The sequence below is a fragment of the Simochromis diagramma genome, unplaced genomic scaffold (genome assembly GCF_900408965.1).
Source record: "Simochromis diagramma unplaced genomic scaffold, fSimDia1.1 OVJJ01000293.1, whole genome shotgun sequence".
NCBI lineage: Eukaryota > Metazoa > Chordata > Actinopteri > Cichliformes > Cichlidae > Simochromis > Simochromis diagramma.
In genome coordinates, this window is record NW_024386801.1 from 23,456,616 (window position 1) to 23,726,443 (window position 269,828).

The following is a 269,828-nucleotide window of genomic DNA, read 5'->3' on the forward strand; positions in this document are numbered from 1 at the left end:
ACAGCAGCTGAATTTTTGTTTTCTTCCAGAGAAATTTTATATGCTGCCATAAATGCTGAGGCTATGCTATTATACACCCACTTAAATTGCAAACATACTGTACATTTTGTGTGAAAAATGCTTTAGTAAATTCTTAGTATATTAAATATTCTAAAATGTGTTTTTTTTATTATGGTCAGCACCTCTGTACACCTGTGATATTACTGGGAGTAATGGGAGACATATAGAAACAAAGGCAATGGGCCAGGAGGCAAAAACTAAAGTGAAAGTAATATGTTTTAAAATAAGGAGAAATAGCAATAGAAAAGTGAAGAATTGAGACAAATGGGAAAGAGTGGTAGATAGAGTGATGGTGGGGCTGATAATTGTGTTTCTGGCAGAGGGAGAGAGACAGAGAAAGAAGAAGCATTGTTGCTAATAGTGTGTGTGATGGTATTGATCAGTCTCACAGACAGAGAGGTGGGACGTGACACCATGACCTGACACTGTGGCTAATCGAAAACTAATTCCCTGTCTCTATCATCATCATCATCATCATCATCACCATTGTCCTGTCACACTCTCACGTTAACATGTGAGAGTCAAATAGCTATCATCTTTGCTGGAATTTAGGTTTAAGAAAACTTTGAGGAAATATATATAATTCTGAGATTTTTTTAAAAATAATTGTAACTATTAACAGTAATGTTTGTTATAAACAACTCTGGGAAAACAGTTAATCAAACTATAGTTCTTCATCATAATTCCCCAGGAGAAAATGCCATGTTAGTTGCTTGTGTAGTTAAATATGGGTAATTTAAGGTGCGCATAAGGTGTACATTTGTGACATACCCTTCTTCAGTCATATAAATTAGACTACACACATTTGATCTAAAAGATGTGTGTTTCATATCCACGGTAAGCTCTACTAACACAAAACCTGAGCTCTGTAAAAAAGACTGAACATGTCCTTGTATGAATATGTTATATTACTGGGCTGGCTCACAGGGGACAAACCAGGACAATGTTGTCAGATTTCAGCTCATGCATATGCTGCCAGTCACTGGTGGGTGAAAAATTAAGTCAACTTAGAAGTGTGTGAAATGGCAGCTCTTCGACTGGCCACTTGATGTTGTGTTAGAGGTGGGAAGTCCTCCGCTATCCTGTATAACTCAACAGCACATATGCACATTTACAGACTTAAAATTAAAAGAATATGGCTGCTTTGAGTGATTGGTGGGTGCAATTTGGTTTTGTCTTTCTCACCAGCCAAAGTTAATATTCAGTTTACATTGAATCTTACGTATGTGTATGTGTGTTCCTGCAAAATCACTTAGTCCTGAGGGAACGTAATGTGAAGTTGTGGGTTTTGCTTTGTGCAGTGCTGTCCTTTTTCTTTGTTACAGTAACTGTACTTTATTTTGTTATGTAACTAATGCTTCTCAGGTCTGTGATACATTATTTATACAGTAAAAAACATGCTGCGTTTTCAGGGCCTCTTGTTCAAAAATTCTAAATAAACTTTCAAACGAGGAAACTTCAAAGAATCTTCCAGTCTTTAACAGCCTTACTCCGAGAAGGCATTTCAAAGCCTAAAACACAGTGATACCTTTAAAGTAGCATGTGCAAAGAATGTGTGAACGATCCCATCATATACAGACTGCACATGATGTTCACAGGTCTAATTTCATTCTCTGCTCTATGCTTTTTAGTTGTCTGCTCCCTTCTCTCCGCAGTATGTCTGTCTCCATCTCTCCGCTGTCTGCCACACTGTTTCCATCGCTCTGCTGCCCATTAGTGAAGGTGTCTCCTTAGGTCGATACTTAGCGGAGTGACAAACGGTGACGCCCACTTCTGTGTGAACACCCAATCATGGACCTTATGACTCCCTACTGCCCTGTGACCCTCTCTCTCTTTCTCTCTCTTTCTTTGTGTGTGTGTGTGTGTGTGTGTGTGTGTGTGTGTGTGTGTGTGTGTGTGTGTGTGTGTGTGTGTGTGTGTGTGTGTGTGTGTGTGTCCGCTCATGGCAGACTGAGAACAAGAGAACAGTGAGTGATTATGTTGTCAATAAATGTGTTTATTTGCCGGGACAGACTGGAGCTTTTCTTGGAGTTGAAAAAGTGTTTTGAAGCACTTTGTTGCGAGGCAGAGCAACAAACACTGTAATCAGATCACTTTCTGGAGAACAATGTGTGTTCAATATAATCAGCAGAAATTACAGGCTAACAATTGTCAGCATACAATCAATAAAAGTGATGGCTGCGACAGTGAGAAAAGCAGAGAGATAAAGCAGAGAGGCCAGTTATTAGGACTTCAACAGCCTGTGTGGCGACACTGGGAGTGAGTGAGTCTTTAAAGCCTTTCATTTACATCTGGTTCATAAAAAGCATCGAGAAGAAACTCTCCTTTCTTTTGTTCAGTGGATTTGAAATCAAACAAGCAAAAAGCGTTAACTTTCAACTTCAAGTGCAGTGGGTCAACAAAATTTACCATTAACTCTTTAGAAATTGCAGCTATTTTTACAGGCTTAAAACTTGTTGAACAAATGAATATGACTTTAAACACGAGGGTTGTTTTTAATATAGGATGAAAATCTTGTGAGGTCAGTGAATGCCTGAACCCATGGACTTCACCAGATGCTGTGTTTTCTTTGAGATGCTCTGAAAGACTTTCACTACAGTTCTGTGTGGGTTTATAGTTGGGGTGGCTGTGGCTCAGCAGATTGAGCAGGTCAACCACTAAAGGTTGTTGGTCCGATCCCCGTCTGCTCCAGTCTGCAACCAAATACTATTGGGCAAGATATAAACCCCAAGTTACTCTCCTATGCATCCAGCAGAGAGTGTGAACGTTAGATAGAAAGCACTAAGAAAAAAAGCATAGAAAGAGAAATAGAACATGCTTGTGTTAATGAAGCACGTTTAAAACAAAGTGCTTTGAGTGCAGAGTAGAAAAGCGCTATTTAAGAACCAGTCCATTTACCATTTATAGCTACCTTCCCTTGCTGCTTGTTTGTGGGTCTGTGGTAGCAGTAACTCTGATTTTCCTTGACTATCACAGAAACACGGATAAGCCATGATTTATTCAATGATTTAGTCAAAATGAGAATGTTGACAATTTGAGGGAGCTCTAACATTAGATAATATACCCTGAGGGCACTGCAGTAAAGAGAAGAACATCAAATTTTGATTTAAGGTAGACAGCTTAGAGCACATGATGTCAGATTGTAGACTGGCTGTTAGTCTTATTGCTTCTGACGATGTCTGGCCCTTTCATTTCATGACAGAGGCAACCCTTCAGTTTGAGATGATAACGAGAAAATTATTTTAATTGAAGGAGTCGCCAATCTTGAATGAGGGGAAGCTTTTTTTCCTTTGTGATGTCAGAGTGATTCATTCAGCAGCTTTATTAAGCACATATAGGCTCTCAGGGGTTCTCATTTTAAAATGAGTGAGACAGTGTCCATTGAGATCATATTAGAAAAAATACTGACTCTAAATGTAACACATAAACATTTGTATATCAACTGTAAAAAAAAAAAAAAAAGAAGAAGGGGAAAAAATATAATAATAAAGAGGAAATAAAGAAGGAATAAAGAGTAGAGCCAGACAAAAACATGATATTCATAAACATTACAACATCAGCAGGATGCATATTATTATCAATCACCTGTGGCCAGTGGCCTGCCACACTGCACCAGTTAAATTTTTTTCAAGCAAGCCCCATGCATGTCTTTGACATATTGTGGAAACCACACTTATTTTTCTTAAGATATCTGTGGTAGATATCTATAACGTGTTGAGCTATAACACTAATAAAATAATGATGTTTGCATTAGACAACTCAGTAAAGCGCTGAGGTGTTTAATTATTCTCATATTATCTCTGTCTCCTTTCTTATTTCTCACATTCCCAATTCCTCCTCCCAATCCCTCTCCTCGTGTTGAGGAGTTGAGGTAATGGGCATTTAACAAAATCTGATCCTTCCTGTGGAGCGTCATTGTAAGGTGACATTTTGCAAACAGCATCATAAATTGTTTCTCCTGATTTGTATTTTCCAGCTGTGTGTCATTCCTCGTATATACACTGAATATAAAACCAGTCCCCCAAAGGATACACCAGTGCATCCTCAATTATAGCTCCTGCAGCAAGACTCCACTGTCCTATATCTTCCAGATGCATTCTGTATGCCATGTTGAAGAGTCCATCCATCTATCCATTATCCAGGGGAACAACAAGGACTTTTGAGGCCACTCTAGAAACATAATCTCTCCAGCATGTGCTGGGTCTACTCTGAGCACCTCTCAAATGACTTAACTCCTCTACCCACCAGCAGCCAGCAATGCTTCAGAGAACGCTCATTTCCACCTCTTGTATCTGCAATCTCATTCTTTCAGTCACTACCCAAAGCTCATGACCATAGGTGGGGTAGGCTTTGCTTTTATGCTCAGCTCTCTCTTTACCAAAGCTGATCCATGCATCATCCAAAGCCTCTGACATTGTCCATACATTGCACCCAACCCCTACGGTGCCTCCTGGAGGTGGTGGGCCTACAAGAGTGTGGGTTCATGTGTCCACTTTGGTCTGCACAAGGCCAGGCCTGCTGGACTAAGGCCTAGCCACCAGGCTCCTCTGAGCTCCTCCCCAGGTTTGGTTCCAGAGTCTCAGATTCTTAAAATTGAGACATTCTTCAACATGGCATACTGAGACTTATTACAAATCAGATAAAAAGAGAAAAGCCACATTTTTGAGTAGAGCATGCCCAGTCTTCCTGGAGATGTGAGGCACACCTATGTTTTCAGTAGTGTGTGATGTTCACGCCGTTATCGCCCCCGCCACGACTTGAGCACCCAGCCCTCCGCAGTTCTGGATGAAGCTCCAGAAGCTGCTGCTTCCTTCCCGGCCCCGGCTCCCTCCACAGCTGGCAATTTTGTGTTTGTTTTGTTTGTTTTTATCAAAACTTATAAGCTAAATCATTAAACTTCTTTTAGGTTTTATTCTTTTCTTTAAAAAAAAATGTATTAAAAAAAATTGTGTTCCATTTACACAAATAGTCTGACTGTTGGCTTAAAGGATATGCAGGGATTTAATAGTCTTTAATGCTTCTAAGGTTAAATATTCACTTGCCTCTCCAAGTCCCCCATCCTTACTCTTTCTTCAAAAGGTTGATTTGCCTAGCTATCCAGTAATTACAGGCGGACAGTTCTATCTATATGAGGATATTAATTACACACTGGCCTGCATCCATACACACATATAACAGTGCAGAGACTTAATTACATACAGTTAACAGAGTGGGATAATTGACATCTCAACATAACTATAAGGACATTATTTGAGGTGGGGTCTTCAGCTGATTTAGAAATAAAAATAAAACCCAATTACAGTTTGTTTCCTTGAAACTTCCTGCATAGTGGAAGTAACAAAACATATGTACATTTATCCTTTGTGTGAGGGGGCATCATAGTGTTTTAAAATAGTATTATATAATCAAAAATTATGATAAGGCTATAGATGTGGTTGTTTGTCACTGTATAATATCATATCCATTTCTGCTTTGTGCCAAATATAGTTTAAGATTAAACATGTGATTTTTTGTTGTTGCTGTTTTGGTTTGGTGCCACTAAACAGACACAGTTCAAAGAGCTCCACAAAGAAAAGTAAAACCTGTCTCTGTCATGGAATTGTGATGTTTTGTCTTAATATGATGCAAATTAGAAGAGGGTTTGAATTTTTTTTTTCAGTTTTTCAGTCTTATTTATGAACCCATCTATCAGGATTATTAGAAAATCACAAAATCACATTTAAAAGTTTGCAGTAAGTGTTTTATATTCATATAAAACTTCACAGCTTCGGTCTCTCTTTAAATATACATTTAAAAGAATCTGAAAAAAGATTTCGGTTTAACGACATCAGAAGGATTCATATCGCTAATGCTAATATAGCGATATGATACAGTGTATGATACACACGCTTTAGAGGCGTGACCTCCCAATCTTTGTAATGAGGAGCAGCAAAGGGCCTTTCAAAACAAACATGGTGCTACAAGATCTCAAGATTTGATGCTCTACTGTATATCCAGTGGCGAAGTACTTTGTGTATATTTATATGTACTTGTGTATCCAAAGCTTTCACAGAAGTCTAACCAGCCTATTAAAAACTAACTCCACTCATACTGCTTCCATAGGAATATAGAGGCTAAGTAGCAGCCAGGAGACATGTTCATTGAGTCATTGGTTTCAAAATGTCTTCCCCTAACGCTTCGACAAGCAACCATCTCACTCCTATTGAAGCCAAATAAGGATCCATTAGAGAGTTCATCATATCGTCCTATATCACTCTTAAATGTAGATTTAAAAATACTGTCAAAAACACTTGCTCTCAGGCTAGAGCAATATCTACCATTGTTAATTTCTCCAGATCAGACAGGTTTCGTGAAGGGTAGGCATGGTTTTTTCAACCTGCACAGGTTTTTAAACATATTACACACCAAGTCAACTACAACCCCTGAAATTGCCTTATTACTCGATGCTGAGAAGGCATTTGACCGGGTGGAGTGGGATTATCTGTTTTATACTCTACATAAATTTGGATTTGGCCCTAATTTCATTTCATGGATTCAGTTACTTTACTCCTCACCTTTGGCACGTGTTAGAACAAATTCGTTGTTCTCTTCTTATTTCCCACTTCTCCGTAGTACGAGACAAGGTTTTCCCTTATCCCCTCTTCTTTTTGCATTATCAATTGAACCATTGGCGATTAAACTGCGACAGTTGCATTAAGGGCATCTTCAGAGGTGACCAGGAGCACAAAATATCCTTATATGCTGACGACCTCCTGCTGTATATGTCAGAGCCTTTATGCTCTCTTCCCCGTGCTCTTGCCATTTTTGAATGTTTTGGTAATATTTCAGGTTACAAGTTGAACCTGCATAAAAGTGAACTTCTCTGTGTCAACTCTATAGCCAGGAAGATTTCATTTTCAGATTTTCAATTTAACGTTAAATCAGGGTATGTGACCTATCTGGGGGTTAAGGTTACCCACTCATACAAAGGTCTTTATGAAAGAAACTTTGTCCCGCTGCTTAAGAATACTGAGACAGATCTTCAGAGATGGAACAATTTACCACTGTCATTAATTGGCCGCATCAATTCTATCAAAATGAACATACTACCCAAGTTCCTTTATTTATTTCAATGTATCCCATGCTACTTACCCAATAAGTATTTTATAATACTGAATAAGCATATCTCTGCATTTATTTGGAATGGCAAAAGTCCACGAATTCGTAAAGATTTCATGCAGAGGACTAGGCCAATGGGTGGATTAGCCTTGCCAAACTTTCAGTCTTATTATTGGGCAGCAAATATTCAAAATATGCTGTACTGGATGAGTAATTTTACTACAGAGACTCCAGCTTGGCTCCAAATTGAGTCATCCAATTGTGGCAAAATGTGCCTATCAGCTTTGTTGAGTTCAGCTCTCCCATTAGAACTATACACCTATAAACGTAACCCTTTGTTGTATGACTCGCTCAGAATCTGGGTGCAATGTAGGAAAAGGTTGGGGTTACACTTAATGTCAATTAAAGCACCTATCTGCTCAAATCATATGTTCCCACCCTCCAGGATGGATTCTGCCTTTAAAATATGGGAAAGTAATGGCCCTAGAAATATCAAAGACCTTTTTGTAGATGGGATTTTTGCCTCATTCACGCGGCTCCTGAAGCAGTTTAATGTTCCTCGGCAACATTTTTTCCGCTATCTACAAATTCGCCACTTTGTAAAGAGTCGATTTCCTTCATTTCCGGAACTACCTGAGGAAACTTCTTTGGATAAAATTATTAATATAAACGTTCATAAGAGAGGGGCGATTAAAGAAATCTATGCTATATTATTAGATCTTCAATCTCCTTCTCTCTCCATCCTTAAAGCACAGTGGGAGAGAGACCTTGGGATGACTATAACAGATGAACTCTGGCAATCTTTTCTCCAGAGGGTACACTCTTCTTCGATATGTGCCAGGCATGGGCTCCTTCAATTCAAGGTCCTACACCGATTACATATCTCCAAGGAAAAGTTAGCCAAGTTCTATCCAGGAGCTGACCCTCTGTGTAACAGATGTAAAGCAGAAACAGGTTTGCTCCTTCATACCTTTTGGACATGCCCCAATCTTCATAACTATTGGGTGTCTATATTTAACACTCTGTCAGAGATGTATAACGTTAAATATGATCCTTCTGCTCTAACGGATATCTTTGGGGTGATACCTCAAGACATCACTTTGCCAAAATACTATTCGAATTCTATTGCCTTTGCTTCACTTATCGCAAGGCGCCTTATACTTTTAAGATGGAAGCAGGAAGCTCCTCCCACACATGAACAGTGGCTTGCAGAGCTCATGAGGTTTTTACATTTAGAAAAGATGAGATATACACTGGCAGGTTCAACCACCAAATTTCTTAAGGCATGGCAGCCATTCCTGATGTACATGGAAACATTTAAAATGACCACCTTATCATGACCGGATGCCATATCTCTATATCAGTATCATAGTTAACTGTACACTGAATGTCCCTTATACATTTTATTTTTATATTTGTTTGTTTGTTTTTTGTTGTTTTGTAGGGGTTTCTTTGGTTTGTTTGTTTGTTTTCCTTCTCTATTTCTGTTATCTTTTGGGGTATTGTAAATACTGAACAGCAAACTACTGTATGTTCAATGTTTTGTTATTAACATGCTGCTGTGACTGAAAATAAAATTTATAAAAAAATTTAAAAAAAGTAGCAGCCAGGTGCTGCTAATGCAGTTGATTAATTTTATTACTGTAATATGTAATTACAATAGTGAAGAATTACTGTAATGAGCCAATGTTTTCCCACAGTTCCTTGCCATTTACAGTAAATTAAAGTACACGTGTTATAGTATCTTACTGTAGATATTACAGCATACTGTTCAAATTACAGAAATCAGTTACAGTTTGTATGCACTACTACGAGATACATGGTAAAATATGTGTTATTATTTTGTGTGTTTACAAAATAACAAAAGATTGTGAATAAAAGACAGCAGCAACAAAAACTACTGACAGTAAAGTGCAAGTAGTATTTCATAGTCCTCTGCATTTAATGTAGAGTTTTATGTCTGAAAAAATACATTTTAAATAAAACTGTCATCTTTAAAAAACAAAACAAAAATAAAAAAAACAGTGTCGACTGTGCCTCAATTGTGATCTCCGTGATCCTTGGCTGCCATCTTCTGGCAGCTTTGCAAACAGCCTAAAAACATTGTATCAGCTGGCATCATAGTGTGTAAGTGTGTTTACGCAGCCACTGAGTATATCTGCAATTTAGACGAATACTTAGATGGTGATATTATTCTTTATTATTATCCTTTTGTTTTGTTTTTTAAAATAAAAAGCACAGTTTTTTTCTGGTGTTCAGGCCATCATTGTTCAAGTGATTCCATGTATTCAGTCTTTATACTAAAACAGCAATGAAACAGTACTGGCTGAGCTTTGAGTGTCTTTGTGTGAATATGATACTTATAGTCTGACATGCCTTAAGCAGTTGTTGGGTATTTGCAGGCGGAATATGAATCGTGACATGGACGCTGCTGTAATAAATACCTGTTTAATTTCTGTGTGCATTTAGACAGAGCAGTACAGTACATGCAAGAAGAGGGTAGTATGCAGCAACTTACTTATCGATCGTCTTTTGAAATTTGGAACGTCTAGCATTCAAAGGAATATGGTATATTATATGGTATATTTTGATATACCCGATCATCAATTTCAAGAAAAAAAAAACGTTTCACAATATGGTCTTGTTGAGCTCAGCATGTCACTTACATCAAACCATAACCACTCTGAGTCTCATAGTTTTTAGTATAAGTGAATTATGTCAAAACACAAGTATTGTCTGTGCCATACTTTAGGGATCTGATTTTTTTTTTTTTTTACTAATTTTGCTAAGCAAAGAACTGCACAAAGGGAAGACTGCCAAAGATCTCACAGGTATCAAGTATGTCCCACCTAGTCGCCCTTAGAAGTTAGAAGCTCTATCAGGATATTGGGCGTTATAAAAAAAAATATTATCCCAAACCACAGCCGAGCAGTCAGACGTGAGTTGGCATTGTTTTGCACTGGTAGTAGGACAGGCACGAGTGCATGAACCAATTAGCTGTGGTGATTAGGCGTTCATTTGAAAGCGTTTAGCTTACAGGAAGTGCTCGCGCTAAACGCGGAGCGTTGACGCTGTTAAGTACTGACTGACTGACTGCTTGAGGAATGTTGTTCACTGAACCACGGTAGTTTTTTTTCCTTCTTTCTTTTCTAACTAGGAGGTCAGTGTTAACAAGACTGGTGAACTGTGACAACAAGTGCGCTCGGAATAGTCGACCCGTTTTCTTTTCTGAATAAAGAAGATTTGCGTCAGCTTTACAAGGAGAAGGACACCGCGGTCAATATGTACGTTTTTTTTTTTTTGTTACTAAATTGTAAATTTTCAAGTTTATCTAGCCTTTTCCCCATGCTGGTTATCTTCTCTAGGTTTGTTGTAGAGAACCTACCTTAGCAAAGTACCTCTTCTGTTGTAACCGCCTCTCCTGCTGCATTACTCTGCTGTCACTCCGCTGTGCTGAAGCCGGTGTGCCAAACCGTGTCGAAAAATCTGTCAAATCTTTAGTATTTCTACTTTAAGTGCCAAGCAGCTTCAAGACAAATATAGCCGCGTTTGGTTGCTTGTAGCAGCACATTATGCGAAACGAAAATGTATTATTGACGTTTAAAAAATAGCTAAATTCCGTCAAAATTAAAATTTATGGCACGTTTTTAATACCCTGTAGGTTATTCTAATGCCAGTATTTTATCGCAAAAGAGCTAAAAGATTGTAAATGGGAAAACGTGGGAATTGAGCACAGTGATTTTATTTTAAAACAGATTCACACATCCAGATAATGGGGGAAGATTGGGACAGAGTACCCAGGGCCCCAAAGGCGGAAGGGGCTCTGGCAAACCTAGAATGAAACATTTTTTTTTGTTTTAGTTTTTATCTTCTAAGTAAATGTTGCCTTAAATAAATTTCTTGAATAAATTGGTTGGGCAATTGAACTTTGATACCCATGAATACTGGAGAATATCTGATGCCTCCTTCACCCCTTACAAATCAAGTAACATGGTTTCGTCCAGCATTGGGGTGGCCTTTACGGCACAGCCAATTTACTGTATTCTACTGTATCTAGACTACTGCTCATATTCCCTGTAAGTCACGTCTTTCTACAAGAAGGCAAATTCAAAGAATAAGAAGAAGGGACAGTGAGAGAAGAAAGCAACTGGGGAAGTCAGTTTTCAGGAAGATTCTATCTGAAGAGAGGTGAGCTGTGCACAGCCAACAAATTTATCTATAAGCAGTTGTTAAATACTAATGTTTAGATGCAAAGCTACCATAATTACCTCGCACAAGTTAACACCATGAAATTAACTTAATTTTTGGCACAAGGTGAGCTCATATAGTGGCAACTAAAAGTTGCTCCAAGCAGTCATTTGTTTTGATAGAAATTTAAGCATAAAGCTCAGCAGCACTAACATCAAGTAGCATTAAGCTTTATTGTATGTTGGATCACATGATGTAAACAGGGCATTTAAAAATGCCACTGCTTTTTAATTTAAAATAGAAACAACCCAAAAATGTAATTTTTCTACGAGCATGTGCGCCAGTATACCCATGGACATGCTCAGAAATGTTTTCATGTGTTAATAAATCACACCATTTTATCTACAAGATCATTAGACTTCCTTACATGACTCTGATCTAAAGGAGTACTAATGATAAAGGGCTCTTAGTCTCACTTCATTGCACATATTAAAAACCCACTTTAATCTAGTGTATTTGAGCTTTAATTCGGTCTACTCAGCATAGGTACTGTCATTTTAGTGCTGGTTTCATAAGTGCAAGTTTTGAAACTTATTTAAACTTTAACAAATATCAAGATAATTATTTACAGTTATTGTGCTGTGCCTTGATGAGGCGCTTCAGCGTCTCAAAGGTTGAATGCAGTGTGAGACTGTTAGCAGGTTAAAGAGGCTAATAGAGGGTCTGTCTGTGATGGAGGGAAGTGAGGTGAAGAGAACAAGGTTGCTGTGAGGGAGACTTTGGAAAGAATGAGAAGAGGACAGATTTCTTACATTTTAGTTTGCTTTTTTTTTTTTTTTTTTTTGACTTCATACTTGTGAATCATTGCACTGTAGGTGAGGAAAGCTGATTCTGTCTGTTTCTGCTAACAAAACATGTATCTAGTGGAAGTTTGTCTGGATGTAACTGATAACTGGGTGTACTTAGCCTAAGCATTTTCTTAGAAAACTGAAATTGCTGTTTTAAGCTCTTCTTTTTGTCGAAAATACTTAAAAACAAAGAATCAAACTCTTGAAATTGGAAGTAGTAGTAAAACACTTTTAACTATAAAGTAATTGTGGACTTCAGTATGCTGAGATACTGTGCAGTCTTATAGATGTACCTTTGCTTTTTATTAAACACAATATATTAATACTTCTGCATACATGAATAGTTGTCTGTTTCTCTGTTAGCCTTGTGACTGATTGGCGACCTGACCAGGATGTATCCCATCTCTTGCCCTTTGGTAGCTGGGATAAGCTCAAGCCCCCTCCCCCTCCTCTGCAACTCTGAAGTGGATAAGCAGAAGGAGGTGGCTGGGTGGTTGTAGCGTGTTGGACATCAATAGTGTAAACCAGACAGTAGTGCTACGCTGGTTTAGTGTGCTGTGCTTTTGTGAGATCTGGAAGGTTCAGTGTTGGCCTGATGTTATCACGTGACACTAGTTGCAATGACAGCATTCTTGGCATAACTGTGAAATGCATCCACAACTGCAGTAGGATGCAGCCTGCCAAAACAAACGCACGATTTGATTCCAAGGCAGAAGGTCATGGACCCCATATTGTAGTAATAGGAAAACAGACTTTTTCAGGCTGACTGTGGGAATGCTACAGTGAAACCACAAACACACTGTGCCTGTGTTGCTCTCACAGGGTGCATTGAACAGTAAGTCCATTGTGCAGTTGCTGGACTGTCACTATGTGAATACCTAATTTGGCTAATATGCAGGCCTAAGCTAGCAAGGTGCATGAAACGGATACAGTGCAGTGTGTGGTCATGGCACTACCTCAGCTCATTCTCCTTTCATTTAACGTGTATTCATTATCACTAATTTTCAACATTGTGACTGTAGTTTCGGTGTGATGTCACTTGTGAGAATCTCTGCACTAATTATAGGGCATTGTAGCAAAACCTACATTTAAAATGAGAGTTTGGCTGACAGCCAGTTCGGAAAAGACCAAAATGTGTTTAGCTCTTGTGTTAAAGCACTCACTGGTATTAGGTTTACAAGTAGGGAGATTTTATATATATATTTTTTTTTACTTACTGCTCATCTTTGTGTCATGATAGTTTGCTTCGTTAGAGGCTTGTTGAATGTTAACTGTTCATTATACCCAGAACCAAAAATAAGAAGAGTGTTCAGTTAATAGGGCTTTAGTCTCAAAGTAGAAACTCGGAGTGAGATAGAATATGCACCTTGAATTATACCCAAAGAATTGGTTTCCAACTGTGCAGCCTTACCAGGCCTTTACTGCAGCTTGTGCAGTTGTTTGCAGGTCTTCCTGTCTTTAGTTTTGTCTCCAGTAAGTGAACTGCACCTGTCTAGTGTGTTAAATGTTGGAACAAATTGGTGAGTAGTGAGTGAGCATTTCCAAACATGTTTAATTATGGGGCAATGAGGCTGTGACAAGCCTCCACATGTTTTAAATGGCTGTAGACACTGAGCCTAACACTGCTGCTCAGCTTCTTTATCTTGATGCAAATGTAACCCAGAAATATGTCTTGTGTAACAGAGAGGCAGGCCCCCACACTGAGAGTGTATGTTTCTGCATGTATGCATTACAATTGCTGTGGAGACTTACACGAACGCATATGCGCGCACACAGACACACACTTATACACAAGCCTTTGAAGTTAATGACTTCCTGTGTTAGATTTCCATGAAGAACTGGACAAACAACTAATTAACTCAAACCTGAGCTCATACAAATTACACTATAGAACCCCACGCCCACATGCACTGAAAGGACAGCTAAAGTTGTACTGAAAGTTAATAACTTTGATTCTTGAGATGTTCTAAAAATGGGAACAGTCTCATTTGTTATGCTCCTGAAAGTTATCTGTTTGGAAATAAATGTATAGCCCACAATGGCAAAATCAAAATCAAACTGAGGCTAGTGTTCGGTCACATTAGTGACCAATTTTACACACTAGACTAGAACTGATGTGTTAGATGGGTTACTACCTATTATTTTAAAGACTGGTGGCTTTCCTTTGTGTCAAATCATGACTATGATTGGGGTTTCTGTACATGATAAAATTGAGGGTTAGACACTTAAAGTGACCACACCATCAGAAGATCATGAAATTAACTGTATGAAGTCCAGTGAAGAGAATAAATCTAGTACAGTCTTTCTTTCAGAGGAGGAAAGATGAAGCTAGGCGGTATTGTGTTCATCATGTTCATCTCAGAAATGTGTCGCTTTCAACAAAACTTGCTGATTTTATGGGTGAGACTAAAGATGCTTGGAAGATAGACAAGCAGTTAACTTAACAGTTAGTAATGCAGAAAATGCCTGAGTGCCAATGGACCATAAAGGCAAATTGGATCCTCTGTTGACGATTAGGGCTGTGCAATATGACCAAAATCAGTTGTGAGTCATAAGTAATTTCTTATCCAAATACCTATCACGATATAGTGCAATTTCTGCAAAGTCAGTGAATAGTTTATATAATCACCACATCAAAAGTGTTATTGTTATTTATATTTAAATTAAATAATCAAAAATGAAATAAAAATGCGACTTGCCTACCATTATCCCATAGTAACACACAGTAGATGACCCAACTCAGTCATGCAAGCGTTTCCCTGAGGCCTCCGCCTATCATTACTGCTCCTTTGTGGTAGTCAGGAAACTAGCCTGTCTGCAAGCATCAACTGCAGAGCATCCAGTCTCTGAAGTGCACAGTTAAACTCATACAGGGATGTGTTGTTCAGCTCATCCACATATCTGTTGTTACAGCGTGTTATGCTACGTTGCGGATTTCTCATAACATAAACGAGGCAACTCGACTTGTGTGAAGTGTTTTTATAGATAGATAGATCGATAGATATCTAGATTATATGGCGTGCTACTGGGAAAAGACAGTTCTGACCTCTGAGTCTGAGGTTTATTTTGAGCACCTGATGACTCTTCTTTTTTTGTTTTGTTTTTTTTCTTTCTTAATCTCTCTATACTTTCACATAAGTCTTGCTTAGGTGGTGAAATAGATTTGTTCTGTCAGTGTGTGTGTAGTACCAGGTTGCTGCATAATTTGCACAATAGTCTTCTGCTCTGTGTCGGACTTTCCATAACAAACTATGTCCATGCTACAGAGATGGCCCCTTGTTTAGGAAGAGGCTCCTTGATTAGTTTTGGCTGGTCCTTGTTCTGTGGTGACCATTGCAAACCTTTATCTAAAACACTGCTTACTGCAATGAAAATATTGTGTTTTGCAACAACATGAAATAAATAATAGAGCATAATATGAAACAATAGATGTTTTAATATTGTCACCATATCCCACAGCCCTGTTTACACTTGTGCTGGGTTGTGTAACGACTACTTTGTATCCATGCATTTATAACATTCTAGCAAATTTGCAGCCTTTCGTTGACATTTAGCTTTGTCTTGAATGATACTTTCACATTTTTTCAGCAAGTAAGTCACCAAAACTGCTCTTCTACGTCATTATACTTCAGTTTGTGGACAAAGGACGGAAACAGAAATTTGCAGGTGTCCTACTAATGTAAAAACAAACTAACTAAAACACAACAGCCACATGAAAACACTGGTGGAATTGTTGCCAGAATGGAGTCACTCTCATTATCAAAGCTAAGAAATCCTATTACATGACCTCTGACTGTTACAGTGTGCGTCTGAGTTTTTTAGACTGTGACTCACGCGGTAAGCGAGCTTGTGCTATACTCATTCATTACACTGTCTGGCACAGCTGTTTATGCCTTTGCTGACCCACTGTCTTCTTCCATAATTAGGTGGGTGGGAGTGTTTGGTTGTTGCTATTTTCAGGACTTTTCTTGTTCCTATTGAAATCCTGAAGAGTTTTTACAGGAAGTGTTGAGTTAAGTACAAATTTGGATGTTGTAAGGTCTTTCCCCTTCTCTCATTCTAATCATCATTTTATAATAATGCTCATGCTCTGTGATGCTTATCTTTTTCCCTGCATTAAGTTTTACCCTGAAGCGAGCTGGAATTCACCGGGAAAACACGCAAAGCCCTGCTCATCTCGTCTTGCAGTCTTTCCTGTCGATCATACCTGCCGTGCCAATTCTTGTTAACATACAGTTTCCTCATTCACATTACGCAGTTGAGAATTTTATTTTGACTTGCAGTCAAAGGGATTGTCTACTAGGCCTCTTGGGTTCAACGCTAAAAGTGTAGGAGCTAATTTGGAGATAAATGCAGTATGTACAGTATGCACTGTGTATGCATCCCTAAGTGGAATGTGCTTTTGTACCTTTGTGAAAGCAATTTAATATTTTAGTGTTGGAGCACACAACAGTTTATTCAACTTTGTGTGGGTGTGTGTGTGTGAGCTGACTTTGTGTAGTTTGTAGAGCAAAGCTTTTAAAATTATTTGGTCCCTAGGTGTGTTATCTTACTCTAAGATAAGGCAAATGAAAGACAGGCTTTGGTTTAAAACTAAAGTAGAGCTATACATAGTGCTGGCCCATTAAATTATAAGCATTATCACAAAAGTAATAGAAATATGAAACATGGTCAGGATAAAGTCAGTAGAACTCATTCCATCCATATTTTGATAGGCTTCGCAAAAGGCTACTGATACTGAATGCATGTTAGCATGTTATGCTAATCTTTGGGCTACTGTAGCCATAGACACCAATGCATTAGGAGTTTGATCAAGATCAAAGACAAAATGGCCACAGATAAAACTTGAGTGACAGTGTTACAGAAACAATTGCCAAGAGATGCCAAAAAATGGAAAATTTCCCACCACTGACTTAATAGTAGTTCTATAAATAAATATGGAATAAGTGTAGAAATACAGCAAGTATAATTTAATTATTAAGAGAGCTCATTAGTTTTACCCATCCTGAGATAGGTGCATTGGTAATCAAACACTTCTATATAGGCTATCAGTTGGGAAAGAACCAGCTGATATTAAGGCTGCTTTTAGATTTCAGCCTTTTTTTTTTTTTTTTTGCACCTCCGTTTCTTCATGTGTACTCAATACTTTTCCCTTTGCCATTTCTCATTATTGCACATAACTTAAGTTATGGGCATCTATGGTTTGATTTCTCTGCACATGTGGACTGAATGGGTGGTTACCAACATCTGGTGAGAATTTCATATCAATAGCACCTATAGAGAGATATTGTGAAAATTGACTAGGTTCTGTCATTCACACACACCCTTCGGTAGTTAAACCTTAATAGTAAGTGGCTGAACCCCCTTTTTCCTCTTTAGAACTGCTTTGATTATTTGTGACATAGATTCAGCTCTTTTACTATTCTGATGTTTGGTTTGTACTTGAGCAGATCATCTTGACCTTGTCTACATGCCTGTTCAGTAAGTAGTGGTTAGTAACAGTTTTTTCAGTAACCTGCTCTCCACCACAGCTTCAAAGGTCACTGGGTTACAGCCAACCACAAAACCAGCCTACCTGATCAGTTTTAGTCTGCTGGTGACATCAGAAAATTTCTAACATTTTGCTGCACAAGATTGAGGAACTCAACTTCCTTGGTAAATGGTTTTGCTCATCTACTTGTATTCAAATTCCATATTGGTTGTCTAGTTCTGTGTGGTGTCGATGTAAATGCTCAGCCCTGTCAGTTCTAAATCTAACCACTGCATATATTCAGTATTTCTATAATTGGCATTGATACAACGCAATCCCCCGTGAAGCTGTACTGCACATCACCAAATATGATGGAGCACTGCTCAAGCTCACATACTGCAGTCTGGCAGGTAGCTATTACTATCTAGCTGGGAGTAAACTCTTTACAGCATGTAAATGATTCCACAATCCACTCCCTGAGGCTCATGGTCTTGAGGCTGATGCCATCAAGCCCATGAGATGTTGAGTGGTCAGTTTCATAGATTGCACTGAGGGGGGGAAAGGGTAGAGTCATTGCTGGTGGTAGTAAAGGAAGCAGCAGAGCCATGTGAAGTACAGCTGTTGTTCAGTTCACTGGTTGTCTGCCCCAGTGGTTTTCTTTGTGCTGTATGGGTATAGGTAGCCTAGTAACTTCCTTGATTGGAAAAACTGTCATTCCTTATCAGCAGAAGTCTTCATAAATTAGCTTCTAAAAATTGCCATCAACAAAATGGACACCTGATTTAAGTTGGTAATTGTTAATGCATTATTTAAGATACGTGGGGGATACAGGGCTGCAGAGGGGGACCTTTTTTCCCCTCAAAGGCATTGACATTTATCCTTCAGACACCAAACTGGCTGCCAAAAGGGTCAGCTAATTTAGTCACCCAAATTAGCCTCCTAAAATAAAAAGATGTTGTAGTATTAGCATTACATGTTGCTACGCTTATTGAGCTCTCAAAACTCTTACACTAAAAGCACATATCTATCCAAGCAGCACTAATTAGGATTCAGGATAATGACTATTTTAGTGAGTTACTTTGCAAGGTATACAGCACCGTGATGTGGGGGTGGGAGGTACACTTGCTGATTTGAGTTCTCTGTCTTGGTCTGAGGTATTATGAGCAGGTTGTTGTCACAGATTAAACTATCTGCTCAGCATCAGCTGTGTCGTGTATCTCTACCTGCCCGTGCAGCAGCTTAACCTTCAGAGTTTTACACGAAGGGTTAACCCAGTGACAGTTTCTCCGCATGCACAGCCTGTTCACTAGCCCAATCAGGTAGTGTCACACACCTATCCACAGTTGCTGTCAGTTTATGTACAGTTAATTTACAGTTTATGATCAGTCTTGTGGGACTCTGAACAATATTAGACTGGTTACAAGCTATTCATTAGCTTGAAGCACTCCAGTGATAGTTAAGCCGCTTATTTGCCAGCTGGGGATTAACCAGAAAGTCCCCACTTCACAGGGGTCCACACACACACACACACACACACACACACACACACACACACACACACACACACACACACACACACACACACACACACACACACACACACACACACACACACACACACACACACACACAGTGCTTAGTGAAGTACGAACAGTCTGTCAGCTCAGTATCAAGCTCATTCTGGTTCACTAGACTGGTTACATTTATTTGTTCTATTGCGCAGTACAGCACGGTATATTACAGGGTTTGGGCCTGTGTGAGTAAATCTAAACTGTGCATGATAGTTGCACAAGATAATGTTTGGATTGAGACGAGGAGAGCATCTGTATCAAAGTAGTTACTGATAAAGTGTTACTTTCCCCTGAAACTGAACTACTGTCTAAAGAGAGTGATATGGTTGTGTGCATGTCCTTTGAAGAGCCTGTGCACAACTTGCAGACCTTCATTTACATGTTGCACTTACTCCTAACTGGTGACAGTAAGCATCAGCAACATGTAAGCTAGTCTTGGTGGTGATGGTGTTTGTTTTCACTCTGCTGCGGAGAGAAGCCAAAGTCATTACATGGAAAGAACTTTTTTTTTTTTTTTTTTTAATAGTGAAGTGAAACAAAATATTTAAAGACTATGAGAATTCATCACTCCTTCACTTCTCGTTCTACTTCATGGTCTTGTGTTCATGCATTTTGTGGTGAACTGTTGCTTCCACAGTTAAGGAGGGTATGGAAACATTTGACTTATGTTTCGAGGACTGTGGTAGACTTGGCTTTCAGTTTGATGTATGTGTGCTTTTAAGTAATTAAGGTAAAATCATGTTGGGTCTAAAACAAGTCTCCTGCTTCTAATCGTGTAGTCTCCAAATATCAGATCAACTTTAACTAACGGTAAATGAGTGGAATGGCCTGTCTAAACCTTCTAAAAAAAAACAAAACACAGATTTCAGTGTGTTCCAATAACCATGTTGTTTGTAACAATTTACCATCATCTCAGAATTCTGTGTGATTCAGAGCTCATAGAGGCAGATTGCAGAAAACTGTGGAAGAACAATGTACTTCCGTCCATCAATAATCCCTCCATGTAGCTCTGTTCTGGCTCCCAGCAGCTACACATAGTTTGCATGCTTGGCTGATTGACTGCATTGTCTAGTGTGTCATGCATAACCACTACTTTAGATGCCATGAAAAGTATCTCTTATAGCTGCAGGGAAAAACAAATGACATCATCAAAATAAATAACATACAAGCAGGACTACACATGATCCAAATGCAGTGGAGGAAAAACTAGTGAGTTTGGCTGGAGAGTTCTAGTTTTCATTAAAGAATACCCGTATAATAAATTAGCACTGAGTGTTATTAACTAAACAGAGACTTCCTGTTTTGTTTTTTGTGTTTGTTTTTTGAGCTTGACTCATGCTAACTTAGTAATACATATTTGTTTGTGTCACCATGTAAAACTACATATTACATTTTAGGTTACATTCAGGAAGAGAACCTGTTTCATTGACAATTAGGTGTTCATATGATGGCCATTCTACACAAATACGCAAAAAAGAAATGATATGGCTTGCAACAACACTGGGACCTGAAATGTGCAGATTACAGTAGTATCTGTCTTTACCATTAGACTAGCAAGTTATAAAACTGATAATTTAACAAACAACAAACAGGAAAGACTAATTTGGTGTCTGAAATGTTTTTTCCTAAAGTTGTTTAAACTCTGGATAATCTTAAAGTACAAGAACAGGACCAAGTGTCTTTACAGCAGTCCTATTTCTCACCCATATCACACAACAAGAGAGAGCCCACTTTGGATGTTCTCACTACGCAAACATTCTGTTTGGTTTAGCTGAGGACGCTGCTAGATGGTGCGCAGGAGACTGAGCACATGGCACTCACCTGCTCAGTGTGATTTAACCTGCACTGTTCTCACATGGGTGTAGTCTGGCATCACACAGGCTTTCTGCTAGGGAGCTGGGACATTAAAGACAGGTTAATATCAAATTTGCATTCTGACAGTAACCTTAATTGGGTAATATGTAGAAAAGTTCAGGGCAGCGTCCCAATTTTGAAATACTGCTGAAAAGTAACAAGATGAAGTCATTTTGAACAGACCAGAAGGGGGAGGTTTAGAATCCATCCCTGCTCAACTCTGCATTACCATAAGACACAGTACACAGTCACAGCACTGGGACAATGCAAATATTGCAAATTAATTCCACCGTGGTAAACTAGCAATTTGCAGACTGTTCTGTTTCAGTGGCTGTCAGTTCAGCCTTGAGGTCGTCTTTCTGTCTCCTGATTCAAATCACATTGTTCAATTCAACTTGGTGTTAATCAGTATTTTAAATCCCGTTTCAGAACACTGATAAATGTATGAACAGATTACTTGTCAGGTGTGGTGTTTGGTACTGTTTCAAACGGTTTTTAGTTGAGTAAAACATTCATTCTCTTGTTAAAGCTGTTAAAACCAATTCAATGCAAAAATAGTCTTTCTGAACATTCGATATTAGCTTAGTGGCTAACAGAAAAGAATTGCCTAGAGGCTTTATTAATTTAAATGTGATTTTTACCAAGAAATAAATCTACAGTAAAATCCAGCTGACCTGATGCTCTCTCGGTAGCTCAATTGCTAAAACCTGCTGCTTCAGTGAGTGCTTCAGATTGACACTTAGCTGTAATGTGTTCGCCTACAGGATGTATTACCAGACACATATCAAATTATGGAAACGCTGATGGTTTGATGGTGTGGGGAATCCTTTATTGGCAAACCTGTTCCATTAGCAACAACAGACAGGGTTTAAATGCCACAGCATACCTGAGTATTGCTGCTGACCATGTACATCCCTGTATGACCTCCATGTACCCATCTTGTGATTGCTGATTCCACAAAATAATTTGCCATGTCTCAAAGCTCAGATCAGCTCGCAGCTCAAAATACTTTTATTCTGAAGGATTTTTCCACTCTCCCTTGACAGTGGCTACTGTATCACTGAATTAAGTGACTTCCTGATGTAGACAATAATACATTGGGCACTCTTTGTATTATGGACACAGTAACTTGTCAAACTGGCAGGAGGAATAAATGTTTTCTTATTTCTGATTAACCTTGTAATACTTGGCAGTGTGATGTTTATTTTCAGGGTGTGAATTTATTGCAGTCACTGGTGGAAATATCTGCAAATAAAAGATCAGATCTTACATTTACAATATAACAGTGGTAAATACAATCAGCAGTTTATGGTGGGTTGACTACCAAAGACTCTACTGCCATCTAGTGGTAACCTCTAATATCACTATATAGCTCGGTTACTTTAAGTGAAAGCAGATAATATTCTAAGTTGAAAAATGTATAAAAAGCTAATGCAGTAAAGAAAAAATTGTTACCATCTAAAATTTGGTAAATTCTATAACACCAGCTGTTTATTGTTTGGTAAGTTAATTCTTGTTAAAGTATTGTCTTCTTGTTAATCATTATATAATGACAGCTCACTATGAAGTGGAAGGCCGCCTAAAATCAGAGTGCGGTCAGTAGATGCTGAGATGCATAGTGCACAGAGGTTTCCAACTTTCTGTAGAGTCTGTGTCTACAGACCTGCATATGTCATGTGGCATTCAGTGGGTTTCCATGGCCGAGCAGCTGTACCCAAACCTTAATCACCAAATGCAATGCAAAGACGTGTTCTCTGGACAACCCCCAAAGGTTGATTGTGTTCATCTGTACGTAGCGTTTTCAGTGGGAGAAACGTTTCGTCACTGATCCAAGTGACTTCTTCAGTCTCAGCTGACTGCAGGTTTCGCCAATCTTATAAACACTACGATGTACAATACAGTTTGCACAATGACTGAAACCAGCCCACTGAATGAACAATGGGCTGTGAGGTCAGTTCCTTGATCATTAATCTGCAAATTGTCATGACCACTGATCAACAACGATTGATCAAAGCCCATTGATTAAAGACCCTTGATCAATGGCCATGAGTACCATTCACAGAGTTGGGGAATGGCTGCAATCACAGCATTGTAAGATGGTGAAAGATGTAAAATTAGGCCCCCTCCTCGATTCAGAGATGGTCTTTCCCTTTTTCCTCCCTGTCCAGGATGTGTACATCCTCATCATTGAAAGAGTGGCCACTGGCCTGTAGGTGTAAATGGACTGCGGAGTCCTGGCTTGACGAGTTGGCTATTCTGTGTTGTGCCATCCGCTTTGCCAGGGGTCGTTTGGTTTCCCCGATGTATAAATCATGGCAATCCTCCTGGCACTTAACAGAGTACACTACATGGATGTGACGAAATGTTCCTACCACTGAAAGTGCTACGTCCAGATGTACAGGATCAACCTTTTGGTATTTACTTACCTGGATGATTGAGCTGCGTCCAGACGTTTTCTGGATAAGTTTGGCATTGACGGTCGCCATGAGAACTATACTTGTCTGACTGCATCATGCTAAGTGTAAAGTTTGGTGTAGGGGGGATTATGGTGTAGGGCTGTTTTGGAGCTCTTAATGCTTCAGCATACCAAGACGTTTTACACAATTTCATGCTCCCAACTTTGTGGGAACAGTTTGGGGATATCCATTTCCTGTTCCAACATGACTGTGCACAGTCCATAAAGACATGAATGAGAGAGTTTGTGCAGGCCAGTCCAGTTCTTCCACACCAAAGTCCTGATCTCAACCCGACAGAACACCTTTGGGATTGATTAATTAGAGTAGAGACTGTGAGCCAGGCCTTCTTGTCCAACATCAGTGTCTGACCTCACAGAAGTGTTTATGGAAGACTGGCCATAAATTCCAATAAAGACAATCCAAAACTGTGGAAAGCTTTCCAAGAAGAGTTGAGGCTGTTATAGCTGCAAAAAGTGGGCCGAAAAAATTAACTGAAATAAAACTGAAAGTGATTTAAAAACAAAGAAATCTAATGTAAAATAAAAAATGTTACACTAACTCTGCTGACCAGCTTTTTGGAGCACATTAGTTAACACAAGATTAAAGATGGTAAATGGCCTGTATTTGTATAGCGCTTTACTGGTCCCTAAGAACCCCAAAGCGCTTTACACATCCAGTCATCCACCCATTCACACACACATTCACACACTGGATTAGAGATTAAAGATGAGACTTTCTCATTTTAATCAACTTGAAGATATTATTTTAAGCAACAATTTCACTATGAATGGCAAAAGTGAATATGTTGACACATTCACCATGCAATATAGTATTTTTCCAATGAAGTTCACAAGGCTGAAGTAACAGGTTTTTACTTTGTTTCTAGAATATTTTCAAATATTTGAAATGCAATTTATTAAAAGGGCAAAAATGTGCTGACTATTGAAGAGAAACATGTCCAGCAGGGAGAAGGAGGGGCAGGAAACACTGATGTCAGCACGGATGAAGTGAAGGGAGGACTGCTTTGCTTTTTCCTGTTTTGTCCCCACTTCTCCTCCCCCTCCTCTTATCACTGAAGTGGAGATGGAAAGAACGGGGATCAGAGCGCGGACGAAGGATTAACAACTGAGTGAAAATGGGGAAAGATAAAGGCAAACAGACTGACACAGTGTGAACGAGAAAGTGAGGGGAAACGGATACCAAAACGAGTGAAGGCGTTGAATAGATTTAAAAAAATATACCACAGAAGAAGCCACAAAGATAGAGGGCTGAATAGCTGTTTCTGGAGTTGGGTGGACCCTTTACGAGAAAGTGTCGACATCAACCACCGCAGCTACCATGTACAGTGGATATGGAGGTATGGACAAGTGTAATGCCCTCACAGAGACTAGCTTATCTCTCTAATCATTAACTGCTTATGTTTGTCAGAATGAATTCCCAGTTGCACGTTAACAGGCCTGTAACTTATTAGGTGATGGCCAGAGAATTTGACCCCAAAATACCAAATTTAAGTTATTTTTATAGTTCATATTTTTCAAGTCTGTCTACTAACAGTGCTTGCAGTTATGTATGTGCAAAACAATGAAACTTGTGATTTCCTTCCTCAGTTACAGAGGACAAATTCCACAGTACTCTTTAAAAAATTTCCACTAAAGTTAAATAGACTTCGTCAGAGTTTATCGATTCAGGTGTGGCTACAAGGGAGTCGAGTACAAACTTTTCTGTGTTGATGTGTCTCTGCCGATGTAGTTTGGAAGAACATTATTGCATTTGTTTAACACAGGCTGATCCTCAGTTGAGCTTCAGATACACTTTTTTTTTTTTTTTTTATTAAACATATTTTTGTACATGATGAGGGCCCGCTCTCCTGTTTGAATAACTGATGAAGACATCGGCATTGCTTGTAAACATATTTGAAACATACAAGAGCACATCTGACCTTTTTTTTTACATATTGTCAATTTACAACTTTTTCATTTTAAAGTTTGTTTTTATTGTTATTGTTCATAATGTCTCCTTTTCTCATCAGTGATGAGACTTGATAGTGTGTAACAATGATAAGACTGTTACTCAAGTTTGAGGTGTGTTTTGTTTCTGTTATCAGTTTTTCATAGTGACTCGCGGAACATAGTTATGTTATGTTCCTGGTATGTTGTGGGCAGTACATATTAAAAATAGTTTAAGGTAGGACAAGAGAACTTTGCCTCTGATGTGGTGGGTTTTTTTTTTTTTGTTTTGTTTTGTTTGTTTTTTTTGTCTAATAGTCCCCTCTACTTGGATGTATCATCTTATATCCTAAGTGTCCTGCTTTTATTAATAAACAGAGTTCTGTCTTAATTTTTATGTGACTTATTTCAGACCTTCTGTTTGAAGCTAGATTCCAGGTAAAAGTGTTGTCATATTAATTTAAGACTGATATTTATTTTCAGACTTTGTTTGGATTGAGGTAAAATGATGGTCGGTGTTTAATCCTTTCACAAAGTGAATCACATGTTGGAAGGCAAACTTCTTTAATCTGCAACAAGTTTCTGCTCAGTTTTGTTGGTCACCATAGTGGCAAGTCACATGACAATTGTGTAGTCTTAATGGTTACGTAAGTTGTTTAATGCTAACGGGGGTTCTGATCTTTGCTAACCTTGGTTTTAACCCATTTTTGCAATACATGAAAAGTAAATTCAGAAGGAATTCCATTTAAGGATTATGTGTGTATTAGCAGCACTGGTTTGGTGAAAATCCTACTTGTAAAGAGGCCTTGACTATGGAAGGTATAGGTAGTGTTTGAATTCTTCTTTATGAGATTTCTATGTTTATCTTCAGGATAAACATCAGTCACTACTTTTAACATTGTTGATATCCGTTTCTGTTTGAGCTATGACCACATCTGTTTTAATGAGATTATGAAAAGGATCAAGGTAAGATTTGTTTCAACCGAGAAGTCTCACTATATGAATGAGAAGCATAAAAAATCTTTTTCTTTTTCACTTTGTCCTTTTTGTTATCAGGCCTTCAGTTCATTGTCTCAAACGGGTTCTTTTTCTTTCCTGGAAACAAGCGAACATGGCTGCACTGTAAATGTGTTGGGTTATTCCTGTGACTCAGTAAATCCAGAAACTGCACTAGTCTTTTCCTGACCCTGCCCTTGCAGGATGTACAACACCCCCACCCCCTCCAGTTTCCTTCTCATACAGACAGTAATGTGAGGAAGGAATAGATTTAGCCATGAAAGAAAAATATATGAAGAGTGCACAGGGTGTGGGAGAAGAAACTATGAAATGGTAATGTTGCAAATAGAAGAAACTAGGTTACAATAGAAGGCATCAAGTCATTGCTGGAAATGGAGAGCAATGCTTTCCTCATCTCATAGTCAAGCAAAACTGATGTGATTATATTTATAAAAACATGTCAGTTTATTTCTTATTTATCTAATCATTAGGAATTTTAAAAGTTACAGTTCTTTCTTTCAGGTGTTTGTTTTGCTTGATAACTGGCAGAGTCTGGGGGCAGAGACAGAGGAGCAAGCTTGACACGAGTGTTTTTCCTCCTCTCGTGTGTGTGTGTGTGTGTGTGTGTGTGTGTGTGTGTGTGTAGATTTGACATTCCTTTCATGCTGGAGATGCATGAAAGGAATGACATGACCAAGGGACCACTTTGAATAAACACAGCAATTTTTATATGTAGTGAGTCAAGAAATGTTATTCAGCAGGAAGTAAAAGATGATCAGTCAATTTTAAACACAGCATTGCTTAAGTATCCTAAATACTGTGAAAATAACATCTATCAAGCTTATTAGGCAGGTGATCCTGATATTATTGTGTTGGTCCCCTTTTGCTGCAGTATGAGCGACGCTAGCTCGTCCATTGGATCGGACCATTCTTTGCTGCTGATGTGCGTCAGTAAGCCTTGATCACCCATGACCCAGTTGCTGGTTCACCACCATTCCTTCCTTAGATCACGTTTAATAGATAGGCAACTTATTAAAACGCATGTAATCACTACATGTGTTTCGTGGACTAGAAGCACCTCAACGTGTGAAGCCACAGTTGTCACTCAGAAAAAGGTGGATTTCCTATTCCAGTTTGGGAACTGGTGCCCCAGGTGGAGGAATCCAAGTATTGGGGGTTTTGTTTAAGAGTAAGGGGAGAGAGGAGTGGTCACTGACATTGACAGTGATGCGAATGTTGTACCAGTCTGATATATCGTGCTCGAAATAAAGATCACTACACTGGGACTGTATGATTATGGCCAAAATAATTATGATGATTATTTTGAACAGGATTGAAATCATGATTACTTTTTATGATTACTCATTTATTTTTATTTTTATTTGTAAGTGTCAAAAATGGTTTTGTTGGCTGATCCTCTATGGCAGACAAGTTGTTCACCTTCGGCTGTACCAGACATCTGAATTATGCTCTGTATCTGTCCTTTAACATGGTGTTACACGTCCAGACTAGTCCCGTAAACCTAAAGCTGCATGGTACGGGGAAGAGCAGTGATTGGCACATACAGTCATGTGGTCAGACACTGACTTGGTGAACATTTGATTTGCATTTGGTTTTACTTTGCATTCTAATGGCAGAGCATGCATTTTCAATATAATCTCAAATTATGACTCACCATTATGTAGCAGGATTGGGGACTGGTCCAGATATTACTCACTCTGTGTACATGCTTTCACTATCAGAATTTCTTTGTTTTTATCTCTACATAATAAAAAGCTCAGGGTTAGATAAGTCCCAGTTTTGGTTTAGCTTGGAGTTTCCAAGCAGTGAATAATAGTGCCCACTTAGGTGTGTGTGTGTGTGGGGGGGGGGGACATTTTTCTAGAATGGTCTGGGAGGGAGAGGTCAGACGGCATCAGACAATAGGTGTGGTGTGACAGCCTTCCATTCGCCTCTGTGGTAATCGAGTTTGAGTTTGTGGCACAGGGCCATAGCGCTAGTGTAGATTTGAAACCATGAATGGCAGAGGAGATGGTGTGACTGGAATCTTTTGTTATCATTGGCCAGGACTGCACCACTGTTTGGATCATGTAGGGAACAAACACAGTGTGAAAGACACCCTGTTTGTTAGCTGGATCTGGCCAATGTCTGAATGAGTTAGTAGTTCAACTAAAGCTGATGATTTACTGCAGTGATTTGCTTGTGTCAGTCTCATAATAAAGCTAGAGATTACTTATTGGACAAGATAGGATGTGACAGCGAGAAATGTGCCGATTACCATTGACTTGTTTGAACCTGAAATCTGACTTGGAACACCATCAAGGTTGGTTTTTCTATTTAAATTTATTGGTGTACCATTTGTTTATATAGTAATAGCTCATATGCATATAAATGCACAGAGTCTGTGGTTCTCGGGACTTTGAGTTTTCATTCCAGACATTTTTTAGATTTAAAATATAAGGTCATTCCCAAATCTCAACAATGTAAATATGATGTGGAAAGAGCACACTGTTTCTTTAGATTCATGTCTTGACGCTGATTCAATCTGCATAGCTTTTTAAATCAAGTAAAAATGATCCAGTGCTTGAATAAGGATTCAATCCCTTTTAGTGCATATACTATGTACATGTTGGTAACATTCACTCAACTAGGCTGTTGTTAACTTGTGGTTGTTTCACTTATTTTGGTTCTCAGTCTGATGCGCATGCAAATTAGAGCAATGTGTGTGAGAGTGCTGCACAAACAAAATGAAACCTCTTTAACCTGTCCCAGCTGTCATAAGGCTGAATGCAGGGTGCAACCTAGACTGAGGCCAGTCCATCACAGGGTTGCTAACCAGTGCACTACTGTGCCACCTCAGTGTAGTGGGGTCCCAAGATATGCTGGAAAAACATAGAGGGGTTATTAAACCATTAACCAGGTCCAGTTATCCTGCTTTTACTGCTCAGCTGACTTTTAGTTAGCATTACATGATGTACTCACATACTGAAAGTGTGTGTGCATATGTGCCTTTGCGCGCGTGTGTGTGTGTGTGTGTGTGTGTGTGTGTGTAAACAGCATGAAAGGCCCAGCACTTTTCCAGAAAGGGACATGGACAGCAGAACCTCATTACATTTTAAAGGAGATTCCCATTGGATAAATACATGTAATCTAACAATGTTTCACTGACTCCTTACAGAGCACTGTAACCATACAGAGCATTCAGATATTTACTGTGTAATGTAGACTTTTCACTGCTGTCAAAGCGTAATGTTATTACTTATCAGACAAAAAGAAGCAAATGTCTGAATGTGATGGAAATGGTATCACTGAGCTTTTCCACTTGGTCTGTTGGTGTGCTGTGAACTTCTGACAGGCTCAGTTTGTCTATGCCTTTATCTCTCACTCCCCCTCAGCACTCATGTTTTTGTCAGTACTTAAAACTAGGTTAAGTCAACAAAAAGTTGACCATAATGTGTGCATAAATGTGCACTTGCACATTCGCTCTCTCGCTCGGTGTGTGTGTGTGTGTGTGTGTGTGTGTGTGTGTGTGTGTGTGTGTGAATAAAAATCGGCTTGAAAATGTTCTTTTTAACCAGAAAAAATATTGGAGACCATTAGATCATTAAGGTATTCTTTTTAGTCTCAGTGATGTGGTTAAAATTGACCTTTTCTCCCCCGCCACAAGACTGTGCCCTTTGGACATGTCTTCCTTTGTTAAATTTCCTGTCAAGAGAAGGAGTTCCATCTGACTTCCTGTTGGATTGTGACATTTCCTGTGATGTGGAAGGAGGGGGTTGGTACTTGCCTTGCAAAGGCCTTTCAGCTGTTTAAAGAAACAGGATGCAGGACACTGCATAGGCCACACTAGGAAAAACTCTGCTGAAAAATTTATCAGCTGACTGTAGCCTCAGTAACACAGCACAGACTTCAAATATCAGTTCAAATGTTGTAGCAACAAAATGGATTCACCGAAAGATAAGAAGGAAGTTGGATAGAAACCTTTACAAGATTTAAGATTTATTTGTTCCCACAGCACAAAATACACAAAGATACAAAAAACTTTAATTGCATTTCTGTTAACTTTTACCCACACTGATAAATTGTGTCATTTCATGGCATTCCAATGGTAAAGTCAGAAAAGCCTAAACAATTGGGTTTGTTTTGCCTTTTAGGAAGGCAGAACCATTCATGCTTCACTAGCAACACAAGCAAGCAATTTATTTATATAGGACTTTCAGACAACTCCCAGCTGAAAACAAAGTGCTGTACACTTGACATGACAAACGAAAAATCATTAATTACATTAAATTAAAAATAAAAATCAGCACATTAGATAAAATGAAAGAAGTAAAATCATAACTGCAACACAATACTTTGTGTTTGTAGTTTGTATTTAAAAACACTGCTGCAGCCTGGTCAGTGTTCTGTTTGTGACTTATTTAGTAGGGCGCAAATACACAATAGTGGCAGCAAAGTTTATGTTTTACACTTTTCCTACAGTTTAGATTCAGTTTAGATGCCTGCAGTTTACGGTTTAGATTCCTACATCTTGCTTGTTAACCTTGGGTTGGTGGGGCTGCTCTGACTTCCTGGGTTGGGAATCCTAGTTGTGGTAGTGTCACAGATGAAGATTCCAACTTGATCTAGACCTTATGTTGTGGGCCTATTGCTGGCCTGAGTCGAGACCTTTGAATCTTGTTGCTCATCTGGGTTGATTGATGCAAGTTTATATTAAACATGTTTTCAGTCAGCACATCTGAGATGGCCGCTGCAGAAAGCAAAGAGCACACATTTGGACAAAATGTTTTCCTGTTCTTGATTCGAGCAACCATTGCAACAATTTTGGTGGTTTGAACTCAGTGTTTGCTTTGGTTTTCATTTTTAAAAGTAGCAGTTTAGTTGTGCTGTGTTGTCAGCAGTGTGCTTTTCTTCCTCTGCTCTAAACAGGGACTCCGTCCCGAACTCTGTCGACGATGTCTCTGTCCATTCGCCCAGTCAGACGCCTTACCTCCAGATCCATCACTAGGAGCCAGAGCTTTACTGGAGTCAATACCCACGACAAACCTTACCGGTATACACATGCATGCATACATACACACACAAAAATCCCTCCTAACCATGTGTTTTTTCTAGTGTAAAACGGCTTGTTTACGTACTATCTTGTACTTATGTGTAATAACTTGTCATAAGGACAGGTGTCTCTTTAATGTGATATATTGATGGTCTGTGACATGCTAAAGTTTCAGTCATCAATTTGATTGATCATCAGTGTTTGTATATGAGCCGTGAGCTGTACAACGCCCAGGTCTGGTCTTGAGGGATGTTATGGCGATCTCATAACTTTAGGTCAGGACTTCTAATAATGACTTGGTGTTTGTGGTGCTGCAGGAACCTTGTGGTGTTCAGCACTCCTGGTCTCAGCAGGAAGCCCAGCAGAGCAAGCAGATTGTTTACTATGTCGATCAAGGCCAACCCCCCACCGAAGGTTCCTCAACCAGAGCGACTGGATGAAGTGTATGAAGCACTGAAGAAAGGCCTTCAGTGAGTATACACTCAACAAATGCATTTCAGAGAGAGAGAGAGAGAGAGCGATTAAGAGTGTGTGTGTCTGTGTTCTCAGGTCTTACCTGCAGGTTCATCAGATGGACTTGGACACACTTACCAGACAGATAAAAGAATCAAAGAGGAACTCTAGACTGGTATGTTGTTACTTTTGGCCCAGCATAAGAATAGATAAAGTGATATAGTTTCAGTTGCTGATGACTTGATATTTTCTGCCTTGCAGGGTTTCCTGTATGAGCTGGACAAGGTGAGCTTCTTTGAATCCTTCAGACAAGCACATATTAGAAATAAGTCAATTTTAATATTACCATTCTTGTTTTAAAATCCTGTGAAAGCTTAGTTATAAATGGAACAAATGCAACGAATAAATGTGACTTTCTAATTTCCTTTAATCAGCAAGTAAAGGTGACTGAGAGGTACATTAGAAAACTGGAGTTTCACCTCAGCAAGGTAAGACCAGCGTGATTTCCTGACATGTAAGAGTATAGTTGTGAGATGACTTTTTGTATGACTTGCTAATTACATTGCTCTTTGTGCACAGGATGAACAGATGCTGAAAAACAGTTTGATAGAACATATTTTCTACAGCTGTCGTGGCTGTGTTTCTGTTATGATCCTGCATTTGTCATTTTTAAATTCGCATTGTTCATTAGTGTATACTTGATATTGTAACAAACTAGTGATCAGTATACATACATCAATATATTTTTACTTTGTTATTATGGAGTACTTTTTTTGGAATTTGACATGAAAAATGAAGTGAAGCAATTTTGAACTAAGGCTGTACGTGTCAAAATGTAGAACAAGTAGAGCGCTGTGGCTTTGGGATACAGTCTTTTGCTTGTATACGTGTCATTGTGCACAAACAAAAGACTGTAGGGTGGTGGTAACTAACTTTCTAGTGGCCACTGTCTGGATTACTAGTTGGATGATGAGGTTGTTTTTAATGGTGCTTCACCTTCACCGGTGCTTCATTCAAAATAATATAAAGTGGACTAAAATGACCAGCTGCAATGTTAGTACATTTTTACCAACTCAACGTGAAACATTTATTTATTTTGCTGTAGTTACTACACAGAGCTTGTATTAAGCTGTGATGTTTAAGCACACAGCTCCCTGTCACTGCTGGACAACCTTACTGTCTAGAACAAGACTGGCTTTGTCTTAAATTCTACTCTCAAGTGAAGTTGCTGTGAGCTTTTCCTCTCTACTCTCAGATTGAGGAGTTTTATGAGTCCTACTGCATGCAGAGGAGACTCAGGGATGGAGCCAACAAGATGGTGAAAGCGTACACCGCTTCCTCAGGAAGTAAGGAGGCCAAGGAGAGTTTAGCAGAAGCCAGTAAAGGATACAAGGAGTACACAGAGGTAACAAAAAAAAAAAAAAATACAAAGGCATGCAGTGGAAAAATGTTTTAGGTTAAACTGAGAAAATTGCTAAATGTCTACTTATTCTTGTAGAAGAAAGGAGCCATTGCACGAGCAAGTAGTAATAGGGAGTAGCGCTGTAAGTAAGACTGTACAGAAAAGACTGCCTGAAGGTCTCCATCTTTTCATTCTCTTTAGAACATGTGTGTGTTGGAGAATGACTTTGAGAACCAGCTGGGGAAGTTCCACATAAAGATGAAGGGTAAGAAGTAGAGATCATGTGGTGATATGACTACACAAAATCTTAAATAGAGATATCAACTCAATATGACATACGTTATGTGTGTGTCCCTTCTGATATGACCCTTAATTAATTGCAATTTTTGGGGTGGTTTCGCAGTTTGACAAAATGCTAAGTCTGTTTCCACTTGTTCTTTCTTTTAGGTCTGGCAGGATTTGCTAGATTGTGTGCTGGTGACCAATATGAGGTTTGTCTCACCCGCCAAACCCTCCATTTTTCACTCTGAATTCATGGCAACAATATAAATATGATTAAAACGCTAAGAATATGGATGTCATGTTACCAGATATTTAGGCTGTGGTATTATCTTGTGACGACACCAGAATCAATGACTGTATCTTTCAGTACCAAAATTCTGATAGTATGTTGTCACCTGAAAAATCAGCATTAAGATATAAGAAGGCAATAATTTGGATGTTGAATTGAAACTCACTCACTTTGAATTCTTTGAACAGATCTGGATGTTGCTCTTTTATGCATTTTGCTAAATAGGACAGGATTTCCTCCCTTGTTCTGAAAAGCGCAAGGCATCATTTGTATTACATTTTGTGAATCTATTATCTACCATTGGTCATCCAGAAGAGACTTGAAGAGATTTTGGCAAACTGTCAGGTGACTCAGGTGGGGAAAGCAGTGCGCCACTTGGGTGGAGCACTGCTGACCACAAGGATATTGTCGGGAGGTGGAAGGAATAGTTCAAGGACCTTCTTAATCCTGCTCATGTCTTCCATAGAGGAAGCAGAGTCTGGGGACGACAAGGATGATTCATCCATCACTTTGGGTGAGGTCACTGATTTAGTTAAACAACTCCTTGGTGGAAGGGCCCCTGGGGGTGGATTAGGTTTGCACCAAGTTCATGAAAGCTCTGGATGTTGTAGGGCTCTCTTGGTTGACATGCTTCTCCAATGTTGCATCGAGATCAAGGCCAGTACCTCTGGATTGGCAGACCAGGGTGGTGGTTCCCATCTTTAAGAAGGGGGACCGGAGAGTGTGCTTAAACTATTGGGATCACACATAGCCGGATATATGTTGGACTCATTCACGGTGAGCGTTGGACTCTGCCAGGGCTGCCCTTTGTCACCAATTCTGTCCAGAATTTTTCTGGACAGAATTTCTAGGCATAGCCAAGTGCCGGAAGGCTTCTACTGGAGCGATCTTAGGCTACGTTCACACTGCAGGTCTTAATGCTCAATTCCGATTTTTTTTTTTTTTTTTTTATCAAATCCGATTATTATTATTTTTACTTATTTTTTTTGGTCTGGTTGTTCATACTACAAATAAAATGTGACAGCAAACGTACCCTCAAAGCGGCCCACATGTGCAAAAGAAGACATCACACACAACGCACTCTGTTTAGACCCAGACCCAACAGTACTGTTTGACTGATGGCCGTTAATATAAAGACTTGTTTCGAACTTTACGTTTCCCAATTTTGTTATAAAGTTATTTTGTTATTTACATATGACCTAATGATTATCCTTATTGCCTTTTTTTTTTTTTTTTTTTTTTTTTTTTTTTAGAGGAGCGGTGCTTCAAAGGATAGCTGCAGATTCTGACAGAAATCTGCAGCTTATACAGTACAAATAAAATGTTCACATTCCTCCAACGTTGTCTTCCAAACAGTTTCACCTGATGGCCAGGAAGCGTTCACAGTGTCTTCTCGGGCGCTTCTCCGGTGCTGATAATTGGCGTCTGTCTTGTGTCAGTGACGTAAAAGTCGGATTTAAAGCGACATGACCGTTCAAACAGCAGTCGCTTTCTGAAACATCAGATATGTATCCGATTCAGTACCACATACGTCAGTGACCTAGTTCAGATTGAAAATATCACATTTGTGCTGTTCAAACTGTCATACTATGATTGGATATGGGTCGCATAGGGTCAGAAAAGTCGGATTTGGTGCGCTTTCGCCTGCAATGTGAACGTAGCCTTAGAATCTCATCTCTGCTTTTCACAGATGATGTGGCTCTGTTGGCTTCATCATCACACTGGAGCGATTCACAGCCGAGTGTGAAGCAGTGGAAATGAGAACCAGTACCTCCAAATCTGAGCCCATGGTCCTCAGCCGGAAAAGGGTGAAGTGCCCACTCCTGGTCAGGGTCGAGTTACTGCTTCACTTAGGGTAGTATCTCGGGTTTTGTTCAGAGTGAGGGCAGGGTTGAGATCAACAGACGGATTGGTTCTGTGGATGCAGTCATGCGATCGCTGTACCAGTCTGTCGTGGTGAAGAGAGAGCTGAGTGCAAAAGTGATGCCCTCACCGGTCGATCTACATTTTTACCCTCCTCATCCATCGTGACGAACTTCGGGCAGTGACTGAAAGAACAGGATCGGCTTCTTTAGGTGGCAGAAATTGGCTTTCTCCGAAGGGTGGCTGGCCTCTGCTTTAGAGATGGGAGTTCGGCCATCCAGGAGGGGCTCAGAGTAGAGCTGCTACTCCTCCACATCAAAAGGAGCCAGTTAAGGTGGTTCGGCCATCTGACAAGGAGGCCTCCTGGGTGAGATGTTCCAGGCATGTCCCACTGGGAAGAGGCCCCGGGGAAGACCCAGGTGACCCTGGAGAGATTTCTTTCAGCTGAAGGAGGTGGCCGTGGTTTCTCTGCTTAAGCTGCTGCCCCCTGACAGGCCCCGGATAAGCAGAAGAAAATGGACAACTGGTCATCCACCTCAGAATATCAACTTTCCTATCAAGGGGCAATGCTGTTGTAGCAGCTACACTAGTCGCCATCTTCCACCTGTGGTTTTTCTTCTGCTTGTGGCGTCCTTCTCCTTCATCATTATGTAATGATTAGAGCCCAACCAGCATACAGTGCTTGGAAAAAGTATTTGCCCCCCCCCCCCCCCCCCTTTTTTTTTTCTCTCATATTTGTGACTCTTCACACTAATTGTTTCAAATTTATAAATGGAAAGGTTCTTCCAAAGCACTTTTCTGAGCTCTCAGAGCTTTCCATACAACATGCCTCATTTATCCATTCACATCCATCCATAGAAACACAATTGAAAAAATAAAAAAAATGTAATGTTAGACAAAGGTAATCTGAAATAATACAAAGTGGAGTTTTTAAATGTTCATTTCATTTAATAAAGGAAATAATCAAAGTCTACCTGCCCTGTGTGAAAAAGTTAAAGCCCCCTCATTAAATCATGAATTGACTGTGATTAACCACATTATTTGCGAAGCTGAGTTCAATTTCACTAGCCCCACACCCAGGCCTTACTCCTGCCAGACCCGATAAATCAAGAAATCACTTAAATATAACCTGTTTGACAAAGTGAAGCAGGTCTGAAGATCTCAAAAAGCAACAACTCATGCCATATTCTAAAGAAACACCAGATAAACAAAATCACTGACATCTATAAGTCTGGAAATGGTTGCAAAGCCATTTCCAAAGGTTTTAGTAACCATAGTGAGACCAATTAACCACACATGGAAAACTTGGAACACTAGTGAACCGTTCCAGGAGCATCCGAGACCACATTAATGACTCATCCGGGAGGTCACAAAAGAACAAAGGGAAACATCTGAAAAACTGCAGGTCTCACTTGTCTCTGTTAAGGTCAGAGTTCATGATTCAACAGTAAGAAAGAAACTGGGGGAAAATGGCATCCATGGGAGAAATCAAGGAGAAAACTACTAACCAAAAAGAACACAAAGGCTCCTTTGCTCATTTGCCAAAACACAACTTAATGATTGACTTGTGGGAAAATATTCTGTGGACTGATGAGACAAAATGGTTTGACTCTGTTACATTTGACATAAAACTAACACATCTTTTCATGAAAATAACACTATACCAACAGTTAAACATGCTGGTGGGTCTGGGGCTGCTTTGCTGCTTCAGGACCTGGATTACTTGCTGTAATTGATGAACTATAAATTCTGCTCTCTAATAACAAATCCTGAAGGAGAATGTCTGGCTTATCAGTTCATGCCCTGAACCAAATGGCCTTAAAGTCTGGACCGATTGAGATGCTTTGACATGACCCTTAAACAGGTCATTCATGCTCAGAAGCCCTCCAATGTGGCTGAGTCAAAACTGTTCTGCAAAGAAGAGTGGGTCAAAGTTCCTCCATGGTGATGCGAAAGACTCATTGCCAGTTACTAACACTTGTCTGTAACACATGTTATATGTAGTCATTTTTTCTCGTTACTAAGTTTTTGAGTCCTTTTTAAAATAATATTGCTACTTATTGTTGCCACCCTGCTGGGCAGGCGATGTCCTCTGGTGCATCAGCATGATAGACTGCATAGAGTGCACAAATGACAGAATGAAATCTGCTGTATGAATGGGTCATTGTGGCTTGTATTGTAAAGGTGTGTTAAGTATTCACTAAGCAATATTAGTATTTATACAGCAAATTGCTATATAAATAGTAAACCATTTAGATTTATCGCGGTTTTGAGAAGGGTTTGTCCAGTGCCTGGACTTAGCTGTTCCCTGTGGAGTTATCTCTAAGTGTACACAGCAGCAGGTCCTGTGTGATTGTGTGTATGATCAGTTATGAAATTAGAGGGATACTTTCTTAGTAACTTAACCTAGTGAGAAAAATTCTCACCAGTGGTGAATGTTTGAAGGCATTTTGTTTTCTGTACTGCCCACAAGTCTGTCTGTCCCATTCTCATAATCATGATATCCGAGGAACACACTGAGGGAATTTATTCAAATGTAGTTCGAATCAGGTGATTAGAATATTTTGGTGAAGCCTTACAGTGACCTTAAAAATGAGGGTTTTTTTTGTTTTTTTTGTTTTTTGTCCACAATTCGTTGCAATTAATGTCAAAATTTGTACAAATGATGAAAAATAAAATTTTACATTCAAAAGGTTAAGAGTCCAAATACACTGCAAGTTGTCTGGTTGGTGAAGGCATACAGTTGTGACGTGACAATTCTAACTTTACAGTGTTCATCGTATTTTGTTAACATTAGTTAAATTTCTTTAACAGTGTCGTGGGTTTTTTGTTTTTGTAAAAGTGGCCTCATCACTTGCACATTCATGCTCTAGCCATTGACATTTATAGCTATGTAGTTAAGGTGTGAGTTGTCAATTCTTTTCAACCCTGTCAGATTAATCTGAGCTTGATGAAAATCATCACATGATAATATAAACTGCTCAAACTATCAATAATTTTGAAGTAGTCAACTGGATTTTCCGTATTTTAAAATTAATTTATTATTCATCTACTTGTATAACCCTGCGTTTGTGTTTGTTTTTGCATATGTGTATGTTTCAGATCTTTATGAAGTATGGTCGGCAGCGGTGGAAGCTCCGGGGCAGAATAGAGATAAATGCTAAACAAGTGTGGGACAGTGAAGAGATTGTATTTCAGCCACTCATCAACGAGTTCCTGTCTGTGAAGGTCTGTCACTCAGTGTGGGGGGTTTTTTTTGTTTGTTTTTTTTCTCTCCCCTTTAAATTTGTAATTTTATTGATACTCAGTTCTGGTTTGGGTCATTGACTGCTTCATCTTATGTAAAAAGTCATAAAAAATAATGCATCTAAAAAATAAATAAAAAAAAAAAAACCCGAGGGGTGGGTGGGTGTGTGTGTGGGTGGGTGTGTGTATATTTTGTTACATTTTCTTCAAAACTGAAAAAATCACTTATTACATAAATTTTACTTTCTTGTATTTGTTACATGTAAAGCAAAATGTTTTAGGCTTTTTTTGTTTACATTTTGACCAATTATAGTTGTAGTTAATGAAAATCAAAAATGCAACATCTAAAATTTTTAGATTATTTCCTAAGACCAATCAGCAAGTCCTTTTTTTTTTTTTTTTTTTTTTAAATCATCATTTGATCATTTCAAAATGAAATGTACTAATTTCAGAAACTGGATCTTTAATTTTCATGAGCTTTAAGTCATAGTTATCAAAATGTAAACACAAAAAGCTTGAAATATTTCAATATACAATGTATGAAAGTTTACCTTTTTGAATTCAGTTATCAAAGAATAATACTTTAATATCCTCTGGAACTTCATATTGTCCATTATTATTGGTGAATGTGAGTTTTTTTTACCCCTCAGCCATAAAAGACACTGTGTGATCCTATTGTGTTATTAATAATATCTTTTCCCAATGACATCAGCACCTTGACAAACTTGACAGTGTACTATTTTCAGCCTGGATGATTGAAACGGACTTGTTGAAGGCAAAAAAAAAAAAAAAGATGGTATAATGATCAGACAACATTTCTCTGGTTTCCTAGGTGACAGAGCTAAAGAGCTTAGCCAATCACGTGGTGGTGGGAAGTGTTTCCTGTGAAACAAAGGATCTATTTGCTGCGCTGCCCCAGATGGTTGCTGTGGATATTAATGACCTTGGGACTATTAAGCTAAGCCTTGAGGTGACCTGGAAGTAAGTTTTGTCAGTCATCTTGTGAGTGTACGAAATCATACTGAGCTTCATGAGTGCTGTAGTGTTTGTTCATTTAAAGGTATCATTAACAGAGCATAATGTAAATATTATTTGATGTTTATTGAATTTATCTTTTCTCTCTTTCCCATCCTTTATTCCTTTTCACCTCTCTCAGTCCGTTTGATAAAGATGACCAGGGATCGGTTGCAAGCACTGTCAACAAACCACCAAGCATCAATAAGCGAATCTCAGCCATTTTTGACCAGACTCCACCTGACACACCACCTTTACGTGTGAGTTTAGCATTCGCTTTAGACTATTAGTTCTTTGAAAGGCTTCAGTCTAACCCTAGAACAATATGTGTAAAGTTGCTGATTGCTCGTACTTACTACCCATATATTAATGTGTATTATCTTGGCATTCATATACAGATAGTTGGAAAACTAACAAAGACTGTTGGTTTTAGCAGGAGGAATAGGCCCACTCGCAACAGAAAATAGCTGAAAGGGAAGCTTTACTCTCTGTAAAGTGCTAGAAAACAAAACACAGGAAGTCAAACAAGGCAGAAATTCATTCACAGAGAAAACCAACAAGGAAGAGCCGATAGGAAAATTATTTTTAAACAGGAAGTAAATGAAGGCTTGACACTTTGTATGAAAAAACAAACTCACAGGGAAAAATGGGAAATATTCAGTCTGTAAACACAGATGTGTGTGATGAGCTATGTGAACACAACACTGACAGAAAAATGGAGGAAAAGAGAACTAAATGTGGAAGCAGCACTAACAGGAGAAAGACGGATTGATGAAATGGAAAATGACAAAAACTATAAACATAACATCTAAATTCTAAAGGATAATACCTTTAGGAATAAGGAAAAAACTCCCAAACACATGCTAAGCAAGAACACTTATCAGTGTGCTCAGGCCTCTACATTGAGGAAACCAAATTGCCACTCCTTTCGAAGCATGGCACAGCATAGAAGAGCCACCTCAACAAGACTCAGGTGTGCATCTTTATCCGTGTCCACTATGAACAACCATGAGGGGGTGGCGTCCAACACCAACTGTCAGTCACCTACAACATAGTTTTGAGATCCCTTCCCAGTCCTTCAAACCCCACTCGTGTCTTACGTCTGGTGACCTTAATAGGTCACATGATAGCATGGGACAAGGTCTCACAGTGGTTTCACCCAAAACCTCTGGTGGTCATGATCCACGCCTTTTTTTTTTTTTTTTTTTTCCCCCCCACACCTTGGCTCATGTGATGATGCACGTGATTAAACACCCACTAGGTTTTAAATTCCTGGGATTCTCCACCTCCACCAATCAGATAAAAACAGCCTTTTCCAGAGGGGGAGGAGAGAGAGGAGTCAAACACAGCTTTAAAAAAAACAAAAAAAACAAAGCACAATGTTTTTTTTAAAAAATAAAATAAAATAAATAACCGATTAAATCTATTCTATAGATTTAATCCACCAAATAAAATTAGGAATCTGTAAATGAGAACATTGAGAGTTTTAAAGGACATTAGAGTTTAGCCAGCAGCCCTCAGTATCTAACTGCTCCAATGCCCTTTGTTCCACCTGCTGCCACTTTGATGTCCAGTCTCTGCCTCGGAATCTGACACGGCGGCAGCACTGGCCACTGCTGGACATCTTCAGAGGCACTCTTAGCCAGAGCTGCTCCTGTAGTGACAACTCACCAACAAGGCAGTCCACTGCAGTAAGTCGTGATGAAGTAGACCTCGTGGAGTAGAAACACAGGACCTTCTGGTATATTGATACTTTGGTGTAGAGTAAGCACTAGAATCATAGTCTCCATTTGTGTGCTTATGGCTTCATGGAGCCATGACAGATGTGTGCAAGGTTTCCTCATGCATCTCCATGGCTCTCTAATTATAATATTTAGACCCCCACCCTCCAACAGAGCTGACTACTGTTAGCCATCATCAGTGCCAGTTTATGATGATGACTTTTAGACTTATAACTCCTTCTAGCCATTTCACACAAGCACTGAAGCCTTTAGCTTTTTACCTCATCAGTATATTTGTCACCCTGCCAGGTAAAGATCAGAGGTCACCTTTTCTGAAAATCTTGCAATAACTCGAGAATGAAGTCTCCTTATATTTTCAAATCGATACCATAGATATATCTACTAAAAGCAGACTCATCTCAGATGAGTTTGAATCTCATTGTCCTTGACCTCAAGGTCAGAAGTTAGACGACAAGGTGACATAGGATTTTGAAATTGAAACGAAGGGTGGATCTACGAGGAGGCTGAGGGGTAGCACTGGCCAGTATTTTCTTGAATATTACACGATAGTTGCGTAACTCAAAGTTATTCTCTTTATAAATAAATGCTACAGTGTTACAGAGCTAGACTAAGGATGTTGTACTATACTGATATTAAAAATGGCAAGCAAATAGAAAAAAGTTCCCATACAGTCACCTCTGAACCTTTGGTTAAAGGGATAACATGCTGACTCTCATGTCTTGCCTTCACCTTACTTTTCACTTTAAATATGTGAGTAAAGGAAGTGTGTCGCTTTTGCTCAAATAATGTACAACCAGGTGCAGTGACTGCTCAGTTTCCTGCCAGCTTGTTGTAAAAGGTCTCCATTTTCCCCCCTTTTTTTTGCAGTCAAGCCTTTTAAAATGTGCTGATCTCTTTTAGAACGTGATCCGCCTACAGGGAGAGTTGGAGAATGGACCAGCATGGTCTAATTCTTCAGAATCTTCTGATGATTCAACCAGCCCACAGCTGCCTGCACATCCAAAGGTAACACACAACAGATATGGAACTCTCATCTATGACATGATAATATTAAGGATTCAATCTGTATCTCTTCCTCAGATTCAGAGGGGCTACAGCTGTTTGAACATGACACAGTAACAAAAGTATTATGAATACAAGATAAACTTTGATATGTATTATGTTTATAGTATGTACAGCAGATCATGTGCATGTGTACAGTCTTGTAAAAACTAAGTACATTGCATGATTCAGTAGCTTGAGGAGCCGCCGGTACCATGCACAATTGGTTTCTTTAACGAGCCTCAGTCCTCACTCGGTCTACTCTTTATCCTGGTCTGGTTTGCTTACTTTACTGTGTTTACTACTTTAACTCTGTGACTCAGCGTGTCTCTCTTTCCAGGCAGTAGTGGTGACACCAGACATCCAGCCAGTTGGACAAAGGAGTTCCCTCCTTCAGCCTGATGTTTCTTCTTGCTCCGGAAACTGGCCTTCCTCAGCTCAAAAGGAAGGTATCATCCTACCAAAACAACCAGCGGAGAGCAACAGGTAGATTTAAAAAAAATGTTAATGTTTTGTTTGCACATGAGAACAAAGATGAAATAACATTCTTATTCTATGGTGAGCTCTATCAACATCTGATATATGAACTATTTTGCAGGCATGAGGAAAAGGGGACAGTCACTGTGATAACAAAGCCTGACGGTGAGGAAGAAGCTGTGGGGAAACACTCCTCTATGGCACCAGTGGATGTGCCGATAATAACCAGCAGTAACTCTACATTGTACTTACGCTCTCTGAGTCACATTAGTGAAAACAGTGCTGATGGGGTTGTGGTGCCTGTCAGTGAATCGGGGGACGTGATGTCTCTGGTCTCTGGAATCTCAATCAATGACATTGAAATGGAGGTGGCCAGCAGAACTCCTGAGTCACCCACTTCTGCTGACACTGACACAGCTGTTGATGTCACTGATCCCCACCCAGTCAGGAAGCAACACAATACATCCACCTCTGTGGATACATCGGCCCCTCTGAGAGCAGGAGCAGACTCTAATGTTGTAGAAAGTGGGGATATGACATATCTAGCTCTGCGGGTGCCAGTGGAGGAGGATATCACAGCTTCAAGTTCCAACTGCCTGTCTGCTAAGGGCGATGGTCCAGTGGACAGTGGACTAGAGGATGCCTTGGTAGCTGTACTTTCCTCTATAGATGATTATAGAGGACCGTTTTCTGAGCTACAACTACTGGAACAAGAGCTGAAACTTCTGCAGGTTACACTGAAGGTGAGAGTAAAGCATAGTGAGAAACAAGAAAACAGGTTAGTAAAGTACAAAAAACTGCCTTAAGCTAAAAGTACTTTTTACAAATCCCCAAGTTTAATTTTCCCTTTTTGAACATTAAGTGGCAATGATTGTATGTATTTATAAATGTTAGCACAGCTTTCCCGTGCCATTAATATCGAAATATTATTACTGCAAATATTAGTTGTGCAATTACTATATAAGTTTCAGTGGTTACAGTATCTGGTATGCCTCCCTTGTCTTTACAGACAGCATACATTTGAACTGAATGATTACATGCTGTTCCAACATTATGTGACTATGATTCAAAGAACTCCTGAAAAAACAATAAACTGAAGTGACTGCGTACAGCCTGACTATGGCTTTGTTTGTGAGTGCAGGGTGGGAGGCACAGCCGGTCACCCAGTGTAGTCAGCCTCACAGTGGAAACAGCTCTTGGCAGCTTTGACTTCCTGAATGGATCAGACTGGGAGGAGGAAGAAGAGGATGGTGATAAGAGGAGTAGACATGGCAGGTCAGTGCTGACAAATGAACTGAAAACCAACCATACAAGCCTTTGCACACTTCAGTGTAACGACACAGTGAGACATACAGTCTTAATCAGTAAGCAAAGAAAGTATGATCTGAAGGTCATTAAACCTGAATCACAGTAATACCAGACACTGTAAATATGCCTACTTCATTTAACATCTACAAACTCCAGTGTATTGGTGTCCTCTGGGCCATTGTACAGGGAGTGCAGAATTATTAGGCAAGTTGTATTTTTGAGGAATAATTTTATTATTGAACAACAACCATGTTCTCAATGAACCCAAAAAACTCATTAATATCAAAGCTGAATGTTTTTGGAAGTAGTTTTTAGTTTGTTTTTAGTTTTAGCTATTTTAGGGGGATATCTGTGTGTGCAGGTGACTATTACTGTGCATAATTATTAGGCAACTTAACAAAAAACAAATATATACCCATTTCAATTATTTATTTTTACCAGTGAAACCAATATAACATCTCCACATTCACAAATATACATTTCTGACATTCAAAAACAAAACAAAAACAAATCAGCGACCAATATAGCCACCTTTCTTTGCAAGGACACTCAAAAGCCTGCCATCCATGGATTCTGTCAGTGTTTTGATCTGTTCACCATCAACATTGTGTGCAGCAGCAACCACAGCCTCCCAGACACTGTTCAGAGAGGTGTACTGTTTTCCCTCCTTGTAAATCTCATATTTGATGATGGACCACAGGTTCTCAATGGGGTTCAGATCAGGTGAACAAGGTGGTCATGTCATTAGTTTTTCTTCTTTTATACCCTTTCTTGCCAGCCACGCTGTGGAGTACTTGGACGCGTGTGATGGAGCATTGTCCTGCATGAAAATCATGTTTTTCTTGAAGGATGCAGACTTCTTCCTGTACCACTGCTTGAAGAAGGTGTCTTCCAGAAACTGGCAGTAGGACTGGGAGTTGAGCTTGACTCCATCCTCAACCCGAAAAGGCCCCACAAGCTCATCTTTGATGATACCAGCCCAAACCAGTACTCCACCTCCACCTTGCTGGCGTCTGAGTCGGACTGGAGCTCTCTGCCCTTTACCAATCCAGCCACGGGCCCATCCATCTGGCCCATCAAGACTCACTCTCATTTCATCAGTCCATAAAACCTTAGAAAAACCAGTCTTGAGATATTTCTTGGCCCAGTCTTGACGTTTCAGCTTGTGTGTCTTGTTCAGTGGTGGTCGTCTTTCAGCCTTTCTTACCTTGGCCATGTCTCTGAGTATTGCACACCTTGTGCTTTTGGGCACTCCAGTGATGTTGCAGCTCTGAAATATGGCCAAACTGGTGGCAAGTGGCATCTTGGCAGCTGCACGCTTGACTTTTCTCAGTTCATGGGCAGTTATTTTGCGCCTTGGTTTTTCCACACGCTTCTTGCGACCCTGTTGACTATTTTGAATGAAACGCTTGATTGTTCGATGATCACGCTTCAGAAGCTTTGCTATTTTGAGACTGCTGCATCCCTCTGCAAGATATCTCACTATTTTTGACTTTTCTGAGCCTGTCAAGTCCTTCTTTTGACCCATTTTGCCAAAGGAAAGGACGTTGCCTAATAATTATGCACACCTGATATAGGGTGTTGATGTCATTAGACCACACCCCTTCTCATTACAGAGATGCACATCACCTAATATGCTTAATTGGTAGTAGGCTTTCGAGCCTATACAGCTTGGAGTAAGACAACATGCATGAAGAGGATGATGTGGACAAAATACTCATTTGCCTAATAATTCTGCACTCCCTGTATGATCACTGTAGCACAGCTGTAAGCAGGGTCAAACTAACACATAACCTGACTGAAATAATGCTTAAAAATCATATTTTATTATTTTTGCCAAAGGTCATTAGCTGAATGGCCTTATTCCACAGTTGTGCCTGTATATAACTGAGCTTAATATAAAGCTAATCTGCAATCTTAAAACAAAAAGCAAACTTGGTGGAACTTCTCACAACCAGTTGGATTAATCACTGGCAAAAATGAGTTTAAAACAACAATATAAACTGTTTTTTTTTTTTTTTTTTTTTTAACTTCCCTGTTGTATTTGACCAAGTCTGGGTTTTAATGTTGAGAGCCTTTTTTCCATGGACAATACATTTAAACCGTATTGAACTTTATATGGATAAAACAGCGTTAATGGAAATGTTATGTAACAGTGTGTGTGTGTGTGTGTGTGTGTGTGTGTGTGTGTGTGGAGGTCTCTGCTGGACAGAGGCTGGGACAGCCCTTCCTCCTCCAACGTACCCCTAACCACAGGCTGCACCACTCTAGACTGCTGCCTGGTGGTCCATTTGAGGAACTGCAATGCACAGTTGTTGGTAAGAGATCTGCAACACTATCCTCATGTTATTAGCCAAACTCATATGTAGCTACCTCACATTCTCATGGCACATCGATACCTTAAGTTCACTCTGCTCTCATCTACGGCTGTGGGTAGTGAATAATTAAAAATTTCACCGATGCAAGTCATGGGAATTGGCTTCCTTTGAAAGGTGTCTATGCTCAGCCTTAGAGATGGGCTGAGGAACACAGTCTGCATCATAAGGAGTCAGTTGAGTTAATTCAGGCATCTGACTAGGATGGTTGCTGAACATCTCCTCGGAAAGATGTTTTGGGCATGTCTGACCAGGGGAACTCTGATGAAAACCCAGTCAAGGTTATGTTTACATATAGTCAATACCATTATTTTCTTTTTTAAAATCCATTCAATTGGCATAGTGTTTGATAGTTATGTAATCATAGTTTCAGGATGCCATTGAAAAGTATTATTCACTCACTGATGAGTTAAAGCAGTAGCAGCTGTGAGGGCTGTTGTATTGCTAATTGTAATATTGGTCACTTCTTTTACAAGTGTTTTGTTTTGTTTGTTTTTAAGTGTCTGGGCAAGTTTGGTCCTCTGAGATGTGGAGAGATGTATGCCTTGGACAGACTGCTGAGAGAGGCTCGTGTCCTCGAAATCATCCGACGCGTCACCAAAGAAAACCCACAGAAAATCAGACCAGCTACTGAAGGTGATTTGTGCCGTTTATGTTCATTTCATGTGCATTTGTTTAAACATCCATAAAGGCATCTATTCAGAATAACTGTATAGACAAGAAAAATAAGTTGAAGAGGAATTTTCATTAGTGGGAGCATTCCTTATACTATTAATAAATTTCCTGTGTTATGTATGGCACTAACCCCCAGTATCTTGCTTTCCTACCTTGTTGTAACGGTCTCCTGTTTTCTGTTTGTCAGTTATCCCGGCGCTAGGTCTGTGTCTGGGTGCTGTGTCGCTATGGCAAGAATGTGTGGGACAGGGTAGCATGTACAGCGTCTCTGCTGAAAGGTTCCTGAATACACTGTCGACAATCTACGCTGGTTTACTGCCTGAAAGGGCCGAAGCAGGTAAATCATCATTAGTGGGTATACTGCACACGCTGGTATGTGGAGCATATTAACATCTGTGTTTGTTTGTATGCAGTGTTCTTGTGCCTGGTTGAGCGTGTACTGGATCAGAGGTTACCACGACGAGGAAGCAGCAGGGACAACATGATGGTGACATTGTTCCAGCTGTGGAGCTACTTGGACTCGAATGCTGTCAGTGATATGGACACACACATCATTGAACTGGCAAAAGAGGGTACACACACACACACACACACACACACACACACACACACACACACACACACGATAGGTCAGATACATACTCGTTAAATGTTTAAGACCAGATTTACTAATTGTCAGTGCCAGTTCAAAACCTTCTTTTCATTTTAATAAGCATTTACACATTTGATACTGTGCCACAGTATCAGGGTGTGTGTGTGTGTGTGTGTGTGTGTGTGTGTGTGTGGTAGCCTACTATTTCCTGCTCTTTCCAGATGTATGTATAAAAATTTATTAAAGTGAACATTTTCATAATTGACAACAAAAATATCTACAATTTTATAACTAAAAGTTTTCATATTTTTATTTTCAATGAAACATTTGCATCTGCACATCCTGCAGGTCAGCTATTACAAACTGAGTTCTGGTGTGTTCCACAGTAGAGATTATAATATACTAGCCCTCTGAAACCTGTTGATGCTTTATCAGCTACCTCTCTGAATTCCCATGCTGTTTCCAAAGAGGATCACATGTGTAAAAACCTGCATTTGCAATGTTATTTTTGTCATTACATTACTTGATCCATCTTGAAGAATTTTCCACTCGTTTCCGCAATAATCTGCAGTTGTGGCATGAAGCTCTGTAGCTCTGTTTATTAGATCAGGCCCATGGAGTGTGCTGGAAGCAACAATCCAGCCAGGCAATTGCCTGATTTGTTCCCGCATTAGTTAAATTCAATGTAGTAGGGCAGTTAGCAGGAGAAAGACTATGTTATGGTCCAAAGGTTTTGGATATATTTCTCATTACAGCTCAGCTGTGTGATGTGTACGAGGTTTCAGGGCTGTAGTGTAAAAATGGCTTAAAAGGAAAAACAAGAGTAAAACTTGTGCTATTAATAACCTCCAATAACCTTCCTTCAACAGTATGGTTGGTACAGAACCTGGTGTCATCTGACCAGGATGTGATTGTCAATGCTCTACGCCGCCCTGCAGAGTGCAGCCTGAGGAGAGAAGGAATTCATGCCGTGGCCAAATTACTAAAAGATCCTCGGGGCAAAGTGTCTGCCTCTGCCAGCTCTGTACTGAGAAGCCTCGCTGCTCAGCCCAGACAGAGAAAACAGGTGTGTGTGTGTGTGTGTGTGTGTGTGTGTGTGTGTGTGTGTGTGTGTGTGTGTGTGTGAGTGTGTGTGAAAGATTTTTACGTGTTTTTTTTCTTTTTTTTTCTTCTGTAAAAAATGTTACCTGCTAAATTGTCCTAATTGTTTTCTTCCTGAATAGCAAAAGGACCTTTTGATCCTGCTGTATATAGACCTGTGCATGGTTTGTGCTGCAGAAGCCAGTAATAACCCCATAACTGGTGTATCAAAGCCTGGAAACATTTTGTGCATCTTGTCCTTCTCAGGCTTTGGTCAGCTGTTTGGAGCTGCTGGAAGATGAGAATGTGGACAATCGAGTATGTGGATGCAAAGCTTTAGCTTGTCTCAAGGTACAAAAAAGCGCAGAATTTATGCTATTATCCAAAGCTGCTGTTCTGATTTGATAAAGGTGACATTTAAACACCTGTCTGTATGCACTCTGTTTGGAGTGTATTATACAAAATGCATTTGTCACTGTATTCATTCTGCTATTATTCCAGGCCAAAGAAAGCATTGATCAGTTGGTGTATCTCTGCCGAGCAGACAAGGAAGAAGTGCGAGATGCTGCCAAACAAACACTGCTAGTGCTTGGTAATAATAACCTTCATATTATTTACAATAGAACAGCAAGACTAACTCTTTTTCAGACTGTAGTTTGGATTTTATGGTTGGTTATACTCCATTTCTATTATGTTCATTTTACTCTGACATATTCTAAAATGTAATGATGCACTTCTGTGCAGACTGTCGAGGTTTGGGAATTTCTAATTGGATCCCAACTTATCTGTCTCAGTATTAATAGTATTTGACGTAATGGTCACTTAACTGGGAGTAATATTGACCTGCACTATAAAATGAGAACCTTTTTAATATGCCTTGATGTAAATGTTGAGAATAATGCACAAGCAACAGTAACGTGACTGTAAGAGTTCTGATCCATTTGTTTTAATCTGTTCATTCATCTATTTGTGGCATTCATCTACAAGTTGATAATTAAGGCAGACATAATGAAATCTATATTTTATTTTCTTCCATTTGTCTTTGACCAGTACAGATGTCTTTGGAGAAAATGAACATATCCATCCAGTCTTTTCCTCCTTTAATTTATTTCTTACATTTTCTTTGCTCTTCCATTCATGTTGTGGAGCAGGTGAGGAAGGGAAGATGGCCCATAGACACGTGGAGACATCTCAGGACAGCATCTCAAGACTTTTTGCACCAGGAAGCATGGCCAGCACGGCTTTTTAACACAACACGCACACAGGCGGTTACAGCTGCTGAAAACAAAAATTCAGTGACAACACTGGAGAGTATAATGTCATTTTTGCAATGCTTTGACATGGTGTCACAGGAATATAGGGTATACTGTCCTCTTCAGCTACGACTGTAGCTAAAAACATAAAGAAAAATGTGTTAAATGCAGTATATATCCTGTCAGAACAAAACAAACTCCAACACTGGCTGCAAACAAGAAATGCATCAGACGTCTTAATAATGTAAAATATTCATCTACATCATAAGTCAAAAGCTTTTCAGAGTCACCTTGTTTATAATTATTTTCCTGGGTCCACAAATGCGCAAAATGTTAAATCTTTATACTGTTTACTTACTGCTACTACTATTTCTTTGGATGCTCTAGAAAGCTGTGGTTTTTACCAATGATATTACAGTCACTACACTAAGAGTCATATCCCAGTGGGAGTTAGACTTCTGCTATTACATGAAAATGTGTTTTCTTAACGGATGCTGCTGTCTCTAGCCTAGCTTAAAGGCTGCTTGGACGATCTCCCCACATGTCACTGTCAAAGTAACTATTTACTGTACTTCTGCTTGCTTGCTACTGAATAGATCTGAAGCCAAGTCCAAATGGTTTTTTTTTTTTTTTTTTTTAATAAAATAGGACCACATTATAGACTGCATATGAATGATGGACATGGTGATGTTAGACGCCACATTATGAAGTGTAAACTTTGGCATTCTTGCCACTGCCATGTTAGCTTTTTGGAGCAGGAAGTTGCTAACTTTATACTAAACTCTAAGTTAACAACTAAGCTTGTTTAGCTAGCTGGATTTCTAAACTGCAATGCACAGACAAGTCTGGTAAGTAGTGATAAGTAACAGAATAAGAACATACTAAAATTACATTTACCAACACTGCCACATAGATTTCTCAGGTGGTCTGTAGCACATACTTTATTAGCTCAAATATGGCAGGTCCAGTTTAGTAACTCTACTTGGTGGACGTGGAACTTAAGCAGACATCTATTAGGTATAACTCCCTGTGCCAAGACAAAGTGTCAAAGTGTAATGAACATGTCATGGAGGATGACTGACAACCAGCCCCTCCCCCACTTATAGTTATTGCAAACCTGTTTATTTCTGCTCTGAACTGGGACATTTTAACAGGGGAATCTATGGGTGGACTCGCCTTTAGAGCAAGCATCAAGTGAAGATTAGACAAACTACAGCTTGTGGAACGTCTGCAGTGATGGTTACCATTTAGCCTACGTTCTTTAAAAGAAAAAAAAAAGTACATACACAGTGCCCATCAGACACTTTATTATGGTGTTGCTCGTAAATCTGCCTTAATGTTGCATTATTTGCTTACCAGAATTTGACATTTTTACAGATGAAATGCTATAAGAAGCATATTTTCTTTTGCAAAGTGTTCTTAGCTAAATGTGAAGCTATTAAAGTATATTTACACGTAAAAGCATGAATTAACATGTCTAAACTGAAGATACTGCTTTTTATGACATGATATTGAAAATGAGCTCTGTCAGTGACGACGAAGTAAACACAAGGAACACAGACTGACTGAAGAGGTGCAGGATGACTTTACACCTGAACTTTTTACATGGTGTATTCTACATGGCAACACATTCTAATCAAGTCTCACCAAAAACAAAGACCAAAGAATGTAAAGCATGAAAAGCTAATGAACAGAACATGCTACAGTTTAAAAAGTAGTGTGTCTGTGGAGTTGGTAGGTTAACTAAAGACATCAGCCTTCTCTGAGGCAGAGTTCATCGTATGACCCAAAACACCAAAGTCCAAGAGCAAACCTTTTTGCAAATACAAATACTGAAGTGGAAATTCATACTAACTTAAATATGGAAAAAACTTTGGTTTGTTCTTAAAATACACATATTCTTGAATTTAATAATATGCATTTTTTGTATTTCATCACAGAAATGACTAGAAGATTATGAATGTAAGGTTATTAAGGGATAGAAAAATGGTGTACAAAAATGCTTCAAAGACCATTTAATTGATTAGCAAAGACAAGAGTTATGGAATATATCTTGAGATTTTTATTTTTGAGTGCAAAGGAGTGCTTACTGTCACCGTAAGCGATGCCGCATCACTGTGCATTAAAATAAGATTTTTAGAAGTTAACGCTTGAGGGCCCTCGTGTGTCTCAGGACACGTTGGATGAGAGCAGCACTTTAGAAAGCAAAGTATGTGATAGTATTATTGGTTTTTTTTGTTATTAATGTTAATGTCATAGGAACTAGTTGGTTGGCTCTTTCAACAGAGCTGAAACAAATAAGCTGCTCAGAATTGCATAATAAGGTTGATGTAGAGAAGGGCAATCTCGGGTAGTGCGGTGAAATCAGAAACAGACTATTACAAAAATGAAGTGACATCTAAATGTCCACTGTGCCTGTAGAAAGTGTGGATCCTGCTATTTATTTTTGATATGTACGCCTCACCTAAACATTACTTCAAACCAAATACACCAACTTGTAGCAGTGATTCCTTAACATTGGCAGACTTACTTAGCAAGAAACTGAGCTCTACCACCCAAACAACTGCTCAGGAATAGAAAACAAAGATCCCACCTTTGAACCCAATCCGTACACTCCCCTAGATCGCAATCAGATCTGCGGGGTGTCATGGGATCCCTACAGAGACTCTGTCCGCACCTAAATTAGTTGGAGCTGTTTTGGCAGCTTGAGAAAATGCTACACAATATTAGGCAGACCACTGTAATTGTGGCTGATGGAGATGTGTGTGTGTATGTATGTATGTATGTATGTATGTATGTATGTATATATATATATATATATATATATATATATATGAAAATGTTTATTTTCTATCATAATATATATATTATTAATATTGAGTTTTTAAAAATGACCTTTATTTTTAAAGCACATTAGTTTTTCAACAAACAAAAAGGGGGAAAAGTGTTTTGTACTTGTGGATCATGCAGGTAATAATAATCTTTGTTTAAATACAGCATGATTCGGACACTGTACTAGGACACAGAGTCCAAACAAACATGTTGTGTAATGTACAGATGACACATATGACTGAAAATGCCAAAGTGTCCAAGTGACTTCAGTTCCTCACTTTAATGCATTCTTATAATAGTTTTACAGTGACACTGCTGATGCTAATGTCACTATACTGCCTTTTCTCATTTGCTAAGTACCATTACTGGAATTTAACTTGGGGCCTACAGCTGTATATCCCAATCTCATACTGTATGACACTAGTACTGTGGTAAAGACCAGTTGGATTAACATTGACAGATGAGCAGTTATAGCTGTGCTATCAGATGAAAGGTCTTGAATTAGACTATCTTTGATCAGAATGTTGCAAGGAAGATGACTGTCCCTCTACTGCCATCATGGGGTCATACTTGAGTATGTCTACCTGGTTTTGCAAAATTAGATTCCCATCAGCCTCAGCTGTACTCTATATTAAGCAAAGTGTAGCATACAGTTACACTAAACCAATTCTGTTAACATTATACAGAATCAAAATGTTGACTTTGTAATTGTGAAAGTTTTTGTTAGCAGTTGCATTTACCTCAGAATGCTGCTGTGCCTTTTGTAGTGCCTCACTGAACCACTAACTTGGCTATAGTGTCTGCAGGCCTGGTATTTTACTTTTATTGCTTTGTGAGCTTTCATGACAATGTCTGATTTTTCATTGTTATATCAAACTCAGCAGTTTTAGTCTCACTGATGCTTGATGGCAGTTTTTAACAAGAATATTTTTTTTCCTTATGTGTTTCTAGGTTCCTAATGCACTACCTAATGGATTAAGTCCATTTAATCAAATTAATCCAAAGTTGTGAGTCATCGCAATGCATTCAGCGAGCTTTTCTCTCCTGATGGGCGTGGTCCCTTCCAAAATTAGACACAAGTGCCAGATCTTAACCCAACTGAACGGCTGTTAGAGATATTGAACCAAAATGTAGAGATCCAGATGCTCAAATCAATTTGACGGAGTATTGAAGCTGTTCTAGTTAGATGTATTGATCATGCATGTTACTATTGTTTTCCTTTAATTTGTCACCCATCTGAGGTGAGTTGTGAGGAAAAGCCAACTAAAAATGAATTTAAATGGTAGGGATTTGGGCAAACAGATTTAAAACAACAAAAAAAGATTTAAACTGTGGGACTTTGGTCTATTTTACTTTATGAAATATGAGCTGGATGTCACATTTTAGTACTTATAGATTCAGAAAAGAGAGTGTTTTACAGCTGTAGTTATCGTATGCACATCACAGATGCTGAAGGGAGGAAAAAATGAGGAAAAAAATGAAACAACTTGGAATTTCCTTCAAAGCATCCAAAATGATCTTTGGTTTGATTATACAATTTAAGAAGATCACCAGAATGCACTGTCACTGGAATCCTGTTATAGAGCTGATGTCATGCAGGGAATCACTGTATATATCAATGCTACCACTGTATTTAATGTTTTTACTACACTGACTTCTATAGGACAACAGAAATCTACAGGTGTTCCTTTTGCAATCAAGGCATCTCAGTTTTTAAGTGCCTTGATTTTTTTTATAAGAGATATGCAATAAGACAGAAATGAGATACTTTAAGAATGAAGAGAATGTGAAGTGATGAAATCCCATTGCAGGACACACATGTATGCAATTGTTTTTTATCAAGCTTGGGGAATTGTGAAACATTGTAAACAAATGTTTTAATTCTAGTGTTCTGAGATGTATTTTCAAACATTCTTGTGTCAAGTATATTGAAAAAACTATTAAAACATTGTAAGATAGCTTCCTGTGCGATTGATCATCTTTAGATGAAGAGCTCTGTGTATCTGAGTGTTAACCCACCCACCCCCACCCCACAAACACACACAGAGTAGGATTTTAGCCATATATATATAGATATATATATATAGATATAGATAGATAGATATATAGATATAGATAGAGATATATATATATATAGATATATATATATAGATATAAAAAGCAGGACACAGTTACAGCTCAGATGTGGGTGTATATCTTCAGGATAATCATCCAAGTCATTTCATGTAATAAATGGAAAGCTAAAAGCTTTGCATATCTTTATTTTAGTGTCAGACACAAATAAAAAAAAGTTAATATTTCCCATAATATTAAATATTAAACAGACTAAAAACATTTCAGTTAAATAACTTTTTCTTTGGTTCTAAATGAGCATGTTTTCATTTGTATATTTTATTGAAAACGTTAACGCCTCGGGTTTATTCTCTTGTGAATGTCGCATTTCCGAGGGTTGTGAAAGCGTCAGTTTTCCTAACGTTGTGATAAATAGGCTTCACTGTATTCCAACGGGGCGCCCCTCCTGGCCAATCAGTGTGTCTGCAGCAGCTTCGACACCACCCCCCAGCGGCCGCACAGGCGCACTGAGCTTCCAACTGCCATTTTGTGGCAGAAGCTACTCTGCTAAAGCAGGAGAAGGATTAAAACAAACTGCGAAGAAGCCCGCATTTTTCCCTAGTCGGCTAAACTTTGTAGCACAGACTCTGTGCTTTCCGCCGAGTTAAGCAGAAGGAGAAACAGACTAAAAGAGGTAAAGTATCACTACTTTTCACATAAGGGGGGAGTTTGCAGGATCTTTAATCGGCCTCTAGGTGTCACGATGGGGCTCTGGGTCCGGGCAGCTCGTCGGAGAGTGTTTGTCTCCCTCTATCGTTATTGAAAACCCTGTCAAAATATGCTTAAAAACACAAGTTACAATAAATATGTATACATCCAGTTGTATTTCGTACGTATTTGTTAAAATATAGTCGAAGACATGTTGTGAGTACTCCGTCGATTTGGTTGGAGAGTTTAGGCCAAGGCGTCCATTTTCTCGCTTCTTTGTTTCCCATTTTTGCTACCTTGACGACATCGAACTGGCGGGTTTAAGTTAGTTAACGTTAGCTTGTTTGCATTAATATAAAGTGTAACCCAGACAATCTTACAAGCACGAAATAATTGTTGCGTCGTTTTGGGTGATCCTGTTCACGTTACTTTGAGCTTTAGCGTGTTGCATAACGTTTAATCAAATCTATATTTGGGGAAAAAGAAGCGAGATAGCTACTAGCGTTGGTTAGCAGTCACTGTTAGCAAAGCTAACAGGATCACGTCGACCTGACAGGCTTAAGGCCCTCTGTACCCAACGCCCTTAATACGTCTGAATGTTTCGAAGCAACGGAGTCTCGAAACGTGACCCTAACCAAGGTTTTACTCAGCACTTTCCTGACGCATCTGAAATAGTGGAACCAAACTGATTATTGTGGCCCCTCGTTGCAAAGTACACACACGGAAACGCCGAGGCAAGTGCGGGAGAGTGACGAGGCATTCACAGCAGAACGATCTTTGGCGTTCTCGAAGATCAGATGAGCATTTAGCGTTCTCCCAGCCGTCTTCCATTATTGAATGTTGCACCTCTCTCCTTTTTAGCCCATCACGACGTGCTCTGAATTGTCGGGTGTTGTTACACCCGTTGCCAGTTCGTCGCTTATTCTAAGCCCACCTAGAGCCTCATAGCCACAGATATATATTACAGCAGAGAGCTCCCTCTACGACTCGGCTTGGAGAGCTACAAAAATACAGCTATATAAATGCATTGAAAGGGGACGACAACTGACTGCTCCGCTCCGAGTGATTGCTGTTTTGTGGTAAATTTGTTCTGCTGTAAATGGAAGGATGTATGAAGGCCTTTGCCAGAGCCTCTCCAGTTTCCCACATTTAGCAAATAAAGACAAATGTGTCGAATCTCACAAACACATTTCAGGGATTGCCAGTATTCTAAAATCACATTGGGGTTATGGTGTTTGTAAGAGTAGTTACACAGCCACTACTTCATCTCAAGTGTATATATATAAATGCATACACATCTCTAAATGTGTGGTGTTTTAAGGGTGAAAAAGGTGAATTTTTAGCACAGTATTCAGATCTAAGCACATATCATTTCTTAAGCTACTAATGCAATTTTCTCTGGACTGTGTGGTGTGTAAAATGTCAGCATATTTCAAAGCTGATTGTTAGATCTCACCCTTTGTGTACAGTTAAGGGTTTTGCTCAAGTTAAACAATTAGCAGTGATGGTGTCAGTTTTGTTTTGCTTCATTGTTAATAAAGTCTAGTCTTATAGAAGAATGGGGGGGGGTTAGTGCAGGTTTAATGAGTCTGTTAGTACAAATTCAGCCTACCCTGAAACATACTGATTTATTCAGGCTAGTACTGGTAAATAAAAGATTTCAAGGGGGGGAAACCAGCAAATGGCAGTAGTCATATATCGCTGATCCTTTATTCTAAGATATTTTTTAAACCTCTTTATATCAGATTTCACCATGATGTGTAACACTACATAGTTTTAATGTTGTAGTGTGATCTTGCAGCGGCAGAGAGAAAAATACATGCTGTAGACGCTTTTAGTGCGAAACTTTTTTTTTCCTTTTTTTTTTCCATTCATAGTACTCCTTCAGGTCCACAACCCTTTTCCCTGCTTTATGATGCAGTTAAAGTCACTGCTTGTGAATGTGCACGGAATACATAAGCATATAGTGCTGCTGTGTAATATATCCCTCTCCTGTCCTTCAGGTTGGCAGGGACAGTCAGGTAGCAGGCATTTGATCGAGCACAGCTCAGGGCTTTCAGCAGCAAAAAAAGGAGATCTCTGGTACAAGAACCCTGCAGACTGCAGCCTAGTCAGCAAAGTCATGTTTAAGTCATTATCCGTTCTATTCCAGGTAACAGCTGTAGTGTTAAGAAAAAGTTGAGCCTTATAAGTTTCACTTTGTTCCCATTCTGAGAGTACAGCTTGATAGTGGCAGCATGGTGTTTGTTTTACATTTTAATATTATCCAGAATCTTAATATTGTACATATCCGGTTCACTAGTTAATGATATGAAATATTTGAATAATCTGTTTTTCATATTTTCATAAGTTCTGAAAGTAGATGCTATGCATACAGAAATCATGTTTTTATGTGCAATAATCCTCCGTATCAATAGAAATGGGAGAACGTTAAATCAGAAAAATGTCATGTTTTGAGATGGAAGTTTAGCATGCTGGTGAACAGATACATGATCAAACTGTAACCGGCTACTGATTAGTTTCTTCTCCTTTGGTTTTTATATGGTCATAGTTTAGTCAACTTCTTGTGTTCAGTTGTAAGACTGTATACTGCTGTCCTAGACGAAATATGGCCCCACACTGCTAGAACATGTTTGTTTCCACAACACAATATTTCAGTTCCTACCCAGCATGGACGGGAGGCCAACAGATGGTGTAGGGGTTGTGGATGTCCCCACCAAAGAGTTTCCGTCCATCCAAGCTGTTCACAGCCAGGATGCCATGGTGGCGGATCTCCTTCAGCAAGCAGCTGAGGCTGGGGGTGTGGTGGAGGGACAAGCTGGAGTTGTCGTAGAACAAGGTTCTTACTCATTTCATATGTAATTTTACCGTTTAGCTGTTAAAAAATTTAAAAAAAAGCATTCATTTGTAATGTAACCAGGGACATTTTGACATTAAAACAGTCAAAGGTTTTATCCAACAGGTCTGTTTTATCCAACAGGTCACGGGGAAGGAATGGCAGCAGCCACTCAATCCCAGCAACAGCTAATGGAAGGAGTTGGTGTGGAAGGTGGCACAGGTGTTGAAATGATGGTTATGGACTCATTGGATCCCACCCTGTTGCAGATGAAGACTGAGGTGAGTTACAGTTACATTATTTTACGTTATTTTTCAGGATTTAATAGTTATTTAAACTTAGAAGAAAAATGAAAATATTATGTTTTGATGCCACTTTAGTTTTAGATATGACATTTATTGAATTTAGAGTACCAAGCATGCCTTCCAGAATATGCATCTTTACCACAGTGCTCATTATTATGCACAATTGTAGGTAATAGATGCTACAGTGGGAGGATCATCAGCTGCGGTGGGTGTGGTCGGAGGGGTGCCAGGTGGTGCTCACCAAGCTACTGTGACAACTGTGGATCAAACGCAGATAATCACCCTACAGGTACTTTTTTTCCATTTCATATTTGTTTTTTGTTTTTTTTTTTTACTTTTATCCATTTGTGGTGTCAACAAAGCCAGTAGACTTTTAATATAGTTTTAATGAAGTTTATGTTTTCTATTAGTTAATGTTGTCTATTAGTTTCAGTAGAGTGCTGGTTACACAGTTGAGCAGGCGACACATATTCCTAAAACTAATGCAGGCCTGTTTATCCCAAGGCCATTTACTCTTAGCACTTCCCTCAACATTCCCGCCTCTCTCCACTGTTCTATCAAATAAGGCAAACCCACCCCCCCAGATTGGTGTGTGTGTGTGTGTGTGTGTGTGTGTGTGTGTGTGTGTGTGTGTGTGTGTGTGTGTGTGTGTGTGTGTGTGTGTGTAATCTCACTACTCTGTTGAATCAGAAGGCATGATTTCTGTTGTCCTGTCCTCAGGTGGTGAACATGGAGGAGCAAGCCGCGTTGGGCTTGGGGGAGCTACAGCTGGTTCAGGTGCCTGTTTCAGCCACTACTGTAGAGGCGCTTCAACAGGGCAATTTTGTAGACACTACTGCAATGCCTAAAGATGGAGACCCAGTTATCTGTCACACCCTTCCACTGCCTGAAGGCTTTCAGGTACACAGATGTACAACTGTAAACTCATGCATGACATTTGAAAATTATATATGTACTTTAGTCAAAGGTTTATATTTTTTAGTCGTTTAATGTTAAAAATGATTAATGTATATTCTTTAGGTCAGGCTCAGAAGCCTTTGTGTAAGAGCTGCTGCAAAGCTTTGGTCTAAATTGAATGTCACATTAATGTAAAGGCCACAGCAGGTCAAACACACCTTGTAAGAACACTTATTTATCACTTGATGTGTCATTTATACAAGCAAGAATTGGGCGAAATTATTATTATTTTTTTTTTATATGTGTTTTTTCACACTAGCCAATCATTGTGACCTTTCTTCACATTCCAAAAATTCAGTTTGTATCTATTTGGTTAGATCATCCGTGCCCATAGGTGATCATTAGCTAGGCTGCAGTTTATAAGTTGCTGAGAACAGTCTGCCAGCAACTAGACAAGAAGCTTATCTTACCAACTCGGGAAAACATGGTGCAGAGTCAGCAGAATTACAGCAGTCTCAGATAACCTAAAAATATTGTATCTAATAGTAGTGTTGCAAGAAATGATACTAATCAATATTAAAAATTACTATTGAATCAGATACTTTTTTACCACAGTATCAGTACCAACATTGTTGTTGCTTACTTGACCCGAAAAACAATTGTTTTAATCTTTTATTGTGACAACCTTAACTATGTGAGATATTTTAAAAGCAACTAACACAAGAGAAAAGTTGAATTTAAAAGGGCAAGGTTAATGTTCTCTGATTTTTAGGCACATTAGTATATGTGAGGGGGCAAACTCCTCAAGATGGGTGGTGACCATTGTGGGCATTTAGAAGTCGGCCATCTTGGATACAACTTTTGTTTTTTTCAATAGGAAGAGGGCCATGTGACACATCAAACTTATTGGTAATATTACAAGAAAAACAATGGTGTTCTTGGTTTCAACATAACTTTATTCTTTCAAGAGTTATTTACAAGTTTCTGACCACTTATAAAATGTGTTCAATGTGCTGCCCATTGTGTTGGATTGTCAATGCAACCCTCTTCTCCCACTCTTCACACACTGATAGCAACACCGCAGGAGAAATGCCAGCACAGGCATCCAGAATCCGTAGTTTCAGGTGCTGCACATCTCGTATCTTCACACCATAGACAATTGCCTTCAGATGACCCCAAAGATAAAAGTCTAAGGGGGTCAGATCGGGAGACCTTGGGGGTCATTCAACTGGCCCACGACGACGAATCCACTTTCCAGGAAACTGTTCATCTAGGAATGCTCGGACCCTGGCACCCATAATGTGGTGGTGCACCATCTTGCTGGAAATACTCAGGGAACGTGCCAGCTTCAGTGCATAAAGAGGGAAACACATCATCATGTAGCAATTTCAAATATCCAGTGGCCTTGAGGTTCCTATTGATGAAGAATGGACCCACTATCGTTGTACCCCATATACCACACCAAACCATCACTTTTGTTGTTCCAACAGTTTGAGGGATCCATCCAATGTGGGTTAGTGTCAGACCAATAGCGGTGGTTTTGTTTGTTAACTTCACTATTCACATAAAAGTTTGCCTCATCACTGAACAAAATCTTCTGCGTGAACTGAGGGTCCTGTTCCAATTTTTGTTTTGCCCATTCTGCAAATTCTGTGCGCCGATCTGGGTCATCCTCGTTGAGATGCTGCAGTAGCTGGAGTTTGTAAGGGTGCCATTTGTGAGTAGCTAATATCTGCCGAAGGGATGTTGGACTAATACCACTCTCCAGTGACATGCGGCTCTTGCTACGCTGTGGGCTCTTGCTGAATGAAGCTAGGACAGCCACTGATGTTTCTTCATTAGTGACAGTTTTCTTGCATCCACATTTTGGCAAATCCAACACTGAACCAGTTTCACAAAACTTAGCAAGTAGTTTGCTAAGTGTAGCATGGGAGATGGGTGGTCTCGTAGGGTGTCTTGCATTGAAAACTGCTGCAATGACCCGGTTACTGCGTTCACCAGATATCAACACAATTTCAATCCGATCCTCACGTGTTAACCTCTTCGACATGTCAATGGCTGTGAACAAAGAGAAACTTGTAAATAACTCATGAAAGAATAAAGTTACGTTGAAACCAAGCACACCATTGTTTTTCTTGTGACATTACCAATAAGTTTGATGTGTCACATGGCCCTCTTCCTATAGAAAAAAAACAAAAATTGTATCCAAGATGGCCGACTTCTAAATGGCCACCATGGTCACCACCCATCATGAGGAGTTTGCCCCCTCACATATACTAATGTGCCACAAACAGGACTTTAATATCACCAACCATTCCCATGTTATTATGGTGTATCCATATAAATGGCCCACACTGTAGAAAGTTCTAACATATAAAGAACTGAAGTGATCAGTGTCTTTAAAAACAATCAAGTGTCCTCTTCGGGTCTGGGTGTCATTAAACTTCCAGTTTGGGTGATATGACAGTAGGAGCATAAAGTTTGAGCTCCTGATCCTTTAGGGAAAAAATACGTCATATATGTAAACCTACTTTAACTAGTTGACCACTGAACTCAAGAGATGGTATCACTATGCTGAAAGGAAGGCATACAAGAGTGTCCCACTTCAAGATAAAGGCCCTATTTGTGTGGGAAGAAGACCCTGATGAGAGCCACTTGGGGATGGAGGAACAGGATACTAGCAACTCAACTAATCTTCAAACCATCCTCAAAGAGTTAAGAGACTTCTTCCATGAAAACAGTACTGAACTCTGTGAAATTAAAGGTAAAATTGTAAAAATGAGCAAGGGAATGGACCACACTGAAAAAAGAATTACAGAAGCAGAAGAAAGAATGTTGACACCCATGCTAGCTGGCTGGAAGCCAGGTTAATGACCAAGAAGGAAGGTCGAGATTTGAAAGAATTCACAGAATAGAAGAAAACTTGCCCAATGTAGCTGCTTTTGTAGAAAATGCATCGAGGGAGAAGTTGGCTATTTCACATGCTATGGAGCTGGGAATGGAGAGCGCTCACCACTCTGTCGCTCTGAAGCTGCCATGTGCTGCCCCTCAGTGATCCATAGTGGCCAAGTTTGGCAGCTTCAAGGTAAAGGAAGAAATTTCAAAATTGTCTGGCAGAAAAAGGGGGTTTGTTTTTCAAGACAGGAAGGTTTTCTTGGAACATGATCATGCACCAGAAGTGCTTAGAGAGAAGAAAGAGAAGTCTTTCAAGAGCTTGACAGGTGGTTTTGCAGTTTTATTTGGCAGGGCAAAGGACCCAAGATTAAACTTAAGACCCTGCAAGTGGCTAAAGACAAAGAACGTCTTTTCCTGCCAAATACTAGAGATTAGTTTAGGGCAGTACAGATCACAACCTTGACGGACATGTGTAACTCAGTCTGCACAGCACAGTGGAAGGAGATGGAAATATAAAGTCATATTCCATTACAGAACCTGCTCCACCTTAATGAATCCAACCCCTGGATATAAACATCTCTTAGGACTTGGTTCAGTGTGGTCCGAGAGAAGCAACCCAAGGAACTCTATAGACCGATACACTGGATAATATACGACCCTGAATTCAGCCCAAATAAAACTGATAGCTGATTTAAGAATGATATAGATATAGGTTATAGGATAAAAGACATAGGTTTGGTTGAATAAAAAATTTACTTAGTGGGACCACTTTTAAAATGCTTTGAAGATTTGAAAGAACAAGGATTGACAAATCAAGACTTCTATAGATTTTCACAAAAATCGACATTATATGGGAAATGCGTTTAAAAAGAAAGATGTTGAAGCAGATGTGTCAGTTGTTTTTAAAGGTTCTCTTAATGGCATATAAATCAATTCAAGGAATTCGATACATTTCTAAAATATACCAAGGATTACACAAATTGAAAGTGTAAAATCATAAGAGCTATAATGGAAAAATGTGAAAAGGAGGGAAATTTTAAAATTGAACTGGAAACTTAGGAAAACATATCAGTACCAGTGGACTTCCTCTCTGTCCTTGAGAGAGTAACTTTCTCCACAGAGAATTAACTTGCTGAAGATCCTGTGGTGAAACAAAATGCAAACCACTTACATATTTTCTTGGCTTTCCCACTGATCCTCCAGTACTGGACATACATTAGCAAGAAATTAGGAAAAAACATTTAACGTAGCAATTCTGTTATCATTTGAAACCTTATACTTTGGTTCCAATCTTCAAATTCTGGAGGGTGATGTAAAGAGGTAGTTGTTGAACGTTCTGCTGGTAAGCCAGTAAGAAAGCACTCACTAAAAAGTGGCTAACTATAGTTTCCCCTTTAACTAAGATGCTGCTCACCTTTCTCTACTGGTTCATTAGTACTTAAGTTTTGGTGGGTTTTTTTTTTTTTTGCTTTCATTCTCTGTTTGTTGGTAATAATTTTGCACCAAAAGTGCATTTAACTCAATTGTAGTGCCTGTATGTTCTGAATAAAACTTGAATAACACCCCCTGACTGAGCAGTTTGTGCCTTTTCATGTTTAGGTAGTTAAGGTTGGTGCTAATGGTGAGGTGGAGACTGTGGAACAGGAGGAGGAAGGAGCAGAAACACAACCTGACGAGGAGGAAGATGAAGAGGTGGGTAACCAGCTTCTGGAAGAGGGGGAAGAGGAGCCTGTTCAGCCTCCAAATGACGACCCAAACTGGGCTAAGGACCCAGACTATCAGCCACCATCTGGAGTTGTTAAGAAGATCAAAAAGGTAAGAAAGGTGGTGGGATTGTTATTTTTGTAAATGCAGATTTAAGAGACTTTGCTGTACTGAAACTGAACTTGCTGTTTGTCCAGGGTAAAAAGAGTCGTCTGCGTTATGCTGAGGGAGACAAGGATATGGATGTCAGTGTCTATGACTTTGAGGAAGAACAGCAGGAGGGCCTTCTGTCTGAGGTCAATGCTGAGAAAGTGGTCGGCAACATGAAACCACCTAAACCTACCAAGATAAAGAAGAAGGGTAAGTAAAGGGCTTTTTCCATTAGCACCTACTCAGATTGATTTGACACCACTTGAGGCGGTACAACTCTGCTTGAGTTGTACATTAGTGTGTCATAGCTCCTAAATTGTGGAGTGAATTACTTCCCCATGTTATGCCTTAAATCTCAAATTTATTCTGTGGTTTGTATGTGTGGTGTATCTCTTAATTTATTGTTTAAACCTTTGTTTCATGTGCTTTATAAATACATTTAAATGGGTTTGGAGAATAGCACTGCACCAACCCAGCGTAGTTGCATACTTATAACCACAGAAAGTTGAAATACACAGCATAGGAGGATCAGCTGGCTGTTTAGGCTACTGCAGCCATACACACCACTACGTTAGTGTGTGAATGAGATAAGATAAAATGACAACAGAAACCATTAATGAAAACTCGAGTGGCAATGTTACCAAACATAACAAGCCAGCAGATACAGCCTAAGGCTAAAAAAACCCCATTAATATCTAGGTTCCTGTACACTACTGTACCTTACAGTAATATACAGGAACATGTGACAGAAAACAATTATTAAATCAAAACTAGCTTTACTTAGCAAACCTACCCTACAGCCATGTGTTTTTTTTTATTTGTTTGTTTGTTTGTTTTGTGCTGCAGTGATTTATATAATTTCTTTAAAAATGATTCCCAAAATCTATATATGTACATGGGTTCATAATCCTGGTACTCTAGGGAATTGATATAGTAAGTTGGTTGCAAGGATCCATCTTTGTTATGCCAAACAAACTTAAACCTAGTCCAGATTATGCACATTGACTTAATGAGTCTTGTTTATTTGTCTTCTCTGATATAAATCAGCTCTGAACGATCAAAACAAAAGTGATCACACAACAAGAATATGAATAGAGATGTACAGTCAGTCCTAACTTAATGGTTCAGCAGCTGTATTTAACAGTTGAAACTTAATATTGTAAGTTAAGACTGTTTTAGTTAAAGGCGCGTGCCCCGTAGATGCAGCTAGCCCCAAATGCATTGCATTGTTTTGCTATACAAACACTGTTACTGAATATGAAATCTTTCGATGTCTTTGTTGTTTGTTAGGAGTGAAGAAGACATTTCAGTGTGAGCTGTGTAGCTACACGTGCCCTCGACGCTCCAACTTGGACAGGCACATGAAGAGCCACACAGATGAGAGACCTCACAAATGTCATTTGTGTGGAAGAGCTTTTAGGACAGTCACTTTGCTAAGAAACCATCTCAACACTCACACCGGTAAACATGAATCTGTGGTGTCATTAAAATGTACAACGTTGTACTGTGCTGATAGTTCAATATTTTTTTTCACACAAGTATGCAAGGATTGCTTCCATATATCTTACATTTATTTATGCAGGAACTCGTCCACACAAGTGCACAGACTGTGATATGGCTTTCGTGACTAGTGGAGAGCTGGTTCGCCATCGTCGCTACAAGCACACACACGAGAAACCCTTCAAATGCTCCATGTGTGACTATGCCAGTGTGGAGGCAAGTTTATCTATTGTCTGCTTTGTGTTCTTGGTGTTTAAGTGTTTACCAAAATGTAACTTTGTGTGTGACTGTTGTGTAGGTGAGCAAATTAAAGCGTCACATTCGTTCCCACACCGGCGAGCGTCCATTCCAGTGCAGTCTTTGCAGTTACGCTAGCAGAGACACTTACAAGCTGAAGAGACACATGAGGACACACTCAGGTAAAGCCGACACCTTAACTGCTCCTCTCCTGTGTGTTTAAAGAACTGAAGGGCAATGAAGTGTTTTCTTTGGTGCACAACTTTATTGATTGTTTTCATGCGAAAGAATAATAAATTGCTTCCCAAACTAAATTACTCAAGTTAGAAATGGTACGGACTGCTAGTACCCAGTTACTCCAATATTGGCATAGAGGCCTCTTTGAGAAATGAGAAAGAAATGAAAAACATGAAACTGTAAAACATTGTATGTGCTCAATCATCATTCTTAGGAGAGAAACCCTATGAGTGCTACATCTGCCATGCCCGATTCACCCAGAGTGGAACCATGAAGATGCACATTCTGCAGAAGCACACTGAAAATGTGGCCAAATTCCACTGTCCACACTGTGACACTGTCATTGCACGCAAGAGTGACTTGGGTAAAACACACTGTGTAAACACACAAACACACATGGTACTTTACTTTAACTTGCTGTTTCTGCCACCTAATTTACTTTCCTGTTATCTGTGTGCTGTCTTAGGTGTCCATCTTCGTAAGCAACACTCATTCATTGAGACCGGAAAGAAATGTCGTTACTGTGACGCAGTTTTCCATGAGCGCTACGCTCTGATCCAGCACCAGAAGTCACATAAGAATGAGAAGAGGTTCAAATGTGACATGTGTGACTACTGCTGTCGCCAGGTCTGTAATACAACTGATATTGTGTGACAACCAGGTTTTTCATATTTGTACTAATATTATTGTTTCAGTTTAGTATCAAGTGTGAATCATCTATTCATGTTTAGAAGTCTGAGAGTGAGTCTGGAAGCTGAAGGCTCTGCAGTTTGATAGTAGCAAACTGTACTGGGACAGTATGGTGTTATGATGGATAACCACTAAAACGGTTTTTGAGGCGTTACCCCAACAGGTCAGCATGTATGGACACCGAGAATGAGATGATGTAGGATTTCGTTTTCAGGAATTTCATTATAGGATTTTTTTTTTCTCAATTCATACCATAGGTGCATGTACAAGGAGGCTGAGGGATCTAGCACTGGCAGCCACCAGTATTCTTGACTTCTCCAGTCATGGTGGACAAAGCTAAGAGTCTTAGCACAATGACAATACTAATTTAATACATCAATTAGGATTTGAATTACTTTGATCACTGCGCTATCGCTATTAACTTGACCATTATCGATCCCTGACGTCATCAGCACAACACTACACAGTGTAAATGAGACCATATGACCATACATTCAGCAGTCTGTCAACTATCTAACTGCTGGCCGTTATTGCATGCATGATATATGAAATAATATTTGCTGCTAACAGTGAAAACTGTGGTTTCATGTTGCTGTGTCCAGGAGCGCCACATGGTCATGCATCGCCGAACCCACACCGGAGAGAAACCATATGCCTGCAGCCAGTGTGAAAAGACCTTCAGACAGAAGCAGCTCCTGGACATGCACTTCAAACGCTACCATGACCCCAACTTTATCCCTGCCACCTTTGTTTGTCCCAAGTGTAACAAGACCTTCACCCGAAGGGTAAGGATACATGTGTTTTTAGCTGTCACACATGAAGTGAAAGCTTAGGGTCAACTCCTAGGCCAGCTAGTTACCTGCAAGTCACAACACAGACTGTTTACGGGTGCGTTTCTTTTAGAACACCATGGCTCGCCACGCAGAGAACTGCAGCGGTGAGGTGGAGGATGCTGAGAATGGAGCTACAATCCCAAAGAAAGGAAGAAGAGGAAGAAAGAGGAAGATGAGGAGCAGGAGGGATGATGATGATGACAGTGGTGAGACATGGACGCCGTTTTGGGGTTTATACAGGGCTGTGTTTTTCTGTAACTATGTTCAACTAGATTGTTTTGTGTGTGTTCATTCAGATGAGGATCATGCTGAGCAGGATGATGATGAGGAAGAGGGTGAGGGTGAGGAAGAGTCATCACTTCTACAGGAAGAGGAGGACCCAGAAAGCATGGAACTGGACCAGGCTCCAGCCGCCATTCCTGTACCAGCCCCCGATGAGCCACCAGTCAAGAGGAAACGAGGCCGCCCCCCCAAAAATGCCCCCAAGCCTCCAACACCCAGCAAGTCCGTTAGAGTTGCTACCAAAACAACTGCTTCTGGTGAGCATTAAAATACAAATTTAAAAAAGAAGTAATCTAAAAAGAGTAACCTCTATGAATAGTAAAGTGTCCTGCTCTAGCATTAACGGGCTTTCTTTTTTAACTGTAGTGTCTGTGACAAATTAGAAATGAATGTATGCCATATATGTTAGTGATTAATAACCGTAGAAGACGAGTAGTCTAGTAAACGAACCTGTCGTTTTTGATAGTGCTATGGATAGTAAGACATATGCCTGTTGTGCTTTTTAGCTGCTGCCATCATTCAGGTGGAGGATGAGAGCACTGGGGCAGTGGAGAACATCATAGTGAAGAAGGAGGAAGGCGATGCCTCTGCAGCGACTCCTCTGGAGCAGGGAGTGGCGCTCACTGTGGAGGGGGTGGGGCTTGATGAAGGGGTAGAGACTGTTGAGCTTCCTGTGAACGAAGAAACAGCGGCAGCTTCAGCCAACGGAGATTTGACACCAGAGATGATCCTTAGCATGATGGACCGGTGAACGTAACACAGAAACGCACATGTAGCCGGACTATGACTAAAATTACTGCATACTTCCCCATGGCCTTCATTTCGTGCTTCATCCAATGGCAGCCGTTCTGCTAAAATGGCTTCCGAATGCGACAGCAGGAGCAGTCGTGCACTAAGAGTAGAAGCTGCATGTATGTGTTTAAACACAATGTCTTCACATCCCTGTGTGTCAGCCTGTATGCCCATGTTTCAGGTCTCTGTCACACATCCTTCCGTGACCCTTACTGTACACAGATAATGTCAAAGCTAAAACTGCTCTCTGCTGTTAAATGCTTTTTTCCAGTTTGAATGTCTTTTCAATGGCTCTAAGTGGATTTTGCTAATTATTCCTACCCAAAGCCACATCCTGTGCCAGTCTCTACCCACACACCCTCTCCATGTCTTTAATATGAGAACATTATTTGATGGAACTTTACATTCAAGTATTTTTTTTGTTTTTTAGAAGAAGAACTGTGAGATGTCCTGCTTGCAGTTCTTTACAACTATGCTCATTTTGCAAATTCCAAGCGTGTGTGTGTGTGTGTGTGTGTGTGTGTGTGTGTGTGTGTGTGTGTGTGTGTGTAAGTCTGGGTATAAATGTAGCTTTTCCTAACAATGACATTATGGTACTTTCAGATGCCATTTTTGCTTAGTTTTGTGATTTTAATTTTTTTTTCCTAAAGCCACATGGTCACCATAGTGGTGTTATTAGTCAGCTGTTTGTACACTGAGTTAGCAGAATGAGTCTTCCTGTGAGTAGGCATGGGGTAAGTGTTGACATCAATAGAAGTGAGTGATGATAGTTTTTCAGCCTTCTTGTTAAACCTTGTTGTGAACTGAAACTAGCCCCCAGTCAACTTATGTAAACTAAAACGGAAGAGACGGCTCATAAATGAGTTTGGCCTTATCACACACGCAGCCGAACTGTTTCACACATGGGAGATATTTGTCATTCATATGTCACTCAATGTTTCTCCTCCTGTCCACATTTTTGAAGGAAAGGGTCGTACACGTCTCATGAAACCCTGCTGGTTGGAGAAAATGTGGATAATCCTACTTACACAATATCGTATTATAGCAGTGGTTTTTGAACACCCCAAGCACTTCAGCTAATCCCAGTTCTTACTGTAACAGTCATTATGCATTTTGTAAATCAGTCGCTCAAACACGTTCTTCACCTACAATAATCAGTGAAAACTAGCTGTGGCGGATGGAGTGCATGTACATACACATTTTAACACCTTTGAATGTTTTTATTATCTGAACATGTGTTGGGAAAGAGACAGCAAGGCTTGCATGTATTTTTCTAAACCTGAGTGTCCTGAGCGAAGGGCCCTCACCATCATGCTTCTACATTCTACAGATTAGCATATATACCCAAACCAACTGAATTGATTTCTGCCACCCCCGACTGTCTCTCGGTTAGCTTGTGTCTGCTGTGATGCATTACAGTTTAATTTTTGATCTTTCTGTAGTTGTCACTGTTTCTCTGCAGTTGGCTGAGTTCAATGCGTAGTGGGGCCAGTTTGACTTCTAGTGGACTGTAAGTTGTTGCTTGAAGACGGGTTTGTATCTAAAAACAGAAGTGACTTGGAACTCGTTTGTAGGGACAGAATGACCCTTGTGCAAATGCACTGTTCAACATACTGGATCTTATCTGGCCAAGTTGGTCCCCTGCCTTCGTCATCTCTGAGGGAAAGCTGCATTTAAGCCTCTGCGTTCAGTTCTTCATACATTTCAGTTTCTTCGTGTCTGCACACTCACACATTAGCCTTATTTTTGCAGTACATCAGTGGCTTTCAGCTATATGAACACTGTGAAAAGTAACTGCTAATGTAAGCTGTTTTCTGCCATTGCTGCACCATCCTCCACCATCAAGTTTTCCAGCTGGTAGTGCAGTGTGCATATCATATTGTAGGTTTTAGCTAAACTGCTTTACACTAAGACTGAACCAACTGAGGTATTGGAAAAGCCCCATTGATAGAGCTGTTTGGCAAATTGCTACTTTTGTATTTCCATGTTGTCGTTCTCACTTCCACTCAGTTTCCAGGATTCCTCAAGATCCAAGTGTCAACAGATAATATGATTTGATTTCTCTGAAGACAGTTGAATTATGGATTATTACAGCCATGAGGTGACTTTAGCTCTTCTGTAATGTAAATGCCCAGTTGTGTAAAAAAATGAATCAGATTTGCACTGTACAGTTGTGGTCAGGCATCTTCCTGTGTAACAAGACAAATGTTCAGTTACCTGATCTGTCATATTCATGTCCTGATGGAATGATTTGAGGTTATATGACTGTTCTGAAATCAGTGCGGGGTTGTTGTTGTTTTTTTTTTTTTTGTTTTTTTCTTTCTTTCTTTCTTGTTGTTATTTGTTTGTTTTGGGGTTGTTTTGTTTTTTAAATTCCATATTGTTTGTTTTTGCAGAAAAATTGAGAAAATTGTTTTAAGATTAAGTGTCCCCATTTTAAGACCAAGAAAACAAATGTTTGTGATGTCATTTTTGAAAATGAGAAATTGTACAGCTGATGAAAATTAAAATCATCTTAATGGGCTTATGACTGCTGCATAATTCTGTTCTTTAACTTAAACGTGTAGTTATTCAAAAAGGTGGGATTATAAAATACATTTGTGATCAGTTTACAAACACCAATGGGCATGGATGCCATAGTAATTTGGGGCTTTTGATTTCTTTGAACTTTTTGGTTTGCTTTTTGTTTTTTACAAGGTAGAATGATTACATGTCATACATCGATAATGACTTCAGAAAATGAGAATTAGGTGCACAAGTGAATAATTATTTAGTATTTTATCTGTACATGGTCAAAATCTGCACATCATCTTCTTTCGGCTGCTTCCTTTAGCGGTCACCACAGCAGCTCTTGTGCCTCCATCTCACACTATCCCTAACATCTTTGCTCTGTCACACCAGCCCTGTGCGTGTCCTCCTTCACTACACCCATGAACCTTATCTGTGCTCTTGCTTTTTTTCCTTCCTACTCTACAGCCAGTGTCTTCACTGCTCATGTCAAAATTGTCTCAGCCTTGAAGCTCTTACTTTGTCTCCAAAGCACTCAACGTTCGCTTTCCATCCGATATACTTGTATATCCTGTCCATTGTGGTCACACACTCAGCACCTCAAGTCCAGCCTGTTGTTTGTTTTTTTGTTTTCCAAACTATAGATCACAATGTCACCTGTGAACATCTTAGCAGACAGAAACTGCCAAATGTCATCTGTCATCCTGTCCATCATCACTCCATGAAGGAGCTCAAAGTAGATCCCTGATGTAACCTCAACCCATCTGTCCCTTCTACCTCAACACTGCCTTTCTGTCCTCACACTGTACCTGTTCTGCGCCACCCTCACATACTTCTCTGCCACACCTGACTTCCTCACAAAGCTTTCTCTAGATCCAGAAATACACAGTGCGTCTCTTTCCGACCACCTTTTTATTTATCCATCAACACTGTCGTCCTCTCGCTTTTATTTATTCATCAGCTTCTCAAAGTACTCCTTCCATCTTCTCAACACCTGGCCACCTGGCTTACACAGCTTGCAGTCATTCTGTTGACCTCCTCTATATGCCAAAGTATTCCAGAGTCAAGCATGACAACATCTGTCTGACTGCTATTAATTATTTAATATTGTCAGCCTATCCCAGCTACTATAAGGCACGAGGCAGGGTACACCCTGCACACGTCACCAGTTAAAAGGGACCTGTCCAGGGTGACACATAGAGACAGACAACCATTCATACCTATAAAGGTAACCAACCCCACTAACTGCATGTCTTTGGACTGTGGGAGGAAGCCGGAGTACCCAGAGAGAACCTACACAAACATGGGGAGAACATGTAAACTCCACACAGAAAGACCCTGGCCAGGTGCTGGAATTGACCTTCTTGCTGTGAGGCAAACGTGCTAATCCTCCTGGAGCACTTTCTACAACAGGATGGCAGAAAAATTCAGTTTAATTCTATTTATTTATACGGCGCCAAATCAAAGTAACAGTTGCCTTAAGGCGATGTACAAAACTGTAAACGGATCAAAGCAGTTCTGCCTTAACTAAATGTAGATAAAACAGTTTGAATGTGCACTTTGGTTCCCCCTGGTGGTTCAAGGTTCAAGGTTCTTTATTTGTCACATGCATAGTTATACAAGTATAACACACAGTGAAATGTAGCCTGACACGCTCCTCGACATGTGCAAAAATTGTGGGTGGGGGGGGTAGAGGAAGAACATTATATATATATATATATATATATATATATATATATATATATATATATACATTGGGTGAATGTGCAGTAGTAGCAGCAAGCAGGTGAATTCTGTACATTAATATGAATAGATATCTGACTATTTTATAGGATAGACAATATAAACATATTTAAAATTAAAGGAATTGAAATGTACATTGTGCCTTGGTTTAGTGTCTGGAAGAGTCCTGTCTCAGTCAATTATAGATGATGTGAGAGGGCGGGTGTGTGTGTTTAGGGCCCGGATGGCTTGGGGATAGAAGCTCCTCTTGAGTCTCTCTGTCCTTGCCCGGAAGATGCGGAACCTTCTACCAGATTGCAGAAGTTGGAACAGTTTGTTGCCAGGATGGGACGGGTCCTTCAGTATCTGCGCTGCTCTAGTCCGGCATCTCCTGGTGTAGGTGTCCTGAAGCGGGGGGAGAGCAATCCTGCAGCAGCGTTCTGCTGTACGGATCACTCTCTGGAGAGCTTTTTGGTCCTTCACACAGCTGTTCCCAAACCACGATGTCATGTTCTGTGTGAGGATGCTCTCCACAGCGCCTGTATAGAAAATCCTGAGGATCTCTGGAGAGACCCTGAACTTCCTCAGTTGTCGTAGGTGATACAGGCGCTGCCTAGCCTTTTTGGTCTGGACCTGAATGTGGGCAGACATGTCAGGTCTGAGGAGATGTGGACACCGAGATACTTGAAGGACTGCACCCTCTCCACTGGAGCTCCATTGATGATGATGGGCTTGTAGTCTCTGTGGTGGTTAGAGATAACTACTAATGAAAAATATTTATAATTGATTCCATCATAATAAAAGTAAAAGTCATTAAACCCTTATTATGCTTTCATAAATATTATTTCTTTTATTTATCCTCTGACATTCAACATTTGATTAGTTCCTAAACTTTTAAACACGATGCACAACTTTGTAAAACTGCAGGTTTCCTGCAGTGTGGGGGTTAGCTTCAGTTCCTTCCTGCTTAGTCTTCTCTGTGTTCACAGTGTTATTGACTCACAACATGGAACAGGATGTGAGTATCTACGTTCACAAGCAGAGGGTGCATGCAAGCAGAGCAAGAAAGGTGACGTGTGTGCATGCATGCAGGGTGGAAAGAGAAAGAGGGTTATATGCAGATGTGCTCTGAAAAAGAAATCTTATGGTGGTTTCATGTGTGTACCTTCACACCTTTAGTATCTCCACGCTACATTTTCTTGTTTTACTATCTCCTCTGCTCCCTGCTCCTGACTCAGTGCAGTTGGATTTGTACACACTGTTTTATTAGATTAAAATCCGTCTTCTTTTTGTAAATTTGGCGGTATGGACATGCATCTTTCCTTTCGTTATTTCTCTAAGGAGCAGTACAAGATCACAGATTAACTTTTTGTGCATCTTCATATTAATTTCATCGTTTTATTGAAGTCCACAGAATGGAGGCTGTTTCCCAGAACCTGCAAGGTAAGCTGAGCCATTTTCAGCAGCAAAGTTAATGCGCTTTGATATTTCCGATTCTTTGAACATAGGATGATAGCATTGAAACACCTTAAAGGTTTTTACATGTATTTCAACTCAGTCTGTTTAAGCTGACCTAGTTAAAGCAAATGCAATCTAATCCAGGGGCTCCAAATGTTGCCATACTGGGTAAAAACGGGTGCTTAGCAACAAAATGTGAGACTTTCTGTCACAGAGATCATCTTACATGTATTTATTTTTGTCTAAAACTTCAAACATACAGTTTTAATGATGTAAGATTATTTATAAAGATGTAAATAATCTGTGCTTCAGTGATACTATCCATACAACTTTTTACTGGACTAAATCCTGACTTCATAAAAAACATCTGGTCTATACAGTTAAGTTAGGCTTTTCTTTTTCATTGAAACAAACTGTTTATGCCTAAAGGTCAGCTTCTCCTACTTAGTTACCGTCTGTGTTTCCACTTTAACAGTCAGTGACACCAACTGACAAAAAGAAGGAAACGTGACTCAGTGTGTGGTTTGTTAGCAGTGTTATGAACTGAATAAAGACAGTCCGATACCAGGACTCTCTGAAATTATTACTCTGTTAGTGCTCCGATTAATTTCTAAAGAAGGGTGGGTGCACAGCTGACCTTCAACATGCAGCGTTCTGCAGAAATTCAGTGTAATCTGAGCACATGATCGGTATTGTATGTAACACGTCCCTGAATTCAGCACAGCAGTCAGTTGCACTCTGACTGTCAGTATTTCCATGCCATAGACCTTGCCGGTGCCAAAAAAGCCTCTGAATAACAGTGAATCTGGCACTTGTTTGGTGAGGTGACTCCGAGAAATTTCTGTGCCATCTTAAAACTCTAAGCTACCTGAACTTCATTAGAAATGATCACCTAGTCATGTATAATCAGGGTTAGGGTTGGAACTACTAGGGCTCACTTCTGTAAAACATCAAACCCTGATTATACAGCTATTGCATAATAACAGTTTGAATGTTATCTCACAGATGTTTTACTGTCTCTGTGGGGGACGTACCTAATTTCTGTCCTTCAGCAACTTCTGAGCCTCAGGTTCATTTTATATCTGCTGCCCTTTAGATAGATTAAAACTAATATCACATGCTATTTATTTGTAGATACCGTTCAGGTATGTTTTTTATCAGCTTTTATTATTCATCATTGTCCTCGCTCTGTATCTGATTACTTGTAGGAAATTCAGAATGCTACTATTTGGCCACTTAACACCTGATCAATGTGTCCATCTCCTTTCAGTAGCTTACCGTTGCCCACGTCACCTATTTTCAAACTTGTCAGCCTCACCTACAGAGCAGTGTACTGTTGGTCTCTGAGGTCTCCTGAGGATCAAGAATCAAGAGTTTTATTGTCATACACACCATGTGTGAGTTTTATAAACTCTTGTAAAAGTCTTTCCCTTCTCATACAGGTACATACACAAACCAGATGTTATTGTAACTGCTGATTTTAACTCTGTTTGATTTATTGGGGAATTTGAAAAAGTAAGGTATCTAAAGCGACAAAAACCCCTCAAATATATCTACTATATTGAGTTTAACTGAAAGTCATTCACATTGAAAGTCGTTACAAATACATTTCCTTTCTGTGCTAAAGTTACAGGGCAAGTTTCCATTATTTCAGTTTGCCTCAAACCGCAGAAAAGAGGTTGCTGGGCAGTTTCAGATCTTGCACTACTTTTGCTTCTTTGAAAACTCAATTTCACAAGTTTACCAAAGTCTTAGCATTTCACAAATCACTATACTATCACTATGTAATTCCCTACACTAAAGTCAGAACTCCTGCCTGTTCGTTCTTAAAATGGGCTGGAAATAAGAACCACATGGGTAAATAAACAGAGTTTAGGATGGATGTCTTCATGCCTCACAAAGTAGGTGGTTTTTATAGGTGGTGTTTAAAGCCTGGTAATACGACTGTTTAACACGATGACAACAATGAACCAGCTCAGGTGCTGTAGCTCAGGTGGTAGAGCAGGTCAGCTACTAACCGGAAGGTTGGCAGTTCGATCCCAGGCTCCAGTCTGCTTGTCAAATATCCTTGGGCAAGATACTAACCCCAGGTTGCTCTCTGATGCATCCATCAGAGTGTGACTGTGTGTGAATGTTAGATAGTGAGCACTTAACACCCATTCACACAGTTTAGTGCTTGTGTGGTTAGGTGAATGAATTAGTTGTATAAAGCACTTTGAGTGCTCAGAGTAGAAAAGCACTATATAAGAACCAGTCCATTTACCATTCTTAAACCTTCCATTGCACGTGTTGTCACTTACCCTTCAGTCCCTGTACAACACTGAGGATGCTTTGGAATTTTCCCAGGGCCGCCCTTTGTCGGCCAGTTGTAACTCCTAATAACAAAATTTCTAGGTGCAGTGAAGATGCTGGTGGTGTACAGTGTGGAGGATCTCAGTTCAGGTTTTTGCAGAAATGGTCCTGTTTGCCTAGTGTCATCCACACTATACTGCCAAAAGTATTCACTCACCCACCCAAATCACTGAATTCAGGTCTTCCGATCACTTTCGTGGCCACAGGTGTATAAAATCGAGCACCTAGGCATGCACCGCTCGCTCTCAGGAGCTCCGTGAATTCCAGCGTGGGACCGTGATAGGATGTTACCTGTGCAACAAGTCCAGTGATTACATTTCCTTGCTACTGAATCAGAGGTGGCAAAAGTACAGACATTATGTACTTAAGTCGAAGTACAGATACTAGTGTTAAAAAAATACTCCAGTAAAAGTTAAAGTACTGATTCAACTTCTTTACTCAAGTAAAAGTGAAAAAAGTACAGGCTCTTACATGTACACAAAGTAAGAAAGTAAAAAGTAGCTCTTTGGAAGATGTTTCTACACTGAGTAGTCCTTCCCTTTAAATCGAACCTCTCTTCTTCCTCTCCTGTCCTGATTTTCTTATCTTTCTCCATCTCTGAGTGAAGTTGGCTCTCTTTCTTTTCTCTGCCTGTCAAATATAGCAGCTGGACCTTTAGCTAGCAACACACTGTGCAAATAACTGCACACAAACAGTTTGTGTGTTTGCTGATGTTTGTTGAACTGATAAAATGTGCATTTGAAATTACCTGCACCTTTAAAATAAGACTCCTTTATGCTCCTCGCTCCTCTTTTGTAGCACTAACTAGATGCTGAAGTACTGCTACCACAATTTAAATATCAACAAAAACAAAAATACCCATCGCACTTTAACCGCTGACTTTTTGCCTCTTCCATCTCTTTCTATGTGACATGTCCTGGTGAATAATACATGAACAGGACTGGTTTTCATGTGTTGCTGTTTAGGCTCAAATTGGTTTGATGTTTGGACGCTCACAGTGAAGTGAAATAATAACTCACCGTAAATATGTTAAAATTAATAATATATATATTTTTAAATTAAGTAATAAACCTGTTTTGAAAATGTAAGAAGAAAGTACATATACTTGTTCAAAATGTAGTGAGTAAAAGTAAAAAGTAGTCAGAAAGAAAACTACTCAAGTACAGATACCTGAAAATTCTACTTAAGTACAGTAACAAAGTATTTGTACTTTGTTACTTCCGACCTCTGTACTAAATATTCCACAGTCAGCTGTTAGTGGTATTATAACAAAGTGAGAGCAACTGGAACGACAGCAACTTAGTCATGTAGTGGTCGGCCACGTAAGATCACAGAGCAGTCCCTTAGTTTCAGTGTTGGGAACTCTTAATGCTTCAGCATACCAAGACACTTTGGACAATTTCAGGCTTCCAAATTTGTGGGAACAGTTTGGGGATGATCCGTTCCTCTTCCAACATGACTGCACACCAGTGCACAATGCAAGGTCCATAAAGACATGGATGAGAGTTTGGTGTGGAGGAAACCTACTGGTCTGTCCTCACAAATGTGCTCCTTAAAGAATGGTTATAAATAAACACTCCTAAACTATGGAAAGCCTTCCCAGAAGAGTGGAAGCTGTTATAGCTGCAAAAGGTGGGCCGACATCATATTAAACCCTATGGATTAAGAATGGGATGTGACTCAAGTTTATAGTTAGGTCCATATATATTTGGACACAAGTTTAGATTTTTTTTTTACCTGGTTATTGAAACGTATTTAAATAATAGTTATACAATGGATGTCATGTGTAGACTCTCAGCTTTCATTTGAGGGTATCTGCATTAAAATTGGATGAAGGGTTTAGGAGGGACCAAGGTAATTGGACAATTGATTCAAAGGCTATTTCGTGGGCAGGTGTGGGCAATTCCATCATTATGTCATTATTAATTAAGCATATAAAAGCCTGGAGTTGATCTGAGGTGTGGTACTTGCATATGGAAGATTTCACTGTGAACAGACAACATGCAGTCACAGGAGCTCTCCATGCATGTGAAACAAGTCACCCTTAAGCTGTGAAAACAGAAAAGAAAACATCTGACAAAGAACAGCTCATGATCCAAAGCAAACCACATCATAAACACAGCGGAGGCAATGTGATGGTTTGGGGTGTATGGCTGCCAGTCCCACTAGGACACTAGTGTTTATTGATGATGTGACACAGGACAGAAGCAGCCGAATGAATTCTGAGGTGTTCTGAGACAAGCTGTCTGCTCAAATCCAGCTACATGGAGTCGAACTGATGGGCGTCGTTTCATAATACAAATTGACAATGACCCAAAATATGCAGCCAAAGCAACCCAGGAATTTATTAAAGCAAAGAAGTGGAATATCCTTGAATGGCCAAGTCAGTCACCTGATCTCAACCCAACTGAGCATTTCACTTGTTGAAGGCTAAACTTTCGATAGAAAGGCCCAGAAACAAACAGCAACTGAAAGCCGCTGCAGTAAAGGCTGGCAGAGCATTAGAAAGGAGGAAACCCAGCACCTGGTGATATGAGTTCATGAGTTCAAGCCTTCAGGACTGGGTTTTCACCCACGAATTAGAAATGAACACTTTATTTTCAGTTATTTGGATGGACAACTATCCAGTCCTCCACAGAAGTGAAAACCTTGCTAGCCTTGTTTAAGGTGCTGCAGAAACAGGCACTTAATATTCAAACTGTGAAGATGTCCTTAAAAGTATGATAGCAATAGTGATGGTCTGCTTTTGTGTGTAATCCTGTGAGCAGATCAGATATCAGAGCTGCTGAAGCCTCACAGAGTCTGTCTGGTGACGCCTGTTATTTTGAACAACTCCAGTCTGACAACTGGAAGGTCAACCAACAGGTTTATGGTGAGTATCATTGATAAAAGCCAATACCTTTGGTCTAATGTTAATTTCACTATGACTGCTTTAACTAAATCTGAATCAGCTGGTGCTCTTACAGGATCAGCCTCATTACTACTTGTCTGCTAACAGTTTGTTTGCACACAGAAAACACGTTTATGTGGGCACCAGGGCCGCTCTGGCATCGGCATGTACACAAATCTGCCAGGAGGGGGCACTAAAAGATCTGTTTTTACACTGCGTGTGATTTAGGGTTAGACAAATATTTTTTATCAAGAGTCAGGATCACTTAAAGTTTACTTTCTTGTGGATTAAAGTAAAAATAAATAAATAAATGAATAATGTTGTTAAACTACTTTTATATTTTGTTCATTTATTTAAGGTGGATCAATGTATTCAAATAAATTTTATTGTCCATTATTGATTGAATAAAAAAATGGTAAAAAAAAAAAATATATATTACATATTATAAATTGATTATGTGTTTGTTAAAGTGTATTCTGACTTTTTTACTGTCAGAACTATAACCCGCTGTTTAAAAAGCTAACAATGTATGTATAAACATGTATGAAGGTTCTTAAAGCAGGTCACTGAACAACTTCAAGTTTAATGTTAATTTTTACGAAGTAAAGAAATTTACACTACTCTGTCAAAGGTAGAAAGGAATAAAATACAGATTTTTAAGAACATATATTTATGGCATGATTAATTAATGATTAATGATTGACACAAAATCAGAGTAAATAAACTGTTGTAAAAGTAATTTGGGCAACATTATTTTGTACCTATTTTGCACAAGAAGCTAAACTTTAGGTCATCCTGACATGTGACCAAATTTCATATGGTAACTTGTTTCCTGTGTAAGCAGAGTGGTAATAATGAGGATGACGCTCTACGAGCACTAACTGTCCATCTGAGAATTGCATTCGGCTGCTGCAACACTGACATATGGCACGGTTGCAGGAGCAGCATACCACTTGTGGACCTCAGTGCTACTGTAGTTTGGAGGTCAATGTAAAGGACCAAAATTGCATAACAAGACCTGACAAAAGGACACTGTTCCTCTGAAGCTGCAGGCATTGGTCTGTCAGTTTGATATCTAATAGCTTTTCTCTTTGTTTTTATGATGTCTGTTTCTCTTAGGTACTGAGTCTATGGAGAGGTTACGTGGTTATAAACAAGCAACCTATCAGGGTAAATTACAACGTCTCTTTTAAACCAAACCAGCTTAACTTAAACATTGTGTGATGAGGTTTGAAATAAGACAGGTTATTTTTTTCCTTACTGGTTCTTACTTGATAAATGACCATTGTGAGTTATGAGCCTTATGGATTATCCTCTCTGACTAGGACACTGTTTCTGGAGAGAGACAGAGCTGAATGTGCCAAACATTTTCTTTTTATATGTATGTGCATAAATGCCCCGATGCATCGGTGTACACAGATTCATTCTCACTGTGCATAGAATAAAGCAGTGTAGGACTGGGCGGATATGGCTTGCAGTGTAAAAGCACTGCATCAGTATCAGGCCATTTAACACTGCAGTGAAAGGATGGATTCGGCCGCACCACAGTTACCAAAAAACAATCACATTTTTAAATGGAATTTGTTTTCACTTTGTCTTTGTGTGTGTGTGTGTGTGTGTGTGTGTGTGTGTGTGTGTGTGTGTGTGTGTATTCACACTCATGCCTTTCTCTCATGCACAGGTGGAGAGCACCTTTAGCTACCTGGAGATTTGCGCCATTAATATTCATAGTCACATGAAGGTACACCATTTATCAGTGCCAATATATAACCTGTTTTTACATTAAATTTTTATATGCACTTATGCATATATAAAACACACATTAAGACAATATTTGATTCTATAAAAAAGACTCTAGTTTTTATATGCGGAGAGTAACACACGTATGGTACGGATGTGTTGCAGATTGTGTTGGAGACAGACAGACAGACTCTGTATTTCAGTGTGTTACACACTGAAGATCTTGAAGCCATAATCAGTCACATGACCGCCTCATTGAAGAGGATCTTTCCTGATTCTTCACCAGGGTGGGTCCGTCTTGCAGTGGGCTCGTACCAGTCTCAAAGCCAATGGCTTCTCAAATCACAGAAAACATTATATACTTATTATATACAGTGTGTGTTTTTAAAGATACTCCCCAAGTTTACATACAGTTTGATGAATATAGGAAACAATCATAGACTATATATAAAAGACGTAGCCACTACAATGTCATCAGCTGGTTTCCAAAGGCCTGTTGTTGCACAGTCAAAGTGAGCTTGTTCACCTTTGGGACCTTAGCTTTTTGAAATCAGATCTCACACATGGTAGATCTGTCCAACTTTACTAGGCTTTCAGGACAATAAACATGACTAGAAATTCTAAACGCAACACAATTATATATATTTAGTAAGACCTTAAGGCCAAAATACTTTGAGGTGTTTAATGAGGGAATAGATCAAGTGAGTCAAGACCTGAATTTCTGAGCTCCCAGTCAATAGACTCTTGGTCTGTCTGCAGAGTATTGCAGTTTCATGGGGTACATTTCATATTTTCCTTTAATCCTCAGAAAGCTGTTGAAGACAATTCCACCCGATCTCAAGGACAGACTCCTCACACTGATTGGTGCGATAGAGGAGCAGATGAACAGTCAGCCTGGCTACTGTGGTGTGTTTCATTTCCCAGTTTCAGATAATGTAGTTGGGATATCACTTACTGTACTAACATGTAAACATTTATAAATGTGTTGTACATACTGTGATAAAGCTAAAGACCATTTCAGTTGACCATAAACACCTTATGATTCAAACATTAGCAACACTAACTACATGATCACCGACAGTTTTGCATTTCAGAAAAACAAATGAATTTAAAACTAGAACTAATGTCTCTGAGTATCGTTCCCAGGAGGATTCTCTGATACCTATGCTGCTTTGTGTGATTTCAATGAGATGCCGTTTAGAGAAGAGATTCAGTGGGTATGTTAATGTTGCATCAACATAAAATCTAGTAATGCCATCTGCACCAAACTTTAGATGACTCACATTTGAAATAAATTCTAAAATTTTAAATCAATTTTAGCACTTTTTATACAAATTTTATAATTAATGTCAAACTGTTTATGCAGGATGTTGACAACATCTACTACATCCACAACTGGAGACAATTCAACCTGCAGGACTTCAGCCACTTAGACAGCAGGTGAGATACAGCATTATGATGGCTAATCCAGTCATACTTTACCGCTGTTACATACCTTCTTTGTCTCCTTTCCTCACAGGGACCTGGCATTGGCAGTAGCGGCTTTGTCCTTTAACCAGTGGTTTACAAAGATTTACTGCAAAGATCTCAAACTGGTACACTATGATTTTTATTTATTTATGTTTGAGTGTTTGAAAGAGTTACCTAAAGGTTTGCACACTTGAATCCAGCTTTTTCTCAAAATGACGACTATTATTCTCATGAATAAACTAAGGGGTCATTTAATAATAGGAACAAAATATGTGTTAGATCCAACACAACTGTCACAGAGCAAGACTGCGGTGCTGGAGATGTTATCAAACTGTGGAATCTATATGGAAATAGTTATTTGCTTTATTGTTTTGACTGTTATTTGCTTGTGACCCCATCAGTTAATAAGCTGATCAGATGATAATCTTCTTCTCCTTAGCTCTCATTTCAGGTGACATTCTTAAGTGTAAATTCATTTATTATGAATAATATTTAAAAACTATTAGAAAAGCATATAAAAAAACATAAAAGATTGATTTCTCTTGAGGGTTTTGGATCACAATCATTCATAAGTTGTTATGTTCGGGTGTGTGGCGTGGATCTAAATGGAGACACTCGAAGACACGAGTGGGTTTAAACAAGAAGCGAGCTGATTTATTGAGGCTGGTAAAGAGTACAGAGCTGGGGTCTGTAACTTGAGGCAACTGTTGTCGTCGTGATTTGGTGCGACATGAATGAAATTGAATTGAATTGAAATTTTGCTCTTTTCCATTCTTGATATCACTCCAGACCAAATTATTTCTAAGACCAAATACACAATGACAAAATAACTTGGGTTAAAAAAAATCCCCACCAGGACTTTATAAAAACCTCTCCCAGCTCCTGGATTCACGGCAGGCTTATTGTGCATGTGTTTATGGGCCACTGCTAATGCAAAAAAGAAAGTTGGAAACACCACTCTGCACGTTTCTTGTTTTGTTCTTTCAGTCAGTGGATATCCAGCAGCAGCTGACTTACCTGCTGTCGAGATCTCCCAGTCTGGAGGAGCTCTCGCTGGAGGCCAGTGGACTGAAGCTGTGAGTTTCTGTGTCCACATACAGACGGGTCAAAAATAAATGAAAAAACAGAAAGTGTCTCAGAAAGATGTGGGGTCATCATGGAGCCCAGGTGCTCTATTGATGAATGCATTATTATCATGCAGAAGAAACCACTAACAGCAGGAGAGAACACTGAGAGGACCATTAGTTTCAAACCAGCAGAATGCTCCCCACAGCTCAACAGAGCTCCTCACTGCACGTTTGAGCTTTTAACCATGACTTTAACAAAACCTGGGACTCTTGTCTCAGGACCCCTCCTTCTTGTGACAACATAGACCTTTGTTACTCTGGCTGAGTGTTTGCACTCGTCACAGGCCAAGCAGATGCCTCCTTTATGTTACTGCGGTGACTCAAGATCCAAACATCTTAATTGTATAAAACATTTGCACAATATCATGTATTTCAGGAAAATATATGTACTCAGGAAGAAATATTTTCACTTGTTAAACTAGGCAGACTTTAAATTACTTTGATTTACAGTGTAGTTTACAGGTATTGAGACTGACAATAATCTTCTTTACAGGGACTTTGCAGTCAAAATGGCTGCTGCCCTCAAAGAGCATGCCTCGTCTAGCCTGCAATCTATCAACCTCTCTGGCAATCCAATTGAAGACAAAGGTGAGCTTTTTAGATTTGACACCTGATTCATGTATGTGGTTGTGACGTGGTGTCTACTGCTGCAAATCATAATAACTGGTTTGTAGTTGTATGCCTTCACCAAACAGCTGCAGTTTAGATTCATGTCTGTGCAGACTCAGACAGTAATATGTATATAGTGAAAACTTTTATTAAAGGTATGAAGTGATTGGCAAACAAATTTGATTCTAGTAGAACATAAAAGCCTTCCTGAGAAAAGGCAAGCGTCACCAGCACAGACACATCATAAAATGCAGGTAGTAATCATAGATACCGAATAAAATGACTAAAAATAAGAATATTTTTGTTCTAAAAAGTGTCAAGTCAGTGAATGAGAATATACAAATCGCAGCAGAGTTGAATTATTATTAATGTCATTGCCTCTACCTGTGCTTTTCTGCAAAATATGTCCCTTTGAAAGACACTATTTTAACTCACAGTTGTGTTAATGTTTTGTGTTTTCACTGCAAGGTGTAATAGCGCTAAGTCAGAATTTGGAGAATCTGAAGAAAGGACTCAAGCGCCTCTCCCTGTCCAGGGTATCGATGACTGCCAGAGGTACAAACACTATAAACTGTAGAAATAACGTGCTGTTTTCATCAGTTTAATAAGGAGCAGAATGAAGACAGAATCGAGTAAATATGAAGAGGAGGTGAACACTCAGGACTTTTACAGTCTGAAATCATATATTGAATGCCAGAAAGAAACCATTCAGTAGAACATTTTAGTTGCTGAATGTGCTGCTTAAAAGTCACTTGACCAAAAGGTAATGTTGTTCCTGATGACCTTGCACTTCAAAATAAAAGCACTTCCTGTCAACACTGCATTGTACCACTAAATAATTATAATTAGTGTGTTAAAACACACCTCTTAGATACAAATTCGAACAAATGCTGAGTATAGTATGATCATATTTTTGTACAATACATCCAGGTATATCAGTTTTGCAGATTCCTCTTTTGCTCGTCTTTGAATGAATATGAAATGAATAAAAGGAGGATTCCTTCGGATATTTTGCCTGCCGCCATAAATGTGTTTCACACCATCTTTGCTGTTACATCCTTACCCCATTCAAAATAATCATTATTTGTGGTTTGATTGTTTTTTTTCCAGGTCTCGGCTGTCTGAGTCAGGTGTTGTCCTCCAGTCAAAGGTTCTCAACATCTCTGACCCACCTCGATCTGTCTGGTAACACCAGTAGCCTGGTTACTGAGGAAGCCACGGTACACTCTGCTTTATGTGTTTTCACATGATATGGATTGAAGACAAATGATGCAACGAATACTCTTACAGTACCTGCAGTACACGTACCTTTAACATCCAGAAGTGGTGCCGACTATTATCCTGACCTTGCTTGCAACCAGCTTCACTGGTTTGCTGAAACATTTCAGCTTGTGGTCTTCACAAGGGTAATCATCACCGAAGGTCCAATACGTTGCTCATGCAACAAAGTATTTCTATGTACAACAAAGGTTGCTGGACTTGTAACATGTTGTCCAAGCACCGTGAAAGTAAGTGAAGGTTTGCCAGAAACAGCAACTCTGTTTCAAGACATACGCTGATGGTTTTCCATCCTGGATAAGAATGTAGACACGTACAGAGCCTAAACGTTTTCTCCAGTAGAGTCCAAATAATGGATTCTGATTTCAGTCAAGCAAGTCTTATGTTTATCACAATATCCTATAAATATTCTGGAAATTATTTTCTTGATTCTTACATTCCTAAGTTAATGCTGGCCTGTTAGGATGGTGATTGTGTCTCTCCTTGTCATCATTTCAGCTGCCTAGTCTCTGAAAGAAACCATGTCTACATAACTCAGACTTTATGATGCATCTGTGTGTCTCTTGCAGTTTCTCTTCAAGTTCTTGTCCAGTACAAACTCTCTGTCTTATCTGGACCTCAGTGATACCAGCTGCCCTCTGGACACAGTCAGTGACATACTGTTTTTATAACTGTGGACTTCTTTCCATCATCTCATTGATTTCTCATTGATTGATATTTGGAAGAATCAGAGGCCATGGTTGGATCTCAACAAAATGGATAAAACAATAAAACAAACCAAAATCAGTGACCTCATAGCTTGTGCCCAAGACCAATCTGTACTACATTACATCTATGTTAATATTTATGTTTTATCCACTCATATATCCAGTTTGATAGCCTCCCCAGGTCGCCAGTCTGATGCAGGGCCAACACATAGAGACAATTATCATCATTATTATTATTAATATTATTGTTATTATTATTATTGTTATTATTATTATTATTATTATTATTATTATTATTATTATTATTATTATTGTTATTGTCATTGTTCTTGTATGCACAGTATCAAAACAATGGTTTGAAACAATTGCTTCAGATGCTTGTATTATACTTACTTTCTGTAGATAACTTTCGCTCACTTTAACCTTTCTTTTCATGCAGTTATTTGTGTCGCTGTCTGCTGGATGGTGTTACAAACTGGTGCACCTTAACCTGGCCAGGAATCCTTTCAGCCACAGGTCAGCTCCACTGTCCATATCTGTAAACTCATTGGACTTCAGTTTCTTAGTTGCTTTGAAATGCAGCAGCTTTTGAAAACCAGCAGAGGGCATTCCAAGCCTATGGAGTCATACTGCGACAATTTATAGGATCAACCAGTCCACAAGTTTACTTAAACAACATTAATGAACAAATTAAATATGAATATTCACCACAGTACTGCAGTACCTCAGGTTACAGTCTGAGAACATAGTAGCATGAAGTGTTCAGAAGGAGCTTTGACAGCATGTGTACAAACTGGCTTATACCATAAACAAGTGGCTTTTACAACATATCACCTGATGTTGTTGAGAGTTGTTAAAGTTGTTAATACCTTTAAATGTGAAACGCCTTTCACCATAGAAAAAAAGAGCAATTCCAGAATTAGTAGATAATTTAGGTGTCAACATAAATAAATAAATCAGTAAAAAAAAGATGTCCCATAATTTCTTTCATCCAACTGGTGTTTTTATAACAATATGCTTGGTGCTGTGTTTGACACAATCTTGTTACAAATTCATAGGAACTTGAAAAATGATATTTAATATTTTCCATATACACAATATATTAAGCCATTAAAAAGATATCATATTAAACTGTCATCAGCTGATAAATTCGTAGATTAATTCACTGATAGATTCAGAGATCGAGAGGTATCTACTAAGTTATCTATTAATTGAAAGGTTGAATATGTGAACCTGATCCAGACACCCTGCTGTCTTCATTAATGTTTATGTGACTACTACAAGAAATCTCTTTCTTTCTCTCTCTCTCCCTCTGTGTGCACGTGTGTGCACGTGTATAGAAAGGTGCAGGAGGTCACGAGGAGCATTCAAGAGTTCTTTAGTCAGAGCTGTGAGCTGAAATATGTTGGGCTGTCTGCAACCAAACTACCTCCACAAGCTCTCAGGTGTGTCCGCACACTGTCACATTATAATATGACATGACAGCTCACTGTTGGCCGTGGGAACTGTGAAGTGGCTGAAAAAGTCTGGCTAAAAATGTAGTTAATTAATGAATGAAGCCCTGAAATGGAAATTAAAATACATGTTTTTGTACTTTTATATTCTAAATCAGTCACACGCAGCTAGTTGAGACGTTTTTTTGTACAGCTATATTTCGCCACCGCTACACCGTAGGCACTTTTCACACTGCATTTCAGAGTAATGCTAATGACCACAAAATTTCTTTGTGGGTTTTATTTTCATCAGTGTATTTTATCAGTGCTTTGCCATTGACCTTTCATTTTTGTGAATCATTACGTAACTCAATAAAAACCTGTTTGTTAGCTGTGCTTAATGACGTCAGACAGCAGGGGAAAAAACGTGACGGTTGATGTTAGTCAGCGGTGGCAACCTTAGTTGTATTTAATATGACAGCATTTTTGACTTGGTTAGAATAAAGATGAATAAAAATATAGTTTTTCCACCTCTCTTATCACAACTACTGTTGTACGTACTAACCGTGAAGCATCCCATGTATCAGTAAGAGATGTTTTGAAGCGCTTTAGGTTCATATGTGTGAAAGTTTTTGTCAAACTATATCTTGTTAGGAAATACTAGGTTAAAAAAGCAACCATTGCTTACCTTCAGAGTACTACTGTCCACACTGCCAGCACATTTTGTACTTTCTAAAAAACAATTACAAATACTGACGAACTAGTAGTCTGTGGTTAATGAATCTATTGATATGTTTTGCAACCAGGTTATTACTGCAGGGTCTGGCAACCAACAAACGACTGTTTGGGCTGGAGTTAGACCTAAGCAGCTGCGAGGTACACACTCACATACCCTCATGCAGAAAGAATAGCTTTTTTCATTTATGATGAATGGTAGCATCCACAGTAGGTACATGTTTTAGACCAATAAATATGTGTTTGTTTATGTGTAGCTACGTTCAGCAGGAGCCCAGGTGATACAGGAACACATCTCTGAAGCCACAGCCATCAGAAGTCTGGATATCTCTGACAACAGTATGCAAAACAACTTTCTTACACACAAATCCAATTATGCCATATAAAACCTGCAAAACTCATTTCAGTACATTGAAGTTCAGGCTCACAGTCCCCGCTCTAACTCATCCCAAAGGAGTTCTAACTCAGTCAAGTTCTTCCACACCAAACTGTCTCATCCATGTCTTTATGAACTCTGCTTTGTGCACTGCTGTGCAGTCGTAGTGCAACAGGAAGGGGCCATCCCCAAACTGTTCCCACAAAGTTGGGAGGATGAAATCCAAAATGTCTTGGTATGCTGAAGCATTAAGAATTCCTTTGACTCCAGAGAACACGTCCACTGCTGAGTCCACTAGCAGCACTTTGACAGGCTTGGATGCAGCTGCACGGCCATGGAAACCAACTCCATGAAGCTCTTGATGCACTGTTTATCAGCTAATCTGAATGCCACATAAAGTCTGTTGTGACTGACTGAACCCAAAGTTGGGGACTTCTGTGTGTGACAGTGTATCTCTGAGTTCTTTGCCTTATTTTGTCAAGTGCTTATTTTCAAAGTCAAAGTATTTTTCCTCTCCAGAGTGAGAAGATTGATAGCACCCTCATAACTATAACCTTAATATGATCAACAACAATTTGACAGTTAGCTTTTTTTCACTACATGAATAATAAGAGAATTATTAAAATACAGTAAACCCATTTACACCAGGAAGAATGAATGCTTCCACCACTTTTCCCTTGCTCTCTGACTGTAGGTTTTGAGAATGACATGGTGACCCTGGTTCTGTCAGTCGGCCGATGTCAGTCTCTTCGACATCTTGCTCTGGGGAGAAACTTTGCCATGAAATCCAGGTATGATGAAAAAGATTAAGAGGTCGCCTTACTCTACCACCACATTGTCTACTGACATCAGTTTATCACACTGACCCTTCACAATGTTTAAAATGCTTGCATATAGCAAATACAACTGATTATCTCATTTGAATGTTCATTAAAAGTAAGTGGTTATACATAATAGTAGAGTCCGCTGTGTGCAGCGGGTCATCAGAATAGAAACATAAAAATGGTGGCCATCACTTTTATAGAATAAGATTGTCAAAGACGCCAACTGAAATGCAGATGTTCACAGTTATATGTAGGGGTGCACATCAGTGGTCCACATTCACTGTCAAAATAAAAGATGCGCACCAGATAAGATGTTGCAACGCGCGTTTGCATCCATACAAAAGGCAGTGTTTTTGTCCACTAGAGTGGGATTTTCACGGCACATTCCGCACCACATCTCTGTGCGTTCATCATTTGTTTGAAGCCAGCTCACCTCCTGCAACCACCTTTCCGAGAATACGTGCTTCTTTTGCGGTTCGAACTCCTTCTGACATTTCTTTGGAGGTGGAGGAACACCAAAGTAATTGCTTAAAGGAGCTTCTTCAACATCTTTAAGAGTTCTAAACAAATGTCTGTCCTCCTCCAGAAAATCTTATGTACGCAAACACGCATTGCAACTTCTTATCTGGTGCACGTTTTTTATTTTGACAGCGAATGTGCACCTGCGGACCACTTATGTGCAGCCCTGGTTATATGTTTTCAAACTGAGTAACTGAATTCAATTAAACAGCATTTGCATGATATAAAATTTGTATCGCACACAAAGTATAGTAATAGTAATGTAAAAAAAACAGAAACTGCAACATCAGCAACTGTAAAGCTGCACTTTCAGAATCTGTAACATCATCGCTCAGTATTAATGCAGCAAACTGATGCATGATTTGGACAATATGGTAACATCATTTCTGTGGTAGAACATAGACATAGGTCGGAATATTTCCAGGTCAAACACACATTTGACCTATTTATCATAATCCAAGCATTTATCGGCATTTATGTTCCTGCCTCTAGCTATATTGGTCCTAGATTCATAAGCTGAGTTTCTCTTTTCCATAGACACCAGGTGTTGTTACAAGGTACACAAAGAACTATCACTTTCTGCCACCCGTTTGGCTCAACCCACAAAACGTGCCACTGCTAATTAAATTTTTCAGATCACAATATTTATTTCAAAGACAGTGCTATTTGTAAACTAGTCAGCCTGTAGTTTAAAGAATGTAAATCAGTAAATGTATTTTCTCCTTGTTCTTAAGTTTTTCTCTTCTTTCTCCCTTCATTTCATGTCTGCCTACTTTGCTATCGACCAGAGCGCTCACTGACGTTCTTCAACGTATAGCTCAGCTAATCCAGGATGAAGAGTGTGTGAGTGAAACCTTCAGTGTACTTTAATGTAATTCAGTAGCCCTGCACTGGATGTCCAGCCTGTCAGATGTGTTACCCTGCCTGTGACCCTGAAATTGAAATCTGTGTTTGCAGCCCTTGCAGTCTTTATCAGTGTCTGACTCCAAGCTGAAGACTGGGATGCACATTCTGCTGAGTGCTTTGGGTGGTCATGCTGCTCTGGTTGAACTTGACATTAGTGGAAACTTTATTGGAGATACAGGAGCTAAAATGCTGTCCAAAGCCCTGATGAGTAATACCAGCCTGAGGTGCACATGTAAACACACACACACACACTCTCTCTCTCTCTCTCTCTCTCTCTCTCAAGAATGTTTGTAATTAATAAATGTTCTAATCCAAAGAGCTAATTAGTGAATTAAAGATCATCCTTTCAGAGGCAGAGAAAGTATGAAATATCAGTGGAAGACAGAGCTGTATTTCCTCAAACTGACTGATCTCTCTTTTTTAAGGACTTTAACATGGGACAGAAACAGTGTGACTGCTAGAGGTTTCCAGGATGTAGCAGATGCCTTGGAGAGGTCATGGACACACACACACACACACACACACACACACACACACACACACACACACACACACACACACACACTCACACACACACTCACACACACACACACACTTGTTAAATAGCAGCGTCCAGGTAAATGTCAAAAAACGCTTTGCTGGCTTTTACCAGAAAAAATGTTTTTTAAAATATACAATTCCTTTGAAACACTGGCTGCTTTTTCACTCGTGTTTAGTCCAGTCCTTATAGCTGACAAATTTCAAAGGAATGTTTTGTGTGTTCACTTGTTTATTTGATTCCTAAGCTGCTTAAGACTGATCTACATAAACATAAACATACAAACATAAAAATGGCCCCTAACCCAAGGAATGAACCAGTAACATGTCTACATATAATAGACAACTTATCAAAGAACCATTTAAATCATATATTTATGCAACAGAACAAAAAGCAGCCGATAGCCACAAAAGAGCTTTGTAATGTCTTTCAAGATGCTTCGAGAATTATTCCTGAAGACTATTTAGAAAAATTATATGAGAGAATGTAGACTGTGTTGAAGAATAAAGGTGGTCATATCATAGAAAGGCAAGTCCCAATAAATTGTTGCACCTAGTTCCCATTTTCCTATTAAATATTTTTAAAAGAAAGACAGACTCAATATGGGTGACGGTGCAGTAGTCAGCTCTGGTACTTCATAGCAAGAAGGTCCTGGGTTTGAATCCAGTCTGATGCTCTGTGTGGAGTTTGCATGTTCTCCCTGTGCACAGTTAAACAGATCCATAATTTGATGTCAGGTTTCTTTGTTATGTAGGAACTTCACTCTGCAGCACATGTCTCTTCCCCTTGCCGATATCACACCGAGTTACCGTAGCAACCCTGACAGAACAAAAGAGGCCCTGCACAAGGTCAGTGTGTTTAGCAGGTTGTTATTTAAGATTGTATGTGTTTTATGTGTTTAGGGCAAGGGTCAATTTATTTTTACCTCACAGTTGAAGTTCATGTTTTCTCTTGTTTTCTATTGCTGACAATGTGTTTTTTGGACATCAGAGAACTGAGACAGCAAATGCAGCCAGCATACACATCTAACAGATTCATTGTACTCTATGTAGCGATACAGTCCAAATTTATATTATATATAGTAATATATATTAATTGTTGTTTGGAAAGGCTTCTTCTTTTTCTGGATGTCAGCTGCGTGTCTTTGTTTGTGTGTGTGTGTTCAGATTCAGCAGCATTTAGACAGAAACAACCAGAGACAGTCTGACAGCATAGAACTTCGACAAGTCTTTAGAACTCAACAGTCTGAAAAGGTAAGCCAGTAAAAATACAAGATATTAATTTATGTAACTACAACATCATAACTAGTAATAGTTGCTGCTCAACCACAAATGATTTTCCTTACAAATGTGGCTCATTTTAAGGGGAATTAAACAGGCTTCACAGCTTAATTACCAAGAAACATTGTTACAACAAAGAAATAATTGACCAAATGAAAATTACCTTACTCTTTGTACTAGGTCATATAAATCTTATGTGTATGTTGTCCACCGTTTTAGCTCATCCATGGAATGTGTCGCCAGTTAGAGAGCAGCCTTCAACGTTTAAGCCACTGTAGCATTCAAGAGGACCAAGCTGATGTCCTCAAAGCGCACGAGGTGCTGCAACATGCCAGGGACTCTTTAAAGGTACATGCTTCAAAGTTAATTTTGGATATTTAAGCATATTTAAGTATGTTTTGATTGTTTTCCTCCTACCTTTGCAAATACAGGGGGACAGAATATAAGATACAAAAAACCTCTTTTAAATGAAGTGAATGCTTTTTGAATGAAGTCAAGCATTAGCCTGTAACAATATCCTCACTAAAGTGACCAGGGATTGTAAATGATGCTGTATGCCACCTAATATTTCTTTTGGTATTATTTGTATAGCTGCTGCCGTCGCTATATGAGGTAGGCAGGAAGTGCGCCTCCGATGGAGACTTTGTGAACAGCATCCTTACTGACACGGCTACTGCACTGACCAATGAGTTCACTAGGAGCATACAGGTAAACGTTTAGAAAGCACTCACTGTGTGCACACGCGTACACACACACGTTCAAGAAATATGAGGATCCATGTCCAACTTCAACTTCAGCAACAACAACGAGCACACACAGGTAGCCCAAATCAAACATGAATAAATTCTTGAAAAAAGGCTTCGCTTGCAAATAACTTGGGGGCTTCTTCATCTACAGAACACAGTGTAGTTCAAAGTATCTGAGAATCCCCAGAAAGCTTAGTTAATATAGACTGAGGCAAAATAGAGTAGAGCCATGTAGTCTGAGCAATCAAAAAATGAATTTATTTTGGAATGGATGCTGTTTTTTCAGCTAGCTACATAATTTGTCTGCTAAAGTTTTAAAAATAAGCAAAAAAAAATTGCTGTTTTAAGCCTTTTCTTAAAGTTGTCTATATTATTTCCAATTAAGTTAAGGGTGTTAATGACGTTTGAAAATTCTGTCTTTAATTTTAAAAAAACTCATACTTGTATTTATGTGTATATATATTTTAAAAAGAAAAAGAAAATAAAATGAAAAAATTAGACAAAAAAGTGTGCAAAAAGCGATCAGAAATGAAAATTATGTAACATAATACCATGTTCAAACTATTACTGTAAGTTCTTAAGGCTATTTGGGAGTTTAGTGAAGCCAAACGGTAACATTTGAAGCAATTTCTCATCACACCTCACATTTCTCTCAGATGATGGTGGTTAATTGACTTTGCAAGATTTGCAATGACCCAACTTGTCACAACATGCAACCTTGTTAGTGTGAACGTCATCAACAACAGGAGCTCTCTTGGGTGACGGTGGTGAAGATGTGATGCGCAGTGATGGGCGTCCCCCTTTGTGAATTCAAAGGATCAGGCTAACGTCTGCCTGGAAGCTCTTTTGTTTCAGTGGCTTTTGGACACCAAGTAGTTTACAGTCAGGGTGTTAAATGCATTGACAACACCGAGCGTTACAGTTTTGAGTTTAATGCCGGATGTGACATGTATGTGACAACGATATTTGACAAATGTCATCTATATCAAACTGTTTTAGAAACGTTGCCAGACTAGGTTATATGTGACATGTTATTTAACGATTAGAATTGTTGAATGGGTTTAAATTTACCTTTGGTAAGAGAGAGCTGGGGTTTTAAAATTAGTTAGCTGCCCAGGTGTGCTGCCATTTTGGAAATGATGTCATGGGTGCTTGCCAGGTCAAGCTTGGTCTTGAGGGAAGATTGTTTAATGCTGTTTCGTCTTCAGATGCCCAGTCTTGTCCTTACTGAAGTCCTAGTCTCTGTGTTCCAGGAGCTGTCTCAAAGCCTGATGAGACACGCTGATGCTTTGTACCCACGGGTGGTCCAGCGGTCTAGTGTGTGTGAGTGTCTTTCAGAGTGTGTCTCCAAAAGAAGCACACAGACACACATATTCATAAGAAGCACTCTGGTGGAGAGCACAGGGCACATCATCAACAACAGACTGCAGTAAGGACATTTCCACAGAGCAGTGGTTAACATTTAGTTAATGTTTTTAATGAGATCCCTTATGAGTTAGTACCTATCAGTACCTATTACATATCAGTAAAGTCAATGCACATCATATCAGGATTAGAGATATTGTAGGAGGGCCCTATTTGATGAGTTAAATAAAGATTATTTAGTGTGACGGTTCCATGCTCAGTGTATACATTATAAACATTATAGACTGAAATGTACACGTCTTTGTCTTTTTTCAAAGTTAAATAAATAAATGCCTGATAGGTATGAACCCTTAGTTTTAGAACTTGTATTAACAATAGGAAACTGATCTACAATACACTGTGAAAGCATCTTTGTTTTAGTTTCTCTGTTTAGACAGAACAAATGACATAAACTGTAAAAGACACAGTCTGGTTAGGTAGAGTTTACCCTGCAGACATTTGTGACTGTAAATCTCCGGCACAGTCATTGCATCTCTTATACCATGTCCTCATCAATGAAGTTGTTCCTTATTTCCTCTGTTGTGTTATTAAAGTGAACTGAAGAAAACACTGACTGTCACTCTGGCGGAAAGCATTGTGCAGCAGGTGCTACAGGATCTAAAAGTGACACAGGACAAAATAGTAAGTGTGTGTGTGTGTGTGTGTGTGTGTGTGTGTGTGTGTGTGTGTGTGTGTGAATACTACACACTCCCAATCAGCCAAACCATTTAAACCAAGTAAAATAATGAAGGTCATCTTGTTACAGTACATGTTCTGCTGGGAAACCTAGAGTACCTTTATTCATAAAGATGTTGCTTTAACACAGTGGTTCCCAAACTTTTTTTGCTAGGCCCCCCTTTGTTTTACAAGAAAATCTTTGCGGACAGTACAGCACGAGCTCCTGATGCAGGGCTGTCCAAATTCTACCTTGGCACCGCCCTCGTGCAGGTGAAGCCAAAGGCAAGATATGCGTCATCATATTTTCTAGTCTTTGGCTTGGAAGGAAGTTGGTTTGGAAGCATATTTGGCGATGCTTCATCTCTTGCTATGCGTTTGTGTTGGAGCCCCATCAAAAACCTGTCCATCATGCTAGCAGTGTCCAAGCATTCTTTTTTTTTATATCCATACTGCGCCCCCCTCTGAGCTCTATAAGCCTCGACATCCACGGACCCCACTCTGTGATTTTACTTGTCCTACCACTTCATTGGCTCTGAGAGTTTAGAAGTCTATTCTGGAAGTATGGTGACATTTCACACAATGCATCTAATTCAGTGCTTAATCCTAATAGCAGTCTATATGACATAAGTGATAGCAATATAATTCATTTTATCTTCAATAGAATGAGAAAACCTTCTTAAGCATTGTGCTGCACTGTATGCAAATATCTTTGGTATATGCAATCATGGGGATAATTGTTTTCTTGTATTATTCAGGATTGTCTTATAAAAGAAAATACATGCAATACCCAGAGACTCAACATCCCAGAACTCAAAGTGGTTGAGAGTGACTTCCCAACTGATGACGTTAGTAACACACACCTATCTATCCATCCACTCTTTTTTTAATCTAATTGTTTAATTTTCTGATTTTTCCTAATATTTTATTCTATTCTCTCCATCACAGTACAGTCCAGCAATTTGGAGAAATAGTTTTTACTCTAAGAGCCTGAGACCCGCCTGTTCAATTAAAAGTAAGTGAAAACTATTGTGTAATCCAGTCTCTGAATCTGGATTCTGCTCACTTCAACTCATTCAGTGTACATGTGGAGGTAACTGCAAGAACCATCAAAAGAATCCAAATCTAATTTAGAGTCATTTGTACTTAACTTCTATATTTGTCCAGTCACTCACTGCTGTTTCCAAACAGGTAGAGCAAAAACAGTTATTCCAACCACAATCAAAATAAAATACATTTTTTACAGTGTAAAAAATCATATTAAATATAGATAAAAAATAATTAGTGTCTTTACATGATCTGGTTTTGCTCAAATCATAGTCTACTTTCTGTAATCTCGTGCAGTCTTCTTATATTCTGTTTCAGTATAATCAGAATGTCTACTATCAATTATTATCATATATAGAGAGCACTGTGCAAAAGTCTTGACTACCCACTCATTTTATAACATTTCATTAGAAAAAAGGGGATATAGGTGCAGTGATTTATTGAAGCCTACATGGAAATACAATTTATGGGGGGAAAAAAGACAACAAGCTTGAAAGTCAGTTACTGGTATGATAGTTACCAGTATGAATTACTGGTATCACCTTTATTCTTCAACCCAGCCTGAACTCTGCAGCAGCTTTCTTGTAATTTCTTAAGTAGTCTTCAGGAATAGTTCTCTAAGCACCTTGAAGGACATTACAAAGCTCTTCACTGGATGGAGGCTTCCTTTTGTTCCATTCTCTATCAAGATGAACGCACATTGCTTCAATAACGCTGAGGGCGGGGCTCTGGGGAGGCCCATCCATGACTGATGCTGTTCCACTGTGGCCTTTTTCTATCTAAGTATGGGTTTATTGCAGTGACAGTCTGTTTGGAATCATTGTTTTGCAGAAGTCGCATCCCAATCTGATGCTTTACAGATAGTATTATCTACTTTTCAAGATTCCCAACACCAGAGTTTGAGGCTCAAACGTAGCCCTAAACCCTGACCTCCTCCAAACATGCTGATGACCATTTGAAATAAAACTTTCCATTTGGATTCATCACTCCATAAGACCTGTTGCCACTGATTTTCATTGCAGTTCTTCCTTCCTCTGAAAATGGTTAGGTACAAAGACTGGACTGAAATTGAGTGAAAAAAACACACAGCCAATGTCCAAACTTTCAGAAAGCCTGGACGACCTGTGTTCAAACCACAAGCAAAATATAAAACCATTAGCAGAGTACTATATATACAGTGCTTGTTGATAAGCTCCCCAATGTGTGTGGCTTTGCTTTCGGGTCCTCCCAGTTTTCTTTATTTATATTCAAACCCCCTGCAGCTTCCTGCTGAAAAACTACTCAAAGGGAGAAAATCCTTAAGGCCTAGGGCACTTCCCGAACTGCAAACAACAGAGGGTCTAAACAGCGATCCCAGTTGCATCCGTTCTTGTGAATGGACTTACAAATCAGAGACTTTATTCAGCGCTCCACCAACCTGCCAGTCTGAGGGTGGTAGACGCTGTTCCGAACAGATTTAATGGGCAGTACTTCAGACTGACCATTAATGGTAACGGGCACTTTCAGAATGACTGGCTGGTTCAGGATGCCCCGTGGTTTGCCCAGAGTCAGTGTCAGACCACCTTGCATCACCACTAAGCCCAGCACAGACATCGCAATTCTTTACTGGTTATGAATGCACCCCTGCACGCTTCCCCATTAATCTGTTCCCAAAATTAAGAGGTGCGTCCACAGCCTCCAGTCTATATGTTTTGCCCCTGTATTTAATTTCCACAGGCACTATAGGATATTTATGAGTGTCCCCAATTAAACACCTAATCTCCACACACTCCGATTAATGCAATGCCCCCGGGTGAACCAGGGTTTGGTGGACCAGAGTACACCATAGCTGGGCGTGCACTGACACACTGTAAGTCTCTCCTGGACTAAGGAAGGGCCTGGTAACATGGAACACTTTTTGCACCACCATCAGTGGGCACTCTCAGTGTCCCGGCCACCGACACCTCCAGCACCCCCTCCATGGAGGTGCATCTAATTTATGTGATGACTCCTTCCAAGCACTTTGCAACCTGTTCTCTATTGTGTGCCTTTTCACTTGTTTCTTATTTATTCCTGCTGTTTTACTATTTATATCTAATTCCTGCACAACTGGTCTGGAGCATCCACACTTTCATTGTAAATGTACAATGACAATAAAGGGCTATTCTATTCTATTCTATTCTATTCTATTCTATTCTATTCTGATGGTATCACAGCCATATTCTGTATAAAGGTAATCTGGTGACAAACTGCCCAGTATTACATCTGAGCTCATGTACATGTACCCTTCCATCATATCATGCTGTATTCGTCATATATCCTGTGCCATGCTGAACTATTCTGTGGCAGACATGCAGCACTGTTTGGTTAATTGGAGCATAGCCTGTTTACTTTCACACCAGTGACTCTTACCACAGGAGAGATCAGATGGAGAGAAGATGGAGGAGAGGACGATTTGCATTCTTGAATTTATTTATCTATGCAGCAGGGACAACACATACAAATTGCTGTGTTTAAATAAAACACGACTGATACCATAGAATATTAATAACCACTAATTTGCAGACCTTGTCCCTGGTTAGATTTTTAAGACACAACATAACAATACAAATACAGAAACCAGTAGAGTAACTAACACAAAAATTATAGAACAACATCAACCAATACAGATGCAAACTTCAAAGAACAACAGTTAAGAAGGACAGTAGACTCATTTCAGTGGTCACAGATTTCCCTTTGTTTAAGTCATAATTTTGCCTTTGGATTAAAAACTATAAAATCAGTCAATGTTTTCATTTCTGGTGGTAGAATGCTTCAAATCTGTGGACCTTTATCTGTAAAAGAGGCCCAACCAAATCTTTTCTTTACATTTAGGTGTTTTATAATTACCATTATCAGTTACTCTTGTTGGAAACTAAATGATGAGGGAAGAAAGTAGAAAACAGTGGGGTGAGTTAGGATATTTCAGCTCACAATGACACAATCCATTGTCCTGTAGCTTGATAGTTTTGAAAGTAATAAAATCTGACTCACACAAAGATAAGAGAACATCCAGACGTCCACTGTCTGTGTGATTTTGTGAATGTCTCACACGCGTAAGAAAGAATTAAAAGATTTTTTGAATAAATTATTTGTTTTCGTTCTTAGCAAAAGCTATGAACTCCATATATATAATAGGGTTAAAGCTGTATTAAGGTGTGGGATTCTGATTTTACTGTAATATACAGAAATGAACGCGGAATTCTTAGATTTTTCTCTGGAGTTCATAACTCTTGCGGGTTAGTGACCTACCAGCCAATCAGATAACAGTATTCCTTGTTGATGAAATGCAAATGAAAAAAGGGTTTGAAACTGAAAAAAATTATTTGAAGCAGGTGAAAAATTAAAACTGCAAAAAAAAAAATGCATAAAAGCAACCGATTCAATTCAAATAATTCATTTTTTTTTAAACTTTTGTTTTTCATTTTTTTAAGTAGCAAAAGTTAGAATTTCAGTTTCAAATCACTTTTTCGACTGAATAAAACTTTTGAGTGTTTTTTTGTTTGTTTTTCCTCAATGCTGCCTAGATATTCCCATGCACACACAGTACATTCCAGCAAATGCTTGTTTATCCCGTGGACTGGAGACCCAGTCTTTTTAGCCTTTTCTCTTTCATCATCTCATTTTGAATGTCGTTTTTCATCACTTGCTTTATTTCATTCTCAGGTCTCCTGGATGCGGACTGGGAGCAGCAGATCAGAGACAGAGGAGCAGAGAGAGAGTGGGGAGGAGCTGCTGGAGAGAAAGACGGAGGAGGAAGGTGTGGCCTGCCTTGGTTACCAACAGCAACATCCCTGTCACTCACAGCCTCAAGCCCCACCCTTTCCCCTTCTACTTCCCCGTCCCCCTCCCCCCCAGGACAGAGGGGGAGTAGGCGGAGGGAGGGGGAGGTGGTAGCAGCGGATGCTGCAGAAGCAGTATCAGGAGCGAGAGGAGCATCGTTCATTCCTCTTCCCAGTCTCCCCCTCTTTTACTCCTCCGCTCAAGCTCCAACGGAGGAGGCAGCTGGCTGCGGAGGCTTACACAGGCGAGAGGCTCCCTTCCCTGGCTGCTGCCCCAGCCCGGGCTCCTTCCCCAGATCTGGATACACTGTTTCTCCCATGGAGCCTCTACCCACCCAGGGACAGACTCTAAGGCACTACACTGCCTCCCGACCAAGGCCACGACGCACACATACGCAACCCCCTTCCTCCAGGCCTCAGGTAAGAACACACATGCCAAAGACAGCGCAGACAAACACGCACGCACACACATACTGTGAGGATGCATACAGAGCCATACATATGGAAGAATTTCAATGCAGAACGGACCCTTTTTTATTTACACATAGGCTGCGTACAGTGTATGGGCTTTATGAGGGCCTAGAATGTATGGTCATAAATTACAGCCACAGTAGAAAATAACCGTAACAGGATGCAGGAGCAGAAAGGTGAGAATTAGCAGGGAAGAAGGAGGATAGAGAGAAGGAGGGGGAATCTGTGTAGCTAGCTATCTGTCTGTCTGTCTGTCTAGCGCTTATGCTTGTAATTTCTGTCCTGGTGTAGTAATAATGGTAGCCATCTTTATCTTTGCATTCTCTCCCCCCACGTAGTTGTGCACAGTGTGTGTGGGAGAACAGGCACATAGGTTTTGGGAGTGGTGTTCCCTGGGTTGTTCCCAATGCTCTCTCTCTCTCTCTCTCTCTCTCTCTCTCTGTGTCACTCGTTGTGTGTGTGTGTGTGTGTGTGTGTGTGTGTGTCTTGGGAATGCTTTCACTAAGTCAATTATTCATGTTTTCACATTAGTGGGGGTCTTTCTCTGTTACTAAGTGCAAAGAAAAGGGGGATTCTCTTCATCTGATGTGACCTTATTTGTATGAATTGTGTCTTCTTTTGTTCCTTTTTTTTGTACTTTATACGAAGCTGCACATGGGCTGTTTTGTAGATATCATTGGAAAATGGTGGGTTTTTTTGTTTTTGTTTTTTTTACAATATTATTGGTTTTGTAAAGCCATTTTCACTCTGCATTGCAGCTCTGAACAATGTTAGAGATTATTCCAAGGAGAAAAAAATGCAACTGGTCCAACACGTGTGGATTGGAAATCTCCAGCAATTTAGTGTGCCAGGTCCCAGAGTACAAGTCAGTGTGATAGCTAGTTAAAAGGCTGATTAATTGACAGCTTATTTCAGCAGATGCTGGCAGAACTACTAGTCATTACTGGTATCAGCTTACCAGCTTTAGTAATTCTAAAACTACTTAAGTGGCTTGAACACGATGCAATATTTTCTAATTGAAAAGCAAGAATAAAGAATTTCTGTAGTTATCGTCCATTATGTGGTTACTGAGCACTGTTTTCAATCATGTGGATGCCATGTTTGCCAGTTATTTTGGTAGCTTGGACTCTTGATGAGTCAGTGATTTATATTAGTTAGTCATTTGCAGGAAAATGATATAGCAAACATCACAAATTCACTGGATCTGTTTTTAATCACTCGAATGTCTTCTAGTTTTTCAAAATGGGATTGCTCTTGTATTATCTTAAGAATAAACAACAGAATTGCATTTTATGCATTTTCAATAATTAATCTGTTATTTATTTAGTACCAATTCACATCACAGAAAATTTAACATAGTACGGTCAAGACAACAGCATTAAACAGAGAAATCCAATGATGCTCTGTGAGGAAGCAGGTGGCAACTCGAGAGAGGGCAGCTACAGAGAGGATGAAGCACAAACTACAGTGTACACATGCATGAGGAGTGGATGATAAAAGAGTAGGGGAGAGATGCGCAGTGCATCTTGGGAGAGCTTTAGGTCTAACTGAGGGGTTACTGGAGGTATCCCTGTTTTTATATCAAAAATTTCCAAACCGAGGTTGTCTGTCTCCCAAACCAAACGGAGGCTTTGGGAAACAAACAGTGGAAAGGAAGGAGGAAATCTGAAGGCCCTATCTCCTTTTCTACTTTTGCAAAGCTAGAAACAACAAGCAAGGCTGCACTCTGAGAGCAAAGTGCTCTATTGGGATAATGTGGTACTATGAGCTCTTTAATGTATGATGGAGCTTGGTCATTAAGAGCTTAGTATGTGAGGAGAAGGATTTTGAATTCTTATTTTTACAGGAAGCTAATGTAGACTGTGACGTGTTCTGTTAGTACTCTCACTGCAGCATTTTGGATGGTCTCTGTTCAGAGACGTATAGCGCATCCTAGTTATAAAAATGAAATAATTTAGCCTAAAAACACAAAGTATTTTTAGCATCATTCTGTGACAGAATACTTCTTATTTTGACAATATTGCTGTTGACAGATGGTAGTCCTGGAGGCCGTCCTTTCTGTCCGAGTAAATGAAAAAACCCCAGAAACTGTATACTTCCCCAGAGCAGTGCTGGATGCCCAGGTGATGCCATATAAAATAAAATATATTCTTATTGTGGCCCCATTTGAGCCATTTTTTTTGTTTTTGTCTTAATTCACACATCAAAAATTAAAGGTCACCAAAATGTTGTGATCAGATAGCTCAAAATGATGTTAAAGCTGAAAGTTTTTAAACTTTTCCCTCCAACCAGGCTGAACCGATTTAATCTGGCACTGTGAAAACAAAACTACAGTAATGCTACAAAGTAAGCCTTGATTTTTCGTTTCAATCCAGTCACAATGAGAACAGTTAGGGCAGCAAGTGTGTCAAAAACATTATGTCCAGATCTGAGAGTTTTTTGTTTTGTTGTTGTTCACTGTCCATATAACTCTCCCCATTTCTTTTGTTTATTAGTCAGGTTTTTAAAGTAATTTTTTAATAGTAACATAATTAATCACTAATTTGCCTTCACTCTCCAAAGTAACTTTTACTGACATTGTACTTAAACTGTTTTGTCAGTTGTTTGTTTTGTGTTAGTAGAAGATCTGGTTTTTCCCAGATATTTTACACCTGGACAATGAATCCTGTTGTCTGTATGTTTAGTAATTTATTTCTATTTTTTAAATTTGCACACATTAACACAATAATAAAAAATAAATCAGTTAGCTAGTATTTATTTTGAAAATGTAGCACATGGTATTTAATTAATTAATTCAGATGAATTTCAACTGATTCCAGTGAATTGCCTGAAATTTACAGTCTGAGATTAAATAGAAAAAGACTTTTTGGATAACAAAAAGAGTCTTCTTCCAGCTATATGAAGTGAAAAGCTCTCCTGCTATGCAGTGTACCATATGCCAGTTTGCTAAGAGGTGGCAAAAATGTAGGCTAGTATAAATAACATCTGAAAAGTTAGCAAAAATAAAAAACATAAAAATCTATCTTTCTATCTATATATATGCGTGTATATGTGTGTGTGTGTGTGTGTGTGTGAAGCTGCATACCTGACGATGTTTCAAGATTACCTGAAACATCCTGGTCCAGCCAAGCCTAAAGGTTATAGTTATATCCTATAACTATAACCTTTACCAAACATTTTAAGCCTAATCTTTAAAGTATTGAGCGTGTCTGTGTCTTGATTTTCAACCAGGAGCTGGTTCAACAGAATAGGTTCTGATAGCTCTGCCTCCCATTCTTGTTCTGGAAAGTGTAGGAACCACAAGCCTGTATTCTCAGAGTGAAGTGTTAGGAGAAGACTTTTGACTTCCTTCTCCTCACATACCTGCAATATGTTTGTGGACCATAACAACTATAACAGGTGGACCTAACGTTTGAAAAGCAAAGACAAAAAGTGGAAGTGCCCAAAACCTGTGGGAAAATGGTAATTGACTCCCTTATGTTGTAACCACAGTGAACACTTTCTTGATAAGCTTGATGCTCCATTCATTATGACCCAAAACTAGCAGTTAAGTGCATTTTGTAAGTTATTCTATTCTAAGTCAGTCAAAATATTTTGTCTTTCAAAATGGGCTCTTTACAATCTCTATCTATCTCTTTGGAATTGATTTTACCCAGTGACTGTCAGCAAGCTTGAGAAGCCATTTGTCAATCAATTAGGGGACAAGCATTTTTCCCTAGTGACCGCAGGTTGCCAGGGAGTCACCAACCAGTCTCTAGGCCTGTGAACTGAGGCCTAAGGTTTTGTATTTGAGGCGCCTCTCTGCTGTTGATGCTAACATCATTATCAACATCAGTATATTATGGTATTTTATAGAAAAGAGTAAATATTGCCCAGTACACACTGTTTACTGTAATATCAGTATAATTTTAATGGGAAACGATGTACTGCTATTCGGTTTGACTGTTTTCTTACAGGAATTTGTTTTCTGTATTCTGTCAGAGCTTTTGTAGCTCATCTTGAGCCTGTGGGGATAGGCTTAGCTATTTACAGATACAGGACATGCATTTGATATTATATTTTCTTTCTTGCCTTTGACAAATTTTATATTTGTGGCAGCACGTATAGTAAAGTATTTTTATTTTAGGATTATGATTCTGATACACCATCTGCCTCAGAATAATGGACTGATGCTGTTAGTAAAAGAAAAGGTATTTTTGTTGCATAACAAAATCTCTTTGTGCAGCTAGAAGCATCTGTCTTACACAGGTTCTCAATATCATCATGCTCAAGTGATTCAGCATAAAACACTTATTAAACCATGAAGAAGTGACACAGTTCCAAAGTCTATTCAGGAGCCAAAATGAGGTCCTGTGCACTATAACCATCATTGACAGCATTATTGCTGCTTACACCCTAGATCCCCATCATCCATGATGGTCCTAAGGTCAGTCCTTGAAGGCAAATATCTGGGGGTTAAAACCAGGTCCTACCAGTTTTTACTACCAATGTCCTACTAGTTTGTTTGTCTTGGAGACAAATTGCATCAATGCAAGTACTGTCTCCATAACAATGGGAGTTATTAAGTTATTTTTATGAAGATAATTGTTAAGTAAGTATGATAACAGATGGCTAGGACACAAGGCATAGAAGGATCTGGCACATGGAAGACCTCCCACTGTACTGTATATTGGTAGCAGAGAGGTAGAAGCATGTCAGTTGATCCAGAAATGTCATAACACGGCTGTAGGCCGATAGCAAAACTGGACTCAAATGCAGAGAACCACAGCAGAGATGGCAAGAATAGTTTACAGTGTTTATTGAAAAAGCAGAGACTAGTACGTGGCAAAGTGAGACATGGATTAGACAGGAGCGTGGCGTGGGTGGCGTAGTAGCGTGGCCGTGGGTCAATAAGGGAAAACTGGGAATTTACAGGATCAACTGAAGCAAAGCGGGCACGTCTGAGAAAAGAGGGGAAGGGGGTTAGGATGATGGTGGAGTGAAGGATGCTTGGAGAAGGTGAGTATTAGTGGTATAGCTTACTTGTAGCCAGGGTGGAGTTTGGCTTTGAGGAAAAGGCGGCGAGAATCCAGGTGAGTAATGGTAAAGGCTGACCTGAGTTCCACTGCATTTGAGATGGTGAGAGATGGCTGGAGGGCAGGCATGTGAGGTTCAGAGAACGTTCCAGAATGGAGAGGTTTTCCAAGAAGAACTGGAGCTGAAGGAAACTGGCATGGAAGGTCCAGGTGAACTGTGGCACAGGAAAACAAGGTAAACAAAAAACAAGAGACAAGAGCATGGAACTTGGAGCAGATTACCAACTTGAGGTAGGTGACGAAGTGGCAGTGAAGGAGAGTCTGTGTGGAGCTTAAATCCTCAACCTGAGGACCAGCTCCAGGTGTGTGGGACTACAGGAGAGATGATGGCTCCGTCCAGGGGTGGAGACCAAGGAAACTCAGAAGCCTCGTGGAATTTTCCAGCCATTCCCCCAGATCATGACAAGGAAGGTGGCAAAGTGATTTAGGACAAGAGTGGTACCTTTGGAAAATCTGTATTATCATATTATTATTGTCAGGTGCATATTATCCACTGAAATGCACCTATCAAATAAAGCAAGCAGGGAATTTGGAGGTAAAAACGAGCCTACTCAAGAGGTTTGGAATAAACTGTGTATAAAAGAGAGAGAGAGAGAGAGAGAGAGAGCTTTTGTGGCAGTGTACCATGAGAGTACCATGCTAGCAGGGAGTACAATGAGACAGGTGGCTTAAAAGAAGTGGCAACAAATGAAAGAAAGGATCATTATTTTTCTCTGGCTGATAAGAAAAAATGGATAGAGATAAATGATACTTTTGCCCAGGAAAACCTTCCTTTGTAATGGCTTTGGAACGCTTATATATTATTCCAGGCATAATTGTAGGCTCGCAATTTCGATTTAGTTTGTAGTTTGGGCATCGTTTGGTGAATACAGCTACCACGTTGACAGCTCAGCCTTTTTTCTACTTGACCTTAAGCATTTTTGAAATTCAGTCCATAAAAGATTTTCCTTTTAATAATGTGTCCATTGTTGAGTGCGGGTGAGAATTGCTGTGTGAATGTATGTGAGAATAGGTTAATGGGATGTAGTTGGAAACGCACTTTGAGTGCTCAGTAAGATTAGAAGCATGAAATATAAGTACAAGTCTGTTTATTTATGCACAGACCTCTCCATAATCTACATTTCCACACATAATTATCACTAAGAGATTCACATGAACAGTTTTGCTCTAGAGAGTATGGCACGAAAATAGCTTTGCTGTTGTTTACGATGAATGTTGTTATTATGTAGGTGCAGTGTTGGGAAGTATAGGGGCTGTAAGGGCACTCACTTTAAAAGTAAGGGCACTCACTTTAAAATTTTATAAAAATAATAAACTGTGATGAAGTGGTGTCCATTCATGCGATCACAGTTTCACAGATAAACTTTGTCCACCATAGATTTAATTATTAAATCTATATACTGGGACACCATTATAGGGTGCACAGCAACCTACTTTTAACCATATGTACATGGTGCACTCATAGACAAATGTAATCACAATTAAAAAGAGCAAACAATACAAGTTTTAAACTGTATAATGTACATAGAAGAAGATACGTTTTAGAAATGGGTATAAGTGAGTTATTGAACTCACCACATCTTACCCTTATAAACGACCTTGAATGCTGTGTTATCAAGGACATAGTTCTTGTCTGATATTGCTCTTAGTTAACACACAGATGCTCTTTTTTTGCTCCTGACTGATAGCTCCATATTCAGTATCCTTAGTGCAGTATAGCCACGATCCCTCTTCTACACAAGTCCAAACCATCTCAGCTGTGCCTTTGTCTCCAAATTGCTCAACCTGAGCTGTCGTTCTGATGTACTCATTTGTAATCCCGTCTCCTGGTCACTCCCAATGAATACTTAAGCGTCTTCACCTCTGCCACCTCCAGATATGCCTGCTGTGTTTTTGTTAGTGCCACTGCCTCCGAACAATATATCATAGCATGTGAACATTACCTTTCACTCTTGCTGCTATCTTTCTCTCACAAATCGCCCCTGACACTTGTCTCCGCTCACGCTACCCTGCCTGCACTCTCTTCTTCACTTCTCCTGTCCCCTGTCCGTTGCTTGTCCACTTGTTTAAACTCATTCACCTTCACTACCTTCATCACTCCTACTACTTGCATCTTCACGTGGAAAGCTGACCTCCGGTGATAGGATTACAGCTAAAAACTAGCCCAAGGTGTTGCAAAAGTTAAAAAAACCAATCACTTCTTAGGTCAGATGATCCTAGCTGTTCCTAGTTAACTGTTCCTCATTGCAATAGGAAAGTGGACATTATCTGTTTGAGCCTAACAGCTGTGTAGAGGAAGGGAAGTTAGCAAACTCAGCTTTAAAAAAAACGACAGTTTTTATTTCCACTCTTTCTTTATTCTCCCTGTAAATAGGGTCAAGGTCACACCAAATGCCAAAATCAGTAAAAACCACACATTTTTATAGATTGTCTTCAAACTTCACAACAATACACTTTGGGGGACACGAGGACCCAGGTTGGTTAATCATTTGACTTTCATCATAATTGTTAATGCCCAAAGTCAAAGTTGTCCTTGAAAAACCATATTGAGTAATATATCATATGAAAGGGCATGGCAAGAGCTGTATTACACACTTTTTATTTTTTCAATTGACTCCCTATGACATCACAATAATGCCATAAAGTCTGACAAAAATCACACATTCAACTTCACCTACATTTAGGGAGTACACGACAACGCACAGAGCGAGATCCAGACTGTATATACACAGAAGGTTATTTAAGGATAATGGACACATCGGGGGAACACAGCTGAACAGAATTATAATTAGAAAAACTGAACATCACACACATGAGACAAGAGACTATCAAAAGAAAACAAGAAGTAACACACACTGAGACTCAGTTTAAGACATGAACTTGACACTGAGACATGGAGACGTGACAGACTGGGCAGAACAGAGGGATGAACACAGGGACAGGACTACAGACGTATTAATTAGACCAGACAGGGAACATAGACAGAGACAGAACACAGAGAGACATGACAGATATGGGGATATGACTGGAGACAGAAAGGATAATACAACATGAGGGCACTCACATAATAACATCAAGAAATCTAAATTAGAAATAGCAATAATGAAAACTCAGCGGCGCTGGGAAAAACAGAGCTCAAGATTAACTAATACAGAAAACTAATGAAAATCCCTTAATTTCAAAAAAAGAATGTTTATGTTTAACCTGAGTAGCGAAAGATGGCGGTGGGTTTGAAAACGATTTGCCGGGAGTCCAGTATTCTCACGGGCTCTAGTGAGCCTTGAACCCCAGCTAGCTATCGAGCTGGTGGGTAACAGACGTCTCCGAAAACGTCGGAGCGCTTTTGAAAATATGCGGTGTCTTGATAAGCTGAGCAGATATTTGGGGTTTATACAGCTACATTCTCGCCTGAAAATATGTTAAATGTTTATTTTGTGACCCAGAAAGAATAATAAGAGTAACAGTAATAAGAGTAAACTAACTAGCTGCCGCCATTGTTGGAAACTGAGCTGGGCCGCGCTATGAATTCTGGGATAGGTTGGGCCACGAAGTATACACCCGACCCATCCTTCAAATCTGGGGAAATGAAGGGCGCATTTGTCGGCCGCATTTGTCGGAGTCTTCGAATTTGGACAGTCTTCGTCGCGTCGCTGTAACGTAATCGGCCTACAAATGCGATCACAGGATGATGCGGTTCCTGAATTTGGACACAGCTACAATACCGGACACAGCTTCTTTTTCTTCGGGGTTTAACGGCAGCTGGCATCCTTGTACATGCAGTGCTGCCATCTTCTGTTTCAGTCTGTTATTACACTCTTAAATCCTACTACTTATTCCTGCGTCTTTTGGGATCTTACAAAGCTTCAAACGACGCGTCGACTATTAAATTAGTCGTCGACGATTTTGATAGTCGGCGTAATCGTGACTAGTCGACTAATCGTGGCAGCCCTAGTAGGTACTAATGGAAAAGGGGCTAAAAGCGCCCTCTGCTTCCAGATTTCATTGGAACAGGACTGTTGGAGACCCTTACCAAAGTCCCTGATGAAACAACGATTAAAATTTGCAAATTCCAGGAATCTTTGCAACCATTTTTTGGGGGATGAGAATGTCTTCCATTCATCTTTTTCTTTGATGTGGACCACTATGTGCTATGGAGATCCACCCTGTAAAGATGGTGGCTCTTGTAGCAGCTCAAAAGCAGAAGAAAAAAATGTCAAAGGGTAGCTGCTTTATGGTTATCTGATTCAAATCTCTGAAATCTGTATAGTGACGGAGGGTCTCGGCCTTGTTCTTCACAAAGAAGAGTCCAGCTTCAAGGGAAAGACAATAGATGGATTATTCCTGCTGCCAAGGAGTCATAAATGTAATTCTCCATTTCCTTGCATTCGGCCTTTGAGAGGCTGTAGACGCAACTAGTAGGTAAAGTTAAGTGCTAGGTCATTTTAGAAGACCTCCCCAAGGTAAATGGATGGAACAGTGAATAGGTCAAGAGTATGAAACTTGACCCTAGGAGACACTTCACCTGTGGGAGAAGGAGATTGTAGACACATGTCATGGGAGTGGAGACTTGATTACTTTTTGGGAAGCCCAGTGAATTAGGAGATTGTGTTTTAGCCAAGAACTAACAGAGTCTCAAAAGCATCAAAAATATGCAAACATACATACTCAATGTGATTGCTGGAGAGGATTAGGCATACAGGAATCCACAGTCTAGGGGGAGATTGATCAGCTGTCACCTCAGCCACCAGGTTATTATGTCTCATTCAGTCGCTGCCAGGAAGCCACCTCTGGCAGGGGAATTGATAGTATTTATCCAACTCACTGGATTTTAGCTGTTGGGATAGATTTCTCAAGCTGTTTTGTGGGAGGAGGTGGAGGCACGCAAAGCTGGAGGGGAGGGGACAAATGAGCAGAAACTGGTTTACCATTACATGTCCATGCTCTTTTTGGGTGAGGGTGTGCCACCCCACGTTCTCCCCTCTGGACACATTAAGCCTGCACTACATTAAGCTACTATTAGCCAAAATGCTACTTTTCAGCTTTGTTGTTAGGCAGTGAATTATGCTTCGATTGTAACAGTGTAGCTTATAGGTCTAAAAAATTTTCATTGAAATCCAGCTGCTTTTCTGTTGTACTCGTGCAGCATAACTAACGGGAGTGTATTTTTTATAAGGTAATCCTTTGCTATGTGCTGCCACATGTACAATGTACAGAAAGAACAATGTTAAATTAAATTTTCAACATGGAAGGGATTAGAAAAATACTTTGTTTTAACACTGCTGCAATTCTACTATTGTAAGTATTTTTTTGTGCAGAGTGGGCTTGACCTAGTTAGAATTTGAGCTGTCCTGAAGTGCAGCTTGTTATTGCACAGTTCACAGCAAATGTAAGAACGGTCTATTTCAAAACTCAACAGAATAGCTGAAATGTGTGGAGTGAATAGTCATGTTAGATTACAATAGGAATGCACAGTGATTCCATAGTTGTATTTTAATCAAGACTACATGAACTGTATTAAAGTTAGAATATATGGGAAATTAAAAGAATGCATTTCAAGACTGTTGAAAAGGATGGGGAACTTACAGAATGGTGCTAATTTACTGAATGTTTCTTTAAGACACAGTACTTTAATTTCATACAACATGGTAGGATTTCCCTTTTTAATCCTTATAATTACAGTAACAATATTAAAGTAGGAGGAACAGAAGCTCTTTGCAAAATTATACTCTTTTACTTTGAATGACCAGGTAAGAAATTAATGCAGAGTTAAAAGGTGAATAAAAAGAGAAAGAAGGGACTAGGACATGATACGAATTCAGGGACCTACACACAGGAAAAGAAAAGTAGCAATACGGGACCTATAATTGACATGGAATGGCAATTAAATTTAGTGACTAATAGCAATGACAAAGGAGTTCGGTTGATACGGAGTTTAATTTAACTCAATTTTGAGGCAATGTTTTGATACGACTTCTATCAGAGAGAAGAAAACCATTGATTGAATATGACAGTGTGGTAAATACAGTACATGGTCACCTACATGACAATGCACAATGAACAAATCTCTTACATGTGGCTCACAATGAACAGCATTTCTCAGTCTGGCTCTATCATACTCCAGATAAATTCACTTCACCCTTTAGCTAGACTTTGAAACAAACAGGTGATGATCTGATTGGTTTATGGGAAAACTGAAGATTTTAAAAAATAATTTAAAGAGCAGAATAACCCTTGATTGTCAAACTGCATGTACAGTGAAATTGTGGAAATTAAGCAGTGTTTCCAGAAGCGCGACAATACCGGGTTGATGCGTGGAGCGAACGGAAGAAGTGTTTAATACGCTGCCCTCGAACTGGCGCCTATCAGATATTACAGTGATAAGAACACTTGATCTTAGCCAAAAGACTGACAACTGATAAAAGCTGCAAAAGTATACAAAAAGAGATACATTCGATGTTCATTGTTTCCAGTGTTTGTTTGTTTGGGGTTCTTTTTGTCATTTAGTTCAAAATGTAAGCTTTTATATAGTCTATAGTAATTCCACAGAAAGTCAGCACCGTTGACAGATGGCAAGCCCTGCTGGAAGTCAGTATGTCCATAAAGCTTGTCAGCAGATGGGAGCATGAAGTGGTCTAAATATCCTGGTAGATAGTTGTGTTGATTTTGGATATAAAAACAGTATTGACCAACCATCACCAACACCAGCAGACAACATGGCACTCCAAATCATCGTAGGCTTTGGAAATGTTACACTGAACTTAAAACCTCTTGGATTTGGTGCCTCTCCACTCTTATTCCACACTCTAGCAGCATGATTTCTAAGTCAAGCCCAGGTAAAGATGCTTCTCATGTTGCCTATGGTTCAGGAGCGGCCTGATGCTTGGATTGTAACAGTTGTAACCCCTTTCCTAAAGACATCTGTGCATAGATGCTCTTGATGCTCTGACAGCAGCCTCAGTCCACTACTTGTGAAGCTCTCCCACACACACTCACATCAATACTAATGTTCAATTTAGAATCACAACCCAGTGACCCACAGTCCAGTGACATACAGGCCTGTCCTGCATGTCACTGGACTGTAAGAGAAACCTAGAGGGTTTCCAGGGAAGTGATAACATGCAAACTGCACAGAGGAATGCCCCAGCCAACGTGAAGGTTTGAACGAAGAGGCAACTATGCTCCACCCCAGGCTCTGTGTGTCTGCATTTAGTGGTCAGATGGAGGCAGTGTACAGATTATGTGCAACAACCAGTCTGTGGAAAGTCCACATGAAAGATACGGCTTGACTTTCCTAGTATTTGTTAGCTTACTTCATTTCTAACAGAAAATGTGTTTGTTTCTTTTTTAGCCAACACATTATCGGTGTGCCACTAGGTGGCAACAAAAATGATCCTTTTTTTTACAAGGCTTCAAATCCCTGGTGTCTGTCTGACAGTGAGGAGAATGAAAATGCAAGCACAGCTACACACAATGCATGGTTTGCATACTGTACATTATATTGTATTGCTTACAGGAGGCGGTGTCAAAGGTGGAGAATGAACCTAGTGAGGAGATGGGCAGAGTGGATGAAGGAGTGGAGGAGTTCTTCACCAAAAAAATCATCCCTGACTATGCACTGTGAGTTGACCTAACACACACACACACACACACATGCACAAGAAATGCATTACTCTTCACCAATTATTAACTTGAACTTAAAATTGAACTACTTAATTTTCAGCAGTATATCGTATACTGTCAAGTAGTTGAAATTTACTATTGCTGAAAAATTAATATAGTTAATTTGGCTATTACCAAAATGCAGTGCTCAGCTGGAGTTATGATGATGATGATCAGGATAAATGAGTAGAGATCAAAGAAAGTCAACCAGATGAAATACACAATTATGCTACAAGATTTTTAAGAAAAAATGTAGTTATTCCTCGAGCCAAAACAAATTTTTTGAAACTCTCTGTTTCAAATTTAGATCATCTTTTAAGTGTAACAAACTGCTTTATGCAATTAGAGAACTAGCTACTATTCGTAATAAAAAAAAATTAAAAGTCCATTTACGCAGTTTTGAATTATTGTAAACATTGTAAGAGGGCAATGCTGTGACCTGTTTTTGATTCGCCTGTATTGTGCCTCAATGTTATTGATATTTGCATGCTGATATTTTTACAATTGTAAAACCTTACTGTGGATGTAAGAGCCAAATCATGTGGACATCTTTGCATCTGCTTTATTGTGTAATGTTTTATTAGATTATACTTGATGACTTGGACCCCAGGAAGACTAGCAACCACTACTGTGGAAGCCCATGGGCTTCCTTATATATAATTAAATACACAAATAAATACATTGACCTGAGTCAGATACAAACATACAACCATGCATATACACGCACAACTTTCCACACACACAATATTTGTACATGAATACCAGACACCACATGTGATGACTGAGGTGTACACACAGTTTTCTGGAGCTGAATGAAAGGATAAGGAGGAGATTAAATAAAGGTAATTATGACAACCTGAGGTTATTAGCTTTATGACAGTTTTCCTTATTGTGTTGTTTTTTCAGTCAGCAAATTTCAACAAGGAAATTAGTATTAAACAGACTGTAAACTGAATTTCAAAAATTTAAATTCTCCAAATCTTTAAATTCTCTATATTGACTTTCTAGGTAATATATTCCTAAGTCATATAGCTGGCTTACAGGTACAGATGATCAGTGACCCTATAAATGTTATAAGCTGCACCCTAATAGCTCTTTAGTCTGCATGAAGTGCTGCTCCTTGAGCTTGGACTAATGCTGCCAACGTTGTTTTTTTCCCCTATTACTCACACTAGGCACCCACTGCACACAGTATTGTCATAACATCACAAAGTTGAATGTTTTTAAAGCTGTTTTCAGGACTATACCTTCCATGATCCCCTCCACTTCACAATATCATCAAACTATGTCTTTTACAATTGTTTTGATTAGATCATTGGTATTTAAATTCTAGAGACAATAAGTGTGAGGACAACCTGTCAGAAAAGAGAAAAGAGGAAAAAACTCCCTTTGAATCCCAAGACAGGGAACTATGGCTGTTTATTTTTCATCCGTTGATAATCTCAAACCTGACTCAGTAGAGATTTTGTTCTACTACAGAGATGACATATAATTACAATGTTGTAACACAGAAAATATTCATCTGACTCCCATACGAACACTATGGGCAGTAATGACGAAGTCATAGTGTAAACACACATGATTAGAATTCAATGACAGGCATCTCTCCCTTGGACCATTTTGATCCCTAGGTGAGCACATTTCATCCAACATCCATACTTTTGATGACATTGTCTTAACCCAGTCATGAGGATTGTATCAGATCTCATTCAGATATATTTTTATGAAATGAAACTCGTGTAACTGGCAGGTGCAAAGAGAAATATGTGACCTAACAAAGTAAAACAGGAAGTAACTTTCTAAGCATATTCTCAGAAACTTGACACAAAGGAACACTAAGGAGGCAAGGAAAACAAATCAATTCAGTTTCACATTTCTAAAGCACCAAATCCTAATAACAGTGGCCTCAAGGCGCTTTGTATTGTAAAGTAAAGACCCTAGAATAATAAAGAGAAACCCCTATGGACCCCTATGAGCAAGTACTTGCGGGAAAGAAAAACTCCCTTTCAACAGGAAGGAACCTCCAGCAGACCCAGGCTCAGGGAGGGCAACCATCCGGCATTACCAGATAAGGTTAGGTTTAAGGGTATGCTTGGCTCAAAAGCTCAAAAGATGGTTTTCAGGGAATATTGTTAAATGTTCTGTTTCAATACCATATGTCAGAACAAGATCTAGACTGTGATTAAAGTGGTGGGTGGGTTTATTTTACATTTTGAGAGAATCAAATTAAGTCTAATACCGTAATAGATTAAATGTTGTGTTGAGGCTGTCATTTTTAGGTCTACATGGTATTAAAATCCCCCACAATAATTATTTTATAGATGAGCACTAAATGAAATAAAAAGTCTAAGAGATCAGATAGACCCACTGACTCTGAGTAAGGACCAGGTGGACGATAGATAACAGCAAATAAGTTTTCCAGTTTTAGGTTATCCAGCTAGGGTTGATAAGGCTAAGCGTTGGTCTTTTAAATGAAATAAAACTTTCTGGGTCTTTGGTTGGTTAATAAGCTGGAGTGAAGGAAACTCTGTTATATTGAGAGAGTTTCTCACCGCCCCCTCGGCCTGTGCTTCGAGGTTTCTGATGGTTAGAATGACCCGGGGGTGTGGATTCATTTAAATTAACATAATCATCCTGCTTTAACCAGGTTTCTGTAAGGCAGAGTAAATCGGTGTGTTGATCCATTATTTATTCAAGACAGAGACATAATGTTTAATAATCCACATTTCACTGTTTTACTTTTTGGTGCAGTTGTTGATAATATTGTTCTTCCTTTGTGATATTTTAATGTTTTTTGCTAATTTTCGGTTTGTTTTTGGTGGTCTGGGAGCAGACACAGTCTCTAAGGAGATGGAGTTTTGGAAAGAAAACAACACAATCAACTCAGATCATGACACCCGGGGCTTTCAACTGTATTTCACTGTCTTTGTTTTTTAATATAACTGGTGTGGGGCAATGGCAGGACAGGTTATGTAAAGGGCGAGTCCCCCATCCGTATACAGGGATGGTGGCGCTCTTTCTTCAGCCATCCACTGACTGCTGGTCAATAACCTTTAAATTCTTCATACCAGATTCTTTTTTTTAGTGTTAGTGTTTTTAATTACTGTTCACAGACAGCTGGCATTTCTTTCAGCGTCCATTTGCTGAAGTGGTTGTAATGAGGCTGTGTTCTTCACAGCTGTTAAATGTGATGTCATGACTACAGGTTTGTGCTTTGGTAATATACGGACTATTCAACTATATAACGAAGAGGAGAGGAGGCAGCAAGAAAGGAAAAGCATCAGTGTGGAGATGAGAATATGGACTAAATGTTGGACAGCAACTCATCCACACTTAATTGAGTGAAATAAAACTGGCTAAACAAAGCCAATTAAAACAAAACATAATCCTTTCTGTACTGTACTCTGCTGTGCAAGTCAGCCTTATCTTACTAATTTTGTACCGTGGGAATCCTTATGAAAGCGAGGACAATGATGATATCACCCCCCACTCCAGTCTTCCCTTCAAATGGAGATATGTCTTTAGGGTATACCATCACAGACTGCCTACAAGTGTTTTGGACCTCAATGTATATGGGGTCTACCGATATGTTCCTATAGTAACTAGAGCCCATTCTGGTCTTAAGTCAGGATGCAATTCTCTAAATATCCTCTAATCCAAACTTGCCTCTTAAACATGGTAACACCTGAGGCAGCTCTATTCACTGAAGGAGACTGTGACATGCTGTCAAAGCTCTGGCAGCTGAATCAACTTGTACACATGCAAGAGTTTATTTTGTGTCACATTAGGATCAGAATACTTTATTAATCCCTAAGGAAATTATGTGGTTACTGAAACAGACTCAATTAAATGTAATAATACAATATATTATATCCATCCACATTCTTTTGCTTATCCTTATCAGGGTAACAGGGGGGCTGGAGCCTATCCCCGCTACCATAGGGCGAAAGGCAGGGCACACCCTGGACAGGTCGCCAGTCTGTCGCAGGCCTAACACATAGAGACAGACAACCATTCGCACTCACATTCACACCTATGCAAATTTCTGTCAGTACTCTCACTAGAGCATTTTGAACACCAGTAAATCAGATTGACCCAGCCTGATTCCTGACCACTCCGTGTGTGCGATTTACATTTTAATTATTACTCAGGCTTAATGTAAACATCCGTGATTGAAAAAATCGACTCTTCCAGTAAATGTAAGAATCAGCTGGTTGAATTAAGACCATATAAGAGCCATTACACCAGAATTGCCACGTCAGAACAGCAGTTTGTAGCATTTTTAGCTTTTACACAGCAGACAGGAAAGTAGGAAGAGAGCAATGTGGAATAATATGGCGGGCATGATCTGGGATGGACTCAAACCCAGGCTTCTGCAACCCTTTCGTTGAGCATTAGCGGCACCAGGTCAGAACAGCTCTGTTGCTGTGTTGACAACAACATGTTATGTTGGTGTAGCAGGTGTGAACTTCAAACAAATGTCTTTCCCTTTGGTGTTAGCATCCTTCATTTTCTCTATACTAAGCTAACTCTCCCGAAGTAAAGTAAAAACTACATAGATCTGACCGGGCTCATATCCACTCAGGACCAGAGCCATGATTGGACTAATATATGTATTTATTTAACCAACGGGTGAAGCAAATTTTAAGCATATTACATGGAAGTCCAGGCGTAGCTTCCAGGTTTTTTGTCAATCTGTCGGAGCTGTTTTTGCCCTGTGTGATGTTTGCATGCATGTTAGCTGTGTGCCTGAGCTCAGCATGTCTTTGGTCCTGTACCAGTAGTTGTAGTACTGAATGTCTCTTCTTGTCTGTTGCTCTTTCTGCTGTTTTCCTGCTGCAGAAAAGGCCAGTGGGAGGAGTCAAACCCTGCCCAAGCCACTCCCCCAGAGCCAAGCTCCACCCCCTCAGTCTCAACCCCCTTGTCCTCTACGTCTGACATTATCACCTCCTCTACCACCACTCTCACTTCACCCTATGCATCCACTGACATGTCCTTCACATCCACTGATGTTCCACCCCTCTCTACCTCCATTCCATCCACCTTTTCTTCCGTCACCACCACCACCACACTTCCCACCAAAAATATCAAGAAAAAGTTTGGTGACTTCTTCGCCTTCAAGAGGGCTCGAGTTGCCCGAGCCACCAAGGCAAGTGGGGGAGAGGGAGGAGGAGGAGAAGGGGTGAAGGTCAAAAGGACCTCCATTGCAGACCTCATTCGACCCCTCCGTGAGGCCAAAGAAAGGGAGAGGGAGAGGGAGAGGGACAAGGAGAGAGAGAAGGAGAGAGGGGCAAGGTCAGTGGAGGATGCTAACATTTCTAATGATGCCACCACCACAGAAGGAATCTGCGCCACCAGCCAACATCTTGCAGGCGATGTGCGGGAAAAGAGATCGCCTGCCCAGACGTTAACCATGATGATGCCACCCAGTGAGACCACTCCCTTGTATCCCACCATCACAACAAGCCCTGATCTCACGACTACTGTACTTTCCAATCTGGAGGAAGAGGCAGCTCCTGTCTTGCCAGCTCGCATGCCCAGTCCCGTGGTCACTCGCACTCTGACTGAGCAGGACAAGCAGCTGGTAGGGACTCCATATGGAGAGAGGAGACTAAAAGTGACCAAGAGGGCACTGAGAGAGGGAAAGAGCCAAAGTCTCATACTGTTGACGGGATTAGAGACTGATGACAAGGATACACCCACTAAGGTCAGTCTTGTGATACCTGTAACATCATAATAACAGTAAATTATGAGATGGATCTCGATCGGAACCAAGGTTTCTAAAAAAGCTAATGTCAGAGACAAGCCTTTATTTTGAATTTCTCTTGTTTTAAGTCTATTCTTAGCATATTAAGGTAGAACCTTTCCCTGTTCTTTGACCTGCTCCCATTTTATATTGTAAATGATGCTATTTGTTGTTGATACAGAGTAAACACTTCCTCAAAGGTCTACCTGTTGCTATGATAAATTTACCACGTTATCACTTTCGTCACCTGGATATGACCAGTACAACAACACAGTCGCGTCTTTGCTGTGCTCGTGTGTTAACACAGTGATACTATTAGTAAAATTCTAGTAGGGCTTCATGCCCATTCTCATAAAACATCTACTCTACTCTCAATCTTTATATTGACAGTTTTCAAATAATACCAACGGAACCAAGTCAAGCCAGTGCCTGTGTGTGTGAGGGAACAGTTATTGTTCTAAGTGTTTCTGTACTGTCTTTCAGAAACATGCTTCGGAGAGCACATCTAGTTTTGAGCAGAAGCTTCAGGTGATGTTGCACAGAATGGGCGTGGCCAAAACTCCACCTGCTGAAACCAAGATGAGCCAGGTAAATGGGGGAGTGCGCATGTGTGTGTGTAAACATATTAATCTGAACATTGTTTGCCTTAAATATTTTATATGCAGGACTATCGCACCTCTTTTATTTTTTATCTTTTTAAATTGTGAGAAACACACTCCTCACACATTCTCCCACATCCCATTTTGAAAGTTTGCAAGAAAACAAAAGTGATTCAGTCTCATTGAATTATTTTTCCCATTTAATGAGTGATTGATTAAGAAAATGGATGATAGGTTGGAATGTCTTAACAAAAACCACATATCTCAATTTTTCCATATTTATTGAGTCTACTCTCATTAACTGTACATTACAGATGAGTGTGGAAACTTCACAGTTTTTACCCCTGAGCCATAACAGGCTGACTGAGTATTGTCACCATCCTACCAGGCAGCCAGGCAGTGTCCCAGTAGTTTTGTTATTAAATAGTATATCATCATAGTTTTATGATTCAAAGAAATATGTAGATCTAAAATTACCTTTAACTTAACAGACATTTCCACTCCTCTGTAGTAGGCTAGTGCTATTAATAGGAATAGAAAGCAGCAGTAATGGCAGTTTTCACACTGACACTGAGAAAATGCTTTCCTACTCTATCTGAACACCCAAAGTGCTTTACACAGCTTGTCTCATTTACACCACAAGCACTTTTTCCTGTGCACTTTCTAACATTCGCACACACTTACACTCTGATGGATGCATCAGAGAGCAACCGAGGTTAGTATCTTGCCCAAGGATATTTGGCATGTAGACTGGAGCAGATGGGGACCTTCTGATTAGTAGGTGACCTGTGTTCTTCTGCCCTAATATGTTTATGTGGATAATCTGGTTCAAAAATGCTGGAAAATATAGAGCAAAAAGCACCAAATTGCAGCCCATACCTGTGCACTTTGAAAACCAGTAACTTGGTCAGTTTTCATAGTATGACGTTAAATTATAACTTTGTTTTAAAGAGTACAAGAAAGTTACTACAATGAAAAACAGGTTTCAACTTTTTTAAGTTTTCACTGCTTTTATTGGAATGACCCAAACCAAACCAGCAAAATAGACAAAAATGGTTGGAAGAGAAAACAAAGGTGAATAGTAAAATCCCAACTACCTCATATTTATCTTATTTATTTATTTATTTAACCTTCATTTAACCAGGAGGGCCTTGAAATTCAAATCTCCTTTTCAAGCAAGATCTGGCTACACGAAAATACATAAGACAAAAGTAAGACTAATTCCTCTTTTACAGAATAAAGATGAAGAGCTGAGAAAGGCCAACTCTGATGGTAAGTGTTTTTGCATAAATATCTCTATCATAAAAAATATATGTTGTCTATAAGTGTGTTTGTGTGTGTGGTTGGCAGTGTGCAAGTCAGTGTTGTTTGCAGTGTAATGCCCTTTAAGTTCACTACGTAAAGGCCAATCCATTTGTCATTTATAACTTACCATCCACTTTCCCTCCCACTGTAGCCAAAGTGCTTGCTCACAGGGGGTCATATAATAGTTGGGTTTTTCTCTGTATGTATTATTGTAAGGTCTACCTTACAATACAAAGCGCCTTGAAACAACTGTTGGTGTGATTTGGCGCTATATAAATAAAATTGAATTGAACTCAAATTGAACTATTCTGATTAAGTAACACACTGTCTCCCAACCTTTTTAGTGTACATGGTTATAAATCAAATTTAGTTTAATTCTTTAACAGAACATTTGAGTCTATGTGTTTCATATAGTTTTATAAATTTTGATTTTTTCCATCACTCTTCTTATTTTGTTTGAGTCATCACTACTAATCCTTGTTTTAAGATCTGCCATCTAGAGCTGTGTGATAAGCTGTAGGATTCACATATTATTCGTAATATTCACTGTCTTCTACTGTCCTGTCACTGTCCCTCAGGTGCTATTCTTGACAAACCTGAACCACCTCCCACATACATGAAGCCCAGGACTATGTCCACTTCATCAGGTATCAATATCTCCTTGCTCATGTCTACATATAAATTATAATCTCAATCTATAGCTTGGCAGAGCCAGTTCAGCAAAAAAAAAACAACCCACGGTATTGCTGTGTGATGATCGACCAGTTTTCACGTGTTTTGTAAAAAATTGAAATATGGATCTGTAACACTTGTCAGCTGTTACAGGACCCCAACACACAGTCAGACATGCACAACCAATGAGGTGAATTTGTGCCTGTGCCACACCCTTTGCAGAAAAGGTGTGCAGCAGCACTGCTTCAGGATGTCGAGCTGCATAATCCACTGGAAGCAATATCCGCTTGCACAGGGAATTCTGTCCCAGAATTAAGGGATGTGTTGGGTGGAAGATAACTGCAGCCGTAACTTTATGCATTTGCCACTGTTTCTCATTTCTAGCGGTCTATGTCCCCATGCACACATCTGACCTCTATGAATATTGCCTCCAACAACACTCCCGGCCGAGCCAGGTTTTGGTGGACTGAGGTCTGCGTGTAGCCCGAGTCCACCATAGCCTGCCGTGTACCCCCTTGGCATCTTACCAGAACTCTGTACATGAGTCAGCTGCTCACGCTGTGCGGCTGCCTGCTCCTGGTGCATTTGAGCCAGGACGTGCATCTGCTGCACGGGCTATGGGTCTAACATCATGTGTTGGGATGTTGGGTGCCACTGTAACACTGTTCAGCTGTTACAGGGACCCAGCACGTGCTAGGGTTAGGGTTAGGGATGTGCACAAACGATGTGGCTCAAGTGTCCTTATTTACAGAGTGAACTTGTTTACACAGTTTGTTTTTTCAGACTGTCATGTGGTTCCAGCTGTCCCACTACCCATCCCAGCGTCAGCTCGTACCTCCCCTCCACAGGTGCCGGCGTGCTACTGAAATAATAGAGGCAGGATTAAACAATCATTGTCAGCGGAGCCACAGACCACACCCAGCCTCAGCATCATATGTATTTAAAAGAACAACTTTATAATGCTTTATAATAAAGTTGAACATAGTCTGGATATCACGTTGTAATGTACTATATGTAAACAGCAAAGTTTAGTCTTTGGAGGTTTTAGTTTTGGTGGACATGGGACACTGGACAGTGAGTGACATCATAAACTTGTTTCTGTAGTGTAACCAGTCTGATGTATCTAGGCCTGTGATATGAGAACACAGGAAGTTCTGTACTAGTATGCCATGCTTTCTGTGTATAATCTACATCCTTTTAAACATCTGTCCAAACTATGGGCACTAACTGGGAACACTTGCAATGTCCCTTTCACCCTGCTTCCCAGCTGATCCCAGGCATCCGATCAGATCTCTGCAACCCGTTCAACCAGATCCTCTCCTTCCTCCAAAGCCCGCCCTCCCAGAGCGTCCTATTGGCCCCCTGCCACCCAAACCTGCCATCTCAGCCAGACCTCCTCTCTCCACCCTGGCTGCTGTAGGAGGAGCTCGTCCCTCTTCTGCTCCTCCTTCCAGCAGCCCAGTGGAGCTGCTGGAAGGAGGAAAACATGATGGCAGGCCAGAGGAGACTACAAGACAGGTAGTATATTTCATTTTATTGTTGGCAATAAGATCATTCAGAAGGTGAGACTGTATACAAAGCTATTATTGTTTGATTATATATTAAGTAACTAAGTAGGGCTGGGCGATATGAGAAAATATCACTATAGACATCACGATGTTTAAATAACCCCCCAAAACAAATGTTATTGTCAACCATATAGTGGTATATGGTTGAACTGGTATACTCATTCAAACTGACAATTCAGTTGTTTTTTTAAAAAGGGGGTCATTAATGTGATGACCTCAAATTACAGAAACATAAGCCTAGACAGTGACTCTAAAAACGAGTGACCAAGAACAGTCGCAGGTGTCACAGCTGGTTCATTTAAGGTTTTCTTTGGTGTGTGGGGAGACGCTGCCATGCAGAGTTTAAAACACTCTTCTTTATGCAGTGGATGACTTTTCAGCTGGTGAAATAAATTCGTGGTACTGCTTTTGCCAAAGTTTTATGGCAGGTTTTGCAAATTACTGCGTTTTGTTCGACATCCTCCTTGTGAAATCCAAACTACAGCAAGTGTCATTCTCTCGCTCATCTGAAACTCCCACAGTTGCCATATTTTCTGGTAGCCATTTTAATCATAGTGTGCGGAAGACTCACAATACATCGAGTATATTCAAAATATCGCTCACCCCTATAACTAAAAACACTTTAGTCAATAGAAAAAGAAAGGAAAACTGAAATTTGAAAAAGAACGTTTAAACAATATTTTGTGCTTTCAGAACTAACTGAACTATGCTTTCTTTCGTTTTGTAAGGAACTAGCCCGTTTAGAACCAGTACAGGAGTTTTCACTTTGATAGCTGCATCTAGGTGATGATTCACATTCATGTTGTTCTGTTAAGAGGAAAAACACCTTTTTGTCTGATCATATTTGACATTCTGAAAATGAAGGACTGCATTTAAAAATAGCTGTTGATGCAGTGCTTTTGTTAAACCCTTGAATTAAACCTTCTTGACTGATTCGCTGATTTCAAATCAATGGTGGCGTACAGAGAAAAGATTGTGTCAATGAACATCTGGTGATTACGTTCCTAGAATGGAAGCGAGGACGGTTTCCAGGGTGGAACATCGAACGTGTCGTCTAGAAAGGAGCTTCCTTCAGTCCCACCTCTCTGGAGAAGTCCCGGTACACAGGATCGCGCTGAAAAAGCACAATCAGTGACAGAGGGTGTGTCTTACCTGTCTTATTAAAAGAAATTTAACCAAAATTGTGGTGGTTCTGATACAACTTTCAATGCGTTTTAAAGAGAAATCAGCTCTGGAATCCAAGTCAGTGTAAATAAATGATTGTGTGTATTTTCAGAGAGTCTTCCTAAGCCACGTCAACACATGAAGCCTCCTCCGCAGCGTAGAGCTGTGTCTGTCCATGAGGATGCCTTTGCCATGACACAAGGTGAGGCTTTGCACCAGTGTTTGATGAAACTGTGAAAAATAATGCTAGCAACAGCAAATCCCACAACTGGTTAAATGAAAAATATTCAGAAAAGTGTGATTAAAATAAAAAAAGATTATAAGAGTAAATTCCTCAGTGTTGTTGAAACATGACATCCATTGTATGGACTGAAAAAGGACCTGTGCTTTGATTTCAGGAGTAGTAATAAGTAGTGGTGTAGTATTGACGCACACTGCATTTTTCACAACAAACATACGAATTTTATACTGCATACTAGAGCCCTGCACTGGACTATGTTTTTAAATCCCACTCCCACAATGTTTGTGTCCAATCCTGCCTGAATGAGTTACCAGACAACGGAAAAATACTCGGTCAACTTTACTGTCACGACACAACATTAATGTGTCTACTAGAACCTCTCTGGCCACAGTGTAAATGTCCGAGTCAACAACTTTCAGTTTATCACCCCCAGTGAGTGTTCATGGCCAGAGACACAATTCATCGTAACCTCTTAGGCTGATGTTACTTTGTGCGTCTTGCTTGATGTGGGCCTGACATTTAGAGTTTCAGTGTCCGGCTCCTCCAGTCCGCATGTCAGAGATACTGAACTGTGAGTTGCCCCGATGTATCCAGAGTGTGTGTGTGATTGTCAGACAGACTTAGAAAAGAGTCCGTGTATGAATGTGTGATGGTTTGCGTGAGGCTTTGAGTAAAATGTTTCATCCATTCGTCACCGTGAGGTTAAGTGTGGTATTCTCCCACAACTTTCCTGGAGAAAGGGATAATTGATGATTGACTCTTTATTAAACCTCATACCCTTCTTTTTCAGAGCTGAAGGCAGTGTTACAGAGGTCACCCATCCGTTTCCGAGGCAACAGAAGTGATCTGCCATCCTGCACTGAAGATCCATCCAGTGGAGAAGGACAGAGAGGTCTTCATAAGTCATGCTCATAATTTAGCCTTTTTGGCCGATCCTTTTCCTTCTTTGTTTTACTTATTAATCTATATCATTCATCTTCACAGCCAGTGACATGGGAAGGGAGACTGATAAAGATAAGAAGGGCATTCCCCAGAAGGAGGAGCTGCAGGAAAGACGAGGAAGAATGGGATGTGGAAGCACAGCAGCCGAAACCAAGCACCCCCATCAAGGAAAGGGTGAAAGCCCAGGCTCAGGGTGTCCCTCCTTTACAGCTCAAGCTCTACATGAAGCAGATGCAACCCAGTTTTCCAGCCATGCATTTGACAAAGCTTTACCCACCCAAGAGAGGCTTCCACCACAAACCCGAACACTGGAAAAGTCTCCAGTGATGCCCCCACCCAAAAATACCACTAGCACAGCCCCAGCATTGCCCCAAACTCTAGATAAATTACTAGTCTCCCCAGCACCTCGAGAAAAGACCCTGAGCACAATCCCAGTCACGTCTGGATATTCAGATGTCCCCCAAGTAAGTCCTACATCCCACAAGAAGAAGGTCCCCAGCCCGGTGGATCTGAGAAACAGCACACCAGAGAAAGAGACCATCTCTAAACATCACACAGTGAAGGCAGAGGCAGCAGACCAAAGAACTGAGCCCCCTCTGTCTGAATAGCATCCACAGACTGACTTACCTAAGCAGAAAACACATTTAGGAGGGAGAGGTCTGAGACATCACTGCGATCTGGAACTGAGGGCGTATCTGAGAGTAGTGTGAGTGTTTTAGTGCAGCAGATAAGTAGAAAATCACAGTCACTAGACCTTTGTTTGTTTGTTCTTGTGGAGCCATTGATTTGAAAAATCCCATTAACCACTTGAATTTTAAAATTGGTCCCAACGTGGCTGCCCACTGGTAAATTTCAGAATTTTTATTTTGACATTTAAAACACTTAACAGCACTTTGTGGGAAATTTCAAGAGGGCAGTAAAGCTGCAATTTCTACACAATCAAAGTATTAAACAGATAATATTGATAATAAATGTCACCCCGGCCGGCGGACACATTAACATAAGCTGTTTAAGCTTGTTTATTGGCAATAACCTGCCATCTTTTATCATATCAGATCAAGTATAACCAGCCGTTTTGTTAATGCAGCACTTTCTTCTTAGAATAATATATAATCTTGCTCTAGATATTGGCAGTTAACCATGTCACACAGCGATCAGGCCTTTTAATCCAGCTCTAATTGTTTTTCTAAATAAAGTATTTTTTGTAAATAAATCAAGATGTCAGCCTGTATCTCTGAATGAACTAAAAGCTTATGTGGACCTCACAGGGCAGACTGTAAACCTGTGATTTTGTAGAATATGATGCATCACTGTAGATTAAGCAATATAGTCTTTAAAAAAACCTGCTCAACCCTAAACATGTGCGGCGGTAATACTGATCCATGTCACACTGATGGGGAACATTTTTCTGAAAAATCATTAGATAAAAAAAAATGCTACAAATTTACTGCCAGGAAGGAGAGCAGAGGTGAAGAAGTCAAGCAACAGCAAGAAGCTGTTTTAATCTAATTCTGTTTGCCTTCTTAAAAGTAGGCTTTATTTATTTATTTATTTATTATTACTTTTTCATTTTGATTTTTTTGGAGGGGTGGTAGGGCTACAGTTCGCTTGCCTTTCTGTAAAAGTCACTATAAGCCAGCGAGTGGTTTACACGTTCAATTTACACGTGAAAGATCCCCAAACCCAGCTTCTGGGAGTACTCCTAGTGCTGGTTGCATCAGCAGGGGCATCTGGCATGAACCTGGTGCCATATCAAACATATGAATCCATCTGTTGTGCCAACCACTTAATAAAGCAGCTCAAAAAAAGGAAACAGCTAAAAGTATCTTTACATAAGTTACAAAGAGAATGACTTCAAACTTCAAAGATGAACTTTTACATGGTCAAACATGCGTGGTTTGATAATAAGTTGTCCTCGTCTCTAAATGTTACGTTTCCCACCAGAGTCAGCATTTTGAAATTTCAAATGGCTAATGGGATTCCTCAAGAGTAATCATAAATGAGTATATCTGCACATTTTGGTATTTGTATCCAATTATGAATGATTTTACTTGCACTATTGTACTCTCCTGTAGAATCGCTCTCATGTCCGGAGTGTTCTCGTTAAACGTGTGAGAACCACAGGTATGATACACCCAGATGGTACGGACTTCCTGCGTGCTACCTTCTGTATAGTTGGTGCATTTATTCTGTGGGGTGAATTTTTGATTTATATTAGTTATATATACAGTGGAAGCACATGAATTGCATTGCTGGCTTGTTATTGCAGTCTCTGCAAATTTACCCCAAAGATTAAATGTACTGATCGTTAGCTGTAGCTAGCTGGGCACATGTTCACCAACCATGTGTCTGCTGAGTGTATCAGTGTGTTGACAGCTCATCCTCTCATCTGATGTCAGAAATGATCATGCACTTCATCCTGTTATTTTGCTGCAGACTCATTATTTTTGAATCACATCCATCTTTGCATTGAACAATATGTGTCACCTATAAAATTCATTTCCATCAACCTGCACACATCGTTAAGAGTCTGAAATGAGCTTCATCAGCTACGGGACTGAAATCTTTTTCATGCACTTTCCACAAAAACATTCAATTTGTTAACAAGACATTTCTGAGCGTACCACAACATCACACTTGGTTTGATTACACCATGTCAGGCACATTAATAACAACTACTTAAAATTGTTATGATTTCAAAGTGAATTACAAACTCCATGCTGATAGCAGATGTCTTTTTACTTTGCCTTTTTGTCACCTTCTACAAAATGACTCGGTTTCTGGAAACTACATTTGTACTTCATATCTAATTGTGACTAAGGTTATTTAGAGACATTATTTACATCATATTACTTGGTCACACTGTGAATTCTGAGTCAAGGGGATAAGTAATTAGTCACTAATACTACCGAACTCCTGCTGATTAAGATCTCATATTGCATATCCTTTTTTTGGAAGTTCAGGGAGATGCCTCATTAGAGGCCTCCACCATGAAGCAGGATTTGGGGTTAGTGAGGTAGGTTTAATCTGTGGGTTTGCATTGTGCCATAGTGGTCCCTTCCTCACTGGGGTACATCAGCATGTTAACTTCTGCAAGCCTAACATGCTCTGGGTTCGTTATGTTCAAGAAAAGATATCAAGACTATAAAACATTGTTTTCATATTTGTTCTTTGCTTATTTTCCTAACGACCACAGAAAGAGTAAGGTTACAACTGTCTCATGCAGCATAAGAATAAATTTTAGCAGCATGTTTACATAAAAAGCAATTGTATAGTCAGATCTACACGTGCCTTAATGAAGAGGCAGTGATACTCATGACGAAGGCAGCATATTAAGTCAGAGTTTCCCTTCAGAAGCAGTTTTTTAGTTTGCATTATATTTTCAAAATCCTCATATTTTTTTCTGGTTGTAGTTTGCTTGACATACGTATGCAACTCTATATACGGTTGTTGGTTTTTGGTCATCAGTGCAAACACCACTTTTGCTATAAACACGTGAATAGGGTTCATTTGCTGAGTTGATCTATATGACAATACTTAATGTGATCATTATTGTTAAGCTTAGTTTCAGTTACAGTCACGCTAGGGTTGGAGGCCTCGGAGCCACCAAAGTGATTGGATCTGTGTGCAATCAGCTTGTGGTCAAGCCTTTCAAATGGTGTCTATGAAGATGGGCACCAGGTCTGTAACCACGTGTAGTGAGTTACATTTTCAAAGTGGTTTTGGTCCATTAAGACAGTGATAAAAGGGCAATAAGATAAAAGTCAGACTATAATCAGCTGGGGTCAAGTTAGCATTTACATGCAGTTTGTTTGTAATAATATGGCAATTACCTGTTATAAACTGGCAAAAATTGCAAATCTGTTTGCTAAGTGTTGCAAATTTCAGTGAAGCAGTGGAATACCAAATGCAAGGATGGACTAGCCACTTGCAGCACAGGCATAATACATGATGACGTGAGGTGCGGCCCACCTTAAACGGTCAGCTTGATAAGCAGTTCATGAATTGTGCAGAATCCATACACAGCAGGGCCGACTCTCAGCCACAGACTCAATCAGAGTAAATAAAAGTGGCAAATTTACAATTTATACATTTAGGAACAAACAAAGATGCAGCTATTTCATTTCAGCAATGATCAGAACTTTAGTAAGAGTGGTGCAAATTTGCTGCTCAAAAGTGAGGCAGCAAGTAATGTATTAACAAATATAACACAGTGTAAAAGCAGGTTTGGCTCTTGTGTTTCTCTCTGAAAACAGAGAAAGAAACAGAGAAATAAAGGGGGACTATAGAAGAACCAATAGGATTGTTTTAAAAGTGAGCTCTTCTGATAGAACTGTGTGTGTGGGCCCTGAGGACCAACACTCAGGGGCGTGCAGGGTTTAGCTAGAAAAGCTGGTTTATTACAAACTATTTAAACCTGAAATCTATGCATAGCAGCGCAAATGTGTGATGTAAAGAGCACAAAACATATTTTACTGTCAGATCCCGATCCATCTGTGTTAATGAAGATACTGTTTCTGTGTCACTCTCTGGGTTTTTCTGCAGACTCTGTTAAATTCTAGGTTCGTATTAAAGTCAGTATTATGTATTGTAACATTTATACATGAATCTATGTAATAGCACCTGTCAAGCAAAGTGTGCACGCTGCAGAGAAACAAAATGTTTTCATTGTATACTGGTCTCTGTGTAAAAATGTGACTAAAGCACTGGAATGCAGGAACATGTGGGGCTTGGCTCTCGACGCTCAGAATGACAACTCAGTAAGGATCTACAGGACAGAGCCAACGTTCTGGCTCTTGGCTCGCAGCTTTAAGACATCCACCTGTGCTGATTGTGTACTTGTTCTGCTAACATCTCCCCAAACAAATGAGCACTCATAGCAGCAGCTATCACACAAAAATCAGGCATGTTGTTCTGGCATTAAATTCAACACAAGTTGCAGTAAAATGCGAGCCATGAACCTGACTAAATCAGGTTTGTGTGATTCGTTAGATTATATTTCCACTTGGTGAAGCAGATAAGTTGTGTTCATCATCATCCGACTGACTGTAACCTGTAGTCAGTTTGTCTGTATTTAGAAACTAAATCAGGGTTATTTGGAAACCTTTTACTATTTGAGTGTGACGGCAGTCATTGCAAGTCTGGAGACAGGTTGACTCCCAACAGGCGACCTTTGCCTTGTGACTAAGAGAAGGGTGCTGTATGTTCAACTTCACAGCAACTACTTTCAAATGGTTGCTGACAGCAAAAACAAAAAACAGTGCTGTCTCTCAGCAACTGTGTTTTTCTGCTCACAAATAGGCCATCCTGTTTTTATTCTAGTCTGACTCAGGCTTAAGACCAACTACAAGGAAAAGGTACTTTGGGTATGTCTAAATTGTTTTGTATGTTTGTGTATTTTATTAGATTTCATTTCTAAGTAAGCACAAGAAGTGAATCCTTTACAACTGAAGTAGATGGTCTGGAGGTGAAAATGGCCTCGTCTATTCCTATTGCTTTTCCCCTTTCCATGCAGTGCACAACACAGCATGTAACATCTCTGCAGGACCTCAGTAGTGCCCAGTGAAAACTGCTTGGCATTGTGCAATGTTGCTATGAACTCCAAACTTTAATTCTTTGATTTCGTCCTCCAAAAGTCAAGAACGATACGAGTTGGATTTCCTCATAAACTAAAAGTGTTCAGGGTTGTTCAAAATCAAATGCATAAAACAGAAATACTTTACTTTTGCAGTGTTCACATACAACTGTCATGCCCAGTTTCTTTTCATTTGTCATATGTCGGTTCAGCCTTATCTTTAGTTTGGACACGTAAGGATAGCTGAAATTCTTCTTTAACAACATTCAGTCAAGAGTACAGCACAAGACCTTTTAGTCAAGTACAAGTAAAATTAAAAATTAACCTCTTGAGATCCATCAGGTGGTTGGTGCTACTATATTTAGAATTTAGGATTAAGTTTGTACCCAAATGGAATAGAACAACAGTAAGTTTATACGTTTGCAAGAGATTTGAAAGTTAGTATCTTCTCGTTTCTGAAACTATATTTGTGTTGCATTTGGCTAAAATACCACCTAATGCTGACCCTATGAGGTTTACTGGTGAGCTGACCTGAGCTGTTCAGAGTTTGGCATCATACGTTGAATTGTATTGATTTTTTTAAAAGAAATTTTGGTTGTACAAGTATCTCCTAACAGATGGAAAAAAGCATTCACGTTTATATGCACTGAAAATTATTACAAGTATTTATTTTAGTCTCGTATTTTAAATTTTTCTTTTTGCCTTGTTTTCACATTAAGCCTTTTTATAATCTCCAGCTGAATACATGGGACACTAAAGCTGTGGGATCACATGAATACATTATATTCGTATATCCATCCAATCACTCCTTTAGTCAGCTTAATAATTTTCTCCAGAGTCACTAGATTAAAAACAAAACTATATAATCAGAGGAAAATGTTGTGTTTCTCTCAGGGTGGTTGTGGTGAATGGTGTGTGTGTTTTATAAGAGCAGACCTCAGTTCACCTCCCTGTGATGTCTGACCCGAGCCTTCCTCTTATCCTGGAGGAGAGTTTATTTTCTACCTTCATTGTTATTTTTGCCTTGCACGCACAGAATATGTACAAAACTACATAACACAAAGTTATAAACAGAGTGTGAACCTATACTTGTTAAGATTATTAAAAAGTTAACTGAGTTGTGTGATAATTTTGTACTTTGTAAAACTTTGACTCAGTTGTTTGTTGTCATCGGTCCCTGTGAAGAGTTTGTGCTCATTTTTTGTCTTTTCTCTTTCAAACCTTTCTCTTCCTGTTAAAAGGGAGTTTTTCCTCTACACTGTTGCTCATACAGCCTCATCGGATTGTTGAGGTTCTCCCTCTTAATATTCTAAGGTCTTTGCCTTACAATATAAAATGCCTTAAAACAGCTGTTGAAGCAAACTGGCACTATATAAATAAAACTGATTAACAGTGAATTAGGAAAAAGCTTCGAAAAGGCTGAGTTGCCCATTGAAAGGTTTAACACGCAAAGAGAACAAAAAGCTGCATCACAATCTCAGGAAGTAAAGTTTGAACAACATTTAATGGTGTCCCAATGTCTTTAAAGCTTCAACTACACTATAGAATAAAAGTTAAGGTTTCCCATGGGAGAAAACTGTCTTGAAATAAAGGAGCAATCACACTCCTGCAACAATTGTTAAATAATAATTTAAAAAGATGCCAAATGTGTTCATTTTCATCTTCCCGACTTTCTTTCTTGGATTCTGCTAGAGAAGGTTTGCATGGTTCACAGTTTACAGTAATTGTTATCTCACCAGCAATAATCTTACCTGGTTTAAAACTGGACAATCTTCCCTTCAGTGTAGTCTTCTTGTGTTCTAAACACTTGCACTTGTTCAGTGCAGACCAGAGCAGACCAGCCAACATCAGTGGAGTCTCATGTCCAAACCTAAAGGCAGTTCAGGAACATTGTTCTTCTCTTATATCGAAAGTTGGCGGACCGGATGCCGAACCATAAAGACGTCACCCGTGTGATATTGCAATTAACACTCTCAAACGTGAACAACATACCAGTGTGTCGGGTCAATCTTTACAGTTAGTTACTTTTATTAAATTTCAGCTGCTTGAATAAAATAATTTGCCAAATATATGGATATTATCTTACTTTTAGATGAAAGATAAGTAGAGATCTAGAATAAAGAGCAACTGAGCAAAAGAAAATAGCAGGAGTACAGAAGCTGCTCAGAGCTGCACAAGATGACTGTTAACTGTTTAGATAATAACACAAGAGGTTAGCTACTAATGTATTGTCAGGCCACCATTCGGCCATGGTGAATATTCCTGCGACTAAATCTTCTGTTGTTCCTCGTAAAGATTGTCTCACTCCATGAATTAAACTCTCCATCTTCTCTGATCTGCCTGCCTGGTCACTGGACCCCATTGCCCCACCTTCTAATTTAATCTTGTGTCTTTTGCTCATTGTTCCAAGTTTTCCTATGTTTTCTTTGGATAATAAACTCGTCAAAATATATTTCCAGCACCCATGGATCTGATTATCTGCTGTCTTGACAATACAAGGGAAGCTAGGGACAAAACACGGAGACAAGCCTAAGACTGACTGGACACGAAAGGGAACTAACAGCATCAAACCAAGGAACTAATAACCAGACACATAAATGACAAAACTCAGAAGCAATGGGAAATAATACTATTCTCAAGACTAAATAACAGAGAACTAGAACCTACAAATCACATCCAAAACCTAAAAATAAATCATGAACCTACAAAATTCTTAACACTGTGTCCACTGCCCATGAACCATAACAAAACTTGTAACATCAAGTTAAAACTGAGGGTTATCTTCTAATTTATGCATCGTATGAAAACTTCACCAAAGGTTTGAGCTCTCAATTGAGAAAGCAGTACCAAGATTCAAAGAGAGATGTGTCTAAAGACCACAGAATAAATGCAGTAACGTTAGTGAATGACTTAGCTGGTGATTAATTGTAGTCTCAAAGAAGATGATAAGCTAAGGACAACCTGGAGAAAGATTATGCAGACTGGAGGTGTTTCTTTTTCTTTTGAGATTAAACTAGAGTTCATTGGCCATAAAGATGCTGCTTATGTTCAGAGAAAGAAGGGTGAGGTGTACAACCCAAAGAACATTGTCCCCACAGCAAAGCACAGTGGTGGAGGTATTATTCGTTGGGCTGCATCAGTTCATCTGGAACTGGGAATCTTATGAAGGCAGAAGGGCTAATGAAGAAAGAAGGATATGTGAAGATTTGAAAAAACACCTCAAGCAGTCAGCAACAAAACTGGTTCTGGCCAGCATGATGAAAACATGCATCCCTCCTGATGAAGAACGATCTCCAAAGGGAATTATTGACTGGCTTGCTCAAAGCCCTGATTTGAACCCTATTGAAAAATCTGTCGGGGGAAGTGAAGACCAAGGTTCATGCCAGGAGACCATCAAACCTGGAGGCGATTTGTCAAAGAGGAATGATCAGGTGACATGTGAGACTTGCTGAGAACTACAACAAATGACTGCAGACTGTTATCCAGCAAAAACAATACACAACTGACTATTAGCATCAGGAGGGCTAATAATTTTGACCCTGGCAGTTTTGTTTCTAAACTAATGTAAGCATCCATAATAAGACCTTTGAAAAAGCTGTGTTACAAATACCATGCTCTGTTTAACAGCTCTTGGGAAATACTTTTGAAATTTTCATAGTGCAACTAATAATTTTGTCCTCATCTGTAGCTGTTGGAACAAAAGCAGAAGACAAACGAGGAAACAAAAACATCTGAAGAAATAAAAGAAAAACATCAGCAGCACATCAGTGTTTGCGTGAACAAAGACTGGTTGTGTTGTTTGTTACGATGAACCCTGGATGAAATCATAGTTTTATACTGTGTATAGCACACAGAGCCTCTCCCTGCTTGAGCCTGACACATGAAGACATACATCCAGGTTGGCACCCAGCATCATCTGCACCCTCTCTTTGCAGCCCTTCCACCATCTTCTTGAGCGGTCAATTCAATTATCTCCTCCCTCTTTTTACTTGAAATTATTACAATAACCACAAGAGAATGAAGATGTGAGAACTTTTGGTCATTTAAACACATTTAATGTAGTTTGCAGTCCACGATAAAATTATCAGCTATACAAGAACAATAGAAAGGAGTATACATATAGTGTTTCAGACTACACTCTGCATTAGAATATTTCACCTTTAATTGATAGGATGATGTCTGCAGTTCATTTCAGGTCTAAAAATAAAATATCTGGAGGACATTATTAAAAAGAATGGGCATCTAAAAGTCATTCAGATTTTTTCAAAAATATAGCTGAGTCCACCATCAAAAATTGAACAGCTGCTCTTTTACTTTCATACTTTGCTATTCTACTGCTCTAAAGAAAAAACTGATACATCGTGTCCTCACAAAGAGCAAGACCGTTCTGTAAAATTCTCCTACAATGTTCAACTTCAAATAAGAGAGACTAGTTTTAATTATGAAGACAGTTTTTCTGCAACAGGTCTCTTGATTGTCATGAGTAGCACTAGCTGGGATGGAGGTTCTGGAAAATATGTGATACTTTTGAGTTTATATCAAATTCTTTGCACTTGTAGGAGACCTCACAACGTCAACAAATCAATTACAACAAATCACGGACCCTTTGTACATGTAGAGGTTCTAGCAGAGCCAGGCTCAGGGAAAGTCAGCAGTGGATGGGAATGAGACTGCAGATAGTATGTCTCTACTCGAAAAAAAATTACCCTGTGCCCTGTAAACAACAGTCACAATGTGGAACCCAGTATTTGTCAGGAAAAAAACAAAACAATTTCAGCTTTATGAAATCTAAATAGACATCTTCATTCTAAACATTCAGAACTATTACAGGGAACCACGCATTGTCATGACAGTAATATTTCTGATTTGGACAATGGTTACATTTTCTTTGCCTGAAATCTGCAGGTTTTCAGTTTGGTTGAAACAAACTTGTAATGACTGTATAGCTGATATCTGTGTTTTTCAACCCTGAAGGTTTCATGTGGCTAGTTATTGTACTTATGAGCATTCAGAAATATATTTATGGCTGCATCTTGTATTTATGAGGGCTCAAAAAAGCTGGAAAATAATGAAGTAAAACATCCAACCATCTATATGTATTTTGAAGACTTATAATTTGAACATTTTTTTCATCACTTTTTTTCATATACAAAAGTCTACTGATTGTGATGGGTTCAGATTGGGTCCTGGTGCAAATAAGAAGGAAGATCTCTGAGAGGAAGGAAGATCATTCTTTGATATTTAGGAGCCGACTAAGATAAATATAGTATCCTAAAAAAATTGATCCCTAAAAAAACAGCAAAACCTACATATAACTTGAATCCAATCATTCCTCATTTCATATGCTTCCCACATATTCCTTCTTTTTCTCTGCTCCTCTACTTTGACGTCATCACAGTCGCCATCTGCCTCCTTCTCACTTAGTATCCTCCTCTGTCACACCAAACCTCTGCATGTCCTCCTTCACCACATCCATGATTCTCCTCTCTGTCTTTTCCTCCTGCCTGGCAGCAGCATATTATACATCCTTTGTCCAATATATCTACTCTCCTCCTCCTTAACATCTCTGACACCATCTCAGCCTACTTAGTTTCCAAAAGCTCAACCTAAGCTGTCCTTCTGATGTATTCTTTTCTGATCTTGTCCGTGCTGGTCACTGATAATGAAAACAGCTGCACCTCCTGCTTTTTTTTAGTAGGTGCCACCCTCTACAAGTCATATATCATAAGAGGTCTCCTTACCATCTAAACCTTGCTCTCTTGCTGCCATGTGTCTCTCACAAATCACCCCTGACACTCATTTCCACTCACTCCACCCTGCCTTGACTCTCTTCTTCACCTCTCATACACTGTGGGGTGTTTATCCCAATTATTTAAACTCATTTACCTATAGTACCTCTGCTCCTTGCAGGATCACTTGTCTCCCTTGCAATCTCTCTCTCTCTCTCTCCAGAGCATACCTCCACATCTCCAGGTTACCTTCCATCTGCTCTCCGTTCTCTCATAATGTCATAGTCCACAGAGACTGCTGCCTGGCCTCTGTGGACTGTAGATCCCTAATGCAATCCCCACCTTGAACCCATCTTACACTAATACTGCACACCTTCCCTACCAGTCCTGTGTGCCTCTTCACACTGCGTCTTATGCTTTCTTCAGAGCCACAAACACACAGTGCAGCTCAATCTTACCTGCTCTATACTTCTCCATCAAAACTCTAAAGAAATAAAATATTGCATCTGTAGTGCTCTCTGTATGAAGCTGTACTGGTCCTTGCTGCCACATCTCCTCTCAGCCTAGCTTCAACAACTCTTTTCCATATTTTCATGGTAAGTACCAATCTGTACTTAGGACAGCTCTGCACATTACTCTTGTTATTGAAATCGGGACTTGTATGCTACTTGTCCATCCCTCAGGCATCCTACCACTATCCAGGATCGTGTTAAACAGTCCACTGCCCTCTCTCCCTGACATCTCCAAACCTCCACAGGTATGTTGCTTCATCCTCTTCATAGCTGCCCTTTCCTTCCTCCTTTCTAATCCTTTACACTTCCTGATTCACCAACTGACTTCTGTCCTTTCTCATTTTCTTCATTGATGAGCTTCTCCTTCCTGAACACATTTTCTTCATTACATTTCCATCACTATCTTTACTCACCCAAACCTGCTTCATATCTTTTCTAACTCAATCTCTCCAAATACCCTTCTGCCAGTTTCCCTCACCATTACAGCTGTGCTTTCCCAGTCAACTAGCAACACTTCCTACCACCTGTATCAACTCAGCCTTGAACACTGCACATCATTCTTCCTTCTTCAGCTTGCACCACCTAAACCTCTCCCCTGACTTCACTCACTTCCTGTTGATCATGCCCACAGCCATACTACAAACTACCATCTGATGCTTGCTAGCTACATTGTCCCCTGACATCTTTCCCTTATATAAAGTGTTTAAGGAATTTTCTCTTCCACTTGTTGTCAGTTAAGTGCTTCATAACACAACCTAGTAATTACATTTTTATATTTTATTGAACATAAATATCTTGGATGAAAAAACTATTCCTATTAAAATAATCATCCTTGTAAAATTATCTGAATTCTGTAGTTGAGTTTATGATCATCTAAGTGGCTTCTTGTGTACCAGTTATGCCAAGCTGTGTTTTTGACATTTACTAAACAAGTTAACATTTTCTTTCCTCTCCAATTAAAATGGGTAAAATGCAACAAAATTATACTTATGATATATGAATCGCTTAAATAGTGACACAGATTCTTTTTAGGATTGTCATGGATGGAATTCGTTTCCTTCTTCAGTTTTCATCCTCACTGTCTAAATTAGGAGGGTCTTCTGACTGGAGCAATGGCTTGTTGGTCAGTTCATGGAGATCCTCTGTAGTCATCTCTGTCATTGTCCCATCCATACCGAGCTGCATGGGCTGTATTAAATGGTTTCTGCAGGATAAGTATTATAACAGAAATAAATATATACAGTGGGTAAACTAAGCACTGAAAACATTGCCAATTTTCTAAGTAAATATATTTCTAAAGGTGCTATGGACATGGAAAAAGTATTCAACACGTGTCCTAAAATTTATTTAATCTGTTCAAAAGCCTTTGATGATGATAACATCTTCAAGTGTGGAGCAACTAGTCATCTGTATTGCTCAGGTGTGATTTTGGCCCATTCTTCCACACAAACAGTCTGTGGGCCCCTTCTATAAACTCTGAGCTTTAGTTCTTTCCATAGATCTTCAATTGGATTCTGGCATTTCTAGCAGCTTTTTTCTCCCCTTTCTCTGAAGCAAATTGAAAGTTTCCTTGGCTGAGTGTTTGGGATCTTTGTCTTGCTGAAACATCTGCCCTTCATCATCTTCATCATCCTGGAAGATGTTTTTTTTTTTTAAATCAAGAATGTCTTGGTACATTTTCCCATTTATCCTTGATTCAAATATGTGAAGCGTGCCAGTGCTACACAATGTTGTTCCCACCTTCAAACTTCACTGTTAGTATATCTGCAGTGCCTTATGCCCTCCAGATATGGTGTGTATTATGGCATCCAAAGAGTTCAAATTTCTCCCAGTATTACACAGCCTTGTCTAAATGTTCTTCTGCACTTCAACATGCTTTCTCTTCAGCTGCGGAGTCTTACATGGTGAGCATGCATACAGGCCATGGCAGTTGAGTGCATTACTTATTGTTTTCTCTTAAACAATTGTACCTGCTGATTCCAGGTCTTTCTGTAGCTCTCCACATGCTCTTGAACAACTCTTCTGATAATTGTTTTCATGCCTCTGTCTGAAATCCTGTGGGGAACACCTGGCTGATTGTGGTAAAATTATGTTCTTTCCACTTCCTTATGTTGTTGGCACCAGCAGTGCTCACTGGAGCCTTCAGTAGTTTCAAAATTCTTCTGTATCCAGTGACATCAGCATGTTTCACAACAATAAGGTTGCAAAGTTCTTGAGAGAGCTCACTGGTTTATCCATCACAATAAACCAGTGAGGCATTTTTATAAGTCATCAGTTGAGACTAATTTGAACTAAGTGGCAGGATTGCTTTCAAGTTACTGATAATTTCAGCTGGTGTCATGACTTTCTATGCCTTTTTGCACGTCCTTTTCTTCACGTGTTTAATACTTTTTCCATGTGTCATTTCTCATTATCACACATAATGTAATTGATGGACATCTATGGTTTGGTTTCTCTGCATGTGTGAACTGGATGAGTTTTTACCAACATCTGGTGCAAATTTCACGTCAATAGCACCTTTAGTAAAATATTTACTTAGAAAATCGGTGACATGTTCACACTTATTTCACTGTGATGGTATTAATGATTACTGCAAAATATTCTCAACAATCATATTTGAGATATAAGTGTTCATCTCAACCAAATATATTACATTAACCTGGTACTTTTTAGGCATTTCAGAGCTGAACTTTTACATATTACACCATAGCATTAAAGGCTTCTGTTGAAGACAACAACTTGACCAGTGCAGGTTACTTGTGTGACTGTGTGTGCGTTTAGTGACCTTGACAGTTTGTCAAACATGTGGACCAATTTCATGGCTTCATATTCCTTTTGCTCTTCTGTCATTCCTTCCATGGGATTGGGCTGCTCCTCTTCTACAACTCCTGTTATTGGGTTGATTCTGCAGGGAAACAGAAATATATTTTCTTTAAAAAAGCTAAATGTGCATAACAAACAAACAAAGATGTAAAAAGAATTCAGCTGAGGTAGGGGTGGGTTTTGATTATTGATTTATCGATCAAAATCGATTTTGACTTGGATGACGTGATATCGATTCATTAAAATCCTGAATCGATTTTAAAATATAAATTTATTTTGCCCGAAACACCAGAATCTCAGGTTAAACCTCACAAGATTTCTACAACCAGAGCAGGTACACGGATTCTGCACAAAGACGTAAACACAAAAACGCGGACCCAACACATCCGAATCAGTGAGATGTCGCCTTTCTCACACGACGGCACGTACGCGGACACGCCGTCGGGGCTGAAAGCCGACAGCTCACTGATTTTGAAGCGTCGGTGGGCGCTTTGTGTTTACGTCCTTTTTGCGCTCGATTCTGAAGCTGCAGGTTTTATCTCTCTCCAAACAATATTGACTGAACCAGCAGCCAAAGACAAGCCAGCCTTGGTATTCCCCCGGACAAGCTAGAGGAAGTGGCTGGGGAGAGGGAGGTCTGGGCTTCTCTGCTTAGGCTGTTGCCCCCGCGACCCGACCCCGGATAAAGCGGAAGAAGATGGATGGATGGATGGATGTACAATATCACTAAAAAGCTATTCTTCATTTGTTTTGTATTATACCTTTACCAAACAGCATATTATAACATATTATAAATGATACATACATACATCCCTATACATCCTCAGCCACATCAAACACTAGTCACCACTCATAGTCATCACTTAGTTGTAAATATATTTCATCTTATGTCCTGTTTACTTTCTTCACTTCCCTGACTATCCTGCTTTTTCTTTGCCAACTTCTTCCTTTGAATACTTTCCTGTACTTCCTCATTCCAACACAAAGTCTCATTGTTCTCTTTTCTGTGTCCATAGGATACACCAAATACATCCTTGGCACTTTCTCTCATCACTTCAGCAGTCCTTTCCCAGTCATTTGATAACTCTTCCCTACCACCCAGACCCTGCTTCAACTCTTCACTGAACTCTATGTAATATTCTTCCTTATTCAGCTTCCATCATTTAATCCTCGCCTCTCTCTTCACATACTTCCTCTTCTTGATTTCATAGTCATCCTACAGACTACAGACCACAATCTGGTGTTGCCTAGCTACATTCTGTTCCCTTCACCTGCATGTCTAATGAAGTCTGCTGTAATCACCGCTCTCTCCCTCCCGTGGGACACTCTCTACCACTTCATCCAACTTCCTCCAGAATTCCCTGTGTGCATACACCCCGTGATGCACACACGCTGACAACATTCAATACCCCCCCCCCCCCCCTTCGATTTCCATTTACAACTTATGATCCTCCTTAAGTTGTTAAAAATGCAAAGTAGAAATTTTGATAAGGAGCTGACATAGTGTTCTGTTGGTACTGACTGGGCTTTGGCCTCTCTGTACTCTTCTGTCTCAGAGTCCTCATCCTCGGAGTAGATTCCAGGGTCTTTACCTCCTCTAAGCAGTCCTCTGGCAGCCAGCAGGCCTGCAGCATTACCGTATCCAGTATACTTAATGAACCTTGAAACTTGAAAGAGAGCATATTACTGTTAAAATGGCAGCATTCTAGCACAATAAAAAGAGCAATGAAATTAGGATCATTTATGCACCTGACGACCTCAAAATAAGCTGATATTTTTTGTCTAAGCATGTCCAGTGAAGAGATGCTTCATACTATAAAAACTGGCCTTCAAAGTCTATCGGAGCAGGTTCAAAGTTGGCTCTTTTTAAGTCACCTTAATTTTTCCAGCATTTATGAATTCTCGTAACTTCATAAGTACAGGAAATAGCTACGTGACATTTTTATGGATGAACTTTAGTTTCTACTAAAAAACGCAACCAAATCAATTTTACACCTAAAAATGTCTTTAGAAACAAAACTTTTTATATATTTACAACAGTGCGAAAAATGTTTGCCCCCTTCCTGTTTTCCCGTATGTTTGTTACATTTAAATGTTTCAGATCATCAAACAAATTTAAATAGCAGACAAAGACAAGGAAACACAAAATGCAGTTTCTAAATGAAGGTGTTTATCATTAAGGGTGAAAAAAAAAATCCAGACCCACTTGACCATGAAGTGCACTTGGGTTCTGCCTCAGCCTTAGTCTCATACCTCAGACGATTTATAATCTTATTGGGTGAAACACACTATGCAATATGGAAGGTCTCCCTTTACCTACATTTCTTTTAATTGAGAAACGTAGGGTGCTACAGAGGGTGGTGAAGGCTGCACAGAGAGTTGTCGGAGGCAGCCTCCCAACCATCACAGACGTATACACCTCCAGATGCAGGAAGAGGGCCACCTGTATCATGAAGGACCCCACTCACCCAGCACACACACTCTTCGTCCCGCTCCCCTCAGGCAGGAGGCTGAGGAGCATTAAATGCAAAACCACCAGACTGAGAAACAGCTTCATTCCAGATGCTGTGAGACTTCTCAATGCATAAATGGACAAGAACTGATATTGTAGCACCTTAATCACTACTGACACTTACTGACACTGTCATTTTATCAATGCGGGTCATCATGCCCTTTTGCTGCTAAAGTATTTATACCTAGATTCTATATCCATACTCCATACTGGTACTCAGGTTGTTGCACTCTATTTATCATATTATTTATCGTGTTATTCTATTACTTGTTATTCTGTTTTGTTTAAAAAACAACAACTATTTATTTATTACTTTTTTAAAAATTCAGTTTCTTCGTTATTCTGTTTCTATTCGCTCTGGGACCGTGTGTACATCATTTCGTTCCACCTCATGTAAACATGTGATGCGAATGACAATAAAGCTCCTTGAATCCTTGAATTGTGATTACTCTGTATTAAAAGAATCTTCCAATATAACATTTTTATGTACAGCTATTTGGAGCCTTCAGTCCTTTGTTTGAGAATCTTTTAAATTTAGTTAGTGTCGGGTACTCGTTCTGTCTGTTTCCACTGTTTCCATCAGATGGCATGCAACTGTCCCTTCTATTGTTGAAAATGTAGCAAAAAAATACTGTTTAACAAAGACTTTGTTCTTGACATCTAGAAATATTATAAGATGCCAACACTGTTGGGTACTGACTAGCATTAACTCGTAGTTGTTAACATATTCACGATCTTAAAGGTAGTTTTATTTTCTTTGCAGGCAACCTGGTGGGTTTCAGCTTGATTTGATGAACTGAAACAGCTGTTTCCAGGGACGGTCTTGCTAGTTTAAAAAGTTCCATAAACCTTCTCTGTTGTCAGTAATGTTGCCGGCTCAGCTGGACCTTTCAAAGAGTTTCTGTGTAGTCAGGATGTGATCACATTATGTTTGTTGCAAGCTAGTTCTTGCTGCAAGGTGTTTAATCATTACAGTTACATGTATATACTTTTGCCATGGCAGATCTCTGCAAAAAGTTGTCTTGTTGCACATATCCTCACAGACAGGCTATGACTCTTCCAATTATATTAATTTATATTAAATATACAAGCTTAACATGCTCACGGGAAAACTTGCTTTGATGCATTCTTGGTTATCATGACAGAACATGTTGATCATCAAAGATTTGCTAAAGTTAGTGCACAACAAAAAGTTAACTGAATTTTTTTCTCATATTTGACTAATTTTAGATGAAATGACCCAGTACACTCACTCCAGTATTCAGGAGGAGCTACTCAGGAATTTGTGGTTTTAAAGGTTCAGTGTGAACTTATTTTTTTCTGGAGAGAAGGTGGAGTGACTTTAACATCACCTGTGTACCTTAGTGATTGCTTCCCTCTCATCAAAAAAGTGAGTTTGCATCACTCTCTCTCACCACTTTCTTTGCAGAGAACAAAGAGGAATTCAGCCGCACAGTCCTTGACGTCAGTGTCAATGAGGGTCATAAGGCGGACTATTTTATTCCTCAGCGTGTTGCCCACCTCTGGCCTGTTTTTCACATCACGTAGTGGTGGCAGCACCTAAAACACAACCCACACATAAACATATAAACATATAAGAACAATCACAATAGCTAAAATGTTCAGAGATAATCTCTGTAAGATGAATAACTGACTTTTGACCTGAGGAACTTCCTGGTCTCTCTGTGGATACGGGCACTCTCGGTCAACAAGTTCAGTGATGGAAGAAGGGTCTCCTTCAGTTTATGACCCTTTGAGACAGACAGACATGCAAACTTGTCAGTTGTAGGAAAGCAGCTAAAATGTGGATTATTAGAGCACATTTTAAACAACCGGTTTAAGACTTTCCAAATGTAATGATCTACAATGTGGATCTGAGGGCAGCAAATGAGACATGCTCAGCCTGGTTTGTAGTAAACATGCCTTTGTCAACAACATAGCAATTTGTTATGAATATATGTTAGATATACTTTAGTACACCTCAGCTTTTATTTCATATTAACTGTAGAGGTAATGAACCACCAACAGCATGCACTTGTGGCTCGTCTTACCCGGTCAAGTCTTTTCTCCATGAATTTTAGCAGCGTGTTCACAGCATCCATGTTGACACCCATATATTCAATGGAACCTTGCTGCACCTTGGGCATCAATAATACATCCAAACAAGGCAGAGGGAGGTTACCTAGTAAATTCACAGTATGGCTGAAAAAAGAAAGGACAAAGGAATGAAGGGCGTGGCGTCACAGGGGAGCAATGACTATATAAATCAAGTAACCAGAGAACAGAGAATCACCTGTGAAACTCTTCAGTCCGCTCCTCTCCATCAGCGTGGCTCATTAGACAGTGCCTCAGTATGGCTCCCAAATGTCTGTACACAGCTGCCTCTTCCTTTACATATACATCAGACACAAGTTGTTCACCAGTCATGAAGAGAACTCTCATCTTTCTTTGAATTTACAACAAAATGTTTAAATCTTGTGACTCTCTCCTAATTAATCTAATTTGCTTCGTTACCTCATCAACTTTGCGTCTGTTTATGTCAAACGTGATGTTGAATAGTATTTTCAGTATCTCCATAGCTAGCTCTGTCTGCTGCCGGCTCAGTGGGGGCAGCTCTTCGGTCGGGATGCCTTCAAAACCTGCTCTTGCTGTCTCCAGGGTCCCTGAGCAGCATAGACCCAGTGTGGCTTCCAAGTGGTTTCCTTGAATTACAGACAAGACACAAGTTATCAACAGGTTCTTTAGGTTTGCTTAATTGTACCATGTCTTTACCAAATTTACTTCATCTGAATGCTTTCCTGACCATGTTTGTTTGTTTTGGGGTGTTTTTTAACCTTTTTTTTTTTAATGAAATGAAAATAAAATGAATGGGTTTTTGAACTTTAGTCAGCTTCAGATCTGACTCCATCTTTTGGGCTAAGGTCCACCTCTCATATTTTTTTTTTCCATATTCATCCAACAAAGAAACAAACAAAGCTAAACCAATCACACAACATCCTTGGAAAAGGTAACAAATCACCTAGAAGGCTGACACCATGAAGCTCCTGAGCCAGCTGTGCCCTGACATCCACTCTTAGGGCAGTCAGCAGGAAGGTTAGGCGCAAGTCAAAGAAACGTACCTGGGAAGAGAAACCTTATTTTGAAATCAGCTAGAATGCATATGTTGCATTCTAGCAAATATTCAGTAACAAATACGCTTCAAAAACTACATCTGCCAGCTATAGTACTCCTTTAAAAACACAATAAAGAAACATTTACATTACAGTTGTCATAGTGTTTGGTCTCTGACCCAGAGATTGTGTTTGGAGACTAAATTTTGACTTATCATGATTACTCTGGTTTGGTCTTGATGTTTTAAGTATCTGCTTTAGAGCTTCTCTGTGTCTTTCCTCAGTTTGCCTTCAAGCTTCATTTTACTTATTGTGCTTTTGTGCTTTCCCTGTATTTCCCATTAAGTCTGTGTTGGTGTAACGTGGCCCTTGTCAGCTACTTCCTGTTTATTCTGATAGTGTCTTCATGGTGCTGTGTTTTTTCTTTGATTCCCAGTGCTGCCATTTTTGTTTGACTCTACAGTGAACACAACAAATAATTCTACATTTGGAAAATCTCACATTAAAGAGCTATCTGTCTGAGTAATGGTCATACCTCATAGTTCCAAGTAGGATCATGACACTGTTTCAATCTCTCTGCCACACCTTTAATCAGCTGCAGATCTGCTGCTACCATCTGACATCAACCCAGTGACAGAAATCCAGTCAGATTTTATAGATTATCACCAACCAAATAAAATGTGTTAATCTGAGGAATGCAAGGCACAGCAGACTGACCTGTCCTGTCTCATTGTGCAGCAGGATGTTGCAGATGGACTTGAGTGCCTCAACAATCACTTCCTGGTCAGGATTTTCTGAAGGAGGGGAAGATTCTTTCAGCACTTTACTACATAGTCCCGTCTCTTCCTCGTCTCCTCCCGCATCCTCTTCTAAGAAAAGAAAGATTTGCAATTTTGTTTAGCTTGGTCTGCCAACAACATGAACTCCCTTCAGCTAACCCATGATGTTTATTGACGGAGGAGAAAGATTATAAAGTATATGTCATGATCCTGGGTCTTTTGACCCAGCGTTTTGTGTTTTCTATTATTGTGATGTATTTTGGTTCTGGTTTTCTAGCTCTTTGGTTTTTGGTTCTGTTCTTCCTCAGTTAATGTTTAGTCATTTCTGCCTGTGTATGCCTCTGTGTCAAGTCCGTGTTTCTTAGTCTGTGTCTTTGCATGTGTGAGTTCTTTTTTTATTTTGTAGGTCTGTGTCTCTCGTCAGTGTTTCTAGTTTCGCTTCCTCTTGTCTCGTTATGTCCAATTACTCCCAGCCATGTCTCCCTCCTGTTTCTCGTGTGCATTGCTGGTTCATCTACGTAATCTCCATCCGTCATTCTTTCCCTGCATCATCCTGCATCATTTTCTGTGTCTTCCTGCATCTCTGTTTCAAGGTTTGTTTTTGCTTAGTTTTCCCAGTTTATGTTTTCTCAGTTCTGTTTTCAGCCCCCTCGCCTTTTTGTATGTTCAATCTCCATTAACAAAGCTCCCTCACTTCAGTAATGCCTGCATCTTGGGTCCTTTAATAATTCCACATGGTTTGCCCTGCTAACCGTAACAGTATACAATGTTTAGGGGACAAAGAACTGGATTTCTTTTGTGCATAACACATCTCAATAAAATACATCTCAAAAAAGTTTGTTTTTATTATTCAATTCAAAAAGCTCGCACTGTGCCAGCTGGGATGGGTCCCATGACCTCTGATTTTCATGAGCTGGGATAGTTGAGTAAATTACTAGTTGAACAGTATAAATGGCCTAATAAACACCTAACCTTTTGTTATCCTGCCTCTTAGTATCTGCATTTTAGTGTCTCCTCATCAACACTCTGCACATCCTGCATGTCGTTTTCTTATGAATGTACTAAACAACTAGTTAACTAACTATTAATTAACTATTATTTCTGTCTTTAACCCTCCTGAGTTTTTAGATTCTTTCACATCACAATCTGGAAGTGGTACAGCTCACCAAATAAGGCTACATGGCTGGGGGATCTAATTCTGCCATGTTAAACTGTACTGTTGCATTTGATTGTGAGTGCCTGAGAGCTGAACCTGCTCTGCTCAATGTGGGGCTTCTACATTGTCTCCTCACTTGGAGAAAATAATGATGGAGCAGACAAGTTGCTCATGAGTGCACACTGACTCTGACTGATTGCAACCTGTTGACAATTTGTCTGCTGTTTCTAATTAGATGGAGATTACTTGCAGACCTTTTCCAATCTGTCTGAGAATGACTGCAGTCAGTCTGAGTCAAACTGAGACACATTGCCTCCCACCAGGTAACCTGTGCAATCGCAAAAAAATTCACTCACTAACCATCAGTTTTTCGTGGTTGCACAGAGGTGCCAATCTATTTGTCCTCTTGTGTGACTGAGGCCCCTAAGCTACAGAGGGTCTGTCTGTTCATATACTGTCTGTATTGAAGCATATTCATTGAAAGTTGATGGCAAAAAAGGTGGTAGAATATGCAAGCAACAAGGATGAGAGCCTTGACAGAACTGTCACAAAAAGCTAATTCAGGAACAGTAGTTATTATACCTACGTAGGTTTCCTAAGTAAAGTCTATGTTTCTGAACTGATGAAACTGAGAGTGAAAATGGAATTTAACTGTTACATCTTCAAAATCAAAACAAGTCTTCATAACAATATATTTGGAATTACATCTTTGAATTCTCAAAACCTAAAATATAATCCTTTCTTGCTCTGGAAAGATGATGCAAAAAAAAAGGATTGATACCTAGCAATATTAATTACCTTGGCCATCCACTGATTGGCTGTGGGCAGGTGTGGTAGCACTGTCCACAGCAATGCTAGCATAGCGGGCAAGAGTGGACATGGCGAATTGGTTGGTGAATGGGTCCAGGCAATTTTTATCTCTGGACAGGATTCGAACCGTTTCCAGACAGGCCAGCAGACAGGAAGGCTGCAACTCCCGGTCCAGGAAACCGAGCACTAACTCCCCCAGATGCTGCGTTGCACATATATATATATATATATATATATATATATATATATTCATGGAGGAACAGTAAAAACAGAACAGAAATTGTGTTAGACTGTAGGCTATTGATGTTCATCAACAGACTACACCTTCCTTTCTTGTGCAAATAGACACATACATTTATTTAAATAGGCAGATTTACATTTTAAACTGTTGAAAAATGAAACACCAAATCTGACAGCTATATCTGCAGCTTCTGACCTCAGTCTGAATGAATGTCCATCACACATTTTAAGTCAGGCAATGTTAGAACTGATTTTTGATCCATTTGCAGTATACCGCTTCTGTTTTTAAGATCATTTTCTGACTAATTGTAATGAAATCATGACCGTCTTAAGACTGCCAACAAAGTGAAATGTGTTACAGAAAATAACAGATCAGTGAGTTCGACCTACAGCCAGTGGTGAACAAATGATTGCTGTTTCTTACTGAGGATGGGTAACACAACAGATGAAACTGTACATTGAAAACTGAAACATGAAAAACACTACATACTAAACAGCAGTCTTACTGATAGTGACAAAGTATTTGCAGTGCTAATGATAACGGTCTAATGTCAAGGGGTTTCCTTGATAAAAAGCCCCACACTGTAGTGACCGAATGCAAGGAGCTACAAAGGTTGCTAAAAGGTTTCCTAAGCTGCCATGCACATCTACAAGCAGGACAGCTTAGCAGACCTTCAAGTAGGTGTATGCTTAGTGTGGGCACATGATTATTGGATAAAGAAGCCATGCAATAGAACTTTAGCTTCACCTTAAATAAACCTAAACCTTTAGCACTGAACAAACTCACCTTTCTTTTCCACCTTAACAATCAACTACAGTTTCTGTTTGGGTCTGTTTCCTACTGGATGAAATGCTTCCTTTTATAGGAATAAAGCTGTTCTTCTATTTATCAGAGAGGAAAACACTTTGGAAAACGAGGTGTGGTTTCCAAAACCAGATACATAAGTATTTTCTCAAACAGAATCTAAATCATACTGTTTAAAAACATTTTCAGATGCTTTTTTAAAGGATAAAGCTGCTAAATGCCGAAATATTGGTTTGTTTAAGTACATTTTTAGATATTTACTGCTTTCTGAATGAATTGCAGGTGTATTAGATACAAAATCACAATAAAACTAATCAATAAATGTTCTAATGTTCTATCTTCTCAGCTATTCACCTTAATCAGTTCAAAGATTGACTTTCATCAATACTGAATAAACTGTATGAGGTTTAGGCCATGAATGAATTTGCAGCAATATACTTAATGATAAACCAGATTTCTTTTTTCTAATCTTCAGAACTGCTTCTTTCTCATTAGTTTTTGTTCTTGTGTTATGTATCATCAGAATATCTTCTTAGAATCAAAACTAATATGCCAGCATGATTAGTGTTCAAGCAAATGAATAAATCAAATGTCTTCATTTCATAATTCCCATTGGATTCCATTAAACTATTGCCATTGTGATCTCACACCTATTTATAGTTTTCTTTAAACCTTTGAACTGATTAAGTGTGTTTACATCTACTGACAAAAACCCACAGTTTATCCTGGATTTACTCCAACATTATATAATACATCACTTACTCGAGTATTCTAATATAACGCTAAGGAAATGTTAGAACAGGTAAACATTTAACTATTCATTTTACAACAGAATCAACCTATAAGAGCTGGTTTTCCATTTCCTATTCTGTTTATCCTGAGCTTACTGCAGGGAAAAGGCCGTGTGATTCATCCCCTGTCGAGCACTAGTGCCAATAATCTTAATATTAATTGCCAGACAGATTTATTGCAGACAATAATGATGACGGCAGGGGATGAACCAAGAGACCAAAACAAACAGGCAAAACACTAAGAAACAAAATACTAAATGGTACTGAGACCAAAACCTAAACTATGACTGTGGTGGAGAATAACAAACAAAGACCATGACTAAGACTAATAATACATAACAGACGAAAACTAGAACTATGACTGAGGTGAGGTAAACAGGCTAAGACCATGACTCTAACTGTGACCCTGGTGAGATAAACAGACGAACCGACAATGGCATGAAGAAAACAAAAGGCTTAAATACAGACATGAGGTGATCAGGGGAAGTGGGGACACATGGGGGAACAGCTGACAGACATAAACCTAATGACAGGACCAGGAGAGGAAAGCTAAATACAATCAACAAAGAACACATGACATTGTCAAAATAAAACAGGAAATACTAAAACTAAACATGACAACACAACTTAACAGACCTAATACGTGATGAATAAATACAAAACCCCAAAACATAGAAAACCCAGGAACAATATTTTGGCAGACAGATAAAAATCCCCATTCCCAAGAATTCTGTTATAAATAGTTCAGTACGTGTAAGAAATTTCCAACAAATTTTCACCAGACGTGTGTGAGCTGAGGAAACAGCAGCCTTCAGGGTTGAAAAATGAATCCGGCATGTTTGTACCTTAAATTAAAAATTACTGCTATGCTAAAATAACAGACTGTAAGCCTTCCACTTGGATTCTGTTTGTATTTATTTCTGTATGTGCTGTAGGTGTTATTGTGTTAAGTAGTCAAGTCAGAGATGGAAAAAAACACTAACAGTCTGTAACTAGTCTGCAGCTCTCATTTGACAGGAAGGTAAACTGGCTTAAATGATGGAGTAATACCATCAGGGTTTGGGTGTTTTGTTGGGTTTTCTTTGACATGTTACTCATTTTTAAGTGTTTTACAACAAGTTGCTTACCTTATATATTGGTATATGGTATCATGGATCCAGCTGAGGAACAGCTGAAGAACTTGTAATAAACTAAACCACATTTCAAATTAAAAGTTTTATTAAAATTGTGCAAAGACCTGTGTATATACATGTACATATTATGAGGTCTGGCTCTCCTGAAACAGTATGGTGGAAGCACTGATGTATTGATTGTGAACAGCAGCAAACAAACAAGAATATGTTTCTTTGTAACTTTGGCAAAGAATCTATAGAAAATCACATTTAGCATTTTAGCTTATCTTGTCTGGCAAATAATTCTGGAAATATTTATTACATCGTACATACTGGTTTGGACACAAAGTGTGTGCCCCTTCAGTAATGTACCTGTGACAGCCAGTGAGCTCGCCTTGTTTTTTTGGTTTCTTGTTGCCTGTCTCTTTCCGGTATCTGGTAGGTGGAGCTGACCCAATTATAGCCTGAGAAGGCCAGTCCCCTTGCATTATAAAGCCACTTTGACTGAATCTCCAGCTCTCCTCTCCCTGTCTTTTGAACACTGAAACAAGCTCCAACTCCCTCAGCCTCCCCGACACCAGCAAACAGTGTGTACAGATCATAGATGAAACACAAACACAATGACTTCAGTCACAGTTACCTTGAGAAATCAAAGAGCAGTGAATACTGTCCAAATCTGACAGCATTTTGTTAGGCCAGTGTTTATGAACCTTCAACTGACGTAACAAGAGCGACCCTATCAACTTCACAATTATGGGATGTAATCTATTCACAGCTGGCCAATCACTGCCATTTAAGAGCAGATCATTACTTTTGCTCTGGTTAAACACACAGATCCTTACAAGCATTTGATAATCCCTGAGAAGTAAATCACTCCCACTGTCATTTTCATATCATGAATTATTTATATCCTATAATGAATTCTTAACAGGACCCCATCCAGAAAGAGTCACAAGTTGAAGATAAACTGTGGGTTCTAGGTTTCTAATGGAAAAGCACAACATGGTGTTCATTGGTTATTCATACCTTTTGTAACTTTCCTTCCTAAAACAGGCGAGTATACAAAGGAAAGCATAAAGCATGTTGGTACATCCAAAGAAATGATTAATCCTTAGCCAATTTTTTTTCAGATGAAACTGAATTACACAGAACATTAAAAAAATGTAAACAGACTGGAAAGGACAAGCTGAAGTATTTCGATCCAGATGATCCCCTGCTGAACTTATCAGTTCAGCAGGGGATCAATTAATTATTTGCCCTATGTGTATAAATAGGAAATGTTATAAATACCTCTCTGTCCTTCTGCTCATCCCTGTTGAATGTAAAGCACTGGTTCATCTGAAGAAAAGAGAAGTACAAAGCACAAAAAAGGGAGTCAGTGGATAGAAGAAGCAGACAAGTTTATGTTACGTTATTTGTACCAATAAGTCGTTGTGTTTGCAGTAATCAAGCCATCCATTCTCCTATGTACATCTCTCAGCTACAACTAAGAAGATATGTCTTAGGGTCTTCTAATATTGTTTAATCTTGATCTTGCAATGTAAAGTGACTTGAGTTAACTTTTGTTTTGAACTGGCAATATATCAACAGAAATGAACCGAATAATCATATTACAAAGTAGAGAGAAAAAATAAAGAAGTAAAAATGTAAAAATTATCCACATCACATCATTTGAAATATGTGACAGCCAGTGTGCTGGCCTTGTTTTCTTGTTTCTTTCAGGTATCTAGTAGGTGGAGCTGACCCAATTTCAGCACACCTGAGAAAGCCAGTCCCCGGTGTATTATAAAGGAACTCTGACTGAACCTCTGGGTCGTTTCATTATCTGAATCTTAATGAACACCGTTTTCTGTATGAGAGTTTTCTAATGTTAGTAATCATATTTTTTCTTAGATATTTTAATTGAAGATAGGCTTCAAATTATAAAAACAGCATGCTATCATCCATCCATCAATGCATGCAGAACATTAACGCATGCGTAAGCCTTCCAAAAGACATCTCTCCAGTGTGTCATATCTCTGTGTAGCTCCTCAGTCATTCAGGTCATGGTAGTCTTAAATGCTTGAAAAAAATAGGCAGATCGACTTCAGTTGGTAAAGACACCTCTCATCAAAGAAGCGTCTTCAGTTACAAAGTTACAAAGGTCCTTTCTATTGATTTGTTGTCTGGATTTACACAATTATCACAGATTACAAATGAGAATGTGAGCAACTTCCTTTCAGATGTTGTTAGTTTATATACAAATAGCCTCAGTACCAGATAAGCTGAGCCTCACTGTAGCTGTCTTTTGATGCTGACATCAAAAGAAACATGTCCATCACACATGCTGAAGTAGTCTGACCATTTACTAAAAATTAATCCACATCATTCACTTAATTCAAATACAGAGTTCTGAATTAAGGAAAATAAACATAAGTTATACCCATTATTTCATTAATGTGCCCCTACTAATATTTATGTTAATGCAAATTCCCACAACTCCCAGAAGGCTGGATAAACTAGAGCAGACTAACTCCAGTCTACAACTCAGAATATGGCAGTGTCCTGTAACAACCACTAAGCTTCTGATCTGTACGAGCTCTTTGGTGAAGTAGGATTTAACTGGCCTGTAGCTAAATCTATTTGTGTATAAGAAAATCTAATCCTATTGCCTTTGAGATTAACTCCTACACAGTCTCTGTGCTGAGGAAGCCATGAAGCATGGTGCACCTGGGGTTTGCAGAATGTAACAAAACTCATGTGACTTCATATACATATAACATGTAGTTTCAACTATCATTTCTAACATTAACTGACCTGGATAGACACCAAGCTCAGTTACATGGTAACACTGATACTCTTGTGTTTGTGACAGTGTGGTTAGCTTCAGCTGGCTCAGGAGAGCTGACATCAAGCTGGAAGCCACTGTAGTCTGCATATATATGAGTATATATATAAATATGTGTGTGTATATATATATACATATACACACACACACACATATATACATGATGTGCTTTGACTTTGTAATGCTCAAAATTAATAAAATCAAGTTAAAACTGAGGGTTATCTAAAAACTTCAGCTAGGGTTTGAACGTTCACAACCATTGTGCCAAAAACAAAAGAAATTAGTGTATACTTGTTGACACTGAAACAGCAGGAGATAGATATACAAAGTTATTACAGTATTTCCAAGGATAAAGAACTGGACTGACAAGTATCATAAAGAAATTTAAAGAGAGCTGCACAGTACAGAGCAAGTTTTGCAGAGGTAGGAAGCAAAAGATTTTAAAGACTCTGGAAACAAAACTAATGAGAGATGGTTTTTAAAAACCACAGAACAACTTTCAAAGCACTGGTGAGTGATTGACCAAAATCATGAATTGTAGTATCAAAGAAGACGATCGCTAGACCATCACAGGAACGGACTGTGAGACTGCAAACTAAGAAAAACTCCACTTCTGCAGAAGTGTCAACTTCAAGCCAGACTGATGTATGCTAAGGACAACCTGGAGAAAGATTATGCATCTGAAGGTGTGCCTTTTGGTCAGATGAGACTAAAGTAGAGCTCTTCGCCATAAAGATGCTGCTTATGTTTGGAGAAATAAGGGTGAGGTGTACAACCCAAAGAACACGCAGTGGTGGAAGTATCATTCTTTGGGGATGCATCAGTTCGTCTGGACCTAGGAATGTTACGAAGGCAGGAGGAATCATGAAGAAAGAAGGATATTTGAAGATTTTGAAAGAAGTATTCAGCAGCAAAATTGGTTCTGGGTCATTGTTTTATCTTCCAGCATGACAACAACCCCAAACATGCATCACTCTTGGTGAAGAACAATCTCCAGAAGACCAAAGTGAACATTGACTCAGGAATTCAAGCCCTCAGTGGTAAATCAGAGTGGCTGTAGCTCAGGAGGTAGAGTGGGTCATCTACTGATAGGTGTGAATGGGTGAATGAGGCATGTTGTGTAAAGCACTGAGTGCTCTGGGAGAATAGAAAAGCACTATACATGAATCAGTCCACCTGTTCAGTCCAATCCCATTGAAAAATCAGTGGGGTGACCTGAAGACCAAAGACCATGCCAACAAACAAATCTGGAGAGCCTGACAGATTTGCCAAAGAAGAATGGGCTGGGATTGATCAGTGTGCAAAGTAAAATAATGTAAGCATGCCAAATAAAAACTAGGATGTTTGGAAAAGCTATGTTATAAATTAATTACACTGAACAGTACACACTGAGCTATGACTGTATGTACTTTAGGTCCTTTAGCTTGTACTCTTTTTGTGTTTCCATACAATTAGAGGCTAACAAAACACTATATCTTAGAACAGTGGTAGGGAACTCCAGGCCTCAAGAGCCAGAGTCCTGCAGGTTTTAGATATCACCCTGGGTCAACACACCTAAATCAAATGATTAGTTCATTACCAGGCCTCTAAAGAACTTCAAGACATGTTGATCAGGTAATTTAGCCATTTAAATCAGCTGTGTTGGACCAAGTGTCCTTGGTCCAACACCAGAGCTCTAACTTAATAATGTACGTAGAGTACAAAGTAGTTACCTAAAATAACTAATCTAAAAAGTAATGATAATCCTGAGAGTTATAGATAAAATATGAATTAATATCATCAGTCTTAGAGTGAGCTTATGGTTTAAGGGAAGTAGTATAATGTGTTATGATAAGCTTGAATTTAAAATGGAAATAAAATATCTGTAATATCACTAAACATTGCAGCTGAAATCTTTGACATTTTACCGGATGTACCTCAGCACTGATCTTAAACATGATCTCATTATCTTCGAGTAACCTCTTCTGCTTCTCTGTCCTCTTTTTTTCTCTGTATCTAAGCGATGAATCCATTAATTACATTAATTTCAAAACTCCCACAGCGCTCTTTCCCATTACTCTTCAGTGTCCTGACACTGACTCCTTTCCAAGGTGTATCAGAGTTACAAGGAAATCACACATGTTAGAAAAACTGAAAGAGCACAGTGAAATAAAGAAACCTCTCTAGATGGCTTGAGTTACGACATATGTACATGTCAGATTCTGCAAGAAATGAGGATTTAATCTCAGAACAAACACCCTGGAAATTCTGGAGAGATTATATGCCTTGACTGGCTAAGGAAGGCTTTGGTGTCCCCCTGGAAAACTGTGGCTGGCTGAGGAGAGGGACGTCTGGGCTTTTTTTCTTAGACTGCTGGCCTAGTGACACAAACCTGGATTAGTGGCAGAAAATGGATGCAATGGATGTAGATATTTGTGACAAAACTAACTTGCATTTCCCATTTCTATTTTTACGATCAGTGGCTCACATTAATTAAAAATAATTATTTTCAACAAATATTTCTCTCTTTTCTTTTTACATTTCTTTCTGATTTTCTACCACATTATGAAACTGACTTGCCTGCAATTCAAACTGTGTCAGGCTCAACTCTTTGCATGTTGGTGATCACATAATAAAACTTGGAACTAAACTACCACAGAAGTTCAAAGGGTTAAGAGGGAATTAATAGGCAGCTAAATAAATTACACTTACTGTCAACTTATGCCACATCATTATTATTATTGAAATTATTATTTTGGTGCAATGAATGTCTCAACTTTGGGATAAATAAACCATGTTTTATCCTATCTAATATTCATTTATTATTTATTAAGTAATTTAGGTAATTTATGATATGGGTGGTTCTACCAATTTCCCAGCACCAACAGCAGATCCCACAAGACTTGAATAATGTTGAGGTCCAGGCTCTGGGGAGGCCAATTCACATCCAGTGGAATTTGTGACAGCATTTCAGTGTGTCTTATATCCAGGTATGCCTTTACTGCATTGTCAGCATATTCACTTTATCATTAAAAAAGTGAAAAATTAAGCCACTATCACACACTTTCCAGATGCTGTTGCACAAGATCCCCAGCACCACTGGCAAAAATCAGCCCGAAACCATAACATGCCTCCTCCATATTTTACCATAGACACTCACTGTACCTTTGTTGCAGCTCTCTCCTGACATCCTCCATACACACTGGCAATGTTTTAAACCAAAGATATCTACTTTGAATTCATCACTCAATAAGACCTGTTGCTACTGATTTTCAGTCCAGTTTTTGTGTAGTTTGGTGTAAGAATGCGTTGTTGACAGCCACCCTTCCACTGAGACCATTTCTTTGGTAAACAGTAGATGGATCAAGGGTCAGATGCATCTCTCAGGTATGTGTCATGTTTATAGAATCAGCTAAAGAAACGGGAATGTGTTTTTACAACAGACTATTTGTAACAGTGATACAATTTATATTTGGATCTTTAAGTTCTCGTTTATTCCAGACACAGTACTGGTTCATCCCTTAAGTTAGATGTTTTTTTAAGCTTGAATGACTCATGGGTCAGTGCTCAGTTGCTTAACCATCAAAAACACATTGCTGTCATGTCAAAAATCTGTCAGGTACAAGGACTGGGCTGAAAATGAGTGAAAAGCAGCGAATTCCAAAGAAGAACTTTGAAAGACCCAGAGAAAGCCTTGAGAACTGTTGCTTAATATCCCTTTAAAATTACGAGGAAATCTGGCTCCGTGAAAGCAAAACATGAAGAAGAAGAAGAAGAAGGGGTGGCTCAATACACAATATCGTATAGGCTATTAAGGTGTACAATGCAGCTTTAAACCCCATTTAATATAGTAAAGGTTCTACTTTTGAAGGCAGTTCTGATTTGGCAATTATTTCAGGATCATCTTCTGAATGGAAAGCGTTTCATAAACTCAAACAGCTGTTCTACAACGCACTGATTCCTCCCGATGTTGGAGGGCTGGTGTTTACCTGCTTGTTGTAGCTCTGTAAAGCCGTCAGAGCCGAGTCTTGGTCGCCCGTCTCCATCTCCTCTATAACGGCACTTAAATCCATGTTCATCATCACTGAGATAGCTGCTGCTGCTGATGATGAGGATGAGGATGTCTGTATGTTTGTTCCCCGGACTGCGGATTCACGTTATGCTCCGTTACCTCTGACGGATGAAAGCATGACGTCTGAATCCCGACGATCTGATGAGAAGCGATTAGCGAACGGGGATTTGTGCCAGCCAAGTGCTGCGTTTAGAGTCCCAAGAAAAGACGGGAGAAATAAAATTTGTGATTATTTTTTTGTAAATGGAAAAGACAAGTGAGGATGTGGACCACAAGAAACGTTAAGAGCAACATTAGACATCACTATATATGCAAAGTCTAACGACTGTAAAAGGACGCTCCTCTCTCAGACTGCGGGCTGCTTGTGGTGTTCATCAGAGTTTCTAAAAGCAGTATTGGAGGCAGAGCCTTCAGCTTGAAGTGAAACTGTGAAGTGCGGCACACGTTAGACAAATGCGGGTCGATGAGACTGAACATCTTTCAGTAACTATTCTTTCATCAAATCGAAGCTCAATGTGCTGGCTCAAAATTGTTGCAATTAATTGCAACATAAAGTAAGCCATCAACGACACTGTTGGATGTCCCCATAGTTAGTGGCGTTTCAATAAAAAGAATAGAAAGAAAGGAGTGAAAATAAAAATTGAACTAGTGATATTTATTATTATTCTATACATGAGCAGTGAAATTGAGGAATTTGCAGTGCTTTAATAACGTAGACCTTTTTTGAAGCCACAAAACAACTGAGAATGAATTCCACATACATTGTATTTTGAATTGATGTATCACTGATGCCGTTTTAGAAAGCCCAAAAGTTTCGATTATCCTTTAAAAGGACAAACGGCCTTTGTGTGCAAGATTTTCCAATCGGTAACCTGAGCGATAGTGAGCAAGTCAGTGCAAACATGTGAGAAAAAAAAAAATTCATATCAAACCGACTCTGAGCTGTTCCACAGTCCTCACTAATGTGGCAGTAGCCAGTCCAGTGAATTGAAAGTTGAGCAGAATCTTCTTTTTACTGATAATTCAATTTAATAACACACAATAATAGCACATTATCAAGTGCTGCTCATATGCCATTCTCTGATATACTATTTAAACTGACATCATAAAGCGTTTTGAGGTTACTGTTGTTGTTAACTGTCGCCATGTAAATAAAATTACACTAACACATACCTAAAAGATAAGCACACGTTCGCTTTAGGTAACGAGGGTCTGCGCTCTTTACACTACCGCCATCAACTGGGCGTTTCTCGAACGAGACGTGGGCGTGCGTGTACGCTACTTAGTGTGCTCGATTTAAAATTCAAAGCAAACGCGTGTGCGGGGTGAAGGTTTTATGTTACCCGTAGTTTACCAAAATGCAGTTATCAAGTAGATGAATTACACTACATTAAACCTTCAATTTGTTGTGTTACCACATGAGTCTAACTATTTTGCTTAAAATTTGATAAACAGTATAAACCCCGTTCTTCCGGGACAGTATACATATACTCTGTGTAAACGACGTCTTGACGAGACACGCACCTTGTCCAATAAAATCTCACGACCTTGTTTGAGCGACAGGATTCACAACCAATAGTTTTGCGGAAATCGTTTGATTGACAAACATTGCAGCTGGAGTGGGGGAAGGGGTCGATGAAGTTGACGGAACCGCCATCTTGAAAAGTGCTCTCCGAAGATCTACATTTTCGCGCCTGTTAGAAACAGTTTTAAACGCTTTATTTTCCTTGCCAAAATTTCATCTTAGCTCTGTCTTAGTATCGCTAAGGTCCGAGGCTAATGTTAAGATAAGCTACATGCTGGAGAGTCGGTGTTTACCCTTGTCTATTGGTAGGTACAATTGCAAGCTCATACACTTGGTGCTGAAGAGACGATTAGCCAGCAGTCTTTAGATAGCCGGCTAACGTTAGCTGGCTAGCAAAGAGCATACTTGGCCATCTTATCACTGCGCTGTCAGGCTGTGGTTTTTTTAAGCTAAGAGGAGGCTAACGTTAACATGACACATTAGTGTTTTAAGGTACCTCGGGATCATATTTTGATTTTATTGTCAAACCTGTCAGCCAGTTAATATTACCCTCATATGTGACATATATTAGGGTAACTGGTTGAGTTCGATAGTACGGGGTTAGCTAACAATAGCTAGTGACGTTCCTTGTACCGGTGTGTTGTCTTTAACGCCTGCACCGTTAGTGGTAGATAGGTTTGGGCCTTAGGATGTAAACGAACTGGTAATGACGTGAATTAAAAAGGCTGCTGTCTTGATTCGTGTTTAGCCGAAATTAAAGCTAACCGTTAACTTTGCCTTCGAAGGTTGGTTAGCTGAAATTAAATACAGCCAATAACGATTGCGTTAAATGACTGCCTTTACACATACTTAAGGAAATAATATTTTTTTTAAACTGCTCAGTCTGTTGGTTCGGAACAGATAGTCAAGCCCAGATGAACCAGGTGATTCTGGGTGAATACTAAGTATTACCACCCAGCTAAAATGTGATATCTTATTGCATGTGCATAGTTGCACTACATAGGCCTGAAATGTAGGTAGAGTGGGTATTTAGATTGATTTTATTACGGGCTCGTAATGTTTATGTGCCTAAGGTATTTTTATTATTTTCGCTCTATGGCGTATGTTCAGCTGTTTTGGGGAGTGATAGTTTTACCAAAATATAGGCGTTTTATAGCGTGAGTGTAGTGCAGTTTTTGTGTCAGTTGCATTGCTGAGTTAACACAAAATTCATAATAGCAGAAATATAATCGGCATCTAGATGTCTAGCCGCACTTGATTTGTCAAAGTAGTTTGGGGAGTCACAGCAGCCGGTATCCTGTATGTTTATTACACGCAGTTGCTACAGTCTCTTGGTAACAAGTCACTGTTCTGAATATAAGTAGGAAGGTGCTTTGTACAGTGGGTGAGCTTGTGATTATAGGTTGTCTGTGGTACAGAACGGGTAATTAGAAGACCTTTTAGGTGGGGAATCAATGAATAGGTCAAATGATGAGAGACTGCTAGTCACAAAGTGTTTAAAGATGCATACAATTTAAATTAGGTCTTTGCTAAGCGATTTATCTGGAGAAGTACTGCTCAAAGTTGGTTTAAAAATTAAAAGAAGGTTTACCTCCTTGAAAGCAAAATAAAAAGAAATGGGAATGGATTAATACCTCTCTACAGTAATGTACCGAACTGGCACACATCTCAATAGTGTCAACAACAAATATTCAGAATAGTTGCTAACAAGAAGCTTTAGTTTAATGTAACTTCAAACTTATGTGAATATAGATGAAATCACAGAAAAGCTAAGATTTTGACAAATTTTCACAGGGATTTAATCAGACATCATAATCGTATCATTAAGTCAGGGCTCTAGCATTGAAGAGAAGTGGACTGAAAGATGGCTTGAAAATAGAGGGTATTTACATTGGTCTTGATGGGTATTGTTTGTCACTTTTTCATATCTTTATTGCATGTTCATGAAGTTGTTTGACAACAAAAACTGAAAAACGTTTACAAATAAGAGCATTTCCTTCAGAGTATTCGTATTATACACATTCTTAACATGGGAAAAACCAGGACATTGCAGCTTAGTTTAATTCCAGCCAATAGCAGCACTTCAGGCATTGTCATTGGCTTTTCATATTGTCTGTCAAAACATGGATTGAATGAGCTGTCACTTTTATAATGACCATGTTTTATATTGCTATTAAAAAATTTTTTGCACGATAATTAATTGGTTTTATTGCCTAGTTCTAATTATGAGGCACAGATGAAGTAGTAGAGTCATGTTAGCCTAGATGCAAGTCTTCATACCCAGTTGGTGATGAGAAAGAGACTGGGGAGTTTATTTATTTTTTTATAAGATGAACGGTTAAAATAGTAATAATTGAGAATTTGTGCCTTTTTTGTTCTTTAACTAGAGAAAGGTCACTCTTTGTATGTGTGAGATTTCTAAATGCATGTAAGTTATTGTAGATTTCTTATTATTGGTGTTTAATGCCAGCTGGTTAGCCTCAGCTGGTAGTCATCTTGGGCCTTAGGTGGGCTACTGATACATCATTGACATTGTCTCTTTGACTCACTTGACCACTGTTTAATTTAAAAAAAAAAAAACCTATTCCAAACATGCAAAGAAAATCTGTGTAGCAGCAGTAAAATGTCTCCAAAATGCTGGTTCTTTCCTGTTGGCATTCTCCACGTTATGATAGCTCTCTGTAGCAACCAGTGTGTAGTAAACACAGAACAATGTAAAATGGATCAGGAGATTGTCACCACTATCCAGTCCAGCTTTTTAAGTCAGGATGAGATGGATATCTGATCCAAATGTTGGGTGGGGGCATTCTTAAAGCCTTTAAGTTATGTAAGCACTTCTAAATGCTGCTGACTATAAGGCTAAGTTCACACTGGAGGTCTTAATGCTCAATTCCAATTTTTTTTTTTTTTTTTTTTTTTTTTTTTTTTTTTGATCAAATCCGATTTTTTTTTTTTTTTTTTTTTTTTTTGTCTGGTTGTTAACTGGATGGCCAGGAAGCGTTCACAATGTCTTTTTGATTGTCTTTCCCGGCGCTGATAATTGGCGTCTGTCTTGTGTCAGTGACGTAAAAGACGGATTTAATGCGACGTGACCCAGGTCGGATTTGAAAACATTGGATTTGTGCTGTTCAAACTGTTATACCATGATCGGATATGCGTCACATAGGGTCAAAAAAAGTCGGATTTGATGCGCTTTCGCCTGCAGTGTGACCATAGCCTAATAATAAGGTAGAAATCCAAGTAGAAACATGCACACAAAAGAGCAGTGTAATATTAAATTTACATATATGCTAGGGCTGTTCAATATAATGATATATATCGGATGACGATATGAAAACATCTATCGTTTCATATTACGTTATCGCTTGTTTTGTGGTGTTGCAAAATAAACTGTTTACGGCAATATTTTCCATCGTTTTGAAGGTCCCTGTAGAATTTCTTAAAGTTCTCTCTTTCTTTTATATTTGGTATAACCACACTACAGACAGACAAGCGACTGTTTTTTATGCGTTGTCGTTAGCAACAACAACGACCATCACGTGGCTCCCCTATCCGCTTGTTTATTTTCCACATAAACCTTTTGGAATAAAGCTGAAGATCCTGTTGAGATTTTTCAAAATAAACTGAATCACGTGAAGTAGTATGCAGAGTGTTTACAGATGAGAAGCTAAAAAGAGCCGTCAGGTGCTAAAAAATAAACGTTAGAACAGGCTTTTCCCCGCAGCACGCCGTGTAATAAATACTCACAAAGAAAACTGTGGCTGTTTCAACTTATGTAACACTGGACTCCAGGTACACGACGCCAGCTGAAAACACTTCATTCAAGTCGAGTTGCCCGAGATTCACAGAATTTACAGAAAATGTAAAATTTCTGTGATATATATCTGTGTCGGGACGATAAGTGTCTTATATCGGGATATGAGACTTTGGTCATATCGCACAGCCCTAATATATGCCCATCTGCTTTTGTCTTTCTCCCACAGGTGTGTTCGTGTTGAACTGCTGTATGTGCGCTTTTTGTGAGTGTGTCCGTTACCACTATCTGCCTGCTTGCCCATCCGTCTGGTCAGCCTGGAATGGGCCACAACTCCCAAAGACTAGAACAAACCTCTTTTTAACCTGAGCTTTGCTGTGAGGACTCCAACATACTCACAGGTGAGCTGAAATAAGAACTGTTACTCGATTATTGAGCGATCCCTTAGTAAATCATTGCCCCTTAGATGAATCTCGATTGATAATGTTTCATTTTTGTGCTCATTTTAATGACTCACTTTTGCCCATAATCTGTTTTAACATATTTGTGTCCTTTTTTTCATATATGTATGTATGTATGTATTAAAGAACCAACATGTTTTGGAAATTTGACCTCCACACCACATCCCACATTGACACACTGCTGGAGAAGGAGGATGTGACGCTTACAGAGGTAATGGATGAGGATGATGTCCTGCAGGAGTGCAAGGCCCAGAATCACAAACTTGTGGACTTCCTGCTGAGACCACAGTGTATGGAGGACCTGGTTACCTTTATCACACAGGAACCCAGTACTGATGTTGAGGAAAAGGTTAAATACAAGTAAGGAAATGGTTATTAATTTTACAGTTTGACGAAGATGTATGTTGACATCAGGAACATTTAACCTACAGGATGTAGTTTTTCTGTAAACTTATCTGTGGTGCTAAATCAAAGTTGCGTAACTCCAGTGTCTAGCAAACTGCTGACATGTCCACAAAAGTTGAAATATTAGCAAGTTTGTTCACAAGGCCGGAAGAAATTGGTCAAACTGAGATTTGGGAGCTTTTCCCCAAACTTCTGATTATGTGGGAAAATCCAGTTGGGAAAGCTTCACATCCAGTAGTCTGCTTTAAAATCACTCATTGCTTTAAATACTATGGTATTACTTGGACATATGGCTCCCACTTGAGCTATATGAATTCACAGGAGAATTATCTACACTTGTTTTGATCTGTTGTTCAAATTGTGTTTTGAAATATGGAAATCTGAAGAAAAAAGAAAACAAGTTTGATTCTGTCTGGTGTACCAGTATAACTGAGGTTTGTAGAAAATTCCTGTTACACTACTTACAGAACCGATGGTGGCAGTGCTGCTGTAATTTAGTGTTTTCTCAAAATAAACTGGTGAAATGAAGCAACTAAACTTAAACTCTTGATCTCTGGTTGGATATAACTTTGAGAAGAACTCATACCTCTAGAATTTCCTGCATTTAAATATTTATCTGCTTTGTAATGAGCAGTGCTGTAACTATTGGAAAAACTCTAAAAGGGCCTTCTTTTTTTTTTCTTTTTTTCTTTTTTTTTTTTTTCTTTTTTTTTTAAAACCCCTCAGGTATCCCAACATATCATGTGAGCTGCTTACATCAGATGTGAGCCAGATCAATGACAGACTAGGAGAAGATGAAAAACTGCTGATGAAATTGTACAGTTTCCTCCAAAATGAGCCGCCCCTCAACCCCCTCCTGGCCAGCTTCTTCTCCAAAGTTCTTTCTATTCTTATAGGACGCAAGCCTGAACAGGTAGGATTTTTATTTATTCATTTATTTATTTTCACCAATGATGACAACATGTAAAAATACTGAGAGGATAAAATGCTTTGCTACTTATAGGTGTAACAAAGTCTGTTTAAATCGGTATGACAAAACCTTGTCTTGTTTTTATTTAAAGATAGTTGATTTTCTGAGGAAGCAGGAAGACTTTGTAGACTTGATGATAAAACACATCGGGACCTCTGCGATCATGGACTTGCTGCTCAGGATGCTCACCTGCATCGAACCACAGCAGCTACGACAAGATGTTCTCAATGTGGGTAACAACAAAATGGTTCCCCTCCTCTGCTAAAAATGATATCCTCTCAGGCAGTTTACACTAGAATATTACAGTCCACATTAAATTATATTGCCATCTGGTATAGTTTATTAACCGTTCTCAGTTGATGTTAAGGAATGAAGTGGACAGCAAAGGGTGAAACGTTGTGAAGCCTTTTTATTTAATAATGAAATTTTATGATTTCCTGACAAAGTTCTTTGTTTCTATTAGTGGCTGAATGAGGAGAAAGTGATTCAGAGACTGGTGGAGATGATACAACCTTCTCAAGATGAAGATGTGAGTTTCTTACATATTTTGCTCTGTACTTCCGGTATTCACCAGGGTATTTGTCAGGAAGTATACTGGTACTTATTTAATCATTGAAGACATTCAGATGTAATATTTACCAATATTAAACAATACTATATAAAGTGCAGAAAGTCACCTGGAGGGGTGCTGGGCTCTGTACCTATGTGCCCTCGGTGAGAGGCGGTGTTGGGGTGGGGGTTTCTCCCGATGGGATTTTCTTTCCTGCACTTTCAGTCATTCTATTTGACTGTGGGATGAGAGTCTCATTGGAGAGTTGGCTCACTGATCGAGGGCTGCAACAAATAGCCTCCTGGTCAGCTAGCAGGAGGGAAATACAAGACTGGAGGGCTTTTTTTTTTTTTTTTTTTTTTTTTTTAAATTTTTAAGCTGGTTAGCAGTGTTTTATTTATTTATTTTTTCTTCTTGAAAACAGAGACACTCCAATGCATCACAGTCACTCTGTGAGATCATTAGACTGAGCAGAGACCAGATGTTCCAGGTGCAGGGCTCTTCAGAACCTGATCCACTTCTGGCCACACTTGAAAAGTATGTATTTGCTTCTTTACGAGAACTTGTCAGTATTGTACAGAATAAAACTATCTATGAGTACGTCGTTGTTCAGTTTGTTTGTTTGTCTTCCTGTTTGTTAGCAGTCTGGTTTCCGAAATCTTGTTTTCAGTTGTGTTACGATGATACCAAAAACAGCTCTAGCTGATTTAATTTTGGTGAAATTGGGTCAGGGTCACACCAAATGTGAATATATCAGTGAAAACTTTATATGAGCCAGTAATTTTTATGGATACTTCACAACAATATCCTAGTCCTTGGGGGACATGAGTACCTGGGTTGGCTAAGTATTAGACCTTGATCTTCATTGTTAGTGCCCAAGGTCAAAGTTGATGCTGTAAAAAAACAAAACAAAAAAAACCCCATATCATATGAAAGGGCATGCAGAGAGCTGTACAACACACTTTATTTTTTCAGTACAACACCCTATGGCATTGCAGTGACCCAATAAGAGGGAATGTATTGTAATAAAAGTGTCATTTAGTATAGCCCTTGTCCTTTTGGGGAGTTACGCTCTGAGTGCTCTTGTTTTACTGTGACGTAACCTTTGAACTCAGATATAAGATAATTGGTGTGAATTTTGATAACGATCAACCAGATCAAACTTTAAATCATTCTCTTGTGTCTATCTTTGTTTTTGTTCAATTTCATTGTCATTTTCTGCCATGCAAAAAACCTGCTTTTCCTCATTTAAGTGTCTGTTATCTTCCTCTTCAGGCAGGAGACAGTAGAGCAGCTGCTCTCTAATATCTTCGACAAGGAAAAGAACGAGTCTGCAATTGTCAGCGTTATCCAGATCCTGCTCACGTTGTTTGAGACGAGGAGACCAGCGTATGTCTTGTCCTTTCATCTGCCAGTTGATATTTTTAATTTGACATGGGTGGAGATTTTAAAATAAATAAATAAATTTTTAAACAATTTTTAAGCAACACAATACTTCTTGAAATGGGGAACTAAATACGGCAAACATTCTTTCTGTCTTTATTGCAGTATACAAAGTTTACTTCTCCTATTTGGATCCTTAAATCATATAGTCCCAGTCTGAATCATGGTCCAAACTGTACTGGCAAGGCAACATTATTTTGTTTTCTTTTTTGCACTAGTTCATGTGACTGGACATGTGTTGTAGGTTTGAGGGTCATATGGAGTGCCCCCCAGGGATGTCTCATCCATCATTCTCAGTGAACCACAGCATCCTCGAGGCTGTGAGACCCAGACTCAAAGATTTTCACCAGCTGCTACTCGAACCTCCAAAGGTAAAGACTATTTACAGCTGTGACTATTGCCCTGTTTGCAGATTTGCAGATTGTAGGTTGAAGATAGGTGGACTATGTTATATTTTTCAGGCCAAGTCTGCAAATATTGATTGATTGATAATACTTTATTTATCCCAAGGAAAATGACATTTGTAGTTAAGATAAACACTTTGCTTTCCACCATCAGAAGAATATGATGAAGACAACATGGGGGGTTCTGGACCCTCCAGTGGGCAACACCAGGCTCAATGTGGTCAGACTGGTCGCCAGTCTGTTGCAGAGCAACACACACAGCATCAATACAGAACTAATTAACCTCAACACACTTGGAGTTATACTAGTAAGTACTATCTTCTTTTTAGGGTGTGTGGTGTGGGGGCGGAGACTACAATCAATGCAATGAATTTCGATCTTAGACAAGTTCAAAAGTTTTCTGAAAATTTTTTGGGGCATAAATTTTCCACAGAAGTCCAGTTCAGAGTTTTTGGTCTAAATCTGAAAATCCTAACTTGCACAATTAACAGAAACTTTTATCCCTACACTTCAAACTTCCACACCATTCAAGTCAATGTCCAATCCCAGTAAATTGTTGCATCCCGATGTTATGCAGCCATCTGCCACCAGATGGAGCATTGTTGGTGAGAAACGCCACAAATCCATTAATCTTGGACTTTTATAAACACTATTATTGTTACTTCTTTTAATGGGGGGAAAAAAATAGGTAGGGTATACAAATTGCCTTTCTCCAAGGGGTGGATATGCTTTCCCTTAGCAATAGGATGAGGAGTTTAGTCATTCGAGAGGGTCTCCTCCACATTCGGCTTATGGGGGGGTGGAATTTCCTGTGACAGGCACCTCCTGCATAAGGTGTTCAGACCAGACATGTCCTACTGGGAGGAACCCCGGAGTAGTACCGGGAGCTGCTGGAGAGAATATATCTTATTGGCTGGCCTGGGAACACCTTGATGTTTCCCCAGATAAACTGGAAGAGGTGGCTGATAAGAGAGCGGTCTGGACTTCCCCGCTGCCCAACCCCAGATAAGCAGAAGAAAATGGATGATTTAACTTTCTGTTGTTTTGGATTTTATTTTTTAGCAATGTGGTTGGCCTGAATTTTCAAACGGCCTGCATCATTCATAATGCACGACACACAACACATCACTTTTCAGTCTTCCGTGTTTTTTTTTTTTTGTTTTAATAATAAAAAAAATACTTAGCTTAAATCTGGCCATCCAGTTATCACTTGTCATGTATAGTGGCAATGCACAGGGAGCCTACATGTCCACCATGATCCTGATATAAGATCTCAGCCTGTGAGGAGACATGACAGGTTTTTTTCCTTCATAGTTTGTGTCAGCTATGTCGGCAAAAAAAACCTGAAAAACTTTTGGTTGTGGTTCCCCCTAGTTTTATTCTGTCCGTCAGTTTACTAATGCGACCCGTGGCTCAGGGGGTTGGGAAGCGCATCTGTAACCGGAAGGTCGCCAGTTCGATCCCCGGGCTCTCTGTCCTGGTTGTTGTGTCCCTGGGCAGGACACTTTACCCTACTGCCTACTGGTGTGGCCAAGGGCTGATGGCGCCAGTGTCCGGCAGCCTCGCCTCTGTCAGTGCGCCCCAGGGCAGCTGTGGCTTCAACGTAGCTTGCCAGTGTGTGAATGTGTGTGTGAATGGGTGAATGACTGAATGAAGTGCTTTGGGGTCCTTAGGGACTAGAAAAGCGCTATACAAATGCAGGCCATTTACCATTTACTGGTGTTGGCCAGAGGGGCCGATGGCGCGATATGGCATCCTTGCCCAGTCTGCAGCTGTAGCTACAACCGTAGCTTGCCTCCATCAGTGTGTGAATGCGAGAGTGAATGAATAGTGGCATTGTAAAGCACTTTGGGTGCCTTGAAAAGCGCTATATAAATCCAATCCATTATTAATACGTCTCCTTTTGTACTTGTTTTTGTTTTACTCAACAGGATATGTATTTCAAATACATCTGGAACAACTTCCTCCACATTCAGGTGGAAATCTGTACAGCCATGATACTGGCTATGCCTCCTGCCCCCATAGACATCCAACCAGACACAGAGGCAGAACACGTGAAGGAAAGCATCCTCATCAAACATGTAAGATTGAAATACTAGAAGGGGAAAACCACACTTTTTAGTGTGTGTGTGTGTGTGTGTGTGTGTGTGTGTGTGTGTGTGTGTGTGTGTGTGTGTGTGTGTGTGTGTGTGTGTGTGTGTGTGTGTGTGTATACATACACATATGTATATGTGTCCATAACCTGTTTATACAGGCCTATACGAGCAACAGACTTGGAAGTTAACTATACGTCACGTGAGCTGTCTGTCAGATATTTCTTTGGTGTATTTAGTATCTTGTGTTTTTCTCCACCAGCTGTTTCAAAAGTGCCAATTTATACAGAGAATCATTGATGCCTGGAGCTCCAATGAGAAAGAACAGTAAGTATTCTTGTTTGCACTAAAAGCATAATACTTGTGTTTTATTGGTCATGGCGCTAGCACCCTATTAAATATGCTAATACTACTATTGAACCTTGTTTTAGGGCAGAAGGTGGGCGGCGACGAGGCTACATGGGTCACCTGACCAGAATAGCCAACTCTATAGTTCATAACTGCGACAAAGGCCCTAATGGGCCGCAAATACAACAGCTCATCTCTGGTGAGGAATTACATTTCTTTGAGTGCTCATCTAGCACCATCATGTGTTGTTACTTTCCTGTAAAGTGTAGGTTTATCATCGCTAGGTCTCATACTGACCAGGAACACATCATCATCAACACACTAACGTTTCTAAACCCTAGCTCATATTCCCCTTCGTTACACTCGTATTTTAGGAAGGACAAAAAGCACTTCCATGTGAGGGGAAAGAGAAGAGCTGGCTTTAAAACACAAGAAACTGTGGAATAGAATTTGGAGCATGAATGTTTTGTTTATTATCTGGGTTTTATAATTATTGGACACTAAAATCATAACTGAAAATAAAGTGAGAGATGTGCTTACCCATAATTTGAGAATAACATTTTTTTACTACTTTGTTGTAAAGGGGCTCAGGGGGTAGCACTGTCTTCTGCCAGTAGTTTTGATAGCTGTGCTCTTTATGTTGATGTAGTGTGTGTGTGTGTGTCTGTGTCTATATAAATTTCATGTCTGTGACAGAGCTCCCTGCAGAGGATCGAGAAAAATGGGAATCTTTTATTTCTGGACAGCTGGCTGACACAAACAAAAGAAACACTGTTGACTTGGTGAGTAACAACACGAACATGAAAACTAGTAAAGCTTTCAGGTTTGTTTTCATGCTGAACCATTTAACAGCTAAAGTGTTTTGGCATAGCATTAAAAATGTTTTTAATGTAAATTTTAATTGAAAATAAACTGCTAGGACACACGAGGAAAAGATGAGCCAATGATTCAGTTTAAAATATACTGTCCAGCAAGACATTAAGAGTCAGTAAGTTATTATGAAGTTGAACTTTAATGTCAGCCAGACTGATTTCCCTGGGAACAAATAAAATGAACCAAGCATCACCTGTATATAGCACTTAAGTAAATTCTATCCAATGTTTATCCTCCAGTCAAAGGTGAGGTCAGATGTTGGGGTCTGTTGACAACCGGCTGTGACAGTTTCAGTATTTCATGACGCACTGTAGCACAGGAACCATGAGATGATAAAATGGTGAAATAATTATGTTTTTAATAAAAGTGTACTTCTAATTTTAATGTAAGCAGAAATGATAGTTTAATGATTATGTTATTTAATTTTGGCACTCTTTGCACTCCATAAGCAGGAGATCATTTTGTATTAAATGTCATGTTTTCTCAGGTAAATACACACCACATCCATTCTTCCAGTGATGATGAGGTTGACTTTAAAGAGAGTGGTTTTCACCAAGACTCGTCTCTTCAACAAGTAAGATTTAAACACAGATGCAAATGAATGAAGGCACACAAAGCAGACCCATGGGCACATAAACCCAGCTCTTTTAGAGATAGCCTTTCTGCCTAGGGGGCCAAATCAAAATCTTCTATATATTAAAAGTTATTGTCAAAAGTGTTTTTGATGATTGGGGGGGAACCCTCAGAAATTTAAATGTGCAGTACATACATGTCAACTTATTTTTAAATTTTGTCCACTTCATGCTTCACAAGAGAAATTTAAGTCCTCCAAAGTGCATCAGGTTACTTTGTTTGTTTTGGGTTTTTTTTTTTCTTCTTCCCCCTTGACTTGGCCAGTTGTTGATTTCAGTGGGTACTCTGTGTCCATGGGTCCTGCACAATAACTCTGTCATCAGTGTAGCAGTAGAAAATTCAAAAATGAATGTACTTTAAACATCTATCCTAATGTATGTTATGTGTGTGTGTGAATATAGTATGTGTATACATGTTCTTTGTACTGCAAGTAATGACATTTTTTGGTGTAGAGCCAAGAGTATATCATTATCGTTGGTCCTGGGTTTTGCCAGGCCTTTTCTGATTATCAGATGCAACAAATGACGTCCAATTTTATTGAGCAGTTCGGCTTCAATGACGAAGAGTTTGCTGATCAGGACGATGTTGTGGAGTGAGTACTTTTCCTACATTTGCTATTTAAGTATTACCATGTAACACAAAAGGTACAGCACACTACACAACAAGCTGGTGGGTCATTTTTTTCACTGTTAATTCATTCAGTTATAGAATATTTGCATATGACTTTTAAAATAAAGGTCTTCAATTTAATTTAATTTTGAGTCATTCATTGGCTTGTGAAGGATTCCCATTCTAGCCCTAAACTCAATTTAAAAAGCATAAAGCTTTTTTTTTTTTTTTTCTGAGTAATTTAGATTTTCATTTTTATATAGAAAGAAATGTCATCACCAGCGACACCATTTTATGCTTTATCATTAGCCTGGTACAATGATCACGTCAAAGGCAAAAATTGGCTCAAAGAAGAAATCATATCCACCTTTTTCTGCTGTCGTGGGCCGCCTCTTTTCTGTCTTTCTTAGGGTGAGCTGGAATGGGCACGCTTGTGGTTTTGCCTTTTATGTCACTTGTTTTTCAAAATGCCTGGGAGTGGATCAGTGAAGTACAGCTTTCTTACATAATCTTAGGCTTCTGGTGACCTAAAGTTATTCTTGTAACTAAAAGTTACAAGAATAAGTTTTCTTTTTACTTTCTTTTCTTCCGCTTTAATTTAAAAAAAAAAAAAAAAAAAAAAAAAAAAAAAAAAATGGCATCAGTAAAGCGCTTAGGAAGAAAAGATCTGCTCTGAGTAGGTAGCTATATGAACACCTGTCGAAAAGCATGCTTGTTAGAAACATAAGACTCATACATGGGAGATGCATAAATACAATGGACCCATAGCATTGACCAACCTACCTCAGTGATTGAATGTTTCCCAGAAAGGCTGAAAATGCACATTGACCACAGACATGACCTCTACAAATTCTGTTAAGCATAATATTATTTAATGTTAGTTTAATGAAAATTTGGCAAGATCTCTTTTAGAAAATAAAGCTGTTATTCACTGAGGTCTTTAACTGATGTACCTGATAATGCTTCTGCTCTAGCTAATCTAAAGTGTCTAAAGTGGTGTGCCTCCTGTGCCATCATGGTGCCTGGAACATATCTGATGTAGCCTAAAAAAAAGAGAGGACTTGACTTTCCTGTAGAGATGTACACAGCATAAAACCTCTGCTTCTTTGCTGTAAAAGAACAGTGCATTGTATACAGGGCAGATGTTGGCAAATTATAAGTGGTCACACAGGTGAAAAACATCGACAATTCTTTCATTATTAGTTGTTTCTATAGTGTATATCCAACTGCAATATGCATGATGAGTTTTATATTTATTGTATTTTCATCTTTGTTAGAACTAGGCTAACAATACAAAAAACCCATGCTTGGGCAAAAAATGATTGCTTAGTGGATGGTAAATTTTCAGCAAAATCTTATGTGACTACATCAGAATATCAAAGTAGAGACTAACAATGTCGGGTTCCTTGTCTGCATTGTTTCCTCTACCTGGAAATGTAGCTTTTCTTAGCTTGGTCAGTTTAAAACGTGGAACGGGGACATAAAGAATAAGGTGGTGATTAAAAGTTGTTTATTTTGTACTGGCTTCCTGAAATATTAAACAAACTTTTGCTATGTCCTAGAATTTGTCTGTGTGGGGTCATTTGGAGACGAGTTAAAGGAAAAACAAGTGTCTTGATAAGGTGTTGTGCCAGCAGTGTGACTTGGCATTGTTTGTCCAAGTCTATGAAATTCTACACGGTGGTTAAGCAGCACAAAAGATATTCCCTCGTTTTGATGACGCCAAAAGTTCAGCTGGCTTTTGAATCTGGCAACTAAAGGTCATGGTGTTTGAGTCACATCAGTCATACTTATTAAAGCCATTCTTTCCCTATGGATGGGAGCATTAACATCTCGGCAACAACTTGCATCATTGGGAGTGCTTCATCACTGGTTAAAAAAAGATCACTCTACAACTAAAATGTCTCCCACAGCAACGGCCAAAAGATTCCCCCATTGTAGGAGGGAATCTGGGGTTTTTCCTTTAATTTGTTGCTTGTCTGTATGTGGATGCCTAACAAATCTAACTCAATAAAACTCTCTCTCTTTAACCTTGCAGTATTCCCTTTGATAGAATATCAGACATCAATTTTTCACTGAATACAAATGAAAGTGTAAGTACTTTGATTATTAATCTAAAATTCATAATGTTGAGAGTAAAATTCTTCTGGGATTAGTTAAAATATTTTTAAAGGCATGTTGTGCATATCCTGATGTTGATATTAATTTGGAAGCAGATGACAAGAAAGTGAGAAAATAAAACTGCTGTAGAATACAAACCTTGAAGTAATTTTTTTGTACTTCAAACAAGCCTCTAGGTATTCTTCAGGAAAAGAAATGACAGCATAATGCTGTGAAAGATGCCTGAGGCCTGCTTTCTAAGTGAATGCTTCACAGCCTAGGGTTTTGTTCTGTAAGGCTTTACTTTGCATGTGCATGTGCTTTAAGCACAACCGATGACGCTCTAATTTTGACATGTGTGTAAATTTTCTCCAGGCAAATATTGCTTTGTTTGAGGCACGCTGTAAGGAGAAAATCCAGCAGTTTGAAGATGCTGGTTCAGATGAAGACGATATCTGGGATGAAAAAGATGTCACCTTTGCACCAGAGGCACAGAGACGCCCCAGGTGAGTCAGACACACATGCACCAAGAAACTGAGCTTTTTTTTTTTTTTTTTTTTTTTTTTTCCCTCCAATCTCATACTGAATTAACCTTTTGCTATGACCTTAATGGCCTCATTATACTATCTTTCCACTTGTTTTTAAATTATTTATTACTTAATGTTTTCATTAAAGGGGCGGGGTTGCTTTTATTTGATAGCATTAAACAGGACTATCAAGTCAAACATGGGCATAGTTGTAGTGCTGTGAGAGCAAGCTGGTACGGATGTGAACCATGTGCCACCAGATTTTGAACAACTAAAACATTCAAGTGGTAGGAATGATATAGCAGGTTTTCTCATGAATTCATATGGACACTGTATTTGATCTTATAGTGATTCATTTTTATTAACATAAACGTCAGAAGCTATTTGTAAAACTCTTTTTAGTCTTGTTTAAGGATAATTTGTTGTGTTTAGAGTTTTTTGCTTTTTGTGTGATTGCTTTAGAAAAGTGGTAGTTGTATCACCATTGCTGTAGTCATCAAAAAACTTTTGTATTATCAGCTTGTTACTTCAGTATTTTTAATACAATGGTAATAATAATCGTTATAATATTTATAATCAACATAATATGAATAATGTCATCGGTACTTAGATAAGAAACATCTATAGGTTTGTCAGTGTTAGTTGTAAATCACACACAAATTCATTCACAATGGAAAGATGAGGGAAATGGGAGAGGTGAAGGTCGTATGGCTCTGAATACATATTTTAGTGGTCAACAAGGCCAGCATTACATACTTATTATGCAAAAATACAAAAAATGTATTTATGTGAACTGTAAGTTCCATGTAGGAGCATATATACAGATAAATTGTTTTACAAAACGCCACCAGAGCAGCCTGTTTAAGCTGTATCAATAAAATCCTGATATCAATTCCTGCTGAATTGTATATTCTGTTATTTATTTAGTTATTTATTTATTTATCTATTTATTTTTAATCTCACTCACAGTATAAAGAGGACAGCTCAGATCTTTATTCTAATACTTGATCTGTCCATCACAGGAGTTCAGGCAGCACAGACAGCGAGGAGAGCACAGACTCAGAGGAGGAGGACGTGAAGAGGGATCAGTTTGAAGCTTCCAACCCCAGCAACGATGACAGAATGGAAGTTGACACAGGTTAGTGGTTTTGAGACAACCACATGTAAGACTCAAGTACACAGTGGTAGCCTAATGACAAATTGTCACAAGAGTTTTTATTTATTTTATGTTTTGCCTCAACTTGATTTTAGGATCAAGATTAAACTAGGATTAATTTAAAGTTATAGAGTGTAAAATCTCACTGCTGGTCAGTAGATTGCTGTCAGCTGAGTTTTAACCCCTCCCAGTTCGACTGAATAATCAAATCAACTCCTTTAGATCAACCCAGAAGAATCAGTAACTGTTGCTTTCATTTTCTCCACAATGGCCGCTTCCAACTGGCGTGTTTTTATGACCGTTTGTCATTTTTTCACATACTAAAGCATATTTGAATAATATCAACAATAAATTGCGCAATAAGCAATAAATTATGTTTTTATTTATTTATTTATTTAAAAAAAAAACACTGAGCCAGTAAAAAAAAAATTGGCAGTATTTTACTTTTTTTTTTTTTTAAACCCCTCACTATGTAGGCATTGCATTGTGTAATCACGAATAATTAATCACGATAATTAATTTGAGTTATTTTCAGTTTATGCGTGAATTAAAACGTATATATTTGGGGTTGTTTTTGTTGTTTTTGTTTGTTTAGGCCCAGTGTGGACGGCAAATTTTGATGATATCCCTATGGACACGGGTACATCCACAGCTTCAAACTCCAACCCCAGCAACCCAGCTCCATCCTCTCCCTCCACCTCCCCTGATACAGCATGGAGCTCCTCTCCTGCAGCTAACTCAAACTCAGAAACTGGCTGGGCTGATTTCTCCAACTTCACTCCTGTCAGGTAAGATGTCCTGACTTACTGTGGGTCTGTTTTTCTGTCTGCAGTGTTGCAGTTTCTGGAATAAATAATTTGTGTTTAAGATAGCCGTGAAACTTTAAAGTGCTTTATAAATTTATATTTATCTTTCAGCCCCAAAGACCCCCTGAGATGCAACTCTCCTGTTGCTATGGAAACCAGTATAGAAACAATTGACCCTTTAGGGGTTAACGCACCCATGCAGTCTGAAGGTGAGATATGCACAAATGCATGTCCTTGAGTATTCTTGTCATCTGACAAGGGAAGTATCCAGAATTTCCTGAACTTGATGTTTCTTATATTTCTTATATCTTTCTTATATCAGGGGTGAATGTAACCCATGTTGGGGTAGCTGTTGATGCTAAATCAGTCTAATTGACGTTGATTGATTAGACCTGACACCTAATGTCACATTTCTTAACATCCCTCAGACTGTGATGGCTGGTTGGGCACGAGTGTGGCTTCTCCAGCTGCCTCTGCACCTAGTGATTGTGGGAGCTCTAAGGCAGAGGAGGAAGCATCTAGCTCTGAGCACCGCAGCATCACAGAAACGGTCATCAATGGCTCCATGAAAGAAACAGTCAGTCTCACTGTTGATGCCAAGACTGAGACCGCCGTTTTCAAGAGGTTCGAGAATCACTTGCACACAAAAGAATTACGCTTCAGACTTATGGTGATGAGAGTGGTGCCAGTGCCAGTTGGAATTCTGTTATTATAGGCATGGGTTGGCTGGTTTTAACTGGTGTGTCTTATGGGAGGGGGGGCTGGGTCATTGTAGCTTCATGCCAGAAGAAAAACTCTTAAGCTACTGAGGTAGTCCTGCTTTGTGAATAACTCATCTTAACTAGGCTGTAGTCAGTGTAAATTCTTAAAAATTGTTATCACTTTAAGAATTTACTTATTTATGAATACAATCCCAGTTTAGTTATCTGTGCCTCAATGAGGATCAGAGACTGATCTGATAAATGATTCCTACTTGACCTGGTCCATTGCACTGCCATAAAGAAAAGGGGCCTATAAACTGATTCAGTTTTTAACACTGACTGTTCTTTCTTCCACTGTCTAGACTGTAGTGACTGTAGCTAACATAAGTTCTTTACACTATTGGTGTTTTGAGACTTTAGATACAACCACTATAGATCCTGTGACATTTAATTTGTGTGCCCTGTCATGGGTTAGTGTAATGTGACATGATAATGTGGACAGCAGAAAATGGGATTTTGGGGGGATTGGGGTTGATATTTGAACATTTGAACACTAGTTTGTTTGTGTTTTACTCCTTGATTGCCATTTGATGTTCAAAAATCCAAAGTAACTGAGGTCGTGCCTTACACAAACTGGGGATACCAAGTTTTGAATGCCACTTTTCTGTCCTACAAGCTTGAAAAGTGCCTCATAAAAAGTCCCTTTCATGGTGAAATCCTTGTTTCCTGAACAGTCAGGTTTTAAAGTTGGTTGTCCTCTGTCCTTCCGTCCCTTTGTTGATGCTGCATCATATTGTCTGTCTGTCTGAGTTGATAACAGCAGTGTAATGAACTGAGCGACACTTACAATCTGAGCTTCCCCTCTCTCTCTTGCTGTGCGTTGTGGGTGTGGTCTTCTTCAGAGTGTTGAAATCTTATCGGTATGTACAGCCAATCAGAGATCAGCCTGCAGCCGTGATGTAGTCTTGTTGTCACGTCAACCACCAACTTTTCTTTCGGAATTTTGATCTTCTTTGGTTTCAACTCCTTGTTTGTTTATTTCATTATCTCCATTCTGCATGTGTTTTTACCAAAGGTGTGTTTTTCTTCTTTTCTTTTTTTTCTTTTTTTTTAAGTGCAGTTTTTTTTTTTTCCCCTTTTTAATTTTGCCTTGATCTTATTCAGATTACTCTTATTCTAACACTGCAACACAATCTCATTCTTGGCTGAAATGTTCCAGATGAAATTGGCCCAAAGTAGAAACCAGTTCTCTGAAGTGGCCTCAGTTGGATTTTTATTGGTTACATACAGCTTTCTAAATATATTTCTCCATATGCTTGTTTCATTGGTGTGCTTTTCCCATAGCTGCCTTATTTTTTTGGCTTTAGCAAATAGACAGTGTGTCCATCCTGCGATTGATTTATTGGAGAGAAAAACAATACTACTTTTGCAAAATACAAAAGCAAAATGTGGTGATTGTATTCTGACTGAAAAACTACTTTAATACGGAATAAAAACATGTACACGTCACAGCTCACGCTTCACATAATAAAACAAAATTTGATATTGGCTGTAATACAACTAGGGCTGTTCAATATAACGATATATATCGGATGACAATGTAAAAACGTCTATCGTTTCATTTTACGCTATCGTTTGTTTCGTGGTGTCGTAAAATAAACTGTTTACAGCAATATTTTTTTCATCGTTTTGATGGTCACTGTAGTGGCTATCTTAATTTCTTAAAGTTCACTCTTTCTCTTATATTTAATATAACCACACTACGGACAGACAAGCGCCTGTCTTTATGTGGTGGTGTTGTTGTTGTTGTTGTTGTTGTTGTTGTTGTTGTTAGCAACAACAACGACGGTAAAACCATCGAGTGGCTCCGCTGTCCGCTTGTTTGATCCTGTTGAGACTTTTCAAAATAAACTGAATCACGTGAAAGGGTATGCAGAAAGTTTACGGAGGAGAAGCAAAAAAGAGCCGTCAGGTGCTAAAAAATAAACCTTCGCCTCAAACTTTGAAAGAAAACGGCGGCCGTTACAACTTATGTCTAAAAATGTATAGTTTCATGCATCGGTTAAAACACTGGACTCCAGGTAAAGGACGCCCAGCTGGAAACACTTCACGCAAGTTGAGTTGCCCGAGATTCCAGAATTTACATAAAATGTTACATTTTTGTGATTTATATCGTTGTCAGGATGATAAATGTCTTATATCGGTATATGAGATTTTGGTCATATCGCACAGCCCTAAATACAACCATTCTAAATATAACAATAACTGAGGTAGATTCAAATAGAAAGATTTGTGCTTTAATGTGCTGCTAATTGAATCAGATTTCAAAACAACATATATTTGTTTTTCTGTACTATAAATTCCAGAAAGTAACGTTTTCTCTTTTTTGGTACTTGACTAAAATTACATTTACACAAGCATGACTATATGAGTTTGAATGTTTTTGTGAAATTGTAAAATTCTGTTTTTAAAACATGTAACTGACTGCAGATTTTTAACAGGAGACCATAAACATTTGTTTTCTAATTTTACACATTCTGGGTACCCGTTATATAGCACCTTTTTAAATGTTTGAATAGATTTGGATGTTTGTGAGTGTTTTTAGTTTGATTGAGGCCTCATCAAGGTGATTGGTGGTTCTCTGAGACAAAGCAAGACTGACGGCTGGTACAAACAATTTTGGTCTAATCAGTCTCTAGGCCTGTTTACTGTTTGCTTGCTAGCAACAAAGTAAAGACTATCATTGCTAAACAATCCAATCTGTTGACTTTCTCCATTTGCTGTACATTTTGATGCTTTTCCTACATAGACATCAGAGGTGTTCCATTTCGACATGACCATCTTTTGTTTTACTGTTCTTTCTGTCAGTCAGTTCAGCATGCTTCACTGTTGACATCTCACTGTTGTAATGGTTGGTGTGGTTCTGTGGAAAAAGTGACTAATTAGAAGGGATTCATACCAATGTATTAATGCATATGCTGTGTACTTGTGTGTTCCAGTGAGGAAGAGAAGATTGCTTCTTCAGAGAAGTACTCAGTAGTGGAGTATGTGGAGTCAGAGAGAGCAGGCATCAACAGCTCAGCCACAGCCTGCTGTCCTAAAACTGGGTCAGATATAGCACACACAGTCTCACAGTCACTACTTAAGTTTGTTTTTGTCTTATAAAAAGCCAGAGTCAGCACGTGCTCTGCAGTGTTCAGCGGTCGTCCGTCACACATTTGTCCCTGAAATGTGCAGGACTTTGCAGTATTCATTGCTACTATCAGATGTGCTTGCAGAATCTGATAGTCAGATTATGTTTCTTCATAACTTCAGGTGCATTAATAGTAATGAATCATCACATTCATCATTTCTGTTATATCGCCGTCCAGATGCATCTAGCAGCTATGTCAGTGCCCCATGTTTCTCTGAGCTGTGAATAATTGCAGGCCTTTCCATTTTGTTTAAATATGAGCCTGGAAAATAAAAGATGTGATTTAAAAATTAGTAAATTGCTTTTGATTAAAAAATAGTTAGCCTAACAACAAAGTAAACAACTTCATTCCTTCCCTTTTCAGTTGGATTAGACCTTTTCCAGAAAGCAGGTCATTTAAAGTCTATGAATAGTTCCAGATTACCTTCAAAGTCTGCTTTACATCAGCTCAGTGAATGAGGTATTAAAACTGCATGGCAGACAGCTCCTTTGGGCTCTATGCCAACAGTTAGAGATAGTTGGGGTTTGGGGGAGAAATCCTGACTGAGTGATCTCCTCGTGTAACTAAACCTCTTAAGTCGAGTTGAGCATCGCACCCAGAAAATAAGTTCAGTATAACTCCTGGCCAATCAGAGCTTGGTCAGTTGCTCTATTGACTGGAATTTATTTATTTTTAAGAAATTATAGGTGTAGGAATTGATAAATGACAAAACAAAACTATTTTGCTGCAAGATACAAATTATCTTGAGCTGATTTCCATTACAGCCTTTTCTAAACCATTTCACATGTTCTGGTATTGTAAACTGAATATATTGTGTTTCTCTCCTTATTCGTGTCCTGGCAAGTAGTGAGAAATGTCGGCCCATTGTGGAGCTACCCAATGGTCCTCTGGAAGAAATGTCCCCCACAGAGGAGGCCAAGTAAGTCTGACTGCCTTTGTGATTCAAGTTTGAATTTCATTAGAATATAATCAGTCTCTTCATAGTCTTCATTTATGCAGTGATATTTCCTTCTGTCTTCAAAAGGTTCCATATCTATATCTCATTCCTCTTTTCTAGGCTCGACAGAAGTTCTGTGTCCTCTGAGCCAGCTGTAAACGGGCCAGCATGAGAGTCACTTAATGCCTGCCAATGGCCAGCCTGTTCTGCCATGCAGGGCCTTTCTCCTGGTCAGCCAGCAGAGGCTGCTGCTCACAGCTGTTCCAACCACATGCCCCATCAGGACCAGCAATACTCCCATCGTCTCATCACTGAAAGACAAATGGGCAGACAGGTGTACAGACACAAGATGGACTAAGAAGTAAAATGAGAGACACTCAAATGGATACGGAATAATTTTTTTTCTGCATTTGTTTATATACTATTGTACTTAGGAGGTGATGTGTGACTGATATCCTGACTCCCAAAATTAAATAGTAATGTTGCGATGGTTAAGGAAATGATTGTATGAATAAAATATTTTATAAAAGGAAAATGTATACAGAAGCATAAGTTGAATTGCCACAGAGAGGAATAGCTGATTCATGATCCAACCAATCACCATGTTGTTGTTATTGGCTGCGTAACAGGCTGACACTTCAAGTTAGAGCTATATTTAAAATTTCTCCCCCACCGTTGATCTGTCTCTGAGCAGAGCTGCTCTGACCAATTGAAACAGTTTTATTTTTGTTGCAGCTAATTGCAAATGATTTTTCTCTTGTGATCTTCTGCATTGAATAACATTTGATGAGCTGTTTTGGTATGTTTCTTTCTAATTTATTATGGAGTTGAGATTGTAGTAACAAAAAGGGGAAAAAAAGACCATAGAGATATACCAACACTGTCTCTTTCTTACTGGCTGCTTTCATGCTAACTAGGTTCTTACCTCGCAGCTGGAAGGCTAAAGAGGAGATGTTTGTCACCACAACCTAAACTAGGAGCTATAAATGCATTAAGAATATGTTCGTTTTTTGTTTTTATCGCAAGTGCTCTTCAGATAACTGGTTTTCAGTTTGCTGGGTCTCCCTTTAGATTGCATTATATTTTTTAAAAATGTCGTTCCAAGTTGAATATTCATCTCCAATGTGCAGAACTGTCAATTCAGCCTGCTACTATAGTAAAATTGAAAGGCATTTAATTGCCAAACTATACACAGAAGTAGAGGATAAATTTATTTAATAATAATTAAATACATTTTGCCAAAACACACAGCTGCCACATGGGGTAGGCCCAAACAGCTACACAATCTACAGTCCGTAACTCTGTCAGCTGTAGAGGGCGAGCAGATGGAGCTACTGTGTGTAGTCCCACCATCTCGGCATTAGAAAGATATTGACTGGCAAGGCTTGGCTCTGGAGGTTTCCTCTATAGGTAAGAAAGTGTTGGTTTTCAAAATATGAATTTTTTTTTTTTTTTTTTTTAAGTCAGTATCTGTACTGTTCAGCTCAAGCGCACATACTCTATAAAAAGGTTTGAGTTTGTGATTTCTGATGTGTGCTAGGGACAGGACTTTGCATGCCTCATACATCATGTGGAAGCTGTGTGTTTTCTGCGTTACCTTTTGCAAGGTTGTCTTGTGTCCACCCTCATGGGCTTACATGTGACAATCAGGTGAAATTGTTTCAGCCAATGACTGTGTGCCAACAGGTGACACTGTTTAGACCGTACAGTGGGTGGGGTGGAGGTACTGATGTAGAAAGTTTGGGCAAAAAAATTTAATGGTGACTTCAAATGATGTACTCTGTCAGCCAGTCTAATCAATGAAAGCAAACATTCCTGCTAGATTACTTTGTAATATGAATGGTGACATTTTACTTTTTACCTGCAAGTTTTTAAGATAAAATGATAAGGATTACTTTTACAGTTATCACATCAGACGCTCTGCAGTGTTTTAGCGTCTGGTATGTGTTCATGTGTAAGTTATTCCTGCAGAGCAGGAGGTCCAGCTTGAGTAAAGCACCCAAGTTTGAAACAGTTTTATTTCTATTTTCATTGACTTCATTCTTGTTCATCAATGTTTTGTTGGGAATCGTTCTTCACTTTAAAACCACATTCATAAAGCATTATTTGGAAAATGGTTTGATTTATTTTGGTTTCCAGTTTTGGAGGTGGCAGCTGGATCCTGAGGTGTATGTTTTGTTTGGGGGGTTCTTAACATTATAAGTGTTTAACTTTTTTTTTTTTTTTTTTTGGTTTGGTTTGGTTTTTGTTTTTTAAATTGGACCAACTGTTGGTGCCCTGGGCAAAAACAAACACTGGCTTATCTTGATTGGCACTATTACTGCAGAATGTGTCCACACAGGTTTGACTTTTGTATTGAGCACTAAATGCACCAATCACCAATACTTGTAGGATTTTAAAGTGGACTTGCCATGCTAGTTTCCAGCTCTGTTCTTTCTCTTGGACACCTGGACTACCTAAACTGCTGTGTAACCACCTGACTTAGAATAAGAAGCTGCAGATAATATGATGGTAAAAAAAACAGACTTCAACTTGCCTTCTCTTCTTTGCTTTAACCCCTTACTTTGCTCTCACCAAATTAGTTGAAACGTGGTTCCTAAGGAAAATGGTTTTGTGACTTGGTTTTCTGTACCAGGATTGGCGATGAAATGAGAGGTTTACAGGTAATGGTTCACATTCACTGCTCTGTTCAGTTGTGCATATTTCTAGACTGTCAAAGGCACAACCCATTTTCTGTTAGATTAAAGGTGTCAGTGGAAACTCGAGTCGGTTTAATATACTGATGTATATTAAATGGTGGTAATCGCACCCATTTTCCTGTCCTCTTGGGCTTTGCTTTGAAAACCAGCACCACATTTTGCACAAAACCTCTATCACCGAGACCTAATTAGCAGCGTTACGGTAAATGTGAGAAATAATTGTGTGAAAGTTAACTGAGGTTTTAAGATATTTCTCCATTAGAAATTTTGGAGTTGGCGCATCAGGGGTTGCAGTGTTTAATCGCTCATGTCAGACCACATGACACACTTGTGCTTCCAGTGTAAATGATAAACACGCCTTTGTCATTGTGCCTGTTTTAAAACCGAAAACTGAGTTTTCCTACGCGGCTTCAAACAATCCTCCTAACGGTTATTTCGCTTCGGAAGTTGTGGTGTATGCGTCATATACACAAACGATGAGGCTGAGAGGAGCCTCCATGGTTGTTTCTCTGCTGCATTATTTGAACACTGCCCCCAAGCGACATACACGTGGAAGAAACCACACTAAACCTGCTTACACACAAGATGAAATGTTAACATTGAAATAGCATAAGATTTAAAAGTCATCTATTACAAACTACTCAAATGTACTATGCTGCCAAAGAATATAAAAAAATGTGGTCTTAATGTGCCTTCCTATCATTCCTATCATCACAGAATCTATGTCCGAATAAAAGCTGCTATAACGACACCCCCCAATCCATAAAGACGAATATCGATTGAACATTAAATGGTTATTATTAGTTTAATTGTTAGTTGTATAATAGCTCGATCTTTGCACTCTGGTAGGAGCGCGTTGCCTGACAGACTGCACTCTGGGTAAAATCCTCCCATCTACGTCAAAACAACAGCTTGGTTAGCTCTTGCTAGCTAACCTGACGCTAGTTAGTGGTGCGTCAGGTTCACCAACCAACTTTAATGGTTTTTCGCGTCTGTAGGCCATCTTTGCTGTATGCAGTGTCTATTTTGTTATGAGACATGCAGGATAGGTACAACGAAATAGGCTTTGTCCAGCAAATACTCGGTTTGAATTTGGTGCCGAGAAAAAATAGTACAAACCGAGGCAATGACACATCTCTCAGCGACTTCTCAGGTGGGCTAATGTTTGGTAGCTTTTCAGCTAGTCTTTATGTCTTTACTGTCTACCTATGCTAAAGTATTTGACTTAAAAAGAAGCCATTTAAAATGTACTGCGAACAGAACCTGTCACTATGGGTCATTAGCTAGAGGCTAGTTTATACGCAATGTTGTTGGAGTAGTTGGTGAAGCTAGCTAACTTATACTTTGTCTAAGCGATTGTTGGGTAGTCAGAAGTCTGCATATTGTTTTGTAATTTGAAAGTCTCTAATGTTGAAGACCTGTGTAAATGATACTGTTAAATTCCACTGGTCATGGCTCTTAGGGTATGACCATTGAGTAGTGTCTTCAGTCTCTATGTAGATTTGACAAATGAAATGTGCGCTGGTGTTCTGCCAGAGTTATTTTTCTGTGACACTGAACACAGCAATGATTTTGCGTTGGTGTGTTACTAGTTGTTAAACAATGAAGATCTAGAGTTCTCCTTAATATTTAGTCAAGTCACAAACTGGTCCTCATTAAGGATTCAACATCATTGTCATGCTTTTTCAGTGAACCACTGTCACCCCTATGGAAATAAATCAAATAAATACATTCGTGGTTATGTAATATGTTCACTGATTGGCATGAAGAGATGCATAACTGTATAATTGTGTTTTCCCAGAGATGTGGTATGGCGTGTTTCTGTGGGCAGCGGTCTCCTCTCTTGTGTTCCACCTGCCTGCAGCTTTACTGTCCCTAGCCTCACTGCGCCAGCACAAATTTGCCCGGTTCATGCCCATTGCGATCCTCCTCATGGGCATTGTGGGACCAGTGTTTGGGGGAGTCCTAACTAGTAAGCCTTTTACCTGCATGTGCTGTGTTGTTGTTGTTGTTGTTGTTGTTTGAATGTATGTATTTTTGAATTTTTAACAATGAATGATATAACTATTTGTGATTACATTTATTTCAGCATTTATTAAAAAGATTTGTATACCTGCATATTATAAAATAGAAGGTATTTTCAGATGCTTCCTCGTTTCCTAAGTATCACCACAGCAGATTAGTCCACACAGGAGGACATGAACTTGTGTCCGTCTGAGCCTGATCTCAAACGAGGGATGTATTGCATGCTAGGCAGATGCCTTTGTGTTTTCCCCAATGTAAAAGAACCGAATGAATTGGACCATCACTGAGCAGTGCTGCTGGAAACCTGTTCAGTATGCAGCCAGTTCATTTAAGCTTCCACAGTGTGTGGGTCTACTAGTCTCAATCTCAAGAGTTTACAAATAGGACTCAATGTGTAAATTAGTATCGCTGTAGCTGAATTGGGTTGTGAGCACACCACAATGGTTCTTAATGAAATACTGAATCTTAAGTTGGATCAAAGCATCAGGAAATTTTGCAGTTTTTAAGATGCATAATAAATAGATGATAAGTTCTGTATTTTCTCCTGAACTTTTATTTAATTTTTCCCAAGTCAGTCACTTAAGCTTGAGTTAGTTTCCAGAGTGCATTTGCTTGTTTCACTGTAGTTTTTGTTCATGTTTAGTTGTTAAGTCTTCAATATTTTCAGTGCTACTTGTAGTGTCTTATTTTAATGACTTCGGAGGTGTCTGATAGCCATATGTTATTCTGAAGTTCAAAATGGATATTACAGTACGACTGCAATGTTTATTCATTTCATTTTGAAGGCAGGTGATTCACGAGTCTCAATAAGCAAATGCACAAAATCCTCATTGGACAAGTCGTGATAACAAATTTAAACAAAGTAAATGCATATTCTTAAAAAAGTGTATTATTATTATTATTATTATTATTATTACTACAGTGAAGATTAAGAGAACTAGGGATATTCTTTTTATTATTATTATTATTATTATTATTATTATTATTATTATTATTATTACTACAGTGAAAAGATTAAGAGAACTAGGGATATTCTTTTTATTATTATTATTATTATTAATTCAGTAAAAATCTAATTAGATTTTCTTTAAGAAGTGACACAGTCTACATTCAGTTGCAAATTTGATATTAATCCACCTGTTTCCCCTGATGATGGTAGGCTAAATCATCCATGCCCCACTTTCTCTCACATCTGACAGTAACATAACGTGTTGTCGTCCGTACCTTCCCCTCTCTGGTCCGCTCACCTGACAGCAGAAATGGAACAAACTAGGACTATTTTATGACATCCAAGAATCTTACACTGAGACACACACAGGCTGCCCTTACGAGACAACGTTTATGGTTACAAACATCCCCTAATTAGGGCATGAGGGTTAGGGCAACCCTGAATACCCAACAACCCACAACTCTTTCTATTTAAAACTCAGAAAACCCCAAACGAAAACATGATTGTTAGTACAATAACTTCTTGAAATTTTAGATAATGAATAATAATGATATGTAGTGAATACATTGACCAAACTAATGGTTATTATGATTTTTGCAGTAGTCAAGCCTTACATTCAGACCCCCAAGTGTGAGGTTCTGATTAGTTGTTGCTTATATCAGGAGGTCAGCAGGCCAAAAGGTGGTTTGTCGGCAGAGCTCTGCTTATCAGTAAGTCAGAAGCCAAACTGGAAAACACACAAGCTTAATAATTTTCTTTCTTTCTTTTCTTTTTTTTAGGTGCAGCCATAGCAGGTGTGTACAAGGCAGCAGGGAAGACGATGATATCTTTGGAGGCGCTGGTGTTTGGTGTCGGGCAGTCGTTTTGTGTTCTCCTCATCTCCTTCCTCAGGATACTTGCCACCCTTTAGCAGTGCTAAGTTTGATGTGGACTTTCTGGTGAATACTGGCATGAACAGTCCAGTCTGGGTTGTGATGTCATTTTCTATGATGCCCCAGGGTGGATTTTTTTTTTCTCAACTATCAAGAGAAAGGCAATGTGTAAATTGATGGAGTGTACGCTATACAGCACTGAATGCTCTAGGTGTTAAATCATTTGTATGATATTGACTGTAGGACAGCATGTTGCTACATTCACATCCAGGCCTCCCCATACTACATCCAATGAAAGTTACTTAGCATTGTGTCCCAAGTTTTTTTTCTAAAGTCAGGTGTCGAGCTGAAATTCTCAGTTTAGGAGTCTGCGCTTTCAAACGTAATGTGAAAGCAGCAATATGCTGTTCTCTCGAGTTAGCAGAGCTTACAGTTCAGCAGCAGGATGACACTAACCTCTCTCAGGGGCTGTGTGAGAGCGTGTGTACGTTTGTGCGCACACGTGTGTGTGTGTGTGTGTGTGTGTGTGTGTGTGAGAGAGAGAGCGTGCGTGCATGTGCACATGCATGCACATTTCTCTGCCAGAGTGACTGCATAGAGATAGAACAGCAGACGGGCTGTTGTACTGTTAAAATGGGGAGATAATGGTTATATGCAAGGTTAATGCTTTTTCTCTTGAGGCCTTAATTTCTATTTTCTACTTTCCAAAGTGGTGTTTATCTTCAGGGCTATCTTTCCTTAATTCTTTGTCCTGCTGCTCCTTGGGTTCTCTCTGGTGTTTTTTGGTTGACATTTTTTTGACTGCCTGTGTGTTAATAATAATAATTCCAGGTTGGTTAGAAGCACCTATATGTCTCCCTCTATTCCTCTCAGCTTATGTCTTTCACACAGGGATACAGTGGAGATGCTGTTATAAAGCTGATTGTTTAGTTCATAGCCCTGAAAATGCAGCCTGTGTCCTCAGAGCTTCTCTGTTCACCTTGATTGTTCTGTCTTTAGGCTTGATGAAGGAGGGCGAAGATGATCAGATTGCTAAATCAACAGAAAGTGATATAAGTTTTTAATCTTTTAGCTCTTTGAATGATAGTGTGTTTTTAAGGGTTATTTTGTAACAATGAACTGATTTGTATATATTGAAAATTGTTTCCAGGTCTTTGTACATTTTCAGTCTTTATGATTAAATATAAATAATTTTCTGCACTAAATGTGCATGTATAAGTTTCCACATTGTGACAGCTTTTTGGTTGATTTTGGTATCTGAGAGGTGCATTTACAGTAAACTCTACAAGTAAAACACAAGTCATTATGTTTACTGTGTGTATATATAAGTAACTATGTCACAAGTAATTAAGATAGAAGAAATGCATTTGTTTTTACAGGAATGAGGTGTGATATGGTCAGAAGCTTCTTCAACCTCTGTACACTACATAGGGCTCTAGGAGCTCAGACCAGTAAATAAGCTGTGGACCCTACAGGTCCATCTAATTGGTCCTAATATAACATTAATTGCATAAAGCAAAAAAAAAAAAGTTGAAGACTGACTCACAATCCTTGTACAAAAAGAAAAAAAAAAAGATTCAAAGGTCTCCTCAAGCAGGCAGGAAAAGGTCAAGAAAACCACTAAGATGTCTAAGCCATTTCCAAAGGATGACTCACTCTTAATTTACTTTCTGTTTCTCCATAGTTTTGACTGGAGTCGACACAAGGGTTTAACTATTATTGACATTTAGCATATCTGCATCTTGCTATAGACTGTATATGATGTTATAAGTTTTAAAATGAAGCTAAGCCATGAAAGTGCCTTAAAGATGCTCTCCTTAAATTGTTAGCAGGAGCCTTTTCCACTGGTTCCAAGAAGTCTGTTTCTGTCCACTCTGAGAAAATGCATGAGTTCCTTCAGGTTCTCAGTCACATCCACCTCGTGCTTATCACATCCCAGTTACAAAAACCAAGGGTGACTGCTGAATGCCTGACTCGAGTCATAATATTTATACTCACACGTTCAAGGTTTTTAGCTTGTACAGGTAAAACAGTGCAATAAATGTATTACTGGGCATAACTCCAATCTTATAACGCATTTTACTATTTTTAATAACTGACTGTTTGGCAAGTCTGGCTTTTTTTGGGATAATTACTTGCTGTACAGTAAAGATGACAGCTAAAGTCTCCTGTTACATATTAAATAATTTCTGCTTGTCCTGCAAGACCTCAGTGGATCGTTTAATACTGTTGACCATAATATATTTTATTTTTTATTACAACATTTAGTGCATGATGTAGGTATTAAAGGTACTGTACTGCGGTGGTTTGAATCATCTGTTTAATATACTCCCATTTGATCATGTAAGTGGAGTCTTCTTCTCACACTAAGGTTAATTATGGAGTTCCACATGGTTCCATGCTAGAACCACTTCTGTTTACATTATACATGTATGCTTACTCTGGATGGCATTACCTTGTCCTCCAGTAACACTGTGAGGAATCTGTCATTTTTGACTAGGATAGATCCTTAAATGTGCACATTAAACAAATATATAGGACAGCTTTCTTTCAATATCCTGTTTCATAGGGTTCAGGCTTCTTTTCTGTGAAACCAGCTCAGTTTTGGAGCCCTCTCCACTTTTAAAATTAAGCTTAAAACTTTCCTTTTTAAAAAAGCATATAGTTGGGGCTGAATCAGGTGAATCTGAATCCTTCCTTAGTTATATTCCAATATTCCTAGGCATCTGCGGGCTTCCCATGATGCATTTTTTTCCTTTGTTAGTTTCTTCTTCACTCACCTTATTATTCTGTTTATGCACCAATCTGCATTTAATCCTTAGTTATTTTTAATCTCTGTCTGTCTTTTACAGCATGTCCTCATTTTGTTTTCCTCCCCTCACCCCAACTGGTTGTGAGCATGTTTCTGACAGATTTTTCTTCCAGTTAAAGGGGAATTTTTCCTCCCCATTATCACCAAACCACTTGCTCAAAGAGGGTCCTACGATTGTTGGGGTGTTCTGTGTTTGTTTGTTTGTTTGTTTGTTTTTAATTATTGTAGGGTGTTTCGTTTACTGTAGAATGTGCCGTGAGGAGCTATATAAATAAAATTGAACTGATGTCCAGCAGGGGCATTCCATCTGAAATCATTATAGGCCTTCTGCTCAACCATCATGCTTGGTTGAAACTTGGTCATGAAAAAAGACAATGGTAAAAAGCACAGCAACAGAATGGCAAAAAACAAAAGAATCAAGGTACAGACCTCAACTCAGTTGAAATAATGTAGCACTCTTAAGAGAGTGGTATATAAATGAACACCTGAAAACCTCAATGAACTCAAGCAACATTGTAAAGGAGGGTAGGCCAAATTTCTCCACAATGATGTAAGAGGCTGTTACGCCCCTAGTCTAGGCGTGTAGAGACGCACATAAGGTTGGAGGAGAGAGAGACAAATCCCCGCCCTGGTTCCCAAGCCAGACATCCAAAACCAGTTGTGAGTAAAAAGAGGTGATTTTATTGAAGGTAATGAAGCGTAGCTCCAGGGTGAACCCAGGCCAAAATAATAAACAAAACCAACTAAGTCCCACCAGAGAAAACTAACTAAACCCTAAACAGAACAAACAAATGACAATACTAACCCTCGCTCCCTAACCCGGAAAACAGGAGAAAACTGTTCCAAAGAAAAAGGCGGCTCACCCCTTCCGCTTCAGCCTAAGAGTGCCTAAGCACTAAGTTAATGCACCAAGAGCGGCTCTCACAGATCACGCTCACACAAATACACAGTAAAAGTACAGGCTGGGAAAACCAGGGTCAGGGTCAGGACCGCGTCGGCTGTCAAGCTGCTACTCACTCACTCGCTCGCTCGCCCCACTCTCTCTCTCTCTCTCGGGAGCTGTCAGAGCGGCTTTTTGAACGTGGTCACCTGTTCCATGGTCCAATCAGCTGCTCACTACTCTTCATTAGGGGAGGGACCTGTAAAGAGTCTTAAACACAGTAAAGAGACACAGAACAAAACAGCCCACACAGTGTTCTTATGGCCACAGCCGTAACAGAGGCTAATATTCAGAAACAAAACAATTACTTTCAGTCATTGCTGCTGGATGTGGTTCTACAAGCTATGGGACCGTGGGGTGTACTTAGCTTTTCATACAATGTTCCACAATGTGGAAAATAAATAATAGTGACACTGTATATGTCATATTTTGCTAGTTAATCAGTGGCTGTATTGACCTAATTTTAAAGCCTGGTATGTACCTGCTAATTATTTATTTCTTAGAATTAAAAGAGGGTGTACTTTCTTTTTCATGATTGTAGACATTTGTTTTCCCTTGAATATTTTTGCATTTAATAGTTTCCACTTGGATGTGATTTTAGATATTTCAGTTATTTATTTCTAATTATTCCTCACATTTTAGTGTTTTGTTTTTTTCCTGTCAGAAACAGGCCTGCATACAGGCCTTAATGCAGGTTAGTCGAACACTTTAACCACTTGACTGCTGGGATGTTCTTTTACAATAAGGAGATGCGGTGTCAGAATGTCAGATCTGATGGACAGTCACACTGTCAGAAATACCAGGCAAACTCGATGACGGGATACAATTAGAGATGTCAGGTTAATGCTAGAACAGAGCAAGATATTTCACACATTCATGGGCTGTATATGTTCTGATTTAAAGGGTTTAAAGCTTACATTTATTAGAGGAAATAAGGAACCCGTGGTTAATAGTTTCATGATATAAGATGTTTCAACTAAATTGTTAGTGTGTCTTAACGTTTTTTTGTCTTTTGTAGGTTGGGGCACAACCTACTAAGCATTGTTGCTGCATTGTTCCCTTTGTGGCCACAGTTTATCCATCTTTTGATGACCGCTTCCAGTGTAATAATACACCATGTTATAAAGCACAGATTATCTCAAACTGGTTTCTTGAACATGACAATGAGTTCATTGTGTTAGGTGGTCTCCACAATCACCAGATCTCAATTTAATAGTGCACCTTTGGATGCAATGGAGCGACAGATTCAGGACATGGATGTGTATCTGACAAAACCGCAGCAACTGCAGGATGCTATCAGTTTGGGTCAATATGGACCAAAATCTCTGAGGAATGTTTCCATGGCATAGATTCAATGTTTGTTTGATCTGTACCATGAAGAATTAAGTCAATTAAAAAGACATAAAGGGGGTTCAACCCAATCCTGGCAAGGTCTCCATGACTCTTTAAAACCAAGTGTATTTGATACCTGAGCTTTTGTGACTTCCACAGTGTGAAAGTCTGACCCCCACCCAAAACAAAATAAATTGCATTCTACGTCTTTAAGGAATAAATTGCCTGATGTAGCAAACATGATGCAAATTCACACTCCTATATGCAAGTTAACATTTAATTTGTTTTTAAAATTTTGTCAGAAGGTTCAGTCCAAAGGCATGCAGTTAGTGGGGTTAGGTGAATTGGGAACTCTAAATTGCCCATAGGTGTGAATATAAGTGTGAATGGTTGTCTGTCTCTGTTAGCCCTGCAACAGACTGGCGGCCTGTCCAGGGTGTACCCTGCCTCTGGCCCTATAGGTGAATCCAATAGATCATCTTGTTCCAATGCAATGTTTTGCTTGAAAATCTTTGGTCATTTATGTGGATTATAGCACATCCAGAGTTCGTGCTCATAGAGCTTCACTTGTTCCACATTTTGTCATGTTACATGTCATGCTTATTCAAAAATGGATTAAATTAATTTTTCACCTCAAAATTCTACACACAAAATTAGTAAATGACCGTCCCAAAAACCAAAATGGAAATACACACAAGTATTTCTAGTCCTTGCAAAATAGAACTGGGAGACCAGTGAGGGTCAAGGGAAAGATGAATGTCGCCATGTACAGAGATATCCTTAATGATAACCTGCTCCAGAGCACTCTGGACCTCAGATTGTGGTGAAGATCTAGCTTCTAACAGAAAAATAACCCTTAACACAGCCAAGATAACAAAGAATGGCTTTGGGACCACTCTGTGAATGTCCTTTAGTGCCTTAGCCTAATGTCCTTTAGGCTAAGTGCCTCAGCCAGAGCTCAGACTTGAATCCAGTCTACCTGAAAATGGCCATGCACCGATGCTCCCCATCCAACGTGATAGAGCTTGAGAGGTTCTGCGAAGAAGAATGGGAGAAACTCCCCCCAAAATACATGTGCCTGCCTATATATATATGCATATATAATATTTGTAAGTGTGAGTGTAATTTTTTTAGTAATACATTTGCAACAATTTCAAGCAAGCTTTTTTCACTTTGTCGTTGCTGTGTGTACAATTTTTAAGGTGAAAAATGATTTAAATCCATTTTGGAATAAGATTGTAACATGAAAAAATGTGGAGCAAGCGAAGATCCATGAATACTTTCTGGATGCACTCTATGTTTAAGATTTACCCTCCCCACGCTCCACAGCAGGGCACTGGACCTCTCCCAGTTCAAAAACAATTAAAACTGCATGAACATGATAAAGATCCATAGCCATTAACCCAGTATCCAAAAGACCCAGATTGCAGTTTGATCAAGTATCCACTGGGTTGGTGGAGGCATAGTTTATTTACAAAAGCTACTCAAAGCTGACTTTGAACCTAACAGACGGAGTCAATGAAGTGTTGAACAGAGAGAATTTATAACTGAAAGGTATATTTTTTTACAAAGAGTTAAATTGCCTTAAGATAATTTTAATACGTAGTAATAAGTTCATAAAGTAGCTGTAATATTGTCTAAATATTGAACATTGTTTTGTAAAATGACTTCTACCTTTTACTTCAGTAAAGAGAGGGTATATTACTTTCGCCACTTTGTAATACAGTTATTCAGCTCAGGACACTATTAACAGCACACTGTTAATGTCATTTAACAATAACACAGTTTTACTGCTGTAGACAGATGGGGTATTCAAACATACACTAAGTGCGCCTCCTTCTGGTCACACTGAAGTACTGCTGGTGTTTGAAGAACAGCCGAAAGAGCAGTGTCCACTCCACCTACACGTTGGGAAAGCTGATGTTTTTTAAACACATTTTATTTATGCTTTGATGGTATTGTGCATGTAAAAAACAAAATCAGCATGAAAAAGAGAAAAAATGTACACCCAGTCTCCTCTACACTGCAGAATGACGACTGATGGTGAAGCCTATACAAGTTTGTCGTAGGTCGCTTGCTAACCTTGTGTGGTTTCTCATTTAATAATAAAAACGTGTTCGCTTTGAGTGTGACTACACAGTTGCGCAGGATTTATATTATGAAGTAAGTAAAACCTGCATCCTATAATTCATACAACTGGAACATTTTGGTGGCTTTCACTGAAATATACAAACTTAATAAAAAGGGTAAAAAGTGCTTAATTAGTATCCTGGGACGCACATAATGACAAATGTAACAGTGAATATAATTGTTTGCATTGGAAATGTCACTGTTTTTTTTTTTTTGTTTTGTTTTAAGATTTGTTCCACAAGTGCTGCATCTGCAATGCCATTATGTGGATCTAAAACCAAATGAAAACAGACTGGATCTATGTGACCGTTTTATTTTAACAATTGCTCTGAATTTCTTCAATCCCTCCTCAGACAAAAGAGAATAAAAGTGAAACTAATAAAAACTTCACTCAAACATTTCAAACAAGTAACTAAACAAAATTTAGAAAAAGGCACTCTGAAAACTAAACTGGGACTAAAGTCAAATTAAAATCTAAATGCAGAAATAAAAACTGATGAACACCACATTATAACACCTGTGTTCCTCTGGACCCACCTTCCATCAGTGATATGTGGGAGAAATGGAAATCCAGTGTCTCCAAAATACCAGCAAATTTTAAGCATGTTTTTTATTTGCACTAGTTCAAATCCCCCCAAAATGAGCCATTAAACTTAGACTATAATAGAAGTTTCACCATTCTCAGTTTCATGTCATTCGTGTGAACAGAATATGGTTATCTGTCAGAGAAATCAACAAATCAGGACATGCAACCTTGACTTGGAGTATTTTCTGACATTCTGCAAGCAAATGGTTATTCTGATTAAAACGTGTGGCTTATGTCGTTTCTGTCACTAGAAAAACACATTCACCCATTTTCTGTGGACTGAACATGCATTTATTGATAATGTTTGTATGCGGACATGTGAACATATTATCGCAAGTCAGTGCAAAAACCATTTGGAAAGAGAAGATCAACATGTCATCTCAACAGCTGGTGAAGAACAGGGAAGAGAGTGCTGACTGGTCTTCATGTGAGCGTTTGGTCTTCCACCTCTTCTTCTATTCCTTCTTCTTGTAGTCCTCCAGGTGAGCCAGTACCCAGCCAGAGGGACCCAAGATGGCCACAAAAAGGGCCGTCATAGCGATTACCTGCTCCTGAGGGGTACACAAAACCACACTGACAGAGTTATTACAGCTTTGTTTTTTTTAGGTTTTGAATGTTTGTTTACACCTCCGTTTTACTTCATTGATTAAAAAAGAAGAAGAAAAAGGAAGTGTTAAAAAAGAATTGCAGACTTAGTTTAAGTAGTTACTTAGATTTAATAAAATAGAAACACTTGACTCAAAATCACACAGAAATCCCAGTCATTAATTATATTTACCAGTGCCTCCTTGTGTTGGTTATGTTAAAAAAAAATGTGACCAATTTGACAAAAACTAAAGACATAAATTGTAAGAGTCTTTTGGTTTTTGTTATTTCTATTTCAGGTATTTATTGTTTTACACTTAGCTTTAGCCTTTTACCCAGGCTCAAATCATATCACTCGGCAGCATAAACACGATCACTGTCTAATCCCCCTAAAAATGAATTGTAATGTGTTATTAAGAGGAAATATATTTGCTGTAGAAAAGTATCAGTTCCATCCGTCCACAAGAGCTAAAACACATCTAATATATCTAAATATGTGAAAACGTTGTTGTTTTACATGTTGTGAGGTATCAACATAGTTGTCCCTCGCGTGGCCTTATCCACGGGCAGTGTGTAACATTGTCCCAGTTAATGATTAAGCCCTTCCTGGAGACGAAATGAAACCAAACATTTCATTGTCAATAACTTCATGCTTATTGTGTCGCTGCGACATTAAAAGCGTCACAGTGAGCTGAAATAGGCTGTTCTTCCCTAAATGCAGTTATTTCTTTATGTATTGTGTGCTTTTCTGAAAAGCATGCTTCTCTGTGTCTGACCTTTCCTGCATCAAGGTTAGTCACCCGTTCAGCGCGGCTGCGAGTGTTTCTGCCGCTACTGCTGTTAGACTACTTTATCAAACTTATGTCTAAATGTGGAAAAATGCCAAAACGCTTGTTCGGCTTCACTTTCATTTATTAAACGACCGTCCGCGGTCTCCAAATGTAGTGCGCTGCGCACTTGGCCCACATATTCGCAGCTGTCACAGGTCTACGTGTCGGAATTAGGCGGAATAATGGCGAGATAGTGGCGCACTTATCAAAGTCTTAAAAATAAACTGGACTTGCAAGTCACCGTGAAACTGGCGCGAGGAAACGAAAGATATCCTACATTTGCTATTTTTAATTATTCGATATTTTATATACAATATTCAATATATAAGCAAAAGAAATTTCTTATTTGTAAGAGAGAGTTGGTCAAACAGGCAGGTTTCCCATCATATCATGCTAATATGTGTGTATGTGATGCAGAAGAACTGCTATTAAGGTTTAATAAAGCGAAGGAGCGGGCGATGAAGTTGAGCCTGTTGCTATTAATTAAGAACCTCTGCAACTTCAGCCGGGACAAGACCCCTGCTTCAGGCATGTAAAGCTCACAGAACGAATATGAACTCACCCCTGCAGTTACGGTGTGTTTAGCAGGTTTTGTCGTCACATTAGCCACAGAGACCAGCTGAGTCCTCAGCGCGCTCCTGAACAGTCGGGAGACGGTGGGCAGAGGCATGGCGTTGCTTCACTGCTGCCAGAAAGTCTGGAAGAGAGCCTGTACTCTGTAACTGACACTCAGCCTGGTGCAACTTATCTGAGGGGTATGCGCAGTAGCCGTATGACAGGGAGAGAGCGTGTGCGCGCACGCGAGCCCCCAAGCAGCGTCGAAATTTAATTGGCCGTCTCGCCTCCGGGTTTGAACCGTGACCGATGAGCGCGGGGTCGTGTCCTCGCGTCACCACGCGCAGTGTCGAGGCTGTTTGTGTAGCCGTCCAGGAGACATTACAGTGAAACACAGTTCACAGATTTAAAAAGTTTAGCCTCGTCAACAACGAAATTCACGCTCCAGGTGAAGTCAGAGGTGTGTGTTTGTAGATGGAGGGAATGTGCTGGAGGAAAGGCACAAGTGCTTTGCTCTCTCTGTAAAGGAGAGCGGGCAAAACGAATAAAACGACAACATACGGTTTTGATTTCTCTGTTACCCCGTGATAAAAAAAAAAAAGAAAAAAAGATCACCTTTCTCTATCGTATCTTTGCATTTATGATACTACATGACACCTTCGTGAACTTGAGAGAAAGAAAACCCGGGTTTGGCTCAGAGCGCAGAGCTGAGAGCACAACGGGCCAGGCAGCAGTGCCTGTATAAGGACGTTTGTATCAAGCATGGAGCGCACACACCGGCTCCATGCTGCTTTTATTTGGAGAAAATGGTCCCCAAAAAGATTTTAAGAAGAAAAAAATATGATGTGTACATGATCCACAGGCGTAAGAATTTACAAATGTGAACAACATTGAGTGTGATTGATTTGAGTACTTACAACTCCGCAGTCCAGTCAACACACATTCATCAAACCATCCTACAAATGTGTATATAAAAACCCAAATAAGTAATAAAGAATGATTATTCACACACGCAAATATTTACTTCACAAATCTGACCGTTTTCACTTTCAGAGAGCTGTCCGTGACTCTGCAAAGTGTTGGTCACATTCTTTTTTCTCACTTACAAATCGTTCACGAATCGCTCGTACACAGCATGAAGAGACACAGAGATAAGGGCACGTGAGCACTTCGGGTTTTGAGACCCTTCACGCGGACAGCTTCGCATAGATCCATAACAGTGACAGTATAAAAGATTTGTTTTCTACAGTCACTGATTCACAAATGGAAGCTGCGTTCAAGTACTAGTGGAAAACTGCGACATCCGGACTACTTGTGGTTTCCTAGGTTATTTCAAATGAAACAGATTTTTCCCCCCCTAAACAAACAGTTCGTGACTTTTTACTAGAACACATACATTTAACAGTTTGCAGTACACTGGCAGTGTGACCCAAGTTGGTTAAAGAAGTTCAGACCGATCACATTATGCATCAGTTTAAAAGTATTTATAACAGCAAAAGTTTGATTTTAGTGTGTTTACTGGCACATGTGATGAATAGAATAAGATGTGGTAACCCGCCACAACGAGATGGGTTGTTGTTCTTGCCATTGTGTTTGTTTTAAGTAGCAAGCTTGGAGCATAGTGACAGCCTGCCCATCTCATGTTGGTGTTCTTCCATCATAATAATGTTGCTCAGATGTCATGAGTGAAGTTTGTTGGAAGAAGTGTGGAATGTCAAAATCCACATGAAGATGAGGTCTTAGTAGATGAAAGCATGGGCCTAAGCTTCGTTTGATCATCCATCCACTGCCATGGTCCCGGGTGTTGAACTCACCTGAGTTCTAAGTTGTGCGAGCTCCTTTTGGATTTTGTGTTATGTATTTTGAATTCTTGCTACTATTTAACATTCTGTTAAATTTCAAATTCAAATTCAAATTCAAATTCAAATTTTATTTGTCACGTACACAGTCATACACAGTACGATATGTAGTGAAATGCTTGGACAACTGCTCGTGACCTAAAGAAAACAAAAAAGGAAAAGGCTATGAATAAGATAGGAAATAAATATGAAAAATTAAAAAGGGTAAATTTAACTAGGAAGGAATAAAATATAAATTAAGGTTAAAAATGAAATAACTGTACAACACAAATTAGAATGAAGGGTAAATTTAACTGGGAGAATAAGATAAAATATATAAATTAAAGTTGAAAATAAAATAACTGTACAACAAAATACACAATATAGAACTATATAAGAATGTATGAAGAAATATAAATAAATATATACACAATAACAGCAGCGTGATTTAAGTAATGAAGTGAAAACAATGTCCAGAATGTCCAGTGTGTGTGTAAGAACTATATGTGTGGGTCAGTACTGTGTGGTGGTGTGATTGAGAGACCGTATCGCCTGCGGGAAGAAGCTCCTCCTCAGTCTCTCTGTGTTGGTCTTCAGGGAGCGGAATCGCTTTCCTGACCTCAACAGAGAGAACAGTTTGTTGTTGGGATGGCTGAGGTCCTTCACGATCTTCCTGGCCTTGGTCCAGCACCGCCTGCTGTAGATTGAGTGCAGGTCAGGGAGCTCGGAGCGGATGGTGCGCTCAGCTGACCGCACAACCCTCTGTAGAGCTCGTCTGTCCTGCATGGTGCTGTTCCCGAACCAGGTTAAGATGTTTCCCGTCAGGATGCTCTCTATGGTGCAGGAGTAAAAGTTCCTGAGCACCTTGGAGGGCAGTTGGAAGTCTCTCAAGCGTCTGAGGTGGTAGAGACGCTGACGGGCCTTTTTCACCACGGTGTTGATGTGACAGGACCATGACAGGTCCTGCGTGATGTGAACTCCGAGGTATTTGAAGCTGTCCACTCTCTCCACTGGACACTCGTTGATGACAGGGGTCTGGTAGTTCCTCTCCTGCTTAGTGCTGAAGTCCACTATCAACTCCTTTGTCTTACTGACGTTTAGAAGGAGGTTGTTCTTCTGGCACCAGTTCTCCAGATTCCTAATCTCCTTCAGGTAGGCCGTCTCGTTGTTATCAGAGATCAGGCCCACCACGATCAGGCCCATGTTAGTTCTCAGTTTGATCAGTTTTTACTGTTGTTTGCCACTTTGCTAAACATCTAAAGTTTTATTTCTTTGTATCAGTTTCTGGTTAATTCCATGTGTACTCTCCTTTAAGGTCATTGTGTATTGTTGTTGTTGTCTTCTTAAATCGGATTCTTCTTCAGTTTTTGTTTGCAAATCGTAGAAAAAGAAAAAAAACTTGGTTTAAGAAGATGTCAAGGCCAAACACAGTTCAGTATGATATCGCCCAGTACAGACACATACACAGCGGTTACAGCTTCACAGTCATTTATTCAGTTTGCTTTTTAAGGCTGTCATCGCCGGCTAGCGCACACAGTTGCTTTAGTGGGGTTTGCTCTCATGCAGCCGGCCCCTCTCAGCCCCTCTCCCTCCTTCTAGGTCCCAGCATGCTACTGAAATAGGAGAGGCATGATTAGACGATGACAACCAGCTGTATTGGCCACTTCCCCTAGCGCTGCACCCTGAACCCACTACACCACCCCTTCCCTGCAGCTGAGCTACAGACCACACCCCGCCACACACAGTTTCCCTTAAATGGGTAACTAAACTTTTCTGGACGGGCTTTCAAGCAAAAATTCAGACTGCTCTGTTATCATCAGAATCAGAGAAACTTTATTAGTTCCAGAGGGAAATTGAGTTGTCATAGCAGCAAATATACAACAAACAACAAGCACTCATATAAAGTGAGTGTAGAAACAAAGATGATAAAGAGAGAGATAAAGATAAATATAGAGCTATTAGGGGTGCAACGATACTCGTATCGATATTGAACCGTTCGATACAGTGCTTTCGGTTCGGTATGCATATGTATGAACAATACAAAATAAATTTTTAATTTATTTTATCAACTTTCCTTCTGACGATGCTGTCTGTGTTGAGCGCTCAGTGGATCTGCGCTCGACAGTGCAGCCTAGGCGGAGTAGTCGAACGCAGATTCACTGAGCGCAGGGCAAGCTAGCGAGACAGAAGTTAAGCTTTCCTTGCAACATGGCAAATTGAACCTCTCCCACCCTCATTCAGATCTGGCGTTTGGGACTATTTTGGTTTTCATGTGACGTATGACCCTGAAGGTAAGCGCGTCATGGACTAAAGTAAGACAGTATGTTGGATGTGCCACGCAATGCTCAATTACATGGGTGGGAGCTAGTGTGTTAGCACAGTTAGCTCGTTAACGTGTTGGCCGTCCAGCCCCATGCACGGGCGATCTGCGGTAGCTCGTTAACAGAGATTTGCCGTGTTGTGGCGTTAACGTCATTTCAACGAGATTAACGCTGACAGCACTAGTGGGAACACAACAAATATGACTGCACATTTACACCGACATCATCCTAGTGCAAAGACAAGTGGAAGCAGACAAAAACAACAAGCACGCATGCTACAAACTTTACCCGAGTCATTTAGACAGCCGTTAGCACATGATTCTTCTTATGGGGACCTGATATGTTTAATATGCTGCTGAGAATATAGCCCAGAAGAAGCGTATAGTATAGCTTTTATTTTGGAAAGAGCCATTTCTCTGTAATAAACTCTCTTTTCCAAAGATGAGTGATTCCTCAATCAGATACAGGGCTTGCAAAATTGCCTGCCCGACGTCCCGGGGCTAGCGGTTTTTCCAGTCGGGCTACCAAAATCTATCTCTTCCCTGCCCGTCGGGCTAGCGTAGGAAGGAAAAATCTATGTCAATGCTTTTGCATTCTTTCAGAAATGTAGCTGGGTAATTATGTCATTGGCATCGGTGAGCCACTGCCAATATGTGACATATTGAAATCGCGTTTGAATTTCCGCTTGTTTTTTGCTTTCACTTTGCAATCGCGCAAACTGTGTATAGAGAGCGACAGCACTGATTGGTGAGTGATGATAATTTGCGCACCAATTTCTCTGACGTTGTCTTATCAATCGTTAGCTTACTATGCAAACATGACAAGTGAAATCTCCCGCAGCTTAAACATGTGAGAGGTTGATCGCGCAGAGAATCGCTGAGCATTATGTGAGTGCGTGTGTAAAAGCAGCAGGATATATATTGTAGCGGGTCAGGGCTGTTCGGGGTTCTGTTTGTACAGTTATGTTTTGTTTATGTTGCCATAGTGACGGGTGACGCCCTCTCGCTGCGACGGTGTGTCCTTCCGGTGTCAGAGGGCGCCCTGTGTGTTGTTGTTGTTGTTGTTGCTGTGCTGTTGCCGCGCTGAGCAGTTAGCTAGCGGCAGTGTTCTTCTGCAGATGTCAATAAACGGCTGTGCTCCCTGGCTAGCTCACGGGAAGCAAGACCAAACGATACCTCCGTCTCCTCCTTGTCTGAGCTCGCCACAATATTTTAGTTCTGCTGAGCCAAATAAGACAGGTCAGGGTGAAGAAGTGACAGCCAAAGAAAAGCTTACCACAAAATGGAAAAGTTATGACAAAGCAGACTATAAGGCAAAAAGAAAGTGCAGCTTTATGGTTTCATGGACAAAAGAATTTCTGTGGCTGCAATATGACGAGCTAAATAACCAGGGCTGCACATAAGTGGTCCGCAGGTGCGCATTCGCTGTCAAAATAAAAAAACGCACACAAGATAAGAAGTTGCAACGCGTGTTTGCATACATAAGATTTTCAGGAGGAGGACAGACATTTGTTTAGAACTCTTAAAGATGTCGAAGAAGCTCCTTTAAGCAATTACTGTGATGTTCCTCCACCTCCAAAGAAATGTCAGAAGGAGTCCGAACCACAAAAGAAGCACGTATTCTTGGAAAAGTAGTTGCAGGAGGTGAGCTGGCTTCAAACAAATGATGAACGCACAGAGATGTGGTGCGGAATGTGCGGTGAAAATTTAATAAATGACAAATTAAAAAGGCATGAACATTTTTTTGTATCGAAAAAATATCGAACCGTGACACCAAAGTATCGAACCGAACCGTGAATTTTGTGTATTGTTGCACCCCTAAGAGCTATAAGGTATAAATATTAGGGGTGGGGGAAAAAATCGATACTGTGTAGTATCGTGATATTTTGTTTGCTAATAATGTATCGATACAGGGACAGCAGAAATCGATATTTTGTTACAAACAATTTTTTCTCTGAAGTCAACATACTCTGGAGTCAGAGCATGTTGATCCTTTTTCTGAGCAAGAATCCTGACATTCCTTCGCTGTCCAAATGTGTTTAACTTGTTTTTTGGCAGCAATAAACATGACAGTTTACCTCTTTTAATTTAAGACATGTTTAATTTTAATTAAGTTTAAAACTTTTTTATTTAATGTAAAATTATATTTTGTTTTAATTTACTTTCAAATTCTTCAGTTGCTGAAGGGGCTGTATAGTTTTCATAAATTGCATAGTTCAGAATAGCTATAATTGTACCAGATGGTTGCATTCAGTTAAGTTGGACTAGACTGTAATACAAACCGTTCAAGTTTGTCAACAATAAAACTGACTGAAATGAGAGAAAGACTGAGTGTGAGACTTTGATATTAGATAAAATGAATATTGATAAAGTTTACCTTTATGTGCAGAATTTAAATATCGCAAAATATTAAAAAAAAAAAATCGCAATAATATCGTATCGTGCGTTAAGTATTGTGATAATATCGTATCGCGAGTTGTATGGTGATTCCCACCTCTAATAAATATACATATAAATATAAAAGGAAAAGTATGTGTGCAAATATGGTGTGGTGTACAAAAGTGACAGGGTGCACTGAGATGTAATTAATTCTCTTCCACATGTGTAGGTCTGACTAAGTGGATAAATTAAAGAGTCTGATAGCAGCGGGATAACGTTCCCTTAGACAGCGAGGTTAAAGGAACCTGTTGCTCAAACCTATCTAGACTTTTTTTAGTCGCTGGTGACATAAAAAACTAATTATTGGAACAACATCTAAATCCACCAAATTTAGATAATGACTGAAACTAGCACCACTGATGAACAATGGGCTGTGAGGTCAGTTTCTTGATTATTAATATGCAATTTAAAATGACCATTGATCAACAACCATTGATCAACTGATCAGTGGTTGTTGGCCATTTACTCAGGGCCTGCCTAAACAAAAAACCCTAGTTATCCCTTTTGTGTCAGGAGTAACAGTTGAGGCGCATCTTCTCTAAACATAGCGTCTCTGTGGTTTTTAAACCCCAAAACACGCCTCGCCAAAAATTGGTCCACCCCAAGGATCGGGTCCTCCGACACAAACAGAGTAATGTAGTGTACGCTGTTAAGTGCCAGGAGGATTGTCAGGATTTATACATCGGGGAAACCAAACAACTTCTTGCTAAGCGGATGACACAATACAACACAGGCCAGTGGACACTCTTTCAATGATGAGGATGTACACATCCTGGACAGGGAGGAACGCTGGTTTGAGCGCAGAGTCAAGGAGGCCATTTACGTGAAAAGGGAAAGACCATCTGTGAATTGAGGAGGGGACCTAAGGGTACATCTTTCGCCATCTTACAGCCATTCCCGAACTCTCTGTGATACTCATGGTCATTGATCAATGGGTGTTGATCAGTGGTTGTTGATCAGTGGTCATGACAATTTGCATATTAATGATCAAGAAATTGACCTCACATTGTTTGTCAGTGGTTCTAGTTTCAGTCATTGTGCAAATGTACTGTTTATAAGGATGGGGAAACCTGCAGTCAGATGAGACTGAAAAAGTCCCTTGGATGATGATGAAACATTTCTCCCACTGAAAATGCTATGTCCAGATGAACAGAATCAACTGTTGAGCTAGTTAATAGGTATGCCCTCATTGGCATCTGTTGGGATTTTATTTTGAAAGGATGCTTCCTGTTATGCTGCGGAGTATACGTGAGAGTTCAATAAATAAAGACACATTGGTGTGAATTTTCCAGTAAAAAAGCCGATGCTCCACGTGTGATTATTCCTCCAATAAGTATCTTCAGTATTCATGCAGATTCTGCTGGAAGACCCGTCTCTGCTAACAGGTTATGGGCCTAGGAAAATATTGAAGCTACGCCAGGGGAAAGTTTACCACCAGAAAAGTCGCGAAGTGCAGCGTGTTCGGTGAGGACTAGCATGCTAAGTTAGCACCATGAGTAAGCGTGCTGGTGAACCCAGTGGCCGATGAGTAAGGTTGGTTTTTGACGGAGATGAGAAGAATCATGAACTGTGGAAGACAACATTTTTGGGACATCTTAGATTACAAGGTCTAAAAGAGACAATATTGAAGAGTAATGATGAAGATGAGGACGACGAAGATAAGAATGCCCAGGCCTATGCAGAGTTAATACAGATCCTGCATGATAAGAGTTTATCGCTTGTGATGAGAGAAGCTGCCGACGATGGACGCGGGGCACTGAAAATATTAAGAGACTACTATGCCGGAAAAGGTAAACCAAGAATTGTCAGCCTTTATACTGAACTGACTTCTCTGAAGAAAGCAAGCAGTGAGAGCGTCACGGAGTACATCATAGCGCAGAGACACTTATTACTAGTGCTGGGTATCGTCACTGATTTCTAGAATCGATCCAACCGAACCATTAATCAACTTATGAACATTACCTCTGAAGTTACAGCGGTTTTATTAGAGACACGGCTAAGCATTTTGCATAATTTTAAAAAGTTTAAATTTGTTCAGAAGCCTATTGAATGGCAGAAATTAGGTTTTCTTTTCAGAAGTAGGTAAAAGGAAAAAAAAACATCGGCCGACAGCGCTGTAAATAAGCGTAAATAAGCAAGCGAATAATGCAGAAAACAGATTTCGGGGATAGACGGGAAACTGTTCTTGAAGTACACTGAGAGAGAGAAAGAGAGCTATGCATGAAGTATGATATATTTTTTTTTATCGTGGTGGAAGCAAAACAGCAAAAGTCAGAGGGAATTCATGACGATGTTTATGTGAAGCTTAGTTTGGATCTTCTTTTGCTGCTGGTTCGGTCAATATTGTTTGGAGAGAGATAAAACTAACAGCTTTAGAATCAGTGCAAAAAGGGCGTGAACACAAAGCGCGGATCCACCGAAACATCAGAATCAGCGAGCTGTCGGCTTTCAGCCCCGACCGTGTCCGTGCCGTCGGGTGAGAAAGGCCACATCTCACTGATTCTGATCCGCGGGTCCACACTTTGTGTTTAGGTCTTTGTGCAGAATCCGTGTACCTGCTCTCATTTACTGTTTTAAATGTATGGTGGTTGTCAAAATTTTGTGACGTTTCACCTGAGATTCTGGAATTTTGGGCAAAATACATTTATATTAAAAAATCGATTCAGGATTTTAATGAATCGATATCACGTTATCCAAGCCAGAATCGATTTTAATCGATGAATCGATTATTAAAACCCACCCCGACTTATTACAGCCCTGAGAAATGCTGGAGAGACACTGAGTGATGGTCTGCTCGTAGAAATGGTGTTAAAAGGTTTACCAGAAGCATTTAAACCTTTTTGTGTTCACATTACGCAAAGTGAATCAGAAATCAAGTTTGCGGAATTTAAAACAAAACTCCGCAGTTATGAGGACACTGAGAAAATGTGCTTAGTGGAACAAGAGGATAACATCATGAAGGCGAGAGTGCAACCTAGCGCCGGACCTGCAGCAGCTGCTAGTGACCACAGGCGAGACATGTCAGACATAGTCTGTTTTAAGTGTGTCCAGCGAGGACACAAGGCCAGAGCATGCCGCTACAAACAATGGTGCAGTCACTGTAGAAGCAACACCCATCGAGAGTCAACTTGCAGGAGACGACAACGGAATGATGAAGCGCGCACAGCCTCGGAGGAGGGCGGCAAAGCAGAGAGCGACGACACCTATGTCTTCCGGATAAGCGATGACTATGCGGAACCTCAACAGCGACAGGACATCAGGACCAAAGGCCTGATGGTGGATACTGGTGCAACATCACACATCCTGAATGATAAAACAGCGTTCAAGAGATTTAATGACGACTTCCACCCAGGAACACACTGTGTGGAATTAGCTGATGGCACCAGGTGTAAAGGAGTGGCTGAAGGCAGAGGAGATGCAGAGGTGTGCTTGGTTGACAGCAGAGGGAGACAGTGTAAAACAACACTGAAAGACGCTCTATATATTCCCTCATTTCCACAGAATATCTTCTCTGTGAGAGCGGCCACCACGAATGGAGCTACTATCATCTTTAAGAAAGGAAGGAACGTCCTTCAACACAGAGACGGTACAAAGTTCTACATCCATGAGCACAACAGACAACCAAAGTCTGAACTGTGAGGTGTGTATCCAGGGAAAATGTGTCCAGACTAGGAATAGAAACCCTGACAGAAGAGCTGAGAAACCTCTTGAGCTGGTACATACGGATCTAGCAGGGCCGATAGATCCAGAATCACGAGATGGACACATATATGCATTATTGTTTACCGATGACTTTTCTGGTGCAGTATTTGTATATTTTCTCAAAAACAAAAGTGAAACAATGCAAGCAACTGAAATCGTTTTGGCCAATACAGCCCCACACGGGAAGGTAAAGTGTATCAGGTCAGATAACGGCACAGAGTTACCAGGCATTGTTAAACAAACATGGAATAAGACATGAAACTTCAGCCCTCACCAGAATGGTACAGCAGAACGTGGCTGGAGAACACTTTTTGATATGGGAAGGTGCATGCTTATTGAGAGTGCTGTACCAAAGGAATTATGGACATATGCAGTTCAAACAGCGGCTATTGTGAGAAAACAGGTGCTTTAACAACCGGACAGGACAGACACCTTACTTTTTGCTGACTGGTCAGAAGCATAATCTATCCAGAATGCAAAAGTTTGGGTGTGAGTGTTATACTTACAAGCAACACAAGGGTAAGCTGGATTCTAGGTGTACAAAAGGGATTTTTGTAGGCTACGACAAAAACAGTCCAGCATACAAGGTTTATTTCCCAGACAGCGCTAAAGTGCAAAAGTTTAGGCTGGTTAAGTTTGTAACCAAACACAATGAGGAAAAGCAAACACAAACTGATACGACATCTGAGGATGAGGACATACAGGTAAGGGAGAGACGAAACGTGAACAAGGAAAGCCCCAGTACCAGTTCACAGGAACCAGGTACTGACAACCAACCAGAAGTGAACAGTCAGATGCCACTTAGTGATGAGACCGAAAACTCCAGAAGCTATCCTTCTAGAACAAGAAAGAAAGCAGATTATCTAAATGAATATGAGTCAGGAGAAGACATTGATGATCAAGTGCTGACTAACATAGACTACTGTTACAGACTGATAAGTAACTCACTCGTGACATTCAGTGAAGCTGTAAAGTCACCCAACTCTAAAGAGTGGAAAGCAGCTATGGATGAGGAAATGCAATCCTTAAAAGAGAACCACACTTTTACCCTAACTAGCTTACCTGAGGGAAAGAAAGCAGTGGGGGTAGATGGGTATATGTGAAGAAAAACAGTGGCGATGGATCAGAAAAATATAAAGCACAGTACGTAGCTCAAGGTTACAACCAGTGTTTTGGAATAGACTATGACGAAACTTTTTCTCTGACTGCTAACCTGAGAAGCATAAGAGTATTGATGCAGTGTGCGATACAAGAAAACCTGATTTTGCATCAGATGGATGTAAAAACTGCATACTTGCATGCACCAATAGACTTTGTAGTTTACCTTGAGCAGCTGGAAGGCTATGAAGTAAAACAGATGAGAAAGTGGTCTATAAGCTGGAAAAGTCACTTTATGGGCTTAAACAGTCAGGCCGAAACTGGAACAGGACATTACACGACTATTTGATAGAGAACGGTTTCATGCAGAGTCCTGTAGATCATTGTGTTTACACAAGGAGAGCAAGAAAAGACAAAGTGATCGTGATCATATGGGTTGATGATATTATTATTGCAGCCAGTGTTGAAAGTGTTTTGAAAACTGTGAAGGGAATGCTAACTGCAATGAAAGATATAGAATAGAATAGAATAATCCTTTAATTGTCCCACAAGGGGAAATTTGGTAATCTATATGGGGAAACTCAAACATTTTCTTGGTATTGATTTTGAGCAAACCAAAGATTGTGTAAAAATGTCACAAGAGAGATATGTAGAAAACATACTGGAAGGATTTCAAATGCAAGACTGTAAACCAAGATCAATCAATCAATCTTTATTTATAAAGCACTTTTCATACAGAAATGTAGCACAAAGTGCTTTACATGGTTAAAAGCAGCCCACCCCATCCCGCCCTCCAATTCACTCCCCACACTCTCATTAACATAAGCGGTCATGGATACATACACACACTCAGAGTCAAAAATAACACCCAGGTTTTTCACTTGTAAGCGAAGGACATAGTGAAAATGCCTGTAATTTAGACAAGAGCATCTCTCTCTGAGCCTCAGGACCGACGATTAAAACTTCAGTTTTGTTCTGGTTAAGCTGCCATCCAAGATTTTACATCTAGAATACAGTTAAAAAGGGCATCCATTGGTCTGGTGTCATCAGGAGACACGGAGATGTACAGCTGAGTATCATCAGCGTAACTGTGGAAGTTCACTCCATGCCTCCTGATGACACCGCCAAGAGGGAGCATATACAAATTAAAAAGTACAGGGCCTAAAACCGACCCTTGGGGCACACCACAAGTTATTTTATGGATCTTAGAGGAGCATGTATCCATACTCACCATAAAAGTTCTGTCTGAGAGTGTTAGGATGCCTGGGTCGTTGACCCAGGGTTTTTGAGTTTGTTATATTATTTATAATTTCTAGTCTTTGGGTTTTTGTTAGAGTCATGTCTTATGGTTTGACTCTGTGTAATCCTTAGTTGCTGTCTCCCCTGTCCGCTATATCCCCGTTTCCAGTCAGTGTCTGTGTCTGCCCTGGTCCCACGTCTCTGTTCCCTCTGTAGTGCCTGCATGTGAGTCTGTGTCTTTTGTGCAGTCTGTGTTATGTGTTTCCTGTTTTACTTTGAAGGTCTCGGTCTTATCTCAGTGTGTTCAGTTTACGCTTCCTTGTCTCGTCAGTTCTGATTTGCCCCAGCTGTGTTTCCCTCCTGTTGTCCATTCCCTGATTGCTCCCTCTATGTATTTAAGCCCTGTGTTTCAGTTTGTCATTGTCGTGATCTACTCTTATCTACCCTCACATATGCTGTGTGTTTTGGGGGTTCCCCTGCCCGCCCCTGCCTGCTTTAATGTTTGTACTTTGGAAGTTTGTTACTTTGAGTTCAGCATTAAAGCTGTTTTTTTGAGTTCACGTCTGTCTCCGGAGTCTGCACTTTGGGTCCTTCTCCTGCCTGCACACAGCCGTCACATAACAGAGAGATAGGAAGTGAACCAGTTGTGTACAGCACCAGAGAGGCCCACCATGTGTTTCAGTCTGTTTAAAAGAATGGCGTGGTCTACTGTATCAAAGGCTGCGCTTAGATCCAGTAGCACCAGGACTGAGAGCTTTTAGGAGTCCCAGTTCAGAATCAGAATCAGAATCAGAAAGGGGTTTATTGCCAAATGTTAAGCAGGTTTACAACATTAGGAAATTGCTGCGGTGCTTCAGTGCAAACATAGTGTCATAAATAGCACTTAAATAGACATGAAAAAAAATAAAAGTAGGAATAAGAATTAAAGTGCTACGTAGAAAGATATGTGCATGAGATATACATGAGATATATACATGAGAATAAGAATTAAGAGTGCTACGTAGATAGATATATACATGAGTGCAGGTGGTGATCAGTGCCAAACATGGAATGATGCAGTGACACAGCGTAGGGTCATGTGTTAGTGGCGGGGACAGTCATATGGTTATTGTTCATGTGTCCAACAGCAGAGGGGAAGAAACTGTTCTTATGGCGAGAGGTTCTGGTGCGAATGGACCGGAGCCTCCTGCCTGAGGGTAGCAGGTCAAACAGACTGTGTCCAGGGTGAGAAGGGTCAGCTGAGATCCGAGCTGCACGCCGCAATGTCCTGGAGGCGTACAGGTCCTGCAAAGATGGGAGTCTGCAGCCAATCACCTTCTCAGCAGAGCGCACAACACGCTGCAGTCTCTGTTTGTCCCTGATAGTGGCTCCAGCGTACCACACGGTGATGGAGGAGGTGAGGATGGACTCGATGATTGCAGTGTAGAATTGCATCATCGTCCGTGTTGGCAGGTTGAATTTCTTCAGCTGCCTCAGGAAGTACATCCTCTGCTGGGCTTTCTTGATGACGGAGGTGATGGTGGGCTCCCACTTCAGGTCCTGGGTGATGGTGGTACCCAGGAAGCGGAATGAGTCCACAGAGGTGATGGGGGTGTCAGTCAGGATGATGGGGGGGAGTGGGGCTGTGTGCTTCCTGAAGTCCACAATAATCTCCACTGTCTTCTGGGCATTCAGCACCAGGTTGTTGTGGCTGCACCAGGACACCAGACGTTCAACCTCCCTCCTGTAGGCAGACTCATCCCCGTCCGAGATGAGCCCAATAACGGTGGTGTCATCAGCAAACTTGATTAGCTTGACAGACTGGTGGGTGGAGGTGCAGCAGTTGGTGTACAGGGAGAAGAGCAGAGGAGAAAGAACACAGCCCTGAGGGGAGCCGGTGCTGATGGTCCGGGAGTCCGAGACATTCTTTCCCAGCCTCACATGCTGCTTCCTGTCCGTCAGGAAGTCAGTGATCCACCGGCAGATGGGATCAGGCACATTCATCTGGGAAAGCTTGCCTCGGAGATGGTCTGGAAGGATGGTGTTGAAGGCAGAGCTGAAGTCCACAAACAGGATCCTGGCGTAGGTTCCTGGGGAGTCCAGATGCTGCAGGATGAAGTGTAGGGCCATGTTGATGGCGTCGTCTACAGACCTGTTGGCTCTGTATGCAAACTGTAGGGGGTCCAGGAGGGGGGCCGTGAGGGTCTTGAGATGGGAGAGAACTAGGCGCTCAAAAGACTTCATGACCACAGATGTCAGAGCCACGGGTCTGTAGTCATTTAGTCCAGTGATCCTAGGTTTCTTGGGGACAGGGATTATGGTAGAGGACTTGAAGCAGGCAGGCACATGACATGCCTGCAGTGAGGAGTTGAAAATGCCAGAAAACACTGGGGCCAGCTCGTTTGCACAGTGTCTGAGGGTGGCAGGAGACACGCCGTCTGGGCCAGGAGCTTTCCGAGCATTCAGGTTCTTAAACTGCTTCCTCACATCTGCTTCATGAATATGAAGAGTTGTGGTGGGAGGAGGTGGTGTGAAATCCTCTTTTGTGTGGGGTGAGGAGGGGGGTGTTGTAGGTGAACAGTTTGAAGGTGGTGATGGCTCTATGGAGGGGGGAGAGGTGGGGGAATTAGTGTCCAAAGTGCCTCTATTGTTGGGGCCGTTGGAGGTGTGAAGGCTGCCTGATGGCTCGTCAAAACGGCAGTAGAAGTCGTTAAGGGTGTTGGCTAAGAGCAAGTCATCAGTGGAGTGGGGGGTTTTAGGCTTGTAGTTGGTGATATTCCTAAAACCTTTCCACACAGAGGCCGAGTCATTCTCTGAGATCTGCTGCTGCATCTTCTCAGAGTGCTGTTGTTTAGCAATGTCCACTTCTTTAGTGAACCTGTACTTGGCCTCTCTGTAGCAGTCCCTGTCTCCGCTTCTGAACGCCTTTCTCTTTTCCAGCCACAGCTTTTTGAGTTTAGGAGTAAACCAGGGTTTGTCATTGTTATAACTCACCCTGGTGCGTGATGGCACAATGCTGTCCTCACAGAAGTGGATATAGGAGGTGACAGTGTCCGTAAACTCGTCCAAGCTGTTAGAAGCAGCCTTCATTGTGTCCCAGTCTGTGGTCTCCAAACACGTGCGAAGCTCCTCCACAGCCTCGTTGCTCCACAGTTTTTTAGTCCTCACGACAGGTTTGGAGAGCTTCAGCCTCTGTCTGTACGCGGGGATTAGGTGGATCATGACGTGGTCAGAAAGTCCGAGTGAAGCGCGGGGCACCGCGCGATAGGCCCCGCTGATCGTGCTGTAACAGTGGTCTAATGTCCTCACCTCTCTGGTCGGGCATTTAATATACTGCTTGTATTTGGGAAGCTCATGGCTCAGTTACATCTAAGATCATTTAAAACCTTTAGGAGAGCAGTCTCTGTGCTGTGGTTCACCCTAAATCCAGACTGGAATATCTCCAGGATCTGTCTATCATTCAAGAAATCATTAATCTGAATAAAAACAAGTTTTTCTAAAATTTTACTTAAAAATGGTAAGTTGGATACAGGTCTGTAATTATTAAAATCATTACAATCCAAATTGCTCTTCTTCAGAAGATCAACTCCTTGTGAGCAAAAGTTGAACTACAATGATGATGCTGAGACAATGAACAATGTCAGGATGTACAGAGAGGCAGTAGGTAGCCTTATTTACTTGACCTCTTGCACACGACCAGATTTGAGTTTTGTTGTAAGTAAGCTGTCACAGCACTTCAAAGAACCAACTTTAGAACATTGGACTGCTGTGAAACATGTTCTGAGGTATTTGAAACAATCAAAAGACAAGACATTGTGCTACAGGAAAAGTGACAAAAGATTTGAGAGTACAAGGTCACAGTGACTCAGACTGGGCTGCAGATGTGACTGACAGGAGGAGTACTACAGGTTACTGCATAAGCCTGAATGAAGAAGGTACTTTGGTGTCATGGCGAACAAAGAAGCAGCCAACTGTTGCCTTATCAACTTGTGAAGCAGAGTACATAGCTTTGGCAGCAACAACACAAGAATGTTTGTACTTGACACAACTGTTGCAAAGCATGTATGAGCATCAAAAGGGACCACCAAAGATTTTTGAGGACAATCAAGGGACTATTGCATTGGCAAAGAATCCTGTTAACAGACAGAGGTGTAAGCGTATCGATATCAAGTATCATTTTGTAAGATCAACAGTTAATGCTGGAAATTTGATATTGGAATATTGTTCGACAGGTCTGATGGTGGCCGATGTTATGACAAAGCCAGCAACAAAGGGGAAGTTATTGAAGTTTGCAAAATATATGTTTGGACTGTAAACAAATAGTAAAGAAAAACTGTTTCTTTTGAAATGCATGTAAAGCTGACAATGTGAGTGCAAGTGGGGTGTTGAGCTAGTTAATAGGTATGCCCTCATTGGCATCTGTTGGGATTTTATTTTGAAAGGATGCTTCCTGTTATGCTGCGGAGTATACGCGAGAGTTCAATAAATAAAGACACATTGGTGTGAATGTTCCGTCAAAAAGCCGATGCCCCACGTGTGATTATTCCTCCGTGTAGATAATAAGTATCTTCAGTATTCATGCAGATTCTGCTGGAAGACCCGTCTCTGCTAACATCAACCTTTTGGGATTTACTTACCTGGATTGATGAGCATGCATTGAGACAACTACATCTAAAGTTCTTTGTATGAGAAATGGACACAAAATACCAAAAGGAAAAGGGAAAAAAAGAAATGCAGAGCAATGCAAAGAAAAACAAACAACAATTCCTAAATGCAGTCTGCAAACAAATGCAGAGAGTGTCTGTCAGTGGTGGGTTTAAAAACTGTAGCTAGATGCTTTTCTTGGCATTTGGCAGGGCTGCACAGAAGCATGGGGTCTAGAAATAAATAGTATATGCACTGGTTCTTGTATAGCACTGTTCTACCCTCCACAAGCACTGAAAGCACTTTATACAACATGCCTCATTCACCATTTCATGCAAGCACTTTTTTTCTGCACCTAGGTATTTTCTGTCTAACACTCACACGCCGATGAATGCACTGGAGATCAGCTTGACGTTCAGTATCTTTTTAACTGTTTATTTAGCTGTATTTTTCACAAATGGAACAAACTTAAACACATTACCAGTTGGTCATACATATGCTATCAATTCACTGATCAGCCTGTACATTTAAAGGGAAAAAATGCATAAATATCAGTTGCTTAATTACTATTGATAAATGGTAAATGGCCTGTATTTGTATAGCGCTTTACTAGTCCCTAAGGACCCCAAAGCACTTTACACAACCAGTCATCCACCCATTCACACACACATTCACACACTGGTGATGGCAAGCTACATTGTAGCCACAGCCACCCTGGGGCGCACTGACAGAGGCGAGGCTGCCGAACACTGGGGCCACCGGGCCCTCTGACCACCACCAGTAGGCAACGGGTGAAGTGTCTTGCCCAAGAACACAACGACTGAGGCTGTTGAAGCCAGGGCTCGAACCAGCAACCTTCCGATTACAAGACGAACTGCCAACTCTTATGCCACGATCGCCCCACTATTAGTACTATTAGATAAGACAATCCATTCAAAAAGAAAGGTTCATCTCGCTTCCAAGTACAGTCTATGTTGTCTTTGTTACCTCCTCCAAATAAGGCAAAATGACTGGCCAACTCCTAAATATATGGTGGTCTGCCAGCTGTTCTCCACACTTCTGCCGACACAAACCATTTGTCATTTTTCGAGCAAAATTCTCTCCAGGAGCCTGAGCTGGTAGAAGTCAGCTGCATTAGATACACATTCTGCCAATCACCCTCTGGTATGGAACCTTTCTCCCAGTTAGATTTTCAAAGGTTATTTTTGTTTTTTTTTATTGTTTAGATAGTTGAATATAGTCTTCACACAACTTTCTTATTTCTTTTGGTTTTATCCATGTCAGTAAATATGTCAATTATATTGGAGTCCTTTGTATTTCTAAATGTTTTATCTGTCATTAAAATAGTCTCTAACCTGAAAGTACTTTAAAAAAAGTTAATTTTACCTAAGCCATTAGTTTCCTGGATTTTATGAAAGCTATACAGCTCCATCTCCATCTGACACGACCAAACAGGAGGAGGTAATAACGATTTTGTTCCAATATTTAAAGCACCCATTGATTGTGTCTGCTGTGAAATCTGGGTCAGATGTGATCCATTTTTATATTCTAGGATGTTTTTCCAGTAGTGGTGATTTACACTCACTAACCCAAATTCTGAGTGGTACCTTGGACCATTGGTTTAGGGTCTTAGCATGTTGTCTATATAACATTTTGCTTCCCAGAAGAGATTGTAATGAAATGTGAAATTTACCATGTTCTTCCATTTTGTAAAATAACTGGGAATTGCAGCAGCATGCTAGGGATCTTAGTTGGACAGTTAATAAATGGATAGACATGGCAGTGATTCAGCTGTTTCTTTAGGAAGTTTTAATATTTTCAATTGAATCCGTGGCCTTCTGCCCACACATATAAATCTTGAAATTCACTTGTTCCTTTCAATAAATTATTTTGATGTAAATTATTATTATTATTATTATTATTATTACGCATTTCTAAGGCAAACCTGCTCATATCTGCCTTGATATGTTTGGTCAAAACGGTATTTCTTAACTTTAGTAACGTTCTATGTGTTTAGATATTAATAGCAATAATATTATTAGCAATGAATTGAAAGTATTGGTATTAGTCATGATAAATTTTGGTAAACTGTAACAATAGGAGGCGTTCTTGTTTTAACGTGGTGTGGCCAGCAGAGGGCGGGAGCACATAGATTATCAGTCAACACAGCTAAAACCGCAGCTGAGGAAGAAGGTCAGCGTCTCGTACAGAAGGTGTGGATGTCTGGTTCCTGGGTAGCTGTGTGTGGTTTACAGCAAACGAGCCCCCGCATAAGCCTGGTAAGGACCCCCGATCACACGGACTGTAGCTAGCCTGTGAGCAGTAACTCTCCGTGACCGTGGCTTGTTAGTGTTAGCTGCTCGGTAGTGTGGATGCACTCGCTGCTGAGGGGAGATCTCTTCATCATGCTCCGTTAACTCGTTTCCCGGTGTGTTTATTGCCCGGTGACATAGCGATTACAGCATTATTCACTGTATTATGGATGGTGTGGTTTTGCTCGTTACCTTGTTGGTTTGTGTAACCGAGCCAGTTAAACACGGGTTAAACTTTGGGTTTTCCCATCTGAACTAAGCTCCGTGTCTTCCTTCGGAGCAGCTTTCACTTGGCCCAGTGTTAGCTTGTGTGAGCTACAGCTGCGTTTCTCTGCTCTGACTTGAAGTCACAATAACACGTGACTGACTCTTGTTGCTTTGGATTTTTTCTGTTTATTCGGCTAAAGTTAATGGGACATTTCTCAGGTGTAATGTTTTGGGTTATTTGGTGCTAAAGCAGCTGCTGGCTGTGTGCTCGGGAGTTCCCGTTTTAGCCCAAACTTCTTTGATTGGCAGGTCGGCAGCGTGGCAGAGCGCGCGGCACTTCCTCTCTCCACGTTGGCGTCTTCAACGAGTATTCCTGTTTACACTGAGGGCTGGTCCTGTTCCCCAGCTGTCTAAAACGCATCCTGTTTACAGTGAAGTACCTATCACACAGTGCTACTGTGTGGGGCAGTGCTACAAATCCGGTAAAGGTTGGCCTAATGTGAAGGGTCCCCAAATAACAGTGCATACTCCCTGTGGAGCTCCCTGTTACTTTACACACGTGGAAAACTGCACCAGAAACCTGATGAACCAAACTGGTGCTCACAGATCAGTGAATATATTGTTGGCATTAGTCACAAATATCATGCCGCGTGTGTTATTCAGTAATGGCTTCTGCTTTTGAAATGCAGTGTAGTTTGTTTTTAGTTATTTTTCCCAAAGAAGTACAAGGTGCTCCACATGAGTGGAGGAGAGCTGATGCCTTACATGTGGACATCAGACTCCACTCATCCCACTCAGCCTGTGCAGAATACAGCCAGGAAATATATCACATTAGCCCTCATTAAACAGCACTGTGCTGTCTACTCGTGTATTAGAAGTAATGTTGATATATTTTATTCTTTACTTTTAGTGTCTTTGAGGTCGGTTTCACACAAAACTTGCTGGCTGTTTCTGGCTCTCACTCACTCACTCCCATCTGTTTTCGTGCACTGTGATTTCTGTGACTAAATAAATCTTTTGATTTATCTCTAACTTAATTTCTTAAGGTAGTCTAGGTGCTGAGTGGGAGTAGATATTGTAGTAGAATTTATGGACAAAGTCTTGTAAGTGGTACATTTCAGTGCAATCAGCTACAACTCTTTAGGTTTGCAAAACACTGAAGTGTTCCCTTTAAAGTAAAATGACTCGAAGTTTAGTTGTCAAAAAAAAAAAAAATCATGTCCTTACCTTCTTTATACGTGAATATTAGCTACAACATGGAGAAAATTTCAAAACAAATTCATTAATTTTTGCCTGATTACATTTATGACTCCTACAGTAATTTACAATGATTATTACCATTAGCTTTGACAATCAAAATAAATACTGTAACCTGTGGTTAAAGTAAAATTCTCTTATACGACTTGAAGATATGACTTGAAGCGCCAGCAGCCTCTTCTGCGATGTAAGCGTACAGATTGTGTGTCTGGGATTGTGCTCTCAGCCTCCTACTGTACACCTATGATTGTACACCAATCCACCCAACCAGCATCATCAAGTATGCCAATGACAACACTGTGGTTGGATTCATCTGTGATTCTGATGAGACAGTTGACAGTGTTCGCCCCCCTTCCTAGCTTCCTATCTTTTTGTATGTCAGTCACACTTAAATGTTTCAGATCATCAAACAAATTAAAATACTGGAGAAAGATAACCTGATTAGTCCTGACTACTGCCACAATCACTTAAATAGGACCTGCCTGACAAAGTGGAGTAGACCAAAAAAATCCTCAAAAGCCAGACATCATGCTGCGATCCAAGGACGTGCAGGAACAAATGAGACACAAAGTAATTGAGATCTCTGTCTGGAAAAGGTTATAGAGCCATTTCTGAAGCCGTGGGACTCCAGCGAACCACAATGCAGCGTTAGAGATTGTTAGGTTGGCCAGTAGTGGTAGTTATGGTACTAAGGCTTTGGAAGAAGACACTAGCTGGATGGATCTTTCCTGACTGACCCTTTGCACAGCCAACGAAGCTGCTCACTTAACTTGAATGTAAAGGCGCCACTGTGTCACTGTGTTTCAGTATAGAAAACCATTTCAGAGATTCTGACACTTCATGTTTAATTTTGTTTGGGCTTCTTCATTTGAAAGTGAAATACATGCAGTAATTATTGTTGAGCTAAATGTTGTCATTAACACTTCACTATAATTAGCTCTGTGCTTCTGTAACTTGAGCCTGGAGTCAAATTAAACTCATAACTGATAACGGTGATTATGACTCGTACTACTTCCTCCAGGAGCACTACTTGAGATGTGCATTGTTTTGACACTAGATGGTAGTCATTCCTCACATTTGGGTGGACTAACTGCTCTTTACTGTTGTGCAGGTGAAGAGGCTTGAATGGCGTGCTTCAGGAAATCTGCCTTACTGAACTACAAATCCCAAGATTTAGCCTGGATAATGTAGAACATTGTAAAAAAAGTTGTAGTTTCCACAATACTGTTTAATTTGAACCAAATCATTAGTAACATCCTTCAACTTTGACTCTGCTGGTCTTGACAGGGCCTGAAATGTCTTATTAAATGAGAGAGTATTTGTATATTTTTAACCAGTGGAATTATAGTAACTATATTTTAATATCTGGCTGAATGGCCCAGTAAGTGTTTGTGTGTTACTTGTTTGAGTGAAACATGGTAAGAAAATATAAGACTCCATCAAAAGGTTAAGATGAAGTGATCCAACCAATATGAATAAATGCTGTCATCCTAAATGTTAAATGCAGCTGTAATTGTGGTTTTACATGTTTCTGTTTAAGGACTGTCTCTGTTTACTAGAAGAATAAGAAAATCTATAAGAACACAGTTTATCGACCCCGTCTGTCAGGCTGCTTCTGATTCTTGCTTGTGTTTGTCTTTGTAGGTCCAACCAGAAACTGACTTCACCTCCTCCTGGTTTCCCCGCCTTCATTTCATTGTTTGTACAAGTTGACTGTGTGAACTTCATTGTACCCGGTGTGTGTGTGTGTGTGTGTGTGCATATGGATGTGCCTCTGTCTATGTGAGCGTGTGTCTGTCTCGTTCCCTCCCAGCCCACCATGTCCCTGTATTCCTCAAAACTCCAGCTGAGCGTATCACTGTGTCTTCTCCTCCCCCCCTGTGTGCTTCTGCTCCTTACTGACTCCTCCACCACAGGACCAAATGGGGCCTACTTCTTCTCAGCACCCACAGTTAATTGCGCCTCTGGATGTAAGTATGTGGCAGGAGTCTTAAAGGTTCTCTGTGTAAGCATGTGAAGCTTTTTTAAAATCTGTTTTCATGGGCAGTGTGTGAACAGCTTGTGACAGAACTAAAAAAAGAAAAAGGTGAGATCCGGTGTGGACACCGAACATTGTTAACACAATAACTCGAAGATTAGGCAAGGTAGGATTTTCATTTTGATACCATTGGTGAATCTACTAACACTGGCAGCCACAAGTATCCTTCAATGTTGTGACACTCATGGTCACAATATTGGCACGAATGTATCTATATGTCATTTGTCGTTGGTGCCAGGTTGATAAAGTGTACAAAATAAGCATTGTATGTGTGCTGGACTCACATCTGTGCTTGTCCTGCTGGACCTCAGTGCAGCGTTTGATACTGTTGACTGTAATATTTTATTACAGCCATTATAGCATGCAGTAAGTATTACAGGTACTGCGCTGCAGTGGTTTGAATCATATCTAATAGACTCCAACTTTATCTCTCCACAAAGGCAGATAACACACACCAGTTAAACCGCAGGAATGTCTTAAAGCCATAATAATCTCTCATTTCCTGTTTATAAATTCAGATAAAACTGAGTTTGTTGTACTTTGGATAGAGTCATAGAAATATGGGCTCCAACTACCCTTTTCTCAGAGTGACTCTGAAAAACTAGTTAGTGTATTTATTACTTCCAGGCTGGACTTCTGTAATTCATTATTATCAGGATGTCCTAAAAACTCCCTGAAAAGCTTTCAGTTGATCCAGAATCCTGCAGCAAGAGTCCTGACAGGGACGAGACCCTATGTAGAAAGACAGGGTCTCCCTGTTAAATCCAGAATTGAATTCAAAATCTTGCTCCTCACATACTTGAATAATCAGGCTTTATCTTCATGACCTTGTAGTACCATATCACCCTATTAGAGCACTTCGCTCTCACACTGCAGGCCTACTTGTTGTTCCTAGAGTATTTAAAAGTAGAATGGGAGGCAGAGCCTTCAGTTTTCAGGCCCCTCTTCTGTGGAACCAGCTTTTGGATTTTGGAGACAGACACTATCTCTGCTTTTAAGATTAAAACTTTGCTTTTTGATAAAGCATATAGTTAGGGCTGGATCAGGTTATGCTGCATTAGGTCTAGGCTGCTGGGGGGTTCCCATGATGCAATGAGTGTTTCTTCTTCTTGTCCTGTCTTCCTTCTCTCACCCCAACCTATCACAGCAGACGGCCCCGCCCCTCCCTGAACATGGTTCTGATGAGGTTTCTTCCTGTTAAAAGGGAGTTTTTCCTTCCTACTGTTGCCAAAGCACTTGTGCGTAGGCAGTTTCATGATTGTTGGAGTTTTTATACTTTGCCTTATTGTAGTGTCTCTACTGTTGTTGTGATTTGGCATTATGTAAATAAAATTGAACTGAATTTGAATTAAATTGAACAAAAATAAGCACTTCATGTAGCTCTAGGCACGATTCATCAATTAATCTTTCTTGGGAATGTTAAAGAAACCATAAGAGGTGTGATCAAGTCCACAAAAAACAAAGACTGCTTGATTTTAATTTGGCCGATCTCTCATTCAAAGTCATCTTCTTGGCCAAGTTCAGATGGCTGCCAGCACGTTATTCTAAAGTCCGACTGTGAGAAAATGCCAACTTGTGTTTTAAAGCAACCTGTATTTTGTGTGGATGATTATTACTGCTGAGGATAGCTGGGGTATCAATAGCCTCAAAAAGAAATATTATTATTTCAACAAAATTTACTATTAAGATATTTATTATTGGGGAAATGCTGAAGACCATTTTATCAGTGATTGCAGCTTACAGTATGACATGGTTCAGTAGTGGCATAGAATAATGAAATGAAGGCACAAAAGTAACCTAGAGGGTATTTTGCCTGGAAATTTTATGTAAAGCACAACTGCTTTGAGCATTTAGTTTTGCCAATAACAGAAATAGTTGAACTTTGTAACTCTTCAGTATTTTCCATACAGGATGGTCGTGGGTTGAGCTTCTTAGCCAGATACACCAAATAACAGTCATTTCCTTTTTTTTTTTTTTCTTTTTTTTGCCTGTCCCGTTTGGCTCTTTTGCCATCAGAATTATTGTCTAAAGGCAAAGAAAGATGCCCAACGGATTTACTTTACCAAATTGACCATCCCAGCCTTGCCATAATGGTCCATTTGATTCACCTTTTATTGTTTATTTTATTTTCACTTGCTGAATACGGGACAGACTTGACTGGAGGAAAGAAGGGGAGAAAGAAAGATGGAAAGAGAAACAGCTGAGAAGCGGGACGGGGGAGAAGGGCAAAAAACAAAAACCAACAGAATGAGCAGAAAAAAAAAAAGAAAAAAGAAAAAAAAATGCATATATCAATCACCTGGATCACCTGTTGAGAAAGAAAAAAAAGAAAACAAGCAGAAGAGAACAAGAGTAATAGAATAAACAACATCACAATGATATATGGGAATATGACAGTAAATACTAAATATTAAACATTATTGAGCAGCACATAAGATCAACAGAACACAGTGTGCTTTGAGGTAGGAGCCAAAAAGGGTGTAGTTTGTGTGTGTGAGCACCCGTGTGTACACCTGTGAGCATGGACGCGCTTGTTTTTTTTTAAAAGGTTCCTTCATGTAATGATCTGCTAGAGGGTGTGGGGGGGCCACAGCCCCGTCCTCCAGGGCATGAAGCAGGTATGGAGGAGATCAAAACTCCAGACATCCAGAGGCCCCCAGAACACAAGAGACCAAGGAAGACTAACAGGGGGGCAGCCGCGCCACTGTCCCAGAATAACAGTCATTTCCATGAACCGTTAGTGTAACAGTTCAAGTGCCAGCGTTGCTTTGTTGAGTCATTTGTTTACTGTTGTGTTGGACATCCCCGTCTGAAAGCATCGCCTCCTGGTATGCCTTCATAACCTAGCTGTACTCTTTGGCTTTTGCCAAGTAATGAAGCGACTCAGGCAGTGAATGTGCTACACTTCTACTCTAATCTCCTTTTAGTAGGATGCCTGACTCCAAGGAGCTAATGTAGATATAATAGCACACAGGTTTAACTACTTTGGGCCGTCAATGAAAGGTGCTTTAAGCTACTTCCGTGTCAAAGCGATCAGCTGTACATGTTTGCTTTGGATGAGTTCCATGCCGGATGCCTTCCTGCTGTATTCCTTTCATTTGCCAAGCTAATGTTTAATCTGCTTCACTATTGAGCCACCTTACTTCTGGCTTCACTAAAGGCATGAAAATTGATGTTTTTTAATTTTGTCTGATTCAAAGGAGCTTGTATTGAAAAGCGTCTGGACTTCTTTAAGTTGCTTGAAGACGTTTCACCTCTCATCCGAGAAGCTTCTTCAGTTCTAAGGTCAAATGGTGGGGAGTCCCAGATTTAAACCTAGTGGGAGTATCCCCCCCCCAAAGAGGGACAAAATGACCCCCTGATGATCCTCACCCTCTGTGGGGGGGAAACTCCCACTAGGTTTAAATCTGGGACTCCCCACCATTTGACCTTAGAACTGAAGAAGCTTCTCGGATGAGAGGTGAAAGGTCTTCAAGCAACTTAAAGAAGTCCAGACGCTTTTCTCTCCAAGCTCCTTTGACTACGATGACCTGGATGACTGAGAACCTTCACAGACATTTTGTCTGATTGTTTTTGTCTACAATTTTGACTTAGATGGTGATCATAAACATTTTTTAAATCAGTTATCAGTGTAATTTCAGAGTTCCCAAACTTGTTTTGGTTGTAAGGGTATCTCGATCTTGAAGATAGCACAGCTCTTTGGCTATTTACAGGGTTAAAATTCTTTGAAAGGTACAAACTGATGCTCTGCAAATATACGAGTGAAATATAAATGTATGTTTGGCTTGTAGCGAATGTTTGTTTCACTAGTTTGTGCTAACTAGAATTTGTTGTTCCCAGGTGCTACTGATGCAACAACAAAGACCTCTTTGGATGGTGTGACCACTCCACCGAAGACTTCAGTCTCTGCCTTAAACCCTAATACCATTTCAGATGTCATCACACAGACCCACTCTAGTACAGGCAAGGATAATAACAGTCTGCAACCAAATGCAAGCACTCAGTCCTCCCTGAACTCATCATCCACCAACCACACCACTGTCAGCCACAGACTGAATGAGTCTGTAACATCGGTGAACAAAAATGAGCAAATTACAGAAGGAGCCCTTTCTTCCACATCTTCAGCATCCTTTGAGCAGCCATCGTCACAGGAGCATCTCAAATCACCAGAGGCATTTACCCCCACTAGCTTGCCTGCTCAGCGCCTGCATACTGGATCCACCACCAGCACTAGCAGTATAACAGCAACCACTTCAGAGTCTGTTAAGAATGTGGTCACTACACCTGTGAAATCTACAACCTCAGCACCAGCAACTGCAACAACAAGAAGAACAACAGTAGCCCCACACTCGGTGACGATAGCTTACACAAGTGTTGCTGTTACTTCCGTCCATGGTTCAGACATGTCTCCATCTGCTGCCCTGCCACACCCCAGTACTGAGGTGGCACCGATTCAGACATCATCTTTAACCAAATCACCATCTGCTATAACTGTTGCCAGTACTGATGCATTGGCCAATCACAATAAATCTTTTGCCTCAGCTACGAGGGTCCCTGTGGTAGAAGAGGCGGGGGCTGTTCTGACCAAGCAGCTCGTCGATACGGCGTCTTTACTGGCTGTCCTGCTCTTTGGCCTGCTTTTCTTCTTGGTCACAGTGTCAGTGTTTGTCAAACAGGCCTACGACAGCTACAAGAGGAAGGACTACACGCAGGTCGACTATCTGATAAATGGCATGTACTCAGACTCTGGGGTATGAGACAGGAAGAGGATAATTATATTTCATGAAGCTTTTTCTTTCTTTGACTCGGAGCAGGAAAAACAAAATGAACTAAATGACAGACTAACTGAATGGTAAGATGGTGCTGTGAATTTACAGGATGGTCCAGTTAGTTCAGCAAGAAATGGAAAAGGTACACTGACGATAAAACGGTGATGCACACTGATCTGTTTTCTAGCAGCTCCTGTTGTTTTGTGGGGGGGGGGATGTCAAAATTCAAACCTTATAGCTTACATTTGGTTCTGCTAGTGGCCCCTGACAGGATTGGAATCGATTAGATGTTGGCTGGCTCAGTTGGGACGTTTCCAAAGCTCAGCAGATGACCTCGTCATCAGTTAATTTACTGCTGGTAAGAAATGTCGAGATTATCTAAAAGTAGAGTTGTAAAAAAACCAAACTAGCAAATAATTTATTGTATTTTTTTTTTTAAATTTGTAAACATTTTTTTCCCAAGTGACATCTATATAAGGACCAAATCAGAATGTTATGCCCAATGATTCATTTCCTTGTCATTACCTTGATGCTTATTTTATTTTTGAAAAAGTCAATGGACATACATCTCAGTGCCAAATAGGGTGTGTAACTGACAAAGAATAGCTCTGCGCTTAAGGCATTTAAAACATATCACATTGCAAATTCTTTTTAATGTGGTTTAATTGGCCACAGTGATAATTCAGTTATTCAGTGCTTCATGCAGCAGTGCACAAAACAGTTTCTGCTTGACAACTTTTGAAGTTCTTTCAATTCAGAAATGACTGTTTTAGACGGTATTTGTTTACATTTTTGGAATTTGGTGTTGCTGATTTGATAACAATAATAATAATTACAGTTATTATTATATTTGCTCTTTACAATTGGATATGTAACCTTGATAGTGAAGAAATGTTCATCAGATCTCAGTCACATTTTGGAACCTTCCCATTCCAGCCCCTGTACACAGTGTTGCACTGTTTACTGCAAAGTAGATTATTTGTTTTGTTATTAATACTCTACAGAAAAATGGGGTAAAAATGAATCACACATAGATCTAAGTGTATAAAATCACTCTTGCAACATTTGACAGAAATCTAATGTGACGTTGTAGCTAAAATTTGCCATATTTCTGTGGTGTCGTTATATTTCTCGGCCCTTCCCGTCTTTAAGATATCACATTTTCCACGTTTTTAACTACAGCTGGCACTGAATGATGCACACTTGTAATTTCCAACCACAAAGCTAGATTCAGACTCACTGTTGAAGCTTTTCTAAAGTAATCATTATCAACATGGTGAATTACTGCAGCTCTGTCCTCACAGTTACAGGTGTGAGACACCTGGGTCTGTTCTAGTATTAGTCTGTTGTAATCTTGGCCATCATTTCTATAAAAGAGAAAGAAGTAGCTGTTCGCACACTGCAGAACTCCAGATTCCTCATTTATTACATCTAGGGACATTTCAAGCACACCTGCTTTTCATCAGACAGCGACACACCAGGCAGTGCCATCTGAAATCAGCTGCGAACAGTCACGTGACCACGGGAAGCTGCAAAAGCTTCCAGTCAACAACCTTGTACAGGACAAAGAATTGATAAGTGAATAATTTGCTGAATAAAACCAGCAGATTAGAGAGAGAGAGAGAGAGAGTGAGTATTAGATCCCAGCTGTGAGTACTTTGAGTTTGACCTTATGTGAAGTCGATTAAATAGTCTGGATACACTTCTGGCTTGTTTATAGTCCAGTGATGGAAATGGTCAGTAAAGCATCATTTTAGTTTTCATAAGATATGGCAAAGCTAAAAATCGATTTATGTATAAACCAGGATCTGATCAGCACAGACGGGTGAACTTGAACCAGCCTCTCTCAAACTGTATTCAAGGTAAATGAATATGTGGAAAACTTAACTCTATAGAAGCGTTGATGTTTTCTCAGAAAGACAAAAATGCTGCACAGGTGCTGCTGCCAGCTAATTACACTGCAAGATGTGTTTCCATTGCTCTGGTTAAGTTTCCATCAGATGTGGCCGCGTGTGTTGAAGCCTGATGTTGGTGGATCAGGGCCAGAGTGCACACTGTGGTGTCTGCTTTAGCTAACGGGCCAGAGAGAGACCACAGAGACATTTAAGTCATCAAGCTGAGGATTTTCCACCCACTGTCACTCTGTTAATGTCAGTTCACTTGTTCCGTTGTGTGAAAAGTACATGCGGCACAGGCCGCGCTCACAGAGCCTGTTTGGCTGGCAGCTCTTCCACTTGAAGGTCAGACAGACACACTAACACCGCTTCATCTTAAAACGCACAGCTCCTGCTGTGTTTACAGCTAGCATTAAAACTACTCTGCCCTCTGAGGAGGATTAAATCTGAGATTTTTGGAAACTAGTCAGGTTGGTTTGAAAAGTTGAGGATTGTGCAGGATTGCAGGCTGTGACGGTGTCGTACCCGTCACTGCTGACTATCAGCAGCACATTCATCATGAACAAATTGCAGGTGTTGCTGCCCTTGTATAGCAGCTAAACCCTGCATGTGGTTGTGCTGTCACGTTATAAAGAAATGACATTGGTGTGGTGTGAACTGAACTCCTTGAATTCACGAGCAGTTATGCTATTAGAATCATTTTGGAGGTTAAACAAACATTTCTAACATTTCAGATCAAACAGAAGCACAGTTGCTGTAACGCCAACCCTTAGTCTGATTGTTCGTTTTATGTAAGTGACAGATTATAAATCGTAAAGTTAAACTAGGTCATCTCCAGCACGGCATTTCATATTTTTGATCATCTGTAGGCTATTCAAACTTTTTTTTTTTTTTGGATAATTTCAGGTTTTATTATTATTTCATTATCATTATCATGGCAGTTCCACAAACAACATTCTCTTTTTAAAGAAATCTTTATGAATTCTCCTTCACACTTTCCCTGGGATCATGTTTTCCATAGAGGTCAGTGAATAACAACCAGAAAAAATAAAGGATTTTTTTTTTTTCTTCAACTATTGGACTGCAAGCCGTTAATGGCAGATTTATGTTAAACAAACCTCACTGTGTTAAATACTCAGATTTTCCAAATGTTAGAGGGTTCCTTTAAAGGTATTGACATTTCATTAGCTTTCATTGCTACAGACGACATTTCAGCAGTGTTCCTTTGCACATGTCTTCCAGTGAATCACAGGAACAAGGCCATACTTAATTGTTTATTTCTATATTTTTTTAGATTCTCACAGTGAATGTATTCTTTTAAAAGATATTGAGTATATATTGTCTTATTAATGCATTGTGTCTTTGCCTGTTCATGTAACTGTTATGTTTTCTCCAGTCTTCGTCTGGCTTACCTCACTGTGCTCTTTCCCATGCCTTTGTAAGAAGCAACTTGAATGTTAAGCCATTTATTCAGTCATTTTCATTACATTTCAACATTCCTTCAAACGTGCACATTGCATTCAGCAAAGAGCAAACGTTTTACACTATTTCCCATAAAGAGAGAAAGCAGCAGATGTTTGATAAAGAATGAGATGGTAAAAGCTCTGTCACATGAGGCTGGTCTCTTTCTATTACAAAAAACTCTGGAGATCAGGTGCATTTCCATTTTGCCATATAATCTACTCAGTGTCTTGGTTTCAGACTGATTTCGTCCTCCGGTCCTTTGCCGAATGATTCTCAGTGATTTAGCCGTGCGCTACAAACAAAGGCGGTCCTTGAAGTCAGTATCCATTGCCATAAACTGAATTACTTTGCCTTTTCTTGAGCACATTGTATTTGGTGTATTCTTCCAGTAGAATACACAGCTGATGGAACTTCACCAAATAATCACTGAAGCGCATCTTTGTGTGATAAAGCCAAGGGAAACATAAAGCCATCATCAGTTAGTGACTGAATGAGAGGGAACTTGAACTGTTCCACAACAGCAAGGTGACCTTTCTGGGTTCATCTGAAGCCTACACAGATTTCAAATGAAAATGTAACGTTTGAGATGTTGTATTTCTGCTGTAAATGCATTTAACCCTTCCTGCTGCTGCTCGCATTCTTCTTTGAGAGGAGACAACTCTCTTGTCTTGTGGCAATGCACTGATTGGGTCACAAGACCTCGAGGGGATCAGTATGGCAGGCTGTTATCTTTGTTTCTCTCAAACAAACTTTTTTTTTTTTTTTTTTTTTTTTTTTTTTAAATGATATTGTCTTTGTCACATTGGTCTCATTTGGTTTTGAATTTATTCCCATATATATGTTTGTGTTCATCATAAAAACCGAAGGTACAATAAAAAATAAATAAATAAATAAAAAAAACTGTAAAAGTTTGATGTGTAAATCTCAAAGCAGTTCTTAACTGCCTGCTCTGTGATTTCTCCTCATCAAATGATAGCTGATGCTGTTGAGACGTTTCAGACGATGACGATCCTCTTTTGTTCTCCTCTTCGATTGTCTAGTTAATTCAGAAAGCTTCCAGTACCTAAAATCTTGTTCCTTGCTTAAAGATACTGGAAAAATACACAAATGGCAATACCCCTGCATAGGAGGCAGGAACATCACTTAGCTCAGCTGTAGAGTTTGCTGAGAGAGATGGTTATTTCCCCCATGAAAGGAGAGTTTGTATAAACGACTATTTCTGCATGGTTTAAAAAACAGCCTCAGATTTTCTCAAAATTTAATCTTTCCTCATTTTTTTTTTCTGTTTTATTAAACAGATTTCTGTTTGGGTGGTTGTTTCTTCCTTTTTTTTCTGTGAGAAATTAGGAAAATCACATTATCCAAAGTTTGTTTTTATTTTTTAATTAAATGGCAAAAATGACATCTTGTTAGTTCTAACCATGACCTCTCTAGGCTTCTGTATGTGTTTGGCATACTTTGCTTTGTTTCTTTTTCCTCTCATGGACAAAAAAAACCCCAAAATATATTTTTGTTATCAGTATCACCCAAATTGCAACTTCATGAAAACATTTTGTAGTGTTTATTTGAGGTGTATTTCCATTTTTCTGAGGTCTGTTTGAAACAACATAATCTATAGCTGTTAGTAAGAGTGTCTGCAATGAGGACATAAATGTCTTTTTATGGCAGTCAGAATGTAGTTCATACTGTATCAAATTGTCTTGGATTGTGTCGTCGTGTCCATTAAGCAAGTGGATTTTACCCCCCAAGTGAAGATGGTTTACTGATGTCCGTAATTTCATAGTTTTTCCATAGATCCTGGAACCAGTGTGGACTGTGTTAAAGGTAAACTTGTGTTTGTGGTGACTGATGTGCAGGATGTCATGAAACCTGCCCTGTGCCAACCTGATGTTCTAATGCACTTTGAACAGAGATTTTTACTTTGCAGAAAATAAATGAAAAAAGAACCGAATTGATCGTGTTGGTGTTTGAATTGAATGTTTTATTCATCGATGAAGTACAGTTGCAGAGTTTTACCATCATTTTACATGAAAGGAACATTCATTAATCGAAGCAACAGCGCCAGGTTTAACTAGCAGTTCAGTTCGTGTGGTGGGATTTCTCAGCACTTCAGCACATCAAGCTGCACCAGCCCAGCCTTGGGGATTCTGATAGATGCACAACACGACTGACTTGGCTGTTATGCCGTGTATTCATGAAAGGTGAACTATTTGTATTGGTGTGTTGTTGTTGTTCTAACCCACTCTTGTTAATGAGATGGCAAGGATGCATGCTAATGTACATGCGTGCTAAACACTTGATTCTTGCACAGGGTTTGACAGGAAAGGGATGTGCTTTTGTTGTGGAATAACATTTTTCTCCACTCTTACTCTGATTTTTTTTTTTTTTTTTACTTTATTGTTCTTTCACTACAAATCAACCATTTATCACAGAGTGCTGTAATGTTTTCACCTGAGGATTGCATTGATTCTAGTGCATAAAGACCTCACAGTGAACCCTGTGAATGCATTCATTGACCTCAAAAAGTCTGAGGTGTTTCTGTTTAAGTTATTTCTGTTGTAGTTCTGCAAGTATTACCACAAGAGAGGTGACATGCTAACATGCTTAAAACAACAATGACAGAAAAAAAGATCTGAAGTTAAAATTTTGCAGAAATTTGCTTTTAAGATGGATGAAGAAAACAAAAAAATAGAAAAAAAATCACTGGATTGTGGTTAGAGGGTTATAAGAAGGACAGCTCAATTTGAGCAGTTAGGAGACACATTTAGGGAGGCAGGGCTGAGATAGTGCAGATGAGGGAGTGGATATACTCCACCTACTAAGCTGACTAAGAACCAAAGAACAGAAGCCTTGCCGACAACCATCAAACCACAGCTGCAAGTTGCATCTCAGGCCAGAAAGTTTGGATGTCAACTAAAAGCGTTCCACTAAGAACTGAATCTAGAAAACTCTCCAACTTCGTTCCTTGACTTAATTTGCACCCCCAGATATAACACTGCAATTTGTCATAATCCTTCAATTTCTCAGTCAGTTCTGCACATCCAACATCTGGTTTCAAAAAGCTAAGATCAAAATACTCATCTTGAGGCTTCATTAACTAATTGGTGGCATCACCTTATATAAACATATAAGGTGATGTCACGTTATATCTTCGTAACACTAAGGATAAAATGCACTATATGTGTAAACAATCGTTAACACTAATATACAGAGGAGTGGAAAAAATATCTGAAAAACATGAACCCTTGATGCATGCCCAATCATCCAGGTAAGGAAATCTTGAAAAGTTGATTCTGTTCATCTGGACAACATAGCCCGCAGGATCCCTGGGCCACACAAACCCCACCACCACGATAAGGTATCAATTGATGGGTGGTGGAAAAGTTATTTTTAAATAAAATGTTGTCCCTAGTAACATAGGGACAGTTACAAATAAAGTAACAGAAGCACATTCACATCACAACACTCTCCCCAATTTATTTCCACTTTCCTGTTTTGATGCAGATATTGTATCATAAAGACAGATTAAAATCATATTCAGACCATATTCAGAATTTATGTGTGAGCATCACAAACATCATTCATTTATTCAATTCAATAATAGGAGATCCTTTTATGAATTCATACCAAGAAGTCAGCGACAAAATGTAGCAGAAGCATTAGCATCAGTTAACTGGGAGCCTTTATTGTGTAGTGATGATCCACAATTCTGCAGCAGTCACTTCACTGACATTGTCAAGGATGTTATATCAACATACTCCATTAGAGGTCGACAAAAAATAAAGACAACATCTAATTTGCCCTGGTTAAACAAAGAGTGCAAGAATTTAATGAAAACAAGAGATCAATTACTAAAGCAGTTTCTGAAAACAGGTCTAACTCTGGATAGACAGAGATTTACTTCAATGCGGAATAAAGTAACAAGAAGTTTGAGACAGGCCAAAGCAAAATTTTTTATAAATATAATTGAAAGAGCCAAAGGTAATGGTAAAATTATCTGGCAACACTTAAATAAATTACTTGGCCGTCATTCAAACAAAAGTAAAAACACAATTGAACTTTATGTAAATAACTCTATTGTTAGAGAGCCTCTATCTATTGCCAGTAACTTAAACACTTTCTTTATTTCATCTGTTAAGGAGATCAGTCAGAGCTTTGACTCAGTCATATGCTCTGATAATGTGAATGATGTTGGTCAAAATTTGTTCACCATCACTCATATTTCAGACACTGAAGTTGCTAAACTAATTACAGGTTTAAAACAATCAAAAGCACTTGATGTATATGGTATTAACACAAACTTCCTAAAGGAACATATGGATTTTCTTGTACGTCCAACAACTCATGTTTTGAATATGTCTTTCAAACACTCCATTGTTCCAACAGATTGGAAAATTGCTGCAGTTACACCAATTTTCAAAGCAGGTGTGAAGACTGACATGGCTAATTATCGCCCCATAAGCATACTCCCGGTCGTATCTAAAATAGCTGAGAAGTGGGTGGTTAAACTCCTCACTGCTCACCTAGAAAACACCCAACCCTCATTACATCCATTGCAGTTTGGCTTTCGGGCACATCACTCCACAGATACTGCCCTGTGTATGTTAGTGGAGAACTTGAAGAGCTTGCTGGACAAGAGTCCCTGTGTTGGAGCTGTATTTTTAGATCTGAGGAAGGCTTTCGACTCTGTAAACCATCAGATATTGTTATCCAGATTGACTCGGTTTAATATCTCCAGTCAGGCTCTTCAGTGGTTTGCCTCATATCTCTCACACAGGAAACAGTGTGTGGTGTTGGATGGGGTTAAATCTCCATATTTAGACTGTGATACAGGGGTTCCTCAAGGATCTGTTCTTGGGCCCTTATTGTTCTCTCTTTTTATCAATAACTTACCTGAAGTCTGTCCAAATATATTTACTCAAATGTATGCAGATGATGCAGTTATATATACGCAAGCAAATAGTGTCCAGCAGGTGGCAAAAGATCTTACAGCTGCTTTAGCATTAATACATAGCTGGCTGGAGGACTCATGCCTAATGTTGAATACCTCAAAAACTGTCGGTATGTATTTTTCAAAACGCCCCTTAAACTTGAAGCAGTCAAACATATTCCTGGATGGAGTAGAGCTTGAATTAGCTCCAGAATTTAAATATCTTGGGGTCATTCTAGACCCAACATTATCCTTCAAGAGTCACATAAATAAAGTGTCCCAGGTACTTAAATTTAATAATCGAAATTTTAATCATATACGTAATACTTTAAATATGAATGTTGCAAAAACTTATTTTTACTCAATGATCATCTCTCATATGGACTATTGTTTGACGTCCTGGTCACTTGCTTGTCCAACAACACTTAAAACTATTGAAAACATTTATAAAAGAAGTTTAAAACTACTTGACAAAAAACCGACTTCCCACCACCACTGTCATGTGTTTAAAAAAACATAAATTACTGAACTTCAATAACTTAGTGAAACTTAAAAGAGTGAGTTTAATATATAAAGTCTTACACTCCCTTGCTCCACCACCACTAAAGCAGTTCATTAGGCATAAAGAAAGCTCAGACAGGACCACTCGAGCTACAATCCGAGGAGACTTGTTTATACCCCACAGACGGACAGCATTTGGGCAGAACGTCCTTTCTGTCAAGGGAGGCCATCTGTGGAACAGTCTTCCTCAACCCATAAGAGAATGCTCGACATTCAATTTGTTTAAGGGAAAGGTTAAAAACTGGTTATGGACAAATCAAGTGTGTGATCATGTATAAGTTGTATAGTTTTAATGTTTTATTTGGGAACAGAATGGTGTGTATGTGTAAGTTTGGTGATGGAGTTTTTATTATGAATGAATGATGAATTTTTATGAATTATTATGTCTATTTTTATGCTTAAGGACAACAGATGGAAATTAGCCCTTGGCTATAATCTGGTATGTTTACATTCATGTAATTTTTTTTTTACATTTATGTTCATTAACATGCACTGTCCTAAATAAATAAATAAATAAATTTAAAGCTTCGCACACCAAATCCATGTCATTATAAATGCTTTGTCTGTTTTACATTTATTGTCCACTTGATGGCAGAGTAGAGCAAATGAAGCATCGTGAAGCTTCAGCCCATGAGTGGACCAATTCGATGGAAAGCTTCAGTACTTCACGAAGCTTCATCTCACCATCACTAAGACATAGTCACAGAGCAAAAAAGCAAGCAAGCAAACAAAGGACCATGGAGATAAAGAAGCTGACTTCACTCTCTGTTTTCAAACAACAATCAGGCTTCAACTGAACATCTTCTTAAGTAGCAGACTGGGAATCAGGTAATTACCAACAGCTGAGATCATGACTTACTTTCAGGTGTACAGAATCAAAGGATTGGACACCAGAGGAGGACCCATCCCTCAAACACAACGTGTGACACACACACACACACACACACACAGAGCAAGACAGACAGTGAGAGGAAAATGAGAAGAGAAAAGAATGAGCCAGCACAGGGAAACTGGACCATGATATAACTCTGTTTATCATCCTTTAACTCTGTTGAGAATGGGGGGTTTCAAAATTAACATTATTTTGACTCACTTGTTGTTTAACAGCTAAAAGACACGGTGTATAATGCAATTTCACTAAAAAGCAACAAAAAATATATAAAGTAGCATAAAATGGAAATTGTCAAAAGGTGGTTTACAAACCATGTAATTAGGTGCAAATGAGCCCAGTTATTTTTCACCCACAGTTAGCTGTCAAGCTGTTAAGCTAAAGTCTTTTCTCAGGGTGCACTTTGGGTGTAGCAGGAATGTGAAGTGGATGAAAAAAAAGACAAGTGGAAGAAACTGTGACGATGTCATCAGGTTCATCACATCGTAAAGATGGAGTTTTTACATTTCTAATTTCAGGCATTAACAATTGTTGAATTATATTGTGATGGTAGAGCACATCATCTACTGATCAGACTGGTGGTTTGATCCCTGGCTCCCCCAGTCTGCGTGCCAAATATCCTTGGGCAAGATACTAACTTGCATTTACCATTTTGGGTTAGGGTTCAATTGTCTCGTAAATGTCTTTTTCACTTGTTTTAGTGACGAGGAGATCTAACCAGCTGGAGGACAGCTGGACAACAGCGGGCTCGTATCTACTGAAGGACTAAAGGATAAACAGATGGGAGGAATGTTATAAAACAGCCTCTACACACGCAGCTTAAAGGTTTACATCAGCTAGACTGTACTGTACTGTTGACCACTTAAATTAAATATGAATCCCTCAATAACACAATTTCCATGTGTACAAAGACATGTTGAAGCAATGCAAGGTTTACTACAGTTTACCACGGTGCTGATGCATTTTCCAGAGCATCAGCAAGTGCTTTACCCCTTAGTCATCTGGTAACTCTCCCAACATGCCCACAACGAAAACACACACATAGCAAAACATCAGTCTGGGTGCATGGGAGTCCAAACATAGCAAGCCACATGCAGACTAAATACCACACACAGTAAAAAAAAAAGTCCTCAGCGATCCTGTACATATGTATAAACATACAATTTTTGCCACCTGGAGAGATCATTCACAGTACACGATATTATTAGCACCTGTGACCGAGTAGCAGTAATTTCACCGTGGGCGATTGTGGCAAAATATGATCCTAGTGACATTTAGTATAACTGGAACTGTCACAGAAGTGGTTTTGAGAATCAATCAGTCCCAACATCAAAACCAGGTCGATATGTGGAGCTAGTAACACACATCATCTGGTTACAATATTCTGCTGAGTTAAAGTTAGGGAGTAGAGAGCCTCGGAGTCTACGGTCCCACAGCATTGTTTTCAATCCTCACACAAGTTATCCTTATCAAACCTATGATAATTTTGTTTATAGGTCTCAGAATTTCCCAGCATTGTGGTCCCATTCAAAACAATTTGTTTTTTCCAACATGAAAATGTACTTATTTTTCAAGGCAGCATAGGTCACTATAAACATTATTTTCATTGCCCCGGACACTTTTTAACATTAGTCATAGTTTCCCTGCTGCACATGTTAATGTAATTCATTAATTTCATTTTAAATGTAATTTAATTTTCATTATTATGGCTTGTAGCTCATGAACATCATACTAACTAAAATAAAAGTTACACATACAGCTCCTCAAATCTTAGTCCTTGGTGCCAGTGTTGTACCAAGGAAGGTAAAGGTAGGTATCCCCGACAGAATTATTTTCCTCTGGAGCACGTGGAGCAGTTGGCTCTGCCTCCATTCCAACTAACTGGACATGGAAGTCGTGACGTTTTACTTTAGTGAAAAAGTGAAACATTAGTGTCGTTAAATTACTGCTCAGTTTCTGGGTTACAACAGAAATGACACATTCACTGTTCTCAAGTGTTATTGGACAGGATTATTTCAACAAACCGACAACAGTTTGCCTGATAATTATTTCTATCTTACTATAACTTTACTGTATAAAGAGCTAAGACCTCAGAAATTTCAGGAGTAGTTATTCATTATAAGAAGTGTTTGTGAGCTAAAAATCAAGAATGATGGATATTGTTTGTCCATGATTTGCACAGCCCAGCGCGTGCTCCCGACACAGTGGAAACAAATCCTGACGGTTATACCTACCTTGGCAAAAGTAAACTGTCCAGCTGCACTGACTGACTACAGATTAGTGGCCACTGATACGATTGCTACACTGACTGAGACTTGAGGTCAAAGATGAACTTGACCCCCTTCAGTCTGCATACAAACATCGGAGTGAATGATGCGTCACTGTGCGCTTGTTCATCTGGAGGAATCTGATGCTTATGTAAGAGCTATATTCGTTTTTCAAGTGCTTTCAAAACCATCCAGCTCAACATACTCAGACAAGCTGACAGAGATGGGAGTAGATTCCTCCTCGTTTCCTAGATTACAGACTACCTGACAGAAAGGGCACTTTATCAGGTCGGTTACAGCAGATTTCAAATACAACTGTGAGTCCTGCCACATCCAGAAATCCTCGGATTACGCTGCCATTGTGGTGTGTATATATATATATCAGGAATGGACAGTACTCTGAATACAGGGATCTTGTAAAGGCTTTCAGTGAGTAGAGTGACAAAAGCGACCTCATGTTGAACACCTCTGAGATGAAGGAAATGATAGTAGATTTCTGAAGCTTGAGGCCTATCAGTCTGTGGTGGTGTGAGCTGTTCTATGCTGCAGTCTGCTGGGTAGGCAGCATCAGAAACAAGGGCACACAGAGATTACACAAACTAGTGAGGAAAACTGGCTCTGTAATTGAAGCCAGACTGGACACACACGGAGGTGGTGGAAAGGTGCCCACTAAAGACATTACAAACCATCCTGAATAACTCTGATCACCCACTTTACAACATCTTCATGGAACTTCCTCTCTCGCCACTGTAAAACTGAGAGAAACAGAAAATCATCTGTTCTCTTAAGCTTCTCATACAGATAGCACATGAGTCATGTCAGACATATGAATTTCCCCTTGGGATAAATAAAGTTATTCTAAGTCTTATTCCTATTTGTGTATGAATGAATGCTATGTGTAACAATAGAGAACATACAGCAAACCTGCTAAAATGTGAATCAAACTGGCTGCAGACTAAGTGTAGTCACAATGTACACTCAGAATACAGGAAGGACAGAAAAAGAAAGTATCTGAGTAGTTTGCTTTCATCTTATCATATTTTAAGTGCCTTGGGGCGACTGTTGTTGAAATTTGGCGCTGTATAACTGAATTTTCTTTTTTTTTTAGGAAGCTTAGCTGGAGGTAAGTTTAATAGAAACGTGGAGAGAAATCAGTATTATACATGTCTGTGAAGGTTCTCAGTCATCCAGGTCATCGTAGTCAAAGGAGCTTGCAAAGAAAAGCGTCTGGACTTCTTTAAATAACTGAATTTTCTACAGTAATCTGTCCTTACTGATGTGGTCATTTTTGAAGAGGAGAAAGTTTTTCTTTTTTGCAAAGTCTTCAAAAACTAAAAGAACTTTATCTATTTACCCATCTATTAAAAACACCCTTTAGTTTCAATGGATTCAGAGACAGCCCCCCACTGTCACACAATGGTACAGAGAAACGTTCAAGGTGTTGCCAATGGAGCACCTTGGTGCCATTATAAAGGGCAATTGTGATGCTTTCTGTAGTATATGGCGGCCTTTGCTTGGTCACCTACCTTGTGACCTTGCTGTGCTGACATAAAGGGGGATCCCATTTTGTTTTTAAACATAATAATTAATGTCCATATTCCCCCCCCTTTTTTTTTCCCTTTCCCTTGACTGTAAATGTGGAACACTGTATTTGACCCAGACATGTTCATTTGTAACTCATGTACCTGTATTTGTTTGTTTTTTTCTTTCTCTTCTTTTTGTTCGTATTTGGCTGTGCTGATTTGTTGCTGTTTGTATTGTTCCCCCCAAAAATCAATAAAGCATTGTTTAAAAAAAAAACAACCCAAAAAAAAAACCCTTTTGCCCTGCATTTGGTCTTTATCTTTCAGCGCTCCATGTGTCGAGAGTGGTGGATTGAGAGAGAGCTTGAAGACCATTAGTTCAAGGAGATTTGTATTTCCACAGAAATAAGCGCATCTTCAGGCCTGGGTGTGCCCATTCTCTCTCTAACCTCCTTCCTCACAAGGATCAGAATAATGTCAGTGTTGGCCTAGAGTAGGTTAATCAGATAGCTATAATTCAGATGATTTAAAGAATTTTTTAGTGATTTTTATTATTTGATTCTGCTTCTGCTTCGCTCCTGATAAACCGATTTAATAACCATTTTAAGCTTTGTTAAAATATTTCAACTTTGTGTTATGCTGTAAAATATACCAATCGTCATCATATCAGCACAGCTTTTTAAAATTACTTTTTCTGAAAGGTGATTCTTTCTTTTTATACTTACAAGGCTAAAGCAGGAGAAATTTAAAATGCAAACAAACAACAGATGGGTGTTAAGAGGATCACCTGTAATCCTCGAAAGAGGTCAGTTTCACATCTATTGCAAAAAAACATCACTTTCCCTCAGCTTTATTGGGCATTTCAGCATTTAACAACTATTTCTTGATTCTCATGAAGTTGATTAAAATCAAAAATTAAAAACACCAGTGTAGAGGCTAAGCCTACGCTTGAAGCCACTGAGATGTTTGTTAACGGGGGTGACGCGATGTCACTGGTATGCATGAATGAATTAAACAGTCCAATAACTCCATCAGTACTTATCTTGTCCTTTTGGTCTTTATTCCAACATCATTTTTGACATAACAGCGCAGCGGCCACAAACTGTTTGCCTTCTTCCGATTAACAACACATCTGACGCTGATTACGTGCGTCTACCTTAAATACCTTTACATAAACCTACCATACAGAAAACTGAAAAGGGTGACCTCTAGCGGTAACATACGGTATTAACCCAAAAACTCTCCCGAAAGACATCGTGAAATTTTTTTAATTTGAACTGAGTGCAGAAGAACACTGTCAGAGATTTGACTGGACTGGGGAAAAAGATAAGCATCAGATCGGTCTGTGGTCACAATACATACATAAACTTGAGAAGGGTTCCAATTTCCTAGAGAGGACTGCACAGAAACAAAAAATTATTACCATGAACAAAATGAGAGCCAGACCCTTTGATCGTGCAACATGACAACCAAGGGATTTTTCAATTTCATTTAGTTGACAACAGTAGTTGACTCAACTCAAGGTGTGTTTGAGATGAGTCTAAGAAAGTGTTGTTTCACAGAGGTTTAGGAATGTATATATTGGCCAGTTTATATGAGTCATGTCACATAACACTTAAAGTAATTGATACACAAGAGTCATCTGCAGAGAGGTGATTGCTTCCTAAAAGTCGCGTGCTTGCTCTCTGTGTCCTGTTTGCCAGGAATCAGGCTGCTCTGAACAGCCGAGCGAGTTAATTGACTGAGATAAAAACACAAGGAGCCGTGTGTGGGAGCCGTGTGTGGCTGTGTTAAACATGTTATACAATGTGTAACATGCTATAGCTGAAAAGGTAAATCCTTAATATTGTCACCTTAGGCACACAGCTGTGGCCACATTAGAAAAAAAAAAACTTAAAGAGAGGGGGAACTAAAACGGTTTGTTTCCAGCTGTCCTCTGGAAACAGCACTGTCCTCCTAAGCTCAGCTAAGATACACTGAGGTGAAATGGAGTCTGAGGTCTGAAGAATCACATTTTGAAAAGTGCTTTTGGAAACCATGTGCACTTAAAATATGTATGAAGACTGAGAAAACAAAAATTCTCCTTGCAAGTGTGCCTTTTGAAAAGATACTGTATACATGCACAAACATGACCTGCACACACACACGGACAGATGAACCACACACAAACACTCACACAGCAGGAGCACTTTCAGGTTGCAGGAACACAAGGTTGTTTTAAGAGGCAAACATGGGATCCATTAAGGTGTAAAAAATGTGAGAACACAGCTTTCTGGCTTCAAAGGCCTTTTTCGGTTGCCTAGCTTGTGAAAGCGATGACATTCAGTATTGGCATTTCATACTAAAGTGTGAGGTTGCTGCCTTTCCAAAGCAGCAGAGGGCATTTTATTTGTTTTCAGCGGTTTTGGCACAGCAGGTGTGTCTATGCAATCAGTAATTCTGGCACCTCAACGGGTGCCAGGTTGAACCCCCTCTCAACTTTTAATTGTAAAAATCTCTCTTCAAATAAGTAAAGCCAGACACGATTACTACTCTGTAGCTCATTTTTGTGTTTTTTCATAGTTTCGGTCAAAACTGGAGGAAGTAGGAGTGTCAAAGGTGTCAGCAGAATGAGTTATATTTTTTGTAATTGTAAGTTCGATCTGCTCGCTGACATATTTTATGAATTAGTGTGGGCAGCCATAGTGGAATTGTTTCTGGTTTGTTAGTATCAAAGTTTTTGTTTTGTTTTAGTATTTTATTTTAGTTTAATTTTTTTATGCTGCTTTAAAATAAGGAAGGGAATTGATAAGAATTTTGTGATTTCGATTCCAGTATTGATTCTAATTGGGTTCTCATTGGTTCCTCTTTGAGAGTCACCATCACTGAGCAGTATATCAAATACTTTACATTATTCATATTAATTACATGCTGTATGGACAAATGTTTGTGGATTCTGGAGGTGTTTCCCCTCTTTATTGTGATGAGTGTTGGGGTCATTACACCAATAAAGTAATCAGATATACTAAACACAATACTTTTCTTAAAATTATTGGAGTACGTTACTTAATTACTCCCAGGATAAAGTAATTTGTTACACTACTCGTTACATTATTTTTTTGTTTCTTCAAAAATTGACCTGAAACTTAATGTCTCATAACTACCATTTAACAATATAAATCTATAGAGTAGTGAGGACACATATCTGATCGTTATTTTAGTATAAAGCCGACATGTCAAGGATCGCGCTGTGTGGCAGGCAGGATGTGGACCAAAACGCAGGACTCAGAAACAGGAAGTTAATTTAAAGTGCAGTTTTATTTGCTGGAACACTCTTGCTAAGAAGTTAATTTTACAAACACAAACTAAGAACCACAAACCCAAACTAACAACTAAATTAGACTCAAGAAACTAAAACTAGATAGCATAAACTAGGAGAATAAAACCAGAAACTAGGAATAGAATTTCACCAGAACACAAAGGGAGATACAGCACGGAGAAGGTGTGAATGAAGATTAAATACGCAACAACAAGCAGGGGAAGACTGAGGACTAAAATACAAGAGGGGAACAGAGCAAAGAGGAAACACCTGGGAAACACAGCTGGTGCTAATTACACAGACGAGACAGGGGACAGAGGCTGAACACAGAGCAGGACTATCAAAATGGAACAGGAAGCACACAACAGGCACAGAGATGCAGAGTAGACACTAAACAGAGAGAGAGAACCAAAACCTAAGACTAAACTCTTAACACGAATTAAACCAAAACATAGGATAGTGCTAATCAAAACAGCACAGCAACATAAACCATCATACAGAATAATACCAAAACACCAGAAACTCAAAATGCTTGGTCAAAATTACCCAGAGCCATTACACGACAACATCAAGCAAAAATGAAAACCAACACAATAATGCTGTTAACACAACATAATAAGACAGGGCAGGGATAGCAGGTAAAGTGGTTGCCCTATGCTCGGAAGGTCGGGGTTCGAATCCACTGGACGGCTACCCTGAGGTACCCCTGAGCAAGGTACTGTCCCTACACACTGAGTGCTGCACTGGTGGCTGCCCACTGCTTCACTGGGTGAACGGGTTAAATGCAGAGGAGTAATTTCCCTACGGGGACTAACACATGCACACATAATGCCGCTATTTCTGTCTTTGATGCAGATTGCACTTTGCAATCACGCTCTGGTCCTTTTGTGCAATAACAATCTATATTCACGCTCATTTCCCATCCCCAGTCATGGCCTCAACATAATTACTCACAGATGCCATCAAATTCTGTCTGGGAGATTGTTGAAACAGCAGTCTGAATCTGCCATTTAAACGGTTCTACATACAGCTGGACTTATTGTGATTTCAGGTACCTGTAAGGATATGGAAAAACATTTCCCTTCCATCTGGGTTGGTTGAGGGGGTCATCTAAAAATTAAAAGGGTTGCAGTTCAATTCCTGGCTGCTCCAGTCTGCATGCCAAAATATTCTTGGGCAAGATACTTGGCATTGTTAGTCTGCTTTCCTATCAATTCTGCTTAGCGTACTGCATTAATCTTAAGGAAAGTGTTCTGTGTAAAACATTACTTTTTTTTGAGTAACGACCCCATCACTAAACACAACAATGAGGGGAAATACCTCAGGCACCCACAAACATTTGACCATGCAGCATGCACAAATGTAATGTATTTGATGTATTTGACCTGCTTAACGGCAGTGGTGATTCTCAAAGCGGAGCGAATGAGAACCCAATGAGAATCGATAAGAGATATAAGGGAACTGGAATCACTAAATTCTTATCAATTCCTGATCCAAACTAGCCCATCTGACACCAGCAACAGTTTGGTTTGAATTATGCCAATTACAGGATAGATAATGGGGACAAACAAGCATATCTAACACTAACCCACATTGATAAAGTGGTGGCGGGGTTGCATGCTGTTTTCTAATCTAAATAGAGTAACACTCCCCTTGGCCCCACTGCACCATCCCTGCTCTGCAGCAGAGCCGCAGACTCTACCTCACCACATATCTCCACTGCTCAACTGAAATGGAGTACTGTGCTACCGTGCAGCAAGTCCAGTCGTGAAATTTCCTTGCAACTAAATATTGGTAATATAACTAAGTGAATGTGAGTGGGAATAACAACCATGAAGTGGTGGGCCACGTAAAATGACAGAGTGGGGTCAGCGGTCTCTGAGTTACATAGTGAGCAGAGGTCGCCAACTTTCTGTATGATGCTTCTCAACTCGAGTCCATTAGAAAATGTAATCTCAGATCAGAGACCTGCTTTCCCACCAGACATTGCCATGACTAACCTGTGCCCAGACCTGGTAATGTGGTCCAACTCTTGTTGTCGCATCTACACTGTTGAGCCCACAGGTCCTTGGTAAGACGCCTTTATGAAGCACATAAAACGAAGCAGCTGTGCTATGCCAATCTGGAGGCTGAAGCAGAGGAAAGAGGCTGTAGTGTGATGGTGCATTTAATGGAGGTGAAATGCAGGTGATTTCTCACCGATTTCACTACAAGTCTTCTGAAGGAAATCTGGGCATCAGAGGGAAGGCCCAGTGGAATATCATCAAAGACCTCACCACAGTAGCTGAGACAAATGGAAAAACATGTAGCAGGTTTATCAGAGAAACTCAGGAGAATTTTCTCCAAGCATGACATCCCAGTTCACTTCAAACCAGTCACACCATCAGACAAAAACTAATTCATCCCAACGACAAAACTCCCAAACACAAGCTATGCTGTACAGTGCAGATCTCTTCACAAACCCATAAATGAAGCAAAGTTTCTAATCTACAAAAGTTTTCTGAGTCACCTCAGTTTTTCATGCCCAAAGGGTTTTTTTGTTTGTTTGTTTGTTTGTTTTTTAAAAGCTATTTAACTAGGGTGACCAACCGTCCTCTTTTTTTGCACTTCTTGACTTGTAAAAGCCTATAAGACCTTTTTTATTTCACCATTCATTAACCGCACACAGAAGTCATTGTTTAAATATGTTAAAGTTTTCTTTAAACAAACAGTGTTATTAAAGTTCTTTATGACTGGGTCAAGTGTCCTCTTTTTTGGGAGTCAAAATATGGTCACCCTAATTTAACCACATAGAGAAAAGTGCTTGTATGAATGGGTGAATGAGGCATGCTGTATAAAGTGCTTTAAGTGCTCAAGCAGAGTTGAAACAAACCAGTCTATTTACTCCTTTTTTAAAATGTTAGATATGTAACACAATAACCCTGATATCGCTTGCGGAAACAAGAACTACCAGCCATGTAGGGCAGGAAGGCATACAACTGGAGAGGGAGTGTATGGTGTCATGGCCCACCTTGTCCTCCAGGTGGGGTACCTGTCTTCTCTTTCCTCCAGCTCCTCTCTCCATTGTCTGTGTGAATGTTGGCATGAATGGAAACTAACCAGTCTGTTAGTCTGTCAGCTGTGGGCGTGGTCTCAGGAAAACCCCAGGGAGGCACGCCTGTCGTTCATCTTCAATCAAGGCCGTATTTAAACCTGTTCTCCACCACTTGTTGCCAGGTTGTCATCTCCGGCTGAAGCTGTTTGTTACTCTAATTCTGTACCTCATTTCTCTTACAAAACCTGTTGGAAAACCTGTAAAAATGAGTTACCTGCTAACCTGCATGACCTGCTCTCTCACCCTGTCTGCTGTAGCTACTTCCCTGCTCTGAGCACTGGAGCTCAGCCCTGAAGAAAGATAGGAGAATCTGTGTTTCTGTTTCCAAAGAAACGTATTTGGCCTGGATGAAGAGAGATGCTGATCTGACTTGCTGCTTGATCACCTAGAAGGCTCACTTACCTGCGTACATTTCCTTCCTGTGAACTGATTAAGAGACTAATCCGAAGTACTTACTTTTAGTCTTTTAGTGAAACACGGGGGGCTTGGACCACAGTCTCAAGTATGACCAGACACATTTATTGATAAAGTATGGTGGATCGATGATAAGGAGTGATTTGAGTCGGACTCGGTCAATAAACATACCACCAACATTTATTGTTTACTGTTAAGGAGTTTGGTCTGATACAACTTTATTTTAAATGTATGAACCATTTAGTTTAAGTATATTTTTGTTATGGATCATTCTCAAAAAAGCAAAACTTCCCTTTGATGAAAATCCTTTAGCAGTTGTTCAGTTCATGTTGAATTGTCTGAATTTAAACCCACAGACAATTCAACAGGTACCCATCTCTGTATGAATCCTTCTCTTTTCTTCTGTACAGTTTCTATGGTTTGTCTTTTCTCTCTCTTTTTTTTTCATTTTGGAAAGTACCTTGTACTTTTTGAGTCAGCACCCCAGTCATGATTCTAAGTGAGCTGAGCTGATACTTAAGACTATGATGCAGAATGATGATTGGTTGGAAAGAAGTGGCATTAGAACTGTCCTATATGCAACACGACATCAGTCATGGCAGTTTTAAATGGCTAGACTGGCAGTGCCAACTGTGCCAAGCAGCTATGTACAAATATAAAAAAACATTGGCTCCCTATGCATCAGAGATGTTTCAAGCAGCTCTTCTATCATGATCAGCACTATCTACTAGAGATGGACCGATCCGATATTACGTATCGGTATCGGTCCGATACTGACCTAAATTACTGGATCGGATATCGGAGAAAAATAAAAAATGTAATCCGATCCATTAAATATCACGAAAGCACCTCACAGAACTTGCAACACGCCGTAACTCACCTCAGAACGTTAGCACTCGGAGCAGTATGCATCACGTGATAGAGCGGCTGTGGCATGCAGGACCTGTCGGTGGTCTGGATAGCATTTGGAGCTTCGCTAGTAACCCAGCATTTCATCTCCGACAAAGTTATCCCTTGAGAAGTAAAGCAAGTGTGTAAGTCCATCTCTGAATGTTTGTAAAGCATTCCTGCGTTAAGCTTAACAAGCGACTGCCTCTCGCTCTCCGGCTGCTACTTCAATCGTGAAACTGCTTAACGATCAGCTGATCGGCTTTTCTGTCGGGACTCCGTCTCTCTTCTTTGCTTTTGGCCCACTTTGCACCAGAAAGAGGAAACCAGCGGCTGAACAACAGCAGCACGTTTAAGCTTGATCAGCTGTTGTTAGAATTTATTTAATATTACTTTCTACTCGAAGATCTTTTTCTACGTAGCTGACGCTGGTAACTGTGCAGGGGCGGATCTAGCAAAGTTTAGCCAGGGGGGCCGATAGGGCATGAACAGGGAAAAGGGGGCACAAAGACATACTTTTCTTTCTTATTCTCATTTAAAATGTCTAGCTTTTAATAAATAATTATCCAAATCTTACACCCAAAGTTTTAATCTGATGTAAAATGAATAGAAGTCAATTACTGTATATAGTGACTATTAAGTCTAATATATATACCCTAGTAAGCTATAGTACTTTTTCCTTTGGGAAGGTACCATCTGTGCAGTCTGCAATTTTGTTGAAGAAAGATGTTGAATCTATTTAATATTTCTTGAAAAATAATTGATTTCTGTGCATTTTTTTTCACACTCCATCAAATTAAGGTTGATTACGTCGATTAAGCATCATGAGGTGGAGCGTGAGGGGTGGTTCCCTATTTTTTATTTATTTATTTTTGTTGTTGCTGGGGAGTGGGAACCCTATTAGTTAGGTTGCTTAATATTTACGCTAAGTACTCTTTAAAATACCAGAATAGGGAGGATGGTGTAGGTTTAAGTTTATTAGATTGATCAGTATTGCTGAACTATGAAATATTTTTTTTTGCATACAGGTATAAGAGAATAGCTTTAGTGTAGTTGTTGTTTTAAACTTGAGTATGAACTTATACAAAATGCAGCAAGATATTTTAAAAAAAACAGTTTTGTTAATTAAAAAACACTATATCGGATTCATATTGGTATTGGCAGATATCCAAATTTATGATATCGGTATCGGTATTGGACATAAAAAAGTGGTATCGTGCCATCTCTACTATCTACACAGGAAGTCGCATTTGCAGTGGAAAACAAAGCAAACAAAATAAACTGGTACCAAGAAATTAGTCAAGTTACAGCGGTGGAGTTGAAATATGCTCGTTGAATAATGAATTTAAATAATAATGTATTTTAATTACAATTTTGTCAGTCTTATATCCAAGTTTCTTTTGTCTTTGTTTTTTAAAAACTTTTTTCAAATTACATATACCATCTTAAATGATTATGGAATGGTGGCCCTGGATAGAGAGGGTGTATGGATCAGACTGAGGTCTAAAATAACTTGCTTTTTTTCATTTTTGTTTTAATGTGCATACTTTTCAGAGTTGTCTGAGTGGCATGATGTTCTGCTGTGAGCTGAGTGAGAATCTGAGTAAAAGATACCACATGTGAAAGAGTTTTATTTAGAAAAGTCAGTGTTTACCTCAGCCAGCTGGGAGCCTCACCTGTTCCTTGTTACCCACGGAGAAAGCGAGAGGTATTTGTTAGACTCAGCTATATTACTTCTAAGCCTTGGACTTGGGCAGAAAAGAAGAATGCAGACCTATGCAGAGACTGTTTTGATATTTGTAGAGCAGTGTGAAAGTCAGGCCAGCGGCTGTGAGTTTGCAGGTGACTGCTGAAAGAAAAAAATATTTTATTACTGCATTCCAGCACCAGGGTGGGTGCATAGAATGGAATAAACTAGATGGGATGCAGTAGGCTTTTTAAAATTACTATGCAGTACGAGCTGTCAGCATTTACAAGGTGACACTGAGTGCCAGGTGACTAAAGTGCTGAATACCCCACATACTGTTTACATATAGGGAGTTTCACTCGATTCAGAATTTTTTTGGAAATTTCATTTTTCTTTTGGATAAAAAAAGTTTAATGAAAACATACAGTCAAGCAATCACAAAACCAACTAACCCACATTATCCCAGCGTGATATTAAAATGTTTCAAAGTTTCTAATTTGTCAAATATTTACCTTTCTTTGCCTTTTCTCAGACACAAAAAGTTGAACATGATAAAAATTTCTTGTTTTTTTTTTATAGTGATAGGAAAAGCTAGCTTGGCTGCTATAGGCTGACACATTTTACTCACTAAAGAATAAAATCCTAATCCTTATTACCCAGACCTGTTTTAGTTCCAAAATGCGTCCCTTTGTCCCAAAAGATATTCTGTTCATGAGGTCATTCATTTGTCCCAGACATTTCCCAACAGATTTGTTTCTATCTTGCTTCATACATGATACTCTGAGTTACCTGGCTACACTTGAATTAATAACACGGGGCTCTATAAATAAAGATTATTTGTATCATATTAAAATGATGATCGCATAAATTTTAGGTTCGCCACATCTTAGTTTGCACTGGTTATGTCTGTTGCTGTACAACAGATGATCGTTAATTCATTTGACTTCAGAGATGGAAAGTTAATAAGACAGGAGTTGAAATGGGTCCTTCTCTCCAACAGAGGAAACATATGAGTGGGTAGGAAAGATTAATCTAATCTCAATATGACAAATATTTATCTGTAATGAAGGGAAATTTGCAAATGTGGTTCCCTTTAATATGAAAACAACAATGAGAACATGTCAGATATGCTTTTTCTAATCCATCGTTGTACAACAAAGCAACACCAGCATTCGATGTGACATTAGGAGCCTTGCCTGGAGTTGGATTCTTTGAGTAAGTCCTTATAAATTCTCCTTAACGTGTTTCCTTCACCTCATGATGTTTTCCATCCAAGGTCGAGGCAAAGTTTATTAAGAAAAGATCCATCAGGGAGCTGTTTCTCCTCCGCCTAGGTGTGCTTCAGGAGCACCACAGGGATGTGTCCTCTCGCCAACTGCTCTACTCCCCTACACGTCAGACTGTGTGGCCACCCATGGCTCCAACACCATTGTGAAGTTTGCTGACGACACAGTGGTGTTGGGTGCCATCTCCACACGGTTTGATCCAACAACGATGAGGCGGCCTACATGGATGAAGTGAAGAATCTGGCATCATGGTGCCAGGACAACCACCTCCAGCTGAACGTCGGCAAGACCAAGGAGCTGGTGGTGGACTTCAGAAGGAGTCAGCACAGAGACTACAAGCCCATTCTCATCAATGGAGCTCCAGTGGAGAGGGTGCAGTCCTTCAAGTATCTCGGTGTCCACATCTCCTCAGACCTGACATGTCTGCCCACATTCAGGTCCAGACCAAAAAGGCTAGGCAGCGCCTGTACCACCTACGACAACTGAGGAAGTTCAGGGTCTCTCCAAAGATCCTCAGGATTTTCTATACAGGCGCTGTGGAGAGCATCCTCACACAGAACATGACATCGTGGTTTGGGAACAGCTGTGTGAAGGACCAAAAAGCTCTCCAGAGAGTGATCCGTACAGCAGAACGCTGCTGCAGGATTGCTCTCCCCCCGCTTCAGGACACCTACACCAGGAGATGCCGGACTAGAGCAGCGCAGATACTGAAGGCCACAGTGGTTGTTGGGTGCCATCTCCAACAACGATGTGAGGCGGTTCCTACATGGATGAAGTGAAGATCTGGCATCATGGTGCCAGGACAACCACCTCAGCTGAACGTCAGCAAGACCAAGGAGCGTGGTGGTGGACTTCAGAAGGGGTCAGCACAGAGACTACAAGCCCATTATCATCATGGAGCTCCAGTGGAGAGGGTTGCAGTCCTTCAAGTATCTGCGTGTTCCACATCTCCTCAGACCTGAATGTCTGCCCACCATTCAGGTCCAGACCAAAAGGCCTAGGCAGCGCCTGATCACCTACGCGACAACTGAGGAAGTTCAAGGGCTCTCCAAGATCCTCAGGATTTTCTATACAGGCGCTGTGGAGAGCATCCTCACACAGAACATGACAATCGTGGTTTGGGAACAGCTGTGTGAAGAACCAAAAAGCTCTCCCAGAGAGTGTCCGTACAGCAGAACGCTGCTGCAGGATTGCTCTCCCCCCGCTTCAGGGACACCTCACCCGGAGATGCCGGACTAGAGCAGCGCAGATCTGACGGGACCCGTCCATCCTGGCAACAAACTGTTCCAACTTCTGCAGTCTTGGTAGAAGGTTCCACATCATTCCGGGCAAGGACAGAGCGGACTCAAGGGAGCTTCTATCCCCAAGCCATCCGGCCTAAACACACACACCCGCCCTCTCACATCATCTATAATGACTGAGACAGGACTTCTTCCAAACACTCTAAACCAAGGCACAATGTACATTCAAATTCCTTTAATTTTAATATTGTTTATTTGTCCTATCCTGTAAAATAGTCAGATGCTCTATCATATTAATGTACAGATTCACCTGCTGCTGGCTACTACTGCCATTCACCCAGTGTATTACTATATATATATATATATAGATTATATATAATATATATTATATATATATAATCTATTATATATAATTTTCTTCCCCCCCCCCAATTTTTGCACATGTCGAGGAGCGTTGTCAGGCTACATTTCACTGTGTGTGTTAACTGTTATAACTATGCATGTGACAAATAACAGAACCTTGAACCTTCCAGCTGTCCTCTGGAAACAGCACTGTCCTCTAAGCTCAGCTAAGATACACTGAGGTGAAATGGAGTCTGAGGTCTGAAGAATCACATTTTGAAAAGTGCTTTTGGAAACCATGTGCACTTAATATGTATGAAGACTGAGAAAACAAAAATTCTCCTTGCAAGTGTGCCTTTTGAAAAGATACTGTATACATGCACAAACATGCCTGCACACACACACGGACAGATGAACCACACACAACACTCACACAGCAGGAGCACTTTCAGGTTGCAGGAACACAAGGTTGTTTTAAGAGGCAAACATGGGATCCATTAGGTGTAAAAATGTGAGAAACACAGTTTCTGGCTTCAAAGCCTTTTTCGGTTGCCTAGCTTGTGAAAGGATGACATTCAGTATGGCATTTCATACTAAAGTGTGGAGGTGTGCTGCCTTCCAAAGCAGCAGAGGGCATTTTATTTGTTTTCAGCGGTTTTGGCACAGCAGGTGTGTCTATGCAATCAGTAATTCTGGCCCTCAACGGGTGCCAGGTTGAACCCCTCTCTCAACTTTTAATTGTAAAAATCTCTCTTCAAATAAGTAAGCCAGACACGATTACTACTCTGTAGCTCTTTTTGTGTTTTTTCATAGTTGTCGGTCAAAACTGGAGGAAGTAGGATGTCAAAGGTGTCAGCAGAATGAGTTATATTTTTGTAATTGTAAGTTCGATCTGCTCGCTGACATATTTTATGAATTAGTGTGGGCAGCCATAGTGGAATTGTTTTGGTTTGTTAGTATCAAAGTTTTTGTTTTGTTTTAGTATTTTATTTTAGTTTAATTTTTTATGCTGCTTTAAAATAAGGAAGGGATGATAAGAATTTTGTGATTTCGATTCTCAGTTGTATTCTAATTGGGTTCTCATTGGTTCCTCTTTGAGAGTCACCATCACTGAGCAGTATATCAATACTTTACATTATTCATATTAATTACATGCTGTATGGACAATGTTTGTGGATTCTGGAGGTGTTTCCCCTCTTTAGTGTGATGAGTGTTGGGGTCATTACCACCAATAAAGAATCAGATATACTAACACAATACTTTTCTTAAAATTATTGGAGTACGTTACTTAATTACTCCCAGGATAAAGTATTTGTTACACTACTCGTTACATTATTTTTTGTTTCTTCAAAAATTGACCTGAAACTTAATGTCTCATAACTACCATTTAACATATAAATCTATAGAGTAGTGAGGACACATATCTGATCGTTATTTAGTATAAAGCCGACATGTCAAGGATCGCGTGTGGCAGGCAGGATGTGGACCAAACGCAGGACTCAGAAACAGGAGTAATTTAAGTGCAGTTTTATTGCTGGAACACTCTTGCTAGAAGTTAATTTTACAAACACAAACTAGACCACAACCCAACTAAAACTAAATTAGACCAGAAACTAAAACTAGTAGCATAAACTAGGAGATAAAACCAGAAACTAGGAATAGAATTTCACCAGAAACACAAGGGAGATACAGCACGGGGGTGTGAATGAGGATTAAATACGCAACAACAAGCAGGGGAAGACTGAGGACTAATACAAGAGGGGAAGAGCAAGAAGGAACACCTGGGGAACACAGCTGGTGCTAATTACACAGCGAGACAGGGGCAGAGGCTGAACACAGGCAGGACTATCAAAATGGAACAGGAAGCACACAACAGGCACAGAGATGCAGAGTAGACACTAAACAGAGAGAGAGAACCAAAACCTAAGACAACTCTTAACACGAATTAAACAACATAGGTAGTGCTAATCAAAACAGCAGCACTAAACCAATCATAGCAATAATACCAAACACCAGAACTCAAAATGCTTGGTCACAAATTACCCAGAGCCATTACACGACAACATCAAGCAAAAATGAAAACCAAACACAATAATGCTGTTAACACAACATAATAAGACAGGGCAGGGATAGCAGGTAAAGTGGTTGCCCTATGCTCGGAGTCGGGGGTTCGAATCCACTGGACGGCTACCCTGAGGTACCCTGAGCAAGGTACTGTCCCTACACACTGAGTGCTCGCACTGGTGGCTGCCACTGCTTCACTGGGTGAACGGGTTAAATGCAGAGGAGTAATTTCCCTGGGACTAACACATGCACCTAATGCCGCTATTTCTGTCTTTGATGCAGATTGCACTTTGCAATCACGCTCTGGTCCTTTTGTGCAATAACAATCTATATTCACGCTCATTTCCCATCCCCAGTCATGGCCTCAACATAATTACTCAAGATGCCATCAAATTCTGTCTGGAGATTGTTGAAACAGCAGTCTGATCTCCATTTACGGTTCTACATACAGCTGGACTTATTGTGATTTCAGGTACCTGTAAGGATATGGAAAAACATTTCCTTCCCTCTGGGTTGGTTGAGGGGGTCATCTAAAAATTAAAAGGGTTGCAGTCATCCTGGCTGCTCCAGTCTGCATGCCAAAATATTCTTGGGCAAGATACTTGCATTGTTAGTCTGCTTTCCTCTCATTCTGCTTAGCGTACTGCATTATCTTAGGAAAGTGTTCTTGGTAAAACTTACTTTTTTTTGAGTAACGACCCCCATCACTAAACACAACAATGAGGGAAATACCTCAGGCACCCACAAACATTGACCATGCAGCATGCACAAATGTAATGTATTTGATGTATTTGACCTGCTTAACGGCAGTGGTGATTCCAAAGCGGAGCGAATGAGAACCCATGAGATCGATAAGAGATATAAGGGAACTGGAATCACTAAATTCTTTCATTCCTGATCACAAACTAGCCCATTGACACCAGCAACAGTTTGGTTTGAATATGCCATTACAGGATAGATAATGGGGACAAACAAGCATATCTAACACTAACCCACATTGATAATGTGGTGCGGGTTGGCATGCTGTTTTCTAATCTAATAGAGTAACCTCCCCTTGGCCCCACTGCACCATCCCTGCTCTGCAGCAGAGCCGCAGACTCTACCTCACCACATATCTCCACTGCTCACTGAATGGAGTACTGTGCTACCGTGCAGCAAGTCCAGCTGTGAAATTTCCTTGCAACTAATTGGTAATATAACTAAGTGAATGTGAGTGGGAATAACAACCATGAAGTGGTGGGCCACGTAAATGACAGAGTGGGGTCAGCGTCTCTGAGTTACATAGTGAGCAGAGGTCGCCAACTTCTGTATGATGCTTCTCAACTCGAGTCATTAGAAAATGTAATCTCAGATCAGAGACCTGCTTTCCCACCAGACATTGCCATGACTAACCTGTGCCCAGACCTGGTAATGTGGTCCAACTCTTGTTGTCGCGTCTACACTGTTGAGCCCACAGGTCCTTGGTAAGACGCCTTTATGAAGCACATAAAACGAAGCAGCTGTGCTATGCCAATCTGGAGGCTAAGCAGAGGAAAGAGGCTGTAGTGTGGATGGTGCATTTAATGGAGGTGAAATGCAGGTGATTTCTCACCGATTTCAGCACAGTCTTCTGAAGGAAATCTGGGATCGAGGGAAGGCCCAGTGGAATATCATCAAAGACCTCACCACAGTAGCTGAGACAAATGGAAAACATGTAGCAGGTTTTATCAGAGAAACTCAGGAGAATTTTCTCCAAGCATGACATCCCAGTTCACTTCAACCAGTCACACCATCAGACAAAAACTAATTATCCCAAGACAAAACTCCCAAACACAAGCTATGCTGTACAGTGCAGATCTCTTCACAAACCCATAAATGAAGCAAAGTTTCTAATCTACACAAGTTTTCTGAGTCACCTCAGTTTTTCATGCCCAAAGGGTTTTTTGTTTGTTTGTTTGTTTGTTTTTAAAAGCTATTTAACTGGGTGCCAACCGTCCTCTTTTTTGCACTTCTTGACTTGTAAAAGCCTATAAGACCTTTTTTATTCACCATTCATTAACCGCACACAGAAGTCATTGTTTAAATATGTTAAGTTTTTTTAACAAACAGTGTTATTAAAGTTCTTTATGACTGGGTCAAGTGTCCTCTTTTTGGGAGTCAAAATATGGTCACCCTAATTTAACCAAATAGAGAAAAGTGCTTGTATGAATGGGTGATGGGCTGCTGTATAAAGTGCTTTAAGTGCTCGCAGCAGTTGAAAACAACCAGTCTATTTACTCCTTTTTTTAAAATGTTAGATATGTAACACAATAACCTGATATCGCTTGCGGAAACAAGAAATACCAGCCATGTAGGGCAGGAAGGCTACAACTGGAGAGGGAGTGTATGGTGTCATGGCCCACTTGTCCTCCAGGTGGGGTACCTGTCTTTCTCTTTCCTCCAGCTCCTCTCTCCATTGTCTGTGTGATGTTGGGGCATGAATGGAAACTAACCAGTCTGTTAGTCTGTCAGCTGTGGGCGTGGTCTCAGGAAAACCCCAGGGAGGCACGCCTGGTCGTTCATCTTCATCAAGGCCGTATTTAAACCTGTTTACTCCACCACTTGTTGCCAGGTTGTCATCTCCGGCTGAAGCTGTTTGTTACTCTAATTCTGTACCTCATTTCTCTTACAAACCTGTTGGAAAACCTGTAAAAATGAGTTACCTGCTAACCTGCATGACCTGCCTCTCTCACCCTGTCTGCTGTAGCTACTCCCTGCTCTGAGCACTGGAGCTCAGCCCTGAAGAAAGATAGGAGAATCTGTGTTTCTGTTTCCAAGAAACGTATTTGGCCTGGATGAGAGAGAGTGCTGATCTGACTTGCTGCTTGATCACCTAGAAGGCTCACTTACCTGCGTACATTTCCTTCCTGTGAACTGATTAAGGCTAATCCGAAGTACTTACTTTTAGTCTTTAGTGAAACACGGGGGGCTTGGACCACAGTCTCAAGTATGACCAGACACATTTATTGATAAAGTATGGTGGATGCTGATAAGGAGTGATTTGAGTCGGACTCGGTCATAAACATACCACCAACATTTATTGTTTACTGTTAAGAGTTTGGTCTGATACAACTTTATTTTAAATGTATGAACCATTTAGTTTAAGTATTTTTTGTTATGGATCATTCTCAAAAAGCAACTTCCCTTTGATGAAAATCCTTTAGCAGTTGTTCAGTTCATGTTGAATTGTCTGAATTTAAACCCACAGACATTCAACAGGTACCCATCCTGTATGAATCCTCTCTTTTCTTCTGTACATTTCTATGGTTTGTCTTTTCTCTCTCTTTTTTTTCATTTTGGGATACCTTGTACTTTTTGAGTCAGCACCCCCAGTCATGATTTACAGTGAGCTGAGCTGATACTAGACTATGATGCAGAATGATGATTGGTTGGAAGAAGTGGCATTAGAACTGTCCTATATGCAACACGACATCAGTCATGGCAGTTTTAAATGGCTAGACTGGCAGTGCCAACTCGTGCCAAGCAGCTATGTACAAATATAAAAAAATTGGCTCCCTATGGCATCAGAGATGTTTCAAGCAGCTCTTCTATCCCTTATTCCGCACTGTGGTCATTTTTGAAGAGGAGAAAGTTTTCTTTTTTGCAAAGTCTTCAAAAACTAAAAGAACTTTATCTATTTACCCATCTATTAAAAACACCCTTTAGTTTCAATGGATTCAGAGACAGCCCCCCACTGTCACACAATGGTACAGAGAAACGTTCAAGGTGTTGCCAATGGAGCACCTTGGTGCCATTATAAAGGGCAATTGTGATGCTTTCTGTAGTATATGGCGGCCTTTGCTTGGTCACCTACCTTGTGACCTGTGCTGTGCTGACATAAAGGGGGATCCATTTTGTTTTTAAACATAATAATTAATGTCCATTTCCCCTTTTTTTTCCCTTTCCCTTGACTGTAAATGTGGAACACTGTATTTGACCCAGACATGTTCATTTGTAACTCATGTACCTGTATTTGTTTGTTTTTTTCTTTCTCTTCTTTTTGTTCGTATTTGGCTGTGCTGATTTGTTGCTGTTTGTATTGTTCCCCCCAAAAATCAATAAAGCATTGTTTTAAAAAAAAACAACCCAAAAAAAACCCCTTTTGCCCTGCATTTGGTCTTTATCTTTCAGCGCTCCCATGTGTCGAGAGTGGTGGATTGAGAGAGAGCTTGAAGACCATTAGTTCAAGGAGATTTGTATTTCCACAGAAATAAGCGCATCTTCAGGCCTGGGTGTGCCCATTCTCTCTCTAACCTCCTTCCTCACAAGGATCAGAATAATGTCAGTGTTGGCCTAGAGTAGGTTAATCAGATAGCTATAATTCAGATGATTTAAAGAATTTTTTAGTGATTTTTATTATTTGATTCTGCTTCTGCTTCGCTCCTGATAAACCGATTTAATAACCATTTTAAGCTTTGTTAAAATATTTCAACTTTGTGTTATGCTGTAAAATATACCAATCGTCATCATATCAGCACAGCTTTTTAAAATTACTTTTTCTGAAAGGTGATTCTTTCTTTTTATACTTACAAGGCTAAAGCAGGAGAAATTTAAAATGCAAACAAACAACAGATGGGTGTTAAGAGGATCACCTGTAACCCTCGAAAGAGGTCAGTTTCACATCTATTGCAAAAAAACATCACTTTCCCTCAGCTTTATTGGGCATTTCAGCATTTAACAACTATTTCTTGATTCTCATGAAGTTGATTAAAATCAAAAATTAAAAACACCAGTGTAGAGGCTAAGCCTACGCTTGAAGCCACTGAGATGTTTGTTAACGGGGGTGACGCGATGTCACTGGTATGCATGAATGAATTAAACAGTCCAATAACTCCATCAGTACTTATCTTGTCCTTTTGGTCTTTATTCCAACATCATTTTTGACATAACAGCGCAGCGGCCACAAACTGTTTGCCTTCTTCCGATTAACAACACATCTGACGCTGATTACGTGCGTCTACCTTAAATACCTTACATAAACCTACCATACAGAAAACTGAAAAGGGTGACCTCTAGCGGTAACATACGGTATTAACCCAAAAACTCTCCCGAAAGACATCGTGAAATTTTTTTAATTTGAACTGAGTGCAGAAGAACACTGTCAGAGATTTGACTGGACTGGGGAAAAAGATAAGCATCAGATCGGTCTGTGGTCACAATACATACATAAACTTGAGAAGGGTTCCAATTTCCTAGAGAGGACTGCACAGAAACAAAAAATTATTACCATGAACAAAATGAGAGCCAGACCCTTTGATCGTGCAACATGACAACCAAGGGATTTTTCAATTTCATTTAGTTGACAACAGTAGTTGACTCAACTCAAGGTGTGTTTGAGATGAGTCTAAGAAAGTGTTGTTTCACAGAGGTTTAGGAATGTATATATTGGCCAGTTTATATGAGTCATGTCACATAACACTTAAAGTAATTGATACACAAGAGTCATCTGCAGAGAGGTGATTGCTTCCTAAAAGTCGCGTGCTTGCTCTCTGTGTCCTGTTTGCCAGGAATCAGGCTGCTCGGAACAGCCGAGCGAGTTAATTGACTGAGATAAAAACACAAGGAGCCGTGTGTGGGAGCCGTGTGTGGCTGTGTTAACATGTTATACATGTGTAACAGCTATAGCTGAAAAGGTAAATCCTTAATATTGTCACCTTAGGCACACAGCTGTGGCCACATTAGAAAAAAAAACCTTAAAGAGAGGGGGAACTAAAATGGTTTGTTTCCTACACACCACTCTCAGCCATGTGGACAAGAAACAGGGTAACTATGTGCGAATGCTGTTTGGTGATTACAGTTCAGCGTTTAACACAATAGTGCTCTGCAGACTGTTCACAAAGCTGAGGGATCTGGGACTTAACAGCCGTCTGTGTGCATGGGTGTTGGACTTCCTCACTGGCAGAACTCAGGTGGTGAGGGTGGGCAGGTGCTTCTCCAACAGCATCACCATCAACACAGGAGCACCACAGGGATGTGTCCTCTCGCCACTGCTCTACTCCCTCTACACTTCAGACTGTGTGGCCACCCATGGCTCCAACACCATTGTGAAGTTTGCTGACGACACAGTGGTGTTGGGTGCCATCTCCAACAACGATGAGGCGGCCTACATGGATGAAGTGAAGAATCTGGCATCATGGTGCCAGGACAACCACCTCCAGCTGAACGTCAGCAAGACCAAGGAGCTGGTGGTGGACTTCAGAAGGGGTCAGCACAGAGACTACAAGCCCATTATCATCAATGGAGCTCCAGTGGAGAGGGTGCAGTCCTTCAAGTATCTTGGTGTCCACATCTCCTCAGACCTGACATGTCTGCCCACATTCAGGTCCAGACCAAAAAGGCTAGGCAGCGCCTGTATCACCTACGACAACTGAGGAAGTTCAGGGTCTCTCCAAAGATCCTCAGGATTTTCTATACAGGCGCTGTGGAGAGCATCCTCACACAGAACATGACATCGTGGTTTGGGAACAGCTGTGTGAAGACCAAAAAGCTCTCCAGAGAGTGATCCGTACAGCAGAACGCTGCTGCAGGATTGCTCTCCCCCCGCTTCAGGACACCTACACCAGGAGATGCCGGACTAGAGCAGCGCAGATACTGAAGGACCCGTCCCATCCTGGCAACAAACTGTTCCAACTTCTGCAGTCTGGTAGAAGGTTCCACATCTTCCGGGCAAGGACAGAGAGACTCAAGAGGAGCTTCTATCCCCAAGCCATCCGTGCCCTAAACACACACACCCGCCCTCTCACATCATCTATAATTGACTGAGACAGGACTCTCTTCCAAACACTCTAAACCAAGGCACAATGTACATTTCAAATTCCTTTAATTTTAAATATGTTTATATTGTCTATCCTGTAAAATAGTCAGATGTCTATTCATATTAATGTACAGAATTCACCTGCTTGCTGCTACTACTGCACATTCACCCAGTGTATATACTATATATATATATATATATATATATATATATATATATATATATATATATATATATATATATAATGTTCTTCCCCCCCCCCAATTTTTGCACATGTCGAGGAGCGTGTCAGGCTACATTTCACTGTGTGTTATACTTGTATAACTATGCATGTGACAAATAAAGAACCTTGAACCTTCCAGCTGTCCTCTGGAAACAGCACTGTCCTCTTAAGCTCAGCTAAGATACACTGAGGTGAAATGGAGTCTGAGGTCTGAAGAATCACATTTTGAAAAGTGCTTTTGGAAACCATGTGCACTTAAAATATGTATGAAGACTGAGAAAACAAAAATTCTCCTTGCAAGTGTGCCTTTTGAAAAGATACTGTATACATGCACAAACATGACCTGCACACACACACGGACAGATGAACCACACACAAACACTCACACAGCAGGAGCACTTTCAGGTTGCAGGAACACAAGGTTGTTTTAAGAGGCAAACATGGGATCCATTAAGGTGTAAAAAATGTGAGAACACAGCTTTCTGGCTTCAAAGGCCTTTTTCGGTTGCCTAGCTTGTGAAAGTGATGACATTCAGTATTGGCATTTCATACTAAAGTGTGAGGTTGCTGCCTTTCCAAAGCAGCAGAGGGCATTTTATTTGTTTTCAGCGGTTTTGGCACAGCAGGTGTGTCTATGCAATCAGTAATTCTGGCACCTCAACGGGTGCCAGGTTGAACCCCCTCTCAACTTTTAATTGTAAAAATCTCTCTTCAAATAAGTAAAGCCAGACACGATTACTACTCTGTAGCTCATTTTTGTGTTTTTTCATAGTTTAGGTCAAAACTGGAGGAAGTAGGATTGTCAAAGGTGTCAGCAGAATGAGTTATATTTTTTGTAATTGTAAGTTCGATCTGCTCGCTGACATATTTTATGAATTAGTGTGGGCAGCCATAGTGGAATTGTTTCTGGTTTGTTAGTATCAAAGTTTTTGTTTTGTTTTAGTATTTTATTTTAGTTTAATTTTTTTATGCTGCTTTAAAATAAGGAAGGGAATTGATAAGAATTTTGTGATTTCGATTCCAGTATCGATTCTAATTGGGTTCTCATTGGTTCCTCTTTGAGAGTCACCATCACTGAGCAGTATATCAAATACTTTACATTATTCATATTAATTACATGCTGTATGGACAAATGTTTGTGGATTCTGGAGGTGTTTCCCCTCTTTATTGTGATGAGTGTTGGGGTCATTACACCAATAAAGTAATCAGATATACTAAACACAATACTTTTCTTAAAATTATTGGAGTACGTTACTTAATTACTCCCAGGATAAAGTAATTTGTTACACTACTCGTTACATTATTTTTTTGTTTCTTCAAAAATTGACCTGAAACTTAATGTCTCATAACTACCATTTAACAATATAAATCTATAGAGTAGTGAGGACACATATCTGATCGTTATCTTAGTATAAAGCCGACATGTCAAGGATCGCGCTGTGTGGCAGGCAGGATGTGGACCAAAACGCAGGACTCAGAAACAGGACGTTAATTTAAAGTGCAGTTTTATTTGCTGGAACACTCTTGCTAAGAAGTTAATTTTACAAACACAAACTAAGAACCACAAACCCAAACTAACAACTAAATTAGACACAAGAAACTAAAACTAGATAGCATAAACTAGGAGAATAAAACCAGAAACTAGGAATAGAATTTCACCAGAACACAAAGGGAGATACAGCACGGAGAAGGTGTGAATGAAGGTTAAATACGCAACAACAAGCAGGGGAAGACTGAGGACTAAAATACAAGAGGGGAACAGAGCAAAGAGGAAACACCTGGGAAACACAGCTGGTGCTAATTACACAGACGAGACAGGGGACAGAGGCTGAACACAGAGCAGGACTATCAAAATGGAACAGGAAGCACACAACAGGCACAGAGATGCAGAGTAGACACTAAACAGAGAGAGAGAACCAAAACCTAAGACTAAACTCTTAACACGAATTAAACCAAAACATAGGATAGTGCTAATCAAAACAGCACAGCAACATAAACCATCATACAGAATAATACCAAAACACCAGAAACTCAAAATGCTTGGTCAAAATTACCCAGAGCCATTACACGACAACATCAAGCAAAAATGAAAACCAACACAATAATGCTGTTAACACAACATAATAAGACAGGGCAGGGATAGCAGGTAAAGTGGTTGCCCTATGCTCGGAAGGTCGGGGGTTCGAATCCACTGGACGGCTACCCTGAGGTACCCCTGAGCAAGGTACTGTCCCTACACACTGAGTGCTGCACTGGTGGCTGCCCACTGCTTCACTGGGTGAACGGGTTAAATGCAGAGGAGTAATTTCCCTACGGGGACTAACACATGCACACATAATGCCGCTATTTCTGTCTTTGATGCAGATTGCACTTTGCAATCACGCTCTGGTCCTTTTGTGCAATAACAATCTATATTCACGCTCATTTCCCATCCCCAGTCATGGCCTCAACATAATTACTCACAGATGCCATCAAATTCTGTCTGGGAGATTGTTGAAACAGCAGTCTGAATCTGCCATTTAAACGGTTCTACATACAGCTGGACTTATTGTGATTTCAGGTACCTGTAAGGATATGGAAAAACATTTCCCTTCCATCTGGGTTGGTTGAGGGGGTCATCTAAAAATTAAAAGGGTTGCAGTTCAATTCCTGGCTGCTCCAGTCTGCATGCCAAAATATTCTTGGGCAAGATACTTGGCATTGTTAGTCTGCTTTCCTATCAATTCTGCTTAGCGTACTGCATTAATCTTAAGGAAAGTGTTCTGTGTAAAACATTACTTTTTTTTGAGTAACGACCCCATCACTAAACACAACAATGAGGGGAAATACCTCAGGCACCCACAAACATTTGACCATGCAGCATGCACAAATGTAATGTATTTGATGTATTTGACCTGCTTAACGGCAGTGGTGATTCTCAAAGCGGAGCGAATGAGAACCCAATGAGAATCGATAAGAGATATAAGGGAACTGGAATCACTAAATTCTTATCAATTCCTGGTCCAAACTAGCCCATCTGACACCAGCAACAGTTTGGTTTGAATTATGCCAATTACAGGATAGATAATGGGGACAAACAAGCATATCTAACACTAACCCACATTGATAAAGTGGTGGCAGGGTTGCATGCTGTTTTCTAATCTAAATAGAGTAACACTCCCCTTGGCCCCACTGCACCATCCCTGCTCTGCAGCAGAGCCGCAGACTCTACCTCACCACATATCTCCACTGCTCAACTGAAATGGAGTACTGTGCTACCGTGCAGCAAGTCCAGTCGTGAAATTTCCTTGCAACTAAATATTGGTAATATAACTAAGTGAATGTGAGTGGGAATAACAACCATGAAGTGGTGGGCCACGTAAAATGACAGAGTGGGGTCAGCGGTCTCTGAGTTACATAGTGAGCAGAGGTCGCCAACTTTCTGTATGATGCTTCTCAACTCGAGTCCATTAGAAAATGTAATCTCAGATCAGAGACCTGCTTTCCCACCAGACATTGCCATGACTAACCTGTGCCCAGACCTGGTAATGTGGTCCAACTCTTGTTGTCGCGTCTACACTGTTGAGCCCACAGGTCCTTGGTAAGACGCCTTTATGAAGCACATAAAACGAAGCAGCTGTGCTATGCCAATCTGGAGGCTGAAGCAGAGGAAAGAGGCTGTAGTGTGATGGTGCATTTAATGGAGGTGAAATGCAGGTGATTTCTCACCGATTTCACTGCAAGTCTTCTGAAGGAAATCTGGGCATCAGAGGGAAGGCCCAGTGGAATATCATCAAAGACCTCACCACAGTAGCTGAGACAAATGGAAAAACATGTAGCAGGTTTATCAGAGAAACTCAGGAGAATTTTCTCCAAGCATGACATCCCAGTTCACTTCAAACCAGTCACACCATCAGACAAAAACTAATTCATCCCAACGACAAAACTCCCAAACACAAGCTATGCTGTACAGTGCAGATCTCTTCACAAACCCATAAATGAAGCAAAGTTTCTAATCTACAAAGTTTTCTGAGTCACCTCAGTTTTTCATGCCCAAAGGGTTTTTTTGTTTGTTTGTTTGTTTGTTTTTTAAAAGCTATTTAACTAGGGTGACCAACCGTCCTCTTTTTTTGCACTTCTTGACTTGTAAAAGCCTATAAGACCTTTTTTATTTCACCATTCATTAACCGCACACAGAAGTCATTGTTTAAATATGTTAAAGTTTTCTTTAAACAAACAGTGTTATTAAAGTTCTTTATGACTGGGTCAAGTGTCCTCTTTTTTGGGAGTCAAAATATGGTCACCCTAATTTAACCACATAGAGAAAAGTGCTTGTATGAATGGGTGAATGAGGCATGCTGTATAAAGTGCTTTAAGTGCTCAAGCAGAGTTGAAACAAACCAGTCTATTTACTCCTTTTTTAAAATGTTAGATATGTAACACAATAACCCTGATATCGCTTGCGGAAACAAGAACTACCAGCCATGTAGGGCAGGAAGGCATACAACTGGAGAGGGAGTGTATGGTGTCATGGCCCACCTTGTCCTCCAGGTGGGGTACCTGTCTTTCTCTTTCCTCCAGCTCCTCTCTCCATTGTCTGTGTGAATGTTGGCATGAATGGAAACTAACCAGTCTGTTAGTCTGTCAGCTGTGGGCGTGGTCTCAGGAAAACCCCAGGGAGGCACGCCTGTCGTTCATCTTCAATCAAGGCCGTATTTAAACCTGTTCTCCACCACTTGTTGCCAGGTTGTCATCTCCGGCTGAAGCTGTTTGTTACTCTAATTCTGTACCTCATTTCTCTTACAAAACCTGTTGGAAAACCTGTAAAAATGAGTTACCTGCTAACCTGCATGACCTGCTCTCTCACCCTGTCTGCTGTAGCTACTTCCCTGCTCTGAGCACTGGAGCTCAGCCCTGAAGAAAGATAGGAGAATCTGTGTTTCTGTTTCCAAAGAAACGTATTTGGCCTGGATGAAGAGAGATGCTGATCTGACTTGCTGCTTGATCACCTAGAAGGCTCACTTACCTGCGTACATTTCCTTCCTGTGAACTGATTAAGAGACTAATCCGAAGTACTTACTTTTAGTCTTTTAGTGAAACACGGGGGGCTTGGACCACAGTCTCAAGTATGACCAGACACATTTATTGATAAAGTATGGTGGATTGATGATAAGGAGTGATTTGAGTCGGACTCGGTCAATAAACATACCACCAACATTTATTGTTTACTGTTAAGGAGTTTGGTCTGATACAACTTTATTTTAAATGTATGAACCATTTAGTTTAAGTATATTTTTTGTTATGGATCATTCTCAAAAAAGCAAAACTTCCCTTTGATGAAAATCCTTTAGCAGTTGTTCAGTTCATGTTGAATTGTCTGAATTTAAACCCACAGACAATTCAACAGGTACCCATCTCTGTATGAATCCTTCTCTTTTCTTCTGTACAGTTTCTATGGTTTGTCTTTTCTCTCTCTTTTTTTTTCATTTTGGAAAGTACCTTGTACTTTTTGAGTCAGCACCCCAGTCATGATTCTAAGTGAGCTGAGCTGATACTTAAGACTATGATGCAGAATGATGATTGGTTGGAAAGAAGTGGCATTAGAACTGTCCTATATGCAACACGACATCAGTCATGGCAGTTTTAAATGGCTAGACTGGCAGTGCCAACTGTGCCAAGCAGCTATGTACAAATATAAAAAAATATTGGCTCCCTATGCATCAGAGATGTTTCAAGCAGCTCTTCTATCATGATCAGCACTATCTACACAGGAAGTCGCATTTGCAGTGGAAAACAAAGCAAACAAAATAAACTGGTACCAAGAAATTAGTCAAGTTACAGCGGTGGAGTTGAAATATGCTCGTTGAATAATGAATTTAAATAATAATGTATTTTAATTACAATTTTGTCAGTCTTATATCCAAGTTTCTTTTGTCTTTGTTTTTTAAAAACTTTTTCAAATTACATATACCATCTTAAATGATTATGGAATGGTGGCCCTGGATAGAGAGGGTGTATGGATCAGACTGAGGTCTAAAATAACTTGCTTTTTTTCATTTTTGTTTTAATGTGCATACTTTTCAGAGTTGTCTGAGTGGCATGATGTTCTGCTGTGAGCTGAGTGAGAATCTGAGTAAAAGATACCACATGTGAAAGAGTTTTATTTAGAAAAGTCAGTGTTTACCTCAGCCAGCTGGGAGCCTCACCTGTTCCTTGTTACCCACGGAGAAAGCGAGAGGTATTTGTTAGACTCAGCTATATTACTTCTAAGCCTTGGACTTGGGCAGAAAGAAGAATGCAGACCTATGCAGAGACTGTTTTGATATTTGTAGAGCAGTGTGAAGTCAGGCCAGCGGCTGTGAGTTGCAGGTGACTGCTGAAAGAAAAAATATTTTATTACTGCATTCCAGCACCAGGGTGGGTGCATAGAAATGGAATAAACTAGATGGGATGCAGTAGGCTTTTTAAAATTACTATGCAGTACGAGCTGTCAGCATTTACAAGGTGACACTGAGTGCCAGGTGACTAAAGTGCTGAATACCCCACATACTGTTTACATATAGGGAGTTTCACTCGATTCAGAATTTTTTTGGAATTTCATTTTTCTTTTTGGATAAAAAAAAGTTTAATGAAAACATACAGTCAAGCAATCACAAAACCAAACTAACCCACATTATCCCAGCTTGATATTACAATGTTTCAAAGTTTCTAATTTGTCAAATATTTACCTTTCTTGCCTTTTCTCAGACACAAAAAGTTGAACATGATAAAAATTTCTTGTTTTTTTTTTTATAGTGATAGGAAAAGCTAGCTGTGGCTGCTATAGGCTGACACATTTTACTCACTAAAGAATAAAATCCTAATCCTTATTACCCAAGACCTGTTTTAGTTCCAAAAATGCGTCCCTTTGTCCCAAAAGATATTCTGTTCATGAGGTCATTCATTTGTCCCAGACATTTCCCAACAGATTTGTTTATCTTGCTCATACATGATACTCTGAGTTACCTGGCTACACTTGAATTAATAACACGGGGGCTCTATAAATAAAGATTATTTGTATCATATTAAAATGATGATCGCAATAAATTTTAGGTTCGCCACATCTTAGTTTGCACTGGTTATGTCTGTTGCTGTACAACAGCTTTTAAGATGATCGTTAATTCATTTGACTTCAGAGATGGAAAGTTAATAAAGACAGGAGTTGAAATGGTCCTTCTCTCCAACAGAGGAAACATATGAGTGGGTAGGAAAGATTAATCTAATCTCAATATGACAAATATTTATCTGTAATGAAGGGAAATTTGCAAATGTGGTTCCCTTTAATATGAAAACAACAATGAGAACATGTCAAGATATGCTTTTTCT

The 269,828-nt window shown here is 39.7% G+C and overlaps 8 protein-coding genes across 22 annotated transcripts; 6 read left to right on the forward strand and 2 right to left on the reverse strand.

The window, feature by feature from the left end:
- The first annotated feature begins 10,165 nt into the window (after positions 1–10,165).
- Positions 10,166–51,937, forward strand: ripor1 (RHO family interacting cell polarization regulator 1). 4 transcript variants are annotated; one of them, XM_040026654.1, is made up of 24 exons: positions 10,166–10,282; positions 31,417–31,540; positions 31,858–32,010; positions 32,090–32,168; positions 32,255–32,278; positions 32,428–32,481; positions 33,249–33,398; positions 33,597–33,660; positions 33,843–33,886; positions 38,932–39,057; positions 39,908–40,056; positions 40,232–40,349; positions 42,732–42,836; positions 43,213–43,358; positions 43,471–44,092; positions 44,491–44,624; positions 46,855–46,975; positions 47,533–47,668; positions 47,895–48,044; positions 48,121–48,279; positions 49,169–49,365; positions 49,647–49,730; positions 49,881–49,971; positions 50,531–51,937. In XM_040026654.1, the coding sequence occupies exons 2-24, from the start codon at positions 31,443–31,445 to the stop codon at positions 50,626–50,628; spliced, it is 3,102 nt and encodes a 1,033-aa protein (XP_039882588.1). In that variant the 5' UTR covers positions 10,166–10,282; positions 31,417–31,442; the 3' UTR covers positions 50,629–51,937. The 4 variants fall into 4 exon arrangements, with proteins under 4 accessions (XP_039882588.1, XP_039882587.1, XP_039882589.1 ...); XM_040026653.1 differs by lacking the exon at positions 10,166–10,282 and adding an exon at positions 10,289–10,442; XM_040026655.1 differs by lacking the exon at positions 10,166–10,282 and adding an exon at positions 11,323–11,346.
- Positions 51,938–55,882: 3,945 nt separating this feature from the next.
- Positions 55,883–72,106, forward strand: ctcf (CCCTC-binding factor (zinc finger protein)). Of its 3 annotated transcripts, none has more exons than XM_040026656.1 (17): positions 55,883–56,210; positions 58,228–58,376; positions 58,883–59,063; positions 59,187–59,341; positions 59,535–59,654; positions 60,086–60,265; positions 64,757–64,972; positions 65,059–65,221; positions 66,302–66,472; positions 66,594–66,727; positions 66,810–66,930; positions 67,200–67,349; positions 67,452–67,612; positions 68,278–68,460; positions 68,579–68,714; positions 68,805–69,047; positions 69,297–72,106. In XM_040026656.1, the coding sequence occupies exons 2-17, from the start codon at positions 58,347–58,349 to the stop codon at positions 69,539–69,541; spliced, it is 2,589 nt and encodes an 862-aa protein (XP_039882590.1). In that variant the 5' UTR covers positions 55,883–56,210; positions 58,228–58,346; the 3' UTR covers positions 69,542–72,106. The 3 variants fall into 3 exon arrangements, with proteins under 3 accessions (XP_039882590.1, XP_039882592.1, XP_039882591.1); XM_040026657.1 differs by having other exon boundaries at positions 55,884–56,210; positions 59,205–59,341; XM_040026658.1 differs by lacking the exon at positions 58,228–58,376.
- A 2,751-nt stretch (positions 72,107–74,857) lies between these two features.
- carmil2 (capping protein regulator and myosin 1 linker 2) lies at positions 74,858–133,614 on the forward strand. 2 transcript variants are annotated; one of them, XM_040026660.1, is made up of 41 exons: positions 74,858–75,255; positions 80,391–80,494; positions 81,632–81,682; positions 82,194–82,253; positions 82,418–82,539; positions 83,061–83,158; positions 83,399–83,469; positions 83,619–83,692; positions 83,772–83,847; positions 84,710–84,798; positions 85,343–85,437; positions 85,927–86,013; positions 86,569–86,678; positions 87,306–87,383; positions 87,883–87,959; positions 88,784–88,888; positions 89,683–89,752; positions 89,869–89,950; positions 90,682–90,778; positions 92,119–92,173; positions 92,288–92,460; positions 92,662–92,730; positions 93,529–93,622; positions 93,941–94,027; positions 94,274–94,402; positions 94,646–94,762; positions 96,054–96,229; positions 96,759–96,846; positions 97,638–97,727; positions 97,828–97,894; positions 101,611–102,146; positions 114,786–114,889; positions 119,774–120,638; positions 121,161–121,265; positions 122,512–122,548; positions 123,160–123,228; positions 124,521–124,771; positions 125,830–125,962; positions 126,098–126,187; positions 127,017–127,124; positions 127,211–133,614. In XM_040026660.1, the coding sequence occupies exons 1-41, from the start codon at positions 75,228–75,230 to the stop codon at positions 127,774–127,776; spliced, it is 5,583 nt and encodes a 1,860-aa protein (XP_039882594.1). In that variant the 5' UTR covers positions 74,858–75,227; the 3' UTR covers positions 127,777–133,614. The 2 variants fall into 2 exon arrangements, with proteins under 2 accessions (XP_039882594.1, XP_039882595.1); XM_040026661.1 differs by having other exon boundaries at positions 127,017–127,118.
- A 3,162-nt stretch (positions 133,615–136,776) lies between these two features.
- ric8a (RIC8 guanine nucleotide exchange factor A) lies at positions 136,777–161,637 on the reverse strand. 2 transcript variants are annotated; one of them, XM_040026671.1, is made up of 15 exons: positions 161,525–161,637; positions 159,918–160,183; positions 154,413–154,460; positions 150,163–150,376; positions 148,147–148,298; positions 147,965–148,045; positions 147,339–147,438; positions 146,834–147,021; positions 146,613–146,707; positions 146,371–146,521; positions 145,975–146,070; positions 145,735–145,879; positions 143,330–143,474; positions 141,770–141,889; positions 136,777–140,188 (listed from the first exon to the last, which is right to left on the reverse strand). In XM_040026671.1, exons 2-15 carry the CDS (start codon positions 160,008–160,010, stop codon positions 140,047–140,049), a joined length of 1,770 nt encoding a protein of 589 aa, XP_039882605.1. In that variant the 5' UTR covers positions 160,011–160,183; positions 161,525–161,637; the 3' UTR covers positions 136,777–140,046. The 2 variants fall into 2 exon arrangements, with proteins under 2 accessions (XP_039882605.1, XP_039882604.1); XM_040026670.1 differs by lacking the exon at positions 161,525–161,637 and adding an exon at positions 161,174–161,246.
- Positions 161,638–161,667: 30 nt separating this feature from the next.
- Positions 161,668–185,505, forward strand: ppp6r3 (protein phosphatase 6, regulatory subunit 3). Of its 7 annotated transcripts, none has more exons than XM_040026662.1 (26): positions 161,668–161,830; positions 165,509–165,680; positions 165,867–166,100; positions 166,872–167,058; positions 167,207–167,344; positions 167,579–167,644; positions 168,090–168,202; positions 168,941–169,054; positions 169,353–169,479; positions 169,667–169,819; positions 171,444–171,593; positions 171,868–171,932; positions 172,037–172,152; positions 172,650–172,735; positions 173,314–173,400; positions 173,954–174,051; positions 176,107–176,161; positions 176,544–176,674; positions 177,718–177,833; positions 178,447–178,639; positions 178,769–178,866; positions 179,086–179,281; positions 180,261–180,278; positions 182,358–182,465; positions 183,397–183,471; positions 183,610–185,505. In XM_040026662.1, exons 3-26 carry the CDS (start codon positions 165,874–165,876, stop codon positions 183,659–183,661), a joined length of 2,769 nt encoding a protein of 922 aa, XP_039882596.1. In that variant the 5' UTR covers positions 161,668–161,830; positions 165,509–165,680; positions 165,867–165,873; the 3' UTR covers positions 183,662–185,505. The 7 variants fall into 7 exon arrangements, with proteins under 7 accessions (XP_039882596.1, XP_039882599.1, XP_039882600.1 ...); XM_040026665.1 differs by having other exon boundaries at positions 173,972–174,051; XM_040026666.1 differs by having other exon boundaries at positions 174,005–174,051.
- Positions 185,506–185,712: 207 nt separating this feature from the next.
- On the forward strand, positions 185,713–193,517 carry tmem170a (transmembrane protein 170A). Of its 2 annotated transcripts, none has more exons than XM_040026673.1 (3): positions 185,713–186,000; positions 187,990–188,160; positions 189,942–193,517. In XM_040026673.1, exons 2-3 carry the CDS (start codon positions 187,992–187,994, stop codon positions 190,070–190,072), a joined length of 300 nt encoding a protein of 99 aa, XP_039882607.1. In that variant the 5' UTR covers positions 185,713–186,000; positions 187,990–187,991; the 3' UTR covers positions 190,073–193,517. The 2 variants fall into 2 exon arrangements, with proteins under 2 accessions (XP_039882607.1, XP_039882606.1); XM_040026672.1 differs by lacking the exon at positions 185,713–186,000 and adding an exon at positions 187,050–187,341.
- Positions 193,518–198,102: 4,585 nt separating this feature from the next.
- LOC120730333 (cytochrome c oxidase subunit 8B, mitochondrial) lies at positions 198,103–200,017 on the reverse strand. The gene is made up of 2 exons (XM_040026675.1): positions 199,812–200,017; positions 198,103–198,385 (listed from the first exon to the last, which is right to left on the reverse strand). The coding sequence occupies exons 1-2, from the start codon at positions 199,917–199,919 to the stop codon at positions 198,290–198,292; spliced, it is 204 nt and encodes a 67-aa protein (XP_039882609.1). The 5' UTR covers positions 199,920–200,017; the 3' UTR covers positions 198,103–198,289.
- A 19,195-nt stretch (positions 200,018–219,212) lies between these two features.
- Positions 219,213–232,956, forward strand: wu:fa25f02 (uncharacterized protein C11orf24). The gene is made up of 4 exons (XM_040026676.1): positions 219,213–219,342; positions 222,484–222,537; positions 222,653–222,809; positions 226,718–232,956. The coding sequence occupies exons 1-4, from the start codon at positions 219,283–219,285 to the stop codon at positions 227,632–227,634; spliced, it is 1,188 nt and encodes a 395-aa protein (XP_039882610.1). The 5' UTR covers positions 219,213–219,282; the 3' UTR covers positions 227,635–232,956.
- The last annotated feature ends 36,872 nt before the right edge of the window (positions 232,957–269,828 follow it).

Coding starts and splice junctions, on each gene's coding strand:
- ripor1 (XM_040026652.1), top strand. Junction 33,887..38,931: donor GTGCTGGTGACCAATATGAG/GTTTGTCTCACC, acceptor TGTATGTTTCAG/ATCTTTATGAAGTATGGTCG. Junction 44,093..44,490: donor TTCTGCAGGTTACACTGAAG/GTGAGAGTAAAG, acceptor TTGTGAGTGCAG/GGTGGGAGGCACAGCCGGTC.
- ctcf (XM_040026656.1), top strand. CDS start 58,347: ATGTTTAAGTCATTATCCGTTCTATTCCAG. Junction 65,222..66,301: donor TACCAAGATAAAGAAGAAGG/GTAAGTAAAGGG, acceptor GTTGTTTGTTAG/GAGTGAAGAAGACATTTCAG. Junction 66,931..67,199: donor ACACATGAGGACACACTCAG/GTAAAGCCGACA, acceptor CATCATTCTTAG/GAGAGAAACCCTATGAGTGC.
- carmil2 (XM_040026660.1), top strand. CDS start 75,228: ATGGAGGCTGTTTCCCAGAACCTGCAAG. Junction 80,495..81,631: donor GGTCAACCAACAGGTTTATG/GTGAGTATCATT, acceptor TGTTTCTCTTAG/GTACTGAGTCTATGGAGAGG. Junction 93,623..93,940: donor CAAAAGAGGCCCTGCACAAG/GTCAGTGTGTTT, acceptor GTGTGTGTTCAG/ATTCAGCAGCATTTAGACAG.
- ric8a (XM_040026671.1), bottom strand. CDS start 160,010: ATGATGAACATGGATTTAAGTGCCGTTATAGAGGAGATGGAGACGGGC. Junction 146,071..146,370: donor TGGAGAAAAGACTTGACCGG/GTAAGACGAGCC, acceptor TCTGTCTCAAAG/GGTCATAAACTGAAGGAGAC. Junction 143,475..145,734: donor TGTTCTCTGCAAAGAAAGTG/GTGAGAGAGAGT, acceptor CTCTCTTTCAAG/TTTCAAGGTTCATTAAGTAT.
- ppp6r3 (XM_040026662.1), top strand. CDS start 165,874: ATGTTTTGGAAATTTGACCTCCACACCACATCCCACATTGACACACTG. Junction 166,101..166,871: donor GAGGAAAAGGTTAAATACAA/GTAAGGAAATGG, acceptor AAAACCCCTCAG/GTATCCCAACATATCATGTG. Junction 176,675..177,717: donor GAGGCACAGAGACGCCCCAG/GTGAGTCAGACA, acceptor TGTCCATCACAG/GAGTTCAGGCAGCACAGACA.
- tmem170a (XM_040026672.1), top strand. CDS start 187,227: ATGCAGGATAGGTACAACGAAATAGGCTTTGTCCAGCAAATACTCGGT. Junction 187,342..187,989: donor ATCTCTCAGCGACTTCTCAG/GTGGGCTAATGT, acceptor GTGTTTTCCCAG/AGATGTGGTATGGCGTGTTT. Junction 188,161..189,941: donor GTTTGGGGGAGTCCTAACTA/GTAAGCCTTTTA, acceptor TCTTTTTTTTAG/GTGCAGCCATAGCAGGTGTG.
- LOC120730333 (XM_040026675.1), bottom strand. CDS start 199,919: ATGCCTCTGCCCACCGTCTCCCGACTGTTCAGGAGCGCGCTGAGGACT. Junction 198,386..199,811: donor AACACACCGTAACTGCAGGG/GTGAGTTCATAT, acceptor TGTACCCCTCAG/GAGCAGGTAATCGCTATGAC.
- wu:fa25f02 (XM_040026676.1), top strand. CDS start 219,283: ATGTCTGGTTCCTGGGTAGCTGTGTGTGGTTTACAGCAAACGAGCCCC. Junction 219,343..222,483: donor CGAGCCCCCGCATAAGCCTG/GTAAGGACCCCC, acceptor TTGTCTTTGTAG/GTCCAACCAGAAACTGACTT. Junction 222,810..226,717: donor AGTTAATTGCGCCTCTGGAT/GTAAGTATGTGG, acceptor TGTTGTTCCCAG/GTGCTACTGATGCAACAACA.